Source organism: Monodelphis domestica, chromosome 3, assembly GCF_027887165.1.
Source record: "Monodelphis domestica isolate mMonDom1 chromosome 3, mMonDom1.pri, whole genome shotgun sequence".
Taxonomy (NCBI): domain Eukaryota; kingdom Metazoa; phylum Chordata; class Mammalia; order Didelphimorphia; family Didelphidae; genus Monodelphis; species Monodelphis domestica.
The window spans coordinates 65,774,934-66,041,409 of NC_077229.1; the positions used below are offsets into that span (position 1 = coordinate 65,774,934).

The following is a 266,476-nucleotide window of genomic DNA, read 5'->3' on the forward strand; positions in this document are numbered from 1 at the left end:
AGAACTCAAGAGAATCATCTTGAGTTAGGTAATTAAAAAAGATAATAAAAAAGGGGAAAAAATAAAACAACAACAAAAAATGTTTAAGAGACTCAATAAGTAAAAATGATATGTATCCCTATAAGAAAAAATGTCATTGGTAACTCTCAAAAACTGTTGCTATCACCTGGGCAGCTAGAAGAATGACACTTAGAGGGAACAGTGACAAACTGTATAGGATGAAAGGACAAGACATAAATAGGTATACAGATATATGCATGCATAAATACATACAAATCTGTCTGTGAATATATATATATATATGTATGTATATATATACAACCAGAGCCGAAAAAAAGAAGTTAACACTAAAAGAAATGGGATAAGAAAGAACTGGGGGAAAATTTATATGCCACAAAGAAGCTCATGGCAGGAGGGGGAGAACATCGATACACTGGAAGGGTAAAGAAGTTGGAGATAGGAAATAGTCTACTCTTACGTGCTTTGAAACTGACCCAAAGAGCAAAGAACAATCCAATCCATTGGGGCAGAGAATAGATTTGCACCCTATAGAGGAGTAGAAGGGTAAAAAATGGACTTGTGGGGAGAGAAGCAGTACAAGGGAGGGAGAAGTTGGGGGGTGGGAGATTGCCCCTAACTGGATTTTTGTCAATTATTGGTTGGGTGGGTTTTTTTCCCTCATCCTAAAATTGTTCTAATCTTTAAATTGATTATGTTTTTATAATCCTTTGGGGAAGTCCTTCGTCTGAAGAGGATCAAAAGAGGTTATGTAAAAATAGACTTGAATCCAGGACTTCAATCCCCAGAAGTCCTTCCTCCACTTCCCCAGAATACTTTGTAATCTCACTGAATTCTCACTTGGGCAGAGAGCAAAATCATTATTTAAAGGGTCTCCACCCACAGCAGGGTCTCTTCTCTTCCTGGCTCTGCTGTCAAAGAGACAGGTCTCATGATGTGAGTGAAATTTGGGTGTGCCTCATCGTCCACCTAGCACGTGCTTCTCTTTCTTGTATTTTCTTTAACCCTTATCCTTTAATAAACCTCATATAAATAATACTACTTGCAGAGAGAAACTAATTTCTACCCTGTCTCAGATTCCCAAAATTTTTAATCTTTACATATATCAAACTAAAAAGTTTTTGTACAAACAAAACCAATGTAACTAAAATTAGAAGGGAAACAACAAACTGGGAAACAATCTTTATAACAGAAACCTCTAACAAAGGTCTAATTACTCAAATTTATAAAGAGCTAAACCATTTGTACAAAAAATCAAGCCATTCTCCAATTGAAAAATAGGCAAGGGACATGAATACACAGTTTTCAGATAAAGAAATCAAAACTATTAATAAGCACATGAAGAAGTCTTCTAAATCTCTTATAATCAGAGAGATGCAAATCAAAACAACTCTGAGGTATCACCTCACCCTAGCAAATTGGCCAACATGACAGCAAAGGAAAGTAATGAATGCTGGCGGGGATGTGGCAAAGTAGGGACATTAATTCATTGCTGGTGGAGTTGTGAACTGATCCAACCATTCTGGAGGGAAATTTGGAACTATGGCCAAAGGGTGACAAAAGAATATCTACCCTTTGATCCAGCCATAGCACTGCTGGGTCTCTACCCCAAAGAGATAATGGACAAAAAGACTTGTACAAAAATATTCATAGCTGCGCTCTTTGTGGTGGGCAAAAACTGGAAAATGAGGGGATGCCCATTAATTGGGGAATGGCTGAGCAAATTGTGGTATATGTTGAGGATGGAATACTATTGTGCAAATAGGAATAATAAAGTGGAGGAATTCCATGGAGACTGGAACGACCTCCAGGAAGTGATGCAGAGTGAGAGGAACAGAACCAGGAGAACATTGTACACAGAAACTAATACACTGTGGTATAATCGAACGTAATGGACTTCTGCACTAGTGGCGGTGTAATGTCCCTGAACAATCTCTGCAGGGATCCAGTAGAAAAAAAACACCATTCATAAGCAGAGGATAAACTATGGGAGTAGAAACACCAAGGAAAAGGAACTCTGACTACAGGGGTTGAAGGGATATGACTGAGGAGAGACTCTAAAGGAAACCCTAATGCAAATATTAACAACATAGCAATGGGTTCGAATCAAGACCACATGTAATACCCAGTGGAAATCACATCGGCTACTGGGGGTGGGGGGGAGGAAAAGAAAATGATCTTTGTCTTTAATGAATAATACTCAGAAATTATCAAATAAAATATTACAAATTAAAAAAAAAAAGAAAAACAGGCCATTATCTTTGGCAGTTGGCTACCAGCCTCCAATTCTCATTAGAAATTTACCAATCATAGAAATGATTTTGAAGGGACATGGTTTATTTTTACCAATATCCTTGTTTCATCCCAAATGAAGTCTAAAGAAGACACAGGTGAGAACAGGGAATGCAATAGATGATCAGGCTTAATTAAGGGCTCCTATCCTGGCCTACTTTGGTTGGTCAAACCCAAAAAATATTTCTCCCAGGGGAAAGAGGAAGCCCTATATAATATGCTCGGGAAGAGAGATCAAAAGAGCAATTATTGCCACAAAGGCTTGAAGCCAAATGCCCTTCACAAAGGTATCTTCACTGCAGTCTCTGGAGGTGATTTCACTGGGTTTTCTCCAAAGAGTAGGAAGGAATCACTCTCCAGGAGAGGAAGCAAAGAGGAGGCATCTACTAACCTGTATGGTTAAGGGCATGTTTTTAACCCTTACATTCTTCTTCCTTGGAAACAATACATACTATATATACAAAAGAGGGCTAAGGACTAGGCAATGAGGATTAAATGCCTTGTACAGGGTCACACAGTCAGGAAACATCTGAGGCCAGATTAGAACTACTGAGGTTCTCTGAGTGCTAGAAAGCTGTTTCTAGGTTGCTACAGGACCTCCTCCTGCTCTTTGGTTTAGCATTTGTGTGGTGCACATCACATCAGCTACTCTGTCTGCAGGAAGGAATGAGGGAGGGGTCCAGGGATCTGTCATGATTAACTCATAGTGTGCAAGGTAGCAAATGCATGGTACTCACTTCACAGCCTAAGATTATATGCATTCTGTTATTAATATGTACTCTGCCTCCAGGGAAAGTTACAAAACTGTATCTCAGATTTGGATATCCCAGGACCAATAGGACTATTCTGTTTTCACCAACAAGCAGTGGAACCACACAGACCACTTAGGCAGGCTACCCTCCTGGAGAGTGATCTGAGATAGAGAAGACTGATTTAAGAGTCATAACTTGGAAATCCATGCCCCAAAGTAGCCAAAAATAGGCACCCAGAGAGGAAAAAGCCAGGGGAGAGATTTCACCCAGGAGACAACAGGGTAAAATGGAAGGAGCTCAAGAAATAGAAGGTACTATATACCTCGGTTCAATTCCTAACCGAGATACTTACTCCTGCTGTGACTTTGGGCAAACCTATTCCGTAAAAGGTGGTCTTTGAACTAAATAATCCTGATGTTCCCCTCCAGACTGATATATTTTCTAACCCTCTGATCTTCTGCAATGTATTATCTCCTAAAGGACAATACAGAGGTAATAATGATGTTTCAATAACACACTATGACAACCACTGTGCTAAAGACTACTATTATTTGATTATTTCATCATATTTGTTCAGAAATTAACCCTGGGAGGTATGTGCTATCCCCATATTATAGATGAGCAAACTGAGGCAGGCAGCAATTAAGGGCCACTGATTTGATCAGGGTTATGCAGCTCTAATAAGAGTTTGAGGGTGAATGGAATAGTTTTCCTAACTCCATGCTCACCATTGCCTAGTATAAGTAAATTTGTTTGTGCTCAAACTGATGCCAATAAACAGGTGGTATTCTGGTTGAAGACTCAAGTTATTATCCCGGGGGAAAATATAGAAAAGATATTCAACTTTGATGTAATGGAAAAGAAATGGACATTCAAGGAATAGCAGGTAGATCCAAGAGACCAGTTGGAGAAGTAATCATCTATTCCGATGATCAAAAAACCCTTAGTGATGGATGAGCTACGATGTTCAATTCAAATATTAAGAGTCTTACTACAAAGCCTATACAGAGCACATACTGAAGAAGGCTTCTGAGAAAAACAAACTGTAATCTTTTTCCAGTGAACTCTGGTCCCTGTGGTTAAAACTTTTAACAACATTCTTCTTCTATCTATTTCATTCTAACATTTTGAAAAATAAAGAGACTTCCGACCACAAATTTTTCCTCCTACTATCTTCAGATATTCAACTGTATCAACCATGTAAGTAATATGAGATGAAGGAAAAGCAGTACAAATAATGGTGAAATGGAAAGCCCCTAAAAGAGGAAGGATGACCTGGGAGGGAAGAATTCTGTCAAACAGAGAAAGCAAAAAGGAGGCTTCTACTGACCTGATGTATTGTTGGCAGTCATTGTGGACACTGAGGAGTCATCTGATGGGGCGATGGTACCATCAGGCAAAGAGGTGTCAATTTTTTTTCTTCCAGAAGCCAGTCTTCTGTTTAACTCTGTGGGAAAAGGAAGTCAGTCAGAAAGTCAATCAAATAACACTTATTAACACTTATTGGCTTGAGTACCCTCATGAGGAAGGCAAAGTACAAAAATTGTTTAGAAAGATTCAAAATTCAAAATATACTGCCTGTGTCTTTTCTCTCTCCTTTACTTCCTTATATTGGCTCCACAGGTCCCTCTTTCTCAAAGTCAGTCAGATGACTTAAATACATTGCCCAAAATAATGACAGTCAATTTGAGTCAATAGGAAGGGAGGAGTGGAGAAGGAGAAAAGATAAGATAAAAAAAGTAAGGAGGGAAAGAAGCTATTTTGAGTGCCAAATGACTCCCTTCCAGACAGTCTGAAAGGGAACTGGAGTGAGCATGACAGAATATCCTAAAAACCCTGAAGTCAGGCCCACCAATACAGAGTATGAAAGAAGACAGTCAGGAGTGATTCCCATGGACTAACAAGATCCCCAGCAGGAGTTGAGGCTTCCTTGTGAATCCACTGGAGGTGGTGGGAACAAGACCTGTCGGCAATGTGTTCTTACTCCCTACTGGGCTCCACAGTCCACCTCCTCAAATCCTCTTCCTCTGGATGACTCCCCTTGGCAGACTAGTACATGTCAACTACTGACAAATGTTCACTCTCCTCAAATAGCCTCCTAGACAACCATCGGGCAAACTGTTGCTTCTCCTACATCTTCCAAAGGATAAAAAAAGGCCAACTATTTTCAATCAAGAAAAAAATAGATACTTAGGAGAAAGCTCCAAAGGGAGAAACTGAGGAAGAAAGAACAAAAATGTTCCCAGAAATGGAAATTCAAGTGCAAATCACCAAGACCCAAGAAGAGCACTATAAATATCCATGAGATGGAGAACTCTCAGAAAGAAAAAACCAAAACTGGGTCCCATGTACATTTGTCCAGCAGAGGAAGCAGAGATTGACTCTTCCAAATTTGAAGTACTAGCACTGGTAATGGGCACCATGGACTCACTGGCTGGAGATATGGCATCTTCATGTCAGGTTAGGTCTGCCAGTGGCAGTGTTGAGACCTAGGCTGTTGCTCATACATTTAAAGAAGGGAAGTCAGTCAATCCCTCATCCAGCACACACTTATTGAGAATTACTGCACACCAGGCAGAGCCCATTTAGATAAGGATGAAAGAAGTCCATACAAATAAATCTGAGTATCTTTGATCAGTCTATCCCTTTTCTCAACTGCCCCAAGGCACTTACCACAGCCCAATTTTAGCTCCTATGTAAAGCCTTTCACCAAAAGGAGGAAAGGAAGGGTCATTTGAGGCACAAGGAAGACAAGACTCCACTGAAGAAGAGTTTGAGAAACTAAATTCACTATTAGAATCCAAAATTCCCCAGGGGAAGCTCTATCAGAAAATGGAATGTCTTCATTTTAAATATATATGGCTTCTTCCTACCTTAAAGCAGAAAGTAATCAAACTCCCTGACTCAAACATGACCCTGATCTTCCCAAGAAGAAAAAGAGTTCATGAAGGACCATGGACTGAACCAAAGACTTTACCTGTTTTTTTCTGTTTCCTATAATGGTGCGTACAATTTGCACCCATCGTTCAGGGGAGAAAATGAATAGAGGTAAGGGTTGATGGGGACCTTAGTCCAAGGTAACCCAACTGAGCTGAGTTAATTCCTTTTATAGGGGCCTTCATTGTGATGTCAGATTCAACTGTATATTGATTTCATGTTACCATAGAAATGGGAACTTTGCTGATAGAGACTGAGTCAGATGAAAATTGTAAATGCTGGGCTGTTGCCTTCCCCTGAAGAAGAGATCCTTTTTGTGGAAGGAGTTGAATGGACTAGTTTCAGGATATCTGGTAGTGTTAGGTTCCCACCCTGTGGTTGTGGCTTCACTAGGGGTGCCCATGGGGGGAAAGGATAAAGAGATCCCTTTTGGGCGGATGTCTGAGAAAGGATGAGAATCTAGCATACCTTTAGACTCGACTGATGTGGAATGATGTGGGAGGAAGTTAGTGTCCACAGATTCTCTTGAAGAAGCTTCAGTAGTTCTGGGGATAGGGTGGTCCTTAAAGAAAAGAAATGATTGTTTGGGGTGCCTCTGGACATTGTTTCCCTGTAGCACAATTCATAGTGGGAGTTGGTGGACTTAACAGAGAGCATTGTGAAATATGAGATGGGTAATTTTGAGTACATTAATTTGAAAAGATTTTGTAGAAATAAAATAAATTCTGTCAAGATTGGAAGGAAAGCAGAAAATTGGGTAGACATTTTATACACTCAAATGTCAAACATATAGACATCTTTGCTGTGTGTTTATAAGAAACACAGCCATCCCCAAATTGGTAAATGGCCCAAAGTTATAAATAGACAAGTTTTGGATAGAGAAATCAAAGCCATATATAGTTATATGAAAAAAGTGCTCCAAGTCACTAGTGATTAGAGAAATGCCAACTTCTGAGATATTATTTCATATCCATCAGATTGGCTAAACTGACCAAAGGGCAATTATTGGAAGGGATGTGGAAAAAAAGAACACAAATACACTGTTGGTGGAGCTGTAAACCAGCCAATCCATCCATTGTGAAGTTATTCCCGACAGACACATACAGAGTTATAAAATTGTATAGACTCAGGAATCCCATATCTCTGTCTGTTTTCCAAGAAGATCAGAGGAAATGGAAAAGAATTCATATATTCTAAGAGATTTATAGTAGTTCACTTTGTGGTGTCAAAGAATTGGCAACTGAAGTGATGCCCATTAATTGGGAATTAGCTATACCAATTGTGGTAAATGAGTATGATTGAACACTTCTATACTGTAAGTAGTGATGAACTGGCAAATTTCTAAGGAACTGGGAAAGAACTACACAGGCTAATGAATAGTGAAATGATTAGAACCAAGAGAACACTATACACAATGACAGAATTAATACTAGAGGAATAAATTGTGAATGTTACCTCCAGTGTGTAAACTGAAATGTGAAAACATTACAGAATTACATTGTATGAACATACTGATTTCCCATATAATACTTTCTGTGATACAGATAGCGTGGGAAAGAGTAGGGATACTTGTGTTCAGAATTTATTATTTAGATGTGAAGAAAAGTAAGTTAAACATAGCAGAGATTTGTAACTTCATATATGTACAATCTTGTTCTTTCTGTATAGATATGTTTGTTTCATTGAGTTTTTTAATCTATTGAAATAAAATTTTAAAAAGAAAAGCAATGGGCAAAATATTGCTTCTCCTACATCTTCCAAAGGAAGAGTCCAAATCCACAATCTCAAAGGAATAGAAATTGGAAAACATTTCAAAAAGAGAAATCGAGGAAGATAGAATTAAATATTGCGAGGAATAAAATTTCCTAGGGCCCCAAAATTATCCATGAAATCGAGACCTTCCAAAGAAGGAAAGAGAAACCAAGTATTTGTGAAGATTTGTCCAGTACAAGGGGGACAGAAGAGACTTTTCCTAACTCGAAACACTGACAGTACTGGTAGGCACTAGAGCTGATTGGCTGTTAACTTGGTATCTTCAAGTAAGTTTAAGCCTGTAATGGGGGTGCCTGCTCCCAAATGCTTATTGATCCTTTCAAAAATGGGAATTGCTCATTCCTTCCATCAGTATATATTTTCTGAGTATTTACTGTATGCCAGGCAGGGAGTCCTCTCAGATATGAAGCAGCATAAAAAGACTTATGATCTCCCATAGGTTCATGCATAATCTCTGTGTCTTTGGTTATTTCCTCCCTTGCTTAAAGAACCTCCAGGATTACACTCATTACACAGTCCAATTCTGCATCACACCAAAGTATTTGACCAGATTGTAAAATTGCAATTTCTGCCCAAAGGCGAGGGTCATTTTTAACCCCCAAAACCAAAGGCTACCCTCATGACCAGTGTGGGGAACTAGAGTGCTCAACAGAGGTCAGGGATCTTGAGAGGATGGAAATAGAGGGCCTGAGGGGGAACTATCCAGGAAGGACATGGTTTCCTGTTAAAGACACAGGGATTTTTCAAACCTCAAGACACAAATGAATCAACCTCCCCCACCTCAATTCTGACCCTCCAGAAAGGAGGGGGTGGGGGGTCACAAATACTCATGAATAGGACTGAAATGGAAGCATCAAGGCCCGAAGCAGAGATGAGGGAGGGATGCCTGCTTCTGAGTGTGGACCCTGAGGGGGAAGAGGCAGATGTCCACTGGGTCTCCTTGTCCATTGAGGATGATGTAAATAACTAATTTCCTTTGTTCTCCTATCTCCCTTGTTCTGCTTTCTTTCCTTTGTTCTGCTCTGAGCCAGTGTGGGTCAAAATGTTGTTGGGGCCCCAGAGAATGGGGTCATACCAGGAGAAGAGGTGCTACTCTAGGATGTGGTGTAGTTGAACATAGGAGAAGAGTCTAAGGTGAGGTTGGACAGCAAATGCAGCTTGCCAGAGGTACCTGCCTCTAGGGAGTGAACAAAGAAAAGGCTAGCTGCCTCAGTCAAGGTGGTGACCAGGATGAGAATGCTGTTGTCTGATGTCATTAGGTACCTGAGCATAAATCTAGATAAACTTGTTCATGAGTCAGTATGTGTGTGGAAGAAAACTAGAGTCTCTTGTCAGGGGAGAGCTGAAGGGCAGGCCAGTCCCTGATGGTTGTCCCCTAGCCTTGGGGCCTCTTCCCCAGTAGCTGAGCCAATGCGAACACAACACTCTGAACTGGTGGCGGGCCTAGAGATTGAGACATCTGTCCTGAGATTCATGGGGCATAGAGATGTGGTCTTGTGAGAAGATCCACTTTACTTCTCAGATGTAAGCATGGGGAAAATGAAAGAAGAGCTGACCCCCATGCCTGGGGAAAGAGTAGAATCTGACCTGGCATCTTCTATTCTGAGTGTAGGAATTAAATTTTAATGCTTTGACTAAAACATATGAAAATTATAAATAATTTGGTGGTCACCAATTTAAAGTAGCATTGCTCAAAGTTGAAATGACTTTTAATAGCTTTTATTTACAAAAAGAGGTTGAGTGAAAGTAAAGAAATACAGAAAGGTAGAGAAGACATTTAGCCTATCTATCTGAATATTACTCCAGGGTTTGACTCAGCCAGGATTTGTTGACCTTTGGCTGGGATAAAACCCTCTCCAGAAGGCAGGAAAGGACAACCAGCCATTCACTCACCCAATTTCTCTCCAAGAAGAGGGTCAACCCAAGATTTGAACAAATTCTCCACTATTGTTCTAATCGTGTTTACTGCTGGTTCTAAGAAGACAGGAGACAGGGAGATCTTATTCTTCCTTCAGAGGATGGATGGTCACATTTTTCCAAAAGTAATGTCACTTCTGAGAGAACCAAGACAATCTCAAGGCTCCATTAAGGGAGCTCCTATGCTACAAGGGCAGAACTCAAAAGGGAGAAAAGCTTTGGGGAGGCAGCAGAGGGATTCCTGCTCTTGGAGGAAGGTCAGGCTAGGCAGCATATGGACCTCCTTCTAATTCTTCCCATTCAGTTCCCTTCTCAGAATGAGAGTCCAGATCTATATCCACAAGCAGAGAATGTAGTTAGGTTAGGTCAAGTTAGGTAGTGAGAGGTTCCATTCTTTCCTTTGCTCTAGTGGGAAATGAACTCTATGGGTTTAGAGCTGGAAAGGGTGTTGTGGTTCATCTAGTTAAACTCTCTCATTTGATAGAAGAAGAAACTAAGGATTAGAGTAAATAACATTCCTAAGTTCACTTAGGTAGTAACAGAGTCAAGATATGAGTCCATTTCTTCTGATTCTAAATTCAACATTCCTTACACACCCCTTGTAATTCCAGTTTCTCAACTCTCGTGTCACAGTGTTCAGAAGCAGTTTCATGAATGCTTAAGGTCTTCCTTGAGTCCATCCCATAACAAGAGTCCTGTGCCCATCTTGGTTCGCTTATCACCATGCCCAGCGTCCTATGAGAGGGACCTTGTTGGAGACAACATCTACCTGGTTACTTTTCTCCTATTTCAGCTTTGTGCAAATTTGTAACTAAATACAGTTCTTTAGTTCTACAAATATGGTTCTCTGTCTCATTCCATCTGTTAGACTATGGTCCAGCAAAACTGAACATATATCTAAAAGAAGGGTTTTTAACACAGTTCATTGGGTTTAAGAGGTCTATCGACCCTTATATAGATTTCAGGGAGGCGAGATCATCAACTTGAATGGGAAAAAATAAAAAAAAAATTTTTTATTAATATGTAACCTCTTGGTTTTTGAGAATCCTTTGTAAATGGTATATTTTTTTCCTTCATGCACTTAAAACATTGTTCTGTTTCACCACCCTGCTAGAAGGGTCTATAACACAAAAAAGTGAAGAGTAGAAATAGTCTCTCATATTCAGTATTGTGAATACAAGTATTTGACAAATGATTGTTGAACAAATAAATAGGTTAAATGAAGCTTCCTCCCCTCTTCAGCCACTAGGAAGTATTCTCCATTACTTAAAAGTTGGACTAGATGCCTTCTGAGTTCCCTTTCATTTTTATTATTCTTTGTGAACTGGGACTTGGAGTTAGAGACCCCATAATCTATTTCTGGCATTTGCTAGCTGAGTGATCTTGAAAGTAAGTCCTTCCCCTATTTGAGTCTCAGTTTGTTCTCTGAGAAATGTAATAAGTCCCTTCTGAAGGTTCCTACCAATTCAAAGAACTGTAGATTGCCACTTGGCCAGGAATTTCCAAAAGAGAGTACTTTCACTAAACTACCTAACAGTAGATCCTTGGCAGTCAGCTGATGCAGAGGATAAGACTGCTAGACTGGTAATCAGGGAAACCTGTGTTCAAATCCTATTTCCCTGGGATAAATAGTTAAATTTTCTTACTTTCCTCATCTGTAAAATATAGATAACAGCCCCTGCAGTGAACATTGTTATGGGAATTGAACAAACTAAATTAGAGATTTTTCATGAGTTGACAAGTGGTCAAGAATGGATTCTGGGATACAGAGCTTATGCCTATGGGCATTCTGTCTTTAAAGAAGACAAGAGGTTGAGATGGCTGCCTAGAAGAGGCAGACGTTCAGACCTCTGAATATCCTTCCTAACTGATCACAAACCGAATGTTCCCAGAGGATTGAAAAACAAACCTAACAACAAGACAGAGCCACGGAACCCTCCTGCTGGACTTAATTCAAAAGGTACAGCCCCCCCCCAAAAAAAAACAGAATCTGAGAATACTCAGGTTTAAGGGGAAGACAAAAGGACAGTTCCAGGACCCATCCACTCTCCCACCCAGAGCACTGAGAATCCAGCTTCAGGGGGAACTTCTGGGCAGGCAAAGGTGCTGGTCTGGAGGGTGTACCTTGCGAGCAGTGCTGTACCAAATTTAGAGGGTCCAACACAGACAACAGAGAAGGAGCTAGAGAGGGAGCACAGACCTGGCAGCCTAGCCCAAGCTGTGGAGATCCTCCATGTTTCTCCAGCCTTCCAAGAAATTTTGGACTCAGAGTACACCCAGCCCAACTAAGCTGAACTTAATCCCATCAAAAGTCTCCAGAACTCAGGGAAGCCCAGGATCCACACCCATCCTCATTGACTGCAGGACATTAATCTAATCAAAAGCCTCCAGAGGACAGGGAAGCTCAAATCCCAACAAATGTCCACCAGAGACAACACCGAGAGATCTCCTGTTAAAGCTCCAAGAGTGGAGACAGACAGAAGCCCCCAAAACCAAAAATATTAGAGGAACCAGTGCACAAACAAATGTGAGGGGTAAAGAAGGGATGAATTTTAGCAAACAACAGAAAAGGAAGAAAGAAACTATGATAGACAGCTTCTACTCAGCAAACGGAACAGAGGAGGAGAAATCAGCAAACAATAAACCAGAAATCCCAGCAAATTGGATACTGACTGTGAAGAACTCAAAACACATTTGAGAGCCTGAAAACAATTGGGAAAAGAACTTAAAAATTAAGATGTGAAATTCTGAAACAGAGGCACTTGAACTAAAACAAGAAAATTGTGTCTTGAAAGCCAAAATCAACCAGCTGGAAAATGAGGCAAAGGAGATGAAAGATGAGGTAAAGAGGATGAAAGACAACCTGCAAAGAAAATCAGACCAGAAGGAAAAGGATGACCAAGAAAAAAAAAAAAACAAAAACAGGGATGACATCCAGTCTTTAAGAACCAGAATACAAAATCTTGAATTATGTGACCTCACAAGGCAGCAGGGCACTAAAAAGCAAAACGAAAAGAATTAAAAAATTGAGGAAAACATGAAGCATTTCATTCACAAAACAGATGATTTAGAAAATCATTCGAGAAGAGACAATTTAAGAATCATTGGTCTACCAGAAGACCATGACAAAAGAAAAAGCCTGGACATAATGCAACAGGAAATTATTCAGTAAAACTGCCCCGATATCCTAGAACAAGAGGGGAAAGTGGAGATTGAAAGAATGCACAGATCACCTCCTCTATTTAATCCCCAACTGACAACACCCAGGAATATTATAGCCAAATTCAGAAACTATCAGCCCAAACAAAAAATATTACAAGCTGCCAAGAAGTACCCATTCAGATACCATGGAAACACAGTGAGGATAACACAGGATATGGCTGCATACACACAAGGACCGAAAGGCAAGAAATAGGATAATCTGGAAAGAAAGGGAACTAGGTCTACAACCAAAAATCAAATACCCATCAAAACTGACTATATTCTTATTGGGGAAAGTTCAACACAATAGAAGAATTCCAAGCATTTGTAAAGAAAAGACCAGACCTGAACAGAAAATTTGATGACCAAGCACAGAACTCAAGGGAATCATCTTGAGTTAGGTAATTTAAAAAGGTAATAAAAAAGGGGGGAAAAAACAAAACAACAACAAAAAATTTTAAGAGACTCAATAAGTAAAAATGATATGTATCCCTATAAGAAAAAATGTCATTGGTAACTCTTAAAAACTGTTGCTATCACCTGGGCAGCTAGAAGAATGACACTTAGAGGGAACAGTGACAAAATGTATAGGTTGAAAGGACAAGACATAAATAGGTATACAGATATATGCATGCATAAATACATATACATATGTCTGTGCATATATACATATACAACCAGAGCTGAAAAAAAGAGGTTAATACTAAAAGAAATGGGAAAAGATATAACTGGGGGAAAATTTATATGACACAAAGAAGCTCATGGCAGGAGGGGGAGAACATCGATACACTGGAAGGGTAAAGAAGTTGGAGATAGGAAATAGTCTACTCTTACGTGCTTTGAAACTGACCCAAAGAGCAAAGAACAATCCAATCCATTGGGGCAGAGAATAGATTTGCACCCTATAGTGGAGTAGAAGGGTAAAAAGTGGACTTGTGGGGAGAGAAGCAGTACAAGGGAGGGAGAAGTTTCGGGGGGGGGGGGCGGAATTGCCCCTAACTGGATTTTTGTCAATTAATGTTTTGGGTGGGTTTTTTTTTTCCCTCATCCTCAAATTGGTCTAATCTTTAAATTGATTATGTTTTTATGATCCTTTGGGGAAGTCCTTCGTCTGAAGAGGATCAAAAGAGGGTATGTAAAAATAGACTTGAATCCAGGACTTCAATCCCCAGAAGTCCTTGATCCACTTCCCCAGAATACTTTGTAATCTCACTGAATTCTCACCTGGGCAGAGAGCAAAATCATTATTTAAAGGGTCTCCACCCACAGCAGGGTCTCTTCTCTTCCTGGCTCTGCTGTCAAAGAGACAGGTCTCATGATATGAGTGAAATTTGGGTGGGCCTCATGGCAAACATAGCACGTGCTTCTCTTGCTTGTATTTTCTTTAACCCTTGACCTTTAATAAACCTCATAAAAATAATACTCCTTGCAGAGAGAAACTAATTTCTACCCTGCCTCAGATTCCCGAAATTTTTAATCTTTACATATATCAAATTAAAAAGTTTTTCTACAAACAAAACCAATGTAACTAAAATTAAAAGGGAAGCAACAAATTGGGAAACAATCTTTATAACAGAAACCTCTAACAAAGGTCTAATTACTCAAATTTATAAAGAGCTAAACCATTTGTACAAAAAATCAAGCCATTCTCCAATTGAAAAATAGGCAAGGGACATGAATACGCAGTTTTCAGATAAAGAAATCAAAACTATTAATATGCACGTGAAAAAGTCTTCTAAATTTCTTATAGTCAGAGAGGTGCAAATCAAAACAACTCTGAGGTATCACCTCACCCTAGTAGATTGGCCAACATGACAGCAAAGGAAAGTGATGAATGCTGGAGGGGATGTGGCAAAGTGAGGATACTAATTCATTGCTGGTGGAGTGTGAATTGATCCAAGCATTCTGGAGGGCAATCTGGAACTATACTCAAATGGCAATAAAGGACTGTCCATCCATTGATCCAGCCATAGCATTGCTGGATTTGTACACCAAAGAGATAATAAGGAAAAGACTTGTACAAGAATATTCATAGCTGTGCTCTTTGTGGTGGTCAAAAATTGGAAAATGAGGGGATTCTCTTCAATTGGGGAATGGCTGAACCAATTATTGTAAATATTGTTGATGGAATACTATTGTGCAAAAAGGAATAATAAAGTGGAGGAATTCCATGGAGACTGGAACAACCTCCAGGAAGTGATGCAGAATGAAAGGAGCAGACCAGGAGAACATTGTACACAGAGATTGAGGCACTGTGTTACAATCGAACGTAATAGACTTCTCCATTAATGGCAATGCAATGTCCCTGAACAATCTGCAGGGATCTATGAGAAAAAGACACTATTCTCAAGCAGAGGACAAACTGTGGGAGTAAAAACACAGAGGAAAAGCAATTACTTGACTAGAGGGGTGGAGGGGATATGATTGAAGAGATACTCTAAATGAGCACTCTAATGGAAATACCAACAACAAGGAAATGGATTCAGAGCAAGGACACACGTGATACCCAGTGGAATCACGTTTCGGCTAGGGGAGGGGTGGCGGGGGTTGGGGACAAAAAGACAATTATTTCTGTTTCCAATGAATAATGTATGAAAATCACCAAATAAAATAATGTTTAAAAATTAACAAAATAATAAAGGAGACAAGAATCCCTCCCAAGTTGGTGCTGGGTGAGTGTCTTAACCTAGTTTAACTTCCTAGTGCAATAAGATTTTTGGTGTGCCCTATATAAGGTAGACATCTCCAAACCACCCAGGAGAATGATCATAAAGAAGGCTCCTGCTTCTCCATAGTGCTTACTTGTGGATACCCAGAAGCTTCTAAATGCCACCTGGTCTGGAATGTGGGTGACAGTCACCACACTAGCATCAATGCCTGAAAAGAAGGTTAAAAGATAGACCTGTGTCTCAGTCACATCAGAAGCAGAAAGAGGGCAACAAGTCAGAGGTACACCATACTCACACCTTTGATTCAGAACAGTGACAGGGTATTGCCTTGGGAATCAGTATCAGTGGATTTCTGTCATATTCTCTTTCCTCCTGAACTTCTATCCCTCCACAGAGTCATCTGTTCTCCCTCCTTGCCAGAGCTAGAAATGGTCAACACCCCTGACCACTCTCCAGAAGGATTGCTTCTACCTCATCCCTCTTCCATAGCTCCTCATTTCAGGCTTTGGTGTCAGCTGGGTAGAACATGTCCAAATCGCTTGTCCTTCGTGATTAAACAGAAGGAATTACTTCCAACAATACTGATATAAAAGTGGCTGCCAACTATCTTAGGAGGGGTCCTGGGATCCTCCCAAAGTCCAGGGCCCATACCTAATCAATAGACAAAGCACATCTTCACAGAAGGAAAAAAAATGCATATTAGTTATTATTTATTAAGTACTATGTAGTGGGGTGTATGGGGTGCTCAGGGAGGGGTAGTATCTCTGGCATGGAGGGCTTGTCGTGCCCTCCTAGTGCAGCTCTCCAGCCTCTGACCCTCACCTGACACCCAGCTCTCACTTGTGGCTCCTAGTAGGTGCTAGCATGTTGCAGAGGCCACACCACGGACAATGGCTTCCACAGGCCGGCTAAAACTTGTGAGGGTATCCATCGGGTCATTGACCCCTGTTGAACCAGGGCTTTGTTCACCCAGCATGTGAAGACTGCTTTGGTGGAACAGGCTGAAGAAACTAATAAGAAGGTTCAGCGGCTATGTAGCTGAATGGCGATGCAGCAAAGCACTGTGGAATGTTATGGGCGTGTTGGAGCACAAAGGACAACAGGGCCATCCAATGCAGCTGAGGAAGTCTCCAGGTGTAACGATTTTTCGTGCCAATGGACCCAGGATTCCAAAGCCAAGAGAGTGGGACTGTCTCTGTGCATCGACTTTTCCACTTAAATCTCCTTCACACACAAGTGTCTTTGTGCACACTCATCTATACACCATAGATGTAAACACACAAAGACAATCGTCATTCTCGGTTACCGAGGGACGACTACCATGTAGCAGGCACTATACCAGGCACTGGAGATATAAAGCCAAAAAGACAGTGCCTAACATCAAGGAAGCTACATTTAAGCAGGATAGAACACAAGTGAATAGAAACTATGGGCAAGAAGTAAAAAAGAACAGTCCAAGAAGTGAGAATTTAGGTGTTAGAAATTTTTGTGTAAGAAATGTGTAACTGAAGAGACAATCTTCCAAACTTTTAAAAAATGGCTTTTGCCCTAGAGAAGAGGAAGAAAAATTTCAGGCAGGATGAATACCCATTCAGCTGAGAAAGGGGGAAAGGGAGTTTCTGTTTACCTCCAGTACTGATGGTGGCCATCAACTCTCTGTGGGTGTTGGGGTTCCTACAGGTGATGCAGAAGCAGGAATATTCTTGGTGGGTACCAGAATGAAGGAGAGGGAGGGAAGTTGGGATCATTCTTGTCAGATGGCTAAAGGCAATAATGGAGAACCCACTGTAGTCAAAAGTTCCAACTGGGCAGCTAGCACTTTTGTCACTCAAAGTTCCCTGTCACAAACTATGAGCCAGAGTTCACCTCTGATGCTGAAAGACACTGCTGTGAGAGAGGGGTTAGCCTGGGAGTCTATCAAGAGACTCCTACTGAGCCCTCCTCAATATGCTCTCAGTCACTTTTCAACCCTACAGACCATTTCCTCTGATTCACTTCCTCTGGAGGACCCCCTGGTGGACCTGGAGATGTCATCTGCTCAGAAGTGTGGATGGGCTTATAACAGACCCCCACACAGCCAGTATACAAGTCCTGGTGGGCCTTACCCCATCCAAAAGAAATGAGCTTGTTTTTGATCATCTAGAAACTGAGGGAAAGACTTGCAAAGAGAAATCAATGAAGGCAAAGTGAAAATGTTGCCCACATGGGAAGCCCTGTGGGAAGTGTCCCAGACTCAAGGATCACACTGCAAATACCTAGGAGACAGAGAGCTCCGGAAAGCAGCACACAGAACCCGAGGAGGCATGAAGGTTGGTCCTGCAGAACAAGCAAAGATGACTCTTACTGGCCTGAAGCACGTACATCTCAAGCACTTGCCTCTGTCAGCTCCAGCAGCAGCTTGGCGCCTCCAGCATCAGTGTCCTGCAGGAGCCAGGCGGGAAGGTAGCAGGACCGCCTGCTGCCTCGTTCACTCCAGCCATCTTGGCTGCTGGTGATTCGGGCTCCTGCTCTACAATTCGCTGCCCATAAGAAGGCTTCCAGTGGGCTGAGCCGTTGAATCGGCTCAACAGCGTGCTGGGTATGCGGGTCCCCTGCTGTCCCCTCTGCCTCGTCATTGTTGGCGTTATCATCGCCATTGCTGTCCAGCTCTGGCCAGAGCATGAACAGCCCGGGAGGCTGGGACTCTTCAGCGCCTCAGATGTGCAGGTGGTTCCCCAGCATGGCTGCAGCTGACCGCTGTTCTCTCCAATCCCTTCACTTCCCCTTTTTTTCTTTAATACTTAGAAATTTGCGCTTACTCAGCTCGCAGGGATACAGCAGATGCCTTCAGGATCTTTCAGCGGTGGGTAGACAAATGGCTTCTGCTGAGACTGTCCGAACACTGCGGGACATGGTGACGCTGTCTTACTTGTTGCTTTCCTGGGATACAGCTTCTCCCCAGAGTGTCTGAGTCAAGCTGTCCAGAGTACCACCACGATGCACCTCCTATAGCATCACCTGGCCCCTCCTGAAGGCAAATGTTTCATTAAGAATCTTGTCAAGTGGTGAAGAAAAAGCCAGAAGTCCTCATCCACAGGATGGAAGAGGGTCTCCTGGACAGCCTCTTCATTGGCACAGCTGTGGATAATCATGTCCCAGCAAGGCTGGCACCCTCCATTCTGGGACATGGTAGCCAGTAGTCCTCAAGAAGTAGCTCTACCTGCAGGACTTCCCAGTAAAGGAGCTCCACCTGAAAGAGCAGGGAGGAGTCTCTCAGGTGCTTGTGGAAAACTAATCTCAGGTACTTTCAGCCTCCTGGGAGAACCCCAAATAGGACACAACTTTGCAAAGCTTCCTGTGCCCATTACCTGGCTTAGCAATAGGGAATGGGTACTTTTCTCGACTAAATATGACCATCTTCTTGATGGAACCGTGACAGTCACACCTGAGGTGGTAGACAGAGTCATCCAGCCTGGGCTGAAGCAATAACATCATACTATTGGTCAGGGTGACTATTTCTGAACTTCTGCTTTTCCCCAGGTAGTGACCACATGGCTCTAGTTTTGTTGACAGCTGATAACTCACAGCCCTGGTCTGGCAACTAGAATCTGGAGGACTCCATGGGGGGGGTGGAACAAGTCACCTGAAGTACTCACTTATGCCTGACTGTGTCAAGGTCCCAACCTGCTCTGTTGGCTACACTAAGGGTGGCTTTGGGGGGAAAGAAGGACACCAAATCCAGAGCAATCCTTTCATCCCTCGAAGCAGCCTGCCTCAGAATATGAGTCAGACCTCACTTTGCATGCTGAAATATACTACTGTGGAGAGGGGAGAGATTGAGAATCTATCAATAGGCTTGACTTGACCCATCTTCAGTATGGTCTCAGTCTTTTCTCAGCTCCACAGTTAACACCTCAAATGCACAACCTCTTAAAGATCCTCAGCAAGTTGGCAGATAATGCCTACTTGAATGTGTGAACTCTACTAAAATTGACTCCTAGACAAGCCATGGGGAAGAGTCTGTATTTTCAATCCCAAAGAAATAGAACGTGAGGGAAAGACTTTAAAGAGAGAAAACAAGGAAGACAGAATTTAAATGTTTGCAACAGTGGAAAAAATATATGGGAAGTCCCCCAAACCCAAGAATACCATGTCAAACATGCACCATATGTAGAGTTCCCCAAACCAGGAAATTGAAAAAAAAAGAAAAAGAAAAAAGCACAGCTGAATACTTCTACAGAACAGGAAGTGGAGGGGGAAGACTCTTTTACCTGAAGTGCTGACAGTGGTGTTAGCCACTAGGGATTTGTGGCTGGAGATGCGGTGCCTTCATGTGAAGTGAGGTCTGCAATAGGAGTGCTGGTACTTGGGCTCTCACTAATGCCTGTGAAAAAGGAAAGTCCAGGCAATCTCTTATGGATTGAGGCTTTACTGCACACCAGGCAGAGAGTCTTCTCAGAGACGAACAAGTATGAAAAGACTAAGCATGAACAGACTAAAACAAAGATTAGTTTCGCCTTGAACTTCATACAAATAATCTGTGTCTTTTGTCACTCCATGCCTCATCTACCCAGCCTCCAGAGTTCCCATTTGCCATAACCCAAGTCTACAACACATCTAAAGCATTTGACCAGAATGTGGACATGCAAAGAGTGCTGGAAGGGTCATTTCATCTCCAACGATGACAAGACTGGCAGTAAGGACAATGTGGGATATAAGAGGGACAACCTCAAGGCTCTCCAGTGTACAGAAATAAAGGCCCTGAAGGGTCACTATCTTGGCAGGGAATGCCTTTCGGTTGAAGATATTTGAGTTTTACAAACCTTCATGCTTGACGCCCTCCACTCAAAGATAACCCTCCAGAGAGGAAGAAAGAGTTCTCACTTACTTGTGAGCAGGGCTCAAGTAGAAAACCAGGACCTGAAGGAAAGACTTTACCTGATGGGGAAGGAATGTCTCTTGTAAATGCGAACCCTGAGGGGGAAAGGCAAATGTCTTTTTCTATGATAATTGAAGAAGGCACAAATATCCTCTTTCTTGCATGTTCTTCTCTGACTCAGTGGTAGTAGATAACATTGGTGGAGATGCAGAGAATGGGGCCATTCCAGGGAAAAATGTGTTTGTCCAGGATGTGGAATGGGTGACCACAGGCAAGGGGTCTGAGTTGAGGTTTGACAGCCCATGGAGCTTGATAGGAGTAGCTAGGTAGTCATTGTGAGCCAATAAGAAGTGATAGGTAGGAAGGAGAAGAGAAAAGAATAAAGTTGCCAAAACCCAAGAATACTACCACAAATATTCATGAGATGAAGAACTCTTGGAAAAAGTAAACAGGGAATGAGTGCACATGTAGGTTTGTCCAGGAGAGGAGGCAGAGGGGAGATTCTTACAGACCAGAAGCACTAACACTGGTAGAGGGCAGGAGGGGCTCCCTCCTGGAGATATAGTTCCATCATGCCAGGATAGGTGTACAGTAGTGGTGCTGAGACTCAGGTTCCTGCTGATGCCTCTCAAAAAGGAAAGTCAGTCAATCTCTTATTTAGCATGCATTTATTGAGCATTTATTGCACATCAGGCAGAGAGTCTTTTCACATAAGAAGCAACATGTAAAGATGTAAGGTCTCCCAGAAGTTAATCTTTGGTATCCCCTTCCCTTTTTCAACTGCCTCAAAGGTTTCCACTTGCCACAGTCCAATTTTACTACATACCTAAAGCATCTGACCATGATAAGAAAAGGAAGGGTCATTTCAGTCCCAAGGATGACAAGGCTACTCTCAAGAAGATTGTGGGAAACTAAAGTGACTATGAAAATCAGACTCTCCAGAAGATAGAAACAGAGACCATGATGGGCAATTGCTAGAGAATGGAATGTCTTCATGTTAAATACATATGATTCCTTTTCATCTTAAAGCAGAAATGAATCAGCCTCCCTGACTCAAACATGACTCTGATCTTCCAGAGAAGAAAAAGAGTTCATGAAGGACCATGGACTGAACTAAAAACAGTACCTGATTTTTTTTTCCTTTTTTAGGAAGATAGGTATACTTTGCATCCATGTTGGGGGAACAAAGGAGAAGAAGAGGGCTATGGGAAAATGGGACCTTATTTCAAGATAGCCCAGCTGAGATAGGTTCATTCCTTTTATATGGGCTTTCATTGTATTGGCAGGATCCACTGTGTGTGTTGTCATGGAAATGGAATCTTTCCTATTAGAGATAGAGTCAGATGAAGACAGCAAATGGTAGGCTGATGACTTCCTCTGAAGGAAATAACCCTAGTATGAAAAGACTTACTTGGACTTGTTTCAGGATGTCTAGTAGTGTTAGATTCCCACCCGGTTGTTGTGCCTTCTCTAATGGCTGCCATGTGGGAAAAGGGGAAAAGGTCCCTTTGGGGCTAGTGTCTAAGGAAGGATTAGAGTCTAGCATGCCCTTGGACTCAACTGTTGTGGATCCATGTGGGAGAGAGCTAGTGCCCATAGATACTCTTGAAGAAACTTTGGTTGGAATAGGAGGGAGGGTCATTGCAGAGAAGAAATAGTTGTCTGAATTGTCTCTGGACATTGTTTCCCTGCAGCAGAATTCACAGGCAGGACTGATCAGAGCCTAGGCCATGAGAGGTCCCTCCTAGTGTCTTTAAACTGGGAGGTACCAAATCTGTGTATCCAACCTCAAAAAGACTGGTTGGCCATGTCCTCTCAGCTAGCCAGGGATAGACCCCTGGGAACTGCTATCTTTGTGTACTTGCTGGACAATCCTGTGTCTAAGAGAGATGATTTGAGGTAGAGCTAAGATGGAATAGAAGCAGGGAAAGCTCCAATTGTTCTGAAAATCCTCTCCAACCACTCTAAAATAACATTTCAAAATGAATTTTGGAGTGATTGAACCAACAAGGGCACAGAGTGCAGTAACTTTCCTGCAGAAAATAACTTGGAAGGTAGACAGGGGATCTCTTTCACAGTGGTGAGAGGAGAGTGCAGCTGGCACCAAAGCTGTACCAAAGAGTAAAGGCACAAGGCAATAGCAACCCTTGCCAACTGCCCACCTACTGCTTTAGGTCTAGTCATAGTCAATTTTGGTACCCTGAGTCCCTGCCTAAGCCAATTAACAGTACACCCCTTGCCTAAACCACGAAATTCCAAGCCCTAGCTCAAGCCTGTAATGAGGCCCCATACCCTAATGCAAAGCAATCCATGGAGTTGCTGGCCAGTGCAACTCTAAGAGGAGGCTAGAACTCTTGGCAAAGACTGCAGTGAGGCACCAAACCCCAGTGTAAGGTAGTCCACAAAGAATATGCCTTATATAGATCCAGAGTGTAATGAGGCCCCAAGCCCCAGTGCAAAAGAGTTCACAGTGCAACTAGCTTATGTTAGCCCTTGAAAATTCCTCCTGGGTAGACTGAAAATTGTTTTAATAAATAATATTATAAAAATGACAATTGTATCTAAATTTACTTATTCAGTGACACACAATTCAAACTTCCAAAGATATATTTTCTAGAACTAGAAAAAAAATATTGAAATTCACTTGGAAGAACAAAAGAGTAAGAATTTAAATGAAGGAAATTAATGACAAAATGAAGGAATATGGCCTAGCAGTACCAGATCTCAAACTGACCTATAAAGCTGAATCATCAAAACAATATAGTCCTGGCTAAAAAGTGACAAGATTCAAGCTTTGGGGATAAGAACTCACTGTTGAATAAAAACTGCTGTGTAAACTGTTAAACAGTGTGGCAGAAATGAGGTAGAGACCAATATCTCATACCTTATGCCAAGATAAAGTCAAAATCGGTATATGGTTTAGAAATAGTGATGCTATAATAAAAGAAGGGAGAGTGGAATGGTTTCTTGATGGGTCTATGCAAAAGGAAATAATTTATGACCAAACAAGAAATAGAAAACATTACAAAATAGAAAATGAATAATTTTGATTTCATTAATTTTTGAATCCCATATAACCAAGACTAAAAGGGAAACAATAAAATGGGAGGAGGGTATAAAAATTTCTCTAAAAAAAGTCTTGTTTCTCAAACTTGTAGAGAACTAGGTCAACTTTAAAAGAGTACAAGCCATTCCCCAATTGACAAATGGTCAAAGGATGTAAACTAGCAGTTTTCAGATGAAGGAATTAAAGATATAAATAATTTTATTTTAAAATCTAAATCTTCATTAGACTTATACACATTTAAATAACTATGAGAGACCATTTCACATTTCTACGATGGGCTAATAGACAGTAAAGGAAATTGGATGTTGCAAAATTGAGACAGTAGTGCATTGTTGTTGGAATTCTGAACTGATCCAACAGCTCTGGAGAGCAATTTGGAATTAATCCCAAAGAGCTATAAAGCTGTACATACATTTTGATTCCGTAAATCGCACATAGTTCTCTATTTCAATTAGAATTTTTAAAAGCAGGATGGGTGTGGGGGGTGGGCAGGTAAAAGACTTTATTTGCAAGAATATACCTTTTGTGCAAAAAATTAGAAATTAAGGTGTCCATCAATTGAGGATTAGCTAAACAAATTGTGTTATATATTTGAGAATGATCTAATACTAATGTGCTATTAGGATGATTTGGGAGCTGGAAAGACCTACATGAACTGATGTAGAGTGAAAAAAGCAGAACCAGGGGAACACTGTACACACACACTGTGATAATTAAAATGTTTGGGAGCAAGGGAAATATATATATCAATTATGACCGCTGAAAAATGTTTTCTACTGTGTCTTGGTTTTATATAAATATAAGATGGTCACAAGGGAATATATTCCCAATTTATGAATATTGTTACAAGGGAATCACTTTAAAAGACTGATATATATTAATTTAAGGTCGCCAAGGAATCAGCTATGTAATTCCTAAATGAAAAACTCAAGTCAGCCGTCAGCCTTTTTTTGGAGTTTAATTACAATAGGAGCAAGAAAGGAATTAGAGATATATATAGAGAGAGAAAGGGGAGAGAAGGGAATAGGGCTTAAATACCCCTTCTGTTTAGGCTGGGCCAAAAGGCCCAAGCCCTTAGATAGATGGGGCAAAGAAAAGAGATCAGTCCCTTTCACTCACGTGTCCAAAATGGAGAAACAGTCTCAGAGGCCCCCACCTTCAGCTTCCTTCAGAGCAAGCTTCCTTAGAGCCCAGGAACCACACCGACCAAAAACTCAATCCCCTCCCCCCTGAGTCTCCAGACCCTCCTATCTTTAAGGACACCATCCAAGTTGCCTCCCCTCAGTCCTCACATCTACCAATCACTCTTCATCAATTTCCCTGTCAATGGAGGCTCTCGCTTAACCCAGGACCGCCCAGAGGTTTCTGGCTTTTGCACATGTCTGTTGAAGGTCATATTTTTCAAATGACTAAATCTTTACTCCTTTGTTCCAGCCCTTTCTAAATCCTGTTAACTTGAGTATGGTAGAGATTTGAATAATTAAATTTTGATCTAGGCTGCAGCCCTTACTCAATCTTATTAGGACTGAATAGGGTGGAGTATCTCCATTGTATCAATTCTAAAATCAATCAAGACTCAAAGAAATTCCTTTTCTATGCTTAAGCATAGGTCAAAGTCCTTTCCATTGTTCAGCAAAAGGTTTTCTGTCCTAAAGTAATCTTAAGAAGGGAAGAGAAGGAACCTCCCATGCCAATGGAGTTCCCATTCCAATAGACTATCAGTAAGAAATTTTCCAAGTATGAAATATCCCAATGGTGAAATTTTCAACAATTATAAGTCTAAGGAAATTTGAGGTTTACAATATTCCCAAGCCAACTGGGTTTTATAGAGAAATTTAATTTATAATACACTGATTAATCAATAGAAAAAGAGAGAAAGTAAGAAAGGAATAAGAATGAATAAATCAGTCAGTTGGTTTTATCACTCACCCAAGATCTCTCTAGGTAAGGCTTCTCATGCTAACCTCAGGTTCCACCTACAAGAGAGCCTCCTTTCAAGAAATGTTTCCAGAGAATTCTCCTTCAGAGCCAGCCTTCTCTCCTAGTCCTCCCACAGAGCAACCTCCTCAGTCTTCCTTCAGAGCCACCTCGCTCAGAGAAAAACCTCCCCCTTCTCTCCTCAGACCCCGCTATCTCTAAGGAAACCATGTAAGTCCCCTCCCCTCAGTTCTCACATCTACCAATCACTGTCGATGTCTCCCCTGTGCCAGTGGTGGCTCTAGCTTAACCCAGGACCACCCAGAGGTCTGTTTCCTTTGCACATGTCTGTTGTAGGTCATATTCTCAAATAATTAAATCTTGATCTATGCTGCAGCCCTTCCTAAATCCTGTTAGACTGAGCAGGGTGGAGATTGGAAGTTCCAAGACCTGGTTCTGCCATTCCAAGTATCTCTATTGTATCAATTCTAAAATCAATCATGACTCAAAGAACTTCCTGTTCTATGCTTAAGCATAGGTCAAAGCCCTTTCCATTGTTTAGCAAAAGGTTTCTGTCCTAAAGTAGTCTGAAGTAGGGAGGAAAAGGACCCTCCCATGGCAAGGGTTTTCACATTCCAAAAGAGTTCTTACTAAGAGTAGGAAATTTTTCAAGTATGAAATTTCCCAATGGGGAAATTTCCAACATTCATAAGTAAGAAATTTTAAGGTTTACAATCCCCCCTGATGATCATTGGGAGACTAGTCTCCCCATTGATCAAACAACATAATCAATTTTGTAATTCTGAATTCAATTCTAACTATAGATATAAACAATATTCAATTCATCAAATACCTTATTTAATCAATATGTTCATCAATATTCTGTTTTCCTTAGTATAGTTTTATTAATGAGTTCATCCCATTCACATTCAGCTTTCTAATTACTGTATTTCCCACCATCTTATTCCCTTGAGATCCTGCTCTATTTCCTTTCACTATGATCCTTTCCTTTATGTCATATAATTTCCACATTCTCAATCCCTTCCCTTTTCTCTCAGTGTAATCATCTCTTTCACCCCCTGCTTTTTGTACATATCACATCATACATACATATCATTTCATATCATCACATTTACATATACATGATATCATCATAATCAGTTTGCTTCCTCACCCTCTTTCTAACTAAGTTTATTCCATATTCTCTACCTCAAAGAATAATTTTTGAGAATTACAGATATCCTCTTTCCAGCTAGACATATAAATATTTTTACCTTAATGAGTCCCTTCAATTTTCTCTTTTTGATTTACCATTTTGTGCTTCTCTTCTGTCAAATGTTTAGACATGAAATTTTTTGTTTTAGTCTGACTTATTCCTCAGGAATGCTTGGAAATCTTCTATATTATTGAATTTCCATTTTCTCCCTGAAAGAATATACTCAGTTTTGATGGATAGGTGACTCTGAGTTATAAACCCAGATCTTTTCCCTTCCTGAATATCCTATTCCATAATGCTCAATCCTTCAGTGTAGAAGCTGCTAGATCCTGTGTGATCCTGATTTCAGTTTCATGGTATTTGAATTGTTTCTTTATGGCTGCTTACAGTATTTCCTTTTTGGCTTGATGGCTCTTGAATCTATTACATTCTTGGAAATTGTCATTTGAGAATTTCTTTCTAGAGGTGATCTGTGAATTTTTTGAATTTGAATTTTATTTTTGTGTCTGAGGATATCTCAGGAATTTTCTTTGGTAATTTCTTGTACTGTGACATCCAAGGTGTTTTCTTGATTATGACGTTCAGATGGTTTAATAATTCTCAAATTGTCCCTTCTAGACCTATTTTCTATGTCATTCAGTTTGTTTTTTTACAATAAGATACTTCATGTTTTTCTGTTTTTTTTTAATTCTTTGATTCTGCTTTATTGTTTCTTGATTTCTCATGAAGTCATCCATTTCCAGATGCTGATTTCTAATTTTTAAGGCCTGATTTCCATCAGCAATTTTTGGATCTCCTTTTTTCATTCCTTCTTGCATTGCTTTCATTTCACTTTCCCACTTTTCTTTTGTCTCTATTAATTTGTTTTTGAAGTCTTTTTTGAGCTATTTCAGAATCTGCATGCAGTCCATATTTTTCTTTTGGACTTTGGGAATGTTTAGTTTGTTTTCACTGTCCCTTTCTATGTCTGTGCCTTGCTTTTCATCTCCATAAAAACTCTTGAGAGTTAGGTGCTTTTTTGTTGGTTTGCTTATTTTTCCTACCTAACTATGTGGAGGCTGTTTTCTGGGAGATTTGGGTACCCTCTTAAGCTTCAGTCCTTTCTTGATGAGATATTATCAGCTTATTTTCTGGGTTTTTGCCAGTTTAATTTCTTGGAGGATGATGTGATGGCTTGAGTGCTGAGAGTTCTAAAAGCCCCCTCCCCCTGATGATTCAGTTGACCCTTGATATGCTGATAGGTTAAAGACTTGCCTAAGGCTTGGTTATAAGCTTTTGCAGGCTGATCAAGTTCTAGCCCCAGGCTTAGGCTCAAGTTTTTGGTCTCACTTTGTACTTCATCTAATCAGGCACACCCTTGATTGCTCTGTCTTGGAGCTCTACCTTGAGATTTAGGCAAAAAAGATCTGGGTTTTGCTTAATACTATAAGCCACCTCAAAATGTGAACTATGTCCGAATCCCAATCCCAGACTTGAACTCCTGGGTCACTCTGGACCCACACAGATCAGCCCACTTTAGCCCATATTTCCCTGGGCTGATACTCTGGATGTCTACTCAGGCTTGAAATTTCAATAGGTGTAAGTTTTCTAGGACCACTATTTGCCCCAGGCAGGATCTATGGGTCTGAAAGTTGTATTGAGTTTAGGTTCTGAATCTGGGACAGCATAGTGTGAGTGAGGTGGAGATGTTTAGCTTGCGTCCTACCTTGCCCTTCACTCCTTGCTATAATCTTACTGAATGAGACAGAGAGCCATATTTGTAGTGATAAAGAACTGTATTTAGTTGCACAAATTTGCTCAAAGCAGAGAAAGGAGGGAAGGAACCACCAGTTAGATGCTGTCTCCAACCCAGTCCTTCTCATAGGAAGCTGGGCATGGTGATAAATGACCCAAGATGGGCAAAGGGCTCTCAACATGGGATGGACTTAAGAAAGACCGTAAGAATCCATGAAACTGCTTCCAAACACCTAGACAGGACAGATGATAAACTACTCCACATCCTAGACTCTTATCCTGGGATGACCCCATTCTCTGGGGCCCCAACAACATTTTTTACCCACACTGGCTCAGAGCAGAACAAAGGAGGAAAGGCAGAACAAGGGAGATAGGAGAACAAAGGAAATTAGGTTCTCATCTTCAGTTGGAAAGGAGACACAGAGGATATCTGCCTCTTCCCCCTCCGGGTCCACACTCACAAGCATACATCCCTTCCTCCTCTCTGCTTCAGGTCCTGATGCTTCCATTTCAGCTCCATTAACAAGCACTTGGGAACTCCTCTTTCTTTTCTGGAGGGTCAAATTTGAGTGAGGGAGTTTGATTCATTTGTGTTTTGAGATTTGAAGAATCCCTTTGTCTTTAACAGGAAGCCATTCCCTTCCTTGATAGTTCCCCCTCAGGCCCTCTATGTCCATCTACTCAAGATCCCTGACCTCTGTTGAGCACTCTAGTTCCCCGCACTGGTCATGAGGGTAGCTTTGTGGTCCTTGGCTTTAAAAACCCTCTCTTTTGGGCAGAAATTGCATTTTCTCATTCTGGTCAAATGATTTTGGTGTGATGTAGAATTGGCCTGTGAAATGAGGGTAATCCTGGAGGTGTGCTTTAAAGAAGGGAAGACATAACCAAACACACAGAAATTATGCATGAACCTATGGGGGAACCATAGGTCTTTTCATGCTACTTTGTATCTGAGAGGATTCCCTGCCTGGAATACAGGAAAAATACTCAGGTAAATGTATACTGTTGGATAGATTGACAAATTCCCTTTTTTGCAAGCATCTGGCACTCCCCTCCCCCGTACAAGCTTAACCTCACATGAAGGTACCAAATTACCAGCCAACCAGTCTTAGTGACCACCACTACTGTCAGTGTTTCAAATTAGGAAAAGTTTCCCCTGTCCCCCCTATACTGGAAAAACCTTCCTGCATGCTTGGTTTCTCTTTCCTTTTTTTAAATTTTTTTGGAAGGTCTAGATTTCATGAACAATTCTTGGATCCTAAAGACTTTGTGATTTTTTATTTCTAGCAATATTTTAATCCTATCTTCCTTGATTTATCTATTTTGAAGCCTTTTCCAATTTCTATTACTTTGGGACTCTAAATCTGGACTCTTTTCCATTGGAAGACATAGAAGAAGCAAGATATTGCCAATTGCTTTTCCTTTTTTATTCAAAAGTTTAAAAAACTAAATAAAGCAAAAATGTCTATACACAAAGAACAAGATTGTACATAAATGAAGTTACAAATCTTTGCTATGTTTAATTTACTTTTCTTCACATATAAAGAATAAATTCTGAACACAAGTATTCCAGCCCCTCCCCACCCTATCTGCATCACAGAACATATTATATGGAAGACCAAGTATGTTCATACAATTTAAATCTTTAATGTTTTCACCTTTCAGCTTAAACTCTGGAGGTAACAATCACAATTTATTCTTCTAGTATTAATTCTGTCATCGTGTATAGTGTTCACTTGGATCTACTCATTTTACTGTTCATTAGCTTGTGTAGTTCTTTCCAAGTTCCTTAGAAATTTTCCAGCTCATCATATCGTACAGCATAGTAGTGTTCAATCACAATCATGTACCACAATTGGAACAGCCCATTACCAGTTACCAGGGAATCTCTTCAATTTCCAATTCTTTGCCACCACAGTTTGAGCTACTATAAATATTTTAGAACATATGAGTTCATTTCCCTTTCTTCTGATCTTCTTTGAAAACTGACACAGCTATGGGTTTCCTGAGTCTATACAATTTTACATCTCTGTAGGTATAGTTCTGAATAACTCTTCACAATGGTTGGATTGGTTGTTTTACAGCTCAAGCAACAGTGTATTTGTGTTCTCATTTTTCCACATCCACTCTAATAGCTGCCCTTTGGTAAGTTTAGCCAATCAGATATGGGTATGAATGGATGTCTCAGAAGTTTGCATTTCTCCAATCACTAGTGACTTGGAGCATTTTTTTCCATATAACTATATATGGCTTTGATTTCTCCATCCAAAATTTGTCTGTTTATATCTTTGGGCCATTTATCAATTGGGGGGGGGTATCTGTTTTTCTAATAAACACGACAAAGCTTTCTATACATTTGAGATTTGAGTGTATAAAAATGTCTTTCCAATTTTCTGCTTTATTTTATTTGTACAAAATCTTTTCAAATTAATGTACTCAAAACTATCCATTTTACATTTCACAATGCTCTTTGCTCAGTCCACCAACCCCCACTACAAATTCTGCGAGAAAGAAACAATATCCAGAGACACCCCAAACAATCATTTCTTTTCTTTAAGAACCACCCCATCCCCAGAACTATTGAAGCTTCTTCAAGAGAGTCTATTGGTCACTATCTCCCATATCATTCCACATCAGTTGAGTCTAAGGGTATTCTAGACTCCAATCCTTCCTCAAACATCAACCCAAAAGAAACTTTTCTTTCCTTTTCCCCCATGGGCACCCCTAGTGATGCCACAACAACAGGGTAGGAACCTAACACTACCAGACATCCTGAAACTAATCCAAGGGACTCCTTCCATACAAGGATCTCTTATTCAGGGGAAGGCATAAACCCAGCATTTACTATCTTCATCTGACTCAGTCTAAATTAGCAAAGTTCTCATTTCCATGAGAACACATACAATTGCTTCTGCCATCACAATGAAGGCCCATATTGAAGGAATTCATTCGGCTCAGCTGGGCTACCTTGCACTAAGGTCCCTTTAACTTTTACCTTATCCTTTACCTCTTTTCATCTCTTCCACTGTACCATGGGTTCACGATGTGATAGTTTGCTAAAGAAAGGAAAAGTGACAGATACAGTCTTTGGTTCAGGCTATGGTCCTTCATGAACATTTGTTCTTCTCTGGATGATCAGGGTCATGTTTGAGTTAGGGAGGTTGATTACTTTTTGCTTTGAGGTAGGAAGAAACCATATATATTAAAAATGAAGACATTCCATTCTCTGGTAGATCCTCCCCTAGAGAATCTTGGAGACTAATGGTCATTTTAGTTTCTCACACTCTTCTTCAGTGTAGTCTTGTCAACCTTGGGATTGAAATGACCCTTCCTTTCCTCATTTTGGTCAAAGGCTTTACATAGGAGTTAAAATTGGGCTGTGGCAATTGCCTTGGGGTAGTTCAGAAAAGGGACAGATTGAGCAAAGATACTCAGATTTTCTGTATGGACCTCTTGGAGGCTTTAGGTCTTTTCATGTTGCTCCTTATCTGAATGGGCTCTGCCTGGTATACAGTAATTCTCAATAAGTGTGTGCTGAATGAAGGATTGTCAGATTTCTTTTTTCATATGTATAGGCAAGAGCTTAGGTCTCAGCATTGCCACTGGCAGATGTAACCTGACATGAAGATACCATATCTTCAGCCAGTGAGTTCCTGGTGCCTATTACCAGTGCTAGTGCTTCAGGACTGTAAGAGTCAATCTCTCTACTTCCTGTGCTAGACAAATGTACGTGGAACCCAGTTTGTTTCCTCTTTCTGAGAGTTTTCCATCTCATGGATATTTACAGTGCTATTTTTGGGTTTTGGTGATTTGCACCTGAATTTCCATTTCTGGGAACATTTTTGTTCTTTCTTCCTCAGTATCTCCCTTTGAAGCTCTCTCCTTAATACCCATTTCATCTTGATTGAAAAAAGATGGACTTTTTTTTCCTTTGGAAGATTTATGAAAAGCAACAGTTTATCTGCTGCTTGTCTAGGAGGTTATTTGAGGATAGTGAACATTTGAAAGTAGATGACATTTGCTCGTCTGCCAAGGATCATCCAGAGAAAGAGGATTTGAGGAGGTGATCTGTGGAGCCAAGAAGAGTCTAAGAGCACATTTCAGAGGGGTCTTGCTCTGACCACCTCCAGTGGATTCACCAGGAAGTATCAACTACTAATTTTCCTTTTTTGGATCTTGTTAGTTGTAACAAGGAAATCACTTTAAAAGACTGATATATATTAATTTAAGGTTGCCAAGGAATTCAGCTATGTAATTCCTTAATGAAAACTCAAGTCAGCAGTCAACCTTTTATGGAGTTTTTAATTACAAACAGGAGGAAGAAAAGTATTAGAGAGAGAGAGAGAGAGAGAGAGAGAGAGAGAGAGAGAGAGAAAGAGAGAGAGAGAGAAGGGAAGGGAATAGGGCTTAAATACCACCTCTGTTTAGGCTGGGCCAAAAGGCCCAAGCCCTTAGATAGCTGAGGCAAAGAAAAGAGATCAGTCCCTACCACTCACGTGACCAAAATGGAGAAACAGTCTCAGGGGCCTCCACCTCCAGCTTCCTTCAGAGCAAGCTTCTCAGAGCACAACCTCTCCAACCAACCCCCTAGTCCTCAGACCCTGCTATCTTTAAGGAAACCATCTAAGTCCCCTCCCCTCAGTTCTCACATCTACCAATCACTGTCCATGTCTTCCCTGTGCCAGTGGTGGCTCTAGCTTAACCCAGGACCTCCCAGAGGTCTGTGGCTTTGCACATGTCTGTTGAAGGTCATATGCTCAAATAATTAAATCTTGATCCTTTGCTACAGCCCTTCCTAAATCCTGTTACCCTGAGTAGGGTGGAGATTGGAATAATTAAATTTTGATCTATGCTGCAGCCCTTTCCATTGTTCAGCAAAAGGTTTCTGTCCTAAAGTAATCTTAAAAAGGGAAGAGGAGGAACCTCCCTTGTCCATGGGATTGACATTCCAATAGAGGTCCCACTATCAGTATGAAATTTTCCAATGGTGAAATTTCCCAATGGTGAAATTTCCAACATTTATAGTCTAAGAAATTTTAAGGTTTACAATCCCCCCTGATGATCATTGGGAGACTAGTCTCCCCATTGATCATTTAACATAATCAATTTGTAGTTCTAAATGCACTTCTAACTATAGATATACACAATATTCAATTTTCTAAGAGAAATTAGAATAGTGAGAGAGGAAATAGAAAAGAAAAGAAAGCAAAACCAATGTTTTGCTAGGCGCATTGACAGAAAGCCAAATTAGGGGCAGTCCCTTTTGGCATAAATGTGTACAATTACAATAAATGTTCAATCAAAAGTTCAGTGCAATCAATCACATCCAAAGTTCATTCTTGATCTTCTTGATGAAGTGTAGGTTTTCGGCATCTTTCTGCAACAGTTCATTCTCTGGATATAAAAGTTTCAAGCTTCTTTCCTGAAGATCTCTTCTCAAACAAAATCAAATCGTTGATTTTTTTATAACAGTAAAATCTTAAACAAAATTCTTGGATTTTTATAAAAATACAATCTCAAACAAAAAAAATTCAAAAATAAAAAAAATTCTTAGATTTTAAATTAAAATACAATCCCCCCTGAAGTAAGTATTAAAAATATATGTCAAGTTTAGCTCAGAATGCAATGTTCAGTTATGGGGGTGTATGTGTAAATTATCAAAAGAATAGAAAAATAATCAAAAACATAAGAAAAATTCAAAATAGGCCTTGTATAGGTCCAGTTTAAAGTAATTTCTATCCCACAAGTATGTAGGACAAGATGCAGTAATATTTCACTTAGCCATTTGTAGCCAAGACTATAGGAAGTTGCCATAATATAAGAAGAAAAGAATTAGAATTCTATTTTGATGGGGAAATGTCATTCCCTCGCCTGATTTTTTTTTTCAGGGATATAGGGAGCCAGCATGATAGTCAAGCTTTGTACTTGTTTGAGTACTTCACAAAGAGTGTAGATACAAGGAAGTCCTACAACTTAAACATAAGTTAAGCATTTCAACCTCGAGTCTCACTTTAATATTTCTTGTGTGCTCTATTGGCACTATTCAGGTTTAGTCTGGGCTCCTTGTTTTTATCCCTTTTCCTGGAATCAGACACAAGCATTAATCACAGTCCTATAATATTTTATCAATAAATGGCAGGTTCCCATAGTTTAAAGCTTTTAGGCATATATTGATATTATAGCAAGAGTATATATATATATATATATATATATATATGTATATATATATATATATATTAACTTGTATTACTGCAGGAAAAAAATAATATTAATATTAATTATGTGTACCTTCAGTACAAAAAATGAGAAAAAATTCAAATATTCTGATCAAAAAATAAAAGAAAAGAAATAAGAAAAATAAGAAAAAAATCAGTAATTCAATGTGTTCTTGAAAAAACATCATCCATTTGTCTATGGATTATTATCTCCAATTCATATGATAAGATAGAGTCACAATTCATATGATAGGATAGAGTCAATCTGTCTCAGCAGAAGATGCTTTCTTCACATGTGAGCAGTGAATTCAAGAGTCTCTTTCTCCAATCTTTATAGATGTTGGAGTAGTTAATAATATTTGGAATGGTCCTTCCCATGAAGGTTGAGTTGCTCCAGTTCGCTTGAAATTCTTGATATAAACTTTATCTCCTGGGTTCAGGTCATGCAGAGAAAAGTCTAATGGTCTGGCTTGTACTGCAGCTCCGGATTTATGAAGTTCACGTAGTTTGTGCTGTAACTCCTGTATATAGGAAGAAATAGTAATATCTCCCCCTATTAGCAATGTATAAGCCAGGGAGAGAGGCTTAGCCTGTATAGGTGGATGTCCAAAAAGCATCTCAAATGGTGAAATGTGTAAGTCTCCTCTAGGCCTGCTTCTAAGATAAAATAGGGCCAGAGGGAGAATTTCAGGCCATTTTAAGTGGGTCTCGGTGCATAATTTGCCAATCATAGTCTTAAATTCTTTATTCATCCTCTCCACTTGGCCTGAGCTCTGGGGGTGATATGGAACATGGAATTTTGGAGTTATCCCCAAGCAAGAATATATTTGGTTTAAGACAGAATCGGTAAAATGACTCCCTCTATCGGAGTCAATACATGCTGGCAGGCCAAAACGAGGAAGAATTTCCTTTAAAATATCTTTGCAACAAAATCTGCTGTGGCTCAGGTTGTAGGAAATGCTTCCGGCCATCTGGTTAGTTGATCTACAATTACTAGACCAAATTTATAATGTACAGCCTTTGGCATCATTATGAAATCTATCTGTAGATGTTCAAAAGGTGTGTAAGCCAGAGGACGTCCCCCAAAGGCTTTTCCACGATATGCATGTTGCTTATATGCCTGGCAAATGGAGCAGGCTGAACATACTTTAGAGGCTATAGTAGTTATACCAGGGGCTATCCATACTCTCTTGACAGAGTCCACGATGCCCTGGGTGCCAAAATGACCATTTTTGTGAATAGATTGGCAAATTTGGTTATAGAAACTTCTAGGGAGCAGGGATTTTCCTTCAGATGACACCCATACTCCATTAATCTATTTTGCTTTAAATTTTTGTTTCCATTTTTCCACTTCCTTTTCATTATAGGAAAGTGGTAAATTTAAATTATCAGTAGTTGTTAATGTTAAAATTAATCCAGGTCCTTCTATGGCTGCTAGTTTTGCAGCGGCATCTGCTTGGTCATTTCCTCTAGAGACAGGGTCAGAGCTACCTGTATGGGCAGAGCAATGAACTGCAGCTAGGGCTTTAGGCAGTTTGAGAGCAGAAAGAACTTTGTTAATAATTTCTGCATTAGCTATGGATTTTCCAGCTGAGGTTAAAAATCCTCTCTGGAGCCATAGCATCCCGACTGAGTGACAAATGCCAAAAGCATATCTAGAATCCGTATAAATTATTGCCTTTTTATCCTTGGCAATTATACAAGCTTGTTTTAGAGCTATGAGTTCTGCTCCTTGAGCGCTAATGTTAGAAGGTAGTGAAGCTGACCATTCAGTGGCAAAATCTGAGACTACGGCAGCTCCAGTGTAATGTATGCCATCCCTAATAAAAGAGGAACCATCGGTAAATAAAATCAGATCTGCATTGTCTAAGGGAGTGTGCAAGAGATTATTTCGAGGCTTTTCTGCCATGGAAACTCATGTTTCACAGTTATGTAATGGTTCTCCTGAAGTAGGTAAATCTGGAAGCAAGGTGGCAGGGTTAAGAGTTGAACAGCGTTTCAAGGTAATATTTTCACTATTTAATAAGGTTATTTCATACCTTGTAATTCTATGATCTGAGAATGCCTGTGTTCTATGTTTTATCAATAATGCTTCTATCTCATGTGGGCACATTATTGTTAATGGACATCCCAATACTAAATCAACAGTTTTTGTTACTAGTAAGGCTGTAGCAGCTACTCCTCTAAGGCATGGTGGTGCTCCTGCTGCTACTGGGTCCAATTTAGCAGAATAATAAGCAATTGGGCACTGAGAAGGTCCCAAAGTTTGAGTTAACACACCAGAGGCTACTCCTCTTCGCTCATGCACATATAAAGTAAATGGCTTGTTGTAATCTGGGATGCCTAGAGCAGGGGCAGACATGATAGCCTTTTTTAGATCTGATAGAGCTGACAAGTGTTCAGGCTCTAATTTGAGGGGTTCAGGAACCAAATCCTTTGTTAATGCTATAAGGGGTTTAGTAATTTCTGCATAGCAAGGAATCCATTGTCTGCAAAACCCTGTTGCTCCTAGAATTGCTCTCAGCTGTTTCTTAGTGGTAGGAGCACTCAATTTTTGAATATTCTCAATTCGTTTTGGAGAAATATAACGAGCACCCGCAGTCAAGATGAATCCTAAATATTCTATTTTTGGAGACACCACCGAACTTTATCCTTAGAGATTTTATGTCCTCTTTTGTGCAATTCCAAAAGAAGGTGTTTGCTATCTTCTTGACATGTTTTTGCATCTGTTGAAGCCAAGAGTAGATCATCTACATATTTGATTAATTTGCTATTTTTAAATGTTATATTGTCTGTGCCTTGGCTCAAAATTTGCTCAAATAAGCTCGGACTTCCGACATAACCCTGTGGCAGCCGACAACAGGTATATTGTGAGCCCTTCCAGGTGAAAGCAAAAATATGCCTGGACTTCTCATGTATAGGTATAGAAAAGAAAGCTGAACACATGTCTACTACTGTAAAGTATGTAGCTGTGCTAGGAATAGATGAAATAATAGTATGTATGTTAGAAACTACGGAGTGTCTCTTTATAACGTGATTATTCACTGCCCTTAGATCCTGTACGAATCTATAGAGGTGCTTGCCATCGGGCCCTCTTTTTGGTTTTTTAATTGGCAGGATGGGCGTGTTGTATTCAGATTTGCAAGGGATTATTATTCCCTCTTCTATTAATGAGTTAATAACTGGTATAATACCCTCAATTGCCTCCTTTGAGAGGGGATACTGAGGGATAGAAGGAGGTGGGCTAGATTTAGTTTTTATCTGCACAGGAACAGCCGACTTAAGTAAACCTATGTTGGAAAAAGATTTGGCCCAAAGAGACTCCGGTATATCTTTAGGTATTGCAAAGATGGGGTGCTCTTTTTTCTCCTGACTCTCTGAGAGGATTACAGGGAGTAAATTTAAAGATTCCTCTGGTACTTCTAATGATAATGAACCATCTGGGGAGCAGGTTATTGTGGCTCTGAGTTTGCATATAAGGTCCCTCCCCAGCAAATTTAAAGGGGAGTCAGGCATCAAAAGGAAGGAGTGTTGTACCTCTAGGGGTCCTACAGACACCATTCTAGGAGGAAGTCTTTTAACTCTTTGGGTTATTCCTGATACTCCCATTACATTCTCTGAGCCAACAGAATAACATTGTAAATCAGGTGTTCTCTTTAATACAGACCAGGAAGCTCCGGTGTCTAGTAGACAATCATAATAGGTGTTACCCACCTTTAAGGTAACATAGGGTTCATTACTATGGGGGGGCAGTGGATAGGGACAACGGGTAGTAGGACTTCAGGGTCCAGGAAATCAAAGGTTGTATCCTCTGATTCCTGTGCCCCAGCCCCCCCCCCGAACACCATCATTATGTTTGAGATATTCCTTGGGCACCCCCCTGAAGGGCACCTCTCTGAGGGTCATTAGTACCTCGAGTATTTTTTGGATGAGCACCATTTCTCATATATTGGTGTTGTTCATTATCATTATAATTTTCTTCATTTGGAGCATTGTCATTATTTTCTTAATTCCTATTTCTATAATTCTGGTTTCTGAAGTTCTTATTTCTGTATTCATTATAGTTATTTCCATAGTCATTATTATAATTTCTAGAATTCTGGTTTCTATGACCATTATCATCATTTCTATAGTTATTATTTCTAAAGCTATTATTAAACTGTGTATTTCTTCCAATCATCTTAAGAAAGGTTCTACATTCCATCATTTTGTGGCTCTTCTTCTCACAGAAGTGGCAAGTAATGGATTGATAATTGGATTTCTGGAGAGGGGCAATTGTCGTTGGTTCATTATCATGCCCACATTCTAATTTAGCTATCCTATCTATTAAATATCTCATTTTTTCTTCATTTCCTCCATGTCATCATTATTTTCTTCCTCCTTTTCTTTGTTTCCCTTTAAAACATATATAGCTGTTTTTCGCAATTCTTCAAGGTCCATATCTGACCATCTTGGACATTGTGTTCTAAAATAATTCTTAATTGCTTTGCAAGAGTTATTTACAAAGATCCTTCTAACTTGTCTTAAGCTACTCTCTTTAGTTAGGTCCCAATCTAAGTATCTGTCCCCAAACTCGATTATTCTGTCCATGAATCTGGAGGGTGTTTCGTCCTCCTTTTGCTTAATTTTTTCAAGTTCCATCCACTTATCTGTACTGTCTGCACATTCCTTCATTGCCGTGAGGATGGCCTCTCTACAACGGTATAGTTGTAGATAATCCTCAGGATTGTTATAGTCCCATTCGGGATCCTGAGATGGCCAATGTGCTGCATTAAGCCCCCGGGTTTTGTTGACATGAGCAATTATTTTATTTTTTTCACGTTCACTTAAAAAAGCCAAAGCAAGTTCTCAAAGTCCTTGTAAGATGGATTATACTGAAAAAAAATATGTCTCCCATCTTTTTTGCTACTAGGAAAGGATCTTGTTCATATGTGGGAATATTTCATGTAAATTCATTTATTTCTTGTGCAGTAAAAGGTATCCTATGTCTTAAAGTCACCACATCCACATTGCGTCCTATTTCAGGTACTTCTCTTAGAGGAAACAGGCCTCTAGTTGAATTTTGTACCTGTGGGTCAGTTTGACAAAGACAGGTTTCTCTAGGAGGACAAGATCTCCTTTGCGTTGGAATTTGGTTTTTTGTAGGAGAGGGAACATGAGAAACTGGGACTGCAGGGGAAGGGTTTTGGGGATTAAATTCAGTCAAGATTTGCACTGCACGAGAGAAGCAGTCTGTTAACTGGGCTATAGGGAAGGTGTTTTCCATCTCTATTTCAGGGAAGGAAATTTTCCTCATTCAAAGGTTCAGAAACAGGTCTGTTTCTGGTAGAGTGGGTTTTTGCCAATTGATCCTGTAAGAAACATTTTAGATCTTCTAATTGGGCTTGCATTTTATCCTCAATTTTTTTCTATTTTATCCTCAATATTTTTTTTTTATTTTAGCATCTCTAAATATAGTATTGAGGAGTACAAAAATGACAGTACCTATTAATATAAAAATTTGGAGGTATCTTGCATTCCTCAATGCCCCTAATTCTTCAGCTGCCATATAAATGTCAAAGAATGTAGTACTCATTTATATATATATATATATATATATAGTAATTATTTCTCTATCAGTCTTCATAAAACATGTGGGGAGCAGGGCAAAGCAACAAACTTTCCACAGGATTTTTTTTCTAATCTAGGAAGTTGTTCCTTAAGGGAAAGGATATTTAGAAACAGCTCTTCCAGCCAGGACTTTAGGGTCCTGTTGCTGAGATTTAAAACAGCTTAATTTAAGGAGAAAAAAGGTTTTTTACTCACCCGTTCTTGCAGCTGTAAATTTGAAGTCAAGTTAAAAAAAAAGAAAACAAAACTGACTGATATGCAAGTAATAAAGCAAAAAAAAAAAAAGGAAAGATATTTAACAGACATATTTTGAGGATTTTCTCATCAAATTCATGGTCAGCTATTAACTGTGATAATTAAAATGTTTGGGAGCAAAGGAAATATATATATATATATATATATATATATATATATATATATATATATCAATTATGACTGCTGAAATATGTTTTCTACTGTGTCTTGGTTTTATATAAATATAAGATGGTCATCAGGAAATATATTCCCAATTTATGAATATGCCCAAGCCAACTGGGTTTTATAGAGAAATTTAATTTATAATACACTGATTAATCAATAGAAAAAGAGAGAAAGTAAGAAAGGAATAAGAATGAATAAATCAGTCAGTGGGTTTTATCACTCACCCAAGATCTCTCTAGGTAAGGCTTCTCATGCCAACCTCAGGCTCCACCTTCAAGAGAGCCTCCTTTCAAGAAATGTTTCCAGAGAATTCTCCTCCTTCAGAGCCAGCCTTCTCTCCTGGTCCTCCCACAGAGCAACCTCCTCAGTCCTCCTTCAGAGCCACCTCACTCAGAGAAAAACCTCCCCCTTCTCTCCTCAGACCCTGCTATCTTTAAGGAAACCATCTAAGTTCCCTCCCCTCAGTTCTCACATCTACCAATCACTGTTGATGTCTCCCCTGTGCCAATGGTGGCTCTAGCTTAACCCAGGACCACTCAGAGGTCTGTTTCCTTTGCACATGTCTGTTGTAGGTCATATTCTCAAATAATTAAATCTTGATCTATGCTGCAGCCCTTCCTAAATCCTGTTAGACTGAGCAGGGTGGAGATTGGAAGTTCCAAGACCTGGTTCTGCCATTCCAAGTATCTCTATTGTATCAATTCTAAAATCAATCATGACTCAAAGAACTTCCTGTTCTATGCTTAAGCATAGGTCAAAGCCCTTTCCATTGTTTAGCAAAAGGTTTCTGTCCTAAAGTAGTCTTAAGTAGGGAGGAAAAGGACCATGCCAAGGGTTTTCACATTCCAATAGAGTTCTTACTATCAGTAGGAAATTTTTCAAGATGAAATTTCCCAATGGGGAAATTTTCAACATTCATAAGTCTAAGAAATTTTAAGGTTTACAACACACAGCAATAGCTTGGGATGATCACCAATGAAAAATTTGACTACTCTCAGCAATATAGTGATCCAGGAAAATTCCAAAGGACTTATGACAACTAATGCTATCATCTTCTAGAGAACTTTTTGAGTCAGAATGAAGATTATATTTTTCACTTTAATTGGATTTTTATTTTAGGATTTTGACTTATGAGTATTCTTTTACAACAATAAACAATATGGAAGTAGGTTTTACATGATAAATGCATATATAAAACACATCAAGTTGCTCCATCTCCAGGATAAGGGAGTGAAGAAACGATCATTTGGATCTTATCATTTTGGAACAAGGTTGGGAGAAAGTGTTATTATATGTAATTAGTAAAAATCTATGTAGCACAGAATGATTCTTCAGCCAAACTCACCAATGCTGAATATCAATACAATGCTAAGACATCAATATAGTGGTGATGGAGTTGTGAACTGATCCAACCATTCTGGAGGGCAATTTGCAACTGTACCCAAAGGGATAGAAAACTGTACATACATTTGATCCTGCAATAGTACTACTCGGTTTTCATCCCAAAGAGAACATTTTAAAAAGGGAAAGGACCTATTTGTACAAAAATACTGAAAGCAGCTCTTCTTGTGATGGTAAAAAACTGGAAACTGAGCATTTGCAACAGTTGGGGAATGGCTGAACAAATTATGCTACACTTTGGTGAAGGAATACTATTGTGCTATAAGAAATGATAAACAAGATGATTTCAGAAAAAGCAAGAAAGATCAGCATGAACTGAAGAAGGGCAAAATAATCAGACCAGGGAGTAAGTATATATATTTACTCCCACAGTACAAGTAATATTCTAGGATCATCGATTGTGAAAAACTTGGCTACTCTCAGCAATTCGATGATCTGGGACAACCCTGAAAGATGTATGACAGGCAATGTGAGCTGCATCCAAAGAAAGAATTGTTATAATCAGAGGAGACTATGCTGTTGAAGCCTGTAGGACAGAACTGTGAAAATTGCTGAATGAGACTGTTGAACCAACCTTTTTTCCTGGGAACACTGCTGAAATACATCTCAAAGTTTATGTGAACTGTTGTCTGTTTTTGTAACTGTGTTGTGATGTATGTGCCTCAAGGGAGGTTGTGAAGAAGCAACTATGTGATTGGCGACGTAACGCTATCTCTCCGCCATTCTTCTCTTTTCTTATTTTTTTAGAGTTGAAAATTTTTATTTCATTAATTTAGAATGTTTTTCCATGGTTATAATTCATGTTCTTTAACTCTCCTTCCTCTGGCCCTCCCATAACCAATGAGTAATCCTACTGCGTTTTACATATGTCATGGATCAATTATAATAATATTTGCATTAGAGTAATTGCTTAGAGTCTACATCCCCAATCGTGTCCCCATAGAAGAATATGATCAAGCAGTTGTTTTTCTTCCATGTTTCAACTTACAAAGTTCTTTCTCTGGAGGTGAATAGCATTCTTTCTCATAAATTCCTCAGAATTGTCCTGGATTTTTGCATTACTGCTACTAGAGAAGTCCATTATATCCGATTGTGCCACAGTGTATCACACTCTGTGTGTATGTGTGTGTGTGTATGTGTGTGTGTGTGTGTGTGTGTATAGTTCCCCTAATTATGCTCATTTCACTCTCCATCAATTCCTGGAGGTCATTTCAGTTCACATGGAATTCCTCCACTTCATTATTCCTTAGAGTACAATAGTATTCCATCACATATAGATACAACAATTTATTCAGCCATTCCCCAAACAAAGGACTTCTCCTCATTTTACAATATTTTGCCACCACAAAGAGCATGGCTACAAATATTTTTTTACAAATCTTTTTCCTTATGATCTCTTTGGGGTATAAACCCAGCAGTGGTATGGCTGGATCAAAGGGCAGACAGTCTTTGGATTCACTTTAAGCATTGTTCCAAACTGTCATCTAGAATGGTTGGATCAATTCACAACTCCATTAGCAATGTATTAATATCCAAATTTTGCAACAACCCCTCCAATATTTATTATTTTCCTTTGATGTCAGGTTAACCAATCTGCTAGGTGTGAGGTGATACCTCAGAATTGTTTTGATTTGCATTTCTCTAACTTTAAGATACTTAGAACACTTTTTCACATGCTTATTGATAGTTTTATTTATTTATCTGAAAATTGCCTAAACATATCCCATGTCCATTTATCAATTGGGGAATGGCTTGATTTTGTGCACAATTTTGTACAATTTGTACAATTTTGTACATTTTATCTTATCTCCTTATATATTTAAGTAATTAGATCTTTGTCAGACTTTTTTCTTATAAAGATTTTTAACCAATTTATTGCTTCCCTTGGAATTTTGGTTGCATTGGTTTTGTTTGTACAAAAACTTTTTAATTTAGTGTAATCAAAATTAATTATTTTGTATTTTATAATTTTTTTTCTAACTTTTGATTGGTAGCTTTCCTTTCCCAAAGATCTAACAAGTATACTACTCTGTGTTCACCTAATTTACTTATAGTTTCCTTCTTTATATTCAAGTCATTCACCCATTCTGAATTTATCTTGGTGTAGGGTATTGCTCTAAACCTAATTTCTCCCATGCTTTTTTTCCCATATTTTCCCAACAGTTTTTGTCAAATAGTGGGTTTTTGTCCCAAAATCCTGTGGGTTTATCATACACTATCTTGCTGACATTATTTTCCCCTAGTCTATTCCACTGACCTTCCCTTCTGTCTCTTAACCAGTTCCAAAATGTTTTGATGACCACTGTTTTAATGTTCAGTTTTAGATCTGGTATTACTAGCCCCCCATCCTTCACATTTTTTTTTCCTTTTTTCCTTTCCTATTCTTCACCTTTTATTCTTCCAAATGAACTTTGTTATTTTTTTTTCTAATTCAGTAAAAAAGTTTCCTGGTAGTTTGATAGGTATGCTACTGAATAAGTAAATTAATTTGGTAGAATTGTCATTTTTATTATGTAAGCTCATCCTACCCATTAGCAATTAATATTTTTCCAATTCTTTAGATTTAGTTATTATGGTGTGGAAAGTGATTTGTTCTTGTATTGATACAATACTTGTGTTTGTCTGGGCAGATAGCATCCAAAGTATTTTATATTGTCTAGGGAAATTTTAAATGGCATTTGTCTTTCTAACTTTTGCTGCCAGGATGTGATGGAAATGTTTAGGAATGCTGATGATTTAAGTGTGTTTATTTTGTATCCTGCAACTTTGCTAAAGTTGTTGATTATTTCCACTAGCTTTTTAGTGGATTCTCTAGGATTCTTTAAGTAGAACATCATATCATCAGTAAAGAGTGATAGCTTGGTCTCCTCACTGCCCATTTTAATACCTTCAATTTCTTTTTCTTCTCTAATTGCTACTGCTAGTGTTTCTAGTACAATGTTAAAAGATAGAGTTGATAATGGGCACATCCTTGCTTCACTTTCTTTTACTATTGGTAATGCTTCTAATTGATCTCCCTTGCAGATGATGCTGGCTGATGGTTTTAAATGTATACTGTTTGTTATTTTTAGGAAAGGCTATTCTATTCCTATACCTTCTTATGTTTTTAATAGGAATAAGTGTTATATTTTGTCAAAGGCTTTTTCTGCATCTCTTGAGATAATCATGTGATTTTTGTTGGTTTGCTTGTTGAGATGGTCAATTATATGAATGGTTTTCCTAATATTGAGCCATCCTTGCATTCCTGGTATAAATGCTACCATATCATAATGAACAACACTCATAATCACTGTTGGAGTTTTTTTCTAGTATACTATTTAGGATTTTTACTTCTAGTTCATTATGGAGATTTGTCTGTAGTTTTCTTCCTCTGATTTTGATCTACCTAACTTTGGAATCAGTACCCTATTGGGGTCATAAAAAGAATTTTGTAGAACTTCTTTGCTTACTCTGTCAAATCATTTCTATAGTATTGGGATTAATTGTTCTTTGAATGTATCATAGAATTTACTTGTGAATCCATCTGGTCCTGCTTATTTTTTCTTAGGGAGTTCTTTGATGGCTTCCTCAATTTCTTTTTCTGATATGGGATTATTTAACTATTCTATTTCTTCTTCTGTTAAACTAGGCAATTTATACTTTGTAAATATTCATCCATATCACCGGGATTGCCATATTTATTGCCATATGATTTGGAAAAACACTTTTTAGGGATACCCTTAATTTCCTCTTCATTAGAGGTGACATCTCCCTTTTCATTTTTGTTATTGTTGATTTGGGTTTCTTCTTTCCTTTTTTTTACTAACTTGACCAGTACTTTATCAATTTTATTTGTTTTGTCAAAGTACCAGCTTCTAGTCTTATTTATTAATTCAATAGTTCTTTTACTTTCATTTTTATTAATGTCTCATTTAATTTTTAGGATCTCTAATTTAGTTTGCATCTGGGTATTCTTCATTTGTTCACTTTCTAGTTTTTTAATTTGCCTGCCCAATTCATGGACCTCTGCCCTCCCAAATTTGCACAAACATGCACTCAAGGATATAAATTTCCCCCTCAGCACTGCTTTGGCTGCATCCCATAGATTTTTAAAGTATGTCTCACCATTGTCATTCCCTTTAATGAAAGTATTACTTGTTTCTGTGATAATTCCTTTAACCACTTTTGGAGAATCATATTATTTAATTTCAAGTTAGGTTTTCATTTGCATCTCCATGTACTCTTAATAATTATTATTTTTTGTTGCTTTATGATGTGAAAAGCTGGCATTTATTATTTCTGATCTTTTGCACTTTTTTGCCATATTTTTTTTGCCCTAGTACATGGCCAATCTTTCTGAACGTACCATGTGCTGCTGAAAAGATGGCTTATTCATCTTTGTCCTCATTTATTTTTCTCCACATATCTATTAACTCGAATTTTTCTAAGATTTCATTCACATCTCTTACCACTTTCTCATTTATTTTTGGTTTGATTTATCTAGATCTGATAGAAGAAGTTTCAGGTCTCCCATTAGTATAATTTTACTATCTATTTCCTTTTTGAGCTCCACCAATATCTCCTTTAGAAATGTGGATACTATACTATTTGATGCACACCTGTTGAGCACTGCTATCACCTCATTTTCTAACCTGCCTTTTATCAGGATGTAATTGCCTTCCCTGTGTCTTATAACTAGATCTATGTTTACTTTGGCTTTGTCAGATATCATGAATGTTACTCATTGCTTCTTTTCCTCAGTGGATGCCCAATAGATTTTGCTCCAGTCTTTTACCTTTACTCTGTGTGTGTCTACCTGTCTTATGTGCATTTCTTGTAGAAAACATATGGTAGGATTTTGGTTTCTAATCCACTCTGTTACTTACTTCCATTTAATGGATGAGTTCAAACCAATCCAGTCAGCATTATGATTACTACCAGTGTATTCCCCAAAATTTTTATTTCATATGCTTGTCCTGCCATTTCTTTCATTCACTCTTTCCTTCTATACTAGTGTTATTTTTTATTCAGTCCCCATAACCCTCAACCTTATTTTAGTTCCTTTTCATTACCTCCCTTCTTATTACCTCATTATTCTTTAGGGTATTTTAAAGGTACCACCTCCCCACTCTTCCTCCTTAGTATTGATTCCTTCCCAAATTTCCCTTTCTCTCCCTCCCTTTTTAATTCCCCTTTTATATTTTAGAGTTTATTAAATTCCCCCCTCCCTCTCTTTCCCTCCCTGCTATTCTTCCTACCTCACTCCCCTGCCTAGTTTCCCCCCTCTCAACTTCCCTATAGGGAAAGATAGACTTTGATCCTCCAATAGATCTAGATGCTCTTCCCTCTCAGAATTGATTCCACTGAGAGTAAGGTTTGAGTGTTAACCTATTAGAACTTCTGGGTGTTGTCTTTCAAGGATTTAAAATAGAGGGTGATCTATGGACTCTTCTAGGTCTATTTTGCTCTCTTATTGAAGAACATCAGGGCAGTTTTCTTGGAAATTTTTTGTAGTAAAATGTCAAGTTTTCGGTTTATTTCCATGGTTTAAGGGAGGCCTATAATTCTCAAATTTTCTCTCCTAGGTCTCTATTCCAAGTCAAACACCCTCTTGAGATATTTTGTTTCCTTCTAATCTGTCAATCTTTTGACATTGCTTTATTAATTCTTGCTGTCTTTTGAGAACATTGGTTTCTACTTGCCCAATTCAAGTTTTTAATGACTGGCTTTCAGCTAACATCTTTTGATTTTTCTTATCAGTTTGATCTATCCTGCTTTTCATGGATTCCAGCAGGTCATTTCTGGACTTCAATTTATTTATTTCCTTTGATTTCTGGGCTTCATTTTCCAAGTGGGATATTCTGTCTTTGAAATTCTTATTTTCTCTTTGAATTATTTCCCACTTTTCTTCCAAAACTTTTTCATCTTTCTCATAATCTCAGGTTTGAACTCTTCAAGAACTTGTGACCTATTTTTTTTGGAGGATTTAAGTGTATTTTCTTGTTTGTCTTCTTCCAATATCTCCTCTTTAGTCAGGATTTTTCTACATGAATATTATCAAGAGTTAAGTGTTTTCTTTCTTTCATCCTTTTTTTTAGTGGTTGTGGATTGTAGTTCTTGGGAATTGGTGGCCATTTCTCAGTTCCCTCCTGTTCAGAAGGCTAATTGAGCAAGATGGGCAATCTTTGTATTGAGCTCCAGATAGGTTGTTGCCCTGAGGCTATTTTTCAAGTTTCTGCAGCAGTGTCTGCTATAAGCAGCTCTGTGCAATCTCTTTTTCCAAGCTCCGTGTTCCTCAGCCTCCTGGGGACCTATGTCTCAATGTTCTTAGGAGCACATCTAGCCCCTGAGAACTTAAAAACTGCCCCACAGACATCTGGGTGTGGAGTGTAGACAATACTCTATATTGAGTTGTGAAATGGTTTTTTTACCCAGAGGCTTTCCTTATAATCTCTGCAGTGTCTGCTATGAGTCACCCCTTCTCTGTCCAACCTCCATGCCCTATATCCACTTTTCCTCAGCCTTATGGGGTCCTAAGTCTCATTTCTCTTAGGGGTAAGTCTGTGCTGACTTCAACTTGTCACCCTCTGTGAACCCAGAATTTTCCCAGTGCCGGCTCCAACTCTGGTGCCGTAGGTGGAATGAGGTAGGAGTGATGAATTCATTCCCTGGTGGGAGTAAATTTCCCCCCTTTTAGTGGAGAAATGCCCACATTTTGCCTTCTGTCTGTTCTGTGCCCTATGTTGGAGCTCCTTCACTTTGTATGCCTTTGGTTTTCTCCTTTCAACCTTCTGTATCTTGGTCGCAAGTGAGGAGAAGAAGAGCCATGCTTCTACTCTGGGACCATCTTAACCTGAAAATCCTCTCCCCAATTATTGAACATAAGTTGAAAGACAAGAGAATGAGTTAAGAGATTCAAGAAGAAGGCACTTAGATATGAATTTTGATTTTCTTGAATTCAAAGATAGCTTAACTCGGTGACAAGGGATTTTGCCCTACAGTTGGAAAAAAGATCTGTCAGATGCTTCCTCCTTTCCTCTATGCTGGACACAGAGGGGGAATGGGGAAGGAAATAAAATGATATTGGATCTCCATTAGATTTTTAAGTAGAGTTCATTTCAAGGTCGATGTATGCACTCTTGGAAAAATCACAAGTGATTCCCAAATATTCTCATGGAACTGAGTGAAGAGAATATAAAGGTGATTCATTGTTGAGAATTGTCTGTTCTCACTGAGATTTAAAGAGAGCAATGGTTCAATGATGTAAATTGGGAATTGATTAATGTCAATGAAATAAGTAAGGAGTCAGATGGGCAGATGGAGTTTTCTTTTAAGAAAGAGATGAGAAGCAAACTCCTAGAAACTGCTGGCTGTTTTTTAATGAAGTGTATGAGAATTTAGTACCAGCTTTTTAGAAGATATGATGAAACACTAAGATTTTGTATAATCTGAGCTTTAGTGCTCATAAGTGAAAATGTTATGAGCACTGAAGAAGTTTTAATCTGTAAATATGAAATGAAATATGTATCAGGAGTTTGGAATATTGTTAAATAATATATGGTATATGGATTTTACCCAAATATGTACTTTGGGCAAGAATGGCTAAATCCCACAAAGCCAAGACCAATTTTAGCGTAAGGTGACATTGACACCCAAAATCCCATTTCTGATCATCTCCATAGCTGCCACTAGGTAATATTAACCAAGAAGGAATGGCAAATTAGGGGAATAGGTATGAGTAGAGTCTATCTTACTCAGTTGGCTAAACAAGAGAAGGATGAGAGAAAAGTTTCTAGGGGCAACCAGGGCCTACATAGAGTGAGGACAAGAAGTTAAAGATGACAATATTAGCATTGTACAAAGATGGGGTGGAGGAAAGACAAGAATGGTTCACCTTCAGAGCAGGGCTACTCACCATTGAGGTAGAGACTATTCTTGTCCAAGGTCCAGGGGTCAAGCTTAGAAATTCCTTTTGTCAGCTTGCTCAGCTCCCAGTAAACCCTTTTTCTTCCCCCGAAAGGGGATACTATGTTGTCTCCAGTGGAGGCATACAGCATCCACTCCTTTTGCCAATCCTTCTTTCTTGGAACTAAGAAATGTTGATAGAAACTTCTGAGATAGCTGCAGGGACATCTAGTGGATTTCATACATATGAGGGCAATGAAATTGGCATGCCTCATCCACCATGGGAAAAGGTGACAGTGACCCTGGGGGGACTGATGAACTTCCATATCTACAGTAGGGATAGGAATGCTGAGCAACCAAAGAACTTTATCAAAGAGCACTAGAGAATTTGTTCTAAATCAAGTTTTAGGAGAATCATTGCTACAAGAACCCAAACCAGAGTGGTGGAGATGAAGCAATTTTGGGAATTGGAAAATGGAAGAAGTCTGTGGATAAGTTGCCTTTGTTGTCTGGTCAACTTTTGCTGTTTGACTGGAATCCAAGACTATATACCCTCAACCAAACAGCTATCAGCCCTTGGAATCTCACCCCAAAGATATCACTCTGTATCCAGAATAGAGAGAGCAAATACTGCTTTTTCTGAGTAGAGCTTCAAGCTGATAAAGGAAAGAAAAGGGAAAAATAATTAAAAAGGGAAAAATAATTAGAGTCAATACTTTAAGGTGGAAAAGTACTGAACATTATCTCATTCTTGCTCACAACAACCACATGAAGTCAGTACTGTCTAAGAAAAGTTGAATGACTTGACCAAAGTCACATATCTATTAAGTATCTAAAGTGGGATTTTAACTTGGCTCTTCCTGCCTCAAAGTCAAACACTCTATTTAGACTGAAGCAACTAGGTGATTCCAGTGGATACAGGCTAGGACCTGGCATCAAGAAGGCCTGAGTTCAACTACAACCTCAAAAATTTATTAGCTGTGTGATCCTGGACAAGCCATTTCTCATCTGTCTTCCTCAACTACTTGATCTGTAAAATAGGGATAATAATAATAGCACTTACCTCTTAGGGTTATTGTGAAGATCAAATGAGAATACATGTATAGTGCCTTAGAAATTTTAAAGTGCTATATAAATGCTAGCTCGTATAGCTATTATCCTTTAAAACAACTTTATATTATTTATTGTTAAATTTAAAATTAGTTTTTCTGCTAAAAGTATTATATCTTTATGAGGTTTATTTAAGATTTAAGAAATTAAAAAAAATACAAAATAGGAAAGCATGTGCCTAGTCAGAGAGCCATTTCACAACCACTTACTCTACATCTTGCCTGCTATGTCAAGAGCTGCATGTGCTTAGAAATGGAGGCAGAGAGACCAAGTAGGTGGTACAGTCAATTTAAATACCCATTTTATTCTTGGCCCATGTGAGCACTCAGGTGAGATTTTAGGGAATTCTGAGAACTATCAAGGACTTCTGTGAATTGAAGTCTGGGGTTCAAATCTCCATTTTTAAATACCCCCATTTAATTCTATTGTGAAGAATTTCCCCAAAAAGTTCATGAAAACATAATCAACTTAAAGATTACAATAATTTGAGGTTAAGAGGAAAAAAAGAACAAAACCAATAATTGCTAGGCTCATTGACAAAAAGCCAGCAAGGGGGCAGTTCCCTTTGGCATGAAAGTATACATACAAATAAATGTTCAATCAACCACACCCAAAGTTCATTCTTAATCATCTCATGAAGCTTGTGATCTGGAGGCATCTTCGTGGTGTCTTCTCCAAACAGTTCAGTTTCTGGATTCGGGAAGTTAGCATGTTCCTAACCTAAAATTATTCTCAAAAGGAATTTAAACTTTGCAATTTAAAATAATATTTTTACATTCCCCCTTGAAGAGGGTGATTGAAAAACACAGGGATCATTTAGGGATGCATAGCCGAGTTATTAGGTATATGAATCAATTGGCAAGAGAAATTAAAAAGACATCAGAAAATCCAAATAAAAAATAAAAGTTCTGGATGAAAATATAGACTATCAAAGTCTTATGTGTAAAAATTCCAAGTAAAGGAAAAATAAATCTATAACAGGTCCTTGAATTAGGGACCAATTAAAATCATTTAAGCAATGAAGCATTTACCCAGTTGAAAGTTTGCTACACTATGAAAGACAAAAAAGGAATCAATAGGTATCAATATCCCCAAAATTATCAATAGCCCAGTTAATTACAATAGCAAGCAAACACACTATCATTTTTTACACATGAGTTGCTGTATGGCATTTTTAAAAACGTATGACCTGATGGACATTTGTCACAACTTTTTTTTTTATTTTAAACATTATTTTATTCGGTCATTTCCAAACATTATTCACTGGAAACAAAGATCATTTTCTTTTCCTCCCCGCCCCTGCTCCCACCACCTTTCCCTCTCCCATAGCTGACACATGATTCCACTGGTTATCACATGTGTTCTTGACTCGAACCCATTTCCCTGTTGTTGGTATTTGCTTTAGAGTGTTCATTTAGAGTCTCTCCTCAGTCATATTCCCTCCACCCCTGTAGTCAAGCAGTTGCTTTTCTTTGGTGTTTTTACTCCCACAGTATATCCTCTGCTTGTGGATAGTATTTTTTAGATCCCTGCAGATTGTTCAGGGACATTGCATAGCCTCTAATGGAGAAGTCCATCACCTTCGATTGTACCACAATGTATCAGTCTCTGTGTACAATGTTTTCCAGGTTCTGCTCCTTTCGCTCTGCATCACTTCCTGGAGGTTGTTCCAGACTCCACAGAATTCCTCCACTTTATTATTCCTTTGAGCACAATAGAATTCCATCACCAATTTATACCACAATTTGTTCAGCCATTCCCCAATTGATGGGCATCCCCTCGTTTTCCAATTTTTGGCCACCACAAAGAATGCAGCTATGAATATTCTTGTACAAGTCTTTTTCCTTATTATCTCTTTGGGGTACAAACCCAGCAGTGCTATAGCTAGATCAAAGGGCAGACAGTCTTTTATCACCCTTTGGGCATAATTCCAAATTGACCTCCAGAAAGGCTGGATCAATTCACAACTCCACCAGCAATGAATTAGTGTCCCCACTTTGCCACATCCCCTCCAGTATTCATTACTTTCCATAGCTGTCATGTTAGCCAATCTGCTAGGTGTGAGCTGATACCTCAGAGTTGTTTTGATTTGCATCTCTCTGATTATAAGAGATGTAGAGCACTTTTTCATGTGCTTATTAATAGTTTTGATTTCTTTGGCTGACAACTTCCTGTTCATGTCCCTTGCCCATTTATCAAGTGGAGAATGGTTTAATTTTTTACAATTGATTTAGTTCTTTGTAAATTTGAGTAATTAAACCTTTGTCAGAGGTTTTTATGAAGATTGTTTCCCAATTTGTTGCTACCCTTCTGATTTTGGTTACATTGGTTTTTTTTTTACAAAAACTTTTTTAATTTGATGTATTCCAGATTATTTATTTTGCATTTTGTAACTCTTTCTAAGTCTTGCTTGGTTTTGAAGTCTTTCCCTTCCCAAAGGTCTGACATGTATGCTATTCTGTGTTCGCCTAAATTTCTTATAGTTTCCTTCTTTATGTTCAAGTCATACACCCATTTTGAATTTATCTTGGTGTAGGGTGTGAGGTGTTGATCTAAACCTAATCTTTCCCACACTGTCCTCCAATTTTCCAAGCAGTTTTTATGACATAGTGGATTTTTGTCCCAAAAGCTGGGATCTTTGGGTTTGTCATATACTGTCTTGCTGAGGTCTTTTGACCCCAGTCTATTCCACTGATCCTCCTTTCTATCTCTTAGCCAGTACCAGATTGTTTTGGTGACCGCTGCTATATTATATAGTCTCAGATCTGGGACTGCAAGGCCCCCTACCTTTGTATTTTTTTTCATTATTTCCCTGGATATTCTTGATCTTTTGTTCTTCCAAACAAACATTGTTATGGTTTTTTCTAAATCAGTAAAAACATTTTTTGGAATTCCCATGGGTATGGCACTAAATAAATAGATGAGTTTGGGTAGGATGGTCATTTTTATTATATTGGCTCATCCTACCCATGAGCAGTTAATGTTCTTCCAATTGTTCAATTCTAGTTTTAGTTGTGTGGAAAGTGTTTTGAAGTTGTGTTCATATAGTTCCTGTGTTTGTCTCCGGAGATAGATTCCTAAGTATTTTATTTTGTCTAAGGTAATTTTGAATGGGATTTCTTATTCTAGTTCTTGCTGCTGAGCTGTGTTGAAATTATATAGAAATGCTGATGACTTATGTGGGTTTATTTTGTATCCTGCAACTTTGCTAAAGTTGTTGATTATTTCAATTAGCTTTTTGGTTGAGTCTCTAGGATTCTTTAAGTAGACCATCATGTCATCTGCAAAGAGCGATAATTTGGTCTCCTCCTTGCTTATTTTAATGCCTTCAATTTCTTTTTCTTCTCTAATTGCTATTCCTAGTGTTTCTAATACAATGTTAAATAATAGAGGTGATAATGGGCATCCTTGTTTCACTTCTGATCTTAATGGGAATGGATTTAGTTTATCGCCATTGCAGATGATATTAGTTGATGGTTTTAGATATATACTGTTCATTATTTTTAGGAAAGACCCTTCTATTCCTATGTTTTCTAATGTTTTCAGTAGGAATGGGTGTTGTATTGTATCAAAGGCTTTTTCTACATCTATTAAGACAATCATGTGGTTCTTGTTGGTTTGCTTGTTGATGTGGTCAATTATGTGGATAGTTTTCCTAATATTGAACCAGCCCTGCATCCCTGTATAAATCCTACTTGATCCTGATGGATGACCCTTCTGATCACTTGCTGGACTCTTTTTGCTAGTATCCTTTTTAAGATTTTTGCATCTGTACTTATTATGGAGATTGGTCTATAATTTTCTTTCTCTGTTTTTGGCCTGCCTGGCTTTGGTATTAGTACTATGTTAGTGTCATAAAAGGAGTTTGGTAGAACTCCCTCTTTGCTTATTATGTCAAATAGTTTGTATAGTATTGAAGTTATCTGTTCTTTGAATGTTTGATAGAATTCACTGGTGAATCCGCCAGGCCCTGGGAATTTTTTCTTAGGAAGTTCTTTGATGACCTGTTGGAATTCTTTTTCTGATATGGGATTATTTAAGAAATCTATTCATTCTTCTGTTAGTCTAGGCAATTTATATTTTTGTAAATATTCATCCATATCACCTAGGTTGGTATATTTATTGCCATATAGTTGGGCAAAGTAGTTTTTAATGATTGCCTTAATTTCCTCTTCATTGGAGGTGAGATCCCCCTTTTCATCCTTGATGCTGTTAATTTGCCTTTCTTTCCTTTTTAAAATTAGATTGACCAGTACTTTGTCTATTTTGTCTGTTTCTTCAAAGTACCAGCTTCTAGTCTTGTTTATTAGCTCAATAGTTCTGTCACTTTCGATTTTATTAATTTCTCCCTTAATTTTTAGGATCTTTAGTTTTGTTTTCTTCTGGGGGGTTTTAATTTGTTCTTTCTCAAGTTTTTTGATTTGCATTTCCAATTCCTTGATCTCTGTCCTCCCTATTTTGTTAATATATGCACTCAGGGATATGAATTTTCCTCTAAGTACGGCCTTGGCTGCATCCCATAAGGTTTGAAAGGATGTCTCACCGTTGTCATTTTCCCCAATGAAATTATTAATTGTTTTTAGGATTTCTTCTCTAATAGATTTTGGAGTATCATATTATTTAATTTCCAAATAATTTTTGATTTGGCTCTCCATGTACCCTTACTGATCAATATTTTTATTGCCTTGTGATCTGAAAAGGCTGCATTTATTATTTCTCCTTTTCTGCATTTGAGTGCCATGTTTCTGTGACCTAGTGTATGATCTATTTTTGTGAATGTGCCATGTGGTGCTGAAAAGGAGGTATATTCCTTTTTGTCCCTATTTATTTTTCTCCATATGTCTATTAACTCTAATTTTTCTAAGATTTCATTCACCTCTTTTACCTCTTTCTTGTTTATTTTTTGGTTTGATTTATCTAAATTTGATAGTGGTTGGTTCAGGTCTCCCACTAATATGGTTTTACTGTCTATTTCCTCCTTCAATTCTCCTAGTTTCTCTATTAAAAATTTGGATGCTATACCATTTGGTGCCTACATGTTGATTAGTGATATTTCCTCATTGTCTATACTCCCTTTTAGCAGAATATATTTACATTACCTATCCATTTTGATCAGGTCTGTTCGTGCTTTGGCTTTGTCAGATATCATGATTGCAACTCCTGCCTTCTTTCTATCAGGTGAGGCCCAAAAGGTCTTCCTCCAACCTTTAATTCTAACCTTGTGAGTGTCAACCCGCCTCTTATGTGTTTCTTGAAGACAACAAATTGTAGGGTTTGGGGTTCTGCTATCTGTAGAATCCAATCGGCTATTTGTCTACGTTTTATGGGTGAGTTCATCCCATTAATGTTCAAAGTTATGATTGTCATTTGTGGATTTGCTGGCATCTTGATATCTTCCCTAGTTCTGACCTTTCTTCTTTAGCTATATACTTTTGAACCAGTGATTTACTTTAGGTCAGTCCACTTAGTCCCCTCCCTTTTCATGCTCCCTTCCCCTCCCCCCTCTCCTTCCCTCCCTTTTTATACTCCCTTCCCCCTTCCCCTCCTTAATTTTCCTTTCTTTCTTGCCCTGTTGGATGAGATAGAATTCAGGATCCCACTGCATCTAGATGTTCTTCCCTCTCTGATTTGATTTCACTGAGAGTAAGTTTTAAGTAATTCCACTTCATGCTCTCTTCCTCTCCTTCTCATATGAGAATTCTTCCCCTCCCCTTCCCATGTGTATCTTTATATGGGAAAGATTATTTTATTAAGTCCCCCCCTATTTCCTGAAGTAAATCTTAGTGTTATTGATGGTTCCCCCCTCCCTTTTCCTTTCTCTGCTCCCACTTTCCCCAAATCTTTTTAATGTCGGTTTTGCTGGGTAGTTGATTCTTAGTTGGAGACCCAGCTCTCTTGCCTTTCTAAATATCATGTTCCATGCTTTGTGGTCTCTTAGTGTGTTAGCCGCTAAGTCATGTGTGATCCTTATGGGAGCCCCCCTATATCTGAAGCTCCTCTCCTTGGCTTCTTGTATGATTTTCTCCTTTTCTTGGAAGCTCTTGAATTTGGCAATTGCATTCCTAGGGGTTGTCTTTTGGGGATTTAGTATAGAGGGTGTTCTATGGACCCTTTCTATTTCTATTTTGCCCCCTTGCTCCAGAACATGTGGGCAATTTTCTTTTATAATCTCCTGTAGAATAACATTGAGTTTATTGTTTATCTCTGTTTTTTCTGGGAGATCGATAAATCGGAGGTTGTCTCTGTTTCCTCTGTTTTCCAAGTCTGTGACCTTTTCAGTGAGATATTTTATGTCTTCTTCTAATTCATTAATTTTTTGGCTTTGCTTTATTGATTCTTGCTGTTTTATGATCTCACTTTCTTTGAGTTGCTTAATTCTGGTCATTAGGGACTGGTTTTGCTTTTCAGCTTTGTCTGCCCTTCTATTGGATGCTTCCAGCTCTTTTTCCAATTGAGCAGTCTTATCTATCAGACTGCTGATCTCTTTCTCCCATTTTTCTTTCCAGTTTTCCATCTTTTGGGTAAGTTCCAGTTTGAGATCTTCCAGAGCTTGTTGATAGTTTCTATTTTGGGAGGCATGTTCTGATTTTATTTTTTTTGGATTTCATCCTCATTCTCCTCTTTTCCTTAGGTACTTCCATCATAAAAGTTTTCAATAGTTCCCTTTCTTCCTGGAGGCTTGATTTTGGGCCATGTGAGCCATCCCTTTGGTGGTTTTATTCCCCTTTCCTTCTTGGTCTGGGGTCTGCATGATATGGGATGGTTTTCTGTGAATTTAGGTTGCCTCAGACTAGTTCTTCCCAGCCTCCAAGTTTTCTTAGAGAGCTGGGCCCCTGATCACAGCCAAACTGCCTAGGTGTTTAGCTCCGCCCAGATGCTCAGCGCAACCACCCCCAAGTACAGCTCCCTGGGCACCCTGTACTCAGTGCAGGATTCTGCGGTATTTTTTCCTGGCAGTCCCCAGATCCCAAGGACCCTGGAGTGCCCCCCCCCAGACAGAGACGTTCCCCACTCACTTGCTGTCCCAGTGAGCGCTCCAGTAGCTCACTCTATTTTGGTGGGGGAGGGAGGCTCAGTTCACGTTTCTGTGCAAGCTTTTCCTCCTTCTTCATATAGTGTGTAAATGTTCAATCCCCATGTACCTTCTCCTGTTTGGGATACTGGGGAGTCCTTCTGTTCCTCCAAAGGTGATTTTTATGCTCCTTTGATGTAGTCTATTTTGTTCGGAGCCGGGGAGAGGAAGCGTGTGGTGTCTAGATTGCAGCCATGATTACCCGGAAGTACTTGTCACAACTTTTTATAGACATAGCAAATCTTTCAACCTTGGTAAACATATTTTTTAACAAAGTAAAACTTATTTGGGTGTAGAACATCACCAAGGTATCTAGATATTCTGGTGGAAGTAAAATGAGATGAAGAGTTATAAATGAGAGATGCTCTGTTTTGGGGAGTTTTCCAGGGGTTCTATATGCCCTGTGATTAACTTCCCAACTTCTGTTCACATTCTTATAATGTGGGACTTGGGAGTAATATTTTATTTCACTTCAGCTACTAAAATGGGCCTTACCTCCTATTACGGGCAGGCAAAATGACAAGAGATTGTTAAAAAAAATTCTAAAAATAATGTCTAAAGATCCCTTAAAGTCAATTTGAGCTACTTAGCTCATTAAATTTTCCAAAGGTTATTATAGCAATTTTCTGATGGAGTCCATCTATCCTCTATGTGACAATTTACAAAGTCAAAAATAGAAAAGCTATTTTTATATGGACCTACTCAATAATATTTGTTCAGTATAGTTATAGGGGGAAAGCAACAGAATATGACAGGAGCTAAAACCCAGTACATTAAAATGATTCAGCGTAACAGAATAGTATTGAATGCAGTAATATATGAACTTAAACATAACAAGATTAAATCATAAAGAAAGCAATCAGTAAATTCAATAGAATACAGAGATTTTTACAAAACATTGGAGTCTGAAATGCCTTAAAAATATAACCTCATCTCTTTAAAGTTCCTTGGGATTTTATTTTTTAAATTAATTAACCAATTAGATGCCTATTGTCAGAAGGCAGAACATTGGTAAGGGGTAGTCAATGGGGTTTAAATGACCTGCCCAGGGCCACACCTCCAGGAAGTGTCTGAGGCCAGATTTCAACCAAGGACCTCCCATCTCTAGGCCTGGTTCTCAATTCACTGAGCCACTGAGCTGCATCTCCATAGTGAGGATGGGTTTCTGGAATCTCAAATTTTGCCAAAGAATTGCAGGGAGTTGAAATTCTCTCCTGACTCCCAGGTGAGCTAAGTGAAAGAATCAATACAGTCAAAAGATATCCTTTTAAAACAGTCATGCTTGTGAGTTCCTGTTTGGAAAAGCCTCTTCCTTCTTTTCTTTCTCCCTGCCTGTGATCTCCTGCCCCAAGTCCACGTGGAGGCTAATTTTAGCCTAAAGAAAAAAAATCACCCCCATTTTTACCAGCTAGTGGAAGTGAGTCCTGGGCCTGGGACAAGGAGCAATCTGTTCTGAGGCCAGTGTTACAAGCAGGTCGGGATCAGCTTGGCCACTTGAGCGAGAGAAAGAGACCAGGAGCAAGATCTGGGATCACTGAACATCAGAGGCATGATTTTGACATATCTCACCCTATTCTTTCCAGAACTCCTGCAGCACTCCACACTCCCTCCTGTCAACATGGAATCTAGGAATCTAGGAATCTCAAACTTGTGGCCTAATGGGATCTGATGACCCCCAAGTTTCAGGACTAGCTTATAGGTTGGAGACATGAAAATTTGTCCTTGTTCCCTGTTCCCATGGGAATCTACTCTGAAGAGAAACCCAGGCTCGGACTTTCAGATTGAGTGGAGGACTCTCAGGGGAATGACAATCCTAGTTGAGTGGGACTAAGTATATGCTAAGGACCCTCTTTGTTTTAGGTAGTCTCCCCTATTGTATCAGACCCTTTCCCAAGAAGACCCACTCCTGGGCAGGAACCATCCTTTAATATCCATTGTAAGTAGCCCTTTCTCTTACACACTAGCCTCTAGCTATGATTCCTTTCCCAAGTTTGATTATATCCTGTCAGTGTAGTTGGAACACTCCCATTTTCCTTGAAGCTATAGCAATGTCAATTATCTTTCCCTCCCCTTGAATTCCCCAAATGCTATATAGGTTCCCCAAATATTTTTGTACCCTGGAGTCATCATCTAGCATGTTGGCTTCCCTGGGGTCAGTGACCATAGTGGCCAGAGTTCAATCCTTGGACTCTGTGCAGTCGTGTATGGCTCGCAGCCTGTTGTCGAGGCCTACTAGAGCTGAACCTTAAAAGACAAGTTTCCCCCATTTCAGCTGAGAGAATTTTGCTTATCAGCAATCCACAAACAAATCTCCATACCCCCAAACAAGCCTTTGATATCCCTACAAAGCTGATCACTCAAATATTTTCATATATTTACACATCACGGTGTAGACACAAACACTGAAATAAAAGAACATGACTGTTGAATTAAGTAGTTCCCTATAAATCAGGGCTGTATCATCTCCTGGACCTAGGCCATCTGAAAGACTAAGACAAGGTAATGCAGGAATCCCTTCAGGTTAACTGTCCAGAGAAATTAAAGAATCTTGTATGATTTTCCCACTTATATTACTTCATATATTATCCTTAAGTTAAGGAGCCAATTGTGAGAACAGAACATTCATCTGTTCCCTTTCAACTTCTCTCTCCCTTTCTGTTCCTTCAAAACCTTCTGCTTCAAAAGCAGAACACACCTTCCATTCTTCCTTTACAAACCCACATACTAAAGCTTTATGGACTTTAAATCAAAGTCCCTTGCTTCCAAATTCAAACCCAAAAACCTCCCCACTTTTTCTAACATGCTTTTACCATCATAAGTCAAACAACCAGCCCCCTGGTATCACTTCAATTGCTAATCAGTAAAAAGAAGTCGGATTTAAAAAGATTGCATCATTACTTGATCTCTGTCCTCCCTAATTTGTTAATATATGCACTCAGGGATATGAATTTTCCTCTAAGTACTGCCTTGGCTGCATCCCATAAGGTTTGAAAGGATGTCTCGCCACTGTCATTTTCCTCAACAAAATTATTGTTTTTATGATTTCTTCTCTAACTAACAGATTTTGGAGTATCATATTATTTAATTTCCAAATAATTTTTTATTTGGCTCTCCATGTACCCTTACCGATCAATATTTTTATTGCCTTGTGATCTGAAAAGGCTGCATTTATTATTTCTGCTTTTCTGCATTTGAGTGCCATGTTTCTATGACCTAGTGTATGATCTATTTTTGTGAATGTGCCATGTGGTGCTGAAAAGGAGGTATATTCCTTTTTGTCCCTATTTATTTTTCTCCATATGTCTATTAACTCTAATTTTTCTAAGATTTCATTCACCTCTTTTACCTCTTTCTTGTTTATTTTTTGGTTTGATTTATCTAAATTTGATAGTGGTTGGTTCAGGTCTCCCACTAATATGGTTTTACTGTCTATTTCCTCCTTCAATTCTCCTAGTTTCTCTATTAAAAATTTGGATGCTATACCATTTGGTGCCTACATGTTGATTAGTGATATTTCCTCATTGTCTATACTCCCTTTTAACAGAATATATTTACCTTCCCTATCCCTTTTGGTCAGGTCTATTTTTGCTTTGGCTTTTTCAGATATCATGATTGCAACTCCTGCCTTCTTTCTGTCAGTTGAGGCCCAAAAGGTCTTACTCCAACCTTTAATTCTAACCTTGTGAGTGTCAACCCGCCTCATATGTGTTTCTTGAAGACAACAAATGGTAGGGTTTTGGGTTCTAATCCAATCTGCTATTTGTCTAAGTTTTATTGGTGAGTTCATCCCATTCACGTTCAAAGTTATGATTGTAGTTTGTGGTTTCACTGGCATTTGGATATCTTCCCCTAGTTCTGACCTTTCTTCTATAGCTTTATCCTTTTGAACCAGTGATTTACTTTAGGTCAGTCCACCTAGTCCCCTCCCTTGAGATGCTTCCCTTTCTAGCCCCTCCCTGTTCATGCTCCCTTCCCCTCCCCCCTCTCCTTCCCTCCCTTTTTATACTCCCTTCCCCCTTCCCCTCCTTAATTTTCCTTTCTTTCTTGCTCTGTTGGATAAGATAGAATTTGGGATCCCACTGCATCTAGATGTTCTTCCCTCTCTGATTTGATTTCACAGAGAGTAAGGTTTAAGTAATTCCACTTCACGCTCTCTTCCTCTCCTTCTCATATGAGAATTCTTGCCCTCCCCTTCCCATGTGTATCTTTATATGGGAAAGATTATTCTATTAAGTCCCCCCCCATTTCTTTAAGAAAATCTTAGTGTTATCGACGGTTCCCCCCTCCCTTTTCCTTTCTTTGACCCCACTTTCCCCAAATCTGTATAAGTCTAATGAAGATTAATTTAGATTTTTAAATAAAATTATTTATAGCTTTAATTCCTTCATCTGAAAACTGCTAGTTTACATCCTTTGACCATTTGTCAATTGGGGAATGGCTTGTACTCATAAAGTTGACTTAGTTCTCTACAAGTTTGAGAAACAAGACCATTATTAGAGAAATTTTTATACCCTCCCGCCATTTTTTTGTTTCCCTTCTAGGCTTGGTTATATGGGATTCAAAAATTAATGAAATTAAAATTATTCATTTTCTATTTTGTAATGTTTTCTATCTCTTGTTTGGTGATAAATTATTTCCTTTTGCATAGACCCATCAAGAAATCTTTCCACGCTCCCTTCTTTTATTATAGCATCACTATTTCTAAACCATATACTGATTTTGACTTTATCTTGGCATAAGGTATGAGATATTGGTCTCTACCACATTTCTGCCACACTGTTTTAACAGTTTACACAGTTTACACAGCAGTTTTTATTACTATGTAATCTTTTGATTTTTGAGAATCCTTTGGTAATGGTATATATTTTTTTCTTTTCTGCACTTAAAAACATTATTCTGTTTCACCACCCTGCTAGAAGGGTCTATAATACAAAAAAAGTGAAGAGTAGAAATAGTCTCTCATATCCAGTATTGTGAATACAAATATTTAACAAATGATTGTTGAGCAAATAAATAGGTTAAATGAAGCTTCCTCCCCTATCCAGCAACTAGGAAGTATTCTCCATTACTTAAAAGTTGGATTAGATGCCTTCTGAGTTCCCTTTCATTTTTATTATTCTTTGTGAACTTGGACTTGGAGTTAGAGACCCCATAATCTATTTCTGGCATTTGCTAGCTGAGTGATCTTGAAAGTAAGTCCTTCCCCTATTTGAGTCTCAGTTTGTTCTCTGAGAAATTTAATAGGTCCCTCCTGAAGGTTCCTACCAATTCAAAGAACTGTAGATTTCCACTTAGCCAGGAATTTCCAAAAGAGAGAACTTTCACTAAAGTTCCTAACAGTAGATCCATGGCAGCCAGCTGATGCAGAGGATAAGTCTGCTAGACATGTAGTCAGGGAAACCTGTGTTCAAATCCTGTTTACCTGGGATAAATACTTAAATTTTTCACTTTCCTCATCTGTAAAATATAGATAACAGCCCCTGAATTGAACATCATTAAGGGAATTGAACAAAATAAAGTAGAGATTTTTGATGAGTTGACTAGTGGTCAAGAATGGATTCTGGGTTACAGGGCTTATGCCTATGGGCATTTTGTCTTTAAAGAAGACAAGAGGTCGAGATGGGGGCCTAGAAGGAGCAGAAGTTCAGACCTCTGAACACCCTTCCTAACCGATCACAAACTGAATGCTCCCAGAGGACTGAAAAACAAAACCTAACAACAAGACAGAGCCAAGGAACCCTCCTGCTGGACTTAATTCAACAGGTATGCCTTCTGAAAAACCAGAATCTGAGAATACTCAGGTTTAAGGGGAAGACAAAAGGAAGGTCCCAGGACCCATCCACCCTCCCACCCAGAGTGCTGAGACTCCAGGGGCAGTGGGAACTTCTGGGTGGGCAAAGATGCTGGTCTGGAAGAAGTACCTTGCGAGCAGGGCTGTACCAAGTTTAGAGCATCCAACACAGCGAGAGGAGAAGGAGCTAGAGAGTGAACACAGACCTGGCAGCCTGGGCTGAGCTGTGGAGATCCTCCATGTTTCCCCAGCCTTCCAGGAGGTTTTGGACTCAGAGCACACCCAGCCCAACTAAGCTAAACTTAATCCCATCAAAAGTCTCCAGAACTCAGGGAAGCCCAGGATCCACACCCATCCGCATTCACTGCTGGACTTTAATCCAATCAAAAGCCTCCAGAGGACAGGGAAGCTCAAATCCCAACAAATGTCCATCAGAGACTACACAAAGAGATCTCCTATTAAAGCTCCAAGAGGGAAGACAGACAGAAGGCCCCAAAACCAAAAAAATGAGAGGAACAAGAGCACAGACAAATATGGGGGGGGCAAAGAAGGGATGAATTTTAGCAAAAAACAGAAAAGGAAGAAAGAAACTATGATAGACAGCCTCTACTCACTAAATGGAATAGAGGAGGAGAAATCAGCAAACGATAAATCAGAAATCCCAGTGAATTGGATACCGACTGTGAAGAACTCAAAACACAATTAAGAGAGCCTGAACATAATTGGGAAAAGAACTTAAAAATTAAGATGTGTAATTGGGAAACATAGGCACTTGAACTAAAACAAGAAAATAGTGTCTTGAAAGCCAAAATCAACCAGCTGGAAAATGAGGCGAAGGAGATGAAAGATGAGGAAAATAGGATGAAAGACAACCTTCAAAGAAAATCAGACCAGAAGGAGAAGGATGACCAAAGAAAAAAAAGGGATGACATCCAGTCTTTCAGATCCAGAATTCAAAAACTGGAAATATGTGACCTCACAAGACAGCAGGGCACTATAAAACAAAACAAAAAGAATTAAAAAATTGAGGAAAACATGAAGCATCTCATGCACAAAACAGATGATTTAGAAAATCATTCGAGAAGAGACAATTTAAGAATCATTGGTCAACCAGAAGTCCATGACAAAAGAAAAAGCCTGGACATAATACTACAGGAAATTATTCAGGAAAACAGCCCAGATATCCTAGAACAAGAGGGGAAAGTGGAGATTGAAAGGATGCACAGATCACCTCCTGTATTTAATCCCCAACTGACAACACCCAGGAATATTATAGCCAAATTCAGAAATCAGATCAGAATTCAGATCAAAGAAAAAATATTACAAGCTGCCAAGAAGAACCAATTCAGATACTATGGAAACACAGTAAGGATAACACAGGATTTGACTGTATACACACAGAAGGACCGAAAGGCAAGGAATATGATATTCTGGAAAGAAAGGGAACTAGGTCTACAACCAAGAATCTAATACCCATCAAAACTGACTATATTTTTAGAGGGGAAAGTTCAACACAATAGAAGAATTCCAAACATTTGTAAGGAAAAGGCCAGACCTGAACAGAAAATTTGATGTCCAAGCACAGAACTCAAGAGAATCATCAAAAGGTAATTAAAAAAGAGGGGAAAAATAAAAACAAAACAAAACAACAACAAAAAATTTTAAGAGACTCAATAAGTAAAAATGATATGTATCCCTATAAGAAAAAAAGGTCATTGGTAACTCTTAAAAAGTGTTGCTATCACCTGGACAGCTAGAAGAATTACATTTAGAGGGAACAGTGACAAACTTTATAGCATGACAGGACAAGCCATAAATAGGTATACAATTATATGCATGCATAAATACATATACATATGTCTGTGCATATATACATATACAACCAGAGCTGAAAAAAAGAGGTTAATACTAAAAGAAATGGGAAAAGAAATAATTGGGGGAAAATTTATATGTCACAGAGAAGCTCATGGTGGGAGGAGGAGAACATCGATACACTGGAAGGGTAAAGAGGTTAGAAATAGGAAATACTCAACTCTTACATGCTTTGAAACTGACCCAAAGAGAGAACAACAATCCAATCCATTGGAGCAGAGAATAGATTTTCACCCTATAGTGGAGTAGAAGGGTAAAAAATGGACTTGTGGGGAGAGAAGCAGTACAAGGGAGGGAGAAGATAGAGGGGGCATTGCCCCCTAACTGGATTTTTGTCAATTATTGGTTTGGGTGGGGTTTTTTCCCCTCATCCTCAAATTGTTCTAATCTTTTAATTGATTATATTTTTATTATCCTTTGGGGAAGTCCTTCTTCTGAAGAGGATCAAACTAAGGTATATAAAAATAGGCATGAATCCAGGACTTCAATCCCCAGAAGTCCTTGCTCCACTTTCCCAGAATGCTTTATAATCTCACTGAATTCTCACCTGGGCAGAGAGCAAAATCATTATTTAAAGGGTCTCCACCCACAGCAGGGTCTCTTCTCTTCCTGGCTCCTGCTGTAAAAGAGATATGTCTCATGATGTGAGTGAAATTTGGGTGGGCCTCATGGTCCACCTAGCATGTGCTTCTTTCTGTTCCTTGTATTTTCTTTAACCCTTGTCCTTTAATAAACCTCATAAAAATAATACTCCTTGCAGAGAGAAACTAATTTCTACCCTGCCTCAGATTCCCCATATTTTTAATCTTTACATCTATCAAATTAAAAACGTTTTGTACAAACAAAACCAATATAACTAAAATTAAAAGGGAAGCAACAAATTGGGAAACAATCTTCATAACAGAAACCTCTAACAAAGGTCTAATTACTCAAATTCATAAAGAGCTAAACCATTTGTATAAAAAATCAAGCCATTCTCTAATTGAAATATAGGCAAGGGACATGAAAAGGCAATTTTCAGGTAAAGAAATAAAAAGTATTAATAAGCACATGAAAAAGTCCTCTAAATCTCTTATAATTAGAGAGGTGGAAATCAAAACAACTCTGAGGTATCACCTCACCCTAGCAGATTGGCCAACATAACAGCAAAGGAAAGTAATGAATGCTGGAGGGGATGTGGCAAAATGGGGACACTAATTCATTGCTGGTGGAGTTGTGAATTGATCCAGCCATTCTGGAGGGCCATCTGGAACTATACTCAAACGGCAATAAAAGACTGTCTGCCCTTTGATCCAGCCATAGCACTGCTGGATTTGTACCCCAAAGAGATAATAAGGAAAAAGACTTGTACAAGAATATTCATAGCTGCACTCTTTGTGGTGGTCAAAAATTGGAAAATGAGGGGATTCTCTTCAATTGGGGAATGGCTGAACAAATTATGGTAAATATTGGTGATGGAATACTATTGTGCTGAAAGGAATAATAAAGTGGAGAAATTCCATGGAGACTGGAATAACCTCCAGGAAGTGATGCAGAATGATAGGAGCAGACCAGGAGAACATTGTACACAGAGACTGAGGCACTGTGATACAATCGAACGTAATAGACTTCTCCATTAATGGCAATGCAATGTCCCTGAACAATCTGCAGGGATCTATGAGAAAAAGACACTATTCTCAAGCAGAGGACAAACTGTGGGAGTAAAAACACAGAGGAAAAGCAACTACTTGACTACAGAAGTGGAGGGGATATGATTGAGGAGAGACTCTAATTGCGCAACCTAATGCAAATACCAACACAAGGAAATGAGTTCAGAGCAAGGACATATGTGATACCCAGTGGAATCACGTTTCTGCTAGGAGAGGGGTGGCGGGGGTTGGGGACGAAAAGACAATTATTTCTGTTTCTAATGAATAATGTATGAAAATCACCAAATAAAATAATGTTTAAATTTTTAAAAAATAATAAAGGAGACAAAAATCTCACTCAGATTGGTGCTAGGTGAGTCTCTTAATCTAATTTAACTTCCTAGTGCAATAAGATTTTTGGTGTGCCCTATATAAGGTAGACATCTCCAAACCACCCAGGAGAATGATCATAAAGAAGGCTCCTGCTTCTCCATAGTGCTTACTTGTGGATACCGAGAAGCTTCTAGATGCCACCTGGTCTGGAATGTGGGTGACAGTCACCACACTAGCATCAATGCCTGAAAAGAAGGTTAAAAGATAGACCTGTGTCTCAGTCATATCAGAAGCAGAAAGAGGGCAACAAGTCAGAGGTACGCCATACTCACTCCTTTGATTCAGAACAGTGACAGGGTATTGCCTTGGGAATCAGTATCAGTGGATTTCTGTCATATTCTCTTTCCTCCTGAACCTCTGTCCCTCCACAGAGTCATCTGTTCTCCCTCCTTGCCAGAGCTAGAAATGGTCAACACCCCTGACCAATCTCCAGAAGGATTGCTTCTACCTCATCCCTCTCCCATAGCTCCTGAATGGGTGGGCTTTGGGTGTCAGTTGGGTAGAACATGTCCAAATTGCTTGTCCTTCATGATTACACAGAAGGAATTACTTCCAACCATACTGATATAAAAGAGGCTGCCAACTATCTTAGGAAGGGTCCTGGGATCCTCCCAAAGTCCAGGGCCCATACCTAATCAATAGACAAAGCACATCTTCACAGAGGGAAAAAAATAGGCTATTAGTTAACATTTATTAAATACTATGTAGCAGTACTACGTAGTTGGGTGTATGGGGTGCTCAGGAAGGGGTAGTATCTCTGGTATGGAGGGCTTGTCGTGCCCTCTTAGGGCAGCTTTCCAGCCTCTAACCCTCACCTGACACCCAGCTCTCAATTGTGGCTCCTAGCAGGTGCTAGCATATGGCAGCGGCCACACCCCGGGCAAAGGCTTCCACAGGCCTGCTAAAACTTGAGAGGGTAGCCATCAGGTCTTCGACCCCTGGTGAACTAAGGCTTTGCTCACCCAGCATGTGAAGACTGCTTCGGCAGAACAGACAGAAGAAACCAATAAGAAGGTTCAATGGCTGAGATGGCGACACAGCAAAGCACTGTGGAGTGTTATGGGCATGTTGGAGCACAAAAGGACAACACAGTCATCCAATGCAGCTGAGGAAGTCTCCAGGTATAACGATTTTTCGTTCCACTGGACCCAGGATTCCAACGCCGAGAGAGTGGGACTCTCTCTGTGCAATAACTTTTCCACTTAAATCTCCTTCACACACAAGTGTCTTTGTGCACACTCATCTATACACCATAGATGAAAATGCACAAAGACAATCGTCATTCTCGGTTACCGAGGGACGACTACCATGTAGCAGGCACTATACCAGGCACTGGAGATATAAAGCCAAAAAGACAGTGCCTAACATCAAGGAAGCTACATTTAAGCAGGATAGAACACAAGTGAATAAAAACTATGGGCAAGAAGTAAAAAAGAACAGTCCAAGAAGTGAGAATTTAGGTGTTAGAAATTATGGTGTAAGAAATGTGTAATTGAAGAGACAATCTTCCAAACTTTTAAAAAATGGCTTTTGCCCTAGAGAAGAGGAAGAAAAGTTTCAGGCAGGCCAAATACCCATTCAGCTGAGAAGGGAGACAGGGAGTTTCTGCTTACCTCCAGTACTGATAGTGGCCATCAACTCTCTGTGGGTGTTGGGGTTCCTACAGGTGATGCAGAAGCAGGAATATTCTTGGTGGGTACCAGAATGAAAGAGAGGGAGGGAAGTTGGGATCATTCTTGTCAGATGGCTAAAGGCAATAATGGAGAACCCACTGTAGTCAAAAGTGCCAACTGAGCAGCTAGCACTTTTGTCACTCAAAGTTCCCTGTCACAAACTATGAGCCAGAGTTCACCTCTGATGCTGGAAGACACTGCTGTGAGAGAGGGGTTAGTCTGGGAGTCTATCAAGAGACTCCTACTTAGCCCTCCTCAATATACTCTCAGTCACTTTTCAACCCTACAGACCATTTCCTCTGATTCACTTCCTCTGGAGGACCCCCTGGTGGACCTGGAGATGTCATCTGCTCAGAAGTGTGGATGGGCTTATAACAGACCCCCACACAACCAGTATACAAGTCCTGGTGGGCCTTACCCCATCCAAAAGAAATGAGCTTGTTTTTGATCATCTAGAAACTGAGGGAAAGACTTGCAAAGAGAAATCAATGAAGGCAAAGTGAAAATGTTGCCCACATGGGAAGCCCTGTGGGAAGTGTCCCAGACTCAAGGATCACACTGCAAATACCTAGGAGACAGAGAGCTCCGGAAAGCAGCACACAGAACCCGAGGAGGCATGAAGGTTGGTCCTGCAGAACAAGCTAAGATGACTCTTACTGGCCTGAAGCACGTACATCTCAAGCACTTGCCTCTGTCAGCTCCAGCAGCAGCTTGGCGCCTCCAGCATCAGTGTCCTGCAGGAGCCTGGCGGGAAGGTAGCAGGACCGCCTGCTGCCTCGCTCACTCCAGCCATCTTGGCTGCTGGTGATTTGAGCTCGCGCTCTACAATTTGCTTCCCATAAGAAGGCTTCCAGTGGGCTGAGCCGTTGAATCGGCTCAACAGCATGCTGGGTATCCGGGTCCCCTGCCGTCCCCTCTGCCTCGTCATTGTCGTCGTTATCATCGCCATTGCTGTCCAGCTCTGGCCAGAGCATGAACAGCCCGGGAGGCTGGGACTCTTCAGCGCCTCAGATGTGCAGGTGGTTCCCCAGCATGGCTGCAGCTGACCGCTGTTCTCTCCAATCCCTTCATTTCCCCTTTTTTTCTTTAATACTTTGAAATTTGCGCTAACTCAGCTCGCAGGGATCCAGCAGATGCCTTCAGGATCTTTCAGCGGTGGGTAGACAAATGGCTTCTGCTGAGACTGTCCGAACACTGCGGGACATGGTGACGCTGTCTTACTTGTTGCTTTCCTGGGATACAGCTTCTCCCCAGAGTGTCTGAGTCAAGCTGTCCAGAGTACCACCACGATGCACCTCCTATAGCATCACCTGGCCCCTCCTGAAGGCAAATGTTTCATTAAGAATCTTGTCAAGTGGTGAAGAAAAAGCCAGAAGTCCTCATCCACAGGATGGAAGAGGGTCTCCTGGACAGCCTCTTCATTGGCACAGCTGTGGATAATCATGTCCCAGCAAGGCTGGCACCCTCCATTCTGGGACATGGTAGCCAGTACTCAAGAAGTAGCTCTACCTGCAGGACTTCCCAGTACAGGAGCTCCACCTGAAAGAGCAGGGAGGAGTCTCTCAGGTACTTGTGGAAAACTAATCTCAGGTACTTTCAGCCTCCTGGGGGAACCCCAAAAAGGACACAACTTTCAAAGCTTCCTATGCCCATGTCCTGGCTTAGCAATAGGGAATGGGTACTTTTCTCGACTAAATATGACCATCTTCTTGATGGAACCATGACAGTCACACCTGAGGTCGTAGACAGAGTCATCCAGCCTGGGCTGAAGCAATAACATCATACTATTGGTCAGGGTGACTATTTCTGAACTTCTGGTTTTCCCCAGGTAGTGACCACATGGCTCTAGTTTTGTTGACAGCTGATAACCCACAGTCCTGGTCTGGCAACAGGGATCTGGAGGACACCAGGGGGGTGGAAAAAGTCACCTGAAGTACTCACTTATGCCTGACTATGTCAAGGTCCCAACCTGCTCTGTTGGCTACACTAAGGGTGGCTTTGAAGAGAAAGAAGGACACAAAACCCAACAATAATTCCACAAATATTCATGAGATGAAGAACTCCTAGAAAAAGTAAACAGGGAATGGGTGCACATGTAGGTTTGTCCAGGAGAGGAAGCAGAGGGGAGATTCTTACAGACCAGAAGCACTAACACTAGTAGAGGGCAGGAGGGGCTCCCTCCTGGAGATAGATATAGTTCCATCATGCCAGGATAGGTGTACAGTGGTGGTGCTGAGACTCAGGTTCCTGCTGATGCCTCTCTAAAAGGAAAGTCAGTCAATCTCTAATTCAGTATGCATTTATTGAGCATTTATTGCACATCAGGCAGAGAGTCTTTTCACATAAAAAGCAACATGTAAAGATGTAAGGTCTCCCAGAAGTTAATCTTTGGTATCCCCTTCCCTTTTTTAGCTGCCTTGAAGGTTTCCACTTGCCACAGTCCAATTTTACTACATACCTAAAGCATCTGACCATGATAAGGAAAGGAAGGGTCATTTCAGTCCCAAGGATGACAAGGCTACTCTCAAGAAGATTGTGGGAAACTAAAGTGACTATGAAAATCAGACCCTCCAGAAGATAGAAACAGAGACCATGATGGGCAATTGCTAGAGAATGGAATGTCTTCATGCTAAATACATATGATTCCTTTTCATCTTAAAGCAGAAATGAATCAGCCTCCCTGACTCAAACATGACTCTGATCTTCCAGAGAAGAAAAAGAGTTCATGAAGGACCATGGACTAAACTAAAAACAGTACCTGGTTTTTTTTTTCCTTTTTTAGGAAGATGGGTATACTTTGCATCCATGTTGGGGGAACAAAGGAGAAGAAGAGGGCTATGGGAAAATGGGACCTTATTTCAAGATAGCCCAGCTAAGATAGGTCCATTCCTTTTATATGGGCTTTCATTGTATTGGCAGGATCCACTGTGTGTGTTGTCATGGAAATGGAATCTTTGCTAGTAGAGATGGAGTCAGATGAAGACAGCAAATGGTGAGCTGATGACTTCCTCTGAAGGAAATAACCCTAGTATGAAAAGACTTACTTGGACTTGTTTCAGGATGTCTAGTAGTGTTAGATTCCCACCCGGTTGTTGTGCCTTCTCTAATGGCTGCCATGTGGGAAAAGGGGAAAAGGTCCCTTTGGGGCTAGTGTCTAAGGAAGGATTAGAGTCTAGCATGCCCTTGGACTCAACTGTTGTGGATCCATGTGGGAGAGAGCTAGTGCCCATAGATACTCTTGAAGAAACGTTGGTTGGAGTAGGAGGGAGGGTTGTTCCAGAAAAGACATAGTTGTCTGAGTTGTCTCTGGACATTGTTTCCCTGCAGCAGAATTCACAGGCAGGACTGATCAGAGCCTAGGCCATAAGAGGTCCCTCCTAGTGTCTTTAGACTGGAAGGTACCAAATCTGTGTATCCAACCTCAAAAAGACTGGTTGGCCATGTCCTCTCAGCTAGCCAGGGATAGACCCCTGGGAACTGCTATCTTTGTGTACTTGCTGGACAATCCTGTGTCTAAGAGAGATGATTTGAGGTAGAGCTAAGATGGAATAGAAGCAGGGAAAGCTCCAATTGCTCTGAAAATCCTCTCCAACCACTCTAAAATAACATTTCAAAATGAATTTTGGAGTGATTGAACCAACACAGGCACAGAGTACAGTAACTTTCCTGCAGAAAATAACTTGGAAGGTAGACAGAGGATCTCTTTCACGGTGGTGAGAGGAGAGTGCAGCTGGCAGCAAAGCTGTACCAAAGAGTAAAGGCACAAGGCAATAGCAACCCTTGCCAACTGCCCACCTACTGCTTTAGGTCTAGTCATAGTCAATTTTGGTACCCTGAGTCCCTGCCTAAGCCGATTAACAGTACACCCCTTGCCTAATCCATGAAATTCCAAGCCCTAGCTCAAGCCTGTAATGAAGCCCCATACCCTAATGCAAAGCAATCCATGGAGTTGCTGGCCAGTGCAACTCTAAGAGGAGGCTAGAACTCTTGGAAAAGACTGCAGTGAGGCACCAAACCCCAGTGTAAGGTAGTCCACAAAGAATATGCCTTATATAGATGCAGAGTGCAATGAAGCCCCAAGCCCCAGTGCAAAAGAGTTCACAGTGCAACTAGCTCATGTTAGCCCTTGAAACTTCTTCCTGTTTTAATAAAAATTATAAAAATGATAATTGTATCTAAATTAATGTACGTATTCAGTGACACACAATTCAAACTATCAAAGATATATTTTCTAGAAGTAGAAAAAATATCAAAATTCTCCCGGAAGAACAATAGAGTAAGAATTTAATGAAGGGAATAAATGGCAAAATGAAGGAATATGGCCTAGCAGTACCAAATCTCAAACTGACCTATAAAGCTGAAACATCAAAACAATATAGTCCTGCCTAAAAAGTGACAAGATTCAAGTTTGGGGATAAGAACTCAATGTTGAATAAAAACTGCTGTGTAAACTGTGTAAACTGTTAAAACAGTGTGGCAGAAATGAGGTAGAGACCAATATCTCATACCTTATGCAAGGATGAAGTCAAAATGGGTATATGGTTTAGAAATAAGGAGTGATGCTATAATAAACAAGGGAGGGAGGAATGTTTTCTTGATGAGTCTGTGCAAAAGGAAATAATTTAAGACCAAACAAGAGATAGAAAACATTACAAAATAGAAAATGAATAATTTTGATTTCATTAATTTTTGTGTACATGAATCCCATATAACTAAGACTAGAAGGGAAACAATAAAAAGGTGGGAGGGTATAAAATTTCTCTAATAAAGGTCTTGTTTCTCAAACTTGTAGATAACTAAGTCAACTTTATAAGAGTACAAGCCATTCCCCAATTGACAAATGGTCAAAGGATGTAAACTAGCAGTTTTCAGATGAAGGAATTAAAGCTATAAATAATTTTATTTAAAAATCTAAATTAATCTTCATTAGACTTATACAGATTTGGGGAAAGTGGGGTCAAAGAAAGGAAAAGGGAGGGGGGAACCGTCGATAACACTAACATTTTCTTAAAGAAATGGGGGGGGGACTTAATAGAATAATCTTTCCCATATAAAGATACACATGGGAAGGGGAGGGCAAGAATTCTCATATGAGAAGGAGAGGAAGAGAGCGTGAAGTGGAATTACTTAAACCTTACTCTCAGTGAAATCAGATCAGAGAGGGAAGAACATCTAGATGCAGTGGGATCCTGAATTCTATCTTATCCAACAGGGAAAGAAAGAAAGGAAAATTAAGGAGGGGAAGGGGGAAGGGAGTATAAAAAGGGAGGGAAGGAGAGGGGGGAGGGGAAGGGAGCAAGAAAAGGGAGGGGCTAGAAAGGGAAGCATCTCAAGGTAGGGGACTAGGTGGACTGACCTAAAGTAAATCACTGGTTCAAAAGTATATAGCTAAAGAAGAAAGGTCAGAACTAGGGGAAGATATCAAAATGCCAGTGAATCCACAAATGACAATCATAACTTTGAACGTGAATGGGATGAACTCACTCATAAAATGTAGACAAATAGCAGATTGGATTAGAACCCAAAACCCTACCATTTGTTGTCTTCAAGAAACACATATGAGGCGGGTTGACACTCACAAGGTAAGAATTAAAGGTTGGAGTAAGACCTTTTGGGCCTCAACTGACAGAAGGCAGGAGTTGCAATCATGATATCTGAAAAAGCCAAAGCAAAAATAGACCTGACCAAAAGGGATAGGTAAGGTAAATATATTCTGTTAAAAGGGAGCATAGACAATGAGGAAATATCACTAATCAACATGTAGGCACCAAATGGTATAGCATGCAAATTTTTAATAGAGAAACTAGGAGAATTGAAGGAGGAAATAGACAGTAAAACCATATTAGTGGGAGACTTGAACCAACCACTATCAAATTTAGATAAATCAAACCAAAAAATAAACAAGAAAGAGGTAAAAGAGGTGAATAAAATCTTAGAAAAAATAGAGTTAATAGACATATGGAGAAAAATAAATAGGGACAAAAAGGAATACACCTTTTCGCACCACATGGCACATTCACAAAAATAGATCATACACTAGGTCACAGAAACATGGCACTCAAATGCAGAAAAGGAAAAACAATAAATGCAGGCTTTTCAGATCACAAGGCAATAAAAATATTGATCAGTAAGGGTACATGGAGAGCCAAATCAAAAATTATTTGGAAATTAAATAATATGATAATCCAAAATCTGTTAGAGAAGAAATCATAGAAACAATTAATAATTTCATTGGGGAAAATGACAATGGTGAGACATCCTTTCAAACCTTATGGGATACAGCGAAGACAGTACTTAGAGGAAAATTCATATCACTAACTGCATATATTAACATATTAGGGAGGACAGAGATCAAGGAATTGGAAATGCAAATCAAAAAACTTGAGAATGAACAAATTAAAAACCTCCAGCAGAAAACCAAACTAGAGATTCTAAAAATTAAGGGAGAAATTAATAAAATCAAAAGTGACAAAACTATTGAGCTAATAAACAAGACTAGAAGCTCGTACTTTGAAGAAACAGACAAAATAGACAAAGTACTGGTCAATCTAATTTAAAAAAGGAAAGAAGAAAGGCAAATTAACAGCATCAAGGATGAAAAGGGGGATCTCACCTCCAATGAAGAGGAAATTAAGGCAATCATTAAAAACTACTTTGCCCAACTATATGGCAATAAATATACCAACCTAGGTGATATGGATGAATATTTACAAAAATATAAATTGCCTAGACTAACAGAAGAAGAAATAGATTTCTTAAATAATCCCATATCAGAAAAAGAAATCCAACAGGTCATCAAAGAACTTCCTAAGAAAAAATCCCCAGGGCCTGGCAGATTCACCAGTGAATTCTATCAAACATTCAAAGAACAGATAACTCCAATACTACACAAACTATTTGACATAATAAGCAAAGAGGGAGTTTTACCAAACTCCTTTTATGACACTAACATAGTACTAATACCAAAGCCAGGCAGGCCAAAAACAGAGAAAGAAAATTATAGACCAATCTCCCTAATAAATACAGATGCAAAAATCTTAAAAAGGATATTAGCAAAAAGAGTCCAGCAAGTGATCAGAAGGGTCATCCATCAGGATCAAGTAGGATTTATACAGGGATGCAGGGCTGGTTCAATATTAGGAAAACTATCCACATAATTGACTACATCAACAAGCAAACCAACAAGAACCACATGATTATCTCAATAGATGCAGAAAAAGCCTTTGATAAAATACAACATCTATTCCTATTAAAAACATTAGAAAGTATAGGAATAGAAGGGTCATTTCTAAAAATAATAAACAGTATATATCTAAAACCATCAACAAATATCATCTGCAATGGGGATAAACTAGATTCATTCCCATTAAGATCAGCAGTGAAACAAGGATAGCCATTATCACCTCTCTTATTTGACAATGTATTAGAAACACTAGCAGTAGCAATTAGAGAAGAAAAAGAAATTTAAGGCATCAAAATAGGCAAGGAGGAGACCAAATTATCACTCTTTGCAGATGACATGATGGTCTACTTAAAGAATCCTAGAGATTCAACCAAAAAGCTAATCGAAATAATCAATAACTTTAGCAAAGTTGCAGGATACAAAATAAACCCACATAACTCATCAGCATTTCTATATCATTCCAACATAGCTCAGCAGCAAGAACTAGAATAAGAAATCCCATTCAAAATTACCTTAGACAAAATAAAATACTTAGGAATGTATCTCTGGAGACAAACATAGGAACTATATGAACACAACTTCAAAACACTTTCCACACCGCTAAAACTAGACTTGAACAATTGGAAGAACATTAACTGCTCATGGGTAGGATGATCCAATATAATAAAAATGACCATCCTACCCAAGGAAAGACTTCAAAACCAAGCAAGACATAGAAAGAGTTACAAAATGCAAAATAAATAATCTGGAATACATCAAGTTAAAAAGTTTTTGTATAAACAAAACCAATGTAACCAAAATCAGAAGGGTAACAACAAATTGGGAAACAATCTTCATAAAAACCTCTGACAAAGGTTTAATTACTCAAATTTATAAAGACAAATTTACAAATTTACAAAACCAATTGTACAAAAAATCAAGCCATTCTCCACTTGATAAATGGGCAAGGGACATGAACAGGAAGTTGTCAGCCAAGAAAATCAAAACTATTAATAAACACATGAAAAAGTGCTCTACATCTCTTATAATCGGAAAGATGCAAATCAAAACAACTCTGAGGTATCACCTCACACCTAGCAGATTGGCTAACATGACAGCTATGAAAAGTAATGAATACTGGAGGGGATGTGGCAAAGTGGGGACACTAATTCATTGCTGGTGGTCTTGTGAATTGATCCAGCCATTCTGGAGGGCAATTTGGAACTATACTCAAATTGCAGTAAAAGACTGTCTGCCCTTTGATCCAGCCATAGCACTGCTGGATTTGTACCCCAAAGAGATCATAAGGAAAAAGACTTGTACAAGAATATTCATAGCTGCACTCCTTGTGGTGGCTAAATTGGAAAATGAGGGGATGCCTTTCAATTGGGGAATGGCTGAACAAATTGTGGTATATGTTGGTGATGGAATACTATTGTGCTAAAAGGAATAATAAAATAGAGGAATTCCATGGAGACTGGAACAACCTCCACGAAGTGATGCAGAGCGAAAGGAGCAGAATCAGGAAAACATTGTACACAGAGACTGATACACTTTGGTACAATCGAAGGTGATGGACTTCTCCATTAGGGTCAATGCAATGTCCCTGAACAATCTGCAGGGATCTAAAAAATACTATCCACAAGCAGAGGATAAACTGTGGGAGTAAAAACACCGATGAACAGCAACTGCTTGACTACTGGGGTTGAGGGGATATGACTGAGGAGAGACTCTAAATGAACACTCTAATGCAAATACCAACAACAGGGAAATGGGTTCGAGTCAAGAACACATGTGATAACCAGTGGAATCGTTTGCCGGCTATGGGAGAGTGAATGGTGGTGGGAGCGGGGGAGGGGAGGAAAAGAAAATGATCTTTGTTTCCAGTGAATAATGTTTGGAAATGACCAAATAAAATAATGTTTAAAATTTTAAAAAATCGTGGAAAAAGAGACACACAGAGACAGTCCCTTGGAGTTGGAGTGAAGGCAGACAGTTGAGGAGAGACTGGAAGATAGGCAGTCAGACTTGGAGTGAAGGCACTTGGCTGTGGAACTGGACCTGTGGAGGAGCTTGTGCAGGAGACTTCAGACTACTTTCCTTTTAGAGAGTCACTGTGGTGAATGTCTAAGCTGACATCCTTCCTTGTCCTTCCTGGAGGTATGAACCTCCATGAAAGGCCCATTGTCTTAAGACTCCTTGCCCCTGACTGGTGCCTTAGAATTTCTAACTGGTTCAGAGGAAACTGGAGCTCTAGCTCTCTCTCTCTCCCTCTGTCTCTGTCTCTGTCTATCACTCTCTCTCTCTTTCTTTCTTTGTCTCTCCCCTTTTCTCTCTTCCTCAATATCTTCCCTCTATTGTAAAAATAAACTACCATAAATTACACTTTACTTTACTAATTCATTTTGAGATTTTGGAATTAAATCCCTGGTGACCACCTATTTAATATTATAACATCCCTTTCTGTTCTTTTTCCTTTCCCTCTCACTTCACCAGAGTCTTGCTTTTTATCTCCCCCTTACTTTCCCCTCTCTCCTATTACCATCCCTCTTCCCTTATCAGAGTCCCCCCCCTCCTACTTTTCTATACAGTAACATATGATTCTGTACCCTGATGAGTATGGTAATTATTCCCTCTCTGAGCCAGTTATGATGAGAGGAAAGTTTAAGCATTGCAAATCATCACCCTTATCCTCCCTTCTAATGTACATTGGTTGGAGAGGATTCTCATGGTAGCTTTGAGCTTTCCTGCTTCTACTCTGCCATCTTGGCTCTGGACCCAGAAATTGCAAATTATTTTTAACAACATTGAATAGAGGCAGCTAAATGAATCAGTGGATAGAGAGCCAGGTCTTGAGATGTAAAAGTCTTGGGCTCAGGTCTGGCTTCAGACACATCCTTGCTGTGACTCCCCATAAATCATATAATCCCAAATGATTAGCCTCTTCCTCCCCCCCCCCACTTACAGCTCTTTTTCTTTGGAGGTGATACTTAGATTCAAGTTTAAGACAAAAGATAAGTGACTTTAAAAAATAAAAGCAAAAGCATTGAATAGAATAGGAAACTGAGATGTCTCTGTTTTTGCACCTCATATACAATAACCCAGAAAATCCCAAATGAAAGAAAATACAGGAAAGTAGATAGGGGCCGGGTTTATTTTCTGTGGTTGGTGTAATAAAAGGGTATTGAGAAGTAATGATTCTTTGAGAGAATATTAAGGTCAGAATCATAATGGAAATTTAGCAGGAGGAGGGGAAAGTAGCATGGGGATAGAGGAAAAGGCTGGGGATTCTGTTGTGCTCCTCATCATTGAGTAGACTGGCTCTTTCAAGGGAGGAGGAAAAGCCCAGCTGAGTGAAATGCTCTTTTGGCATCCCAGTAAACCTTCTCTTGGTCTCTGAATGAGCTTCTGAGGTTTCTCTTGTGTGTGTACAGGCAACTCACTCCAGTTTCTGAGCCATTCTTCATATAACATATAACAATCATAAATTTATGAGCAAGCATTTTCACATATGTGCCATTTTTAATACCCTACCCATTCGTTGGCTCTTGTTTGCCACATATATCCTTATACAGATCAAAAATGTAATTAAAATATCAACCAACAATCCCAGAACACATATGAGGTAACTTTATCAATTAAATATTACACTACTCATTTAATCATTCTGGACCTGGAATGTTTGTAGTAAGATTCCACAGCTGCAAACAACCTTTTTTTGGTCAGACAGGGCTGGCAATATTTGCTTGCTTGAGCACCTTAAATCCTCCATTCCTACAATTAAGATATACTCATCTTTAAGTTCTATCACACAGCGGTTGTTAACTCTTTGAAGCCCCTATGTCAGTTCATAATTTTATAAGCACTTCTTTCTCCTTCCTGGGTGCAAGGAAGGGGTTAATAACTTCTTTTTTTTTTACCGATTATTTTTTTCTTTTTTCTTTTTTTTTATTTAAACATTATTTTATTTGGTCGTTTTCATACATTGTTCATTGGAAACAAAGATCGTTTTCTTTTCCTCCCCTCCCCCGCCTTTCCCTCTCCCATAGCAGACACATGATTCCACTGGTTATCACATGTGTTCTTGACTCGAACCCATTTCCCTGTTGTTGGAAATTGCATTATAGTGTTCATTTAGAGTCTCTCCTCAGTCTTATCTCCTCCAACCCTGTAGTCAAGCAGTTGTTTTTCATTGGTGTTTTTACTCCCACAGTTTATCCTCTGCTTGTGGGTAGTATTTTTTTTTAGATCCCTGCAGATTGTTCAGGGAAATTGCATTGATACTACTGGAGAAGTCCATCACCTTCGATTGTACCACAATGTATCAGTCTCTGTGTACAATGTTTTCCTGGTTCTGCTCCTTTCGTTCTACATCACTTCGTGGAGGTTGTTCCAGTCTCCATGGAATTCCTCCACTTTATTATTCCTTTGAGCACAATAGTATTCCATCACCAAGATATACCACAATTTGTTCAGCCATTTCCCAATTGATAGGCATCCCCTCATTTTCCAGTTTTTGGACACCACAAAGAGCACAGCTATGAATATTCTTGTACAAGTCTTTTTGTCCATTATCTCTTTGGGGTACAAGCCCAGCAGTGCTATGGCTGGATCAAAGGGCAAACAATCTTTTATCGCCCTTTGGACATAGTTCCAAATTGCCCTCCAGAATGGTTGGATCAATTCACAACTCCACCAGCAATGAATTAATGTCCCCACTTTGCCACATCCCCTCCAGCATTCATTACTTTGCATAGCTGTCATGTTAGCCAATCTGCTAGGTGTGAGGTGATACCTCAGAGTTGTTTTGATTTGCATCTCTCTGATTATAAGAGATGTAGAGCACTTTTTCATGTGCTTATTAATAGTTTTGATTTCTTTATCTGAAAACTGCCTGTTCATGTCCCTTGCCCATTTGTCAATTGGAGAATAGTTTGATTTTTTGTACAATTGATTTAGTTCTTTATAAATTTGAGTAATTAAACCTTTGTCAGAGGTTTTTATGAAGATTGTTTCCCAATTTGTTGCTACCCTTCTGATTTTAGTTACATTGGTTTTGTTTGTACAAAAACTTTTCAATTTGATGTAATCCAGATTATTTATTTTGCATTTTGTAACTCTTTCTAATTCTTGCTTGGTTTTGAAGTATTTCCCTTCCCAAAGGTCTGACATGTATACTATTCTGTGTTCACCTAATTTTCTTATAGTTTCCTTCTTTATGTTCAAGTCATTCACCCATTTTGAATTTATCTTGGTGTAGGGTGTGAGGTGTTGATCTAAGCCTAATCTTTCCCACACCGTTCCCCAGCAGTTTTTATGAAATAGTGGATTTTTGTCCCAAACCTGGGATCTTTGGGTTTGTCATATACTGTCTTGCTGAGGTTGCTTGCCCCCAGTCTATTCCACTGATACTCCTTTCTGTCTCTTAGCCAGTACCAAATTGTTTTGATGACCGCTGCTTTGTAATATAGTCTGAGATCTGGGACTGCAAGACCCCCTTCCTTTGTATTTTTTTTTCATTATTTCCCTGGATATCCTTGATCTTTTGTTCTTCCAAATGAACTTTGTTATGGTTTTTTGTAAACCAGTAAAAAAAATTTTTGGAAGTTCCATGGGTATGGCACTAAATAGATAGATGAGTTTGGGTAGGATGGTCATTTTTATTATATTGGCTCGTCCTACCCATGAGCAGTTAATATTCTTCCAATTGTTCAAGTCTAGTTTTAGTTGTGTGGAAAGTGTTTTGTAGTTGTGTTCATATAGATCCCGTGTTTGTCTCGGGAGATAGATTCCTAAGTATTTTATTTTGTCTAGGGTAATTTTGAATGGGATTTCTCTTTCTAGTTCCTGCTGCTGAGCTGTGTTGGAATTATATAGAAATGCTGATGACTTATGTGGGTTTATTTTGTATCCTGCAACATTACTAAAGTTATTGATTATTTCGATTAGCTTTTTGGTTGAATCTCTAGGATTCTTTAAGTAGATCATCATGTCATCTGCAAAGAGCGATATTTTGGTCTCCTCCTTGCCTATTTTGATGCCTTCAATTTCTTTTTTTTCTCTAATTGCTACTGCTAGTGTTTCTAATACAATGTCAAATAATAGAGGTGATAATGGGCATCCTTGTTTCACTCCTGATCTTAATGGGAATGGATTTAGTTTATCCCCATTGCAGATGATATTAGCTGATGGTTTTAGATATATACTGTTTATTATTTTTAGGATTGACCCTTCTATTCCTATGCTTTCTAGTGTTTTTAGTAGGAATGGGTGTTGTATTTTATCAAACACTTTTTCTGCATCTATTGAGATAATCATGTGGTTATTGTTGGTTTGCTTGTTGATGTGGTCAATTATGTGGATAGTTTTCCTAATGTTGAACCAGCCCTGCATCCCTGGTATAAATCCTACTTGATAGTGGTGGATGACCCTTCTAATCACTTGCTGGAGTCTTTTTGCTAGTATCCTATTTACGATTTTTGCATCTATATTCATTAGGGAGATTGGTCTATAATTTTCTTTCTCTGTTTTTGGCCTGCCTGGCTTTGGAATCAGTACCATGCTTGTGTCATAAAAGGAGTTTGGTAGAACTCCCTCTTTGCTTATTATGTCAAATAGTTTGTATAGTATTGGGATTAACTGTTCTCTGAATGTTTGATAGAATTCGCTGGTGAATCCATCAGGCCCTGTGGATTTTTTCTTAGGAAGTTCTTTGATGACCTGTTGGATTTCTTTTTCTGATATGGGATTATTTAAGAAATCTATTTCTTCTTCTGTTAGTCTAGGCAATTTATATTTTTGTAAATATTCATCCATATCACCTAGGTTGGTATATTTATTGCCATATAGTTGGGCAAAGTAGTTTTTAATGATTGCCTTAATTTCCTCTTCATTGGAGGTGAGATCCCCCTTTTCATCCTTGATGCTGTTAATTTGCCTTTCTTCTTTCCTTTTTTGAATTAGATTGACCAGTACTTTGTCTATTTTGTCTGTTTTTTCAAAGTACCAACTTCTAGTCTTGTTTATTAGCTCAATATTAGCTCTTGAATTTAGCAACTGCATTCCTAGGAGTTGTCTTTTGGGGATTTAGTATAGAAGGTGTTCTATGAATCCTTTCTATTTCTATTTTGCCCCCTTGCTCCAGAACGTGAGGGCAATTTTCTTTTATAATCTCCTGTAGAATAATATCCAATTTTTTTTACCTCTGGTTTTTCTGGGAGACCGATAATTCGGAGATTTTCTCGTCTCCCCCTGTTTTCCAGGTCTGTGACCTTCTCAGTGAGATATTTTATGTTTTCTTCTAATTCATTAATTTTTTGCGTTTGCTTTATTGATTCTTGCTGTTTTATCATCTCACTTTCTTCGAGGTGCTTAATTCTGGTCATTAGGGACTGGTTTTGCTTTTCAGCCTTGTCTGCCCTTCTATTGGATGCTTTGAGTTCTTTTTCTAATTGAGCATTCTTATCTGTCAGACAGCTGATCTCTTTCTCCCATTTTTCTTTCCAGGTTTCCATCTTTTGGATAAGTTCCAGTTTGAGATCTTCCAGAGCTTGTTGATAGTTTCCATTTTGGGAGGCGTGTTCTGAATTTTTTTGGATTTCTTCCTCATTCTCCTCTTTTACTTGGGTACTTCCACCATAAAAGTTTTCAATAGTCACTTTTTTCCCTTTCTTCCTGGAGGCTTGATTTTGGGCCATGTGAGCCATCCCTTTGGTGGTTTTATTCCCCTTTCCTTTTTGGTCTGGGATCTGGGTTATATATGTGGTTTTTCTGTGAATTTAGGTTGCTTCAGACTAGTTCTTCCCAGCCTCCAAGGTTTGTTAGAGGGCTGGGTCCCTGATTACAGCACACTGCCCAGGTGTTCAGCTCCGCCCAGATAATCAGGGCGTGGTCCGCCCTGGTGTTCAGCACAGCCCACCCAGGTGTTCAGCGCAGCCCGCCCCAAGTACAGCTCTGCTGGATTCTCCAGTGAAAGTGCCCTGAGACGTTTTTTCCTGGCAGTCCCCAGGTCCCAAGGACCCTGGAGTGCCCCCCCCCCCCAGACAGAGACGCTCCCCACTCACTCGCTGTCCTGGTGAGCGCTCAGGTAGCTCACACTGGTTTAGTGGGGGAGGTTGGGTGGGGGAAGGGCGGCTCAATTCACTTTTCTGTGCAAGCTTTTCCTTCTTATTTTAGTGTGGAAAGGTTGAAGCCCCACATACCTTTGCTTCTGTGGGGGTACTGGGGAGTCCTTTTGTTCCTCCAAAGGTGATTTTATGCTCCTTTGATGTAGTCTATTTCGTTCGGTGCTGGGGAGAGGAAGCGTGTGGCGTCTAGATTGCAGCCATGATTACCCGGAAGTTCCGGTTAATAGCTTCTGAGCAATTTTATCGCAAGGCTGCTGGCCTTGACTTAGATTTTATTACTTAGCAACCCTGGCTCTTCCGTCTTTAACCAGTGACTAGCTTACTGCAATTTAAAATTTTGAATTTATCAAACCTCTTTCATAATAATTTACTCTTAGCAAATTTTAGTTTGAACTCCACAACTTCCAAATAACTTTGATTAAGTTCTTTAGCAATCTTTCAATGTGTAACCAAACTGAAGTACAAAGCATTTAGATCCTCCATTTTAGTTGTCTTTTAGCTCAAAATATTGCTACATACTTGATTAAATTCCAATTTATAATTTGTTGTATCATAATATCAACTAGTATCTCTATTCATTACTCTCATTGAAATGGAGCACTTCATAAAATGAATCCAGACACCCCAAAATCCAATTATTAACTTATATAGTTAGGTTATAAGATATGAAGTTATTTCCTCTCACATGTACTTAATCACCTTTCCCTAGTTAGCGACATGTTACCTGGCATTCCAGCCTGACCTCTCTGATATATCTGGAACTAGACTGTATTTAATCCTCATGACAAGCCCTCTCGATTACAGGGCTGGTTGAATTTGTCTTGTTAAAGGCATACAGGATGTATGTCATATACCCTTAACCTATTTAGGTGGAAAACTTAATCCTCTTCATATTATAATGCATACATATTTAGCATTCATTCAGCATTACTAATTTCCAGCATTTGGCATCTGAATACATACATGAATTTCTAGATGACAAATTCCTTCCTATGCATTTTGCACGTTTAAAAACAATTCATATGACATTGATCATTTAAAAATTTCCCCTTTTGTAAGATATCAATTTTAGCACTTATCTCATTAATCCCATGCAGATTAACTATTAAAAAAACAAAAAAAACTCTTGTGTGTAATATAATTTCTTGCTGCCATTTCTGACAACACATACATTAAAATAAATGTGATTTGAAGGATTCCCAAGTTCAAATTCTAGAATAAGTTCTTTTCAACAACATAAGTTTTTCTGAAAGACTTTTACATCTATAAAGTAGTCAGTACAATTTCTGTCCATACAGAATAAACTTTCCTCTCTGCATCAGACTTGCTATCCATCACATTTACACAATTCTCAAATTCACTGAAATCATTATGCATTGCAAGGTTTAACAAAGAAAACATTAATCAGGAGTTTTGTTGTAATACATTACATTTGTACTATATCAAAATCATTAGCTATCCACCGAAGTTGAGAATTAATTTTAAGTGAAAAGTTCTAACTGTGGAGTAAGAATCTCCCTTTTCTGTTCAGAATTTTCTCTCTTCCGCTCCTTTGGGGGCCCATCCAAAGGAAGAAGGAGGGAAAAATCATTGAACAGGTAATTGTACTCTCTCTCCCACCCTGAAGCCTGCTGCAGGAGCAAGCACAGTGTTACTTCATCATAGCCTGCCTGGTTGGAACGCAGGCAGAGGGAGCAGGGGTGCAAAATCTATTCTCCTTTGTGACCCTGCATCCAAAAATCCCCCCTGTTTTTTTTCCCGTTAATCCAGACACAACAAAGACTCAACGAATCCTATAGGACACCCTCTCCCATACATCCACATATCTGCATCCAAATACAGAAAGACACACAAGACAAACAGCAAAAGCCAGAAGACAAACAACAGAGACACGGACACGTAAACTACCCCGATCCTAGGAGGTTATCTTAAGATCTAATTTCTTGGCATGTACTTGTAAGGACCGTAAAACCTTAAGCAAGCTGTTTGACAAACAGGCTGATTTTCTATTGTTGAGACCAAGAAGTTGCAAGGAAAGGGTTAACAACTGTCCAAAGCAGCTAGATTTTAATCAGGAAAAAACCTGACACCAGCAACTGCCTTCCGCTTCCTTTGGCTGCCTGTCAGGCCAGCCGCAGTAAAGAAAGAAACCTGATACCAGCAATTACTCATCAGTGGCCAGGTCCCTTCGGCTGTCTCCAACTGTCTCCGGTTACCTCTCAGGGGCTGGCAGCAAGCGGCTGGCCACCCGATCCCTCCACATGGCAAAAAAACCTCAGTGTGTCTAAAAATCACCTAGAGATTATGGTTCGACCCCCAGTCTCTCTTAGGGGTGCAATATCTTCCCAAAAAGGTGCCTCAACAACAACCCCTTTCCCAAACTAGACAGAAACTTGAACTCTGTTCTGGGGGAACTGGAATTCCGAAAAGTGCCAGGGTACCTGATAGAGACGTGAAATCTCATGCTCAGGGCCCTGACAGCCAGATGGAGATTTGAATTCCATACTCAGGGGCCTCAAACACCCTGAAAGTTCCGATTTAGGGACGTGCCCAGGACCATATTCCTTCCCCACCCCTGAACAGAGATGCTTTCTCCATTTTCTGACTGGCTTTCTCGAGAAAGACACAGAACTGCAGAAATCGGGAGTCCACACTCAGAAACAGGTGAGAGGGTCGGACCAACGTGGCGAGGCTAAGCCTCTTGCCTTAGAAAAAGGCAGGCCCTGGGGCTTGGCATAGGAACCCTTGTACAAACCGCAAGGACGAATGTTCCACTAAGCCTTATGCCCATCAGGGGTCGTCATCTCCCCCATACACATTCGGTCACCATTCACACACACAGCCACAACACACTCAGCTCACCTGAAGATCTGGTCCAAGGCAGTGCCTTAGGCCCTCCTGTCTGGGGGGTTCCAAGGTGGAGGGGTACGGGCAAGCTCCCAAATGTTAAGGTCTAGGATTTCACCCACCACCAAGGAAGACCGAGGACAATGCAATCAGGCAAGGAAAAAGGCCATTTATTATAGAACTAGTATGCACCAGTGGGAACCTCTGCCATCAGAGTTACAAGTTGCTTCTGAGAAGCTGGGCTTTAAATACTTTTCAGCATGTATGCCCCCCCCATTCCAGCACCTTATCTGCGACATACCATCCTTGGAACTTTGACAATTTTATGTTATTGGGGTCTCCTTGGCCTTTATCTGGTACCCACTGCAGCTGGGGTTTTGCATGTTTATGGTTCTTATGTTTTTGGGGTCTTCTTGGCCTTTATCTGGTACCCCTTGCAGCTGGAGTTTGCCATATTTATGGTTTGACTAACTTCCAAGGCTAGCCAGCTTGTTAAGTTCTTCCTGTATTTTCAAGGTTGGTCATTTTGGCCTCCCTCACAAGCAGCCCCCTTCTCTTACATCCTAGCCTCTAGCTATGATTCCTTTCCCAGGCTTGATTGTATCCTATCCATGTAGTTTGAACAGTCCCATTTTCTTGTAGCTATTGTATTGTCAATCACCTTTCCTTGACCCTGGTTTCCCCCCAAATGTCATATGGGTTCCCCCAAGTCTTTTGTTCCTTGGAGTGGTCATCTAGTGTGGTGCCACATCCCCAGAGTCCAGGGTTTATACCCTGTAAAAGTTGTGGCACCTGTAAAGAATTAAATACTGGACTTATCCCTATCCTGATTAAAGACTTGGTTTTTCTGACTATTTGATAGTTCTATGTTATTTCCAAATTAACACTCCATTTCCCCTATTCCGTATCATTGTTTAAGGATTTTACTTCCTCTTTTGCTAATCTGGGTAAGTTCTCTTTTTGTAAATATTCATCCATTACACTTTGTCAGATTTCTTGGCATATAATTGGGCATTATAGCTCCTAATGGGGTGTATGGGGTGCTCAGAGAGGGGTAGTATCTCTGGTATGGAGGGCTTGTTGTGCCCTTCTAGGGCAGCTCTCCAGCCTCTGACCCCCACCTGACACCCAGCTCTCACTTGTGGCTCCTAGTAGCTGCTAACATGCGGCAGTGGCCACACCCCGGGCAACAGCTTCGACAGGCTGACTAAACCTTGTTGGTGTAGCCATCGGGTCATAGACCCCTGGTGAACCAGGGCCTTGCTCACCCAGCATGTGAAGAATGCTTCGGCTGAACAGACGGAAGAAACCAATAAGAAGTTTCAATGGCTGAGAGGGCGACGCAGCAAAGCACTGTGGAGTGCTTAGGGTGTGTTGGAGCACAAAAGACAACATGGCCATCCAATGCAGCTGAGGAAGTCTCTAGGTGTAACAACTTTTCGTGCCACTAGACCCAGGCTTCCAATGCCAAGAGAGTGGGACTGTCTCTGTGCATGGACTTTTCACGCACAAGTGTCTTTGTGCACACTCATCTATCATAGATGAAAACACACAAAGACAATCGTCATCCTCGGTTACCGAGAGACTACTACTACTATAGCTCCTAATGATAGCTTTAATTTCCTCTTCATTGGTTATGATTTTACCCTTTTCAATTTTGATACTGATTATTTGATATTCTTCTTTCCTTTTTTTAAATCAAATTAACCAACACTGTTTTTTTTTCATAAAACCACCTTCTACTTTTATTTATTGGTTCAATATTTCTCTTACTTTTGCTTTTATTCATTTCTCCTTTTTTTTTAGAATTTCCAATTTAGTCTTTAAATAAGGACTTTTAAATTTGTTCTCTTTCAGTGTGTAGGATGAAATAAAATGACCACACACAAATTTTAATTACAAATCTGGAGTCGAAGAGTACATAGTAGAATTTGCAGTCTTTATTCTTTCCCATTGAGGAAGGGGACATCTCCCTAATGGCAATGTCCACTGCATGAGTACAGATAAAAGTATTTTATGGATTCCTAATGCAAAGACCCTCACCCAGCTCTGACCAAGACCTCATGCTCTGGGGGCTGAATTTACAATCTGGGCATGAAAGTCTACTTGCTGGGAGCCATCAGGCCCGGACACCTTGACAGAGTCAGGAGTGGTAGATAAGGAGGCCTCAGAGTAGCCCTTGGCAAGATGTGATTGCCCACTCTTTGCATAACCTCTCATCAATATCCCTTACCTATGGAATTCCCTGGTCTCAGAAGGAATAATGCAAGAGTAAAACACCTGTACCTTAATTCTCTAAAACATCACCAAAAGATCAGACCCTCAAATCCAACGCCAAAAGACTATCATGGGTTAGCTTTTATTTAGGTACATAATTCCAGGCAAAACTGCAGCTACAAACGAAGTCAAGAACTTTCCCACTCACAGAAACTTATTCTCATGAAGCCAACACACAAATCAATCATAAAGGCCCATACAAAACTTACCAATCAGTATATATATATATACACATATATATTTAGTATTGATATTACTTGATTGTTTATAGTACCTTTTAACAAGATGTAATCTCCTTCCTTGTCTCTTTTTATAAGATCTATTTTACTTTAGTTTTTGTCTAAAAAACCATGATTGCTACTTTTTTTTTACTTTAGATATACAATAAATTCTGCTCCAGTCCCTTCCTTTAATCTATATGGGTTATCCTGTCTCTAATGCATTTCTTGTAAACAACATATAGTAGGATTCTGGTTTTTAATCCACTCTAAAATCCATTTCTGTTTTATGGGTAAAATCAAGGCAATTCACATTCACAGTTATGATTACCAACTGTATATTCCCTTCCATCTTGATTTCCCTTGTGAAGATTGGATTTGGCTCTCCCCAAATTGGAACAATGGAGGTACTTAGCTGTTCCTTGATAGTGAAGATTACATTGTAATTCCCTGTTTATTTTTAGATTTTAATCCCCAAAGTGTAAACTAAATTCTTAAATTAGATCTACCCATTTTTCATTTTAACCAAAAAAGGTGTGAACTAACCACGAAAACTGAACACCCATTTCATACATTGAGTGGGAGGTCTGTGACCCACATGTGAAAGAGTGGGCAGTTCTGGTGTGGAGCACTGGCTGTGATTGGTAGACATAAAAATTAGGGGAAGCTACACAACAGAAAAATGTCTTTAAAATAGTGGAAAAAGAGACACACAGAGACAGTCCCTTGAAGTTGGAGTGAAGACAGTCACGTGGAGCTGGAGGGAAGACAGACACTTGAGGAGAGACTGGAAGATAGACAGTCAGACTTGGAGTGAAGACACTTGGCTGTGGAACTGGACCCATGGAGGAGCTTGTGCAGGAGACTTCAGACTACTTTCCTTTTAGACAGTCACAGTGGTGAGTGTCTAGGCTGACATCTTCCTTGTCCTACCTGGAGGTATGAACCTCCATGAAAGGCCTATTGTCTTGAGACACCTTTCCCCTGACTGTTGCCTTAGAATTTCTAACTGGTTCAGAGGAAACTGGAGCCCTAGCTCTCTCTCTTTCCCTCTGTCTCTGTCTCTGTCTATCACTCTCTCTCTTTCTTTCTTTGTCTCTCCCCTTTTCTCTCTTCCTCAATATCTTCCCTCTATTGTAAAAATAAACTACCATAAATTACACTTTACTTTACTAATTCATTTTGAGATTTTGGAATTAAATCCCTAGTGACCACCTATTTAATATTATAACATCCCTTTCTGTTCTTTTTCCTTTCCCTCTCACTTCACCAGAGTCTTGCTTTTTATCTCCCCCTTACTTTCCCCTCTCTCCTATTACCATCCCTCTTCCCTTATCAGAGTCCCCCCCCCTCCTACTTTTCTATACAGTAACATATGATTCTGTACCCTGATGAGTATGGTAATTATTCCCTCTCTGAGCCAGTTATGATGAGAGGAAAGTTTAAGCATTGCAAATCATCACCCTTATCCTCCCTTCTAATGTACATTGGTTGGAGAGGATTCTCATGGTAGCTTTGAGCTTTCCTGCTTCTACTCTGCCATCTTGGCTCTGGACCCAGAAATTGCAAATTATTTTTAACAACATTGAATAGAGGCAGCTAAATGAATCAGTGGATAGAGAGCCAGGTCTTGAGATGTAAAAGTCTTGGGCTCAGGTCTGGCTTCAGACACATCCTTGCTGTGACTCCCCATAAATCATATAATCCCAAATGATTAGCCTCTTCCTCCCCCCCCCTTACAGCTCTTTTTCCTTGGAGGTGATACTTAGATTCAAGTTTAAGACAACAGATAAGGGACTTTAAAAAATAAAAGCAAAAGCATTGAATAGAATAGGAAACTGATGTACAAAAAATCAAGCCATTCTCCAATTGATAAATGGGCAAGGGACATGGATAGGCAGTTCTCAGATAAAGAAATCAAAACTATTAACAAGCACATGAAGAAGTATTCTAAATCTCTTATAATCAGAGAGATGCAAATTAAAACAACTCTGAGGTATCACCTCACACCTAGCAGATTGGCTAACATGACAGCAAAGGAACGTAATGAATGCTAGAGGGGATGTGACAAAGTAGGGACATTAATCCATTGCTGGTGGAGTTGTCAACAGATCCAATCATTCTGGAGGGCAATTTGGAACTATGCCCAAAGGGCGACAAAAGAATATCTACCCTTTCATCCAGCCATAGCACTGCTGGGTCTGTACCCCAAAGAGATAATGGACAAAAACACTTGTACAAAAATATTCATAGCTGCACTCTTTGTGGTGGCCAAAAACGGGAAAACGAGGAGATTCCCATCAATTGGGGAATGGCTGAGCAAATTGTGGTATATGTTGGTGATGAAATACTATTGTGCTAAAAGGAATAATAAAGTGGAGGAGTTCCATGGAGACTGGAACAACCTCCAGGAAGTGATGCAGAGCAAGAGGAGCAGAACCAGGAGAACATTGTACACAGAGACTAATACATTGTGGTATAATCGAAAGTAATGGACTTCTCCATTAGTGGTGGTGTAATGTCCCTGAACAATTTGCATGGATCTAGGAGAAAAAAAAAACATCATAAGCAGAGGATAAATTGTGGGAGTAGAAACACCGAGGAAAAGCAACTGCCTGAATACAGAGGTTGAGGGGACATGACAGAGGACTCTAAATGAACACTCTAATGCAAATATTATCAACATAGCAATGGGTTCAAATCAAGAAAACATGTAATGCCCAGTGGATTTACGCGTCGGCTATGGGGGGTGGGGTGGAGGAAAAGAAAATGATCTATGTCTTTAATGAATAATACTTGGAAATGATCAAATAAAATATTTAAAAAAAAGAATAGGAAACAGATGTCTCTGTTTTTGCACCTAAAATACAATAACCCAGAAAATCCCAAATGAAAGAAAATACAGGAAAGTAGATAGGGGCATGGTTTATTTTCTGTGTTTGGTGTAATAAAAGGGTATTGAGAAATAATGATTCTTTGAGAGAACATTAAGGTCAGAATCAGAATGGAAATTTAGCAGGAGGAGGGGAAAGTAGCATGAGGCTAGAGGAAAGAGCTTGGGATTCTGTTGTGCTCCTCATCATTGAGTAGACTGTCTCTTTCAAGGGAGGAGGAAAAGCCCAGCTTAGTGAAATGCTCTTTTTGCATCCCAGTAAACCTTCTCTTGGTCTCTGAATGAGCTTCTAACATTTCTCTTGTGTGTGTACAGGCAACTCACTCCAGTTTCTGAGCCATTCTTCAAAGGTCTGGAAAAAAAATGTTGATGGTGACACAGAAACATAGCAAGAATAATGACAGGAACCCCAGATACAAAGACATAGAAACTGAATAGCCTTCAGGCTGTGGGAAAGGCCTTTGGTTTGCCTGAAGTATGCCTGAATTGCTTCCATTATGTCTATAAATGAGAGCTTAGTTTAAACCAAGATCCCCACTGGATTGAATATTTATCTTAGAAAATTTGTTCTAAACCATACCCCCAAAACAGGAATGAATTTCCTGAGAATACAAGGGTAAGGGGAGATTCACAACAAAGCAGACTTTTTGGGGTATGAGGAAGGGATTGGGCAGACTCACTGCTGCAGGGTTCTTTTGGTGAAGTTGAACTTGTCAGATCCAGAAAGATGCATATCTTCTGTGTACAGCACCTCGGGAATGGTGGTGAAAGACTGGAAGCTTAAACTAGCAGCTGTGGCCAAAAAGGGAGAGGAATACCAATACTTCAATCCTGGATATCCAGTCAGCACACCCACTAACACCCTGTGTTTGATTGTTCTTTCAGCATTCCATTCCCTCTCCACCTACCCCAGCCCTAGAATGAAAACCTCACATCCTAGACCTGCTGATGCATCCCATAAAGCAGCCTTGCCCAGTCGTCCAATTTCCCCCTTGCTCTATGTCTCTTAAGCTCTAATCCCAGAGTAAAGCATGGCACGATTTCCAGGATATAACCCAGAGATCCAGTGTCTTTGAACCTGTTGTGCTTGAGAAAGCTGTTGGTGCTGGGGATGGAGCTGGAGGGGATGTGACTAAAGGGGACCTGGTTAGCACGGAAGCTATTGGAAAAACAGTTGTAATGAAAGATAGTTAATAGCATCAGCTCTGAATGTTATAAGATGGAAAACTAGCTATGAGACAGGGAGACAAGATATCTCTTGGCTTGGACGGTATTAAAATTGTAAGGAATGTCAGAGGCCATCTTGTCTGTTTGCTATCTGAGGAAAACAAACCCTCCACAATGATCTCAACAAATGAACATTCACCAATGCTTTATGGTCCTCAATGAAGGAGCAGCCACTACTCCTCGAGGCAGCCTATTCCACTTTGGGACAGCACTTACTGTTAGGATGTTTTTTCCTAATCTCAAGCCATAATTTACATATTTACAATTTAGATTTCTTGTTCTGGGACATAATGAGAAGCCTAATCTCTGTTCCATGTGACACTCCTACAAAAGCTTGGAAGCAGTTATCATATCTTCCTTTCGTCTTTTCTATAAGTTAGACAACACTAACTCCTTCACATCATATGACCATGAGGTTCCTCACCAGACTCCTTTGCCTTGGTGTTGAACATGATTTGGAAATCCTAAGTCAAAGGGGGCAGGATCAGTCCTGTGCTCCCCCGCCCCTGACACTACAGGGACCTGGGGGTGAAGGATCCTTGTGGCAAAAACCCATCAGGGCAGGGAATTCCTACCTGAATCAGCTATAGTTTCCTTATTGTTCAAATAGGAACAGAGGGATTTATTCCAAATTCCCACAGAGAACATCCTTCAATGGTAGAAACTAATTTTTCAAAACTTAAATCTCTGGTCTTTATGACTTAGGGCTTCTAGATGATATGCAACCTCAGCTCTGCCCTTTCCTTGTTTGGAAAGTGCCTATTTCTTAGAAAGACATCACCTCTGAAAGGCCTGGGGCCCATTCTTCTTTTAAACAGTATATATTTTGCCCACTTTCCATTTGGGAATAGGCCCCCAGAGGTGCCACATTCATAGCCCACATTGAGGCCCACAAAGTCCTCTGTGTGGCAGAATAAGAATAAAATACAATTGGGAAATATTTAACAAGATAAAGGGATTACAGTAGCTAACATAGGTAATGCTAATCTGTAGTTTTTTAGCCAATATGAAATGCACAGGAATCTGTATCTAGTTTGACACCACTGCCAGAACACAGAATCAACCTCTCTTCCTTACCTTGGGAGCCTCCAGGCTCTGTGGCCCACAGGGGACAACCAGGTGCTACTGCTGGGTCTGGTGCTAAAACCGGAAAAAAAGGAAAATGTTTCAAGGTGGGCAGAAATTTCTTGTACCTAAAAGCAGAGAACTCAGAGCAGTTGTGGATGCTCTGTACAACCTCAGGGCCCTATAGGAGAGGAATTCAATATGCACTAGTTCACCAAATGATTTAATCCATGGGATCCAGTGCCTTTGCTGGATGCCCAAGCTCCTGTGAGGAAGGTTGGCATAAGAAAAGGAGCTGAGGTGCCTGGTCTATGATTGACAGAAATACTTCCAACCTGTGAATCCTCATCCTTATCCTCCTCCTCCTCCTCTGTTCCATAGCGCTGAGGTGAGCTTGTGACTTGCCAGTATCCTTGATCTCTATCATGCTCCCTTAAGTAAAGATCTAGCCATGTCATGCACTTATTCAGTTAGCTCCAGTGGTTCTCTATCACCTCTAGAATCAAATAGAAGACATTCTGGAGCAAGATGGGCTCTCAAAGTCTATCAAGTCCAACATCCTCATGTGATAGAAGAGGAAATGGAGACCTAGAGAGATCCCATGACTTGCCTAAGGCCACAGTGGTCATAAATGTCAGAGGCAGGATTTGATCCCAGATTTGCTGACTCCAGAATCATTTTTGCACCCTTAGCAACTTGGCCCTAAACGACCACCTTTTGCCTTGTGATGCCCTATTCTCCTTCCCACACCCTATGGTCTGGCCAAACAAGACTCTCTCTGTTCCTCACATAGGGTACTATATTTCTCATCTCCATTCTTTTTCATTGACCCCAACTCATGCCTAGAATGCACTGCTCCTTACCTCTTCAATAGAATCACTCTTTCTTCCTTCAAGACCACCTTGCAAGGAATTCCTTTCTGATTATTACCAACTGCTAACACTCTTCCATCAAACTTGAATTGACTTTTGAATTTGGGCTACATAAGTGTGTGTATCATACACACCCATCAATGCTCATATAGATGTCATCCCTCACAATAAAATGTGAATGCTTTTAGAGAAAGGATTGCTTCCTTTCATTTTGACTCTACACCCCCATCACCTGACAGAGTAGCTGATACATAGTTGGAGCTTAACACATGTTTGTTGAGTAATTTACTGACTTTGAAGACAGTTTATCTTGTCATCTCCATCCAATTTATAGTAAAAGAAGAGGAAATATTAGAGCAAAAGGCCATGGCTCTGAGGCAAGAGGGTCTAGAAAGATCTAGAGTCCCCTTTCCTTAACTGGAGTCTTTTCTTCACAGAATCACCAAATTGCACAATTTCAAAGCTGTAAGGCTGCTCAAAACACATGTGGCTGAAGAACATCCTAGAAAAGTGGTCATTTAACATCCATTAAAAGGCTTCCTGCTGTGTCCGAAGTCTTTCTCACTACTTCCCCAAAGCTGCGAAGGCCACTTCTTGGATTCCTTCCTCATCACTTCTGAAGGATGTCATTCAGGATCAGGGGCTTGGATAATAAGGTCTTTGACTAGCTCACACAGTCACATTGGGGCCTAATTCCAGTTGTCAAATAGGGGAATGAACCCAGGATTCAAATGAGTATGAACATACTTATTAACACTGCGTAGGACTGGACTTCATTCTTTATAACCCGGAATCCAAAAAGTGGACAACATGGGAGAGTGAGCCCAACATGGCAAAAGAGAAAAATAAAGTTCGGGGTGAATGACCCAATGAAACAGAATCCCATTTGTTGGACCTGGTCACTTGGGAGACAGATCTGTTCCGTGGAGGAGAGACCTCTATGAAATGCTATGAGAGAATAGGAAGCTTTCAGCATGGGAAAAAGAGAATGAGACAAAGAGACACTAAGTGTATGAAACAATCCACTCTTTTTCTGCTCTGATCTTTAGGAAACTACATGCTCTCCTTATTCTCCTGGCTTAATAGGAAGGTTAGGGTCATAAAAATAGAGCTGAGATAGACCTCAGTGGCTGTTTAATACAATTCCTTCCTTCTCCAGATGAGGAAAACTGGGGCTCAAAGAGAATGAGAGGCTTGAAATTAAGGACAGCAGAGTAAATTGGGTGCTGGATTTGGGAGTTTGGAAGACCTGAGTATGAACTTTGCCTCCTGTACTTGCTAGCTGAAATTAATGTCTCTCGGTCTCAGTTTCCTCATATGGAAAATTCAGAAATCAATAACACCCACCTCCCAGGGTTTTATTGAGGATCAAATGAAATAACATATTAAATAATATATGAATGGTATTATTGTCATTATCACCAGGAAATCCAATCAGTCTTGAAGATGAAGGGTAAAATGAAGTAACTATTCCCTTTCCAATAGAGACACTCACGCATTTTGGTGGGGGCCACGGCCAAATGATTGTAATCTACAGAGAAAGAGAAAGAGATGCACCATGTGAGGAAAGACAAAAATCTGAGGAGAGAAATCTGGGGCCATTAGGATTAGGCAATCAGGTAGTAAAACTATCAGGGCTGGTGCTAGAAGGAAGAAGAAAGGGTCCAGATTAGGAGTCTGTTGCACTTCAAGCAGAACATAAATTTCTACTCCAACAAAGGTCTCCTTGATTGCTTCATTTCCAGATATGGGATGGCTCATTATATCTCAGGGAAAAGATAACTTCTTCCCAGGAAGAAGCATGGAAAAGTCTGGATCATAACATCATTGAAAACTAGGTAAGCAAAAACAAAGAAATATGGGTCTAAGAACAGAGAGGGGATAGGGGAAAGATGGCCGAGCCAAATGAAATTAGGAAATAAAACAAAGAAGTTAATTTGTAGGCGTGGTCTACTTACCAGTGAAGGAACATTTATGGAACTATTACTATATGCAAAGGTGTTGGGCTAGGTCACTAAGTACTCCAATGGAAATTGATGCTTAAAATACTGAACTACGGGGTGGACAACAGGCCGTCCCTTAGGTCAGTCTGTCCCTTCCCTTTTTCAGAGAATGATATGAATCATATTGGGAGAAAGATAAACTATTTCCTCTGCCAGGGCAGGGGAAGATAGAGAAGTCAAGTTGCCGAAGAGAGAGAGAGAGAGAGAGAGAGAGAGAGAGAGAGAGAGAGAGAGAGAGAGAGAGAGAGAGAGAGAGAGAGAGAGAGAGAGGGAGGGAGGGAGGGAGGGGGAGGGAGAGAATACACTTGCTGAGTCAGGGTTGTTCCTCTTATTTCATTAGGTACCCTGCTTCTGTAGTGGGTTTATATTATAGTGGGGAGAGGAAGAGACAGAGAAAATTTTGGGCAGGATGGCTATTTCCTGAAAATGAAGGAGATGTCTCAAGGAGCATATCCTGAATGGGGATACTTACCATAGAGGTAGAGGCTATCCTTCTCTAATGTGTAGGGGCCCAGCCTGGTGATGCTCCAGGTCAGATAGCTCAACTCGCAGTAAATTTTTTCTCTATCTAGGACAGGGCTGGAAGGATCTCTCCGATGGATGCAAGTGAAATGAACTAGGGTTGCTCTTCCCTCCTTCATAGGCCTGGGAAAGGAGAAAAAGGGTCACTGGAAACCTTTTGAAAGAGGGTCTGAGAAGCTTGGTAACAACTTCTGAAATATGGACAGCCACCCCCATGAAGTCTGAAGCAAACACTGAAACGGTAATGATGGTGAAATGGGGCAACAGCCATAGGTCTCACTGGATTACTTTAGAGAATTTGGGGGGAACTGCCAAAATTTCAAGTCTGAATTCACTATATCGATAAGGGGATGTGGATAAATTCATTTAAGGCCTGGAAAGTCTGCCTGTCCACTAAAGGCTGAGGTCATCTTTCTAGAGGCCACCAATGTATACATGCTTGAGGGCAAGGCCAGTGACTCCCAGAGCTCTCACCTCAGTAAGGTCAATTTGCTTGCAAAATCCTGAGAGCCAAGGCTGCTCTTTTCAAACAAGGAACTGAGCTAGAAAGGAGAGAAGGAAATGGGACTTGTAGATCAACTCCCAATACCCAGGCTAAAGAAGGCAGCTGAGTAAAAGGATGGGAGAGGATCATGTCTTACCAGGCGCTGCAGCACTCTCTCAGTGGAGATGAATATGCTGGAGCCCCTTTCCCCCATGTCTGCTGTGTACCTCATGTTGGTGATGGTGAACTTCAGTGTGAAAGGCTCAAAGTTGGGACCTCCAGCTGTAAAAAAGAGGAGAGAGCTCTGTCTGAGATGTTGCCTGTGCATCATTCAACACATTCAGCAACCACCATTAGGTGTTGTCCTTTGGGAGAAAATGAAGTTTTCTGGCCCTCTTAACACATCCATGAGGGAACCACAAATCTCCAAGACTTTGCACACCCTTTCTAGTCTCCCAGCATCATGACCAAACACAGACTACTGTATAGGAAGGACAATTATCTCCCATGCCTGAGCTTCAGATGTGTAATCCAAAAGGATAATATCTGTAAAGTACTTTGAGAACCTTAAAATCCTAGATAGACAATGATGATGATGATGAGCATCACCATCATTAAGGACACCTAGCTGAAACTCCAATTTCTTCTTCAAAGGAAAACTGAGCAGAATCTGTTCACTAATGAATACTTCATGAAATCTCTAGCCATAAATCAGAGGAATATCTCTTGCAATGCAATGCAGAAGAAATAATATTGAATTTGGAGAAAGGAGATCTGGGTTCCAAACCCAGCCGTCCTGCTTCCTACCTATATGACCTTGAGTCTCTGTTCCTTTCTGGACATTAGTGTCCTCAACTGTCAAATGAGACCAGGAATTGGACTAGATGATCTGAAAGTCTCCTACGAGCTCTAAATCTGTGATCTGAACATCTCTTATCTCTGTCTCACAGTTAAGGGCAGGAAGAGTTTCCAAAGAATGAATGAAAACAGAGGCAGACCATACCTGTGGAAATTGGCAGTGGAGGGGGGCAGCTGGGTGGCTCAGTAAATTGAGAGCCCCGTCTAAAGACAAGAGGTCCTAGGTTCAAATCAGGTCTCGGACACTTCCTAGCATTGTGACCTTGGGCTAATCACTTAACCTTCATTGCCTAGCCTTTACTACTTAGTGATAATACATAGTATTGGTTCTAAGACAGAAGCTAAAAGTTAAAAAAAAAAAGGAAAAAGAAATTGACAGTGGAGTTGGAGTCAGAGTTGTTAGTGCCACAGCTCAAGAGAAATCGGATATTTAACAATTGTGGACCAAATACCCATGTGACATGGAAGGTTTGAGTGTATAAGACACAGGTAAAACTGACACCCCATTGGGGCTTGGCCACTGAGTCAACTGGGAAAGACTGAAGTATAGGAGTCAGAAGACATGATGTCTTCCTCTCTCTTTTACACTGCTGGTTCATCCTCTTCTTCCTAGAATGCTATCAGAACAGGGTCAGGACAGACAAGTGGTGTTCTTTGTTTGTTCCCAGAATGAAAATAGTCACCACTTGTGGAGGAGGAAAGATTCATCTGATAGCTGTATCCTGCAGAGAGAGAGAGAGAGAGAGGGAGGGAGGGAGAGAACAGCCTTGAATGCAAGGAACTGAGATTTCAAGAAAGGATTAAAGAGAATAAGAGAGAGCATCTGAAGCCCAATAATTTGGAAAAATATGGGTCACTGACTAAGAGAGATGATTCACAAAGTACCGATATTCCTTATTTTTCCAATTGTGGTTCCAATATATTATAGGATTGGCATAAGAAATTAAGAGGGGATTTGGGGGAGTATTGTGGAAGCTGCAGATAGCACAAGAAGGTAAGCAGATGACACAGAAAAAGTCAAGAAACTCATAAACACATAAAATATATTATATATGGTATAATATCAATATTTTTTCTTTTAATGCTTTCAATATACACAATTTATATTTTAATGTTAAAATACATCAAAAGTTAAAATTTGTGAAAAGTATGAGGAAGGCTGTAGATGAAACACAAAGGCTGAAAATGTAGAGATTATTTTCACTACTTTTCATTTTCATTAATTAATTTTCCATGAATACAGATAAGGCCACGTAAACACCATATAAAAGAAAAAGGGGAAATCAGACATCTTCTCTGGTACAAACGGAGGACCAAAAAATTTTGCACAGATTTTTCAGATCACAGCGTGTTGTGCCTCTAACCACTGCAATGTGAAAGGGATTCCTGGAGTTTCTAGGTCAGGAGGCTATCCACCCACCGAGGGTCCTATTTCTGGGATCTGATAACGGCTCCCCCTCACACTCTAAAAAACTCATAGGAAAACACCTTCTATCAGACCAGGTAAAACCATAGAGGCAAAGCTGCACCCTCAAAGGCACAGAAAGTTTTTTCAATAGGTGAGGGCTTAACAGGAATGGAAGGAAGCAAGCGAGGGAGGTCAAGGAGCTGCCTATGTCCTGGCTAGAGCTGGCTACTCACCATCGAGATAGAGGCTCTTATTGTCCAGGGTATAGGCACCCAGCCTGGTGATACCTTGGGTCTGATTGCTCAGCTCCCAGTAAATCTTCTTCCTGTCCAGGCTAGGGGTGGTGGGAGTTTTCCAGTGGCCACATAGGAATTCGGTTGCTGTCCCATTCTGTATGGGCCTGGGAAAGGACACATTGGAGGTAACTGTGAAGGATCTAGCAAACGTAGGCATGCCAAAGACAGCTGCAGTGAGAAGGCACCATGAATGCTCTGCAAAGTCATCCATTTCTTTGTAGAGTTCTAGCTTATTGTCAAAAAAGTGGGAGGCCAGACCTGCCATTTTATTGATTTCAGGAGCTGGAGCAGAGGAGGGGGCAGATTTGTCTTGACTAATACAGAGCAGCATCTTCTCTGAAACGTATAGCCTCACACTACCATTACTGGGGACTATGAAATGATTTGCCCAGGATCATATAACCAGTAGGTCACCCAGGTGGGAATCAAACCCTGCTCTTCATGTCTCTTTTTTCAAAAGCCCTTTTCTTCTCTCTTAGAATTGCTACTTAGAATTAGAAGTGGTACTTAAATAAAGTGCCACTTCCAAGGCAGAATAGAGACAAGGGCTAAAAACTGGGGTAAAGTGACTTGCCCAGGGTCATACAGCTGGGAAGTTGAGGGCCAGATTTGAACCTCCCATCTCTGGACCTGGCTTTCCAAAGCTACCCATGGTCTCTTGACCCTTGAGTCCTGTTCTCTAACCCACTATACCATGCTGCCTCTGAAAGCTTAACAGTGAATGAGATCTACACTGCAACTATTTACCTTTAAATTATCTTTTCAACACATAATACAACTTTTCAATCACTTCTTCTAAAGAGTCCTACACCAGGATTCTGTGTCAGCTATGTGACCCTGGGCAAGTCACTTAACTCCAATTGCAGAGTCCTTACCAAAATCTTCTGATTTGCAACCAATATTTAGTAGTCATTCCAAGACAGAAAGGAAAGGGGATTTTTGGTTGTTAGTAGCTTTCTCTCCCCTCTGGTAATAAATGAAAATTCCTTAGCCTGACCTTTAAAATCCATGAGGAGCTGGTTTCCCTTGCCAAACTGGTGTTTATATTATACACTTGACATTCTAATCAAATTAGGCAATTAACTGTTCTTGCATCTCAGAATTCATTCCCCTTTCTTCAGGATTTTGCTTACAATGACCATTCCTCATGGGATATTTTTGCTGTTGTTGTTCAGTTGTTTCAGTCATCTCTGACTCTTCATGATGCCATCTGAGGCCTTCTTGTAAAAGATGCTGGAATGGTTTGCCATTTCCTTTTCCAGCTCATTTTATATATTTATATTTATATATGGGGAGATTGAGACACAGGAGTTAAGTGACTTTTCCAAGGTCATATACCTTGAAAGGTCTGAGGACAGATTTGAACTTGTCATCTACCTGAAGCCTGGTCTGGCATTCCATCCACCACTGTACCAACTAGCTGCCTCTTGAAATACTTTGTTTCCTTCAAGTAAGTGAGTTCAAATGCCACCAAGGGAAAACCTTTGCCAGATCTCCCAGTCATCAGTGTTCTCTCCCTCCTCAGACTCCCATGTGTACACATTGTACCTCCTTTATTCCAACAGAACATGAACTCCTAGATGTCAGAGGGTGTTTTCTTTTTCTATTTCCAGTACCTAGCAGTCCACTTAGCACCTGATGTGTAGCTGCTAAATGCTTCTTGAACTAAAGAGAGGTCAGATCGCCCCCTTATGATCAGCTATGTAAGCACTGTAGCCTTCTTGGCTTTGTGGGGAAGAAGTGGCCATGGGGCCAGTGCAGGGGAAAGGACTGCTCCACACATCTTCTGAGTCCCTGACCACCTGGCCCCATCTCACCTCAGCATGGTCAGCCTGCATCCAGAATAGTCAGAGCCAAGGCTACTGTTTTCAAGCAAGGGGCTGAGCTATAAAGGAAAAGAGAGAATGAGTGAGCACCTGGACAGACAGGGGTTTCAGTCCCAGGGAGGAGCAAGGTAGGATAGAGAATGGGAAATCTCACCAGGCGCTGTAGGACTCTTTCAGTGGCGTTGAACTTTTGGGAGCCTGGCCGTCCCATGTCTGCTGTGCAGAGCAAGTTGTTGATTGTGAAGTTCAGGGTAAAAGATTCCAGGCTAAAGCTGCCAGATACTGTAGGGGGAGCAGAGAAACCTTCATGGTTGAGACTTGGGTATAGAGGATCATGGGATTGTCAGTTTAGATCTAGAATGGCACATCTAACCCCTTGATCTTACAGGTGAGGAAACTGAAGTCCAGGGAGGATTCAGGGATGTGCCCAAGGTCCCATAGCTAGTGTCAAAGGAGAAATTTCAAACTAGATCTTACAGATGGTTATTTTTTCTTTTTGACTTTTAGATGGATGCCCAATTCACTGAAACATTCTGACATCCATCAGCTTACCAAGGGACACCCAATGAAGGTTGGCTTATTCTTTACTGGAAGGAAAACACCAAACTGACTCCCAATGATGCATCTATAAGAAGAGCTCTTTCACTTCCCCACTCCCACCTCCACCACAATTTTACTCTACAACTCCCACCTCTTCATCTTAGAGTCAGCTTCCCAAGGGACCAATTCAATTAAGACTACCCAAGAAACAGGTCAGAAATATGTGATGGTACCTGAGGAATTGGTCAGTAGTGAAGGAGCTGAGGAAATTCTTGAAGGGATTGTGGTCTTGATAGGAGCTGAAGGGTAGAGAATCAAGAATGAAAACCTTGGAAAAGCTATTTGAATGTCACAGAAAAATTATGTTTGAATATGGAATATGGGGGAAAGGATTCTTGCTGGGCTTGGTAAATAAGTAGTCCATGGAATGTGAGGATTAAAATTCTGAGGGACCACAGGCCATCCCTTGGGTCCTTCTATCCCTTCCCTTTCAAAAAAAAAACAGAGTAAATAGGATTGGTAGGAGTATCAATTGTTTCTTCTTCCAGGTCACAGGAAGATAGATAGAGACATGAAGTTGATGAATACTTACTAGAGGTGGAAGATTGTAAGTGATGGTTATAACCTAGAGAAAGCAAGAAATGAGAAGACAAACAGACAGTCAGAGACAGAGAGGGTTCTGATTTAATTGATTCACCTGGTTTCTTTGGGTCCCCTGCTTCTCTGCTGTGCTTACCTTACAGTGGGCAGAGGAAAATGGAGCAAGAATTTGGGCAGAATGTCTATTTTCCAAAAAGGGACAAAATCAAGGAGAAGATTCAAGAGTCATGTCCTGAGTGGGCTTACTCACCATTGAGGTAGAGACTGTCCCTGTCGAGTGTATAGGGCCCCAGTCTAGTGATGCCCCCAGTCTGATTGCTGAATTCCCAGTAAACCCTCTCTCTATCCAGGAAGGGACCAGTGGAATCACTCTGATAGAGGCAGATGACACCTATTTCAGTCACTGTCAGATTCTTCAGAGGTCTGGAAAAAGATGCATTGATAGGATCATTAAAATGATGGAGAATGATTCCATAGGAGACCACTGATGGCCCAGTGCATAAAGCTTTGGGATTAGAATCACAAAAACCTGAGTTCAAATTCAGCACACAGCACTTACTAATCAGGCAGATCTAGTGAGTCACTTAACATTTGATTAACTCAGTTTTCCCATCTGCAAAATGGGGATACTATTTGTACCTTTCTTACAGGGTGGTTGAAATTTGTTCAAATTTGATCAAATGAAAAACTCTTGATGAAAGTGTATACCATTGTATGTAAATGTAGATGCTTATTCCCTCCCTCCTTAAGGCAATTCATATTTTTAGTTACTCATTGAGTGGGTGACTGGTGCTCTGTAAACTCAAGCTTGCAAATATGTGTTTCTGCTCATTTTGTACTAGCTGACATGTTCTAATTTTGGTTTTGGCTCACTAACCCTTTTTGTTAACCCTGCCTTATTTCTTTGGAATGAGGTCATCTAGCTGGATCTGCCTATCTACACTCAGAACTTCTGGTTCCCCTTAACCCATTCATTCATCCGTCCCTTGTAGTCATACTTCTGAAATGATCTGACATGGAAACACTGAAAACTGCTGTTTCCAAGACTAAAATCAATGGCATTTTCTTAGTCCTCTTCTCTCTGTCTCTGTCTCTGTCTCTGTCTGTCTGTCTTTCTCTCTGAATCTTAAAACTGCTCAGAGTCTACCTTAGAACATTTGGTTAAGGCTATTCCCTTATTGAAACAAATGGTGGTACTTGATCAGGAATGTATTGGGAATTTTAACATTACTCCACCCATACTTAGGCATACTTTAGGGGAAAATAAAGTTGTAAAATTCCTTACTGAACAATGAAAAGTCCTCAACTCATACTTAGAGTGAAGCTAAAACCTTAAGCTAGGTCTATTTTTAGATCTAATACAAAAGGGTGCTAAGTACCTATTAAAGGTTAAATTAATCACTAAAAGGTCAAGCAACTCAAGAAAGGCATGCTTAACAAAAGAGGTATGAAGTTTTAGTCTACCCAGAGAAGGTGATAATAAAAGAACATATGAATTAAGTATGGTCAATCCTGGGGAAAATGTCTACAGTGATTGGTAGATGTGAAAATTTAGGGGAGGTGACACAAGAGAAAACATTCTTTAAAAGGAAGGAGCTCAAGGTGGAGTCTTTTTAGTTGGAGTTCACGGTAGTTGGAGTTTGGAGTTAGTTGGAGGAGCTGGGTCTCTGGACTGTAGTTTTGCTTGGGACAAATCTTGTGGTGAGTGATTAAAGACTGACTCATCTCTGTTAAGGCTCAGACATAGGCCCTTCGGCCTAGGCCCTTCCTAATATTTCCTCTTACTCTGTCTCTCTCCCTTCCCTTAACTCCATAAAACCCAGCTGACTTGGGTATTTTCAAATTTGGGAATTTTTCCCATGGTGACCACTTATTTTTGATTATAATCAAGACACCAAAATTATCTTTACTGATTTGGCAATTCACAGTCTTGAAACCCAAATTTTTCACGGTCGCATCTCTCTGTCTCTCTCTCTGTCTCTCTCTCAGATGAAACCCAATTTTTTTTCATGTTTTGCCTCCCCTATACTTCTAGAGCTTCGAGCATGCTCTGTTTGGCACATAGTAAGTACTTGGGTGCTTTTTTAAAAAATTTGTTCATTAATTCTTAACTTTGTGCCATCAAGATCCATGTCTTTTTCAAAAACTCTGATTTCCCCCTTCCCCTAGTCATCTCAACACCCTATGGTGACTTCAAAATTTCCAATCACTTTACCTATTTTCTCTGCAGGTAGCTCTTTGTTAGTTCAAACAATGAATCCCACAACAAACATTTGTATGATGTAAATTTTCATTTCATGTTTCTGCTGGGCTGACACCAATTACCCTATTTTATAAATAGCTAGCTATATATGAAATAGGGTAATTGGTACACTAGCATATTCTTGAATGATACAACTGCTTCATAGCATCCATTATTCACTTTTTGGAACCTAGATGTATAAAGTTAATTCCTATAAAGATAAATCCAAACCTAGTGCCTTTCTAGAGCTTTGGTCTCTCATTGACACTTGCTTGCCTTTCCTCATTTCCTCACTCAGTTGTTACCTATGTTCTCACATCAGATTGTTTTTATTTATTTATCATAGAGCTAGAGCTGGAAGGAACTTTCAAGCTAAGCTAATCCAATACATTGACTTTACAGAGGAGGAATCCCAAGCCCAGCAGAGATGAAGTGACTTGCCTATAGTCACGCAGGCATCATATGACAAGAGTTGGAATTTGAACCCAGATCCATTGATCCTAAATGCAGCAATTTACCTAGTATACATGTTGTATTCCTACCATAGAATATAAGCTTCTTGGGAGGGAAAGGGACTCTTTTTCATTTTACATAGTCAGAACCTACTAAAGCACTAAAAGAATGCCTCTTGTAGCACCAACATCCAAGGACTGTTCTGAGAAACCAAATGAGATATTAATTATAAAGAAACTAAGCATAGCCCTTAGCAAATAGCAAACTTGATGTAAATGTCAGATAATATAATTTTTATTATCACTTCCACCTACTGATCTATGACTGAAATGAACACATGAAAATGTCTCCTTTTGGTCTGTTAAAATTAAATTTGATATAAAAATTTAAAACTACAAATAAATAAATGTCTGTTGGCTGAATGAATTGAACAAGAAGATTAAAGAACAAGAATCAGATGTATGGCCTAAAATCTTAGATGAGATTAAAAATCTGCCATGGAATCCCTTTGTGACCTTGATATAGTCCCAGCCTTTCTGGACCCAATTTTCTCATGTTGTGAGACAAGATTTTTTACTCAAGCTCACTCTGACTCTTAAATCCAATGGTCTGAGAATAGGAAATGAGATCAGTGTGACTGAATGGGTCAGCTATGAGTGGAACACTGGATATCCTGACTTGGAAGAAGAAGAAGAGGCAGAAAGAGGTGGCTTTATTTAAGTAAGTCTACATAATTGGAGTCCATTAAGGATGCTGGGCCTCACCTTAGGAAAGTCAGTTTGCACCTGGAATAACTGGAACCAAGGCTGCTGTTCTCAAACAAAGGGCCAAGCTAGATAAGAGAAGAAAAGGGAAGTGAGCTAAGTATTGTCTAGAGGTAAAGGCATGAGGAGCAATGGAAGCTTCTTGAATAGAATGAACACTTTGCAAATCAAAGCAGTGGCAACCCTTACCATGTTCTGAAGAATCTTTTCAGTGGACTTGAATTTGATGGAATCCTTCTGCCCCATGTCTTCTGTGTACAGCAGGTTGGTGATGGTGAAGTTCAGGGTGAAAGCCTCTAGACTGGGTCTCCAGGCTGGAGGGAGGCAGGAGGGTTGAGGGTGGGGGTGGAACACAAAGCACAAAAACTCAAAAGCCTGGGTCATGTATCCATAGTTCAACAGAGGCTAGATAGAATGTATGCCTTCCTCATTTCTGCTTCCTAGAACTTTTGGCTTCCTTCATTTCAAATGCCAGGCCACTTCCCTTACCTTTTAGTGTCCTTACCCAATTGCTTTGTATGTATTTTCTATATATTAGCAAATGGATACTTTGTTCCTTTCCCTCAAGAGAATAGAAAAATTCAAGGGCAGAATCTAGGTGATTTTTGCCTCTAGAGTTCCAGCACCGTGGACAGCTCCTGGCACAAACCTGGAGACAGATTCTGGCTGATTGATTTAATGCATACAAAGAAATGCAGAGGTTTGGGAAATACTTTCCTGGAAATGATCTGTGGAAGTAGGGGCAAACTGAGGCTCTGGGTGTTTGTGTGACACCTATGATCTAGGCCACACAGGAGGGAAATATCAGAACTAACAAAGGAACATTGGTTATCTAATGCTGATCTGACTCTGAGTCTCTCCTATATCTCAAACAATTTCTAGCTGTTTGACCCTGGGGCAAGGCACTTCACCTCTGCCTCCATTTTCTCAATTGTAAAATGAGCATAATAATAGCACCTTCCTACCAGGGGGGAAAGCTCTTATTCTCCACTTCCAACCCCTTATTCCCCCTGTACCAACATTGCTTCTCAAGGTCAAGAAGAATAGATTACTCTAGACTTGGAAACTAGAAAAGTGGTCCCAAGATAGATACCAGATCAAATCAGAAGTTGAATGATAAGCACTTTTTTCATATCAATGACGGTATCTAGCACTTTCATATTTACAAAGTACTTTACAAATTTTATCTCATTTTTAAATCAATCAACAAACATTTATTAAACGCCTACACTAAGCCAGGCATTGCTCTAGGTATTGAAGACAGGGAGACAAAAATAAAACATTCCTTGACCTCAAAGAGCTTACATTCTATCAGAAGACTTTATACATTGAGTCCTCATGGACTTAGAAATTTGCCTTAGAAAAGGAAAGAACATACTTCACATGTTTAAATTTTAAAACCTTCTCTTTAGTTTGTTTGATTTTTCTGAACCCCCTACCTTCTGACTTAGAATCAGTAGAAAATATTGGTCGCAGAAGAGTGGCAAAGGCTAGCCAACTGGGGTTAAGTAATTTGCCCAGTGAAGCCCAGAGTCACACAACTAGAAAGTATCTGCAGTCAAATTTGAACACAGGATCACCTATCTCCAATCTGGCCCTCTATCCATGGAGTCACATAGCTGTCCCCCTTCTCTAGCTTTTAAAGCCCTCCACAAGTACTATCCCACTCCAGAGAGAGGCCTGTTGAATTCTGAGTGCAGACTGAAGCAGATATTTTATGTTTCTTTTTTATGCTTGAATGCTGAATATAATAATATAATGTTGAAATATATTTTGCATGACTTCATATGGATAATGGGTATCACATTTTTTATCTTTTCAATGGGCAAATAGAGAATTTAGAATAGAATATAATTTTTTAAAAGAAACCTCTGCCTACTTTCCGTTCTTCAATTTCTTTTCTTCTCTTAATAAAAAGCTAACATTTCTAGTACTACGTTGAATAGTAATGATGATAATGGGCATCCTTGCTTCAGTCTTAATCTTCTTGGAAAGCCTTCTAACTTATCTCCATCATAGATGATCCTTGCTGATGGCTTTAGGTAAATATTACTTTTAATTTTGGGGAAATGCCCATTAATTCCTATGCTTTCCAGTGTTTTTTAATAGGATCGAGTTTTGCATTTTGTCTCATTATCTATTGAGAAAATCCTGTGACATTTGTTACTTTTGTTATTGATATAGTCAATTATACTGATAGTTTTCCTAATTTTTAAGCAACCTTGCATTCCTGGCATAAATTCTATCTGGCCATAGTGAATGATCCTTGTGTTATATTGGTGTAGTCTCTTTGCTAGTATATATTTGATTTAAAATTTTACCTCAATATTCATATTAAGGAAATTAATTTGTACTTTACATTCTCTATATTTCATCTTCCGGACTTAGGAATGAGCACCATATTTTTGTCATAAAAAGTATTCATTAAGATTCCTTCTTTGCCTAATTAGCCAAATACTTTACACAATATTGGGATTTATTACTCTTTAAATGTTTTAAGAGAATTCCCTTGGCAATTCATCTAACCCTGGGTTTTTTTTCCCTAAAAGAGTTCTTTGATGGTTTGTTCAATTTATTTTTTCCAAGATGGTGTCATTTAAATATTCTATTTCATTCATTTGTTAATCTCAGCAATTTACATTTTTGTAAATATTCATTAATCCAACTAGATTGTAACTTTTCTCATATAATTGGGTAAAACAACTCCTATAATTGCCTTAATTCCCTCTGTATTGGTGGTAGATTCACTCATTTTAGATTTGATACTGATCATTTAATTTAGTACTTTCGCTTTTTAAATAAAATTAGCCAATGCTCTATTTTATTCAGTTTCTCATAAAACCAGTATATCTATACTTGGAAAGCCCTCATTTCTCCCTTTCACTTCAGAGGACCCCTATTCTTCTCTCAAGATGCAGCTCCACCTACTACCCCCTACATTAAACCATTCCTGACTGCCCTCTCAGTATATAAACTCTTTGTCACTAACTACATGGTAGTTATATTTATTCTTTGTTTTTATTCTACCTAGATTTATCTCTGGAATAGCTGTCACTCTTGTTGGAATACAGGGTCCATGTGAGAAGAGATCATTACATTCATTGTTAGACCTAACACCTAGGAGTACATCTTTCCTGACCTCTCCCATTTCCTGCTTTATCTTCTTGGGTCCTTTAGTCTTAATTAAACCTTGCCAGGAGAGGAAGTAAACCATCACTCATTTCCTACCTATAATGCCAGAGGATAATGATGCCTAAGCAAGAGATAGGTTTGGATAGAGTGCAATTATTGAAGGAGGGAAAAAGAAAAATATTTTTAATGAAAACCATTCACCAACATTGCTGAATGAAGGCTATAGAGGAGTGGGCACAAGTCTCCCTGTAATGTTGAGAGATCACTTCTGTGTACCAGGGTTACAAAGACCACAAGGTTTGACTCTAAATACAGATCAAGAAGGTGATAGGGGTTTTCCAAGTCCCATTGGGTATTTTCCCCTTTTTGATCAATTTAGATACGCTTTTAATTAAAAAGAAAAAAACATAGGCAATTAAGTAAAGAAAATCTATACATTGGCCATATCTTACAGAATACCTCATTCTGAACCCCCAACCCACTTTTTCTCCTCTGCCCTACCATACCCCCCCTTCTCCAAAAAGTAAAGAAAATTTTCATTGCAATCTCCCATAAAATAAAGCAATTAAGAAATTAAAAACTTACTGTTTGTGGTGGTCGTTGGTATCTGATGGGTATACCCTGTAGTTGGGAAAGGGAGAAGAAAAATAAGAGAAGGAAAAAAAGAAATTTAGAGGGAAGGAGAGAAGGAGAGATGAATGGGGAGGGAAGCAAAGAAGAACTCAGGGAAACAGATGAAATGAGGTGAAAGGAGAATAGAGCATAATGGAAGAGAATAGGACAGAAGAAAAGTGATTATAAGAGAAGAGGGTAGATAGAGAAAAGAGAAGAGTGAGCAGAATGAGACAAAAGAGGAAGGAAAATAAAAGTGATTGGTGTGGGGAGAGAGAGAAAGTGGGGTGAGGGAGAGACATAAATATTTGATATGGTAGCTCTATCTGGGAAAAAGCTGAAAGAAGGAATGGAGAGATGTTCTGGGACCCATAGGGTTGGTAAAATGAAATATGTTTCATCATTCAAGGCACTTCCTTATTCAATAGGAAGGGATACATGGAGTAAATTTAGTTTAAGGAGACTAAGAAAAACCAAGCCACTTCTAATCTTTAGAAGTAACCACCCCCCGCCACGTCTTTATAGTTTGCCATAACTTTGAGAGCCAGTGCTCCCAGGAGGGGTAGAAAAAAAAACCCATGGAGACAAAGGTGGTCTAAAAGGAAAGGAGAATTTGGGGCAGGCTGGTCAATTTCTAAAAATAGAACCACTCAGAGAAACAAAGGTGCATGTTCCAATTCACTCACCATCCACATAAAGGCTTTCCTTATGTAGAATGTAGGGTCCCAGCCTTGTTTTTCCATGGGTCTGTTCACTCAGCTCCCAGTAAATCTTCTCTCGGTCCAGGACAGGGGTGGAGGAATCTTCCTGATAAGCACATTCGACATCCACTCCTGTTGCTATCCTATTCTTCATAGATCTGGAAATTGAGGATTTAGACAAGAAGTATTAAACATGGCCCTCCCTGATAGTCACTTGAACCAGACTAAAATGTAGTTCATAGTTCCTCTCTAATCTTAAACTGTTGATGATGAAATATATAAATTTGCATAGTTTTCTGAGTCAATATGTGGGGCACAAGGACTTTGATGTACAATTTAGTGACCTCTGTTTCCTTTTGAGTTTGACACCAATAGTTTAGTTAGTGAAATTTAGTTATTCAGAGAATATTTCATGAGAGAAGTGGCCTACTTTGAAAAAAAAGGTTTGGAAAGAATTATAGATTTAGAGTTGAAAAGGACATGGAAGAGATCACAATTAACCTTCCCATTTTAAAGATGAAGAAATTGAGGCTAAAGCAAGTTATGTGACTTGCTGAGAATCATACCACTGGTAATTGTCTGAGAGAGAATTCTTAAATTAATTTTTATTTTAAAATATTTTTCACTGTTTCCATGCTTCATTTTCTTTCCCCTCCCTTCTTCAATCTCCCCTCCCAGAGCCAACAAGCCATTCCACTGGTTTGTACAAATTGTTGTCACTTGATGTACAAATTGTTATCACTTGATACCAATTTCCATGTTTTTCTTTGGCATTTCTACTTCCATAGTTCTTTTTCTCAATGTGGTTAGCATTCTTTCCCACAAGTCCTTCAAGAGTTTCCTGGATTCTTGAATTGCTACTAGTAGCAAAATCTATTACACTGAATTGTTCCACAATGGTTTACTTTCTGTATACAATGTTCTCTTGGCTCTGCTCATTTCACTCCGCATCAGTTCATTGAGTTTGAGAGAGAATTTGCACTCAGGTCTTCCTATTTGCAAGCCTAGCACTCTCATCGGACACAGTGGAATTGGCAGGGATGTGTGAATTCACTCATATCTATGTTTACAAGTGTGTATGGGGTCTGATTATTTTCAGTAATTTCTTTAGAGTAGTGGAAAGATCATTGGATTTAAAGTTAAAGGGCCTGTGTTAAAATTCTGGATTTGACAGTATCTTTGACTCTAGAAAAGTCTCCTTGGGTCTTCACTTTTCATCTGTAAATGAAGAAAGTAATACAGATGAACTTGAAAGTCCCTTCTAGCTTATAATCTACAATTCTCTAATTCTAGAGAAAGGTAATGTTTATAATTTCTAAGCAGTCCTTTACTAAGCACCACTTGGTACTTCCTAAGTTATTCCTTGTATGTGGAACTATAAAGAAAAAGTAAAAACAGTTGCAACATTGTCTTTAGAAAAGTTGTGGGGAAAGGAGCTTTTCTCCACATGAAAAAGGCTAGAAGGAGCCCAGAATTTTTCTAATGCCTTGTTGGTTGGGATATTTTACCCACCTCAGCTTGGGAAAGAAGGAATTACAACAGGGAAGTGGAGGAAGAACCAATCTGGACACCATCTAAGTCAGATGGGAATGTGCTAGTTCCTACTATTTGAACCATCAGCTCCCATGACTCTCACCTTAACAAAGTCAGCCTGCATCCAAAATAGTGAGGGCCAAAGCTGCTTTTTCTAAACAAGTTGTTGATCTAGAAACAAAAGGAAAGGAAGGAACTGCTGAGTGCCTCGCTAAATAAATAGCAGGCCTGGATACCCAGGGCTGAGGAAGAAAGCTTGGGAGAGAGGAGGTAGAGGAGTGGAGGTAGAGTCTCACCAGAGGTTGCAGGACATCCTCAATGGAGTTGAATTTGCTGGAGCCCCTTTGACCCATGTCTGTTGTGTAGAACAGGTTGAGGATGGTGAATTTGAGGTTGAAAACCTTCAAGTAGGAGCTCTCTGATGCTGTACAGGAGAGAAAGAGAGTCCCATGTCTGAGCCTCAGAAATGTTACATGAATGAGATAAAATGCTTTGTTAACCTTTAAATTTGATTCAAATGTTGATTGTTACAATCATTATCATTACTCTGGCACTATAAAGAACTTGTGAATTTGAAGTCAGAAAACCTGGCTTCAAATCCTTACCCTCCCATGTCCTACCTTTGGGCCTTAGTTTCCTCACATGTAAAATGAAGAGGTTTGTCCACCTTCAAGGGTAAGAACTCATTATTTAAAAACATTTTTCAAAGAAATCTGAAAATTAATCTGACAAAAACTAGGGATGAACCAACATCTTGCCTGACTTAGAGAAATGAACTTCAAATTAGTAAGATATAAAGGGTGAAATGCTAAAAAAATGAGAGTTATGAGGAAAATTTTAACTTTCAAATTTATCAACAGGTGGACAGTTTATGATCACTTGAGGGATATAGTATAGATAGCAAGATAAAATGAACTATGTTTTTAAGATGAAATTTAAAAGTCCCCCCTCTCCCAAACAAAATAGCTTAGGTAAAAGAATTACAAGGAATGAGGTAATAGGGTGGACTTTTGCTTCCAATTCTTCTGAAAAGAGTCTCCTTTCCAGTTTCCACTAATTCAAATTTGTAAGAGTAAAAGCTGAGGGTGGAGACCTCCACCAAGGAGGTGGAGAAGGTACAAATCCTCATGTGATGTCTATCAAATTACCCTTCACAAAACTGATATAATACAAGTCATCTCCCAATTGATGAATGGTCAAAGGATATGTAAAGGGAATTATCAGGCAAAGTAATTGAAGCTCTCTTTAGACATGCAACTCTAGACATGCAAAAATACTCTAAATCATTATTATTTAGAGAAATGCAAAGTACAACAAATCTGAAGTACCACCTTACAACCTATGAGATTAGCTCTTATGATAGAAAAGTAAAATTACAAAACATGGAGGGGATATGGAAAAGTTGAGACATTGATGCCTCATTGAGGGAGCTGTGAACTGATTCGACCATTCCAGAGAGTAGCTTGGTCTATGTCCAAAGGCCTATAACAGTACATACTCTTTGAGCCAGTAATGCAATTATTTGGTTACTATCTCAAAGAGATAAAAAATAAAAAGGGGAAGGATTTGCATATACAAAAATATTGAAAACAGCTCTTTTGTGGGGGAAGGAAAAGAATTAGGAAGTGAGGGGATGGGGAAGAAAAAAGATGGTGGCTTAGAAGCAGCAAAAGTCAAATCCTCTATGAAAACCCATCCATAGCAATGAAAAAAAAAGCTCTTTGAGGAGGTCAGAAAACTAAATACAACAACAGGACAGAGTTGGGGTACCCTCCTACTTGATTCAACATAAAAGGTACACAGAGAAGGTTGAATTCTCAGTTTAAGGAATAGAAAAAGGAAATTTCCAGGTCCCTTACCCCACCTACTCTGCTGAGAAGTAGGTGGTTGCTGGGATCTCAGAGCAGGGGCTCCAGCTACCACTGCTACCCAGGTTCAGGGTTGTTACCACAGCTGGCGGAGAGGCAGCACTAGAGGAGAAGGGCAGAGAGGAGGGAAGCCTGGTCATAGCCTTCAGTTTCCACTCCTCCATCTGGGGTCCCTGCTTGACCTCAGAGCTCATTGAGCTCTGTAGATCATCTAAACTGGATCAATCCAATCTATAGATAGTGAAGAAAAACTCCAGGGAGACAGAAAAGTTCAACCTCCAACACCACTCCTCCACCACTCAGTACCTATTATGTTGAGACCAGCAGTAAGAATCCTGCTGCTGGGGATCCCAAGGAGAAGGCTGCAACTATGACAGAGTAACTTGGTACCACTACAGGAAGCTCAGGATTCTGACCAGGCAGCTGGCAGAAAGGAAGTGAGAAGGACAAGGATTACTATCTTCAGCCTCCACAGCTTCCTGACTGAAAGAGATATGTTGGAGGGGAGGGAAAGAAGGATAAGAGAAAAGACACAATCAATGGAGGAAATGAAAATGGAGGGGAATATATAGACAGACAGTAATCATAACCATGAATGTGAATGGGATGAACTCACCAATAAAATGGAAGTAGAAAACACGATGGATTAAAAACCATAATCCTACCTTATGTTCTCTATAAGAAACACACTTGAAGCAGGTAGACATATACAGGTTAAAGGTAAGAGGGTACAGTAGAATTTACTTGGCTACAACTGAGACAAATAAGGCAAGAGTAACAATTATGATTTCAGACAAAGCTAAATCAAAAATAGATTGCATTAAAGAGGAAAGGAAGGTAATTACATTCTGATGAAATGCAGAAGAAATAAAGAAATATCAGTTCTCAACATATATGCACCAAATGGTATAGCATTCAGATTTCTAAAGGAGATAAAGGAGGAAATAGAAGCAAAAACCATACAAGTGGGGGAATTTGACCTTCTCTTTTCAGAACTAGATAAATCAAACCAAAAAATAAATAAGAAGGAAGTAAGGAAAATCAATGAAATGTTTGAAAATTAGAGCTTATAGATATCTGGAGAAAATTAAATAGGGAAAAAGGAATATAGCAACATTTCAATAGCACATAGCACATATACAATCGCTGACCGTGTACACTAAGGCATAAAAACATTGCAAACAAATGTAGAAAAGCAGAAGGAATGCAATTTTCAGACCCTATTTCAATAAAAAATAATAAGGGCTTATTGAAAGGCAGATTTAAAATTAATTGGAAACTAAATAATCTAATTCTTCAAAAGTGGTGGGTCAAAGAACAAATCAAAGAAACAAGTCCAGACTTCATTGAAGAGAATGACAATGGAGTAACAACATATCAAAATCAGTGGAATGCAACCAAAGGAGTGCTCAGAGGAACATTTATATCCCTGAGTGCATATAACAATATATCAGAGAGGGTAGAGCTCAAAAAAAAAAAAAAACAAACTAGAAATAGAATGAATTAAAATCCCCAGATAAAACTAAATTGGAAATTCTAAAAATCAAAAAAGAAATTAATAATATTGAAAGTAAAAGAAGTATTGAACTAATAAAAAGACTAGGAGCTTTTACTTTGAAAAAACACATTAAATAGATAAAGTAATGAAAGTAATGATTAATCTAATAAAAAAGAAAGAAGAAAATCAAATTAATAATATCAAAGGTGAAAAGGGAGACCTCATCTCTAATGAAGAGAAAATTTAGGCAATTACTAAGAACAATTTTTCCCAATATATGACAATAAACATGACAATCTAGGTGAAAAGGGTGAATATCTACAAAAATATAAATTGCCTAGATGAACAAGAGGATATAGAATACTTAAACAATCCCATCTCAGAAAATAAAATTGAACAAGTCAGCAGGGAACTCCCTTAGTAAAAATCTCCACGGCCAGATGGATTCACAAATGAATTCTATCAAACATTGCAAGAAGAAGTAATCCCAATGATATACAAAGTAGTTGACAAAATAAGCAAAGAAGGAGTTTTACCAAAGTCCTTTAATGACACAAATATTGTACTGATTTCCCAAACCAGGAAGACTAAAACTGGAAATAGAAAAGTACAGACCAATCTCCTTAATGAATATAGATTCAAAAATCTTCAATAAAATACTAGCAAAAAAAAGTCAAACAAGTTATCACAAGGATTATTCACTATGATCAGTTAGGATTTATACCAGGACTACAAGGATGTTTTTTTTTTTTAATTTCATAGTATTTTATTTGATCATTTCCATACATTATTCATTAAAGACAAAGATCATTTTCTTTTCCTCCCCCCAACCCCCCATAGCCGACACATGATTCCAATGGGTATCACATGTGTTCTTGATTCGAACCCATTGCCATGTTGTTAATATTTGCATTAGAGTGTTCGTTTACAGTCTCTCCTCTGTCATGTCCCCTCAACCGCTGTAGGCAGGCAGTTGCTTTTCCTCAGTTTTTCTACTCCCACAGTTTGTCCTCTGCTTATGGATAGTGTTTTTTCTCCTAGATCCCTGCAGATTGTTCAGGGACATTACACCGCCACTAATGGAGAAGTCCATTACGTTCGATTATACCACAGTGTGTTTGTCTCTGTGTACAATGTTCTCCTGGTTCTGCTCCTCTCGCTCTGCATCACTTCCTGGAGGTCGTTCCAGTCTCCATGGAATTCCTCCACTTCATTATTCCTTTTGGAACAATAGTATTACATCACCAACATATACCATAATTTGTTCAGCCATTCCCCAATTGATGGGCATCCCCTCGTTTTCCAATTTTTGGCCACCACAAAGAGCGCAGCTATGAATATTTTTGTATAAGTCTTTTTGTCCATTATCTCTTTGGGGGTACAGACAAACATTCATAAAATTGACCATATCAACAACCAAACCAACAGAAATCACACAATTATCTCAATAGATGCAGAAAAAGCCTTTGACAAAATGCAACATCCATTCCTATTAGAAACAACAGAAAGTATAGGAATACAGGCGACTTTCCTCAATATAATAAAAAGTATGTATTTAAAAATATCAGCAAGCATCATCTGCAATGGGGATAAATTAGAAGTCTTCCCAATAAGATCAGGAAGGTAGCAAGTTTGCCCATTGTCACATCCATTATTTAACATTGGAATTGGAGCTCCTGGACAGAACAATCAAGGGTGTGCCTGATTAAATCAAGAACACCTTGAGACCAAAATCCTGAGCCTAAGCCTGGCATTAGAATCTGATCTGCACCTGACCTGATCAAGTTCAGACTGAGATCAAAAGCTCACATCTAAGCCTGAGGAAAGTCTTTAAGCTATCAGCATATCTCAAGGGTCAATGGAATCAGGAGGGGGAGGGGGCCCTCAGAGTTCTCAGCCCTCAGACCATCTGATAAACTAGTAATAACCCAGAACATAAGTCAAAACTAGCACCAAGAAAGGACTGAAGTTTAAGAGGGCACTTCAACTTCCCAGAAAACAGAACCTACCTATAATTAGATAGGGAAAATGAGCAAACAATCAAAAAAGCCCCTAACTCTAGAGACCTTTTACAGAGACAATATAACAAGGTACACACAGAAGGGGACAACAAAAATAAAGGAAACAACTTCTTATTTATCCTTTACAAAACTAGTTTTATATGTTTTTGTTTACATGTTTTCTCCTCCACTGGTTGGTAAGGTCATGGAGTACAGGGATAGGTTTTATTTTTTTGTTTGTTTGTTTTAGTATTTTTTTGATTTTTATAATAGAGGGCATTGTAATATTCAGCATTTTGCACAATGTCTGGCATATAGTAAGTGCTTAATTAATGTTAGTTGATTGATGAAACAAAGGTCAGAGCAGCCCTGGATCGATCTGCTAATTTCATGGGTCTCCCAACTGTATATTTGAAAAATCTGTTTCCCTAAAAAAGAACTACATTTCTTGGGAGCCCACTGGCTTCCTGTCATTTTGGACCTTATAATTTCAGAAAATATACATTGAAATTTTTAATTATATGTAACCAGGAAAATAAAATATCTTTGAATAAAATTATTTTTTAATTAAGAGATATTTTTTTAAAGATAAAAGGCTATTAAGCAGCATGCTCATCTGATGTGGCCTGGCCTCTTAGCAGTGCTGAATGACATACTGATTTTCTCTAATAACACAGGAAGTTTTCTATTGTGAATAGATACCTGAATTCTCCTTGTTCAGACTGGCTTACTACCAGGCTCAATAAGTAAATGAAGAGAGGAAATTCAGTCAGAGCTGAATAAACAGACCTTTGGGAGATTTTATGTTACATGAGTCACTTCCCTTCCCTGAAGTTTTTTGTCCAGAAAATGGCTTGATGGTTTGATTCCATTCCTTCCCTAAGACCATGGAGAGGCATTTGTCCCCTCATCCTCATCACCAGCACACCAGAGCTCCAAATTTGATCTTATCTGCCAGGCCAAATGGCTGCCAGGAGACAAGTATGGACAATGATATCAGAGAGGGCCAGTTTTCTAATTCTGGCCTCTGACCAGTTCCAGGTTCTCTTGGCTATGGGAGTTTTTTGGAACCTCGAGGCCAGAGCATTGTAGGACCAGGTCACAGGAGTCACAGAACTACAATGTAGGAACCAGTGCATAAACTAGGGATGAACAGGCCTCCCTGGAAGGAGAACAGTACCTCAGAAAGGGCCAGACTTGGAGGTAAACCCCTGGATTTGGTACTCAGAGGGTAGGCCAAATGCAAGAAATCATCAAAGGTCCAAGTGAATTATTGTGCCAAGGAGAATACATAGGTCATGGAAACCTACCTTCAATGGAAAGTCCTACAACTATTATTATCCCCTTTTACAGATGAGAAAGTTGAGTCTCACAGAGACAAAGTGACTTACCCACATCTATGTCATTCACCTTACCTAAAGTTCTTTGTTCAAGAGTGGAGGCTTTGGGTCTATCTCCATTCCTTACCCTTGTCTCCCCTGACATCTGGTCCTCTAACCTTGGTGGCTCTAACCATAGAAGTAACTAAGTGGGAGAGTGGTCAGAGTGATGTGCCTGGAGTCAGGAAGACTTGAGTTCAAATCAAACCTTATTAGCTGTGTGATCCTGGGTAAGTCACTTAGCTTTGCTTGCCTCTGTTTCCCCTTCTGCAAAATGGGGCTAAATATAGCACCAAACTCCTAGGGTTATTATGAGGACCAAATGAGACAATATTTCTAAGAAATGCTTTGTTATAGTGCCTGGCATATAGTGGGTGCTATATACATGCTTATTCCCGTCCCCTTCCCTTTTCCATAGGCAAGCAGTTGGTAGGTGTAAGAGGTATTTGAGGACAAATTTTCCTAATAAACTGAACTCTATCAATGTACCCATTAGATCAAAGCAATCAATCAATCAATCAATCACCATTAAATAAATGTTTTTATTATGTGCCCAGCCTTACCCTAAATAATGAGAATGTAAATAAAAATTTAAAAACATATTTACTGCCCTTGGAGAAGTTTCCCAAAAGGAAAGTTCCTCGAAGTGGAAAGAGCCGTAGCCATTTAATGTGAGGTGCTAAGTCTGAACTCTCTATTGGCCATTGAACATACAGCATAATAGAGTGGAAAGAACAATGACTCTAGAATCAGAGGTCCTGGGTTTAAATTCCACATCTGATGCTTTCTAATTTTGTGCATTGGGCATATGCCACTTAACTTCTCTGGGCCTCAGTTTTCCCACATGTAAAATGATGGGGTTCAGTTAGGTGACCATTGAGGGTCACTTCCAGTCATATCCAATTACCCTGAGCTAATTACTTTACTTCTCTAAACCTCAGTATCCACATCTGTAATAAGAGAGGCTATCCATAATACCTGACACTTCAAAGTTTCCTTCCAACTTTGTGCCTATTATTGATTGTATAAAAGACCTTAGCAGTGGGAACCTCACTCCTACCTCTAAAACTCCTCATTTCCAGGCTGTACATAGAAAGCAATCAGAGGTTCAGAAGAGTTCTTGAGGATTGATCTCTAAAATAATTTCATGTTTCCTCTGTTAGACGGGGAAACAAGGCCCTAAAAAGGGTAAACCTCCAACACAGAGACAGAGAGGAGGTACCTACTTACCTGTGGGCATAATAGTAGACACAGGGGTCAGGGGGCTCCTTATTGGTGCTACTGTGCTTCCTGGCTCCATGGCCTTGGGCATGTGTGACTGGCACCACACCAGCATCACCACCCACAGGAAGACAGAAGGGGAGAACCCAGAGCTCAGTCAAGTCATTATTAGAGGACTCCCAAAGGAAAGTACATTGTTGCTACTATCTGCTGAGACCAAAAATACATGGTTTCTCTGACTTTTCTCCACAGGATAAATAACCAACTTTTCCCCTTCAAAGCATGGACTCATTGATGGACAACCTCCATATATGTTTGATTTAGTGGAATCAGAATCCCATCAATAAGAAGTGGAGAATCACTTTAGCACAGGGACTGTGAAACTATCCTTTGCATAGAGATGAGGAAGCCTGGAGAGATGACACTAATTCAACAGATATGGAGCCAAGAAAAAGTCCCTACAGTGGCCCATTGGAAGGCTATAGAGAGGAAGGACCAGGGAGGAAGACCCTTCTCCTTAGAAAGACACAAACTGACCCTCCCTGGACAGACACTCCCCATTTCTTATAAGGCCACACCCCAATTCCATCCCTGGGAAGCTTATTTAAAATATGCTTACTTGGGAAGAGGCTGGAAGAGGAAGGCACTTGATCAGAAACAGAGGCTGTCCCTGCCTTGACACTCCTGCCCTCTGTGGTTGTGTCAGGAGGACTGGGAGATGCTGTTGTGCAAACTTCTAGTGTGCTGGCTGGAGGCAGGGTGATAGCTGGAGTTGGTGTTGCCTGTGGGTTTCTCTCTGACTCTAGAGTCAGGCCGGCTGGCCCTGGGTCCTCTAATGAGGTAGCAGTTTCAAGGGAAGCTGTGCTTGTCCAGGCCTTGGGGGTACTTAAGGCAGGAAAGGAGCCTGGCCCTGGGCTCAGAGATTCATGGATGGGATTGTGAGGTTCTGTTCCCAGGGAGGGTCCATCTCCTGTGGTGACAACCAGATTGGGAGAACTGGCTTCTACTTGTGATGAGGATCTGGCTTTCCAGGGTGCTAATCTTGACACAGTTTCCACATCGACATCCATGCTGCTAGAAGCAGTGACACTTGGTAGTGGAGAGTTAAAGGTCACAGCAGGGCCAGTGCCTACTGCTAGGGCATCACTGGCCTCCAGGGTAGACATGCTGTGACTTTCAAACCCTTGGGCATTTGTCCTTGGTGCCAAAGCAGTGACTTCAGAAGGCATTTTGGAAACAAAAGTAAGTGTGCTGGTGACCATTTCAAGTAATTTCTTAATTGGCAGAGTGGACAGTGCTTGTTCAGAGCTCAATGCATACTCAAGACTAGAGGCATGTGTCCTGGTGCTTTCTAAAGGAGAGAACAAGGTCGGAGAGTCTCTGATGGCCTCTGTTCCTGAAATGCTGCCTATGGAAGACTGGCTCTCCCCCAATCCTGAGATGAGAGTGGAAGATGTTATGGTCCTTGCTCTAGTTGCCTCAGTTGCAGTAAAAGTTAATGGGAATCCTGCATCACTCTCCTGTGGGATTTCAATGATGATTAGTGGACCTTGAATTTCAGACAGCTCAGCCTGGAAAACAGCATCCAGACCTATACCCAATCCAATATGAAAAGGACTCACTGTAGAAGGACTTGTGTCTCTGGGAGTCACAGCCTCAGAACTTTTTGGAATCTCTCCTAGATTTGTAGTAAAAGGAATAGATGATCTTCCTTCAACTCCTGTGTTAATCCTTGGAGGAGCTAAAGTGCTACCTTCTATCACTTTTGCTGTAACAGTATGTTCTCTGATCTTTGTGGTAAACGTGTTCACAGAAAGTGTTGAGCCTTTTTCTAAGATTTCATGTGGCTCACCATGAGCTGTCGTCCCCAGGACAGCTGAGTCAGCAGAGGTGACCAATGAGCCTCCAGGATGAGCGTCTGAGACCACTGGGGATTTAGGAGTTGTCAGTGGGGCATCTGTGTTATTCTCTACCACTGAACTTGGAAACTTATGGCTAAGAGTGACCACAGGGGAAAAGGGAACAATGTCCGTGATTTTTGTGCTGGAAATTAGATGCTTGGAGTGAGTCCTGGGGGAAGCTGATCTCATGTTCTTGGTCATGGGGGTATCCTTAGATGATGTTATAGTAGTTGAAGAAGAGTGTGTGCTTTGCCATGTAGGAGTGCTATCTGTCCCAGTGATAGTGAGAGCCCCAGCTTCAGCTATGGTTGACAAAATAGGAACTGTGCTTTGTCCAGGGAGAGCCACAGGGCTGCTGGTGGTGGTAAGAAGCAATGCTGAGCCCACTTGAGCATCTGGGCTCATGGAAGCCATGGAGGTATTTATTACCCATCATCTTGGCTGGGACAGTCTTAGTTGTATTTTCCATGGCCAGTGGGAAGTTTGAGGTCTTCTCTAAGTCTCTAGTTAAGATTTCATAAGCTAAAGTCACCTGTGGAGTTGAGCCAGTATTGGTACCTGACATGTTTGATACACTTCCCATATTAGCAGCTGAAGACCCAGGAGGTCCAGGCAAAGAAGGGGTCAGCAAAGCACCTGTGCTCTCTTCCATTGTGCCCAGTAGATTTTGGTTAGGAGTGATCTCAGGATGGAGAGAGACCCTGTCTGTGACCTTGCTGCTGAAGATGATACTTATGCTGTCAGTCCCAGGAACATTGGAGCTCTTGTCTTCAGCCTTGTAAGTAACCCCTGAAAATGTTACAGGAGATGAAGTGGAGAATTTGGATGGCAACATGGATATAGGATCAAGGCGATTCATGGTAAGATCTGTAGCTTCAGCTGAATTCGAAGACCATGGAACCACTGTTCTTGTACCAAGGAGAGCCCCAGAGATGCTGCTGATAGAGACAGCAGGTGCTGGTGTAGTCAACACCAAGGATGAGTCTGTCTCTTCTCCAATCCTGGTCCCTGTAGTACCTGAGGTGTGGGGTAGAGAGGTATAGACAGATGCCTTTGGGCTGGAGCCTTCCACTGGGCTTGATATGAGGTTAGCAGTGCCCTCAGAAGGATGAAAATTGCCAGGGATGAGTGTACTGATATCTGATTCTGTAGTGCTGCCTGTGGCCAAACTATTCTGTAAATGTCCACTTTCCCTGCTGCTAAATTCAGTCACTGGTGAACCCTCAGGAGGGGTGGGCTTCTTGGGCTCCAGAGTGAGAGGTTCAGCTGGGCTTATCCAGATTCCAAACATGGCAGTGCTTTTCCTACTCTCTAAAGGGGATGAGGGTACAATTCTGGAGTAACTGATCCCTTCACTTAAATTGGCCAGAGAAGTAGAGGCCATGTCAGGTTGAAAAGTTATTCCAGGACCTGTGAAGTAGTGCTCCCTGTGAGTGATACCAGGAGTGTCTAAATTCTCTGGGAAGGTCCTGGACACTGTTTTATCTTCTGTTGGTCCTTCTATAGACAACAATGGGGTGTTTGCATCTTCTCCAGATAATGTTGGAATGGTGCTGGTAGCAGTGGAAGTTAGGGAAGCTGAGCCTGGCTCTAGTGTGGTATGTCTCATTGATGAATCATGATTTGGTATGGTTTCTGTGGCACCTGTGGCTCTTGGAAGTGAAGATAGAGGCACAATGGAGGTGATTTCAGTTCCTGGGGCTGAGTTAGCAGTATTGAAAGAATCAACTGGAGTGGGCCATGGAGAAAGGGGGGTACTGGAACTCTCTCGAGGAGCTATTTCTGCCATAGGTGTGTCTGCAAGGGGTGTACAAAAAATTATTCCAGATAGGGTGATGTTTAAGGGACCACTGGAGCCATGTGGGTTCTACTGGAGTCATGGAGAGTGAGGGCTTTGCAATTGCCATGGTGACTCTAGAGGATATCTCACTTGGAGCTGAGGGTGAGATGGGAGAGGACACAGTTCTCCTGTGACCTGTTCCAGTGGGTGCAGTGAGAAGTGGGTCTTGAGTGGCTGTGGCTCTTGGAGTTGTCTCCATGACATGTATGTCTGTTTCAGTGTCTGAAATAGAATCTCTCCCAGTAGAGCCAGTCACAGGGATACTGGTGGAATCTGTTGGTTCTCTTCCCTAGTCAGATCCACTCACTTTCTTCAGAGTCCCTGAAGTCTCAGTAGAGAATTCTATGACCAAAGTAGTTAGTTAAAGTGTGCCTAAGGGTTGATGGAAGAAGTTTGGGGTTATTTGGACAGATATCCCCAGAGCCTGTGAGGAGTTTGTCCTTCCTGAGAAGAGCACCTTCTCCCTAACAAGCACTTTCAAAATAAAAAGGTCTGTGACAGATATTATGATCTACTTCTGCTCTAGGGTGCATGGCCACCATGAGAAAGTATTAAATAAGAAGAGACTGAAATCTACATATCATCATCTACATGGATCTCTCCGGTCATCTTGCCCTCAGATGAGATAGGGATCCTGGCTCAGACAAAATGCCTGTTAGATACCTGCTCAGGTTAAATGGAAAATGAAGCAGTAATCATTTGTTACTAATCAGGTACCCCATTCAGGGTTTTAGGTGCTGGGCATAGGAAAGCCTGTCCTTCAGTAGTGGACTTTTAGCATAGTAAATTATATGTATACACACTAACTAACACAAGAAATGGACAAAATCCTCCATGAGCTCTTCATTCAAAGGCTGGTATCATGGTATACATCTGGGCAGACAGTAATGGGACAGAGGAAGTTGCCAGGTCTTACAACCTAATCACAAACTCCCCCATCAGTGAGTATCCTGTACTCAGAATATGAAGATGAGTCCATATCATATCTCCAAGCTGTAAAACAAGGGCCCAGAGCAAGGATGAATACCAGTATAATAGAAAGAAAATTAATAATTTCTTACCAATGGCACCTACTGTGGATTCATAGGTCAGGAGGCCACTAGTCACTGATGTCATATCTCCTGGTGCTCCATAGTCTGGGATAAGGGTGACGGGTCCTACAGCAATCTCACTCTCTAGAGGAATAAATGAGGGCATATATCTCAGCCGCAGGAGTAGGGGGTACAAAGGACAATATGTTGTCCCTTTATATTCTGAAGGAAACTCCAAAATATGTACCTTCTTTATTTCATCCTTCATCTAGCAGAGAATCTCTCTAGTATTCCCATTCTCTCATTTTTTATAAACTCTCCAAATCTAATGACAGTTTTCCTACTTCCCCATCTGGGAAGGGGCCACTCTCAAGTAAAGCCCTACTCTAGAAACATAACTACTGCAATTTTTATGAATATATCCAAATGTCATGTTGTAATTTTTGATCTTTGGAAGAAAAATCTGGTATTCTTTCCTCATTTCCATGACTTTCATAAAGTCCCTGCTAAGAGCTCCTCTGATTCTTACGTGATCCTTCTAAATTTTAGTGCCCTGATTTTCTTAATTATCTCCAACTAATCTTATTTTAGATTGTGTATACATTGTTGTTGGCTTATTGTCTCTCCAATTAGACTGTATGCTTCTTAAGATTAAGGGTGCCTTTCTTCTTATCCCCTGTGCTCTTCAGAGTGTGGGGAATAAGAGCAGACACAATGAATGGTTATAAACTCACTGACTGACTGATATTGCCTAAGGAAATGTTCCCTATCTTGCTATAATTCTACAGGCTCCATATATGTTAGACTCAATACTAATCACCACAGAAGGGTCCTTATAGCTCAGGGACCAGCAGAATGTGCTACTATAGAGAGATGAAGGATCCTGAAAGGCATTCACTCACCCAACAGACCCAACAAGATCTTAAGTGTACCAAAAAAAGAAGCTCTAAGAGGGAAATGGGAGGGAAAGTGATTTCCCCTGAGATATTAAGGTATCCTCCATGGACACATCTGGCCCCCATCCTCCAGGGCTAAAGAGGAAGCCTGCTTCAAACATTCTTCCTTAGGAACAGGATAGAGCTAACAGGTACATGAGCAAAAAGAGAAGTTGTCTCTGCCCTAGCGCTGCTGCCTTCTGTACTGTGGGAGCTGGGCTCAGAGAAACTGATTTCCAACTTTCCTTTGTGCTAGCTGGAGTCAGGATGATAGCGAGAGTTGATGTTTCTCCTGAACTCCTCTGAGACTCTACAGTCAGACTGGCTAACCTGGAGTTCTCCAATGAGGAGGTAGCCCCAGGTGAGCCTGTGCTTGTGGAGGCTGCACAAAAGGTAAAGGGAGGAATGAGGCTTGGCCACATTGAGTTCCTTTTACCAAGGAGTGTTTCACCAATAAGGTGGCTTGTTTCCCCCTGTGATGAGGGCCTGGCAGTCCAGGAAAGTGAGCTTGATTCAGTCTCCATATCCACGCTATAGAGATAATGATGTTTGACAGCAGAAGGATCCTGGTCACCACAGGACTGATCCTCACTATTGGAGCAATGCTGGCTGCCAGGGTAGCTGTGTTCTGATTTTCAGACTCCTGGCCATCTGTCCCTGGTGCTCAAATAGTGACTTCAGAAAACATTTTGGAAACAATGGTACCTGAGCTGGTCTGTACTCCCATTGAGTTCTCAAGTCACTTAAATTATGCCTCCATTTTCTCAATTATAAAATGAGGATAATAATAGCATCTCCCTCCAGAGCCTGGTACATAGTTGATGCTTAATTTATCATTTCTTCTCTACTCCTAACCCATTTGAAACTTAAAATCTACTCATACTGTACCTTAGAAGATTTTATTTAAACTATTACCTTATTGTAACAATGGAGATATTTGGTCTAACATGAATCAGGAATGTATTGGGTACTTTTAAATTTACTCCACCCTACTCAGACAGTGCCTTAGGGGAAGATAATGTAAACTCCTGATTGAACAATGAAATTCCTTAACTCATACATTATAGTGAAGCTAAAACTTAAGCTAAGATTATTTTTAGATCTAATACAAAAAGGTTTTAAGTACCTGTAATGGTTAAATTGGTACCTAAAAAGGTCAAGTACCTTACAAAGGACAATCTAAACAAAGATGTGTGAAGGACTCAGAAAATTTAATCTAACCAGAGAAGGTGAAAAACAAAGAAGGGGAAAACTAAGAATGGGCAATCCTGGGAAAAGATGTCTACTGTGATTCATAGACATGAAAATTTAGGGGAGGTGACAAAAGAGAAAATTTCTTTAAAAGGAAGGGATAAAAAGACAATTGAATTCAGTTAAAATTGAATTCAGTTTGGAGAATAATTTCTTTTTGGAGTGGAAGAACCCAGCCTGGAGATGGTCTTGTGGTGAGTAATAAAACTGACTTGCTCTCCCTTAGGCTCAGCCCTAGGCCTTTTTCTACTACTTGGCTCAGCCTAAGCCAATGCAGTATTCATTCTCTCTCTCTCCCTCCCTCTCTCTCCTGAGAGAGAGAGAGAGAGAGAGAGAGAGAGAGAGAGAGAGAGAGAGAGAGGGAGAGAGAGAGAGAGAGAGAGAGAGAGAGGGGGGAGAGAGAGATCTCTATCTCTCACTTTCTCCCCTTAATTCCTTCTCCCTTTATCAATTAAAAACTCAATAAATCCCAGCTGACTTGGGGGTTTTCACATTTGGGATTTTCCCATGGCGACCACTTATTTTAGATTTTAAGTCAAAACACTAAAAATTATCCTTATAACCTTCTCCCCCTACCCTTACCAGCAATGCTTCTCAAATCTGAAAATTCAGTAACCAGAAAAGGAGACCCAGGATAGATAACACATTAAGTCATAAGTTGAAAGGTAAATATATTTTTCATATAATGATGATAAAATGGAACACTTTCAAATGTGCAAAGTACTTTACAAATTTTTTCTCTTGTAAAAAATCAATCAACAGACACTTATTAAGAAGCTATGCTAAGCTAGGCATGGTTCTTGGTATTGAAAACTTGGAGACAAAAATAAAACATACCCTGCCTTCGAGAAGCTTACAATCTACCAAGAGAGTTTATACAATGAGTCCTCATGGACTTAGAAATTTGTCTTAGGAAAGGACAAGAACACAGACTTCACCTGTTTAAATTATAAAATCGTTTCTTTAGATTATTATATCAAATCCCTTACCTTCAGCCTAAGCCTGGATACTAAATATAAGTTCTTAAGCAGAAGACTGGAAAATGCTAGGCAATTGGGATTAAATGATTTGTCCAGTGTCACACAGCTTGCAAATGTCTGAGCTCAGATTTCAATGTAAGATCATCGATTCTCCAGGTCTGGATCTCTTCCACTGAACCAGGCAGCTGACCCAGTCTCTTTAGCTTTTAAGCTCTCCACTAATGCTAACTCCCTCGAGACAGAGAACTGATGAATTCTGAGTACAGACTAAAGCAGATATTTTAATTTTCTTTATTTTGGTTGTTTTTTCTCCTCACAACATGGTTAATGTTGAAATGTTTTGCATGACTTCATATGGATAATGGCTATTATATCTTTTGACTTCTCAATGGGGGAGGGAGGTAAAGGTTTTTTTTTTTTAAATGTTTGCCTAGGTTAATTCCTTCAATTTATTTCTTACCTTTATTTTTAAAGCTGTAATTTCTAATATGATATTAAACAATAGTGATAAAGGGCGTCCTTCATTCACCCCTAATTTTATTGTAGAAGGCTTCTAAGTTATCCCCATTGCAGTTGACACTTGGCTAATGTTTTAAGATACTACTTGGCATTTTAAGGAATTATCATTCATTCCTACTGTTTCTCTTTTTTATTTAACAAGAATATGTGTTGAATCTTTTCAAGGTTTCTTTTTCATCATCTAATGAGATAATCATATATTTTGTATTGATTTCATTATTGATCTAGTCAATTATGCTGATGGTTTTCCTTATATTAAACCAGGCTTGCATTCCTAGTATTAATCCCACCTGGTCGTGGTGAATGATCTTAGTGATATGTTACTGGAGTCTCTTTGTTAGTATTTTATTTAAGATTTTATATCAATATTCATTAAGGAAATGGATCTATAATTTTCTTTGATTTTCCCTTCCTGCATTGGGTATCAGGCACTAAATTTGTGTCATAAGAAGCATTTGGTAACACTCCTTCTTGGACAATTTTGCCAAAAACTTTATATACCATTGGGACTAATTGCCCTTCAAAGATCTGAGAGAATTCCCTTGTGAACCCATATGGCCTTGAGCAGTTCTCTTGGGGAATTCTTTGACAATTCTTTGGTCAATTTATTTTTTCTGAAATAGGATCACATAAATATACTATTTCTTCCTTTGTTAATCTGGGAAATTTATATTTTTGTAAATATTTAGACATTTCCACTAGATTATCAGTTTTTTTCTTATATAATTGGGTAAATCATCTGCTAATGATGCTTTAATTTCGTCTTCATTGAGGATGGAAGTCATCCTTTATACTTTTGATACTGGTAATCTGATTTTCTTCTTACTTTTTCAATCAAACTAACCAATGCTCGATGATATATAGAACAGATAGATTTTTTTTTTCATGAAACCAACTCTTTGTTCATTAGTTTAGTAGCACTCACACTTTCAATTTTGTCTCTTTTAGTTAGGATTTCCTATTTTGACTTTAGTTAGAGATTTCTGATTAGTTGTTCTTCTATTTTTTTTGGTTCAATGCACAATTTTAGATCTGCCTTTTCTCTATCTTGTTAATGTAAGGCATTCACATTTAACACTCAACCCCGTTCTCCAGGGTCATTGGATGTTATTCTTCCTCCTACAGTATATAATTCTGCTAATATGGCCCTCTCCCTTTCCCTGGTATGGGAAACTTCCTCTCCCATGGCTATGTCTTTGCACTCTTTGCACTAGCTATCTTCTCTACCAGGAATGCCATCCTTCCTCACCTCCAACTCAGAGGACCTAGCCCCCACCCCAACCCCCTCTTTTGTCAACATTCAGCACTAGCACCTCCTTTCATGATTCCCTATACTCTTCCTCCCTAACTACCTTGTTAATTCTAATTTCTTCTTAGTTTTTATTCAACATGTATTCATCTCTGTAGTTATTGACACCATTGATAAAATACCAGGACATTGTGAGGAGAAATCATTTCATTCTTTGTCATATATGACACCTGGGACTGGGTCTCTCCTGCCCTCTCCATTTCCTACTTCATGTCCTTGGATGAGAAATTAGGTGTAAAAACAGAAGAGAAGTTAGGCATTAGGCATTTCCTAACTGTACTGCCAGAGGTAAATGATGACTGAGTAAGAGACATGATTTGAAAGAGTGTAGTTAATGAAGGAGCAGAGAATAAAAACATTATTAATGAAAACCAGTGGCCAACATTCATGAATGAAGGATATGGGTGAGAAGCCCAAGACACTGGAATGCTGGGAGATACCTTCTATATACCAGGCTATAAAGGAGATAGACAGCCTGATTTTTAAATTCCATGGGCTGAATTTTTTTTTCCACTGAAGAATTTAGATATGTTTTAATTGCAAATAAAAACATAGGCCAATGAGGAAATAATGTCTCAACATTAGCCATATTTAATAAGATATCAAATTCTGAAATCCTAAAACTAATTTTTATTCCTGTGCCCTGCACTGCTCCCATCGAAAAGGGTGAAAAATATCTTTCCTGATATTGTCCCCCAAAAAAACCCAGAAAATAAAGAAATTGAAAACTCACTCTTTGTGGATATGATGCCTGGTTGCTTATGGTGATACCCTGTAGTGGGGAATGGTAATAAAAAAAGAACAAAGAAATTCAGAGGGAACAAGTGTTGGAGAGAAGGTAAGGGCAGGAAAGAAAAATGCAAGGAACAGTAGTTGAAAGAAGGGAAGAAGAAAGAAGAACAGGATAGAAAAAAGATAATACGTCAGAAAAGTTATAAAGATAAGAGTGTGGGAAAGATAGAGAATAGAGAAAACAAAAAAGAAAGAGAATATAGAGGGAAAGAACAAAGAAGAAATATAGAAAGTGATAGGTGAGGAGAGACACAGAGTGGGACAGGGGAGAGAGAGAGAGACAGAGACAGAGACAGAGACAGAGACAGAGACAGAGACAGAGAGACACAGAGAGACACAGAGACAGAAACAGAGACAGAGAGAGAACACATAAACCTTTGAGTACGGTATCTCTCTGTGGGAAAAAGGTTAATGGTGGAATGGAGAGGAGATGTTTGGGGGACCATAGGGATGGGGAAATGGTGCTTCAACATTCAAGAGGAAGGGATTTATGGCATACTTCTTGGTTCAAGGAGCATAAGAACAAACCAGCCTCTTCTGATCTTTATAAGTGAGCTCCCTAGGTCTTCCTAGTTTGGCACCACTTTGTGGGCCAGTGCCCAGGAGTGTCATAGTGAAACCAAGTAAAATAGGAGGCTCAAAAGGAGAGAAGAATTTGGGGCAGATGGGTTGTATTCTGGAACAGGCACCACCCAGAGAAAGAGAAGTACATTTCCCAAATCAAGATATTTACCATCCACAAAGAGGCTGTCCCTCTCTATAAGCACATGTTTTAGCCTTCTTCTTTGAATCTGTTCATTTAGCTCCCAGTAAACCTTCTCTTTGTTCAGGACAGAGTTGGAGGAATCTTCCTGAAAAGTACACAGGACACCCACTCCTGTTGCTGTCCCATTCTTCAGAGACCTGGAAATTGATGTTTCAGACAGGAGGTGTCAAAAACATACAAGAGGTGTCAAACATAGCCCTTCCTGAGGGTCATAGGAACCAGATTAAAGTGTCAGTCCTGATTAAAGTGTAATTCCAATCTGATTTTAATGTGTTAGTTTACTAATTTAAAAGGTAATATATAAATATGTATGGTTTTCAGAGTCAAAATGCAGGCCTTAGGGACCCTGATGTATAATTTAATGACCTCCTTTTGAGGTTGACACCATTGGTTTCGTTTCTGAAATTTAGTTATTCAGAGGACACTCTAGAGAGAAGTCAACAACTTTGAACAAATGTTTAAAGAGGATTGTAAATTTAGAGTTGACAAGGACATTAGAAACCCCAAATTCAGCCCCTTTCTTTTATAGAGGAATGAAATCGAGGCTAAGGCAGGTTATGTGATTTGCACAAGGTCACAAAGTGGTATGTGTCTAAGAGAGAATTTGAACTGTGTTCTTCCTGAATCCATGCTTAGCACTTTATTCACCAAACTGGAGTTGGCAGTGCTCTGTATATTTACTTATTTTTATGTTTACAAGTATGTATGGGGTCTGATTATCTTCAGTAGTTTCCTTAGAGTAGTAGAAAGAACTTGGACTTAAAGTCAAAGGGCCTGTGTTCAAATTTGGAATTGGACAATTATCTTTGACATTATAAAAGTTATTGAACTATCCTTGGTTCTTCATTTTTCATCTGTAAATGAAGGGAATGGTCTAGATGACCTCTACTGCCCCTTCCAACTTTTAAAATATAATCCTCCAATTCTAGAGAAAATCAATGCTGATATGTGTTTGAATCAATCAATTTCTACCCACTCACTTGGTGCCTGCCATGTTATTCCTTCTCACATGGAGTTTTAAATTTGGAAGACTTATGTGGAAAGAAGTTTTTCTTCACCACATAAAGGATAGGAGGATGCCTGGAATGTTTCTAATGGCTTGCTGGTTGGGGAATTTTATCCATTACATCGTGGGAAAGAAGGAATTGCTATTGGGAAGGAGAAGCAGCAGCAGCCTGGACAAAATCTAAGTCAAATGGGAAAGCGTGGTCTTTGCTATTTGAGTGGACATCTTGCAGGATTCTCACCTCAGCAAGTTCACACTGCATGCAGAATAGTGAGAGCCAAGGTTGCTCATTCCAAATAAGAACTTCAGCTGAAAACAAAAGGGGAGAAAGGAACTTCTGAGAACCTGACTAGACCAAGCCTGGATAATCAGGGCTAAGGAAGGCAGCATGGGGGAGAGAAGGTAGGGGAAGGGGAATGGAGTCTCACCAGAACTTGCAGGACATTCTCAGCAGCCTTAAATGTGTTGGAGCCCCTTTCACCCATGTCTGGTGTATAAAACATGTTGGTGATGGTAAAGTTGAGGGTGAATGTCTTGGAGTAGGAGCTCCCTGCTGCTGTACAGAAGGAAAGATATCACATTGTCTGAGCCTTACAAATGTTATTCAAATGAGAGGAAATGCTTTGTAAACCTTCAAGTTCTATCTAAATGTCAGTTATGATGACCATTATCATCATCATGACTCCAGGGGGCACTGTTCTAGTCCTTCCTCAGTTGGAAACTCAGCAGAATGAACCCACTAATGAAAACCTGAACACATCTCTAGCCATACACACCATTTCTGGAAGTATTAAAATTGTGCCTTTGTAGTCAGAATACCTGGGTTGAAATCATGGCCATGCCACGTCCTATGTTTTTGCCTTAGTTTTCTCACAAGTAAAATTAGGAGGTTGAATCCAGTTTCAAAGTTAAGAACTGATTACATGACAAAAATTGCTGGGAATAATGCAAATTAGTCTGGCAGAAATTAGGGATGGCCCAATGTCTTGTATGACATGACAAAGTAAACTCCAAATGGGTACATGAGTTAGATACAAAAGGTGATATAAAACAAACGAGAGTGATGAGGAAAATTGTATCTTTCATGGTAATGGACGAGGGGACAGTTTATGATCACATGAGGGAAAGATAGGAGAGCAAGATAAAAATGGACACTGTTGTTAACTTATGACAAAATAGTTTTTCCCCAAAAACAAAACCAATGTAGGCAAAATGAGGAGGGATTCGGGTAATTGGAGGGAAAAATCTTTGCTTCAAATTCTTTTGATGAGAGACTCATTTCCAATATCCAATGAATCAGATTTATGAGAGTAACGGTAAAGGACATAGCCAAAGTTGGTGGAGAAGATAGAGATTCCTCATCTAATCTCTACCAAATTCCTCTCCAAAACCCAACATAATGCCTTCAAAATGAATTCTGGAGAAGTATAACACAGAGAAAAGACAAAGAAGTCATTTTCTAGCAGAAACCCACTTTGAAGATCAGCAGGACAGATGATGTGTACAGGGGTCGAGGTGGAAGTAGACAACAATGCACCAGGGCATGTCCCATTAAGCTAGCAGCCTTCTCCATCATTAAGTGTTCATTTTCTTCCCAGTGTAATCCTAAATACTGAGGATACGGATAAAATTTTTAAAAAAACATTTGCTGCCCTTGGAGAGGTCACAGAAGGCACCCGCTGAAGTGGAAAGAGCCTTAGCCATTTAATGTGAAGCACTAGGGCTGAACTCTCTTTTAGCCCCTGAAGTAGAGCATAACAGATTAGAAAAGACAATGACTCTGGAATCAGAGGTCCTGGGTTCAAATATCACTTCTGATGCTTTCTACATTTGTGGCCTGGGACATCTTATATAACTTCTCTGGGCCTCAGGTTTCCCAAATGCAAAATGAAGGGGTTCAGCTAAGTGGCCTTTTAGGTACCCTTCCAGTCCTATCCAATCATGCTGACACAAACATTTTAAGTTTTCTGGGCCTCAGTTCCCACCTCTGTAAAACAAGAGGCTATACGTAATCCCAGACACTTCTAAGGTTCCTTCCAACTAATTATATGAAAGGTCATAGCATTGGGAAACTCACTCCACATTCTGCAATTCCTATTCTCAAGGCTGGGCATAGAAAGGCATCAGAGGCACAGAGGAGTTCCTACCTGTAGTGCTAGAGGAAGGTGATGGAGTCAGAGATGGTGCTAAAAAAATGGGGGAACAGACAGAAAAACCACAGCAAACTATGAATGAAAACTCTTGACCACACGCATACAGGAATACTACAGGGAAGGGTACAGTCTATGGGATATAGAGGTGATGTGGTTGTCACATGATCTCTTCAGATCAGCCACTGAATCATCTGGTCAGAGGGGGAGGGAAATCCATCCTGACCTCTGGGGGGAGCTGTTCATTTTTGCATCGTCAGCCCCTCAGTCTTGCACTAGGCAGACTTATCATGAAAGCTTGGGTCGTCTAGCCATCTACTACTTTGCAACTCTGGGCCCATTATTGAGTCCACCATTCCACTGGCATAGAACTTCCTCTTCCCACACCATGTCTGCTTAAAGAGTATTCACTGTAGTCCAGTAGAAAGAATTTTAGACAAAAGTCAGAAGACCTACAACTTGAATCCTGGCTTGAACACCTTCTGAGTCTTTTTGGTAGGACCTCCAAATGGGTCTCTCTTAGTACTACCCTACTAATCTTGTAGGACTTATATGTGTTAGCTGTATACTAGGCATGCTAAATGTTAGCTATTATTCATCTGCCCAGGGCAGGTATGAATGAGTTGATAACTCTAGCCCTGGGCATGTTCTCAATCCTATCTACAAAGTACCAGGAGGTGTTTTGTCCACAACTGCCAAATGGGTGTGTAGTCACAATTCCAAACAAAGGCTTATCTTCTCCATCCTGCAAAAGCTCCATCCTTATTATCTGTCTTTCCTGATCAATCTTCCCCATATGGGTAGAAAATATCAGATCTAAGATTTGAACCCAGGTCCTCTGACATGAATGCCTGCTCTTACTACTGCATCACACACCCTTCATGAGTCATTAAGGGAAAAAGGACAAGGTTGACCTCCTCCTTGGACATGTCAGACTCAGAAACCATAACTGTGGTGACTGTTTTACTCTCTATTTTTCACTAAAATATAACCCCATGTTCCAGCAGGGAAGATAATGAAGGAACTATTCTTACCAGTGTGTGCAATAGTGGTCATGGTGGTCTGGGTGGATACTTTATCTGTGGGAATGAGTGGGACAGCTGAGCTGGTGGGCAAATCACTTGTGGACAGAACCACAGCCTCAGCTCCTCTGCTGATGTCCATTGTGGTTGGAGTCTTGGTCAGGGCCAGCCATACCCTTGTAGTAGCCATGGCTGTGGTCTCTGAAGCAGATGTGTCCAGAGAGGTCTTTGGCTTTCGTTCTTCTCTACTGACACGGCAAAGAGTTGTGGCTGATTGTAGGCTGATTGTAGAGCACATTGTAGACTGTGCTGGGGGCACATTGGTGCAGGGAAAGACTGTGGTTGATGTTGTCGTGTCAAGACTAGTGAGGTGTGAAGGGACACCTATGGGGCTCCCTCCTCCTGTCCCAGCCCCAAGTGGGGTACAGATTTCCGCAATGAGCGTAGTTTCAGATGGGCTGGTCGCCACTCCAGACCAGGCAAATGGTGCTACCATGAGCTCTGGCAAGGCAGAGGAAGCAGGCACAGTGATTTTTTCCAAGTCGATAGCACAGGCAGTGGTCGGGGCTGCTGTTGTTGCCAGAACAGAGTGTGTTATTACTGCAGGGCTGGAAATTGTAATGATTATGGTCTGTGATTCTCCAGCTGTGGTCATCATTCTGCCCTCGCTTGCTCTACTGGGCCCTGTGATCAGAAGGGTGGATAAGTGAGTTACAGCATGTTTTGGACTATGGCCCATTTTCCATTAGCCTCGCAATGAAAGGTTTCATCCTTGCCTTCTGTACTTCAGGAATGAGGGCGGAATCAGTCCAATTTACTCTTAATTGATATATCCTTCTAAGGAAGAAGTCTTATTTTGCTTGTGACTTTCCTCCCCAACTAGACCCTCCCTTCTATCATTTTGAAGTCTCTCCATCTCTTTTGTCTATCTCCCCCCATTTCCCTGCTGTGTTGAATGCAAGTGCAAAATTCTGTGCAGGAGGAGCAAAAGAAGTTATATATGTGACTATGTATTTAACTGTCCTTTGTCCATTCATATAAGAATGACTTTCATGTGAGGTCTGCTCCTCCAGCTCCTTCCTCCATATTTGTATATTCTTCTTCAAGAGTACTCCAACTATTAGTTTTTTAAACCCTTACATTCCATCTAGGAGTCAATACTGCTTATTGCCTCCAAAGCAGAAGAGTGGTAAGGGCTAGGCAATGGGGGTTAAGTGACTTGCCCAGGGTCACACAGCTGGGAAGTGACTGAGGCCAGATTGGAAACTAGTACCTCCCTTCTCTAGGCCTGACTCTCTGAGCCACCCAGCTGCCCCCAAGAGTACTCCAATTATGAGAAATTCTAAGTTCTACCTACTTATTCCCTATTTAATCACCAACATATTCCTTTTCCCCCCTCCCTTTTCTCAAGCAACAGGAAAGTGGAAGGGTTTAAACAGTTATAAAGTTGTTAAATTTTCATGGGGGAGAAAAGAATCCTTCAAAACCCTAATTCTTTGAAGGCTCAATGAAGTTTAATGCATATTGTATGCAAAAGGAATACAAAGAAACTGGATTTAGCATTCAAGGCCCAATGTAATTCAATTTAGTTCAATACACATTAATTAAGACATTGTGCTAAACTTCAGAAAGTCTGAATCTAATCTACCTTATCTCATATAACTCTCTTCCATATACTTTCTGATAACTGGATTCCTATTCACACTTCATAACTATCCAGATTTTTCTTGTCTCTGTGTCTTTGCTCACACTATTTTCTATTCATGGAATGACTCATTTCCACCCTCCACTATGAAATGATTATGTTCAACCCATTTTTGAAAATCTCTGTTTTAATGCCATCTCCTCTGTGAAGTCATTCTTGCTGTTTTCTCAACAATTTGGAATTGATTCCAGAGATTAATTTAAATGCAAATTCTATCAGATACTCAAAGAAAAAACAATGCCAATATTACATGAGCAATATCAAAAATAAGTAATCCTATTAAAATTATTGCTATTACATAGTCTTCATACCTACACCAGGGAAAGACAAAGGAATGAAAAGAAAATTTAAGACTACCCTATCCCTAATGAATACAAATGCAACATTATTGAGTGAAACATTACCAAAAGAAAACAACATACATTCAAATGTTTCAAAGAGTTTCCAGGGGGGACTTCCGGGTAATCATGGCTGCAATCTAGACTCCACACGCTTCCTCTCCCCGGCACTGAACGAAATAGACTACATCAAAAGAGCATAAAATCACCTTTGGAGGAACAGAAGGACTCCCCAGTACCCCACAGAGACAAAGGTACGTGGGGCGTGAACATTTCCACACTAAAATAAGAAGGAAAATCTTGCACAGAAAAGTGAACTGAGTCGCCCTTCCCCCACCCCACCTCCCCCACTAAACCAGAGTGAGCTACCTGAGCGCTCACCGGGACAGCGAGTGAGTGGGGAGCATCTCTGTCTGGGGGGTCACTCCAGGGTCCTTGGGATCTGGGGACTGCCAGGAAAAAACGTCTCAGGGAGCTTTCACTGGAGAATCCAGCGGAACTGTTCTTGGGGCGGGCTGCGCATAACAACGTGGACCACGCGCTGATTATCTGGGCGGAGCTGAATACCTGGGCTCGGAGGCAGGGAAGAACTAGTCTGAAGCAACCTAAATTCACAGAAAAACCGCTCATATAACCCAGGCCCCAGACCAAAAAGTAAAGGGGAATAAAACCACCAAAGGGATGGTGCACATGGCCCAAAATCAAGCCTCCTGGAAGAAAGGGAAAAAAGTGACTATTGAAAACTTTTATGGTGGAAGTACCCAAGTAAAAGAGGAGAATGAGGAAGAAATCCAAAAAAATTCAGAACACGCCTCCCAAAATGGAAACTATCAACAAGCTCTGGAAGATCTCAAACTGGAACTTATCCAAAAGATGGAAACCTGGAAAGAAAAATGGGAGAAAGAGATCAGCTGTCTGACAGATAAGAATGCTCAATTGGAAAAAGAACTCGAAGCATCCAATAGAAGGGCAGACAAGGCTGAAAAGCAAAACCAGTCCCTAATGACCAGAATTAAGCACCTCGAAGAAAGTGAGATGATAAAACAGCAAGAATCAATAAAGCAAACCCAAATAATTAATGAATTGGAAGAAAACATAAAATATCTCACTGAGAAGGTCACAGACCTGGAAAACAGAGGAAGACGAGAAAATCTCCGTATTATCGGTCTCCCAGAAAAACCAGAGGTAAACAACAAATTGGATATTATTCTACAGGAGATTATAAAAGAAAATTGCCCCCATGTTCTGGAGCAAGTGGGCAAAATAGAAATAGAAAGGATTCGTAGAACACCTTCTATACTAAATCCCCAAAAGACAACGCCTAGGAATGTAATTGCCAAATTCAAGAGCTTCCAAGTAAAGGAGAAAATCCTACAAGAAGCCAAGAAGAAGAGCTTCAGATATAAAGGGGCTCCCATAAGTATCACACACGACTTAGCGGCTAACACACTAAGAGACCGCAAAGCATGGAACACGATATTTAGAAAGGCAAGAGAGCTGGGTCTCCAACCAAGAATCAACTACCCAGCAAAACTGACTATATACTTCCAGGGGAAAGTATGGGCATTCAACAAAATAGAAGATTTCCAAGCATTTGCTAAGAAAAGACCAGAGCTCTGTGGAAAGTTCGATATCCAAGCACAGAAAGCAAGAGAAACATGAAAAGGTAAATATGAAAGAAAGGGAAAAGGAGATAAATCTTATCTTTCTCTTTAAGTCAAACTCTCTTCTATAAGGACTACATTTACATCTAATTATATATATTAATAAGTGGGGAAAATGTTTTGTGTAACTCTCATAAATTGTATCATCGTAAGAGTAGTTAGAAGAAAAATGCATAGGGAAAGATTGGGGCATTAAGAAGATTTGGGGAAAGTTGGGGCAAAGAAAGGAAAAGGGAGGGTGGAACCACGATAATACTAAGATTAACTTCAAGAAATAGGGGGGGGGAATCAATAGAATAATCTTTCCCATATAAAGATACACATGGGAAGGGGAGGGGAAGAACTCTCATATGAGAAGGAGAGCAAGAGAGCGTAAAGTGGAAATACTTAAACCTTACTCTCAGTGAAATCAAATCTGAGAGGGAAGAACATCTAGATCAAGTGGGATCCTGAATTCTATCTTATCCATTAGGGCAAGAAAGAAAGGAAAATCAAGGAGGGGGAGGGGGGAGGGAGTATAAAAAGGGAGGGAAGGAGAGGGGGGAGGGGAAGGGAGCATAAAAAGGGAGGGGCTAGAAAGGGAAGCATCTCAAGGGAGGGGACTAGGAGGACTGACACTTTCTCACTGGTTCAAAAGAAGAAAGCTAAAGAAGAAAGGTCAGAACTAGGGGAAGATATCAAAATGCCAGCGAATCCACAAATAACAATCATAATTTTGAATGTGAATGGGATGAACTCACCCATAAAACGCAGACAAATAGCAGATTGGATTAGAACCCAAAACCCTACCATATGTTGTCTTCAAGAAACACATATGAGACGGGTTGACACTCACAAAGTTAGAATTAAAGGTTGGAGTAAGACCTTTTGGGCCTCAACCGATAGAAAGAAGGCAGGAGTTGCAATCATGATATCTGACAAAGCCAAAGTACAAATAGACCTGATCAAAAGGGATAGGGAAGGTAAATATATTCTGCTAAAAGGAAGTATAGACAATGAGGAAATATCACTAATCAACATGTATGCACAAAATGGTATAGCATCCAAATTTTTAATAGAGAAACTAGGAGAATTGAAGGAGGAAATAGAAAGTAAAACCATATTAGTGGGAGACTTGAACCAACCACTATCAAATTTAGATAAATCAAACCAAAAAATAAATAAGAAAGAGGTAAAAGAGGTGAATGAAATCTTAGAAAAATTAGAATTAATAGACATATGGAGAAAAATAAATAGGGACAAAAAAGAATACACCTTCTTTTCAGCACCAGATGGCACATTCACAAAAATAGATCATACACTAGGTCATAGAAACATGGCACTCAAATGCAGAAAAGCAGAAATATTAACTGCAGCCTTTTCAGATCACAAGGCAATTAAAATATTGATCGGCAAGGGTACATGGAGACCCAAATCAAAAATTAATTGGAAATTAAATAACATGATACTCCAAAATCGGATAGTTAGAGAAGAAATCATAGAAACAATTAACAATTTCGTTGAAGAAAATGACAACGGCGAAACATCCTTTCAAACCTTATGGGATGCAGCCAAGGCAGTACTTAGAGGAAAATTCATATCCCTGAGTGCATATATTAACAAATTAGGGAGGACAGAGATCAAGGAATTGGAAATGCAAATCAAAAAACTTGAGAAAGAACAAATTAAAACCCCCCAGAAGAAAACAAAAGTAAAGATCCTAAAAATTAAGGGAGAAATTAATAAAATAGAAAGTGACAGAACTATTGAGCTAATAAACAAGACTAGAAGCTGGTACTTTGAAAAAACAGACAAAATAGACAAAGTACTGGTTAATTTAATTAAAAAAAGGAAAGAAGAAAGGCAAATTAATAGCATCAAGGATGAAAAGGGGGATCTCACCTCCAATGAAGAGAAAATTAAGGCAATCATTAAAAACTACTTTGCCCAACTATATGGCAATAAATATACCAACCTAGGTGATATGGATGAATATTTACAAAGATATAAATTACCTAGACTAACAGAAGAAGAAATAGTTTTCTTAAATAATCCCATATCAGAAAAAGAAATCCAACAGGCCATCACAGAACTTCCTAAGAAAAAATCCCCAGGGCCTGATGGATTCACCAGCGAATTCTATCAAACATTCAGAGAACAGTTAATCCCAATACTATACAAACTATTTGACATAATAAGCAAAGAGGGAGTCCTACCAAACTCCTTTTATGACACAAGCATGGTACTGATTCCAAAACCAGGCAGGCCAAAAATAGAGAAAGAAAACTATAGACCAATCTCCCTAATGAATATAGATGCAAAAATCTTAAATAGGATACTAGCAAAAAGACTCCAGCAAGTGATTAGAAGGGTCATCCACCATGATCAAGTAGGATTTATACAATGGATGCAGGGCTGGTTCAACATTAGGGAAACTATCCACATAATTGACCACATCAACAAGCAAACCAACAAGAACCACATGATTATCTCAATAGATGCAGAAAAAGCATTTGATAAAATACAACACCAATTCCTACTAAAAACACTAGAAAGCATAGGAATAGAAGGGTCATTCCTAAAAATAATAAACAGTATATATCTAAAACCATCAACAAATATCATCTGCAATGGGGATAAACTAGATTCATTCCCATTAAGATCAGGAGTGAAACAAGGATAGCCATTATCACCTCTATTATTTGACATTGTATTAGAAACACTAGCAGTAGCAATTAGAGAAGAAAAAGAAATTGAAGGCATCAAAATAGGCAAGGAGGAGACCAAATTATCACTCTTTGCAGATGACATGATGGTCTACTTAAAGAATCCTAGAGACTCAACCAAAAAGCTAATTGAAATAATCAACAACTTTAGCAAAGTTGCAGGATACAAAATAAACCCACATAAGTCATCAGCATTTCTATATAATTCCAACACAGCTCAGCAGCAAGAACTAGAAAGAGAAATCCCATTCAAAATTACCTTAGACAAAATAAAATACTTAGGAATCTATCTCCCGAGACAAACACAGGATCTATATGAACACAACTACAAAACAATTTCCACACAACTAAAACTAGACTTGAACAATTGGAAGAACATTAACTGCTCATGGGTAGGACGAGCCAATATAATAAAAATGACCATCCTACCCAAACTCATCTATCTATTTAGTGCCATACCCATGGAACTTCCAAAAATTTTTTTTGCTGATTTAGAAAAAAACATAACAAAGTTCATTTGGAAGAACAAAAGATCAAGGATATCCAGGGAATTAATGAAAAAATAATACAAAGGAAGGGTGTCTTGCAGTCCCAGATCTCAGACTATATTACAAAGCAGCGGTCGTCAAAACAATTTGGTACTGGCTAAGAGACAGAAAGGAGGATCAGTGGAATAGACTGGGGGCAAGCAACCTCAGCAAGACAGTATATGACAAACCCAAAGATCCAAGCTTTTGGGACAAAAATCCACTATTTCATAAAAACTGTTGGGAAAATTGGAGGACAGTATGGGAAAGATTAGGCTTAGATCAACACCTCACACCCTACACCAAGATAAATTCAAAATGGATGAATGACTTGAACATAAAGAAGGAAACTATAAGAAAATTAGGCGAACACAGAATAGTATACATGTCAGACCTTTGGGAAGGGAAAGACTTCAAAACCAAGCAAGAATTAGAAAGAGTTACAAAATGCAAAATAAATAATCTGGATTACATCAAATTAAAAAGTTTTTGTACAAACAAAACCATTGTAACCAAAATCAGAAGGGTAGCAACAAATTGGGAAACAATCTTCATAAAAACCTCTGACAAAGGTTTAATTACTAAAATTTATAAAGAACTAAGTCAATTGTACAAAAAATGAAGCCATTCTCCAATTGACAAATGGGCAAGGGACATGAACAGGCAATTCTCAGCCAAAGAAATCAAAACTATTAATAAGCACATGAAAAAGTGCTCTACATCTCTTATAATCAGAGAGATGCAAATCAAAACAACTCTGAGGTATCATCTCACACCTAACAGATTGGCTAACATGACAGCTATGGAAAGTAATGAATGCTGGAGGGGATGTGGCAAAGTGGGGACATTAATTCATTGCTGGTGGAGTTGTGAATTGATCCAACCATTCTGGAGGGCAATTTGGAACTATGTCCAAAGGGCGATAAAAGAATATCTACCCTTTGACCCAGCCATAGCACTGCTGGGCTTGTACCCCAAAGAGATAATGGACAAAAAGACTTGTACAAAAATATTCATAGCTGCGCTCTTTGTGGTGGCCAAAAATTGGAAAATGAGGGGATGCCCTTCAATTGGGGAATGGCTGAACAAATTGTGGTATATGTTGGTGATGGAATACTATTGTGCTAAAAGGCATAATAAAGTGGAGGAATTCCATGTGAACTGGAACAACCTCCAGGAAGTGATGCAGAGCGAAAGGAGCAGAACCAGGAAAACATTATACACAGAGACTGATACATTGTGGTACAATCGAAGGTGATGGACTTCTCCATTAGTATCAATGCAATTTCCCTGAACAATCTGCAGGGATCTAATAAAAAAAAATACTACCCACAAGCAGAGGATAAACTGTGGGAGTAAAAACACCACTGAAAAGCAACTGCTTGACTACAGGGATGGAGGAGATGAGACTGAGGAGAGACTCTAAATGAACACTATAATGCAAACTCCAACAACAGGGAAATGGGTTCAAGTCAAGAATACATGTGATAACCAGTGGAATCATGCGTCGGCTATGGGAGAGGGAAAGGCGGGGGGGGGGGGTGGGGAAGGGAGGGGAGGAAAAGAAAATGATCTTTGTTTCCAGTGAATAGTGTATGAAAACGACCAAATAAAATAATATTTAAAAAAAAAAGTTTCTAGGGGGGCAGCTGGGTGGCTCAGTGAATTCAGAGTTAGGCCTAGAAATAGGAGGTCCTACATTCAAATCTGGCCTCAGACACTTCCCAGCTGTGTGACCCTAGGCAAGTCACTTGACCCCCATTGCTTAGCCCTTACCACTCTTCTGCCTTGAAGTCAACATTGACTCCAAGGCAGAAGATGAGGGTTTTAAAAAAATAAAAAATTTAAAAAAGAGTTTCCACTGATACTGGAATATATTAAGTCTAGGAATGGGAGGTTGGTTCAAGAAAACTATAAAACTATAAAAATAATACCACAGATTAACAACAAAAATAAAAATCTTACAACAATATATGCAGTAAACACTTTCACAGAAAATGGCAAATAATTAACAAACATGTAATATCCTAAGGAGGAATAGATGTTTCCTTGATATGGTAAAGAGTATTTAGCTAAGACCAAGAACCAACAATATATATAGAGAGGAGAAACTTTAAAGGTCTGTCCAATGAAATTAGGGGTAAAATAAGGACATCTATTACCACCATTAATGTTAGAAATAATTCCAGAAATGCTTGCAAGACACAGTTCACACCATGTCTGGCATATAGTAGGTACTTGATTAATGTTTGTTGATTTATTTTTTGATTGATGAAACCAAGGTCAGAGTGAAGAACCAGCTCCTATGCCCTTCCCTGACACCCTGGCCCCTAGACTCCCTTCAGGCAAGTCACCAAACCCTGTATTCCCCTTCCCTGACCCCCTAGAGCACCTGTAGTCAAGTTACTGAAGAACCAGTGACTATACCCTGGAATGTGCTAGGAACTGATAAGGACCCCAGCCCCAGGAGTTCCTGTTCACTCCCCCTAGCCCAGGAATTCCTCTGCACTCTCTCTACCACAAAAGTGTATAATAAGCCTGCAAGTCCCAGACTTGGGGCCAGCCATTTTTAGTGTTGAGCCCCAAGCTGCAGTTTCGTTAATAAAACTCCCTTCTGTGTGTTATGTTGTTGGTTATCATTTAATGTAAACCTCAAGATTTCCCAGACTTATGAATGTTAGGGGTTTCCCCCATTGGGGAATCTTCTACTTTAAAAAATTCCCTAGAAGATAGTGAGAATTCTACTTGAATGTGAGGGCTCCTTGCCTTGGGAATATCCCTACTCCACCCTACTTAGGACTGCTTTAGGACAGAGAGCTCCTTGAGAACAATGAAAACTACTTTGATACATGCTTATGGAAGGGACAGGAAGTTCATTGAGTCATGACTGTTTTAGAATTGATACAATGGGATACTAAGTACCTGTAAAGGTGGGGCAACTTGTAAACTACTTAAACCTAAAAGGGTGATAACTTATTCAGAGGTTGTTTCTAATGAAATTTGTCGACACAGCAGCATTTTTTTCCTGACTTACTAAAGAGATTAAAACTACTCAGCTGTGAATTCAAAATGGGCGGTCCTTTAGAAACATCTACAGTGATTGGTAGATGTAAGGACTTAGGGGAGGTGGCATAGGAGATTTTGCCCGTAAAAATAAGAGCTCAGAGAAGAGCTGGATCTGATTCTGAGGGAGCTCATTTTGAGAAGACTCATTCTGAGGATCTCGATTTCTGACTCTCATTCTGAAGGAGAGCTCCTTGAGGAGCTCCTCTGAGGGGCTCTGTCCCTCTGCGGTAGGAGCTCTGGAGGCTCTTGGGAGAGGCCCTTTGAAACAATCTCTAGCTGGAAGACTCTTTGAGGAAGGACGCTGGCCTGGTGTCATTAGAATTCCTTACTTAGACAGATCTTATGGTGAGTTATAAAAAACTGACTCATTTCTCTTTTAAGACTCAGGTCTAGGCCATATTGGCTTGAGGCTCTTCATACTTATTCCTTTCTTACTCTCTCTCTCTTTCTTTGATTACTCATTCTATTGTTAATTAAAATCTCTATAAAACCCAATTGACTTGGGTATTTGAATAATTGGGAATATTTCCCTGGCGACCACCTTATATTTGGTTTTAAACCCAAGACACTGTAGTGAAACATATTTCTGTGGTCAAATTTACTCACCCTCTCTTATATCTATCACAATTTATATCTTCCACTATTTTAATCACTATAGTTTAAGACCTCAACCATTTCAAATCTCACATTAATATTTGGAATCATAACTGGGTACTTCAAGAGGAGCCCTGGATCAATCTGCTAATTTCATGGCTCTCCCAACAGAACATTTGGGGTACAGGAGTCATGACTGGGAATGTACGCTTGAGTTTCCAGGACACTTATAATCAAGAAACAGCAAATGAACACTAAGGTAATTATTAAATCTGCCATTTGTCCAGGCTGGACTAACATGGGATACAGTCCTTCTGACAGACTTTGAAGAACTTGAAAAATTCTAATTTCAATTGACAAATATTTAGTAGCTTTTGGTTCTGTGCTAGACAGTGTACTGGGCCCTCAACATACAAAAAAAATAAAAGAAATGAAAATGAGGTCTTGCCCTCAAGGATCTTACATTCTATGAGAAGACAGAGCACCTAAGAGGAAAAATATACACATGGTTATTCTAACATCTAAGAAGGACCAGGGAAAGCTCGCTGTAAGAGGTGCCACATGAACTGGGTCTTGAAGGAAGCTGAGGATTCTACAAGGCAGAGGAGGAGGGGAAGTGGGAATGTTTTTCAGGAATTTTGGAAATGCCATGCAAAGACACCAACTTAGAAGATAGAATGTCAAATTTAGGGAAAACAAGGAGGATGATGTATCTGTATTCTGGCTTTGTAGAAATATGCAAGAAAAAGCAATTACCCCATGCAATGGTGGAAAAGGGAATACCCAGAGGTGGTTTTTAGATACTCTAGCCCAAGAATTCACTCTCAGCAGCAGCCTGCCTGGCCTTCCTGCTCTGCCAGTCAGTAGACTACTACCCCTCCCTTTCCTCTCTCTATCTATCCAGTGCTCTTATCTAATGGAAATGAAATATTTGAGGAATACAAGTAGAGACCCAGATGGTTCCTACTGTTGGTTTGGAGAATGATGATGGAACAAGAGAGGTGATTGGAGAAAATGTGGTTACTGAAGTAACTGAGAATAAAATCATCATGAATTAAAGTCATCCATCATGAAGGAAATTGAAGGGTAGGGAAAACTGCTAGGTTCTCTGAGGTACTGTAGAAATAAATCTCTTTTGCTTGTTAGCCTGAATTTTGTACTCAGTCCTGAGCCATGAATATAGAAGGAAGAGAGAAAGTTTCTTCCCTGACTAATTTCATTCCCTTGTTCTTTTTCCCTCCTCCCCAAAGTCCAAGGTGAAATGGGTGATTGTTTTCCTTCTATTTAGGGAGAAATAAAAAAATGAATACTTACTGCTTATGGTCCCAGAATGTTTATCATTATAACCTGTGGAGAAAAGAGACAGACAGACAGACAGACAGACAGACAGAGACAGAGAGAGAAATAGGAGAAGCAATTGATGAGGAGTTTGGGGGAGCACTGGGGCATCACTAGGAGTAGACGGTGCCTAGACTCAGCACCAGGTCTCACTTCATGGTCTCTCTATTTTAGTTTAGTCTTATCCTACATTTCAAGTCATTAAAACTGACAGGAAGAGTAGAAACTACAGAAATCAAATTGTCTCTGTAGAGGGGTGATGATCTTTACCCTATTTTGTATCACATACTCCTTGGGAAGTCTGGCAAAGACTATGGATCCTTTCTCAGAATCACATTCCAAATATATAAAACAAAAATGATACAAAGGAAACCCATTCTATATTAAGATTATCTAATTGTTTTTAAATAACTTCATGGACTGGCAGGGATGAGGTGCAATGGATAGAAAGCCATGACTGGAGATGAGAGGTCTTAGGTTCAAACCTGGTTTGATACTTCCCAGTGGTGTGACTTTAGGCAAATCACATAACCCCAGTTGCCTAGCACTTACTGCTCTTCTGCTTTAAAATGAAATCCAAGACAGAAGGTAATTGTTTAAATGAGTCCCTGGAACCCAGGTTGTGAATTTCTACATCACAGAAAGGGTAAATTTGGCCAATTGACCATTTCTTGAGAAGGGAAGGAGTCAGGGAAATAGAAATGCATGTCTAAAATGAGGCTGCTCACCAATGAGGAAGAGGCTGTCGCTGTTCAGGGTGTAGGGGCCGAGCCTGATGATGCCATAGGTCTGGTTGCTCAGCTCCAAGTAAACCTTCACGTGGTACAGGACAGGCCTGCTGGGGTCTTTATAATGGGCACACACAACATCCACTCCAGTGGCTTCCCCATCCTTCACAGGCCTAGGGAAAGACATTGATAGGGAGCCTGAAAACTCCTGGGAAGGATGCTTTTAGACAAGATCGAGTTAGTTACCCCAAGAATGGGTTATCAGTGCTTCCAGTAAACTCTTTTCTTTCCATAACTGTATGTTCTATGTACTAATGCTGTTTCCTTGGGAGAGTCAGTATTGTAATGTTCCAACATTGTTTTGGAACAGAGTAAGAGGAAAAGAGATTCTTCATGTCTGGGAAAAGACCAAGTAGGTCTTGGGGAAGTGCAGAGAATTAGGCAGTGTTTTATAATACTTTAAAGATAATAAAGGAAATGGCACAGTAGATGGTATGCTGGAATCTGGAATACTGAGGTTCTTCTTGTATGGTTTAGTGGGCAGAGTTGGACTTGGAATCAAGAGGTCTGTGTTTAAATCCATCTCACTAGATTCATTAGTGATGGTTCCACAAATATTTAATCTCTAGTCTTTAAAACCGGGATAAAATTAGAATCTGCCTCACAGGGTGGTTGTTTAGGAAGAAATGAGATCATATGTGCATGCTTTGCAGACTTTAAAGCATTTTATATGATCTCCCAAAAGCTTTAATACCTTCAAATCACACTAAGACTTTGGGGATGCCTTGCATGAATGCCTTATTAATTGATTTGGGACTTACCCAGTCACCTAATGAAGTAAGGAATCAAAGTGTCTATTTTTATAGATGAGGAAATAAGCTCAGAGAAGTAAATGGCCTGCCCAATAGAATTAATAGCTACTATTAGGGTGGGATTTCAACCCAAATCTCCCCTGACTCCAAGTCAAGACCTTACTCCACTTTATAAGAATGTTTACCAAAAATACCAGAAGAGGAAATGAATTTGAATTTCTAAAATCAGGGCTTTAATTCTTGTTTCTGTCATATCTTTGGGCCTTCAGTTTTGTTTCCCTTAAGATGAAGAAGTTGAACTTGAGTTTCTGTCCAGCTCTATTGTATCTTTCATTTATAAAAGAATTTGGGGGAGGGGTTGGCCTTGTTGGGCTCTCGCTTCTCTTCCAATAATCATCTCCAGCTTAAGGTCAAGCAGGGGCATCTAATGCTCCTCAAGGATCTGATAGTGTAGTGGATAGAGCACCAAGCCTGGAGTCAAAAAGACCCAGGTTCAAATCTGGTCTTAGACATTTACAACTTTGTGACCCTGGACCAACCCCTTAAGTTCTGTTTGACTCATTTTCTTCAACTGTCAAATGAGCATGTTGATAAAAGGGTATGATCTGTTCCACAGGGTTGTCAGGATCAAATGAGATCATGTTTGTAAAGTGCTTAGCACCATTCCTGATACATGGTAAATGCTCATTCCTTTCCTCTTCCCTTCCAAGATATGTAGTAACATGCATGGATCAATTCCTTGGGAATCCAGCTTAGGAGGTGAAGAAGCAAAAAAGGGCAGAACCAAGCCAGCCCCAGTGGAGATAAGCAGGGACTCTGGACCTTTGGGGTCCAGTCTTTCCAGGGGCTCTCACCTCAGTGAGGTCAGCACTCACCTAGTATAGCTAGAAGCCAGGCTACTGTTCTTGAACAAGCCTCTGAGCTGGAAGACAGAAGAGGGAAAGGGGTGAGTAAATAAATGCATAGAACAGAACAGGATCCCCATCCCTAAGGGCTAAGAAAGGCAACCTCTGGCTAGATAGAGGGAGAGACTCACTAGGTGATGGAGGATTCTCTCTGTAGAGCTGAATTTCTCTGAGTATGGCTGTTCCATATCTTCTGTGTACAGAGTATTGTTTATGGTGAATTTCATAGTAAAAGTTTCCAGTCTTGGTCTCCCACTTGCTATAAGGGAAGGATGAAAAAATCCTCACATCTGATCTCTGGGCACACACCTTAACAAAGTAAACACCACTATCCCTTCCATGTCCTGGACCCAAACTTTAACTACTGTCCTTGACTCTTCCCTTTCTCTCACCCCTCTCTGTCAATTGCTTGCCTTGACTCAGTGATTCTATACTCATATCATCTCTCTCATCTGTCCCCTTCTCCCCACTTTATGTGGCTACCACTCTAATCCAACAACCAATACCTACTGTTGCTTGGACTCTTGTTACAACCTAACTGATCTACCAGCTTCCACACTCACCACCATTTCCCATCCACCTTCCACCCAGCTACTGAGATTAAATTGGTGCTGGACCACATTTTATTGATCATAACTATTTAGCTACCATGCTACCTAAGTACCCCACCTTAATCCTCTTTCCCAGATCAGTGTCTAATACAGTCAGAAGCTAATCATTTGAAATGGAAAACAAAAAAACAAGGACTGCAAAACTGTGAATAAAGAGTTTGGAGAAAACATTCTAGGGCCACATTTTCTAAAAGGCATTTGGAGCCCTTGATGAAAAATGCTATGCACAACAAAAAAGAAATTACTGGAGTCTGGTTGCAGAGCAAATAATGCCAGCTTCATTTCCTTCAAGTGTTTTTTATTCTTTATCTGACAAGTTTCTTCTGTCATAGCATGAGCAATATGGAAATACATATTACATGAAAACAGTTGTAGAACCTCTATGAGACTATTTAGTGCCTCCTGGAGGTGGGGAAAAGGAAAGAGAAAGAAAGTCTGAATGCTAAAATATCAGAAAACAATTGTCAAAAATTGTTTCTATACGGGTGGGTCCAATAAAGCAGAGTAGAACAGAGAAGCTCCAATCCAACATGAGAATCATCTCCAACTGATATCAAAATATCACCACAAAATGAATACAGGAGCCAAAGAACCAATAAGGAGACAGGACCAAAAAACTTCCAAGAAAAGCAAAACCTCAAAGGTAGACAGAGAATATCTGGGACACTGGGGTGAGAGGATACCTCATTTGGCAAGATTATAGCAAGGAGTGAAGAGCAATTCAGAGGCAAGCTACACATCTCCACCTCACATCTGCTGTCCCAGGTTCAGTACCTAAGATCAAGCCAACATTCAGACCCTGATATCCTGCCTGGGGCAAACAGTGGTCCTAGCCAACTCATGCCCTTGAAATTTCAAACCTAATTAGTCTGGAGTCTCATCCCAGGGAAATATGGGCTGAAATGGGCTCAAAATTGTGTTGACCCAGAATGAAGCCAGGAGTACAAGTATAGGCTTCAGTTTAGGGCATAGTTCACAGTTTTGAGGTGGCTGATCTTTTTGCATAAACCTCAGGGAAATGCTCCATGACAGGGCAATCAAGGGTGTGCCTGATTGGATCAAGTACAAAATGAGACCAAACACTTGAGACTAAACCTAGGGCTGGAATTTGATCAGACTGCAAAAGCTTACACCTAAGCCTAAGGCAACCTATCAGCATCTCAAGGGTCAATTGGATCAGCAGGGTGGAGGGGGCTCTCAGAGCTCTCAGCACATGAGCTATCACACCATCCTCCAAGAAATGAAATTGTCCAAAACCCAGAAAATAAACTGAGAATATCATGAAGGAAGGACTGAAGTTTAAGAGGGCACCTCAACTTCCCCAAAAAATAGAGCCTATTTATAGATAGGGAAAATGAGAACATCAGCAAAAAAGCACCCAACTCTAAAGAGTTTTTATAGAGACAAAGAGCAAGGTACAGACACAGAAGGGGACAGTGAAAGTAAAGCAAACATACCTAACATCCAAAGGAAAACAATGGATTGAGCACATTCTGGAAGAGCTCAAAAAAGACTTCCCAAAAACTTTAAAAAGCAAAGGAAATGTGGTAAAGAGAAATGAAAGCAATGCAAGAAAAAATTTAAAAAGGAGACCCAAAAGTTGCTGAAGGAAAATCAGGCCATAAAGTTAGAATTCAGAAACTAGAAATGAATGATTTCATGAGAAATCAAGAAAAAATAAAGCAGAATCAAAGGAATAAAAAAAAAAGAAACAGGAAAATATGAAGCTTCTTATTGAAAAATCAAATGATTTAGAAAATTTATGAGGAGCTAAATCAATTATACAAAAAGTCAAGCCATTCTTCAATTGACAAATGGTCAAGAGATATGAATAGACAGATTTCAGATAAATAAATCAAAACTATCAATAAGTATATTAAAAGTGTTCTAAAACCCTCACAATTAAAGAAATGCACAAAACAACACTGAAGTAACACATTGCACTGAACAGGCTGGCCAATATGACAGTAAAGGAAAATAATAAGTGTTGAAGGGGGTGTGGCAAGATTGGGATGGTAATGCACTGCTGATGGAGTTGTGAATTGATCCAACCATTCTGGAAGGTAATTTGAAACTATGCCCAAAGAGCTTTAAAAAATGCATACCCTGTGATATAGAAATACCACTACTGGGTTGGTACCCTAAAGAGATAAAAATTAAAAATGTTTGTGCGAAAGTATTCATTGATGTGTTTTTTGTGACAAAAATTGGAAAATGTAGGGGGTCATCCTTCAATTGGGGAATGGCTGAACAAACTGTGGTATGTTTTGTGATAGAATACTACTTATGCTGTAAGGAATGATGAACTGGAGGATTTCTATATCAACTGGAAGAACCTCCAGGAACTTATGAAGAGTGAAATGAGCAGAACCAAGAGAACATTATACACAGAAAGTGAAACATTATGGAACAATCCAATGTAATGGATTTTGCTAATACAAGATAATCCCAATGCCCTCTGCATCAAGAGAAAGAAGTGTGGCAATAGAAACACAGAAGAAAAACAAATGACTAATTATTTGTTTATATGGATATGTGATTGTGGTTTGGAGTTTTATTCTATTACTCTATTGCAAAAATGAATAATATGGAAGTATTTATCAATGATAACATCTATATAACCTAGTGGAAGTGCTTATTGGATCTGGGATGGGGAAGGAAGAGGGGAGGAAAGAAAATGAAATATCTAAACATGGGAAACATTGTTTAAATAAAATAAATTTGAAAATTGAAATTTTTTTCTACCTATAAGTAAAAAAGATAATTTTTTAAAAATTAAAGTTTATGGCAAGAACTAGGTATTGACTAGTATCTCACACCCTATATCAAGATATAGTCAAAATGGGTATATAATTTAGATATGAGTGATACCATAACTAAATTAGGGAAATCAAATAGTTTACCTTCAAGCTCTCCAAAGGAAAAGGGTAGAATTTATGACTAAACAATAAACAGAGAGCATAATCGGATATAAAATAATTTTCAATTGAATTTTTAAAAGCTTTTGTACAAACAAAACTAATGGAACCAAGATTAAAGGGGAACTACAAACTGGGGGAAATTTTTTATAACACGTTTCTGTGATAAAGGTCTCATTTCTCAAATTTATAAGAAAACAAGTAATTCCCCAATTTGGCAACTGGTCAAAGGATGTGAAAAAGCAATTTTCAGGTGTAGAAATCAAAGCGATCACCAATCATCTGGGAAAATGTTCTAAATTACTTTAGATTTCAGAAATGCAAGTTAAAACAATCCCAAGGTACCACGTCACACCTATCAAATTGGTCCAGGTGACATTAAAAGACAGTGATAAATTTTGGAGAGTATATGGCAAAATTAGGACACTAATGCATTGTTGTTGGGGTTTCTGAAGTGAGTCAACCATTCTGGAGAGCAATTTGGAAGGAGGCCCTAAGAGCTATAAAATTGGTGCATAGTCCTTAATCCCATAATACCACTACTGGGTCTGTATCTAAACAAGATAATAAAAAGTACAAAAAAATTTGTACAAAAAAAGATATTTATAGTGGCTCTTTGTATGGTGGTAAAGAATTGGAAATTGAGGAAATATCTTTCAATTGTGAAGTGGCTGAATGGGTATATGGTGGTAATGGCATATTATTATGCTATAAGAAATGATATATAGCATAATTTCAGAAAAATAATGGAAGATCTTTATGAACTGATGCAGAGTGAAATCAGCAGAACAAGGAGAATATTGTACACAGTAACAGAAATATTCTAAGGTGATCAACTGTGAAGGACTAAGCTACTCTCAGAAAGACAGCAATCTGGGACAGGTTTGAAGGACTTTGGATAAGGATTATTTTCCACCTCTACAGAAAGCAATATGGGATTCAGTTGCAAATCAAAGCATACTCATTTTCACATTTGTTTATGAACAGTTTTATTTTACGGTTCTGGTTTTATATGAATGTTCTCTTAGTATAATGAACAATACAGACATATGTTTTATATGATAATACATGTATAATCTATTTCAAATTACTTACATCTCCTCCAAGAGGCAGGACAACAGAAGGGAAGGGGAGAGACAATTTTGAAATTATAATTTCAGAAATTGTATATTGAAAATTGTTACTAGATGTAATTGGGAAAATATAATATCTTTGACTTAAATTAGTATTTTATTAAAGTCAAAGTTTTAAAAGACAAAAAGCAACAATCAGAGGCTATTAAGCTACATGACCTGATTTCTTAGCAATGCTGAATGACATACAGCTTCTCTAATAGCATAGGTGATTTTCTATTGGAAATAGATACCTGAACACGCCTTGTTCAGATTGGCTTACTACCAATAAGTTAATTCAAAGAGGAAAAGCAGTCACAGATGAATAAAAGGATGCTCATGGGATGTTATGGTACATGGGACACATTTCCCTTCCTTGAAGTTTCTTGTCCAGAAAATGGCTTGATGGTCTGCCCCCATTCCTCACATAAGATCATCTAGAGGTATTTGTCTCCTCATCCTCATCTCTAACCACACCTACAGCTCCAAACTTGACCTCCTCCACCAAGTTGATGGGCTTCCAGGAGCTATGTGGAGACAATGACATCAGAAAGGTCCAGTTTTCCAGTTCTGACCACTGAATAATTCCAGGATCTCCTGGCTACAGGAGTTCTTGGAAAAACTCAGAGGACATAGCATAGCAGGACCATGTCAAAGGAATCACAGAGCTAATGTGTAGGAACCAATCCATAATCTAGGGACCATGAAGCATCCCTGGATGGAAAACAATGCCTCAGAAAGGATAAGACTGAGAGGTAAATCCCTGGGATTTGGCACTAAAAGAGTGGGCCCAAGTGTGATTCATCATCAAAGGTCCAAGTGAATTATTATGCAAAGGTAAGGAAGAAGGTCATGGAAACTTATGAGAAAGGGAAGTTCCTACAACTATTATCCTCTTTTGCAGATGAGGAAGTCAAGGCTCACAGAGATGTGAGAAGTGACTTGCCCATATCTGCATCATTCACCATACCCAAAGTTCATTGCTCTAGAGCAGAGCCTTTGGGTCTATCTCCATTCCTGTCAATTGACACTAGGACCTCTGTGGCTTGGACCATAGAAGTAACTAAATGACAAAGTGGAGAGAGTGCTGAGTCTGGAGTCAGGAAGACCCCAGTTCAAGTCTAATCTAAGACCTTATTAGCCGTATGATCCTGGGAAGGTCAATCAGTCAGTCATTGCTTGCCACTGTTTTCCTCATCTGAAAAATGGGGCTAACTATAACACCAAACTCTTAGGTTTGTTATATGATTTAAATGAAATATTTCTAAAAAATGCTTAGTCATGATGCCTGTCATATAGTAGGTGCTACATTATGCTTAATCCCTTCCCCTTCTCTTTTCCATAGGAAAACAAAACACTTGGTAGGTCTAAGAGATAAGTTTTGAAGACAATTTTTTCTAATAAACTAGATTTCACCAATGTACCCATTAGATCAAAGCAATCAATCAATTACCATTGATTAAGTGATTATTGTGTTTTCAGCCCTGTCCTAAATACTGAGGATATAAATATAAAAATTTAAAAACAGATTCTCTACCCTTGGAGAGTTCATAGAAGGAACCTTCCCTGAAGTGGAAAGAGCCTTAGCCATTCAGTGGGAGGTGCTAGGCCTGAACTCTCTTCTTGACCTTGAAGTACTACATAATAGAGTGGAAAGAACAATGACTCTGGAAGAAGACATCCTAGATTCAAATCTCACCTCTGATTCTTTCTACTTTTGTGTCCTGGAGCATGCCACTTAACCTATCTGGGCCTAAGTTTTCCCATATATAAAAGGATGGGTACAGCTAGATGGCCATTGAGCATCCCTTCCAGTCATATCCAATTACCCTGAGCTAATTACTTTATTTCTCTAGGCCTCAGTCTCCATATCTGTAAAATGAGAGGCTATACACAATACCTGATACTTCTTAAGGTTCTTTCCAACTTCATGCCTAAGATTTATTATTTAAAGACCTTAGCAGTGGGAACCTCACTCCTACCTCTAAAACTCCTCTTCTCCAGGCTGTACATAGAAAAGAATCAGAGGTTCAGAAGAGTTCTTGAGGATTGATCTCTAAAATAATTTCATGTTTCCTCTGTAAGACTGGGAAACAAGGCCCTAAAAAGGGTAAACTTCCAACACAGAGACAGAGAGGAGGTACCTTACCTGTGGGAATAATAGTAGACACAGGAGTCAGGGGACTCCTTATCAGTGCTACTGTGAGTCTTGGTGCTCCATGACCTTGGGCTGGTGTGACTGGCCCCACCACAGCATCACCAGCTACAGGAAGAGAGGAGGGGAGAACACAGAGCTCAGTCAAATCCTTATTAGTGGACTCCCAAAGGAAAGTACATTGTTGCTACTAACTGCTGAGACCAAAAATACATGGCTTCTCTGACTTTCTGTCATAGAATGAATAAAAAAAATTTCCCCTTCAAAGCACGGACTCACTGATGGACAACCTCCATATATGTTTGATTTAGTGGAATCAGAATCCATCAATAAGAAGAGGAGAACCACTTTAGCACAAGGATTGTGAATCTGCCCTTGCAGCGAGATAAAGGAGCCTGGAGAGATGACACTAATTCAACAGATATAGAGCCAAGAAAAAGTCCCTACAGTGGCCCATTGGAAGGCTAAAAAGAGGAAGGACCTAGGAGGAAGACCCTTCTCCTTAGAAAGGCACAAACTGACTCTCCCTGGACAGACACTCCCCATTTCCTCCTAGCCACACCCCAATTCCCTCCCTGGGAAGTTTATTTAGTTGTGCAAACTTCCAGTGTGCTGGCTGGAGGCAGGGTGATAGCTGGAGTTGGTGTTGCCTGTGGGTTTCTCTCAGTCTCTGGAGTCAGGCAGGTTGGCCCTGGGTCCTCCAATGAAGTAGCAGTGTCAAGGGAAGCTGTGCTTGTCCAGGTCATGGGGGGTCTTAAAGCAGGAAAGGAGCCTGGCCCTGGGCTCAGAGATTCATGGATGCAATTGTGAGGTTCTCTTCCCAAGGAGGGTCCATCTCCTGTGGTCGAAACCAAATTTGGAAAACTGGCTTCTACTTGTGATGAGGAGCTGACTGACCATGGAGCTAATCTTGACACAGTTTCCACATCTACATCCATACTGTTAAAAGCTGTGCCCCTTGACATTGGAGAATGAAAGGTCACAGCAGGGCCAGTGCCTACTGCTAGGGCATCATTCGCCTCCAGGATAGACATGCTTTGACTGCCAAACACTTGAAGACTCATCCTTGCTGCTGAAGCAGTGACTTCAGAAGTCATTTTGGAAACAAAAGTAAGTGAGCTGGTGCCCATTTCAAATAATGTCTCTGTTGGCAGAGTGGACTGTGCTTGTCCATTGATCAATGGAATCTCAGGACTAGTGGCATGTGTTCCAGTGCCTTCCAAATGAGAGAACAAGGTGGGAGAGTCTCTGATGGCCTCTGTTCCTGAAATGGTGCCTATGGAAGACTGGCTCTCACCCAATCCTGAGCTCAGAGTGGAAGCTGTTATGGTCATTGCTCTAGTCACCTCAATTGCAGTAGAAGAAAATGGGAATCCTGCATCACTCTTCTGGGAGACTTCAGTGATGATTAGTGGACTTTGTACTTCAGACAGCTCAGGCTGGTTAACAGCATCCAGACCTAAACCCAATCCAGTAATGAAAAGAAGTCTCTGTGATCACTGTTGGCCACGGAGAGGAAGGGCTTGTTCCTCTGGGAGTCATAGCCTCAGAAGCATTTGGAATATCTTCTCGATTTGTAGGAAAGGGAATGGATGAGCTTTTTTCAGCTCCTTTATTGATCCTTGAAGTAGCTACCGTGCCACCTTCTACCTCACACCTAGCAGATTGGCTAAGCAAAGGAAAGTAATGAATGCAGGAGGGGGTGTTGCAAAATTGGGACATTAATGCATTGCTGGTGGAGTTGTGAATTGATCCAAACATTCCAGAGGGCAATTTGGAACTATGCCCAAAGGGTGCTAAAAGACTGTCTATCCTTTGATCTAGCCATAACACTGCTGGGGTTGTACCCCAAAGAGATAATAAGGAAAAAGACATGTACAAAAATATTTATAGCTGCGCTTTATGTGGTAGCCAACAATTAGAAAATGAGGGGAAGCCCTTCAATTGGGGAACGGCTGAACAAATTGTGGTATATGTTGGTGATGGAATACTATTGTGCTCAAAGGAATAATAATAACGTGGAAGAATTCCATGGGAACTGGAACAACCTCCAGGAATTGATGCAGAGCGAAGGGAGCAGAACCAGGAGAACTCTATCTCTTTTTTCTGTCTCTCCCTCTTTCCCTGCTGAGTTGAATGCAAAGGCACAATTCTGTGTTGGGGTTTCAGGAGATGGGAATAAGTATTCAACCCTCCTTTGTCTATTCAGAGGAGAGTGAAGTTCAAGTGATGCCTGTTCCCCCAACTCCTTCCATATTTGTATATTCTTCTTCTAGAATACTCCAGTGATGAGAAATGGGTTCTACCTACTTATTACTTATTTAATAACCAATATTTTTCCTTCCCTTTTCTCACCCAACAGGAAATTGAAAGGGGTTAAATGGTTATAAAGTTGTTAAATTCTTATGGTGCCAAAAAGAATCCTCACACTTTTTTTTCTACGTGTGGAATGAGCCATTCATGTACTCCACTATGAAATGATTAAATTTATCCAATTTTGTTAAAATTGGAGTTTTAATGTCATCTTTCTGTGAAGCCATTCCTGCTATTCTCTCAATAATTTTCTTTAATTTCTAGTGATAAAATTGCAAGTAAATTCTATCAAACTTTCAAAGAAAAAATAAATCCCAATATTACATAAACTATTATCAGAAATATGCAATTCTATTGAAACTATTATTATTACAAAGTCTTGATACCTACAAAAGGGAAAGACAAAGGAAAGGAAAGAAAATTCAAGACTATGCATACTATCCCTTCTGATACAAAAAAATGCTAAATAAAGAATTAGCAAAATAATTACAGTCACATGTTTAAAAGATGTTCCACTCAGGGGCAGCTGGGTAGCTCAGTGAACTGAAGGTCAAGCATAAAGATGGGAGGTAAATAGCATTTAGCTAAGATGAAGAGTCAGCAATATATATAGCAGAGAAATTTTAAGGGTCTGTCCAATGAAATTCTGAGGAGTAAAATTAGGAAATCTATTAACACCATTAATGTTACAAATAATTCTAGAAATGGAAGCTACAGTAATACTTTGAAGAAATATGTATTTGGGGGGGGGTGATCAGTATTTGCAGATGATATGATGGCCTGCTTAAAGAACCCTACAGAATCAACTAAAATTAATTTAAACAATTAAAATATTCAACTAAGTCTTGAGATATTTTAAAAAACAGAATAATCCACAATTGTTTGTGTTTTACCAACAAATATCAAGCAGGAAGTTATAGAAAAACAAAACCCATTCAAAATAACTATAGAATTATAAAATAGTATGAATCCATACATTACAAAGTAGAATTATGTGAATAAGCTGGAGGCAAGATGATAGATTAGCAACAGCTACCCAGCTGAAGCCTCCTAATGTTTCCATCCTAAGAATATAAAATAACACCTCAGATCAAATTTGGCAGTGGCAGAGCCAGCAAAAGGTCAAAGTGAAGCATCTTTCTTTCCTTAGAAAATTTAAGAATTTAGCAGAAGAAAAATGTGACTCAGTGGGAGTGGGACAGATCTGTCTGTAACACAAAGACAGTGTCAGCTATTGCTAAAGGGGTCAGACATTCTTTGTTTTTATTCTACCTAGATTTATCTCTGGAGTTGTTGTCACCCTTGTTAGAATACAGGGTCCCTGTGAGAAAGGATTATTACATTCTTTGTCATACCAGACACCTACACATGCATTTCTCCCATCCTCTCCCATTTTCTGCTTTATATTTATTTATATTTACATTTATATTTATACTTATGTCCTATCTTCAGCCCCAGAGGATAATAATGATTGAACAAGAGACAGGGTTCAAGAGTGTAATTATTGAAGTAGGGAAGAGTGAAAACATTTTTATTGAAAACATTGGCCATTTCTGGGGGCAGAGTCAAGATGGTGGCTTAGAAGCAGCAAAAGGTCAGACCTCTGAAAACCCTTCCTTTACAGATCACAAATTGATTGCTCCTAAGGGACCGAAAATCAAACCTAAAAACAAGACAGAGCCAAGAAATCCTCAAGCTGGATTCAATACAAAAAGTATGCCCCCCAAAAGCCAGAATTCAAGAACACTTGGGTTTAAGGGGAAGGCAGAAGGAAGGTCCCAGGACACCTCCCCACAACCTAGAGCACTAAGCCTCCAGCAGCAGCAGGAACCTCTGGGCGGGCAAAGGCACTTGTCTGGAGAGTGGACTTTGCGGGCAGGGCTATGCCAGGTTCAGAGCATGGAACACAGGCAGTGGAGAAGGAGCTGGAGAGGGATTTCAGAGCTGGCAGCCTGGTCACAGAGGTGGAGACCCTCCATATTGCTCCAAACTTCCAGGAAGTTTTGGCCTCAGAGCACATCCAGGCCAACCCAGCTAAACTTAATCCCATCAAAATTCTTCAGTCGTCAGAGAAGCCCAAGCTCCAACACCCTTCCCCCACAGACTGCATGGAGAGATCATCTATCAAAGTTCCAAGAGGGGAGACTGACAGAAAACCCCAAAACCAAAAAATCAGAGGATCAAGAGCACAGACAAATACTGGGAGTAAAGAAGGGGTAAATATGAGCAAACAGAAAAGGAAGAAATAAATTACAATAGACAGCTTCTATATAGGCAACAAACAAAGAGCAAATGGGAACAGAGGAGGAGCGATCAGAAAATGATAAATCAGAAATCCAAGTGAATTAGATATAGGCTTTGGAAAAACTCAAAATGAAATTCAAAACACAATTAAGAGAGGCTGAAGACAATTAGGAAAAGAACTTAAAAACTAAGATAAGTCATCTGGAAACAGAAAATAGTGTCCTGAAAGCCAAAATCAACCAGCTTGAAAATGAGGCAAAAGAGATGAAATATGAGGCAAAGAAGATGAGAGATGAGGCAAAGAAGATGAGAGATGAGGCACAGAGGATGGAAGATGACCTCCAAAGAAAATCAGACCAGAAGGAGAAGGATGATTAAAAAGCCAGGGATGAATTTCAGTCTTTAAGAACAAATACAACAACTAGAATTAAGTGACCTCACAAGGCAGCAGGACACTATAAAACCAAACCAAAAGTATGAAAAAATTGAGGAAAATGTGAAGCATCTCATTCACAAAACAGAAGATTGAGAAAATCCTTCAGGGAGAGAAAATTTATGAATCATTATCCTTCAGGGAGAGAAAATTTATGAATCATTGGTCTACCAGAAGACCATGACAAAAGAAAAAGACTGAACGTAATACTACAGGAAATTATTGAAGAACAAGAGGGAAAAGTAGAGATTGAAAGAATACACAGATCACCTCCTCTACTTAATCCCCAACTGACAACACCCAAGAATGTTATAGCCAAATTCAAGAACTATCAGACCAAAGAAAAGATATTACAAGTTGCCAAGAAGAAGTCATTCAGATACCATGGAACCACAGTGAGGATAACACAGGATATGGCTGCATCTACACTGAAGGACTGAAAGGCATGGAATATGATATTCTGGACAGCAAGAGAACTAGGTCTACAACCAAGAATCAACTACCCAGCAAAATTGACTATATTCTTACAGGGGAAAGTATGGTTATACAACAAAGTAGAAGAATTCCAAGAATTTGTAAAGAAAAGATCAGACCTCATCAGAAAATTTGGTGTCCAAGCACAGAACTCAAGAGAATCATCAAAATGTAATTAAAAAAGAGGGAAAAAGAACAACAACAACAAACCTTTTTTTAAGAGACTCAATAAGTTAAAATGATATATCCCTATAAGAAAAGAGGTCATTGGTAAATCTTAAAAAACTGTTGTTATCTCCCTGGAAGCTAGAAGAACGACACTTAGAGGGAACAGTGACAAACTGTATAGGATGAAACAGCAAGACATAAATAGGTATATAGATACATGTATGCATAAATACATACACATGTGTGTATATATATACAAATACAGCTAAAAAGAGGTTAATATTAAAAAATGGGAAAAGAAACAAAAGGGAATAATAAACTTACATGTCACAAAGAAGCTCATGGTGGGAGGAGGGAAAACATCAATACACTGGAAGGGTAAAAAGGTTGGAGATAGGAAATACTCTAATCTTACGTGCATTGAAATTGACCTAAAGAGGGATTGTTATCCAATGCATTGGGCCAGAGAATAGATTCGTGCCCTATAGGGGAGTAGAAGGGCAACAAACAGACTGGTGGTGAGGGAAGCAGTATAAGGGAGAGAGATGGTGAGGGGTATTTTTAAAAAGACAGTAAAAAATAAGGGGGGTAATAAAGAGGGAGAGGGTAGAAAAGGAAATAAAATGAGGGTGGGAACTAATGGGACTGATTAAAAAAATCATTGGTGTAGAAGGAAATAGTGAAAGAAGAAAAGGCAGGACTAGGAGTAGAAATCAAAATGCTGTGAAATACACAGCTGGTACTCATAACTCTGAATGAGAATGGAATGAACTCACCCATAAAATGCTGAAAGGAATAGCATGTCCATGGGGACTGGATAAACCTCCAGGAATTGATGCAAAGTGAGAGGAGTAGAACCAGGAAAACATTATACATAGAGACACCGTGTACAATGTACACTGTGGTACAATCAAATGTAATGGACTTCTCCATTAGTGGCAATGCAATGACCCTGAACAACTCAGAGGAACCTTTGAGGAAAACCAGTATCCACATTCAGAGGAAACACTGTGGGTGTAAAAACACCAAAGAACAACAATTGCTTGAATACATGGGTCAAAGGGATATGGTTGGGGATATAGAATCTAAATGAACATCCTAGTGCAAACAAAAACATGGAAATAGGTTCTGCAAACACCTGCAAATCCTAGTGCAAACAACAACATGGAAATAGGTTCTGATCAAGGACACAAGTAATACTGAATGAAATTGCAAGTTGCCTGCAGGAAAAGGGTGAGTGGAGGGGAGGAAGGGAAATAAAGTGAGTATTGTAACAAAAAAAATTTTTTTAATTGAATTTAAAAAAAAAGAAAAACATTGGCCAACATTACTGAATGAAGATCATGGAGGATGGGCACAAGTATCCCTGAAATGCTTGGAGATGCCTTCTGTGTACCAAGGTTATAAAGACCACAAGGTTTGACTCTAAATATTGAATAAGAAGGGGATAGAGGTAACCTGCTTTCCAAGTCCTGTTGGGTTAATTTTTTAATTTTTTGAACAATTTAGATATGTTTAGAGTAGCAAAATAACCCACATGCCTAGATGAGTAAAGAAGGTCTCTTTATGTTGGCCATTTCTAAAAGTATACCTCATTCTGAACTCCCAAACCCATTTTTCCCCTCTGTCCTATTCCCCTCCTTCCAAAAAAAGCTCAAAATATACTTTTCATTGTAATCTCCCAGAAAATAGAGAAATTAAGAAATGGAAAACTCACTGTTTGTGGAGGGAGTTGGCATCTGGGGGTTATACCCTATAGTTGGGGAGGAGAGAAGAAAAAGAGAAGGAAGAAAGAAATTCAGAGGGAAGGAGAGGAGAGATTAAGGGGAGGGAAGAGAAAAAGAAGGGAAGGAAGAAGTCAGTGAAACAGATATGAAAGGAGGGGAGAGGAGAGGAGAAGAGAACAGAATGGAAGAGAATTGGACAGAAGAGAAGTGAAGACAAGGGGAGAGGGGAAATAGAGAAAAGAGAAGAATAAAAAAGAGAGAAAATATGAAGGAGAAATGAAATGAGAAGGAAAAGTAATGGTTGAGGGAAGAGGAGAGAGATGAGCAGGGAGGGAGGAAGAGAGAGAGAATACACATAAATCTTTCAGTAGGGTATCTGGGCAAAAATTGAAGGAAGCATTGGAGAGATGTTCTGGGGCCCACAGGGTTGGTAAAATGGCACTTTATCATTCAAGGAACTTCCTCAATCAAGAGGGAGATTGATGGCATACATCTTTGTTTAAGGAGCCTAAGAAAAATCCAGCCACTTATGATCTTTAGAAGTAAACCCCCATATCTCTATATTTTGTCGCCAATTTGAAGGCCAGCCTACCAGGAGGGATAGAAAAAAATCATGAAGATGAAGGTGGTCTAAAAGGTAAGAATATTTTGGGGCAGGTGGGTTGTTTTCTGGAAATGGAACCACCTAGAGAAATAAAGATATATGTCCCAATTTAGGCTACTCACCATCCACATAGAGGCTTTCCTCATCTAGAATATAACCTCCGAGCCTTGTTATTCCATTAGTCTGTTGACTCAGCTCTTGGTAAATCTTCTTCTTGTCCAAGACAGGGATGGAGAAAAATTCCTGATAAGAACATATAACCTCCACTCCTGTTGCTTTCCCATTATTCATAGACCTAGAAGTTGATGATTTAGACAAGAGATATCAAACATGGCCCTTCCTGAAAAATCACCTGAACAAGACTAAAGTGTAGTAGTTCCTCTCTAATTTTAAAGTGTTGATGATGAAATATATAAATATGGATAGTTTTATGAGTCAATATGCAGGAGCCAGGGATGTTGATGTACAATTTAGTGGCCCCTGTTTCCTTTTGAGTTTGACACCAGTGGTTTAATTAATGAAATTTAGTTATTCAGAAAACACATTTGAAAGAAGTGACCCACTTTGAACAATGGTTTGGAGAGAATTGTAGTTTGAGAGTTGAAAAGGGCACTGGAAGACATCAAAACCAACCTTCTCATTTTAAAGATGAAGAAATTGAGACTAAGACAAGTTATGTGACTTGCTGAGGGTCACACAGCTGCTAAGAGTCTCAGAGAGAATTTGAACTAAGGTCTTCCTGATCGAAAGCTCAGCACTCTGATCTGCTGCAATGAAATTGGCAGTGCTGTGTAAATTCAGTCACATCTATATTTACAAGTGTGTATGGGATCATATTACTTTCAGTAATTTCTTTAGAGTAGTAGAAAGACCACTGGATTTAAAATCAAAGGGACTGTGTGTTCAAATTCTGGATCTGACAGTATCTATGATCTTGGAAAAGTCACTGGAATCTCCTTGGGTCTTCGTTATTTCATCTGTAAATGAAGAGAGTGGTCCTTATGGCCTTACTATCTCTTTAAGCTTCCATTCTATAATCCTATGATTATAGAGACAGTGAATGTTGATATGATCTAATCAATTATTTTCTAAGCACTCTGTTTGTGCCTCCTTTGTTATTTCTTTCACGTGGAGTTATAAAGTTAAAGCGATTAAATTTACAACCTTGTCTTTGGAAGACTTATGGGAAAAGAAGTTTTTCTCCACCAGGGAAAGGGTAGAAGGTGCCCACAATATTTCTAATGGCTTGTTGGTTGGGGGAGGGGTTAATCCTTTACAGCTTGGAAAAGAAGGAATTGTTATTGGGAAGAAGAAGCAGCCTGTGTGTGATCTTTGTCAAATGGGAATGTTATGGTCCCTGCTATTTGAGCTTTCAAGATTCTCACCTCAGCAAGGTCACACTGCATCCAGAATACTGAGAGCCAAGGCTGCTTCTTTCAAACAATACCTTGAACTGGAAACAAAAAGAGAGAAGGGAACTTCTGAGTACTTGGCTAGAGGAAGTCTGTATACCCAGGGATGAGGAAGGCAGCATGGAAGCAAGGAGGAAGAGGGGGAGGGGAGGGCGGGTCTCACCAGGTGCTGCAGGACAAATTCAGCAACACGGAATGTGCTGGAACCCCTTTGACCCATCTTGGTTTTGTAAAACATGTTGGTGATGGTGAAGTTGATGGTGAAGGTCTTCGAGTTGAAGCTCCCTGCTGCTGTACAGAAGGGAAAGATACCCAATTGTCTGAGCCTTACAAATGTTATTCAAATGAGAAAAAATGTTTTGTAAACCTTAAAGATCTATCTAAATGCTAGTTATTGTGGTGAAAATTATCATGATCATGACCATTATTCCAGGTGTCACTGTTCTAGTCCTTCCTCAGAGGAAAACTGAGGATACCTCTACTGTCCTTTTTTCTGGCAGTATTAAAAATTGTGGACTTGGGAGTCAGAAGACTTGTATTCAAATCATGGCCCTGCCATATCCTATGTTTTTGCCTTAGTTTCTTCACATGTAAAATGAGGAGGTTAATCCAGTTTCAAGAGCAAGAACTCATTACTTGACAAAAATTGCTTGTAATACTGAAAATTAGTCCGGGAGAAACTAGGGATAGACTGATATCTTGCTTGACATAACAAAGTAAACTCCAAATTGGGTATATGAGTTAGCTACCTAAAAGGTGATATAAAGAAATGAGAGTTATCAGGAAAATTGATTCTTTCATTTTAATGGACCTCTAGAGGGACAGTTCATGTTCACATGAGGGATAGATAGGACAGCAAGTTTAAATGGACCACGTGTTGCCAACTTAAATTTAGTTTTTCCTCCAAAACAAAACCAATGTAGGTAAAATGAGAAGGGAAATGAGTAACTGGAGAGAAAAAATCTTTGCTTCATATTCTTCTGATAAGGGTCTCATTTCCTATTTCCAATAATTGAAATTTATAAGAATAGAAGCCAAGGGCAGAGCCAAGATGGTGGAGAAGATACACATCCCTCATCTGATCTCTATCAAATTGCACCCAAAAACCTGATACAATGTCCTAAAATGAATTCTGGAAGAGTATGTCACACAAAAAAGACAAACAAATGATTTTCCAGCACAAAACGACTTTAAAGACCGGCAGGACAGATGATGTGTACAGAGGTGGAGGTGGAAGTAGAGCACAGTGCACCAGGGCAGACCCCATCAAGCCAAAAGGATTCACCCACAACTGAAGCAACAGGAAAGGCTTCTGGAGCATTCATCCCCAGTCAATAAGGGGGTGAGAGATCAGACAGTTGCTCAGAAGGAGATTACAGGAATCCCTTTGCTTACAATGCAGGCGATTTTCTTGTTGCATTGCTCATATTCAGAAACAGATCCCAGTCTGTGGGGGAGATCTCAAGGTGGAGGAGTGCTAGCAGACAGGAGTGCTTGTAGCTACAGGGGAGCAGCAGACTCTCCCTGGTCACATTTCAAAGTGGAGGAAAATGACTGGGGTTACTCAGAAGCCAGAATTTAGATCAGAAGGCTATTAAAAACACCTTTGTTTGCAAGATACCACATCTGAAGAACTGAAAGAAGATAGATCCCCAGAGAGTATACTCTGAAGGCAGCTGTACAAAGAACCTGAAACTGAGAACAGTGCTCCATTCACCACAGGTACAGATTCCAAGTTTAACAGTCTCTTTATTTTTTTAAATTTTATTTAATTAGTTAATTTAGAATATTTTTCCCTGGTTACATGAATCACGTTCTTTCCCTCACATCCCTCACACCCTCCCTCCTGTAGTCAGCGTGAAATTCCACTGGGTTTTACAGGTGTCCTTGATCAAAACCTATTTCCATATTATTGATGTTTACACTAGGGTGATAATTTAGAGTCTACATCACCAATCATATCCCCATTGACCCATATGGTCAAGCAATTGTTTTTCTTCTGTGCTTCTGCTCCCACAGTTTTTCCTCTGAATATAGATAATGGTTTTTTTTCATAAATCCTACCGAATTGTTTTCAATCATTGCATTGCTGGTAATAGAGAAGTCCATAATATTTGATCGTACCACAGTGTATCAGTCTCTGTGTACAATGTTCTCCTGGTTCTGTTCTCCTCACTCTTACATCAATCCTGGAGGTCATACCAGTTCACAGGGAATTCCTCCAGTTCACTATTCCTTTGAGCACAATAGCATTCCATCTCCAACATATACCACAATTTGTTCAACTATTCCCAAATGGAGGGCATCCCTTCATTTTCCAATTTTTTTTGCCACCACAAAGAGCTCAGCTATGAATATTCTTGTTCAAGTCTTTTTCCTTATCTCTTTGGGGTATAAACCCAGCAGTGCTATAGCTGGATCAAAGGGCTAACTACCTCTTTTGAAATGAAAAGGAAAGGGGTGGAAATGAGCAAATAACAGAAAAAAAGAAACACAATAGAGAAAGCTACTTTGGTAACAGAAAAAACAAAGCCAATGCTGGTGAACCCAAAATTCGCAATAAAAACAGGGATTGCTCTCAATCCCAAAAAATGAATTAATGGAGGAAGCTCAATAAGAGGTTTAGAAATCAAATAAGAGAAGCTCCAAGAAAATTTGGGAGAAGTAATGAGAGTGATACAGGAAATCATGAAAAATAAAGTCAACACATCCTAGAGAATCAACCAAAAAGCTAAGCAAGTTGCAGGATACAAAATAAACCCGCATAAGTCATCAGCATTTCTATACCTCTTCAACACAGCTCAGCAGCAAAAACTAGAAAGAGAAATCCCATTCAAAATCACCTTAGACAAAATAAAATACCTAGAAATCTATCTCCCGAGACAAATACAGGAACTATATGAACACAACTACAAAACACTCTCCACACAAATAAAACTAGACTTGAGCAATTGGAAAAGCATTAACTGCTCATGGGTAGGACGAGCCAATATAGTAAAAATGACCATCTTACTCAAACTTTCTATCTATTTGGTGCCATACCCATAGAACTTCCAAAAAATGTCTTTACTGATTTAGAAAAAAACATAACAAAGTTCATTTGGAATAACTGAGGATCAACGATATCTAGGGAAATAATGAAAAAAAAATACAAAGGAAGGGGGCCTTGCAGTCCCAGATCTCAAACTATATTACAAAGCAGCAGTCATCAAAACAATTTGGTACTGGCTAAGAGACAGGAGGATCAGTGGAATAGACTTGGGGCAAGTGACCTCAGCAAGACAATATATGATAAACCCAAAAATCCCGGCTTTGGGGTCAAAAATCCACAATTCGATAAAAACTGCTGGGAAAATTGGAAGACAGTATGGGAAAGATTAGATTTGGATCAACACCTCACACCCTACACCATGATGAATGCAAAATGGGTGAATGACTTGAACTTAAAAAGGAAACTATAAGTAAATTAGGCAAACACAGAATAGTATACATGTCAGACCTTTGGGAAGTAAAAGACTTTAAAACCACGCAAGACATAGAAAGAGCCACAAAATGTAAAATAAATAATTTTGACTACATCAAACCAAAAAGCTTTTGTACAAACAAAACCAATATAACTAAAATCAGAAGGAAAGCAACAAATTGGGAAGCAATATTCATAAAAACCTCTAACAAAGGTTTAATTACTCAAATTTACAAAGAGCTAAATCAATTGTACAAAAAATCAAGCCATTCTCCAATTGATAAATGGGTAAGGGACATGAGCAGGCAGTTGTCAGCCAAAGAAATCAAAACTATTAATAAGCACATGAAAAAGTGCTCTACATCTCTTATAATCAGAGAGATGCAAATCAAAACAACTCTGAGGTATCACCTCACACCTAGCAGATTGGCTAACATGACAGCTATGGACAGTAATGAATGCTGGAGGGGAAGCGGCAAAGTAGGGACACTAATTCATTGCTGGTGGAGTTGTGAGTTGATCCAACCATTCTGGAGGGCAATGTGGAACTATGTCCAAAGGGAGATTGAAGACTGTCTGCCCTCTGATCTAGCCATAGCACTACTGGGTTTGTATCCCAAAGAGATAATGAGGAAAAAGACTTGTACAAGAATATTCATAGCTGCACTCTTTGTGGTGGCCAAAAATTGGGAAATGAGGGGATGCCCTTCAATTGGGGAATGGCTGAACAAATTGTGGTATATGTTGGTGATGGAATACTATTGTGCAAAAAGGAATAATGAAGTGGAGGAATTCCATGGAGACTGGAACAACCTCCAGGAAGTGATGCAGAGCGAAAGGAGCATACCAGGAGAACATTGTACACAGAGACTAATACACTGTGGTACAATCGAAGGTAATGGACTTCTCCATTAGAGTCAATGCAATGTCCCAGAACAACTTGCAGGAATCTAGAAAACACTATCCACAAGCAGAGAATAAATTGTGGGAGTAAAAACACCGATGAAAAGCAACTGCTTGACTACAGGGGCTGAGTGGAAATGACTGAGGAGAGACTCTAAATGAACACCCTAGTGCAAATACCAACAACATGGAAATGGGTTCGAATCAAGAACACATGTGAAACCCAGTGGTATCACGCTTCGGCTATGGGGTGTGGGGGAGGAAAAGAAAATGATCTTATCTCTAATGAATAATGCTTGGAAATGATCAAATAAAAATTATTTTTAAAAAAGTCAACACATTGGCAAAGGAGGCAAAAAAAATATTGAAGAAATTAATACCTTTAAATCACAATAGGGACTTCCAGGTAAGCATGGCTGCAGAGTAGATGCAGCTTGCTTCATCTCCTCAGACCCAATGACAAACATAACTGCAAAAAACCCTCCCCAAAAAAAAAAACAACCATCCTCATAAGAATGGAAAGACCCCACAACAAGGCGAAGCTCTGAAGGTAGGAGGGATTCTGTCACCTCCACAATATAAGGGAACAAAAAGCTCACACACTCTCCCCACACCCACCAAACAGCTGGAGACAGAGTTAAAGTCAGCAGTGTCCAGAATCAACAAGAGAGGGAGGGGCACCCCAGGAATGAATGGGCAGCCCCAGGTGTGGGGACCTGAAAAAGATAAGGTCCTTCTCCTGAGAGTACTAACACCTGAAACCCCGGCAGGCAGGCAAGGGGAATACAGATCTCAGGCACCCAGAACTAGCGTGCTGTAGTCACCGAGTCCACGAAGGGATCCCCTGAGGTGAGCAAGGGGCACCTACAGGTCTTGGGAATTAGCTAAAACCACCAAAGCCTTTCACCTGAGAGCACTAACTCCCAAAACACTGGAAGGCTGGAAAGGGGAGTCCTTGGGCTTGAGGCCTCAAATAGCAGGATAGAACAAACTGAAAAGGAAAACCAGGCTTTAAAGATCAGAATCAGGCAACTGGAAGACAATGATCTTGCAAAAGAGCAAGAATTAATAAATCAAAACCAAAAGACTAAAAAATTAGAAGAGAACATAAAATATCTCACTGACAAGGTGACAGACCTGGAATATAGAGGAAAGAGAGACAATCTGAGAATAATTGGCCTACCAGAAAAGCCATAAATAAATAGTAATCTTGACATCATAATACAAGATATCATCAAAGAAAACTGGCCAGAGATTCTAGAATAAGGGGGCAATACAGGCATTGAAAGAGTTCATAGAACACCCTCTACACTAAATCCCCAAAAGACAACTCCTAGAAAGTTAGCCAAATTCCAAAGCTTTCAATCAAAAGAAAAAATCTTACAAGAAGCCAGAAAAAGACAACTTAGATAAAAAGGAATGCCAATCAGGGACACACAAGACCTTGCAATTTCCACTCAGAATGACCGTAAAGCATGGAACATGATTTCAGAAAGGAAAGAAAGCTGGGTCTTCAACCAAAAATCAGCTATCCATAAAAACTGACTATATACTTCCAGGGGAAAGTATGGGCATTCAACCAAATGGAAGATTTCCAAGTTTTTGTAAAGAAAAGACCAGAGCTCTGTGGAAAGTTCGACATTCAAACACAAAGAGCAAGGAAAACTTGAGAAGGTAAATATGAAGGAAAGGGAAAAGGAGAAAAATGTTATCTTTTTCTTTTATTCAAACTCTCTTCTATAAGAACTACATTTATATCAAATTATATATATTAATATGTGGGGGAAATATAATGTGTAACTCAAAAATTGTATGCATCATTAGAGTAGTTAGAAGAATTACACATAGGAAATGATTGGGGCATTAAGACAATATGGAGAAAAGGGGGTGAAAGAAATAAAAAGGGAGGGTGTGAATCATTGATGGTACTAAGATATACTTCAAGAAATAGAAAAAAACTAAATAGAATAATCTTTCTCACACAAAGATACACATGGAAAGGGGAGGGGAAGGGATTTCCTATAGGGAGGAGAGGAAGAAAGTGCTAACTGGTATTACTTAAACCTTACTCTCAGTGAAATCATCTCTGAGAGCTTAGAATATTTAGATCCATTGGCATCTTGAACTTTATCTTATCCAACAAGGAAAGATAGAAGGGGAAATTAAGAAGGGGTGGGGGAATGAGAATAAAAAGGTAGGGAAGGAGAGGTGGGAGGGGAAGGGAAGAAAAAGGGAGGGTCTAGAAAGGGAAGCATATCAAGGGAAGGGACTAGGGGGACTAATCTAAAGTAAATCACTGGTATAAAAGGTTATAGCTAAACAACAAAGGTCAGAATTAAGGGAGGATATCAAAATGCCAGGGAATCCACAAGTGACAATCATAATTTTGAATGTGAATGGGATGAACTCACCCATAAAACATAGACAAATAGCAGAATGGATTAGAATCCAAAACCCTATCATATGTTGACTTTAGGAAACACATATGAAGCAGGTTGATACTTGCAAGGTTAGAATTGAAGGATGGAATAAGACCTTCTGGGCCTCAACTGATAGAAAGAAGACAGGAGTTGCAATCATGATATCTGATAAAGCCAAAGCAAAAATAGATCTGATCAAAAGGCATAGGGAAAGTAAATATATTCTGTTAAAAGGGAGTCTAGACAATGAGGAATTATCACTAATCAACATGTATGCACCAAATAGCAAAGCACCCAAATTTTTAATGGAAAAACTAGAAGAATTGAAGGAGGAAATAGACAGTAAAACCATATTAGTGGGAGACTTGAAACAACCACTATCAAATGTAGTAAATCAAACCAAAAAATAAATAAGAAAGAGGTAAAAGATGTGAATAAAATATTAGAAAAATTAGAGTTAATAGACATATGGAGAAAAATAAATAGGGACAAAAAGGAATACACCTTCCGCTCAGCACCACATGGCACATTCACAAAGATAGATCATACACTAGGTCACAGAAACATGGCATACAAATGCAGAAAAGCAGAAATAATAAATGCAACCTTTTCAGATCATAAGGCAATAAAAATAATGATCAGTTAGGGTACATGGAGACCCAAATCAAAAATTAATTGGAAATTAAATAATATGATACTCCAAAATTGGTTTAGAGAAGAAATCATAGAAACAATAATTTCACTGAGGAAAATGACAATGGTGAGACATCCTTTCAAACCTTATGGGATGCAGCCAAAGCAGTACTCAGAGGAAAATTCATATCCTTGAGTGCATATATTAACAAATTAGGGAGAGCAGAGATCAATCAATTGGAAATGCAAATAAAAAAAACTTGAAAGCAAACTAATTAAAACCCCCCAGAAGAAAACCAAACTAGAGATGCTAAAAATTAAGGGAGAAATTAATAAAATCAAAAGTGATAGAACTATTAAACTAATAAACAAGACTAGAAGCTGGTACTATGAAAAAAATAGACAAATTTGACAAAGTGTTGGTCAATCTAATTTAAAAAAGGATAGAAGAAAGGCAAATTAACAGCATCAAAGATGAAAATGGGGACCTCACCTTCAATGAAGAGGAAATTAAGGCAATCATTAAAAACTACTTTGCCCAACTATATGGCAATAAATAAACCAACCTAGGTGGTATGGATGAATATTTACAAAAATATAAATTGCCTAGACTAACAGAAGAAGAAATAGAATTCTTAAATAATCCCGTATCAGAAAAAGATATATGTTCTACTGGTTCTGCTCCTCTCACTCTGCATCACTTCCTGGAGGTTGTTCCAGTCTCCATGGAATTCCTCCACTTTATTATTCCTTTTTGCACAATAGTATCCCATCACCAACATATATCACAATTTCCTCAGCCATTCCCCAATTGAAGGGAGTCCCCTCATTTCCCAATTTTTTCTACCACAAAAAGAGCAGCTATAAATATTTTTGTACATGTCTTTTCCCTTATCATCTCTTTGGGGTACAAACCCAGGAGTGCTTTGACTGGATCAAAGGGCAGAAAGTCTTTTAGCACCCTTTGGGCATAGTTCTAAATTGCCCTCCAGAATGGTTGGATCAATTCACAACTCCATCAGCAATGAATTAATGTCCTGACTTTGCCACATCCCCTCCAGCATTCATTACTTTCCATAGCTGTCATGTTAGCCAATCTGCTAGGTGTGAGATGATACCTCAGAGTTGTTTTGATTTGCATTTCTCTGATTATAAGAGATTTAGAACACTTTTTTCATTTGCTTATTAATAGTTTTGATTTCTTTAACTGAAAATTGCCTATTCATGTCCCTTGCCTGTTTATCGATTGGAAAATGGCTTGATTTTCTGTACAATTGGTTTAGCTCTTTATAAATTTGGGTAATTCAACCTTTGTCAGAGGTTTTTGTAATGAAGATTGTTTCCCAATTTATTGCTTCCCTTCATGTGCCAATCAAGCACAAGGTCAAAGAGACCAACCAATCCTGGTGGGATTGATGTAATTTTGAGCCTAGACAAAGAAGACTTGAATGTGTTTGGGGTTTGAGGTTGTGGCTGTTTAACATGTGCTAAAGGCTGGTCTTCCTTGTTCCCCATTCTACCAAGTATCTCAACCTTGGCTCCTATAATCTGGTCCCTTTTCTGTCTTTCATAGTGTGGTAACTTTCTGTAGTCCTGGCTACTGACTGGGTAAATGTATCATTGCTTAGATCATTTTAATTGCGCCCTTATTCAAGGATCTGTTATAGATTTATTTTTCTTTTTACTTGGAATTTTACACATATAAGATACTTTGATAGTCTATATTTTCATACAGTATTTTCTTTTATTTGGATTTTTCTGATATCTTTTTTAATTTCTCTTGCCAATTGATTCATATACCTCATACCTCAGCCATGCATCCCTAAGTGATCATGTATTTTTCAATAACCCTCTTAACGGGGGAATGTAAAAAATATGATTATTTAATTTACAAAGTTTAAATTCCTCTTGAGAAAAAGTTTAGGTAAAGGAAGATGCTACCTCTCTGAATCCAGAAACTGAACTATTGGAGAACACACGATGAAGAAGCCTCCAACTTCCGGTTAAGATGGCGGCTTAGAGAAAGCTAAAGTTCAGATCTCTGGAAAACCCTTCCCGACCAATCTCAAACTATAAGCTCCTAAGGCGCCGAAATTCAAAACGATTAACAGCATAGACCCTGGGAACCCTCCTGGACCTGGACCTGGATCAAAATGTATGGCCCCCCTCAAAAGCCAGAACCCGAGATCACTTGGACCTAAGGGGTAGGAGCACAGAGTCCAAGGCTCCCGGAAGCCGCAGCCCTGCCGGGTTCAGAGAGCAGGGTCCTTGGAACAACAACCCTCAGGGCCTTCTATCCGAGTCCCAGTAAAAGTCACTGCCCTCGGAGCCCCCCCCGGCAGAGAGCAGGGTCGAAACAACAGCAACCCTCAGGGCGGGCAAGACAGCCTCACTGGCTGGATCCTGCTATCCAAGTCTCAGTGAAAGTCCCTGCCCTCGGACCTCCCCCGGCAGAGAGCAGGGTCGAAACAACAGCAACACTCAGGGCCTTCCATCCGAGTCCCAGGGAAAGTCACTGCCCTTGGAGCTCCCCACCGCAGAGAGCAGGCTTGTCTGAAACAACAGCAACCCTCAGGGCGGGCAAGACAGCCTCACGGGCTGGATCCTGCTATCCAAGTCTCAGCGAAAGTCCCTGCCCTCGGAGCTCTGGGAAGCCGAAGCCCATTCCCCCGCAGGCCGATGAAACAGCCTCATGGCCAGCTATTCTGAAGGCAACTTCCGGAAAGCAACCCGACCCAGAGAGCCGGGGTGAGTGTGGCCTCCTCGTCCGACCCTTCCACTCCAGTTCCAGTGAGGCATACTCAATTTAACCCAGGGAAACCTCATAGAACTGACAATCTGCCCAGGACTAAAGCCTCTGAACACCAGACAGAGATAAGAAAAGCTAATCCTCCACATTCAGAGATGGCAAACTCCACAGAAGCACAGAAGCCCCAAAATACCAAGAAAAATAAGAAGAAAGGGGTGACTTTGGACACATTCTATGGAGCCAAAATACAAAATACAGAGGAGATAGAAGATATACAAGAAAATGCTCCAAAAAATTCCAAAGGAAATGGAAACTCTCCACAAACCCATGAAGAATTTGAATCAGAAATGACCAAAAAGATGGAAGCCTTCTGGGAGGAAAAGTGGGAAATAATGCAAAAGAAATTCACGCATCTACAAAACCAGTTTGACCAAACTGTAAAAGAAAACCAGGCTTTAAAGCAACAACTAATAAAGCAAAGCCAAAACACCAAGAAATTAGAAGAGAACATAAAATATCTCACCGACAAGGTGATAGATCTGGAAAATAGAGGGAGAAGAGAAAATTTAAGAATAATTGGACTCCCAGAAAAGCCAGAAATAAACACCAAACTGGACATGGTGATACAAGATATAATCAAAGAAAATTGCCCAGAGATTCTAGAACAAGGGGGCAATACAGCCACTGACAGAGCTCACAAAACACCTTCTACACTAAACCCCCAAAAGACAACTCCCAGGAATGTAATTGCCAAATTCCAAAGCTATCAAACAAAAGAAAAAAATCCTACAGGAAGCCAGAAAAAGACAATTTAGATATAAAGGAATGCCAATCAGGGTCACACAAGACCTTGCAAGTTCTACTCTGAATGATCGTAAGGCATGGAACATGATCTTCAGAAAGGCAAGAGAGCTGGGTCTCCAACCAAGAATCAGCTACCCAGCAAAACTGACTATATACTTCCAAGGGAAAGTATGGGCATTCAACAAAATTGAAGATTTCCAACTTTTTTGCAAAGAAAAGACCAGAGCTCTGTGGAAAGTTTGATACCGAAAATCAAAGAGCAAGGAATACCTGAAAAGGTAAATATTAAGGAAAGGGGAAAAATGTTATCTTCTTCTTTTACTCAAACTCTCTTCTATAAGGACTACATTTATATCAATCTATGTAGACCAACATGTGGGGAAAAGGTAATGTATAAATAGGGGGTAAAGAAAGACCAAATAGAATAATCGTTCTCACACAAAGATTCACATGGGAAGGGGAGGGGAAGAAAACTCCTATAAGAAGGAGAGGAAGAGGGGGGGGTTACTTAAACCTCAATCTCAGGGAAATCAACTCTGAGAGGGAAAAGCATCCAGATCCATTGGGATCTTGAATTCTATCTTACCCAACAAGGGTAGGGAGAAGGGAAAACCAAGGAGGGGAGGGGGAGAGGGAGAACAAAAAGGGAGGGAAAGAAAGGGGGAGGGGGGAAAAGGGAGGGACTAAAAAGGGAAACATCAAGGGAGGGGACAAGGGGGACTGATTCAAAGTAAATCACTGGACTGAAAGGTAGAGCCGAAGAAGAAAAGGTTAGAATTAGGGAAGGCTATCAAAATGCCAGGGAGTCCACAAATGACAATCATAATTTTGAATGTGAATGGGATGAACTCACCCATAAAACGTAGACGAATAGCAGAATGGATTAGAATCCAAAACCATACCATATGTTGTCTTCAAGAAACACACATGAGGCGGGTTGACACCCACAAGGTCAGAATTAAAGGATGGAGTAAGACCTTCTCGGCCTCAACTGATAGAAAGAAGGCAGGAGTGGTAATCATGATATCTGATAAAGCCAATGCAAAAATAGACCTGATCAAAAGGGATAGGGAAGGTAATTATATTTTGTTAAAAGGGACTCTAGACAATGAAGAAATATCATTAATCAACATGTATGCACCAAATAATATAGCACCCAAATTTCTAATGGAGAAACTAGGAGAATTGAAGGAAGAAATAGACAATAAAACCATACTAGTGGGAGACTTAAACCAACCATTATCAAATTTAGATAAATCAAATCAAAAAATAAATAAGAAAGAGGTAAAAGAAGTGAATGAAATCTTAGAAAAATTAGAATTAGTAGACATATGGAGAAAAATAAATAGGGATAAAAAGGAATACACCTTCTTCTCAGCACCACATGGCACATTCACAAAAATTGACCATACATTAGGTCACAGAAACATAGCACACAAATGCAGAAAAGCAGAAATAATGAATGCAGCCTTCTCAGATCACAAGGCAATAAAAATAATGATTAGTAATGGTACATGGAAAACCAAATCTAAAACCAATTGGAAATTAAACAATATGATATTCCAAAACCGTTTAGTTAAAGAAGAAATCATAGAAACAATTAATAATTTCATCGAGGAAAATGACAATGGCGAAACATCCTTTCAAACCTTTTGGGATACAGCCAAAGGGGTAATCAGAGGTAAATTCATATCCCTGAATGCTTATATTAACAAACAAGGGAGAGCAGAGATCAATCAATTGGAAATGCAAATGAAAAAACTTGAAAGCAATCAAATTAAAACCCCCCAGCAGAAAACCAAACTAGAAATCCTAAAAATTAAGGGAGAAATTAATAAAATCGAAAGTGATAGAACTGTTGATTTAATAAATAAGACAAGAAGCTGGTACTTTGAAAAAACAAACAAAATAGACAAAGTACTGGTCAATCTAATTAAAAAAAAAGAAGGAAGAAAAGCAAATTCAGAGCATTAAAGATGAAAAGGGGGACAGCACCTCCGATGAAGATGAAATTAAGGCAATTATTAGAAATTACTTTGCCCAATTATATGGCAATAAATACACCAATTTAGGAGAAATGGATGAATATATACAAAAATACAAACTGCCTTGACTAACAGAAGAGGAAATAGAATTCTTAAATAATCCCATATCAGAAATTGAAATCCTACAAGCCATCAAGGAACTTCCTAAGAAAAAATCCCCAGGGCCTGATGGATTCACCTGTGAATTCTATCAAACATTCAGAGAACAGTTAATCCCAATACTATACAAACTATTTGACATAATAAGCAAAGAGGGAGTTCTACCAAACTCCTTTTACGACACAAACATGGTACAGATTCCAAAACCAGGCAGGTCAAAAACAGAGAAAGAAAACTATAGGCCAATCTCCCTAATGAATATAGATGCAAAAATCTTAAATAGGATACTAGCAAAAAGAGTCCAGCAAGTGATCAGAAGGATCATTCACCATGATCAAGTAGGATTCATACCAGGGATGCAGGGCTGGTTCAACATTAGGAAAACCATCCACATAATTGACCACATCAACAAGCAAACTAGCAAGAACCACATGATTATCTCAATAGATGCGGAAAAAGCCTTTGATAAAATACAACACCCATTCCTATTAAAAACACTAGAAAGCATAGGAATAGAAGAGTCATTCCTAAAAATAACAAACAGTATATATCTAAAACCAACAGCTAATATCATCTGCAATGGGGATAAACTAGATGCATTCCCAATAAGATCAGGAGTGAAACAAGGATGCCCATTATCACCTCTACTATTTGACATTGTACTAGAAACACTAGCAGTAGCAATTAGAGAAGATAAAGGAATTGAAGGCATCAAAATAGGCAAAGAGGAGACCAAGTTATCACTCTTTGCGGATGACATGATGGTCTACTTAAAGAATCCTAGAGATTCAACCAAAAAGCTAATTGAAATAATCAACAACTTTAGCAAAGTTGCAGGATACAAAATAAACCCACACAAATCATCAGCTTTTCTATATATCTCCAACACAGCTCAGCAGCAAGAACTAGAAAGAGAAATCCCATTCAAAATCACCTTAGACAAAATAAAATACCTAGGAATCTACCTCCCAAGACAAACACAGGAACTATATGAACACAACTACAAAACAATTTCCACACAACTAAAACTAGACTTGAGCAAATGGAAAAACATTAACTGCTCATGGATAGGACGAGCCAATATAATAAAAATGACCATCCTACCCAAACTTATTTATCTATTTAGTGCCATACCCATTGAACTACCAAAATACTTCTTCACTGATTTAGAAAAAACCATAACAAAGTTCATTTGGAAGAACAAAAGATCAAGGATATCCAGGGAAATAATGAAAAAAAACACATATGATGGGGGCCTTGCAGTCCCTGACCTAAAACTATATTACAAAGCAGCAGTCATCAAAACAATTTGGTACTGGCTAAGAAACAGGAAGATCAGTGGAATAGACTGGGGGAAAGCGACCTCAGCAAGACAGTATACGATAAACCCAAAGATCCCAGCTTTTGGGACAAAAATCCACTATTCGATAAAAACTGTTGGGAAAATTGGAAGACAGTGTGGGAGAGACTAGGAATAGATCAACACCTCACACACTACACCAAGATAAATTCAAAATGGGTGAGTGACTTAAACATAAAGAAGGAAACCATAAGTAAACTGGGTAAACACAGAATAGTATACATGTCAGACCTTTGGGAGGGGAAAGGCTTTAAAACCAAGCAAGACATAGAAAGAATCACAAAATGTAAAATATATAATTTTGACTACATCAAACTAAAAAGCTTTTGTACAAACAAAACCAATGTAACTAAAATCAGAAGGGAAACAACAAATTGGGGAAAAATCTTCATAGAAACCTCTGACAAAGGTTTAATTAATCATATTTATAATGAGCTAAATCAATTGTACAAAAAATCAAGCCATTCTCCAATTCACAAATGGGCAAGGGAAATGGATAGGCAGTTCTCAGATAAAGAAATCAAAACTATTAACAAGCACATGAAGAAGTGTTCAAAATCTCTTATAATCAGAGAGATGCAAATCAAAACAACTCTGAGGTATCATCTCACACCTAGCTGATTGGCTAACATGATAGCAAAGGAAAGTAATGAATGCTGGAGGGGGTATGGCAAAGTAGGGACATTAATTCATTGCTGGTGGAGTTGTGAACTGATCCAACCATTCTGGAGGGCAATTTGGAACTATGCCCAAAGGGCGACAAAAGAATATCTACCCTTTGACCCAGCCATAGCACTGCTGGGTCTGTACCCCAAAGAGATAATGGACACAAAGACTTGTTCAAAAATATTCATAGCTGCGCTCTTTGTGGTGGCCCAAAACTGGAAAACGAGGAGATGCCCATCAATTGGGGAATGGCTGAACAAACTGTGGTATATGTTGGTGATGGAATACTATTGTGCTAAAAGGAATAATAAAGTGGAGGAGTTCCATGGAGACTGGAACAACCTCCAGGAAGTGATACAGAGCGAGAGGAGCAGAACCAGGAGAACATTGTACACAGAGACTAATACACTGTGGTATAATCGAACGTAATGGATTTCTCCATAAATGGTGGTGTAATGTCCCTTGCAGGGATCCAGGAGAAAAAAACACCATTCATAAGCAAAGGATATAAACTATGGGAGTGGAAACACCGAGGAAAAGCAACTGCCTGAATACAGAGGTTGAAGGGACATGACAGAGGAGACACTCTAAATGAACACTCTAATGCAAATACTATCAACAAAGCAATGGGTTCAAATCAAGAAAACATCTAATGCCCAGTGGACTTACGCGTCGGCTATGGTGGTGGGGGGGAGGAAAAGAAAATGATCTATGTCTTTAACGAATAATGCTTGGAAATGATCAAATAAAATATATTTAAAAAAAAAAAGAAGCCTCCAGATCACAAGCTGCACAAAAATGAACTTTGGGTGTAGTTGATTGAACATTTATTTGTATGTATACTTTCATGCCAGAAAGGGGACTGCCCCCTAACTGGCTCTTTTTCAATGTGTCCAGCAGTTATTGGTTTTGTTCCTCTCCTCATTCTCAAATTATTGTAATCTTTAAGTTGATTATGTTTTCATGATCCTTTTTGGGGAAACCTTTCCCAATTAGAATCAAATGGTGAAATGTAAAAATGGACTTGAATACAGAACTTCAATCCAAAGAATTGGTCCTTGGTCCACTTCCCCAGGATGCTTTGTAATGTCACTGAATTCTCACCTGGGCAGAGATGGAGAAGGAGTATTTAACCTGATTGGAAAGGCTTTTGTGGCCCTTTCCTGTTTCTGCTTGCAAGCAGACACAGCTCTTTTCATAATGTAGGTGAGGGTGTCTAGGCCGGGCCTAGACACGTACTTTCTTATCCTGTATTTTCTTTAATCCTTAATCTTCAATAAAACTCTAAAAATATAATACTCCTTGCAGAGAGAAACTAATTTCTACCTGCCTCAGCTTCCCCAAATTTTAATCTTTACACTTCTAATTTTGGATGCATTAGTTTTGTTTGTAGAAAAGCTTTTTAATTTGATGTAATCAAAATGATTGATTTTACATTTTGTGATTTTTTTCTAGCTTTTGCTTGGTTTTAACATCTTTCCTTTCCCAAAGATCTGACAAGTATACTATTCTGTGTTTGCCTAATTTGCTTATAGTTTCCTTCTTTATATTCAGTTCATTCATCCATTCTGAGTTTATTTTGGTGTAGGGTGTCACACTACCAGAAATTACCAAAGAAAACTCGTGAGATATCCTCAGACACAAAAATAAAATTGAAATTGAAAAAATTCACAGATCACTTCTAGAAAGAAATGCTCAAATGACAATTTCCAAGAATGTAATAAATTCAAGAGCCACCAAGCTAAAAAGAAAATACTGTAAGCAGCCATAAAAAAAATTCAAATACCATGAAACTGAAATCGGGATTACACAGGATCTAGCAGCTTCTACACTGAAGGATAGAGTGTTATGGAATAGGATATTCAGGAAGGCAAAAGATCTGTGTTTATAACCCAGAGTCACCTATACAGCAAAACCGAGTATATTCTTTCAGGGGGAGAATGGAAATTCAATAATATACCAGATTTCCAAGCATTCCTGAGGAATAAGTCAGACCAAAATAAAAAAATTTATGCCCAAACATGAGGCAGAAGAGAAGCCCAAAATGGTAAATAAAAAAGAGAAAACTGAATGGACTCATTAAGGTCAAAATGTTTATATGTCTAAATGGAAAGAGGATATCTGTAATTGTCAAAAAGTATTCTTTGTAGTAGAGAATATGGAAGAAACTAAGTTAGAAAGAGGGTGAGGGATTGTCCAGGGGCCCGTTGGGCATCGCGGCCTGGGCCAAGAGCAGGCCTACTGCAGTGCTCTGGAGGGAAGCCATGCCAGGGGTTGGGGACCCTTCAAGGCGGCCTCCACCTCTGCCTGGGCCACGGCCCGGCCAGCCTTGCCGCCTCCGCAGTCACCACCGCTCCCACCGCCCGGCTTGTTCTTCCTGCGCTTGGCTCAGCTCTTGGCGTCAGCTGGACTCATCCTCTGCGAGGCCGGGCTATAAGGAGCTGTGGCTGCTGAGGAGGCAAAGTCTACAGGCTGGCAGAGACAGTGTTCAGGTTCTGCCTCCATTGGGATTGCTCCCTCAAGAGGACTGAGTGGGCCTGAGCCAGTGGTCTGGGCAGCTTTGCCGCTATACCTAGGGCTTTTGGACTACCCAGACCCAGCTATTGGTCAGTTATTATGTCGGCCATCAGTGTCCATAGTGGTCAGGATGTCCCGTTCCTTCTCCTCGGAGAGGCTTACCCTCAGGGATGTCCACACAGATCAGCATGAAGCAGGGGAGCTTGCAGAGGAGTGCTCCTCTTCTCAGGGTTCTTGGGAGGAAGGTCTAGCCCAGGTGGAAGAGATGCAGTGACCAAAGCAGAGCAATTTTTCAGCCTACTAGCTCCCTACTGCTCTGTCTCTCGTACTAGATAGATGGCAAGGATGGATTTATATCATAACAGAAATAAAAAAGATGGAACAACTCTCCTGTAAGAATTCCACTGAGCAATCAAGACAGACAGTACACAGGGAGGATTCTGTTGTGTTTGATTGGTTTTAAGAGGAAAGAAAAAGCAGAATGAAGGATTGCCATAGAGAAGAAATGGGGAAGAACCTGCTGTTTCTCATAGCTAGGATACAGGAGAAGAAGAGATACAAAAAGCATAAAAAAGTGGGGAAAGCCTCTGGTCTGACCCAGAAAAAGAAGTGTCAAGCACACACACACATCCAGAGCTTTGTATAGAAGTAAATTAAACTCAAGCAGGAAACAGGTGGGGACAAGAAAAAAGAGAGAAGGATTAAAGAAGGAGCTAAAGCTGAAGGGGAGCAGGGGCCCTATTCTAGGGCAAAAAGAATTCTAATGCTTGTGGCTACAGGAGAATAGAGCTATTCCTAGGTAAAAACCATAGCATATACCAAGTGAGCGATGACTGATGAAAGACCACCCACCTGGGAAGCTCCCAAAACTTATGGACCACAAGACTGCTTCTGAAAATAGTAGCACAAAAAACCCTGAAGTTTGGGATGCTGCCTCCCCCACCTACAGGTGAGAAGAACCCAACTTTACCATAAAATTTAAAGTCGAAAAATAGGCTGCAAAAATGAATTAACAACAAAAGAACTTGGTCATAAAAAGCTACTCCGATAACAGGGAAGATCAAGCTATAAACTGAAGAATTCAGCAATGTGAAAATAGATACAAGCAAAGTCTCAAAGAAAAATGTAAACTAGTCAAACCCCACCCCCAAAAAAAAGAGAAAGATAAATGTAGAAGCTTCCGGTTAAGATGGCGGCTTAGAGAAAGCTAAAGCTCAGATCTCCTGAAAACCCTTCCCGACCAATCTCAAACGATAAGATCCTAAGGCGCCGAAATTCAAAACGATCAACAGCACAGACCCTGGGAACCCTCCTCCTGGACCTGGACCTGGATCAAAAGGTACGGCTCCCCATAAAAGCCAGAACCCGAGATCCCTTGGACCTCAGGGGTAGGAGCGCAGAGTCCAAGCCTCCCGGAAGCCGCAGCCCTGCCTGGCTCAGAGAGCAGAACCCTCAGGGCCTTCTACAGTCCCGGTCAAAGTTACTGCCTGGGGCTTCAGCTGCAGAGAGCTGGTCAAAACAACAGCAACCCTCAGGGCGGGCAAGACAGCCTCACGGGCTGGATCCTGCTATCCAAGTCTCAGTGAAAGTCCTCACCCTCGGAGCTTGGGGAAGCTGCAGCCCATCCTCCCCGCAGGCCGACGAAACAGCTTCAGGGCCAGCGATTCTGAAGGCAACTTCCGGAAAGCGAGCCGGGGGAGAGTGTGGCCTCCTGGTCCGACCCTTCCATTCCAGTTCCAGTAAGGCATATTCAGTTTAACCCAGGGAAAGCTCATAGAACCATCTGCCCAGGACTAAAGCCTCTGAACACCAGACAGAGACAAGAAAAACTAATCCTCCACATTCAGAAATGGCAAACTCCACAGAACCACAGAAGCCCCAAAATACCAAGAAAAATAAGAAGAAAGGGGCGACTTTGGACACATTCTATGGAGCCAAAATACAAAATACAGAGCAGACAGAAGATAATAAAAAAGAAAATGCTCCAAAACCTTCCAAAGGAAATGGAAACTCTCCACAAACCTATGAAGAATTTGAATCAGAAATGACCAAAAAGATGGAAGCCTTCTGGGAGGAAAAGTTGGAAATAATGCAAAAGAAATTCACGCATCTACAAAACCAGTTTGACCAAACTGTAAAAGAAAACCAGGCTTTAAAGGCCAGAATCAGGCAGCTGGAAGACAACGAACGTGTAAAAGAGCAAGAATCAATAAAGCAAAGCCAAAAGACCAAGAAATTAGAAGAGAACATAAAATATCTCACCGACAAGGTGATAGATCTGGAAAATAGGGGGAGAAGGGATAATTTAAGAATAATTGGACTCCCAGAAAAGCCAGAAATAAACACCAAACTGGACATGGTGATACAAGATATAATCAAAGAAAATTGCCCAGAGATTCTAGAAGAAGGGGGCAATACAGCCACTGACAGAGCTCACAGAACACCTTCTACACTAAACCCCCAAAAGACAACTCCCAGGAATGTAATTGCCAAATTCCAAAGCTATCAAACAAAAGAAAAAATCCTACAGGAAGCCAGAAAAAGACAATTTAGATATAAAGGAATGCCAATCAGGGTCACCCAAGACCTTGCAAGTTCTACTCTGAATGATCGTAAGGCATGGAACATGATCTTCGGAAAGGCAAGAGAGCTGGGTCTCCAACCAAGAATCAGCTACCCAGCAAAACTGACTATATACTTCCAAGGGAAAGTATGGGCATTCAACAAAATAGAAGACTTCCAACTTTTTGCAAAGAAAAGACCAGAGCTCTGTGGAAAGTTTGATACCGAAAATCAAAGAGCAAGGAATACCTGAAAAGGTAAATATTAAGGAAAGGGGAAAATGTTATCTTCTTCTTTTACTCAAACTCTCTTCTATAAGGACTACATTTATATCAACCTATGTATACTAACATGTGGGGAAAATGTAATGTATAAATAGGGGGTAAAGAAAGACCAAACAGAATAATCATTCTCACACAAAGATTCACATGGGAAGGGGAGGGGAAGAAAACTCCTATAAGAAGGAAAGGAAGAGAGGGGGGGGGTTACTTAAACCTCAATCTCAGGGAAATCAGCTCTGAGTGGGAAAAACATCCAGATCCATTGGGATCTTGAATTCTATCTTACCCAACAAGGGTAAGGAGAAGGGAAAACCAAGGGGGGGAGGGGGAGAGGGAGAACAAAAAGGGAGGGAAAGAGAGGGGGGAGGGGGAGGGAACAAAAAGGTAGGGACTAAAAAGGGAAACATCAAGGGAGGGGACAAGGGGGACTGTTTCAAAGTAAATCACTGGACTAAAAGGTAGAGCCGAAGAAGAAAAGGTTAGAATTAGGGAAGGCAATCAAAATGCCAGGGAGTCCACAAATGACAATCATAACTTTGAACGTGAATGGGATGAACTCACCCATAAAACGTAGACGAATAGCAGAATGGATTAGAATCCAAAACCCTACCATATGTTGTCTTCAAGAAACACACATGAGGCGGGTTGACATCCACAAGGTCAGAATTAAAGGATGGAGTAAGACCTTCTGGGCTTCAACTGATAGAAAGAAGGCAGGAGTGGTAATCATGATATCTGATGAAGCCAATACAAAAATAGACCTGATCAAAAGGGATAGGGAAGGTAATTATATTTTGTTAAAAGGGACTATAGACAATGAGGAAATATCATTAATCAATATGTATGCACCAAATAATATAGCACCCAAATTTCTAATGGAGAAACTAGGCGAATTGAAGGAAGAAATAGACAATAAAACCATACTAGTGGGAGACTTAAACCAACCATTATCAAATTTAGATAAATCAAATCAAAAAATAAATAAGAAAGAGGTAAAAGAAGTGAATGAAATCTTAGAAAAATTAGAATTAATAGACATATGGAGAAAAATAAATAGGGATAAAAAGGAATACACCTTCTTCTCAGCACCACATGGCACATTCACAAAAATTGACCATACATTAGGTCACAGAAACATAGCACACAAATGCAGAAAAGCAGAAATAATGAATGCAGCCTTCTCAGATCACAAGGCAATAAAAATAATGATTAGTAATGCTACATGGAAAACCAAATCTAAAACCAATTGGAAATTAAACAATATGATACTCCAAAACCGTTTAGTTAAAGAAGAAATCATAGAAACAATTAATAATTTCATCGAGGAAAATGACAATGGCGAAACATCCTTTCAAACCTTTTGGGATGCAGCCAAAGCGGTAATCAGAGGTAAATTCATATCCCTGAATGCCTATATTAACAAACAAGGGAGAGCAGAGATCAATCAATTGGAAATGCAATTGAAAAAACTGGAAAGCGATCAAATTAAAAAACCCCAGCAGAAAACCAAATTAGAAATCCTAAAAATTAAGGGAGAAATTAATAAAATCGAAAGTGATAGAACTATTGATTTAATAAATGAGACAAGAAGCTGGTACTTTGAAAAAACAAACAAAATAGACAAGGTACTGGTCAATCTAGTTAAAAAAAGAAAGGAAGAAAAGCAAATTCACAGCATTAAAGATGAAAAGGGGGACAGCACCTCCAATGAGGAGGAAATTAAGGCAATCATTAGAAATTACTTTGCCCAATTATATGGCAATAAATACACCAATTTAGGAGAAATGGATGAATATATACAAACATACAAACTGCCTAGACTAACAGAAGAGGAAATAGAATTCCTAAATAATCCCATATCAGAAATTGAAATCCTACAAGCCATCAAGGAACTTCCTAAGAAAAAATCCCCAGGGCCTGATGGATTCACCTGTGAATTCTATCAAACATTCAGAGAACAGTTAATCCCAATACTATACAAACTATTTGACATAATAAGCAAAGAGGGAGTTCTACCAAACTCCTTTTACGACACAAACATGGTACAGATTCCAAAACCAGGCAGGTCAAAAACAGAGAAAGAAAACTATAGGCCAATCTCCCTAATGAATATAGATGCAAAAATCTTAAATAGGATACTAGCAAAAAGAGTCCAGCAAGTGATCAGAAGGATCATTCACCATGATCAAGTAGGATTCATACCAGGGATGCAGGGCTGGTTAAACATTAGGAAAACCATCCACATAATTGACCACATCAACAAGCAAACTAGCAAGAATCACATGATTATTTCAATAGATGCAGAAAAAGCCTTTGATAAAATACAACACCCATTCCTATTAAAAACACTAGAAAGCATAGGAATAGAAGGGTCATTCCTAAAAATATTAAACAGTATATATCTAAAACCAACAGCTAATATCATCTGCAATGGGGATAAACTAGATGCATTCCCAATAAGATCAGGAGTGAAACAAGGATGCCCATTATCACCTCTACTATTTGACATTGTACTAGAAACACTAGCAGTAGCAATTAGAGAAGATAAAGGAATTGAAGGCATCAAAATAGGCAAGGAGGAGACCAAGTTATCACTCCTTGCGGATGACATGATGGTCTACTTAAAGAATCCTAGATATTCAACCAAAAAGCTAATTGAAATAATCAACAACTTTAGCAAAGTTGCAGGATACAAAATAAACCCACATAAGTCATCAGCTTTTCTATATATCTCCAACACAGCTCAGCAGCAAGAACTAGAAAGAGAAATCCCATTCAAAATCACCTTAGACAAAATAAAATACCTAGGAATCTACCTCCCAAGACAAACACAGGAACTATATGAACACAACTACAAAACACTCGCCACACAACTAAAACTAGACTTGAACAAATGGAAAAACATTAACTGCTCATGGATAGGACGAGCCAATATAATAAAAATGACCATCCTACCCAAACTTATTTATCTATTAAGTGCCATACCCATTGAACTACCAAAATACTTCTTCACTGATTTAGAAAAAACCATAACAAAGTTCATTTGGAAGAACAAAAGATCAAGGATATCCAGGGAAATAATAAAAAAAAACACATATGATGGGGGCCTTGCAGTCCCTGACCTTAAACTATATTACAAAGCAGCAGTCATCAAAACAATTTGGTACTGGCTAAGAAACAGAAAGGAAGATCAGTGGAATAGACTGGGGGAAAGCGACCTCAGCAAGACAGTATACGATAAACCCAAAGATCCCAGGTTTTGGGACAAAAATCCACTATTCGATAAAAACTGCTGGGAAAATTGGAAGACAGTGTGGGAGAGACTAGGAATAGATCAACACCTCACACCCTACACCAAGATAAATTCAAAATGGGTGAGTGACTTAAACATAAAGAAGGAAACCATAAGTAAACTGGGTAAACACAGAATAGTATACATGTCAGACCTTTGGGAGGGGAAAGGCTTTAAAACCAAGCAAGATATAGAAAGAATCACAAAATGTAAAATAAATAATTTTGACTACATCAAACTAAAAAGCTTTTGTACAAACAAAACCAATATAACTAAAATCAGAAGGGAAACAACAAATTGGGAAAAAATCTTCATAGAAACCTCTGACAAAGGTTTAATTACTCATATTTATAATGAGCTAAATCAATTGTACAAAAAATCAAGCCATTCTCCAATTGATAAATGGGCAAGGGAAATGGATAGGCAGTTCTCAGATAAAGAAATCAAAACTATTAACAAGCACATGAAGAAGTGTTCTACATCTCTTATAATCAGAGAGATGCAAATCAAAACAACTCTGAGGTATCACCTCACACCTAGCAGATTGGCTAACATAACAGCAAAGGAAAGTAATGAATGCTGGAGGGGATGTGGCAAAATAGGGACATTAATTCATTGCTGGTGGAGCTGTGAACTGATCCAACCATTCTGGAGGGCAATTTGGAACTATGCCCAAAGGGTGCTAAAAGAATATCTACCCTTTGACCCAGCCATAGCACTGCTGGGTCTGTACCCCAAAGAGATAATGGACACAAAGACTTGTACAAAAATATTCATAGCTGCGCTCTTTGTGGTGGCCCAAAACTGGAAAATGAGGGGATGCCCATCAATTGGGGAATGGCTGAACAAACTGTGGTATATGTTGGTGATGGTGTACTATTGTGCTAAAAGGAATAATAAAGTGGAGAAGTTCCATGGAGACTGGAACAACCTCCAGGAAGTGATGCAGAACCAGGAGAACATTGTACACAGAGACTAATACACTGTGGTATAATCGAACGTAATGGACTTCTCCATTAGTGGCGGTGTAATGTCCCTGAACAACGTGCAGGGATCCAGGAGAAAAAAACACCATTCATAAGCAAAGGATAAACTATGGGAGTGGAAACACCGAGAAAAACCAACTGCCTGAATACAGAGGTTGAGGGGACATGACAGAGGATAGACTCTAAATGAACACTCTAATGCAAATACTATCAACAAAGCAATGGGTTAAAATCAAGAAAACATCTAATGCCCAGTGGACTTACGCGTCGGCTATGGGGGGTGGGGGGGAGGAAAAGAAAATGATCTATGTCTTTAACGAATAATGCTTGGAAATGATCAAATAAAATATATTTAAAAAAAAAGATAAATGTAGAAGAAAATTTTGGGCAAAAAAAAAGAGTGACACAGGTAAAGTAAGAAAAGAAAATTAACAATTTGGTAAGAGAGGCACAAAAAATATTGAAGAGAAGAATATATTAAAAACCAGAATCTGTCAAATAGTAAAAAAAAAAGTCATCAGAATTTATTGAAGAAAAAACTACTTAAAACACAGTATTGACAAACTGGAATAGGATATGCAAAACCTCACTGAAGAAAATAATTTCTTAAAAATTAGAATTGAGCAAATGGAAGCTGATGATTCTATGAGATATCAATAAAAAATAAAACAAAATTGAATGGGGAAAAATAAAATTTGGAATATGTCAGTGGAAAAAGAACTGATCCTGAAAAAAGATCTGAGGAGACATAATCCTGGAATTTTGGGATGAACTGAAATGAAAGCCATGACATAAAAAGAGCCTAAATATCATATTTCAAATTTTTTTTCAAAGACAACTACCCTGAGATCTTAGAATCAAAAGGGTAAAATAAAAATTGAAAAAATCTACCCATCATGTCTTAAAGTAGATCCTGAAATGAAAATTCCTGAGGATATTAAACCAAATTCCAGAATTCCCAGGGATCAAGGAAAAAATTGGTAAGCAGCCAGAAAGAAACTAATTCGATATTCTGGAGCCATAGCCAAGATCACACAAGATTTAGCAGCTGCCATATAACAAAAGAAGAGAGCTTGAAATGACATTCTGGAAGGCAAAGGAGCTAGGATTACAATCAAGAGTGACTTATACAGAAAAATTGAGTACCACCTTTTTGGGGGAAAAAGGAGGCTTAAAAGTCTATTTAATGAAATAGAGACGTTTCAAGGCATGAAAAGGTAAGCATGACAGAAATCATAAGGGACTGAATATGGTTAAACTGTTTATATTCCTATATGGAAAGATGACACATGTTACTCCTAAGAATTTTATCTTTCTTAGGACATTTAGAAGGATTCTACATAGACGAGCCACAAGTATGATTATTTTTGTTGGAATGATATAAAAAAAAGTGAGAGAAAGAAAGATGCACCGACTTTCTATAAGAATACTATCCACCTCCCTGGGGGCAGCTGGGGAACTCAGTGGATTGAGAGCCAAGCCTAGAGATGGGAGGTCCTAGGTTCAAATCTGGCCTCAAAACACTTGCCAGCTATGTAACCCTGGGCAAGTCACTTGACCCCCATTGCCTACCCCCCTTACCACTCTTCTGCCTTGGAGCCAATACACAGTATTGACCTTCCTAAAAATATAAAAGTTGAAGCAAGAATGTCCATTATCATCACTATTATTCAGTATTGTGTTAAAAATATTATATCAGTGATTTTTTAAATTAAATGAATAAGAATAGGCAACGAGGAAACAAAACTATCACACCATGCAGACAAAATGATGGTATACTTTGAGAGCCCTAAAGATTCCAATACACTGTATTGACTCCAAGATGGAAGGTAAGGGTTTAAAAAAAAAAGAATACTAGCCACTTTGAGAGAATCCACTGGAGTGTGAATGCAGATCAATTGTACTCTTCATCACTGTATTTTATTTGTGTTTTAATTTTATATAGTATCTTCTCACAAGAGTGACTAATGTGGAGATCAGATTGCTTTACCATCTCAGGAATGGGGCAGCTAGGGAGGGAGGGAGACAATTTGGATCTTGTAATTTTGGAGAACTTATGTTCTTATTCTAGAGACCTTATGCTATGGAGAACTTATGCTAGAAAACTTCTAAAAATATAAAAGGTGAAGCAAGAATGTACATTATCATCACTATTATTCAATATTGTGTTAGAAATATTATATCAGTAAGATTTTTTAAAATTAAAATAATAAGAATAGGCAACAAGGAAAGAAAACTATCATACCATGCAGACAATATGATGGTATACTTTGAGAGCCCTAAAGATTCCATTAAAAAACTAGTTAAAATAAAAGCTTTATCAAAGTTGCAAGATATTAAAAACCCTAAGTTATCAGCATTTCTATATTTTATTGACAAAATCCTACAGGTAGAGATAGAGCACTTCCATTTAAAATAACTGCATACAAAATTGGGATATTAATGCACTGCTGGTGGAGTTGTGAATTGATCCAACCATTCTGGAGGGCAATCTGGAACTATGCCCAAAGGGTGCTAAAAGACTGTCTGCCCTTTGATCCAGCCATAGTACTGCTGGGTTTGTACCCCAAAGAGATAATGGAGAAAAAGACTCGTACAAAAATATTCATAGCTGTGCTCTTTGTGGTGGCCCAAAACTGGAAAACGAGGGGATGCCCTTCAATTGGGGAATGGCTGAACAAATTGTGGTATATGTTGGTGATGGAATACTATTGTGCTAAAAGGAATAATAAACTGGAGGGATTCCATGTGAACTGGAACAACTTCCAGGAATTGAAGCAGAGTGAGAGGAGCAAAACCAGGAGAACATTGTACACAGAGACTGATCCACTGTGTGAATGTAATGGACTTCTCCATTAGTGGCAAGGCAGTGATCCTGAACAACTTAGAGGGATCTATGAGAAAGAACACTATCCACATCCAGAGGGAAAACTGTGGGAGTAGAAACACAGAAGAAAAACAACTCCTTGATACATGGGTCAAGGGGATATGACTGGGGATGTAGACTCTGAGTGAACATTCTAGTGCAAACATCAACAACATGGAAATAGGTTTTGATCAAGGACACATGTAATAACCAGTGTAATTGCACGTCGGCTAAGGGAAGGGCGGGGGAAGGAGATTGAGGGAAAGAATATGATTCTTGTAACCAAGGAATAATTTCTAAATTGACTAAATAAAAAGAGAAAGAAAACAAAAAGCGGATGAGGAAGCAAACTGATTATGATGATATCATGATATGTAAATGTGATATGAAATGATATGTATGTATGATAGGAAATGTACAAAAAATTAGGGGGTGAAAGAGATGATTACACTGAGAGGAAAGGGAAGGGATTGAGAATGTGAGAACTATATAACATAAAGCAGAGGATCAGAGTGAAAGGGAATAGAGCAGCATCTAAAGGGAATAATAAGATGGTGGGAAATACAGTAATTAGGATGCTGAATGTGAATGGGATGAACTAATTAATAAAAATATACTAAGGAAAACAGAATATTGATGAACATGTTGATTAAATGAGATATTTGATAAAGAGATCTCTGAGGGGACAAGCAGTTTGTGAGACCAGAATTTACAAGAAAGAACACAAGAAAAGTTCTGTCAGTTGGTGATGTCCTCTCACTGGGTCTCTGACTGGGTCACTGACTCACTGGGTTGCAGTTACTGAGCTTGCTTTCTTTGACTGCTGTTGGAGACAGGCCTCTCTGACTTTACCCTCGGCTGGTGAAAGGGAAGAGACTTCTTTTTTTTTTTTTTTGGCTTTTTTAGGAGAAATCTTTTATTGGCACAAGGGTCCTGGATTCCATTTAGTCACTAAAATCAACACTGAGATTAAATTGCATGATAGGGTAAAGCAGTGATTTCCCAAGAACAACAAAATCTTGTTTCTCCTGTGGACAGAACCATAATCCTGCTCCTTCTCGACTGTCCCCCAAGAACATCAGAAGAGGGATTACTGCTTTTCTTTTAAAACCACAGGCACAGGTTTCTATTGAGTAAAAGGGATCCTGGCTACTCTTTTGTATGATCAATCAAGGTACATTAAACAAAAATAGAGAAATCTATTTTTTTTTATCACCACAGAAAAGACCCAAGGGCATGTGCAATACTGCAAAGCTTTAATAGCTTCAGGCTAACTGGCACTAAAAGTGGAGTGGCACTAAGGAGAAGTAAGCATAGTATAGGATTTTTACCAGTGAGAACTGGGACAAAATAGGATTCTAACATTTTGTGGCCCATCCCACAACTCTACCTCCCTCTACCCCTAACAAGTGGGAGCCAAGTCAATTTCTGAGAATTTCTTTGCCTCCTTCCTAAGTCAAAATATTAAAAAAAACAAAACAAAAAACCCATCCCTATTCCTGTGGGAGAAAACACTCCTCCCCCCACTCCTTCAATCATTGTTGGTTCCTGGACTTCAGGTTCCTAAAAGATGAATGTTGAGGGGAATTGTAGGAGTCAAGATAACAGGAATTGGGAGGCACCCCTGGAAAAAAGGCCTTTTTAAAAGAAAGCATCCTGGGTCTCAAGTGTATTACACAGCCTGTTTACCAGCAGTGCTATGTGCTATTCACAGAGTTACTTAAACTGAAATGGCATGCATTATTAGTTGGAGTCAGATCAAGAAATATTCATCTATGTTATTATCAATGGAGCTGGCTGACCCCACAAGAATTCAGCGCAACCAAATTTTCAAAGCCCAATGATTTATCTAAATCCTCTCCTTAAACGTCCTTTTTAAACAAAAGATAAATAAAAAAGCATCTCTCCAAACTTAAGTCTTTTAAAAGTATTCATTTGCCCACATTCACCTTCTTCCCATTCCCAAGATTTTTTTTCTTTTTTGAAAGATTAAAAGTCACAAAGGGCTATTGATAGTTAGACAAATAGCAGCAGGTTACATCTTCTTTCAATATTGATCCGTTCTGGGAATTCCAGCCACAATTTCAGATTCTATCCCACAGTGATTCTTTCCATGGAGGAATTTAAAGAAGCCATTATCACCCCAGTCAATATTCCAGGAGTTGGCAGCCAGCCAGTAACGGATTCCATTTTCCACACCCCAGCCAGGATTTGAATGGCGTGACCTCCAAGCATCTCTCCAGCAACGTGCTGGTATACTCCAGACTTGTAGTGTAGGAAGTCTTCATACACACTAAAAGCTCCCTCCACAGGGCCATTCTTGTAGATCTCAGCCATGATCTCCTGCTCACTTGAAGGTACCCTATAGGAGGTTGATCTGTAGTTTTTGTCATCCTTGTACTGAGTAGAATAGCCCTCTTCACACTTCTTACTGCACGTGGGGGTGTCGCCCTCTTCTCCAGTACAGGCAGAATGGGAGCCATTCACATGGTGCTCACATGGAGGGATGGAATAAGGTCAGCAGCCCACATGGGAATCATAGAGACCACCAGATACAAGGCCTTTCTTAGTCCAGAAGTTCCAAGCTCCAGCAGGAAAACCGCCATTACAGCCATCCCCACATTCAGATCCACAGCAGCTAAGGAGATCCTCAGCAGACACTTCTACATTAGCATTTCCATTACTGTGTACACAGATCCTGTCAGAAATAGCTTCCACAGCTCCAAATGCCCAGCAAGATCCACAGGAACCCTGGTCTCTTATTTCCTTGATAGTAGGGCAGTTTGGCCATTGTTCCCAGGCATCAAAGTTTTCTGGTAGCTTCATATTATCAGCCATTATCATTCTCTAAGGTAGTAGCTTGGCTCCACCCATGAAGGTACCACAGAGTTTCTTTATGTAGCTCATGTCTGCATTAAGGAAGTTGTGCGCAGCCTGCCATGCAGTGTTGAGCTTGTTGATGTGGTTGACCATTTCATCTGATAGAGGAGGAAAGGATAATCTGCTCTTGGCACTGGTCAGTACGACCAGGCAACACAGGGTGGCCAAGAACCGCCACATTTTGAGGAACGGACTCCTAATTTACCCATCCTTCCAATGCCGCTCAGAAGCTCTCAGAAAACAACTAGACCACACCACCGCACCTCACCGAAAGAGACTTCTGAAACCCATTTGAAGAGGGTTTCTACTTTCCTCATAAAAAGGAGTCCTATCTAAGAAGAAGCTTGTAGATCTGCTTTGCTGGATAACAGTTTTGGAGAAGGAGAAAGATTGAAGCTGTTTGTCTGGTACCTGCAGTTTCAGTGAACTGAACCTTAGGTGGCACCAAAAGGCAAAAGTCAGCCAGCCAGCAACTGTGTTAAATGAAGCAGTTTGCAGGGCAGCCTCATTAAGCAACACGTGGCTGAATTGTTTTAACATTGGATTTATTCCTGGACTCTTCTTAAGCCTACCATCCCTCTATATATCCAAGGGATGTTGGCATATGGATTTTTGATGACAGTTTTGACTCTTATGGTCCTTTAGGTTATATCCTATCTACCCTTTGGAATATTAATGCTAGTATCCATGGTTATGATGCTGAAAGTTCTCTTATCCATCTGTAACTATTGAAAAGTCATGAATGAGACAAAATTAGAAAACAGTGGGCTTAAACCGAGGGTTAATTATCTGGAGACCAAGACGAAAAGAATTAAAATGTAATATAACTAGTTGGCTAAGACACAGGGGCAATGGAATTAGACAGAAATTGAGGTAACCAAATGGGACAAGAAACTCAAGCATTAGAAAACAATCCTGCCCTTATGTTTCCACTCAGGGAGGTGCCAATGATAACCGCAGAGATTGGGATCCTCAATATAAGAGTTCACAAGAGATTTACCCAAGCATATTTAGAGTCTTTTAAATCATCATATCATCAATAACCCTAACCCAAGCTATGATGAAAAACCAATGGCCATGGTAAAACAATTTAAGAAGAAAGTAAAGATCCAACCTATCTGGACTTTGACATGTTAATGGATGAATTGTTATCAAAAAGGGAAAAACAGAAAATCATTGGGGATATACATAGGAATCCTAGTTTAGCTGACTGGTTTTCCCAGGACCCCAATTGGGAAGATAATTCTTTTGTGGGTTACAAAAATTTAATTACTGCTAGAGAGGCCATTATCCAGACGATGAAGGATAATTCAAAGAGACCAGAGTTGTGGTCAAGGTTTGAAAGATTGAGACAAGACATATGAAAGACCCCATCTACTTTCCTGAACAGGGTGATAGATTCTGCTGAGAAATGAATTGGATAAAGATGTAAACCATATAAGCAACTGTCCAAATTGGGATGAGATGGGACTGGATAAACTTAGGTGTGTAGCTTCTGACATTTTTCAGGATAACAAAGATAGACAAGCTGAGATAAAGAATAATATCCTAGATAATTTAGCAAAAGAAATCAAAGATCTGATACTTAAATTAAAAACTAATGAAGTGCAAGATTGAGCAGTGGCTGCACTTAAGAGTATTACAGAGCACCTAGAATAGCATATTATAAATTCTAAAGAATGTAGACAAACCCCTCACTGCTATTTTGTAATAAACCTGGTCACTTAATGAAACTCAGTCATTTTAGGGGATAGGTTTTTAGACAATTCAAGAAATTATAATGTGAGAAAGCAAGGCAACAGATTTGATGGGTTCAATGGTTATGGAGACTTTGATTTTTAAAATGGGTTTAACACTGGGTATTATAGTGGGTATCAGTATGCAAAACCTAATTACTCTGTGTATGAACATAAGGGTAGCTTCAGGTGTTTTGACACAGTGTTTGGGACAACATCACTGACCTGTAGTTTATTATTCTGGCCAAGTAGATCCCATAGCTGCAGGTGCTCAGCCATGAGTTGGGCTGTGGAAGAGACTGCAATGCTAATTACCAAAGATACAGACCTGGTGCTAGGATGCCTACTCAGAATTTTTTGTCCACATGAACTCAAAGCACTTATGTTAAAACACAGCACACAAAATCACATCAGTATCCCAATCCATGCAGAAAAGTCTTTGACAAAATACAATACCTATTACTACTTAAAAAGCCAGTAGGACATAAAGGAAGAGAAGGGGCTTTCCTCAAAATAATAAACAGTATTTGTTTCTAACCACCAACAGGTATCATCTGAAATTGGGATAAGTTATAAGCCTTCCCAATAAATTTAGGAGTGAAGCAAGGATGCCCATCATTACTACCATTATTTAATACCATACTAGAAAGTGCTAACTGCATCAATTAGAGGAGAAAAAAAGAAATCAAAAGTTGTAGGCTGTGATAAAACTAAACTATCACTCTTCGCAAATGATATGATGGTATACTTAGAGAACCCAAGAAAATCAATTAAAAACCTGGTGGAAATGATAATTTTAGCAAAGTTTCAGGAAACAAAATAAAGCACATGAATCATCATCATTTCTTTTTATATCCAAAAAAATTTATCAGCAAGAATTAGAAAGAGAAATTCTATTAAAAATCACTCTAGATAATGTAAAATATTTGGGAATCTATATGCCAAGACAAACTCAAGAATTAAACAAAAACAACTAAAAAACACTTTATATAGAATTAAAACTAGATCTAAACAATTGCAAAAATATTAATTGTTCAAGGGTAGGATAAGATAATATAATAAAACGACTATTCCATCAAAACTAATTTACTTATTCAGTGCCATAGCTATCAATCTATCAAAAAATATATAATATTAGAAAAAATGATAACGAAGTTCATTTGTAAAAACAAAAGATCAACAATATTAAGGGAATGAATGAAAAAAATGTGAAGGATGGAGTCCTAGCACTATCAGATCTTAAACTGTATTATAAAGTGGTGATCATCAAGTATAGTACTTGTGAACCTTAAAAATTCTCAGACCCTACTTCATAAGGTTTGGTTAAGACCATTCCTCATTTTAAATAATGAAGGAACTTAGATCAGGAATGTGAAACCTCTACTCCACTCCTACTTAAGCCTGCTTTAGGGGAAGAAACTCCTTGCTGAAAAATGAAAAAAAACTTATTAAGTAAAGCAAAAGTTCTTAATCTGTGCCTATTTTTAGATCTAATACAAAAGGGTGCTAAGTACCTATAAAGGTCAGGCAACTTGTGAATTTACAAGGAGCAAAGAGGTGAGAAACTTACTCGGAGGTTTTACAGGTGTGAACTTAATCAAAAGTTCAAACCTTCTTAGGTGTGAATTAAGAATTGTCTATCCTTTGGAAAATGTCTACTGTGATTGGTAGATGTGAGAACTTAGGGGAGTTGACATAAGAGAAAATTCTCTTTAAAAGTAGACGAAAAGATGACTCTTGGGTGAGTCTCAGAGTCTCAGAGATTCTCTCTCTGGAGATGGCAGCTGGCCAAAACTGAACTGGTGTCTCTCGGAACACTAGAATCTTTGGATGGACAAATCTTGTGGTGAGTGGATAAAAGACTGACTGATCTCTCTCTTAGGGCTTGGGCCTGGGCTGACCTATCTTTTCCCATTATTTCCTTTTTCTCTCTCTCCCCCTTTCTTTAATTCCTCATTTGTATGAATTAAAATCTCTATAGAACCCAGCTGACTTGGGTATATTTAATAATTGGGAATTTTTCCCTGGCGACCACCTTATATTTGATTTAAAAACAAGACACTCTTGAAACCATAATTTCTGTGGTCACAATTTAAGCCAAACACTTTTTTATCTGCCACAATTTAAGTCTTCCACTATTTTAATTATTACATACTGCTTAAGAGATAGAAGGGGGATCAATGGCATAGTCTTGGGGTAAATGGCCTCAGTAAGATAGTTTTTGATGAACCCAATGATCCCAGCTTTTGAGACAATAATACACTATTTGTTAAAAGTGCTGGGGAAATTGGAAAACAGTATGAGACAGATTAGTGTGAGATGAATATCTCATACCCTATACCAGGATAATTTCCATAAAGAAGGAAATTATAAGTAAATTAGGTGAACACAGAATAGTATATCTGTTAGATCTGTGGGAAATTGAATTTAAGACCAAGCAAAAGATAGAGAACATGGCAAAATATAGAATGAATAATCTTGATTACTTTAAATTTAAAAGATTTTGTACAAATAAAATCAATCCAACCAAAATTGGAAGGGAAGCTATAAATTTGGGGGAAATTTTACAACAAAATTCTCTGACAAAGGCCTAATTTCTTAACGTTATGAGGAGCTAAGTCAATTGTAAAAAAAGAAAAAAAAACAAGTCATTCCCCAATTGACAAATGGTCAAGTGACACAGATAGATTTAAGATAAAAAAAAGTCAAAACTATCAATAAATACATGGAAAAGTGTTTAAAATCCCACATAATTAGAGAAATGCAAATCAAAAATGAGGTACTACATCATACCTAACAGATTGGCAAATATAACAGTAAAGGAAAATAATAAATGTTGGAGGGGATGGGACAAAATTGGGAAATTAATGCACTACTGGTAGAGTTGTGAATTGATCAAATCATTCTAGAAGGCAATTTGGAACTATGCCCAAAGAGCTTCAAAAAAATGCATACCCTGTGATCCAGCAATACCACTACTAGAATCGTACCCTAAAGAGATAATAATGAAAAATATTTGTGCAAAAGTATTCATAGTTGTGCTCTTTGTGGTGGCAAATAATTGTAAAATGGGGGGGTAACGTGACCTTCAATTGGGGAATCACTGAACAAATTGTGGTTTATGATGGTGATAGAATACTACACTGGACTGTAAGGAATGATGAACCAAAGGAATTCTATATCAAAGAAGAACTCCAGGAACTGTAGAAGAACTCCAGGAACTGATGCAGAGTGAAGTGAACAGAACCAAAAGAACATTATACACAGAAAATGAAACATTGTGAAACAATCCAATATAATGGACTTTGCTATTACAAGACAATCCCAATTCCCCTCTACATCGAGAGAAAGAACTATGGGAGTAGAAACCCAGAAGAAAAACAAATGACAATCATTTGTTTATATAGATATACAATTGGAGGTTTGTATTTTAAAAGAGTATTCTATTCCAAAAATGAATAATATGGAAGTGGTATCAGTGATAACATCTATATAACCCAGTGGAAGTGCTTATTAGATTTGGGATGGGGGAAGGAAGAGGGGAAGGAAAGAAAATGAAATACGTAAACAGAGAAATATTTTTAAAATAAAATTAATATGAAAAATTGAAAAAAATTTTCTACTTATAACTAAAAATGATTTTTATAAATTAAAGTTTATGGCAGGAACTAGGTATTGACCAATATCTTACACCCTATAGCAAGATAAGATCAAAATGAGTATGTGATTTATATATAATGAGTGATACCATAACTAAATTTGGGGAACATAGAATAGTTTATCTTCCAGATCTATGAAGAAGGGAAGAATTTAAGACTGTAAGAGTAATGTGCAAAGAGGATGAGAAATGGAATGTTGAAGAGGACATGATTGATGGGTAAAGACTGTTGGAAGCAGAGTAACATGGCTGTAGAACAGGGATGGGGAAGAATGCCAGTGAAAAAAGGTAGGTTTTGAGACTTGATCTTGAGGTGAGAAGAGGTTTTCTTGCCTTGCTGGTGATCAGCCAACAGCCAGCTAAAAGATAGCCAGGAGTATCAGCTTTGGGACTTCTCAAGAAGAAATTTATACCTGCCTGACAGCAGAAGAGAGATTCAGATCCCATTGGACCTGTAGAGGCCTCAGACTCAACAGTACCCCACAGTCTAATAGCACCTGCCTTATCTTGCCTTCATCCCAAGATGAAGTTTATCTTAAGGAGACACTGGGAAGGGGAGGTGAATTTCTGGTTTGCCCAAGGTATCCAGAAAGAAGGAACACTTAGGCTTTAGATATAGGGACACCACTAATCTCCACCTGAACTGCCCACTTCCAGATATCTTGTATTTATTAAACCAATTTAAGCCACAGTCAAATTGGAAGAAAGGGATTTATTCAAGGATCTTTGAGGAAGCTAATTCACAGAGGTTAGTGAACAGCCATTGCAAAAAAAAAATTCTGATCAGGACTACCCACTGAGTCATGAACTGAGGAGAGGCTTACAATTCTAAAAGACTGTGTTTATTAATTCTGGGGTAACCCTCTTATCACTCAATATGGGAAACCTTCCCCTAACTTACTTATACCATGTGAGATTTAAAATAAGTTGTAGCCTTAAACTGTGGCATTTAAAATGTGGAGAGACAAGGAAAAACATTATGACTGCTCAAAATATGTTTTCCTACAGTGTCCTGTTTTAAATCAACTATAAGGTGGTCACCAGGGAATATATTCCCAATTATTCAAATACCCGAGTCAACTGGGTTTACAGAGATTTTAATTAATAATACAATGAGTAATCAAAGAAAGATAGAAAAAGGAAATAAGTATGAAGGGCCTTAAGCCAACATGGCCTAGACCTGAGTCTTAAGAGAGAAAGATCAGTCAGTCAGTCCTTTAACACTCACCACAAGGTCTGTCTAAGCAAGGATTCTAGTGACACCAGGCCAGCTCCATCTCAGCTGACTTCACCAGAGAGAATTCCAAAGGGCCTCTCTCCAGAGCCTCCAGAGGGACAGAGTCCCCTCAGAGGAGCTCCAGCCAGATCTCCTTAGAGATGGTCCTCCAAGAGCTTCCCTTTTCCAGAGCCTCTCTCAAGAAATTCTTCCCAAGTGATACTCATCAGAGATCCTCCAAAAGGATTTCTCCAAAATGATATATCCTCAAGAGATTCTGCTTTTTCTTATATAGGGGTTTTTCTCCCATGTCACCTCCCCTAAGTCCCTACATCTACCAATCACTGTAGATGCTTTCCAAAGGACTGCCCATCTAAATTCCTGCTAAGTTGACCAATCTCCTCAGTAAGTCTGAATCAGAACAAAATGCTGCTCTGTCGACTAATCTCCTCAGTAAGTCTGAACCAGAGAAAACACAGCTGAGTCAACTAATCTCATCAAGAGAAAACTTGCCCAACCCTTTTAGGTACCTAGCATCCCATTGTATCAATTCTAAAAACAGGCCTGGCTCAAAGAACTCCTTGCATTATTATAAGCATGGGTCCAAGTACTTTCATTGTTTAGCAAGGAGTTTTCTCTCCTAAAGCAGTCTTAAGTATGGGTAGAATAGGGGTCCTCCCATAGCAAGGAGTTTTCTCCCCTAAAGCAGCCTTAAGTACGGTTGGAGTAGAAGTCCTCCCATTTCTGATCCTGGCGAGTTCTCACGTCAAAATGGGGAATGTTTCTCAGTAGGGAATTTGTTCCAATTAAGAATTCCCTGATGGGGAAATTTTTAACATTCACAAGTCTGAGAGATTTCAAGATTTACAACCAGCACATCACCCAGGATCACCATTTCCAAGAGATATTCCTCAGCTATCATAGACCAGGAGAAGAGAGTGAGAGAGTACAACAAGAGCCATACCACCTTGACTACTACCTTTCCTCACTCATCTCTCTTTAACAGCTCTCTTCAGATCAATAATTACTAGGCAAACAATAACCATGACAAGTGTAACAATCCACACCTGTGTATACACAAGGGAAATAATTAATCTGTAAGGATTGTCTTAGGAAAGAGCATGCTCAGACCTGCCCATGGCAGAAAGGCATTGACCTTTGATCCCAGAATTCCTAAGGTTCAGGCACAAACTCAGGATTCTTTGTGCTCACCTGACTGAGACAATCCATGCCTCTGCCTTGTGGTAATTTACAACTGAACCAATGGCAATCCACTGTGTCTTCATTAATATGTATTAAGTCCCTTTGCATCACAATGGTAATAAATACAAGCAGCTGACAGAGAAACAGCCCTTATTATCTTCTTCACCTGTCCCTCTCCTTCCTGGAGCTTAGCCTCTGGCTAAGAACAGCTTTCTCATGGAATTTCCTCTATCTCTGTGAAACACCTTTCCTTCTTAATCTCCTATCCTCTAGCCAGAGTGGTCCCTACTTAGAGCATGGGCTCTAAGGGATCAGTGGCTTTTCTCTCAGCTGATCTCAATACTCATTCCTAACTCCCGTGTTGTTGATTTAAGGTTATCTAACTGCCTCATGTCCTTTGAAGTTAGGTAGCTGGAGCTTGATCTGTGCAGCTTGCTCATTGGTAATATTGCATTGGTGTCTGCCTCCATTCTGATCCATCCCCTGGGCTTCAGCCCTTCCCCCAAGGGTCAATCTTCTATCTTTCCTTTCTTGTAAGGGCTGCTGGACAGCACCTTACAAGAAGAAACAAGAAACAGAAACTATTATAAGATATAACATGAATAATTTTGAATGGAATTTAAAGGGGAGATGCTTTGATCTGCATTTGATCAACTGTGAAAGTTGTAGCTACTCTCAGAAAGAGAGCAATCTGGGACAGCTCTGAAGGACTTTTGACCAAGAATGTTTTACACCTCTAGAGAAAGAAATGTGGGAGTCAGTTGCAGATCAAAGCATATTCCCTTTCACATTATTTTATGTACAGTTTATGTGGCTCTGGTTTTATATGAGTGTTCTCTTATAAAAATGACCAATAAGGAATTATGTTTTACATGATAATACGTGTATAATCCATTTCAAATTACTTACCATCTCTCCAAGAGGGGGACAGAAGGGAAGGGGGGAGAAAATTTGGACCTAATAATTTCAGAAAACATATATTGAAAATGGTTACTAGGTTTAATTAGGAAAATATCATATCTTTAAATTAAATTATTTTAAAGTTAATTTTTAAAAGATGAAAAGCATCATAGACTATTAAGCAACATGCTAATCAGATATGGCTTGATTTCTCATCAGCAATGCTGAATGACATACAGCTTCTCTAATAACATAGGTGATTTTCTAGTGGAAATAGGTGTCTGAACAAGGATTATTAAACAAGAGCAATATAAATTAAGAGGGGAATATCAGTCACAATTTAATAAAAGGATCCTTTAGGGATTTTATGGTACATGGGACACACTTCCCCTTCCTTGAAGTTTCTTATCCAGGAAATGGCTTGATGGTCTCCCTCCAATCCTCACCTAAGATTATCTAAAGCAGTGGTTCTCAACCTTTCTAATGCCATGACTCCGTAATACAATTCCTCATGTTGCAGTCATCCAAAAATTATTTTGGTGGCTACTTCAAAACTATAATTTTGCTACAGTTATGATTCAGAATGCAAATACCTGATATGCATTATGCATTCTCATTGCTACATATTGAGAGGTTGAGAACTGCTGATCTAGAGACACTTGTCTCCTCATCTTCATCTCCATCATATCTAGAACTCCAAACATGACCTTGTCCACCAGGCTGATGGGCTGCCAGGAGCCATGTGGAGACAATAACATCAGAGAGGTCCAGTTTTTCAGTTCTGACCTCTGACCAGTTCTAGGATCTCCTGGCTACAGAAGCTCGTGGAAACACTCAGAGGCCATACTAGAGTAGGACCAGTTCACAGGAATCACAGAGCTAATGTGTAGGAATCAATCCATAAACTCGTGACCAAGAAGCATCCCTGGTTGAAGAACAATGTCTCAGAAAGGACAAAAGTTAGAGGTAAATGACTGGATTCAGCATTTAATGGGTGGGCCAAGTGCAATCAATCACCAAAGGTCCAAGTGAATTATTAAGCTAAGATTAGGGAGATGGTCATGAAATCATGCCTCAAAGGGAAGGTCCTAGAACCATTCTTTTCCTCTTGGCAAGTCAAGGCTGATAGAAATAAAGTGTTCTGCCCATATCTGCATCATCCACCTTCCCCAAGTTCACTGCTAAAGAGCAGAGCCTTTGGATCTGTCTCCATTCCTGACTCTTGACACCGGAAACTCTGTGGCTCGGACCATAAAAGTAATTAGGTGGCATAGTGGAGATAGTGCTTAGCCTGGAGTCAGGAAGACCTGAGTTCAAATTTGACCTAAGAACTCATTAGCTGTATGACCCTGGGAAAATCAAGCAGTCATTGCTTGCCTCTGTTTTTCTCATCTGAAAAATGGGGCTAACTATAAAACCCAACACTTAGGGTTGTTATGTGAATCAAATGAGATACTATTTCTATAAAAATAGTCACAGTGCCTGGCACATAGTAGGCATTACATAATTGCTCATTCCATTCCCCTTCACTTCTCCATAGGCAAGTTCAGTTGGTAGGTGTATAAGATACATTTTGAAGACAAATTTTTTTAATAAACTGAATCTCACAAATCTACTCATAAATTAGATCAAAGCAATCAATTAGTTGCCATCGACTAAGTGTTTATTATGTGTTCAGCCCTATCCTAAATACTGGAGATGTAAATAAAAATTTAAAAACACATCTCTACCCTTGGAGAGTTCATAGAAGGAACCTTCCCCAAAGTGGAAGCCATTCAATGTGAGGTGTCAGGGCTGACTTTTCCTGTTGACCTTGAATTACAGCATAATAGAGTCCTGGGTTCAAATCTCACCTCTGATGCTTTCTACTTTTGTGTCATGAGGCATGTCACTTACCTTCTCTGCACCTCACTTTTCCCATATGTAAAATGATGGGGTCCAGCTAGATGGCTATTGAGGGTCCCTTCCAGGCATATCCAGTCACCCTGAGATAATTACTTTACTTCTCCAGGCCTCAGTATCCACATCAGTAAAATGAGAGGCTATCCATAATACCTGATACTTCAAAGTTTCCTTCCAACTTTATGCCTATGGTTGATTATATAAAAGACCTTAGCAGTGGGAACCTCACTCCTACCTCTAAAACTCCTCTTCTCCAGGCTGTACAAAGAAAGCAATCAGAGGTTCAGAAGAGTTCTTGAGGATTGATCTCTAAAATAATTTCATGTTTCCTCTGTAAGACTGGGAAACAAGGCCCTAAAAAGGATAAACCTACAACACAAAGACAGAGAGGAGGTACCTACTTACCTGTGGGAATAACAGTAGACACAGGGGTCAGGGGGCTCCTCATCAGTGCTCCTGTGCTTCCTGGTCCTTCATGGCCTTGGGCATGTGTGACTGGCACCACACCAGCATCACCTCCTACAGGAAGACAGAAGGGGAGACCAGAGCTCAGTCAAGTCATTATTAGAGGACTCCCAAAGGAAAGTACATTGTTGCTACTATCTGCTGAGACCAAAAATACATGGCTTCTCTGACTTTTCTCCACAGGATGAATAACCAAGTTTCCCCCTTCAAAGCACGGACTCACTGATGGACAACCTCCATATATGTTTGATTTAGTGGAATCAGAATCCATCAATAAGAAGAGGAGAATCACTTTAGCACAGGGATTGTGAAACTATCCTTGCATGGAGTTGAGGAAGCCTGGAGAGATGACACTAATTCAACAGATATGGAGCCAAGAAAAAGTCCCTACAGTGGCCCATTGGAAGGCTATAGACAGGAAGGACCTGGGAGGAAGACCCTTCTCCTTAGAAAGGCACAAACTGACCCTCCCTGGACAGACACTCCCCATTTCCTCCAAGGCCACACCCCAATTCCCTCCCTGGGAAGCTTATTTAAAATATGCTTATTTGGGAAGAGGCAGGAAGTGGAAGGCACTTGATCAGAAACAGAGGCTGTGCCTGCCTTGACACTCCTGCCCTCTGTGGTTGTGTCAGAAGGACTGGGAGATGCTGTTGTGCAAACTTCCTGTGTGCTGGCTGGAGGCAGGGTGATAGCTGGAGTTGGTGTTGCCTGTGGGTTTCTCTCAGTCTCTGGAGTCAGGCTGGCTGGCCCTGGGTCCTCCAATGAAGTAGCAGTGTCAAGGGAAGCTGTGCTTGTGCAGGCTGTGGGAGAACTTAAGGCAGGAAAGGAGCCTGGCCCTGGGCTCAGAGATTCATGGATAGGAGTGTGAGGTTCTGTTCCCAGGGAGGGTCCATCTCCTGTGGTGACATTATGGGGGGGGGGAAGTTTGGAGCCATTTGGACAGAGTTCCCCAGAGCCTGTGAGGATTTTGAACGTCCCGAGTCCCCAACCCCTCACGTTAGCACCTTGTCCTTGACAAGCACTTGCAAAACAAAAAGACTGACAGAAATTAGGATCTACTTTTGCTCTAGGGTGGGTGTCCACCATGAGAAAGTATTAAATAAGAAGAGACTGATATGTAGATGGATCTGTCCTGTCATCTTGCCCTCAGATGAGATAGGGATCCAGGTTCAGACAAACTGCCTGATGGATACCTGCTCAGGTTAAATGGAAAATGAAGCAGTAATCATTTGTTAAGAATCAGCTACTCCATTCAGGGTTTTAGGTGCTGGGCATAGAAAAGCCTGTCCTCCAGTAGCTGACTTTTATCATAGTAAATTATATGTATACACACAAACTAACACAAGAAATGGACAAAATCCTCCATGAGCTCTTCATCCAAAGGCTGACATCTGGGCAGACAATAATGGGACAGAGGAAGTTGCCAGGTCTTACCACCTAATCACAAACTTTCCTGTTCTCGGACTATGAAGATGAGTCCATATCATATTTGAAAGCTGGAAAACAAGGGCCCAGAGCAAGGATGAATACCAGTATAATAGAAAGAAAAGAAATATTTTCTTACCCATGGCACCTGCAGTAGATTCACTGGTCACTGATGTCATGTCTCTTGCTGATCCGTGGTCTCGGATATGGGTGAAGGGCCCTACACCAATCTCACTCGCTAGAAGAATAAATGAGAACATAAATCTCAGACACAGGACTGGGGGTAGAAAGGACAAGATTATATTTTATATATATATTATATTTATATATATTTTATATTTTATATATTATATCCCTTATATTTTGAAGGAAACTCCAAAATATCTGCTCTCTTTTCTTCATCGTTCATCGAACAGAGAATCTCTCTAGTATTCCCATTCTCTCATTTTTTTTAAAAACTCTTCTAATCTAATGACAGATTTCCTACTTCCCCATCTGGAAAAAACCTTCCTTTTATCCACCTGTCCCTGAGAGCTATAATCTCCTGTCTCTCTTCCCTTTAGTGACTGAAATCCTTGAGGAAGCTCTCTATAAAAGGTGCTTCCACTTTCCTTCTTTCTACTCTCGTTTTAACTACAGTCTGGTTTTCAACATCATCGCTCAAGTGAAATTGCTCTCTCCAATGTTGTTAACAATCTCTTAATTGCAAAAATCTCTTAATGGCCCTTTCTTCATCCTCATTCTTCTGAAGCTTTCTGCAGTCTTTGATATCATCAACCCATTCTCTTTCATTTTTATAACACAACTCTCTTGGTTCTCCTTTAACTTGTATGACTACTCTCTTTGGTCTCATTTGCTGGATTCTTATCTAGGTCATAAATGCTTAATGTAGGTGACCTACAAGACTTTGAGCTGGGCCCCTCTCTTCTTCTATGAGATTTCACTCAATATTCTACTAAACTCAGAAGATTTAACCATCATCTATATATTGATGATTCTCAAATCTGGTCATCCATCCCTTAATCTCTGTCATGACCTCCAGTCTTATGACTCCTATTGAACAAACTGCCTTTTGGAAATTTTGAACTGGGTTTCTTGTAGACATCTGAGTCTCAACATGTCCAAATCTTAACTCATTGCCTTCCCCTCAAAACCTTCAACTCTTTCTAAGTTCCCTTTGTCTGTCTAGGGTATCACGGTCCTCCCAAGCCATACAAGCTCACAAGCCAAGTAATCATTATTTTTAAAAAGTCTTACTTTCTTCTTTAGTAGAAACTCTAAGTCAGAAAGGCAAAGGCTAGGCAACCAGGTCATTCATGACTGTTCAACCTCTCACCCACCATATCCAATGTGTTGACAAGATCTAGAGGTTATGCTTTCATCACATCTCTCCCATATTCTCTGTCTCTCATATAACCCTGTAAGTACACTGGTATAGGCCTCCCTTACCTCATGCCTTAACTATTGTAGTAGTTTTCTATTTGGTCTCCCTATCCTAAGTGCCATCCAACTCCAGTCCATCTTCCATTCAACTGCGAAAGTGCTTTTCCTAAAACCTAGGTCTGACCATGTCATCGTCCTACTCAGTAAACTTCAAAAACTCCCTATTGCTTTAAAGATAAAATAAAAACCCCATTTAGCAATCAATGTGCTTCTTAACCTGCCCCTTTTTTACTATTCTCCTTAGATTTTATTCCTCCTCCTCCTATAACATTCACCTTTCCTTGCACTGACTTTGCTATCTCAATTCAACTTTGGCCATACCAAATTGAAAATATGGCCACTAGGTTGCACCCAGTTACTTGGGAGTGGGGTTTGGGGGAGGATAGAGAATGTCTTTTCAATACATTAGCTCACTATACAGAGGGGCCACTCTCAAGTAATGCTCTGCTCTGTAAACACAACTGCTGCAATTTTTATGAATATATATATATATATATAAATATATATATATATATATATATGTATATATATATATATATATATCCAAATGTCATGTTGTAATATTTGATCTTTGGAAGAAAAATCTGGAATACTTTCCTCATTTCCCTGAGTTTCTTCAAGTCCCTGCTAAGAGCTCCTCTGCTTCTTAGGTGATCCTTCTAAATTCTAGTGCCCTACTTCTCTTGATTATTTCCAATTGATCTTGTTTTTAGATTGTGTGCACATTGTTGTTGTTGGCATATTGTCTCTCCAATTAGACTGTAAGCTTCTTAAGACTAAGGGTGCCTTTCTTCCTATCCCCTGTGCTTTGCAGAGTGTGGGGAAACAGAGGAGAAACAATGAATGGTTATCAACTCACTGACACTGACATTGCCTAAGGAAATTTTCCCTGTGTAGCTATTATTCTACAGGCTCCATATATGTTAGACTCAATACTAATCACCACAGAAGGGTCCTTGTAGCTCAAGGACCAGCAGAGTGTGCAACTATAGAGAGATGAGGGATCCTGAAATGCATTCACTCACCCAACAGATGTCACACAAGATCTCAAGTGTACAAAAAAAAAAAAAGAAGAAGAAGAAGAAGCTCTAAGAGGGAAATGGAAGGGAAAGTGATTTCCCCTGAGATGTTAAGCTCTCCTCCCTGGACACATCTGACCCCCATCCTGCAGGGCTAAAGAGGAAGCCTGCTTCAAACATTCTTCCTTAGGAACAGGATAGAGCTAACAGGCACATGAGCAAAAAGAGAAGTTGTCTCTGCCCTAGGGCTGCTGCCTTCTGTACTGTGGGAGCTGGCTCAGAGAAGCTGATGTCCAGCTTTCCTTTGTGCTAGCTGGGGTCAGGATGATAGCGAGAGTTGATGTTTCTCCTGAACTCCTCTCAGACTCTACAGTCAGGCTGGCTAACCTGGGGTTCTCCAATGAGGAGGTAACCCCAGGTGATCCTGTGCTTGTGGAGGCTGCACAATAGGTAAAGGCAGAATGAGGCTTGGCCACATCGAGTTCCTTTCACCAAGGACTCGTTCACCAATCGGGTGGCTTGTTTCCCCCTTTGATGAGTGCCTGGCAGTCCAGGAAGGTGAACTTGATTCAGTCTCCATATCCATGCTATAGAAGCAGTGATGTTTGACAGCAGAAGATCCTGGTCACCACAGCACTGATCTTCACTACTGAAGCAATGCTGGCCTCCAGGGTAGCTGTGTTCTGATTTTCAGAATCCTGGCCAGCTGTCCCTGGTGCTCAAACAGTGACTTCAGAAAACATTTTGGAAACAAAGGTACCTAAGCTAGTCTGTACTTCCATTGAGTTCTCAAGTCACTTAAATTCTGCCTCATTTTCTCAATTATAAAATGAGGATAATAATAGCACCTCCCTCCAGAACTTGGTACTTAGTTGATGCTTAATTTATCCTTTCTTCTCTACTCCTAACTCCTCTTACTCCCCACTCCCCCTGTACCACCATTGCTTCTCAGATCTCAAAACTCAGTAACCAATAAAGGGGGCCCAGGATAGACACCACATCAAGGCATAAGATGAAAGGTAAGCATGAATATAATGATGATAATACAATGTAACACTTTCAGATTTGCAAAGTACTTTTTTATCTTTTTACTTATTTTATTTTATTTTATATATATAACATATATAAATATATATATTTATAAAAAATTTTATTTTATTTATTTTTTATCAAAGTACAAATTTTATCTTATTTGTATAAAGTCAATCAACAAACACTTATTAAGCACCTATGCTAAGCCAGGCATGGGTCTTAGTATTGAAAACTTGGAGTCAAAAATAAAACATCCCCTGCCCTGGAGAAGCTTACAGTCTACCAGGATCGTTTGTTTAAACAATGAGTCCTCATGGACTTAGAAATTTGTCCTAGGAAAGGAAAAGAACACAGACTTTACCTGTTTACATTTTAAAATCCTCTCTTTAGATTTTTACATCAACTCCCTTGCCTTCTCCTTATTCGAGCCGATTCAGGCAATTGGGATTAAATGATTTTCCCAGTGTCACACAGCTTGCAAATATCTGAGGTCAGATTTCACTCTAAGATCATCGATTCTCCAGGTCTGGATCTCTTCCACTGAACCAGCCAGCTGCCCCAGTCTCTTTAGCTTTTAAGCTCTCCACTAATGCTATCCCCCCCTCCAGACAGAGAACTGATGAATTCTGAGTGCAGACTAAAGTAGATATTTTAATTTCTTTATTTTAGTTGGGTTTTTCCCCACAACATAGTTAATGTTGAAATGTTTTGCATGACTTCACATGGATAATGAATATCATATCTCCCACCTTCTCAATGGGGGAGGGAGGTAAAAGTTGTTTTATTTTAAACCTTTGCCTAGTTTAATTCCTTCAATTTCTTTTTCTCCCCTCATTCCCAAACCTATAATTCCTAAAATGATATTAAACAATAGTGATGATAGAGAACATCCTTGCTTCACCCCTAATTTTATTGGGAAAGCTTCTAAGTTATCCCCATTACAGATGACCTTTGCTGATGGTTTTAGGTACTATTTGTCACTTATTTTTTATTTGTTTATTACATTGGAGGGGACAGGTATAAAATTTATGTATCATATATAATATGTGATACATATTATGAATTTATATGTTTTATAAATTAACAAAATTATTTTTAGAAGAGCTATTCCCCAGTTGAGAAATAATAAAAGAAAATGAATAGGCTATTATATGTATACACCCAAACAAACAAAAGGCAAAATCCCCCATGAGATCTTCATCCAAAGGCTGCTATCACAGCCTATGTTAGGGCAGAAAGTAATAGGCCAGAGGAAATTGTCAAATCTTACAACCTAATGACAAACTTCCCCCATCAGTGATTGTCCTGTTCTCAGACTATGAAGATGACTCCATATCTCAAAATTGAAAACAAGTACCCAAAGCAAGGATAAATACCAGTATAATGGAAAGAAAATACATTTTCTTACCTATAGCATATACAGTGGATTCCCGGATCAGGAGGCCACTAGTCAGTGATGTCATGATTTTTCCTGGTTCTCCATGGTCGGGGATATGGGTGACAGCTCCTACACCAGCCTCACTTCCTAGAAGAATAAATCACAACATATATCTCAGCCACAGGAGTGGGCGTAGAAAGAAAAATATGTTATCCCTATATATTCTGAAGGAAATGCCAAAATATGTGCTCTCTTTCCTTCATCCTTCACCCAGCAGAGAATCTCTCTAGTATTCCCATTGTTTCATTTTGTTTTCAAACTCTCCTCATCTACTGGCAGCTTTCCTTCAACCCCAAATGAAAAACAGCCTTCATTTTATCCACCTGTCCCTGATAGCTATAATTTCCCATCTCTCTTCCCGTTTGTGACTGAAATTTTTGAAAATGCTACCTATAAAAGGTGCTTCTACTTCCCTTCATCTTAGTCTGGTTTTCAACTTCATCATTCAAATGAAATTGCAAAAATCTCTTAATGGCCTTCTTCTTAATCGTCATTCTTCTTAAGCTCTCTGCACTCCTTGATACCTAATTATCTAATTTTGATAACAAAACTCTCCTGGTTGTCCTAGGACTTCTCTAATTATCCTGTTTTAGTCTCATTTGCTGGATTCTTACTTAATTAAGTCCTTAGTGTAGGTGCCCTATAAAGTTTTGAACTGGGCCCTTCTTCTCTTCTTCTATGGGGTTTCACTCAGTGCTCATAAACTCACATAAATTTATCTATCATCTCTTTTCTGATAAGTCTCAAATCAGGTCATCCATCCTTAATCTTTGTGGTGACCTCCAGATTTACAACTCCTATGGGGCAAATGCCTGTTGGAAATTTTGAATGGGGCATCTTGAAGAAATCTTAAACTCAACATGTCCAAAACTCCCTCAAAACTTTCTGACTCTTTCTAAACTTCCCAGTGGCTATCCAGGGTATCACTCTCCTCCCAAATCACCCAGGCTCACAAGCCTGGTCATCATTCTTTTCAAATAAAACCCTTACTTTCTGCTTTATTAGCAAATCTAAGACAGAAGGGCAAGAAGTAGACAGCTAGGTCATTCCTGACTGCTCACCCTCCAACCCACCATATCCAATCTGTTGACAAGATCAATAGATTTTGCTTTAATCACATTTCTCCTAAATTCCCTGTCTCTTATACTTCCTTCATCACCTTATGCCTCAACTACTGCAGGAGTTTTCTGGTCCCTGTCCCAAGTCCCATCCCATTCCACTTGCTCCTCCATTCAATGGCCAAAGTGATTTTCCTAAAACCCATATCTAATCATGTCATTGTCCTATTCAAGAAACTCTAATAAGTCCCAATTGCTTCAAGGATAAAATACAAAATCCCATTTGCATTTCTGTAAATATTCATCCATTTCCACTAGATAGTCCACTAGAATACTCTTATTTTCATATACTTGTGTAAAATAGCTACTATTGAATACTTTAATTTCCTCTTCATGTATGGTGAAGTCATGTTTCATAAACTTTTCATACTGGTAGTTTGATTTTCTTCTTTACCTTTTGAATCAAATTAACCAAAGTTCTATGCTATATGGAGCAGGTGTTTTGTTTGTTTGTTTCATAAAACCAAATCCTAGTTTATTAGTTCAGTAGCTCTCTTATTTTCAATTTCATCAATTTCTCCTTTGATTTTTAGGATTTCCAATTTGAACTTTATTAAGAGATTTCTGATTTCTTCTTTTTATACTTGTTTTAGTTGCATGAACAAAGATCTGATTTTCTCTATCTTATTAATATAAGGCATTTACATTTTATATCACAGCCTCAACCCATCTCTCTCTTCAAGGTAATTGGATGTTGTTCCTCCTCTTACATTGTATAATTTTAATATGTCCTCCATTTGTTGGCTATGGGAGACTTCATCTCCCATAGCTATGACATTGCACCAGCTATCTTCTATACCTGTAATGCTCTCCCCTTCCTCCCCTCCAACTCAGAGACACCCCCCCCCTTTAAAGGTCAAGATTCAGCTCCAGCACCACCTTCTACATGAAACCTTTCATGATTTCCCACATTCTTCCTCCCTACCTGCCTTGTTAATTGTATTTGTTCTCAGTTTATAATCAACATAGATTCATCTCTGTAGTTGTTAGCCTTGTTAGAATACATGGACCTTGGAAGAAGGTATTATTTCATTCTTTGTCATACCTGACACCTGAGAATGTGTCTCTCCTGCCCTCTCCAATTCCTGTTTCATGTCTTTATGGGTTTTAGATTTAATTGAACCTTTCCAGGGAAGAAAAACCAGAAGATAAGTTAAGAATAGTTTATTCCTACCTGTAATGCCAGAGGATCATGACAACTGAGCAAGACACTAAGGTTTGAGAGAGTGTAATAATTGAAGAAGCAGAGGACAAAAACATTATTAATGAAAACTATTGGGCAACTTTGGTGAATGAAGAATATAAGGAAGAGCCACAAGACTCTCTGGAATGTTGGGAGATCCCCTCATTGTATCAGATTAGAAAAACCACAAGGTCTGACTCTTAATTTTGAACAAGAAAGAGATAGGGACAGCCTGCTTTCCCAGGCCCCTGGGATAATTTTCCCTTTTGAACTATTTATATATATTTTGAGTAGCAAAAAGAAAATAGACAAATGAGTAAATGGAGTCTAAACTTTAGCCATATCTAATAGTGTATCTAATTCTGAATCCCTACAACACTTTTAATCCTCTGCCTTATAAATAGATAAAAAATCTTTCATTGTAGTGTCCCATTAAAGAGAGAGAGATATAAATATAGATATAAATAGACAATAAAGAAATCTAAAACTTACTCTTTGTGGATCTGATTCCTGGCAGCTTATGTTGATACCCTGTAGTTTGAGAATGGAAAAGAAAAGAAGAAAGAAAAATTCAGAGGGAACAAGTGTTGGAGATAAGGTGAGGGCAGGGAAGGACAAGGCAAGGAACAGCAGATGAAAGGAGGGAAGACAAGAAGAGAATAGCAGAGGAAAAAAAGAGATTAGGACAGAAGAGACATAAACACAAGATTTTGGGAAAGATACAGAAAAGAAAGGCCAAAAAAGAAAGAGAAAAGAAAGGGAGAAAAGATAGAAGAAATATATAAAGTTGACAGAGAGAGAGAGAGAGAGAGAGAGAGAGAGAGAGAGAGAGAGAGAGAGAGAGAGAGAGAGAGAGAGAGAGAGGGAGAGAGAGAGAAGGAGAGAGAGGGAAGGAAAGATAGAGGTGGGAGAGGGAGGAAGAGAGTTTGAGTAGGGTATCTCTTTGTGGGCAAAGGGTTAAAGGAGTAATGGAGAGGAGTTGGTTTGGGGCCCATAGGGGGGAAATGGTGATTCAGCATTCAAGAAGGGATTCATGGCATACTTCATTGTTGAAGGAGTCTAAAAACAATCAAGTCTCTTCTGATCTTGAGAAGTGAGCTCCCCATGTCTTCATAGTTTGTCACCACTTTGAGGGCCAGGGCTCCCAGGAGTGAGAGAGAAACCATGAAAACAAAGGAGACCCAAAAGGAAAGAAGAATTTGGGGCAGGTGAGTTGTTTTCTGGAAAGGGAACCACCCAGAGAAAGAGAGGCATATATCCCAAAAGTCAAGCTATTTACCATTCACAATGAGGCTATCATTGTCTATAACCAGGTGTTTTAGCTTTCTTGTACAGAGCTGTTCAGTCAGCTCCCAGTAAACCACCTTTTTGTCCAGGACATGGTTGGAGGAGTCCTTCTTGAAACTGCAGACTATATCCACTCCGGTTGCTATCCTGTTCCTCAGAGACCTGGAAATTAATGGTTCAGACAAGTGGTTTCAAACAGTACTTCCTAGGAGTCACATGAGCTATATTAAGGGTAGTTCCAAACTGATTTTAATGTGCTAGCTTATTAATTTAAAAAGTTATATATGTATGTATGTATGCATGTATGTATATGTTTTTCTGAGCCAAAATGCAGGCAATAGGGACCGTGATGATGTATAATTTAGTGGCTTCAGAAATTTCCTTTTGAGTTGGACACCACTGGTTTAGTTTCTGAAATTTAGTTATTCAGAGAACACTCTTGAGAGAAGTGGCTGACTTGGAATAAAGGTTTAGAGATGATTGTAGATTTAAAGTTGAAAAGGACATGGGAAGCCATCAAATATAGCCCTCTCAGTTTATAGAGGAAAGAAATGGAGGCTAAGGCAGATTATGTGACTTGCATAGCATCACACATCTGGTAAGTGAGAGAAAATTTGAACTTGTTCTTTCTGATTCCACACTTAGCACTTTATCCACAACAAGGAAATTGGCAGCGCTCTGTAACATCACTCATTTGTATGTTTACAAGTGTCTGTGGGGTCCGATTATTTTCAGTATTTCTTTAGAGTAGTGGAAAGAACAATGAATTTAAAATCAAAGATCAAGTGTTCAAATTCTGACTATTTTTGACCTGGGGAAAGTTATTGGGATCTCCTTGGGTCTTCATTTTTTCATCTGTAAATGAAGAGAATGGTCCAGATAACCTCTACTGTCCCTTCCAGCTTGGTGCCTATATGATTCTAGAGAAAGGTAATGTTGATATGTATTAATCAATCATTTTCTAAGCACTCATTTGGTGCCTCCTATGTTATTCCTTTCATGTGGCGTTATAAAGTGAAAACAGTTGCAAACTTATCTATGGAAAGAGTAATGGGGAAAGGATATTTTTCTACCTGAGAAAGAGTATAAGGAGTGTAAAATATTTTAAAGGCTTCTTGGTTGGAAGATTTTATCCATTACAGCTTGGGAAAGAAGGAATTTCTATTAAGAAGCAGAAGAAGAAACCAGCCTGGGCATCATCTGAGTGAAATGGAAATTGCTGGTCCCTAATATCTGAGCTGATGATGTCTTGAAGGATTCTCACCTCAGTGAAAGGTCACTGCATCCAGAATACTGAGAGCCAATCCTGCTGCTTCCAAACAATACCTTGAGCTGGAAACAAAAGAAGAGAAGGGAACTTCTGTGTGCCTGGCTAGGGCAAGCCTAAATACACAGGGCTAAGGAAGGTAGCATGGGACAGAGGACAGAGGAGGTAGAAGGGAATGGCAGTAGAATCTCACCAAGATTTGCAGGATATGCTCAGCAGCCTTGAATGTTCTGGAGTCCTTTTGATTCATCTTTGTTGTGTAAAACATGTTGGTAATAGTGAAGCTGAGTGTGAAGTTCTTGTAGTAAGAGCTCCATGATACTGTACAAAAGGAAAGGTATCCCATTGGCTGAGCCTTGCAAATGTTATTCAAATGAGAGAAAATGCTTTGTAAATCTTCAAGTTCTATCTAAAAGCTAGTTATTGTGAAGATCATTACAATGATCATCATCATTATTCCAGGTGACACTGTTCAAGTCCTTCCTCAGAGGAAAACTCAGCAAAATGAACCCACTAATGAAATTTTGAGGATCCTTCCAGCCATACACAATTTTTCTAGCAGTGTTAAAATTGTGGACTTGGAGTTAGAAGACTGAGGGAAGCTGACAAATCCTCACTGTCTGACAAAGTCACAGTTTGGGAGATGGGGGCTGGCAAGGCAGCTCCCTGAAAATGAGGCCCCCACTGATCCCTCTCAGTGACTTCACTCTCTCTCCAACTTCCCTCACTACAATGGTCTTGTTAAGATTACTGTCTCCTCCCTAATACAGGAGAAATAATATGAGAGCAAATACCTATAGGATTAACACACATATATCCCATACATAATCCCCCAGATTATTACCCTAAAAGTTTACATTCACAGAATTAAAACCTAAAGATCATTACCCCCCTTCCTTTTCCTCTCCACAGAGTTACATTCACTTCTATTACAAGCCAGGCAATCCAAGAACATCAATAGCCTTCAAGACACACTCCACTGCAGATAGAAACCAAGCAACATTGCCAGGTGCTTTAAAGTAACACAAAAAATTGAACATGTAAATTGAAGGAAACCCCAAATGTGGTCTGTCTCAAATTAACCTTCTAATCATGTACCTAGCTACAAAATGTTTTGTTATCCATCTCCTAAGTAATTGTGATTGATTGTGGAAGCTGAACAAAAGTAACAATGATTATCCTTAGGTCAGGGAGAACTAACATCTAGGATCACCCTGTTCTGATGTCATTCATCTATAGCAACAATGTTTCATTGAGTATTTACTTAAGCTTGGCATTTGCTGTTAAGTTCCATGGAAAAATATGTATAAAATGGATTGTGTGCCAAAGAAGTATGTAATCACTAACCTATATAATAAACAAGCCTCCATGCTATAGCAGAATGCTATGTGACTCCTGGGCATGTGCGACTGAGCACATAGCGTGTCTCATCTCTATTACTCAACTGATTCATTACACAAAGAAGGAGTAACACCTCACCCTCTGAAAGACCGCTGGACGTATCTCAAAATAAGACCTAGATTCAAATTGTGGCCCTGCCATGTGCTATGTTTTTGCCTTAGTTTCCTCACAAGTAAAATGAGGAGGTTAATCCATTTTCAAGGTTAAGAACTGATTACTTAAAAAAATTGCTGAAAATACTGAAAATTAGTTTTGCAGAAACTAGGGATGAACCAATATTCTTGCATCACATAACAAAATACCTTCCAAATGGGTACATGACTTAGATACAAAAGGTGATATAAAACAAATGAGAGTAATGGGGAAAATTTCAACTTACATATTAATGGACAGGGAGAGTTCATGATCACATGAGGGATAAATAGGACAGAAAGATAAAATGGACAATGTTGCTTACATGAAATTAAGTTGCTTTCCCCTCAAAACAAAACCAATGTAGTAAAATTAGAAGGGAATCAGGTATTTGAGGAGAAAAAGTCTTTGCACTTGGCTTTTATTTTTATAAATTTGGATTAGAAATGAGACCCTGATCAGAAGAATTTGAAGCAAATCCAAGTTGATTGAAGATATAGAGATCTCTCGTCTGATCTCTATCAAATTACCCTTTAAAATCCTGATAAAATGCCTTACAATGAATTCTGGAGCAGTATTATAACACACACAAAAAAGATGACTGATTTTCTAGCACAAAACAACTTAGAAAAGCTAGCAGGACAGATGGAATGGACTGTGGTAGAGGTGGAAGTGGAACACATTTTGCACCAGGGCAGGCCCACCAAGCCAGCAGGCCTTGGCCACAACTGAAGTAACAGGAAAGACTTCTGGAGCATTAAGTCCCAGATAATAAATGGGGGGGGGATCAGAAAATTGCTTAGAAGATTACATGCATCCCTTTACTCACTCTTAAGGCAATTCTTGTTACATTGCTCATATTCAGATCCCAGTCTGTGGGAGAGATTCTCTGGGTGGAGAAGGGCTAGCAGAGACCAGTGCTTGTAGCCACAGGAGAGCAGTAGACTCTCCCTGGTCACAGTTCCAAGGGAGGAAAGAGTGCTTAGGGTACTCACAAAGCAGAATATAGACCAGAAGGGTACTAAACAAACCATTGCTTTCATGATACTGTAAACCTCAAATTTCCTTAGACTTATAAATGTTGGAAATTTCACCATTGGGATATTTCATACTTGGAAAATTTCTTACTGATAGTCTATTGGAATGGGAACCCCATTGGCATGGGAGGTTCCTCCTCTTCCCTTCTTAAGATTACTTTAGGAAAGAAACCCTTTGCTGAACAATGGAAAGGACTTTGACCTATGCTTAAGCATAGAACAGGAATTTCTTTGAGTCTTGATTGATTTTAGAATTGATACAATGGAGATACTTGGAATAAATCTCCACCCTATTCAGTCCTAATAGGATTGAGTAAGGGCTACAGCCTAGATCAAAATTTAATTATTCCAATCTCTACCATACTCAAGTTAACAGGATTTAGAAAGGGCTGTAGCAAAGGAGTAAATATTTAATCATTTGAAAATATGACCTTCAACAGACATGTGCAAAAGCCAGAAACCTCTGGGCGGTCCTGGGTTAAGCTAGAGCCTCCATTAGCACAGGGAAATTGATGAAGAGTGATTGGTAGATGGGAGAACTGAGGGGAGGAACTCGGATGGTTTCCTTAAAGATAGGGGGGCTGAAGACTCCAGGGAGGTTGAGGTTTGGTCGGTGTGGTTCCTGGGCTCTGAGAAGGCTTGCTCTGAAGGAAGCTGAAGGTGGGGGCCTCTGAGACTGTTTCTCCATTTTGGACACGTGAGTAATAGGGACTGATCTCTTTTCTTTGCCCCAGCTATCTAAGGGCTTGGGCCTTTTGGCCCAGCCTAAACAGAAGGGGTATTTAAGCCCTATTCCCTTCTCTCCCTTTTTCTCTCTCTCTATCTCTAATTCCTTTCTTACTCCTATTGTAATTAAACTCCAAAAAAGGCTGATGGCTGACTTGAGTTTTTTATTTAGGAATTACATAGCTGATTCCTTGGCGACCTTAAATTAATATATATCAGTCTTTTAAAGTGATTCCCTTGTCACAATACCAAATGTGAAGGGCTGAAAGCAGATTGATCCCCAGAGTTAACTCTGAGGGCAGCTGTACAAAGAACCTAAAACTTGGAGCAGTACTCAACTCTACCACAGGTACAGATTCAATTTTAACTGTCATTTTAAAAATGGAAAGGAAAGAGCTGGAAATGAACAAAAAGATGAAAAAGAAATTCAACACAGAGAGCTATTTTGGTGACAAAGAAAACCAAAACAGAAAAGTAGAAGACTACAAAAATCAATGCCACTGCATGCAAACTTTCCAATAAAAATAAGGATTTCCAATAAAAATAAGGATCAAGCCAAAAAACAAATTAATGGAAGAAGCTCAAAAAGAGCTTTAATGATCCATTAGGAGAGGTAGAAGAAAATTCAGGAGAAGTGATGACAGTGATACAGGAAATTCATGTAAAAAGTCAACACCTTATAAAAGGAGGCACAAACAATATTGAAGAAATGAACATCTTTCAAGTCAGAATATATGAAGTGGTAAAAGACATTTTATAAAAATTCAATGAAGAGATGAACTCTTTCAAAAAGTAGAATTGGCCATATGGAACAAGATACACAAAAATACACTGAAGAAGAATTTCTTGAAAGGCAAAATTAGCACTAGGGGAAAAAAGAGGTATGAAAATTTGCTGAGGAAAACAACTTTAGATAGTAAAATGGGCCAAAGGGAATATGAACTACAAAACCTCACTCAAGAAAATTATCTTTTGTTGTCCATCAATGGGAAAATTGCTGAACAAATTGTGGCATCTGATGGTGATGGTATTGTGTTGAAACAAATTGTTGAACTGAAGGAATTCCATGTGAATCAGAAAGACACCTTCAGAAATTGATGCAGAGAGAAATGAGCAGAAGCAGGAGAACATGGTACACAGAGACTGATTCATTGTGCCATAATCAAATGTAATGGACTTCTCTACTAGTAGCAATGCAATGTTCTAGGACAATCTATAGGAACTTATATGAGAATGCTACCTACATCCAGAGAAAGAGGAGTGATTACAGAAATGCTTAAGAAAAACTTATGATTGATCAAATGGTCTGATTGACAAAATGATTGAGGATTTTGACTTTTGCACTTTATTTTTTTTCGTTGAAATGAAAAAAAATTCATTTAATTAATTAATTTAGAAGATTTTCCCATGGTTACATGGTTCATGTTCTTTCCCTCCCCTCCTCCTCCCCCATAGCCAACACACAATACCATTGGGTTTTACTTGTGTCATTGATTTATCAAGGAAAGATAAGGACTGCAAAATGATTCTAAGTCACACGTATCAAGGAAAGATATATTGATGAAGACCTGTTTCCAAATTTTAATTGCACTATGGTGATTGTTTGGAGTCTACATCCCCAGTCATATCCCCAATGACCCATGTGATCAAGCAGATGTTTTTCTTCTGTGTTTCTATTCCCACAGTTCCTCCTCTGAATGTGTATAGCTATCTTTCCCAAAAGTTCCTCAGAATTGTCTTGGATCATTGCATTATTGCAAATAGAGAAGTCCATTGCATTCAATTGTACCACAGTGTATCAGTCTCTCTGTATAATGTTCTCCTGGTTCTGCTCCTTTCACTCTGCATTAGTTCCTGGAGGTTGTTCAGGTCACATGGAATCCTTCCAGTTCATAATTCTTTATAGCACAATAGTATTCCATCAACAACAGATACCACAATTTCTTAAACCATTCCCCATTTGAAGGGCACACCTTTCATTTTCCAGTTTTTTGCCACCACAATGAGCACAGCTATAATTATTTTTGTACAAGTTTTTTCCCTTTGATATCTTTGGGGTAGTATAAACGCAAGGGTGATATGGCTGGATCAAAGGGAAGACAGTCTTTTAAAACCCTTTGGGCATAGTTCCAAATTGCCATCCAAAATGGTTGGATCAATTCACAACTCTACCAGTAATGTATTAATGTCCCAATTTTACCACATCCCCTCCAACATTTGTTATTTTCCTTTGCTAATGTTAGCTAATCTGCTAGGTGTGAGGTGATACCTGAGACTTGTTTTGATTTGCATTTCTCTTATTATGAGAGATTTAGAACATTTGTTCATGTGCTTATTGACAGTTTTGATTTCTTTATCTGAAAATTGTCTATTCATGTCCCTTCCCTTGCCCATTTATCAATTGCAGAATGGCTTGATTTTTTGTACAATTGATTTAGCTCTTTATATATTTGAGTAATTAGACTTTTGTCAGTGGTTTCTTATAAAAAATTTTCCCACTTTTTGCTTCCCATCTAATTTTGGTTGCATTGGTTTGTTTGAACAAACCCTTTTTAATTTAATGTAATCAAAGTTATTTATTTTACATTTTGTGATTTTTGATTGGTCTTAAATTATTTCCTTTCCCAAAGACTGGAAAGTATACTATTCTGTGTTCAACTAATTTATTTATAGTTTCCTTCTTTATATTCAAGTCATTCACCCATTCTGTGTTTATCTTGGTGTGGGGTGTGAGACACTGATCTAAACCTAATCTCTCCCATACTGTTTTCCCATTTTCCCAGCAGGTTTTGTCAAATAGTGCATTTTTGTTCCAAAAGCTGGGACCTTTGAGTTCATCATAGACTGTCTTCCTGAGGTCACTTACCCCAAGCCTATTCCACTGATCCTCTCCTTCTGTCTGTTAGCCAGTACCATATTGTTTTCATGACCATTGCTTTATAGTATAAGTTTAAGATCTGGTACTGCTAGGCAACCTTCCTTCACATTTTTTTTCATTATTTCCCTTGATATTCTTGATCTTTTGTTCTTCCAAATGAACTTTGTCATAGTTTTTTCCTAATTCAGTAAAAAGGTTTCTTGGTAGTGTGATAGGTATGGCACTAAATAAGTAAATTAATTTGGGTAGAATGATAATTTTTATTGTTTGCTAAACCTACCCATAAGCAATTAATATTTTTCCAATTTTTTAGATCTAGTTTTAGTTTGGTGGAAAGTATTTTGTAGTTGTGTTTGTATAATTCCTCTCTTTATCTTTGCAAATAGATTCCTAAGTATTTTATATTGTCTAGGGTGATTTTAAATGGAATTTCTCTTTCTATCATCTGCTGCCTGGGTGTGTTGGAAATATGTAGAAATGCTGATGATTTATGTGGGTTCCTTTTGTATCCTGCAACTTTTCTAAAATTCTTGATTTTTCCATCAGCTTTTTAGTGGATTCTCTAGGATGCTTTAAGTAGACAATCATATCATCTGCAAAGAGTGATAGCTTGTTCTCCCCACTTCCTATTTTAATAAATTTCTTTTTCTTCTTTAATTTCTATAGCTAGTGTTTCTAGTACAATGTTAAATAATAGAGGTTATAAAGGGCACATCCTTGTTTCACTATTTTTATTATTGGGAATGATTCTAATTTGTCCTCATTGCAAATGATGCTTACTAATGGTTTTGGATATATATATATATGTGTGTGTGTGTGTATGTGTGTGTGTGTGTGTGTGTGTGTGTGTGCACACACACACACACATATATATATATATATATACTGTTTATTATTTTTAGGAAAAGTCCTTCTATTCCTATACGTTCTAGTGTTTTTAATAGGAAAAACTGTTGTATTTTGTCAAAAGCTTTTTCTGCATCTATTGAGATAATCATGTTACTTTTGTTGCTTTGCTTGTTGATATGGTCAATTATATGAATAGTTTTCCTAATACTGAAACATCCTTGCATTCCTGGTATAAATCCCACCTGATCATAATGAATAACCCTAATGCCTTGCTAGATTCTTTTTCCCAATATTCTATTTAAGATTTTTGCATCTATATTCATTAGGGCGACTGGTCTGTAGATTTCTTTCTCTGGTTTTAATCTACCTGACTTTGGAAATCAGTCCCATATTTTTGTCATGAAAGGAATTTGGTAGAACTCCTTTTACTTGCTTATTATGTTAAATATTTTCAATAGTACTGGGATTGGTTGTTCTCTGAATGTTTGATAGGATTCATCTGTGAATCCATCAGGTCCTGTGGATTTTTTCTCAGGGAGTTCTTTGATTGCTTGCTTATTCAATTTCTTTTTCTGATATGGGATTATTTAAGCATTCTATGCTTTCTTCTGTTAATCAAGGCAATTTATATTTTTGTAAATATTCATCCATATCACCTAGATTTCCATATCTATATTGCCATACATTTGAGCAAAATAGATTTTAGTGATTGCCTTAATTGCCTCTTCATTAGAGGTGTTATCTCCCTGCTCTATCTCTGCACCCAAGGTTCACAAACTTCAGTCTTCTAGAGTCCTAAATGTCTAGCTGCTCTCTGGGGTTAGAAGTCCCTGGTGGTCATAATTAGCTACCAAGGAGCTAGAGTTGTCTCTGATTATGGCTTGCTGGCTGTGACTCTGGCATTTCAATACTAAGTTCTACTGTGGTGTCCCTTCTTTCATCTGAACTTGTTTTTTTGAGGTATTCTATATTGGTTGGTGGTTTGGAGAGTAAAAGTCCTGTTTAGACACAGCCGCCATCTTTACCCAGAAGTCCTGTTTTTGACTTTAAAAAATCACTTTATTAGTAATTGGGAAATAGGTTTTGAACAACAATAAATGTATAATGCAGTGAAATTGCTCTTCAGCTCTGGGAGGTGGGAAGTAGAAGGAGAGGGGAAGAACATGAATCATGCAACAGTGAAAAAGTAGTCTTAATTAATTAATTAAAAATAAAAATGGAAAAAATCAGACATTAAAAATGAGAATTACGAAAGTGGAAGATAATGTCTCCATGAGATATCAAGAAATAATCAAAGAAAATCAAAAAATGAAAAAAAAGCATATTTGAAATGTTTCCTTCATTTGAAAAACTCTTATATGGGAAATAAATCTAGAAGAGATAATCTAAGGATTATGGAGTTATGTTAATTTCATGTTAAAAAAAGAGGTTAGGCATTATCTTTAAAGAAATTATCAAGGAAAACTGCTCCAATATTGCAGAATCAGAGGGCAAAAGAGAAATCAAAACAATTCATCAATTACCTCCTGAAAGCAAGTCCAAAAGGACCCTAGGATAGTATAGCCACATTCCAGAAATCCCAGGTCAAAGAGAAAATACCATGAAACAAGAAGAAACAATTCAAATACCATAGAACCATGATCAGGATAATCAATATTTTTCCAGCTTCTACATTAAAGGATCATAATGGATGGAATGTGAAATTCCAAAGGGCAAAGAGCTAGGACTTCAATCAAGGATCACTTAACCAGTAAAAATTAGCATAATGCTTCAGAGGGGGGAAATCGATAGTCCATGAAATAGAGGTCTTTCAAAAATTCTTGATGAAAAGATCAGAAACTAAATGGGAAATGACTCTCAAACACAACATTCAAGAGAAGCCTAAAAGGCTAAACAGGAAAAAGAAATCAAAAGACTTTCAATAAGATTAAACTGCATACAACCATGCATGAGAAGATGATTCTTATAAAATATCTGGTCATTATTAGGGAACTTAGAAGGAACATACATAGACAGATGGCAAGGGTATGGGTTGAATATGATGGGATGTTACAAAATAAAATAGTATAAAATAGAAATATGAGACAAGGGTAATGCATTGGGAGGAAGAAGAAGAGTAAAATAAAAAGGGCTCAATTATTTCACATAAAAGAGACAAGAAAGAGCTTTTTGCAGTGGAAGGGAAGAGAGCAGAGATTGGGAGGGAGGTCTCATTTCATTGGCTCAATGAGAGAAGAATACCCACAATCACTTGTGTATTAAAAATCTATTTACCCTGAATTAAAGAAGGACGTGAAGGGAGTAAGAGAAGGGGTTAAGAGACCTGATAGAAAAAGAGGGCAAATTGGGGAAAGTGGAGGGCAGAACCTAAACAGGAGTAAATAAGATGGAGAGTGTTATATTCACTAATCATAATGAAGCAAAAAAAAAAAAAAGTTTACACAGCTCTCTAATAAGAGACTCATTTCTCAAATACAAGAATACAAATCTTTCCCAAAATGATAAATGGTCAAAGGAGATGAAGAGGGAATTCTTAAAGTAATTAATTTCTTAATTAAATTCTTAAAGTAATTAATGTTCTCTTTAGATATGCAAAATATGCTCTAAACCACTATAATATAGAGTATTGCATATTAAAACAACTCTAAGTTGTCACTCTACAGCTCATCAGAGATTGGCTATTATGAAAGAAAAGGAAAATGACAAAACTTGGAAGGGATATGGAAAAATTGAGACACTAATGCCCTGTAGTGGAACTTATGAACTTATTCATCCATTCTGAATGCTAGAGGGGATGTGGCAAAGTTGGGACACTAATGCATTGCTGGTGGAGTTATGAATTGATCCAACCATTCTGGAGGGCAATTTGGAACTATGACCAAGGGGCACTAAAAGACTGTCTGCCCTTTGATCACTGCTGGAGTGTGTACCCCAAAGAGATAAAAGGGAAAAATACTTGTACAAGAATATTCATAGCTGGGCTTTTTATTGTGGCAAAAAAAATTGGAAAATGAGGAAATACCCTTCATTTGAGGGAATGACTGAACCAATTGTGGTATCTGTTGCTGATGGAATACTATTTTGTTCAAAGGAATAATGAACTGGAGGAGTTCCATGGGAACTGGAATGACCTCCAGGAATTGATGTAGAGTGAAAAGAGCAGAACCAGGAGAACATTGTACACAGAGACCCATACACTGTGCTACAATCGAATGTAATGGACTTCTCCATTAGTGGCAAAGTAGTGATCCTGAACAACTTGGAGGGATCTACGAGAAAGAACACTATCCACATTCAGAGTAAAATCTGTGGGAATAGAAATACAGAAGAAAAACAACTACTTGATTACATGGGTCGAAGGGATATGATTGGGCATGAAGATTCTAAATGAACATCCTAATGCAAACACCAACAACATGGAAATAGATTTTTATCAAGGACACATGTAATACTCAGTGGAATTGCATGTCGACTATGGGAAGGTTGGGTTGAGGGAAAGCAGGGAAAGAATATGATTCTTGTAACCAAGGAATAATGTTCTAAATTGACTAAATAAATAATTTACAAAAAAAAAAAGATATTGGCTATTATGGAAGAAAAGGAAAATGTAAAACTTGGAGGGCAAATGGAAAAGTTGAGACACTAATGCCCTTTTGTGGAATTTGTGAAGTTATTTATCCATTCTGGAGAGCAATTTGGACTTATGCCCAAAGGCATAGGCCTAACAGTACATACTCTTTGAGCCAGTAATACCATTATTAGGTTTGTTTACCAAAGAGATTAAAAGGGGGGGAAGCAAGGGGTTATATGTGCAAAAATATTTAAAGCAGCTCTTTAGGGGGATGTGGGGGGGTATATAATTGGCAAGTGAAAGGATATCCATCAATTGGGGAATGACAAAGTTGTAATATATGATTATTATGGAATACTATTGTGATATAAGAAATGAAAAGGAGGAACTCAGAAAAACCTGGAAAGATTTACAGGAATTAAAGCATAGTGTAATAAACAGAACCAGGAGGACATTGAACACAGGGACAGGAATGCAGTACAATGAACAGACCTATGAATAACAGTTTTTTCTCAGGAATATAATGATCCAAAACTATGCCTCAGGACTCGTGATTTTTTTAAATGCCATCTGCTTCCAGGGAAAAAGAATTGATGAATTCTAAGTCCAGAAGAAAGCAAGATTGTTTTCACCTTCTAATTTTTTTATTTCAGTTTCATTTCATAAAAGGTCTAATATGGGAAACTTTTATATGTTTACATATGTTAGATCTACATAATATTTGCTTACCATTTCAAAATGGGTGAGTGGGTGGGGGAATTTGTGACTCAATGATCCTTAAAAATTTTGGAAACTGTTGTTACATATAATAGAAAAATTTAATGTTGAAAAAATCAAAGTGATTCTCCAATAATAGTCAAAGTTTATGAATAGGGAGGTCTCAATGAAGAAACTCAAGTAAACAATATCTATGTGAACAAATTACCCAAATCACTGATAATTATAGAAATAAAAATTAAAACAATTTTGGTGATTCACATAAGCCCATACAATTGGAAAAGCTGGAAAAAAGGAAATGGACCAATATGGGTAATGGAGAAAATGGGCTACTGATACACTGTTGGTAGAGCAGATCTGCACATTGGACTCAAATTTTAAGAAAGTAAACTAGAACTATGCCATGAAACTATGCATATAGCCTTTGGCTGAAAAATATCATTACTAGGTTTACATCCCAAAGAGTACAAAAAAAAAAAGAACCAGATATCCTAAGGAAAAAATACCAAACCTTTTTAATGTGGCAAAGAATGGAAATGAGGGGATACTAAAGAATGGAAGTTGAGGAGATACTCTCATCAGTAAGGGAATGACTGGACAAGTTCTCATGTTCATGAGTGTGATGAAATATTATTTTGCTATAATAAATTATTGAAGAGTAGCAGAGACCTCCACTTCTAGAGTTATGAGGTCTTGGGTTCAAATCTGGCATGAAATTCTTCCTGGCTGTGTGACTCTTGATAAGTCACTTGACCCCAGTTGCCTAGCTTGTAACATTCTTTCTGCCTTGGAATGGATACTTAGTACCAGTTTTCAGACAGAAAAGCATGGCTTTCTTGAAAATAAATTTTGAGATATTTTCAGAAAAACCTGGGGAGACTTGTGAGCAGCACCAGAAGAACAATGTATACAATAACAACATCGTAAAAATAAATAACTTTAAAAGATTTAAGAATTCTGATCACTACCATGACTAATCAGAATACCAGAGAATCTATGATGAAGCATACGTTTGAACAGATTGGTGTTGGATTCAGGGGGAAGAATAGGATATATATTTTGGAAACAGCTAATGAAATAAATTTTTATAGATTATAGGTATTTCTTATAGTAATAATTTAAGGGGAGGTAGAAAAGACAGCTTTTTACATTGGAAATTTATTATTTAATTTTATCATGAGGAGTAGATTGAACTAGATAGCCTGGAAGTTCACTTCAAGATCTAAGTCTGTGATGTTATGAGTCTAGGACCAGTAGCTAGCTTTCAACTTCATAATTAAATGCAGCAAAATTTACCAGCATTCATCAAAAATGCAAATGGATGCTACCTGCAGTGAGAGGAACTGAGGACGAAGTCAGAGGGAATGCTAAAGTGATGGTTTTTCTCTGAGGCACTGAGGAAGAAAGATCGTGAATGAAAACTATGGACCAGGTAAGCATGGTATGATTATAGGGAGGGGCTATAAAATACAAGGGAAACTATCTCTGTTTCACATGGTCACAGGGTGACATGTGGGGATTGAAATATGAGAAAGGATCCAGGATTTTCTGGTGTCTTTCTCTCTCTTTGACCCTCCTATCCCAGCTTCTCTTTCCTAAGATGCTATTGGAACAAGATCAGGATGTACAAATTGTATCCTCTGTTTAGTGCCAGGATAAGAATACTCACTGTTTCTGAAGCAAGGGAAGCTCATTTGGTGTTTATAGCCTGTAGGGAGAGAAAACAGCCATGAGTGGAGAGACTATGGTTAGGAGAGAATAGAAGAAAATAAATCTACCTATGATCCAATAGTTAGGTAGTGCAGTGGACAGAGAACTTAACTTAGTCAGAAAGACCTGAGTTCAAAATTAGCCTCAGACATTTTAGTTCTGGTACTCTGGGCAAGTCACTTGACCCTGACTGCCTCAGGTTCTTCATCATAAAAACGGGGGTTATAAGAGCACCTACCTCTCCAAAGGTTGTTGCGAGGATGGAATGAGATGTTTGTCAAGCACTTGGCAGAGAGACTGATTCAAAGTAAGCATTATATAGATCTTAGTTATTATAATTAGAGCTGCAAGAGACCTCCTAGATGATTAAATCCAAGTCTAAGAGCTTAGAAAGCTAGGTGTCAGGTTCTAAGAGAGATCACTTCATGGGACACATATCTGAGGTCCAACCTCTGTTTCCTTGGCCTGTTTTCCTGAGCCTCGTGTCTCCTTATCAAACAAATCCACAAATATTCAGTGCTTTAATCTATAGATGCAAAGAGGAAAATGACACTATCCTTGGCCTCAAAGACTGCTTTCCATTGAGGGTGACAGTGTGCACAATACACTAATATGTTTGTGCTGCATAAAAACGAGGGTACGAGATTGCACAGTTAATGGCTGGCCTCTGTGCCTATGTTACCCATAGAATATTGGCTGTCCCATAGTCCTGGCATCAGAGTAGAAGCAGACCTTGAACTAGTTCCCCTGCACTCAAGTACAGGATGAGAAAAGAATAGGGATTCTATGTCCCTCCCCTGTCAGTTTTGGTGACTAATGGAATTTGAGTTATAGATAGTTCCACCCTGGTTCACAGCAGCTGGATTTGAACCTGATTCAGAATAGGCAGGCGTCACTGTGTTTAGCATAGTCCACCTGGACAAAGGGCCTGTATCTCCAGAGTCGTGGCCTTAAACTCTTTGGGATATCCCCTGGAATTGTACTAGGAGGCAGGACTGAATTCACTTCAGGTGTTGAGCTGAGCAATGAAATTGCTGAGGATAGGTACTGTTTGTCACCTTGACAGTAAAAGTTCTGGCTGTGGCCTCTGTGGGTAAGGGGATTAAGAGAGATTTTCTCTGATTCTGTATGTTGACCACCATCAGTTGTGGTTGTCAAGGGATGCTATTTAACAGAGGTGACTAATAGGGATTTTTCTGCAGAATAGTGGTTAAGGACACCTTGGGGTCTTCAGAAAAAGAATTGGTCAAGGGGTGACTTGTGCTGCTTTCTGACTCAGTGCTTGGAGCTCGAGTGACAGGGCTCATAGGAGAAAGGATTATGTCTGACTTTGCTGCTAAGAGACAGAGTTGTCTGTTACTAGTGGCAGTTTCAGCAGATCTCATGTTCTTTTGCCATGGGCATAACTGGAAGAGGCTACAGGAGTTGGAGGGAAAAGAGTGTCATGTGCCAAGTAGGGCTGAAGTTGTGAGAGACTTGTGACTTCTGAGCCTTAGGGCCAGAGAGCACCCATTCTTCCTTCAGAAAAAGATGGGGAGCTGCTCCTGGTGGAGAGAGCTGGTATTTCACTGGTTAATGTCAAGTTTGAGACAGACTCTGCTATGATCCTATTTCTTGTATAGTAACTGAGATTTAGACTAAAGCGGGGTAAACATCCAGCTCTGGGTTGGACCCTTTCACGGGACTTGCCATGAAGATGGCCAGTCAAGCTCCTCTGAGGGAGACTGTCCAGATGTGAGTGTGCTGAGCTGTGAAACAGTTAAACTACCAGCTCTATGGCCTCCCATCCTGGGGTACTGGGGGAGAAGGAGGAAACATCAGTGAGCTGTCCATTGTCCCTGGTTCTGAATTCAGTCACTGGTGCAACAGAGGGAGTACCCCTCTTAGGAAGTGTGGACTCAGGGGGTTCCATTGAAAAAGGTCCAATTGGGCTTATCTGAGCTCCAATCATGGCAGTGTTCATCATACTCCTAACAAAGGGTGAAGGGACAGTCCTGGACTAGTTGGTTCCTTTGCTTAGGCTAGGCAAAAAGTGGAGCCCCTTTCTGACTGTGGGGCTGTGGACTATATGCATTCTGAGTGATTCCAGGAGCATCTGTGTTCTCTGAAAAAAAATGCTGAACACTGTTTCTACCATCACTTGGTCCTTCTCTAGACAGAAAAGAGCTTGTTTCTCCACCAGCAGATGTTGAGATAAGCCTGACTCTGTTACTGTCTGGGCATCCTGCTTCTCTGGAGTGGTTTACCTTGCAAGGGCCATCCTCAGACTCAGTTTCCTTTACTTTGAAATAAGGCATTAGCACTAGATAAATCCGAGGGGCCCCTTCAAGTTCTAGATATCAGATCCCATCAGGGTAACCAGAATGAAGAAACATCTCAACACCATATCCACTAAGTATCTGTTGAAGGAACTGAATTCAGAGAAGTAATGGCTCAGAGGAAACATGATGGTTGTTTTCTAAGTATTTGAATGATTTTCCTTTGGAAGTGTTTTCTTGGAAACCCTTTTTTGGTTTGTTTCCCAGGGGAAGAACAAAAGCAATAGATGCAAAAGAACAAAGAGAAATTAAGGTTGAGTATCAGGAAATCACTTTCTACCACTGAGCACTGCCCCCAAATGAGAGGCTGCCCCAGAAAGTAGTGGGTTCTCCCATATGTAAAATCTTACTGAAAAAGTTAGAAATGCTGCACTGGGAATGCTTGTTGGCTAGTCTGGAGGGGGGATTCTGCAGTTATGGGTGGGACTCACTCCAGTCTCTTCCAAGTACCTGCTTTTCATTCCATAATCCTTGGGGACTTGAAAGCTATGGCCAAACCAATTCTCAAGAAGCCCATTCCTCTGAGATTCTAAAGATGAACCAGTGAATTACTGCCACAGAGCAGAAAATGAAACCTCAAGAATGGTAAACCCCCGGCAGAGGAGGGATAGAGGAGTCCTCTAATGCAACATGGACAGTAGACTCAGGAGCTAGAAGTCCATTTGTCTAGGCTGGGACAGACTCTACCCAAAACTCCTGATGGTGGCTTGCTAGGTCCCATAGAAAAACAGGCCATTATCTTTGGCAGTTGGCTACCAGCCTCCAATTCTCATTAGAAATTTACCAATCATAGAAAAGATTCTGAAGGGATATGGTTTATTTTTACCAATATCCTTGTTTCATCCCAAATGAAGTCTAAAGAAGACAGAGGTGAGAACAGGGAATGCAATAGATGATCAGGCTTAATTAAGAGCTCCTATCCTGGCCTACTTTGGTTGGTCAAACCCAAAATATTTCTCCCAGGGGAAAGAGGAAGCCCTATATAATTTGCTCGGGAAGAGAGATCAAAAGAACAATTATTGCCACAAAGGCTTGAAGCCAAATGCCCTTCACAAAGGTATCTTCACTGCAGTCTCTGGAGGTGATTTCACTGGGTTTTCTCCAAAGAGTAGGAAGGAATCACTCTCCAGGAGAGGAAGCAAAGAGGAGGCATCTACTAACCTGTATGGTTAAGGGCATGTTTTTAACCCTTACATTCTTCTGCCTTGGAAACAATACATACTATATATACAAAAGAGGGGTAAGGACTAGGCAATGAGGATTAAATGCCTTGTACAGGGTCACACAGTCAGGAAACATCTGAGGCCAGATTAGATTTGAGGTTCTCTGAGTGCTAGAAAGCTGTTTCTAGGTTGCTACAGGACCTCCTGCTGCTCTTTGGTTTAGCATTTGTGTGGTGCACATCACATCAGCTACTCTGTCTGCAGGAAGGAATGAGGGAGGGGTCCATGGATCTGTCATGATTAACTCATAGTGTGCAAGGTAGCAAATGCATGGTACTCACTTCACAGCCTAAGATTGTATGCATTCTGTTATTAATATGTACTCTGACTCCAGGGAAAGTTACAAAAATGTATCTCAGATTTGGATATCCCAGGACCAATAGGACTATTCAGTTTTCACCAACAAGCAGTGGAACCACACTGACCACTTAGGCAGGCTACCCTCCTGGAGAGTGATCTGAGGGAGACAAGACTGATTTAAGAGACATAACTTGGAAATCCAAGCCCCAAAGTAGCCCAAAATAGGCACCCAGAGAGGTAAAAGCCAGGGGAGAGATTTCACCCAGGAGACAGCAGAGTAAAATCGAAGGAGCTCAAGAAATAGAAGGTAGTATATTATACCTGGGCTAAATTCCTAACCGAGAAACTTACTCCTGCTGTGACTTTGGGCAAAACTGATCTGTAAAAGGGGGCCTTTGAACTAAATAATCTTGATGTTCCCCACAAGACTGATATATTTTCTAACCCTCTGATCTTCTGCAATGTATTATCTCCTAAAGGACAATACAGAGCTAATAATGATGTTTCAATAACACAATATGACAACCACTGTGCTAAAGACTACTATTATTTGATTATTTCATCATATTTGTTCAGAAATTAACCCTGGGAGGTATGTGCTATCCCCATATCATAGATGAGGAAACTGAGGCAGGCAGCAATTAAGGACCACTGATTTGATCAGGGTCATGCAGCTGTAATAAGAGTTTGAGGCTGAATGGAATAGTTTTCCTAACTCCAAGCTCACCATTGCCTAGTATAAGTAAATTTGTTTGTGCTCAAACTGATGCCAATAAACAGGTGGTATTCTGGTTGAAGACTCAAGTTATTATCCCAGGGGAAAATATAGAAAAGATATTCAACTTTGATGTAATGGAAAAGAAATGGACATTCAAGGAATAGCAGGTAGATCCAACAGACCAGTTGGAGAAGTAATCATCTATTCCGATGATCAAAAAACCCTTAGTGATGGATGAGCTACGATGTTCAATTCAAATATTAGCAGTCTTACTACAAAGCCTATACAGAGCATATACTGAAGAAGGCTTCTGAGAAAAACAAACTGTAATCTTTTTCCAGTGTACTCTGGTCCCTGTGGTTAAAACATTTAACAACATTCTTCTTCTATCTATTTCATTCTAACATTTTGAAAAATAAAGAGACTTCAGACCACATATTTTTCCTCCTACTATCTTCAGATATTCAACTGTATCAACCATGTAAGTAATATGAGATGAAGGAAAAGCAGTACAAATAATGGTGAAATGGAAAGCCCTTAAAAGAAGAAGGATGACCTGGGAGGAAAGAATTTCTGTCAAACAGAGAAAGCAAAAAGGAGGCTTTTACTCACCTGAAGGATTGTTGGCAGTTATTGTGGACACCGAGGAGTCATCTGATGGGGCAAGGGTACCATCAGGCAAAGAGGTGTCAAATTTTTTTCTTCCAGAAGCCTGTCTTCTGTTTAAATCTGTGGGAATAGGAAGTCAGTCATAAAGTCAATCAAATAACACTTATTAACATTTATTGACTTGAGTACCCTCATGAGGAAGGCAAAGTACAAAAATTGTTTAGAAAGATTCAAAATTCAAAATATACTGCCTGTCTCTTCTCTCTCTCCTTTACTTCCTTATATTGGATCCACAGGTCCCTTTTTTCTCAAAGTCAGTCCGATGACTTAAATACATTGCCCAAAATAATGACAGTCAATTTGAGTCAATAGGAAGGGAGGAGTGGAGAAGGAGAAAAGATAAGATAAAAAAAGTAAGGAGGGAAAGAAGCTATTTTGAGTGCCAAATGACTCCCTTCCAGACAGTCTGAAAGGGAACTGGAGTGAGCATGACAGAATATCCTAAAAACCCTGAAGTCAGGCCCACCAATACAGATTATGAAAGAAGACAGTCAGGAGTGATTCCCATGGACTAACAAGATCCCCAGCAGGAGTTGAGGCTTCCTTGTGAATCCACTGGAGGTGGTGGGAACAAGACCTGTCTGCAATATGTTCTTACTCCCTCCTGGGCTCCACAGTCCACCTCCTCAAATCCTCTTCCTCTGGATGACTCCCCTTGGCAGACTAGTACATGTCAACTACTGACAAATGTTCACTCTCCTCAAATAGCCTCCTAGACAACCAGCGGGCAAACTGTTGCTTCTCCTACATCTTCCAAAGGATAAAAAAGGCCATCTATTTTCAATCAAGAAAAAATAGATACTTAGGAGAAAGCTCCAAAGAGAGAAACTGAGGAAGAAAGAACAAAAATGTTCCCAGAAATGGAAATTCAAGTGCAAATCACCAAGACCCAAGAAGAGCACTGTAAATATCCATGAGATGGAGAACTCTCAGAAAGAAGAAACCAAAACTGGGTCCCATGTACATTTGTCCAGCAGAGGAAGCAGAGATTGACTCTTACAAACCTGAAGTACTAGCACTGGTAATGGGCACCATGGACTCACTGGCTGGAGATATGGCATCTTCATGTCAGGTTAGGTCTGCCAGTGGCAGTGTTGAGACCTAGGCTGTTGCTCATACATTTAAAGAAGGGAAGTCAGTCAATCCCTCATCCAGCACACACTTATTGGGAATTACTGCATACCAGGCAGAGCCCATTTAGATAAGGATGAAAGAAGTCCATACAAAAAAATCTGAGTATCTTTGATCAGTCTATCCCTTTTCTCAACTGCCCCAAGGCACTTACCACAGCCCAATTTTAACTCCTATGTAAAGCCTTTCACCAAAATGAGGAAAAGAAGGGTCATTTGAGGCCCAAGGAAGACAAGACTCCACTGAAGAAGAGTGTGAGAAACTAAATTGACTATTAGAATCCAAAATTCCCCAGGGGAAGCTCTATCAGAAAATGGAATGTCTTCATGTTAAATATATATGGTTTCTTCCTACCTTAAAGCAGAAAGTAATCAACCTCCCCGACTCAAACATGACCCTGATCTTCCCAAGAAGAAAAAGGGTTCATGAAGGACCATGGACTGAACCAAAGACTTTACCTGTTTTTCTCTGTTTCCTATAATGGTGCGTACAATTTGCACCCATCGTTCAGGGGAGAAAATGAATAGAGGTAAGGGTTGATGGGGACCTTAGTCCAAGGTAACCCAACTGAGCTGAGTTAATTCCTTTTATAGGGGCCTTTATTGTGATGTCAGTTTCAACTGTATATTGATTCCATGTTACCATGGAAATGGGAACTTTGTTGATAGAGACTGAGTCAGATGAAAATAGTAAATGTTGGGCTGATGCCTTCCCCTGAAGAATAGATCCTTTTGTGGAAGGAGTTGAATGGACTAGTTTCAGGATATCTGGTAGTGTTAGGTTCCCACCCTGTGGTTGTGGCTTCACTAGGGGTGCCCATGGGGGGAAAGGAAAAAGAGATCCCTTTTGGGTGGATGTCTGAGGAAGGATCAGAGTCTAGAATACCTTTAGACTCGACTGATGTGGAATGATGTGGGAGAAAGTTAGTGTCCACAGACTCTCTTGAAGAAGCTTCAGTACTTCTGGGGATAGGGTGGTCCTTAAAGAAAAGAAATGATTGTTTGGGGAGCCTCTGGACATTATTTCCCTGTAGCACAATTCATAGTGGGAGTTGGTGGATTGAGCAGAGAGCATTGTGAAATATGAGATGGGTAATTTCGAGTACATTAATTTGAAAAGATTTTGTAGAAATAAAATAAATTCTGTCAAGATTAGAAGGAAAGCAGAAAATTGGGTAGACATTTTTATACACTCAAATGTCAAACATAAAGAGATCTTTGCTGTGTGTTTATAAGAAACACAACCATCCCCAAATTGGTAAATGGCCCAAAGTTATAAAGACAAGTTTTGGATGGAGAAATCAAAGCCATATATAGTTATATGAAAAAAGTGCTCCAAGTCACTAGTGATTAGAGAAATGCCAACTTCTGAGATATTATTTCATATCCATCAGATTGGCTAAACTGACCAAAGGGCAATTATTGGAGGGGATGTGGAAAAAAAGAACACAAATACACTGTTGGTGGAGCTGTAAATCAGCCAATTCATCCATTGTGAAGTTATTCCTGACCAACACATACAGAGTTATAAAATTGTATAGACTCAGGAATCCCATAATTGTGTCTGTTTTCCAAGAAGATCAGAGGAAAGGGAAAAGAATTCATATATTCTAAGAGATTTATAGTGGTTCACTTTGTGGTGTCAAAGAATTGGCAACTGAAGCGATGCCCATTAATTGGGAATTGGCTATACCAATTGTGGTAAATGAGTATGATTGAACACTTCTATGCTGCAAGTAGTGATGAACTGGCAAATTTCTAAGGAACTGGGAAAGAACTACACCGGCTAATGAACACTGAAATGATTAGAACCAAGAAAACACTATACACAATGACAGAATTAATACTAGAGGAATAAATTGTGAATGTTACCTCCAGTGTGTAAACTGAAATGTGAAAACATTAAAGAATTTCTTTGTATGAACATACTGATTTCCCATATAATACTTTCTGTGATACAGATAGGGTAGGGAAGAGCAGGGATACTTGTGTTCAGAATTTATTAGTTTGATGTGGAGAAAAGTAAGTTAAACATAGCAGAGATTTGTAACTTCATTTACGTGCAATCTTGTTCTTTGTGTATAGATATGTTTGTTTCATTGAGTTTTTTAAACTACTGAAATAAAATTTAAAAAAGAAAAGCAATGGGCAAAATATTGCTTCTCCTACATCTTCCAAAGGAAGAGTCCAAATTCACAATCTCAAAGGAATAGAAATTGGAAAAGACATGTGATACCCAATGTGATACCCACAACGCGTGTGGGCTATGGGAGAGGTGGTGGGAGGGTGGGGAAGAAAAGAAAATGATCTTTGTTTCCAATGAATAGTGTTTGGAAATGACCGAATAAAAATTAAAAAAGAAAAAAAGAAATTAAAAAAAAAGAAATTGGAAAAGGTTTCAAATAGAGAAATCGAGGAAGATAGAATTAAATATTGCGAGAAATAAAATTTCCTAGGGCCCAAGAATTATCCATGAATTCGAGACCTTCCAAAGGAGGAAAGAGAAACCAAGCATTCGTGAAGATTTGTCCAGTACAAGGGGGACAGAAGAGACTTTTCCTAACTCAAAACCCTGACAGTAGTGGTAGGCACTAGGGCTGATTGGCTGTTAACTTGGTATCTTCAAGTAAGTTTAAGCCTGTAATGGGGGTGCCAGCACCCAAATGCTAATTGATGCTCACAAAAAGGGAATTGCTCATTCCTTCCATCAGTATATATTTTCTGAGTATTTACTGTATGCCAGGCAGGGAGTCCTCTCAGATATGAAGCAGCATAAAAAGACCTATGATCTCCCCAGGTTCATGCATAATCTCTGTGTCTTTGGTTATTTCATCCCTTCCTTAAAGAACCTCCAGAATTACACTCATTACACAGCCCAATTCTACATCACACCAAAGTATTTGACCAGAATGTAAAATTGCAATTTCTGCCCAAAGGCGAGGGTCATTTTAACCCCAAAGACCACAAGGCTACCCTCATGACCAGTGTGGGGAACTAGAGTGCTCAACAGAGGTCAGGGATCTTGAGTGGATGGAAATAGAGGGCCTGAGGGGGAACTATCCAGGAAGGACATGGTTTCCTGTTAAAGACACAGGGATTTTTCAAACCTCAAGACACAAATGAATCAACCTCCCACACCTCAAATCTGACCCTCCAGAAAGGAGGGGGGAGGTCACAAATACTCATGAATAAGACTGAAATGAAAGCATCAAGGCCCGAAGCAGAGAAGAGGGAGGGACACCTGCTTCTGAATGTGGACCCTGAGGGGGAAGAGGCAGATGTCCACTGGGTCTCCTTGTCCATTGAGGATGATGTAAATAACTAATTTCCTTTGTTCTCCTATCTCCCTTGTTCTGCTTTCTTTCCTTTGTTCTGCTCTGAGCCAGTGTGGGTAAAAAATGTTGTTGGGGCCCCAGAGAATGGGGTCATCCCAGGAGAAGAGGTGCTACTCTAGGATGTGGTGTAGTTAAACATAGTAGAAGAGTCTAAGGTGAGGTTGGACAGCAAATGCAGCTTGCCAGAGGTACCTGCCTCTAGGGAATGAACAAAGAAAAGGCTAGCTGCCTCAGTCAAGGTGGTGACCAGGATGAGAATGCTGTTGTCTGATGTCATTAGATACCTGAGCATAAATATAGATAAACTTGTTCATGAGTCAGTATGTGTGCGGAAGAAAACTAGAGTCTCTTGTCAGGGGAGAGCTGAAGGGCAGGCCAGTCCCTGATGGTTGTCCCCTAGCCTTGGGGCCTCTTCCCCAGTAGCTGAGCCAATGAAGTTTGGCAGACTGGTGGGCAGAGGGGCAGTTGACCTGGAATCAATTTCCCATTTGCTCTTCCCTGGGAAGGTGAACACAACACTGACCTGGTGGCGGGCCTAGATATTGAGACATCTGTCCTGAGATTCATGGGGCATAGAGATGTGGTCTTGTGAGAAGATCCACTTTGCTTCTCAGATGTAAACATGGGGAAAATGAAAGAAGAGCTGACCCCCATGCCTGGGGAAAGAGTAGAATCTGACCTGGAATCTCCTATTCTGAGTGTAGGAATTAAATTTTAATGCTTTGACTAAAACATATGAAAATTATAAATAATTTGGTGGTCACCAATTTAAAGTAGTATTGCTCAAAGTTGAAATGACTTTTAATAGCATTTATTTACAAAAGAGGTTGAGTGAAAGTAAAGAAATACAGAAAGGTAGAGAAGACATTTAGCCTATCTATCTGAATATTACTCCAGGGTTTGACTCAGCCAGGACTTGTTGATCTTTGGTTGGGATAAAACCCTCTCCAGAAGGCAGGAAAGGACAACCAGCCATTCACTCACCCAAATTCCCTCCAAGAAGAGGGTCAATACTAAGAACTGAACAAAATCTCCACTATTGTCCTAATCGTGTTTACTGCTGGTTCTAAGAAGACAGGAGACAGGGAGATCTTATTCTTCCTTCAGAGGATAGATGGTCACATTTTTCCAAAAGTAATGTCACTTCTGAGAGAGCCAAGACAATCCCAAGGCTCCATTAAGGGAGCTCTTATGCTACAAGGGCAGAACTCAAAAGGGAGAAAAGCTTTGGGGAGGCAGCAGAGGGATTCCTGCTCTTGGAGGAAGGTCAGGCTAGGCAGCATATGGACCTGCTTCTAATTCTTCCCATTCAGTTCCCATCTCAGAATGAGAGCCCAGATCTATATCCACAAGCAGAGAAGGTACTTAGGTTAGGTCAAGTTAGGTAGTGAGAGGTTCCATTCTTTCCTTTGCTCTAGTGGGAAATGAACTCTTTGGGTTTAGAGCTGGAAGGGATGTTGTGGTTCATCTAGTTAAACTCTCTCATTTGATAGAATAAGAAACTAAGTATCTGAGTAAATAACATTCCCAAGTTCACTTAGGTAGTAACAGAGTCAAGATATGAGTCCATTTCCTCTGATTCTAAATCCAACATTCCTTACACACCCCTTGTAATTCCAGTTTCGCAACTCTCCTGTCACAGTGTTCAGAAGCAGTTTCATGAGGTCTTCCTTGAGTCCACCCCATAACAAGAGTCCTGTGCCCATCTTGGTTCGCTTATCACCATGCCCAGCTTCCTATGAGAGGTACTTTGTTGGAGATAATATCTAACTGGTTACTTTTCTCCTATTTCTGCTTTGTGCAAATTTGTAACTAAATACAGTTCTTTAGTTCTACAAATATGGCTCTCTGTCTCATTCCATCTGTTAGACTATAGTCCAGCAGAACTGAAATTATATCTAAAATAAGGGTTTTTAACACAGTCCATTGGATTTAAGGGGTCTATCGACCCTTATATAGATTTCAGGGAGGCGAGATCATCAACTTGAATGGGAAAAAATAAAAAACATTTTTTTATTACTATGTAACCTCTTGGTTTTTGAGAATCCTTTTGGTAATGGTATATTTTTTTCTTTTATGCACTTAAAAACATTATTCTGTTTCACCAGACTGCTAAAAGGGTCTATAACACAAAAAAGGTGAAGAGTAGAAATAGCCTCTCATATCCAGTATTGTGAATACAAGTATTTAACAAATGATTGTTGAGCAAATAAGTAGGTTAAATGAAGCTTCCTCCCCTCTCCAGCAACTAGGAAGTATTCTCCATTACTTAAAAGTTGGACTAGATGCCTTCTGAGTTCCCTTTCATTTTTATTATTCTTTGTGAACTGGGACTTGGAGTTAGAGACCCCATAATCTATTTCTGGCATTTGCTAGCTGAGTGATCTTGAAAGTAAGTCCTTCCCCTACTTGAATCTCAATTTGTTCTCTGAGAAATTTAATAGGTCCCTTCTGAAGGTCCCTACCAATTCAAATAACTATAGACTTCCACTTGGCCAGGAATTTCCAAAAGAGAGAACTTTCACTAAAGTTCCTAACAGTAGATCCTTTGCAGTCAGCTGATGCAGAGGATAAGACTACTGGACTGGTAGTCAGGGAAACCTGTGTTCAAATCCTCTTTCCCTGGGATAAATACTTAAATTTTCTCACTTTCCTCATCTGTAAAATATAGATAACAGCCCCTGCAGTGAACATGGTTATGGGAATTGAACAAACTAAATTAGAGATTTTTGATGAGTTGGAAAGTGGTCAAGAATGGATTCTGGGATACAGGGCTTATGCCTATGGGCATTCTGTCTTTAAAGAAGACAAGAGGTCAAGATGGCGGCCTAGAAGGAGCAGAAGTTCAGACCTCTGAATACCCTTCCTAACCGATCACAAACTGAATGCTCCCAGAGGACTGAAAAACAAACCTAACAACAATACAGAGCCACGGAACCCTCCTACTGGACTTAATTCAAAGGGTATGCCCCCAAAAAAACCAGAATCTGAGAATACTCAGGTTTAAGGGGAAGACAAAAGGACCATTCCAGGACCCATCCACTCTCCCACCCAAAGCGCTGAGACTCCAGCATCAGCGGGAACTTCTGGGTGGGCAAAGGTATTGGTCTGGAGGGCTTACCTTGCGAGCAGGGATGTACCAAGTTCAGAGCATCCAATACAGAAAAAGGAGAAGGAGCTAGGGAGGGAGCACAGACCTGGCAGCCTGGCCCGAGCTGTGGAGATCCTCCATATTTGCTCCAGCCTTCCAGGAAATTTTGGACTCAGAGCACACCCAGCCCAACTAAGCTGAACTTAATCCCATCAAAAGTCTCCAGAACTCAGGGAAGCCCAGGATCCACACCCATCCTCACTGACTGCTGTACTTTAATCTAATCAAAAGCCTCCAGAGGACAGGGAAGCTCAAATCCCAACAAATTTCCACCAGAGACTACACCGAGAGATCTCCAGTTAAAGCTCCAAGAGAGGAGACAGACAGAAGCCCCCAAAACCAAAAATATTAAAGGAACAAGTGCACAAACAAATAGGGGGGGGCAAAGAAGGGATGAATTTTAGCAAAAAACAGAAAAGGAAGAAAGAAACTATGATAGACAGCTTCTACTCAGCAAACGGAACAGAGGAGGAGAAATCAGCAAACCATAAATCAGAAATCCCAGCAAATTGGATACAGGCTATGAAGAACTCAAAACACAATTAAGAGAGCCTGAATACAATTGGGAAAAGAACTTAAAAATTAAGATGTGTAATTGGGAAACAGAGGCACTTGAACTAAAACAAGAAAATAGTGTCTTGAAAGCCAAAATCAACAAGCTGGAAAATGAGGCAAAGGAGATGAAAGATGAGGTAAAGAGGATGAGAGACAACCTTCAAAGAAAATCAGACCAGAAGGAAAAGGATGACAAAAAAACAGGGATGGCATCCAGTCTTTAAGAACCAGAATACAAAAACTGGAATTATGTGACCTCACAAGGCAGCAGGGCACTATAAAACAAAACGAAAAGAATTAAAAAATTGAGGAAAACATGAAGCATCTCATTCACAAAACAGATGATTTAGAAAATCATTTGAGAAGAGCCAATTTAAGAATCATTGGTCTACCAGAAGACCATGACAAAAGAAAAAGCCTGGACATAATACTACAGGAAATTATTCAGGAAAACAGCCCCGATATCCTAGAACAAGAGGGGAAAGTGGAGATTGAAAGGATGCACAGATCACCTCCTGTATTTAATCCCCAACTGACAACACCCAGGAATATTATAGCCAAATTCAAAAACTATCAGACCAAAGAAAAAATATTACAAGCTGCCAAGAAGAATCCATTCAGATACCATGGAAACACAGTGAGGATAACACAGGATATGGCTGCATACACACAGAAGGACCGAAAGGCAAGAAATAGGATATTCTGGAAAGAAAGGGAACTAGGTCTACAACCAAGAATCAAATACCCATCAAAACTGACTATATTCTTATGGGGGAAAGTTCAACACAATAGAAGAATTCCAAGCATTTGTAAAGAAAAGACCAGACCTGAACAGAAAATTTGATGTCCTAGCACAGAACTCAAGAGAATCATCTTGAGTTAGGTAATTTAAAAAGGTAATAAAAAAGGGGAAAAAAAACAAAACAACAACAAAAAATTTTAAGAGACTCAATGTGTAAAAATGACATGTATCCCTATAAGAAAAAATGTCATTGGTAACTCTTAAAAACTGTTGCTATCACCTGGGCAGCTAGAAGAATGACACTTAGAGGGAACAGTGACAAACTGTATAGGATGAAAGGACAAGACATAAATAGGTATAGAGATATATGCATGCATAAATACATATACATGTGTCTGTGAATATATATATATATATGTATATATATATATACTACCAGAGCTGAAAAAAAGAGGTTAATACTAACAGAAATGGGAAAAGAAATAATTGGAGGAAAATTTATATGTCACAAAGAAGCTCATGGCGGGAGGGGGAGAACATCTATACACTGGAAGGGTAAAGAGGTTGGAGATAGGAAATACTCAACTCTTACGTGCTTTGAAACTGACCCAAAGAGCAAAGAACAATCCAATCCATTGGGGCAGAGAATAGATTTGCACCCTATAGAGGAGTAGAAGGGTAAAAAATGGACTTATGGGGAGGGAAGCAATACAAACGAGAGAGAAGTTTGGGGGGGGGATTGCCCCCTAACTGGATTTTTGTCAATTATTGGTTTGGGTGTTTTTTCCCCTTCATCCTCAAATTGTTCTAATCTTTAAATTGACTATGTTTTTATGATCCTTTGGGGAAGTCCTTCTTCCAAAGAGGATCAAAAGAGGGTATGTAAAAATAGACTTGAATCCAGGACTTCAATCCCCAGAAGTCCTTGATCCACTTCCCCAGAATGCTTTGTAATCTCACTGAATTCTCACCTGGGCAGAGAGCAAAATCATTATTTAAAGGGTCTCTTCTCTTCCTGGCACCCACTGTCAAAGAGACACGTCTCATGACGTGAGTGAAATTTGGATGGGCCTCATGGCAAACCTAGCATGTGCTTCTCTTGCTTGTATTTTCTTTAACCCTTGACCTTTAATAAACCTCATAAAAATAATACTCCTTGCAGAGAGAAACTAATTTCTACCCTGCCTCAGATTCCCCAAATTTTTAATCTTTACATATATCAAATTAAAAAGGTTTTCTACAAACAAAACCAATGTAACTAAAATTAGAAGGGAAGCAACAAATTGGGATACAATCTTCATAACAGAAACCTCTAACAAAGGTCTAATTACTCAAATTTATAAAGAGCTAAACCATTTGTACAAAAAATCAAGCCATTCCCCAATTGAAAAATAGGCAAGGGACATGAATAGGCAGTTTTCAGATAAAGAAATCAAAACTATTAATAAGCACATGAAAAAGTCTTCTAAATCCCTTATAATCAGAGAGATGCAAATCAAAACAACTCTGAGGTATGACCTCACCCTAGCAGATTGGCCAACATGACAGCAAAGGAAAGTAATGAATGCTGGAGGGGATATGGCAAAGTGGAGACACTAATTCATTGCTGGTGGAGTTGTGAATTGATCCAACCATTCTGGAGGGCAATCTGGAACTATACTCAAATGGCAATAAAAGACTGTCTGCCCTTTGATCCAGCCATAACACTGCTGGATTTGTACCCCAAAGAGATAATAAGGAAAAAGACTTGTACAAGAATATTCATAACTGCGCTCTTTGTGGTGGTCAAAAATTGGAAAATGAGGGGATTCCCTTCAATTGGGGAATGGCTGAACAAATTATGGTAAATATTGGTGATGGAATACTATTGTGCTGAATGGAATAATAAAGTGGAGGAATTCCATGGAGACTAGAACAACCTCCAGGAAGTGATGCAGAATGAAAGGAGCAGACCAGGAGAACATTGTACACAGAGACTGAGGCACTGTGATACAATCGAACGTAATGGACTTCTCCATTAATGGCAATGCAATGTCCCTGAACAATCTGCAGGGATCTATGAGAAAAAAAACACTATTCTCAAGCAGAGGACAAACTGTGGGAGTAAAAACAAAGAGGAAAAGCAACTACTTGACTACAGGAGTGGAGGGAATATGATTGAGGAGAGACTCTAAATGAACACCCTAATGCAAATACCAACAACATGGAAATGGGTTCAGAGCAAGGACACATGATACCCAGTGGAATCGCGTTTCGGCTAGGGGAGAGGTGGTGGGGTTGGGGGACGAAAAGACAATTATTTCTGTTTCCTATGAATAATGTATGAAAATCACCAAATAAAATAATGTTTAAAAGTTAACAAAATAAAAATAATCTCTCCCAGGTTCGTGCTGGGTGAGTCTCTTAAACTAATTTAACTTCCTAGTGCAATAAGATTTTCGATGTGCCCTATATAAGCTAGACATCTCCAAACCACCTAGGAGAATGATCATAAAGAAGGCTCCTGCTTCTCCATAGTGCTTACTTGTAGATACCCAGAAGCTTCTAATGCCACCTGGTCTAGATTGTGGGTGATAGTCACCACACTAGCATCAATGCCTAAAAAGAAGGTTAAAAGATAGACCTGTGTCTCAGTCATATCAGAAGCAGAAAGAGGGCAACAAGTCAGAGGTACACCATACTCAATCTTTTGATTCAGAACAGTGACAGGGTATTGCCTTGGGAATCAGTATCAGTGGATTTCTGTCATATTTCTTTCCTCCTGAACCTCTATCCCTCCACAGAGTCATCTGTTCTCCCTCCTTGCCAGAGCTAGAAATGGTCAACAACCCTGACCACTCTCCAGAAGAATTGCTTCTACCTCATCCCTCTCCCATATCTCCTCATGGGTGGGCTTTGGGTGTCAGTTGGGTAGAACATGTCCAAATTGCTTGTCCTTCATGATTAAACAGAAGGAATTACTTCCAAAGATACTGATATAAAAGAGGCTGCCAACTATCTTAGGAGGGGTCCTGGGATGCTCCCAAAGTCCAGTGCCCATACCTAATCAATAGACAAAGCACATCTTCACAGAGGGAAAAAAAAATAGGCTATTGGTTAACATTTATTAAGTACTATGTAGCAGTACTATGTAGTGGGGTGTATGGGGTGCACAGGGAGGGGTAATATCTCTGGTATGGAGGGCTTGTTGTGTCCTCCTAGGGCAGCTCTCCAGCCTCTGACCCTCACCTGACAGCCAGTTCTCACTTGTGGCTCCTAGTAGGTGCTAGCATGTGGCAGAGGCCACACCCCGGACAATGGCTTCCACAGGCCAGCTAAAACTTGTGAGGGTAGCCATCGGGTCGTTGACCCCTGGTGAACTAAGGCTTTGCTCACCCAGCAAGTAAAGACTGCTTCAGCTGAACAGATGGAAGAAACCAATAAGAAGGTTCAACAGCTGAGATGGCGACGCAGCAAAGCGCTGTAGAGTGTTTAGGGCTTGTTGGAGCACAAAGGACAACACAGCCATCCAATGCAGCTGAGGAAGTCTTCAGGTGTAATGATTTTTCATGCCAATGGACCCAGGCTTCCAATGCCGAGAGAGTGGGACTGTCTCTGTGCATCGACTTTTCCACTTAAATCTCCTTCACACACAAGTGTCTTTGTGCACACTCATCTATACACCATAGATGAAAACGCACAAAGACAATCGTCATCCTCGGTTACCGAGGGACAACTACCATGTAGCAGGCACTATACCAGGCACTGGAGATATAAAGCCAAAAAGACAGTGCCTAACATCAAGGAGGCTACATTTAAGCAGGATAGAACACAAGTGAATAGAAACTATGGGCAAGAAGTAAAAAAGAACAGTCCAAGAAGTGAGAATTTAGGTGTTAGAAATTATGGTGTAAGAAATGTGTAACTGAAAAGACAATCTTCCAGAATTTTGAAAAATGGCTTTTGCCCTAGAAAAGAGGAAGAAAAGTTTCAGGCAGGCCGAATACCCATTCAGCTGAGAAAGGGGGAAAGGGAGTTTCTGCTTACCTCCAGTACTGATGGTGGCCATCAACTCTCTGTGGGTGTTGGGGTTCCTACAGGTGATGCAGAAGCAGGAATATTCTTGGTGGGTACTAGAATGAAGGAGAGGGAGGGGTGTTGGGATCATTCTTGTCAGATGGCTAAAGGCAATGATGAAGAACCCACTGTAGTCAAAGGTTCCAACTGGGCAGCTAGCACTTTTGTCACTCAAAGTTCCCTGTCACAAACTATGAGCCAGAGTTCACCTCTGATGCTGAAAGACAGTGCTGTGAGAGAGGGGTTAGCCTGGGAGTCTATCAAGAGACTCCTACTGAGCCCTCCTCAATATGCTCTCAGTCACTTTTCAACCCTACAGACCATTTCCTCCCATTCGCTTCCTCTGGAGGACCCCCTGGTGGACCTGGAGATGTCATCTGCTCAGAAGTGTGGATGGGCTTATAACAGACCCCCACACAACCAGTATACAAGTCCTGGTGGGCCTTACCCCATCCAAAAGAAATGAGCTTGTTTTTGATCATCTAGAAACTGAGGGAAAGACTTGCAAAGAGAAATCAATGAAGGCAAAGTGAAAATGTTGCCCACATGGGACGCCCTGTGGCAAGTGTCCCAGACGCAAGGATCACACTGCAAATACCTAGGAGAAGGAGAGCTCCGGAAAGCAGCACACAGAACCTGAGGAGGCATGAAGGTTGGTCCTGCAGAACAAGCTAAGATGACTCTTCCTGGCCTGAAGCACGTACATCTCAAGCACTGGCCTCTGTCAGCTCCAGCAGCAGCTTGGCGCCTCCAGCATCAGTGTCCTGCAGGAGCCTGGCGGGAAGGTAGCACGAGCGCCTGCTGCCCCGCTCACTCCAGCCATCTTGGCTGCTGGTGATTCGGGCTCGCGCTCTACAATTCGCTGCCGGTAAGAAAGCTTCCAGTGGGCTGAGCCGTTGAATCGGTTCAAAAGCATGCTGGGTATCCGGTCCCCTGCCGTCCCCTCTGCCTCGTCATTGTCGTCGTTATCATCGCCATTGCTGTCCAGCTCTGGCCGGAGCATGAACAGCCCGGAAGGCTGGGACTCTTCAGCGCCTCAGATGTACAGGTGGTTCCCCAGCATGGCTGCAGCTGACCGCTGTTCTCTCCAATCCCTTCACTTCCCCTTTTTTTCTTTAATACTTAGAAATTTGCGTTCACTCAGCTCGCAGGGATACAGCAGATGCCTTCAGGATCTTTCAGCGGTGGGTAGACAAATGGCTTCTGCTGAGACTGTCCGAACTCTGCGGGACATGGTGACACTGTCTTACTTGTTGCTTTCCTGGGATACAGCTTCTCCCCAGAGTATCTGAGTCAAGCTGTCCAGAGTACCACCACGATGCACCTCCTCTAGCATCACCTGGCCCCTCCTTTAGGCAAATGTTTCATTAAGAATCTTGTCAAGTGGTGAAGAAAAAGCCAGAAGTCCTCATCCACAGGATGGAAGAGGGTTTCCTGGACAGCCTCTTCATTGGCACAGCTGTGGATAATCATGTCCCAGCAAGGCTGGCACCCTCCATTCTGGGACATGGTAGCCAGTAGTGCTCAAGAGGTAACTCTACCTGCAGGACTTCCCAGTACAGGAGCTCCACCTGAAAGAGCAGGGAGGAGTCTCTCAGGTACTTGTCCAAAACTAATCTCAGGTACTTTCAGCCTCCTGGGGGAACCCCAAATAGGACACAACTTTGCAAAGCTTCCTGTGCCCATGTCCTGGCTTAGCAATAGGGAATGGGTACTTTTCTGGACTAAATATGACCATCTTCTTGATGGAACCGTGACAGTCACACCTGAGGTGGTAGACAGAGTCATCCAGCCTGGGCTGAAGCAATAACATCATACTATTGGTCAGGGTGACTATTTCTGAACTTCTGCTTTTCCCCAGGTAGTGACCACATGGCTCTAGTTTTGTTGACAGCTGATAACTCACAGCCCTGGTCTGGCAACTAGAATCTGGAGGACTCCATGGGGGGGTGGAACAAGTCACCTGAAGTACTCACTTATGCCTGACTCTGTCAAGGTCCCAACCTGCTCTGTTGGCTACACTAAGGGTGGCTTTGGGGGGAAAGAAGGACACAAAACCCAAGAATAATACCACAAATATTCATGAGATGAAGAACTCCTAGAAAAAGTAAACAGGGAATGGGTGCACATGTAGGTTTGTCCAGGAGAGGAAGCAGAGGGGAGATTCTTACAGACCAGAAGCACTAACACTGGTAGAGGGCAGGAGGGGCTCCCTCCTGGAGATATAGTTCCATCATGCCAGGATAGGTGTACAGTGGTGGTGCTGAGACTCAGGTTCCTGCTGATGCCTCTCAAAAAGGAAAGTCAGTCGATCTCTTATTTAGCATACATTTATTGAGCATTTATTGCACATCAGGCAGAAAGTCTTTTCACATAAAAAGCAACATGTAAAGGTGTAAGGTCTCCCAGAAGTTAATCTTTGGTATCCCCTTCCCTTTTTCAACTGCCTCAAAGGTTTCCACTTGCCACAGTCCAATTTTACTACATACCTAAAGCATCTGACCATGATAAGGAAACGAAGGGTCATTTCAGTCCCAAGGATGACAAGGCTACTCTCAAGAAGATTGTGGGAAACTAAAGTGACTATGAAAATCAGTCTCCCCAGAAGACAGAAACAGAGACCATGATGGGCAATTGCTAGAGAATGGAATGTCTTCATGTTAAATACATATAATTCCTTCCCATCTTAAAGCAGAAATGAATCAACCTCCCTGACTCAAACATGACTCTGTTCTTCCAGAGAAGAAAAAGAGTTCATGAAGGACCATGGACTGAACTAAAAACAGTACCTGGTTTTTTTTTCCCTTTTTTAGGAAGATGGGTATACTTTGCATCCATGTTGGGGGAACAAAGGAGAAGAAGAGGGCTATGGGAAAATGGGACCTTATTTCAAGATAGCCCAGCTGAGATAGGTTCATTCCTTTTATATGGGCTTTCATTGTATTGGCAGGATCCACTGTGTGTGTTGTCATGGAAATGGAATCTTTGCTAGTAGAGATGGAGTCAGATGAAGACAGCAAATGGTGAGCTGATGACTTCCTCTGAAGGAAATAACCCTAGTATGAAAAGACTTACTTGGACTTGTTTCAGAATGTCTAGTAGTGTTAGATTCCCACCTGGTTGTTGTGCCTTCTCTAATGGCTGCCATGTGGGAAAAGGGAAAAAGGTCCCTTTGGGGCTAGTGTCTAAGGAAGGATTAGAGTCTAGCATGCCCTTGGACTCAACTGTTGTGGATCCATGTGGGAGAGAGCTAGTGCCCATAGATACTCTTGAAGAAACGTTGGTTGGAGTAGGAGGGAGGGTTGTTCCAGAAAAGAAATAGTTGTCCAAGTTGTCTCTGGACATTGTTTCCCTGCAGCAGAATTCACAGGTAGGACTGATCAGAGCCTAGGCCATAAGAGGTCCCTCCTAGTGTCTTTAAACTGGGAGGTACCAAATCTGAGTATCCAACCTCAAAAAGACTGGTTGGCCATGTCCTCTGAGTTATCCAGGGATAGAACCCTGGGAACTGCTATCTTTGTGTACTTGCTGGACAATCCTGTGCCTAAAAGAGATGATTTAAGGTAGAGCTAAGATGGAATACAAGCAGAGAAAGCTCCAATTGCTCTGAAAATCCTCTCCAACCACTCTAAAATAACATTTCAAAATGAATTTTGGAGTAATTGAACCAACACGGGCACAGAGTGCAGTAACTTTCCTGCAGAAAATAACTTGGAAGGTAGACAGGGGATCTCTTTCACGGTGGTGAGAGGAGAATGCAGCTGGCAGCAAAGCTGTACCAAAGAGTAAAGGCACAAGGCAATAGCAACCCTTGCCAACTGCCCACCTACTGCTTTAGGTCTAGTCATAGTCAATTTTGGTACCCTGAGTCCCTGCCTAAGCCGATTAACAGTACACCCCTTGCCTAAACCACGAAATCCCAAGCCCTAGCTCAAGCCTGTAATGAGGCCCCATACCCTAATGCAAAGCAATCCATGGAGTTGCTGGCCAGTGCAACTCTAAGAGGAGGCTAGAACTCTTGGCAAAGACTGCAGTGAGGCACCAAACCCCAGTGTAAGGTAGACCACAAAGGACATGCCTTATATAGACCCAGAGTGTAATGAGGCCCCAAGCCCCAGTGCAAAAGAGTTCACAGTGCAACTAGCTCATGTTAGCCCTTGAAACTTCTTCCTGTTTTAATAAATATCATAAAAATGACAATTGTATCTAAATTAATGTACTTATTCAGTGACACACAATTCAAACTATCAAAGATATATTTTCTAGAAGTAGAAAAAATATCAAAATTCTCCCGGAAGAACAATAGAGTAAGAATTTAATGAAGGGAATAAATGGCAAAATGAAGGAATATGGCCTAGCAGTACCAAATCTCAAACTGACCTATAAAGCTGAATCATCAAAACAATATAGTCCTGGCTAAAAAGTGACAAGATTCAAGCTTTGGGGATAAGAACTCAATGTTGAATAAAAACTGCTGTGTAAACTGTGTAAACTGTTAAAACAGTGTGGCACAAATGAGGTAGAGACCAATACCTCATACCTTATGCCAAGATAAAGTCAAAATCGGTATATGGTTTAGAACTAAAGAGTGATGCTATAATGAACAAGGGAGGGTGGAATGGTTTCTTGATGGGTCTGTGCAAAAGGAAATAATTTATGACCAAACAAGAGATAGAAAACATTACAAAATAGAAAATGAATAATTTTGATTTCATTAATTTTTGTGTACATGAATCCCATATAACCAAGACTAGAAGGGAAACAATAAAAAGGCGGGAGGGTATAAAATTTCTCTAATAAAGATCTTTTTCTCAAACTTGTAGATAACTAAGTCAACTTTATAAGACTACAAGCCATTCCCCAATTGACAAATGGTCAAAGGATGTAAACTAGCAGTTTTCAGATGAAGGAATTAAAGCTATAAATAATTTTATTTAAAAATCTAAATTAATCTTCATTAGACTTATACAGATTTGGGGAAAGTGGGGTCAAAGAAAGGAAAAGGGAGGGGGGAACCATCGATAACACTAAGATTTACTTAAAGAAATGGGGGGGGACTTAATAGAATAATCTTTCCCATATAAAGATACACATGGGAAGGGGAGGGCAAGAATTCTCATATGAGAAGGAGAGGAAGAGAGCGTGAAGTGGAATTACTTAAACCTTACTCTCAATGAAATCAAATCAGAGAGGGAAGAACATCTAGATGCAGTGGGATCCTGAATTCTATCTTATCCAACAGGGCAAGAAAGAAAGGAAAATTAAGGAGGGGAAGGGGGAAGGGAGTATAAAAAGGGAGGGAAGGAGAGGGGGGAGGAGAAGGGAGCATGAAAAGGGAGGGGCTAGAAAGGGAAGCATCTCAAGATAAGGGATTAGGTGGACTGACCTAAAGTAAATCACTGGTTCAAAAGTATATAGCTAAAGAAGAAAGGTCAGAACTAGGGGAAGATATCCAAAGGCCAGTGAATCCACAAACGACAATCATAACTTTGAACGTGAATGGGATGAACTCACTCATAAAATGTAGACAAATAGCAGATTGGATTAGAACCCAAAACCCTACCATTTGTTGTCTTCAAGAAACATATATGAGGCGGGTTGACACTCACAAGGTAAGAATTAAAGGTTGGAGTAAGACCTTTTGGGCCTCAACTGACAGAAAGAAGGCAGGAGTTGCAATCATGATATCTGAAAAAGCCAAAGCAAAAATAGACCTGATCAAAAGGGATAGGTAAGGTAAATATATTCTGTTAAAAGGGAGCATAGACAATGAGGAAATATCACTAATCAACATGTAGGCACCAAATGGTATAGCATCTAAATTTTTAATAGAAAAACTAGGAGAATTGAAGGAGGAAATAGACAGTAAAACCATATTAGTGGGAGACTTAAACCAACCACTATCAAATTTAGATAAATCAAAACAAAAAATAAACAAGAAAGAGGTAAAAGATGTGAATTAAATCTTAGAAAAAATAGAGTTAATAGACATATGGAGAAAAATGAATAGGGACAAAAAGGAATACACCTTTTCAGCACCACATGGCACATTCACAAAAATAGATCATACACTAGGTCACAGAAACATGGCACTCAAATGCAGAAAAGGAAAAACAATAAATGCAGGCTTTTCAGATCACAAGGCAATAAAAATATTGATCAGTAAGGGTACATGGAGAGCCAAATCAAAAATTATTTGGAAATTAAATAATATGATACTCCAAAATCTGTTAGTTAGAGAAGAAATCATAGAAACAATTAATAATTTCATTGGGGAAAATAACAACGGTGAGACATCCTTTCAAACCTTATGGGATACAGCCAAGACAGTACTTAGAGGAAAATTCATATCACTAACTGCATATAATAACAAATTATGGAGGACAGAGATCAAGGAATTGGAAATGCAAATCAAAAAACTTGAGAATGAACAAATTAAAAACCTCCAGCAGAAAACCAAACTAGAGATCATAAAAATTAAGGGAGAAATTAATAAAATAGAAAGTGGCAAAACTATTGAGCTAATAAACAAGACTAGAAGCTTGTACTTTGAAAAAACAGACAAAATAGACAAAGTACTGGTCAATCTAATTTTAAAAAGGAAAGAAAGGCAAATTAACAGCATCAAGGATGAAAAGGGGGATCTCACCTCCAATGAAGAGGAAATTAAGGCAATCATTAAAAACTACTTTGCCCAACTATATGGCAATAAATATACCAACCTAGGTGATATGGATGAATATTTACAAAAATATAAATTGCCTAGACCAACAGAAGAAGAAATACATTTCTTAAATAATCCCATATCAGAAAAAGAAATCCAACAGGTCATCAAAGAACTTCCTAAGAAAAAATCCCCAGGGCCTGGCGGATTCACCAGTGAATTCTATCAAACATTCAAAGAACAGATAACTCCAATACTATAGAAACTATTTGATATAATAAGCAAAGAGGGAGTTCTACCAAACTCTTTTCATGACACTAACATAGTACTAATTCCAAAGCCAGGCAGGCCAAAAACAGAGAAATAAAATTATAGACCAATCTCCCTTTGCAAAAATCTTAAAAAGGATACTAGCAAAAAGTGTCCAGCAAGTGATCAGAAGGGTCATCCACCATGATCAAGTAGGATTTATACCAGGGATGCAGGGCTGGTTCAATATTAGGAAAACTATCCACATAATTGACCACATCAACAAGCAAACCAACAAGAACCACATGATTATCTCAATAGATGCAGAAAAAGCCTTTGATAAAATACAACATCTATTCCTACGAAAAACATTAGAAAGCATAGGAATAGAAGGGTCATTTCTAAAAATAATAAACAGTATATATCTAAAACCATCAACAAATATCATCTGCAATGGGGATAAACTAGATTCATTCCCATTAAGATCAGGAGTGAAACAAGGATAGCCATTATCACCTCTATTATTTGACATTGTATTAGAAACACTAGCAGTAGCAATTAGAGAAGAAAAAGAAATTGAAGGCATCAAAATAGGCAAGGAGGAGACCAAATTATCACTCTTTGCAGATGACATGATGTTCTAGTTAAAGAATCCTAGAGATTCAATCAAAAAGCTAATCGAAATAATCAACAACTTTAGCAAAGTTGCAGGATACAAAATAAACCCACATAAGTCATCAGCATTTCTATATAATTCCAACATAGCTCAGCAGCAAGAACTAAAAAGAGAAATCTCATTCAAAATTACATTAGACAAAATAAAATACTTAGGAATGTATCTCCCAAGACAAACACAGGAAGTTTATGAACACAACTACAAAACACTTTCCACACAACTAAAACTAGACTTGAACAATTGGAAGAACATTAACTGCTCATGGGTAGGATGAGCCAATATAATAAAAATGACCATCCTACCCAAACTCATCTATCTATTTAATGCCATACCCATAGAACTTAGAAAAAAAAAATTTTAATGGTTTAGAAAAAGCCATAATAAAGTTCATTTGGAAGAACAAAAGATCAAGGATATCCAGGGAAATCATGAAAAAAATACAAAGGAAGGGGGCCTTGCAGTCCCAAATCTCACACTATATTATAAAGCAGGGGTCACCAAAACAATCTGGTACTGGCTAAGAGACAGAAAGGAGGATCAGTGGAATAGACCGGGGGCAAGCGACCTCAGCAAGACAGTATATGACAAACCCAAAGATCCCAGCTTTTGGGACAAAAATCCATTATGTCATAAAAACTGCTGGGGAAATTAGAGGACAGTGTGGGAAAGATTAGGTTTGGATCAACACCTCACACCCTACACCAAGATAAATTCAAAATGGGTGTATGACTTGAACATAAAGAAGGAAACTATAAGAAAATTAGGCGAAAACAGAATAGCATACATGTCAGACCTTTGGGAAGGGAAAGACTTCAAAACCAAGCAAGACTTAGAAAGAGTTACAAAATGCAAAATAAATAATCTGGAATACATCAAGTTAAAAAGTTTTTGTACAAACAAAACCAAAGTAACCAAAATCAGAAGGGTAACAACAAATTGGGAAACAGTCTTCATAAAATCCTCTGACAAAGGTTTAATTACTCAAATTTACAAAGACCTAAACCAATTGTACAAAAACTCAAGCCATTCTCCACTTGATAAATGGGCAAGGGACATGAACAGGAAGTTGTCAGCCAAGAAAATCAAAACTATTAATAAGCACATGAAAAAGTGCTCTACATCTCTTATAATCGGAGAGATGCAAATCAAAACAACTCTGAGGTATCACCTCACACCTAGCAGATTGCCTACCATGACAGCTATGAAAAGTAATGAATACTGGAGGGGATGTGGCAAAGTGGGGACACTAATTCATTGCTGGTGGAGTTGTGAATTGATCTAGCCATTCTGGAGGGCAATTTGGAACTATACTCAAATTGCAGTAAAAGACTGTCTGCCCTTTGATCCAGCCATAGCACCCCAAAGAGATAATAAGGAAAAAGACTTGTACAAGAATATTCATAGCTGCACTCTTTGTGGTGGCTAAATTGGAAAATGAGGGGATGCCCATCAATTGGGGAATGGCTGAACAAATTGTGGTATATGTTGGTGATGGAATACTATTGTGCTAAAAGGAATAATAAAGTAGAGGAATTCCATGGAGACTGGAACAATCTCCAGGACGTGATGCAGAGCAAAAGGAGCAGAATCAGGAAAACATTGTACACAGAGACTGATACACTTTGGTACAATCGAAGGTGATGGACTTCTCCATTAGGGTCAATGCAATGTCCCTGAACAATCTGCAGGGATCTAAAAAATACTACCCACAAGCAGAGGATAAACTGTGGGAGTAAAAACACCGATGAACAGCAACTGCTTGACTACTGGGGTTGAGGGGATATGACTGAGGAGAGACTCTAAATGAACACTCTAATGCAAATACCAACAACAGGGAAATGGGTTCGAGTCAAGAACACATATGATAACCAGTGGAATCGTTTGCCGGCTATGGGAGAGTGAATGGTGGTGGGAGCGGGGGCAGGGAGGAAAAGAAAACGATCTTTGTTTCCAGTGAATAATGTTTGGAAATGACCAAATAAAATAATGTTTAAAATTTTTAAAAATCGTGGAAAAAGAGACACACAGAAACAGTCCCTTGGAGTTGGAGTGAAGGCAGACACTTGAGGAGAGACTGGAAGATAGGCAGTCAGACTTGGAGTTAAGGCACTTGGCTGTGGAACTGGACCCGTGGAGGAGCTTGTGCAGGAGGCTTCAGACTACTTTCCTTTTAGACAGTCACTGTGGTGAATGTCTAGGCTGACATCCTTCCTTGTCCTTCCTGGAGGTATGAACCTCCATGAAAGGCCCATTGTCTTAAGACTCCTTGCCCCTGACTGGTGCCTTAGAATTTCTAACTGGTTCAGAGGAAACTGGAGCTCTAGCTCTCTCTCTCTCTCCTTTGGTCTCTGTCTCTGTCTCTCACTCTCTTCTCTCTCTCTCTCTCTCTCTCTCTCTCTCTCTCTCTCTCTCTCTCTCTCTCTCTCTCTCTCCCTCTGTCTCTCTGTCTCTCACTCTCTTTCTCTCTCCCCTTTTCTCTCCTCCTTAATATCTTACTTCTATTGTAAAACTATACTACCATAAATTACATTTTACTTTACTAATTCATTTTGGGATTTTGAAATTAAATCCCTGGTGACCACCAATTTAATATTCAGTTTAAATATAACACCCCTTTCTGTTCTTTTTCCTTTCCCTCTCACTTCACCGGAGTCTTGCTTTTTATCTCCCCCTTACTTTCCCCTCTCTCCTATTATCATCCCTCTTCCCTTATCAGAGTCCCCCCCCCCCATACTTTTCTATACAGTAACATATGATTCTGTACCCTGACGAGTATGGTAGTTATTCACTCTCTGAGCCAGTTATGATGAGAGGAAAGTTTAAGCATTGCAAATCATCACCCTTATCCTCCCTTCTAATGTACATTGGTTGGAAAGGATTCTCATGGTAGCTTTGAGCTTTCTTGCTTCTACTCTGCCATCTTGGCTCTGGACCCAGAAATTGCAAATTATTTTTAACAACATTGAATAGAGGCAGCTAAATGAATCAATGGATAGAGAGCCAGGTCTTGAGATGGAAAAGTCTTGGGCTCAGGTCTGTCCTCAGAAACATCCTTGCTGTGACTCCCCATAAATCATATAATCCCAAATGATTAGCCTCTTCCTTCCCCCTTACAGCTCTTTTTCCTTGGAGGTGATACTTAGATTCAAGTTTAAGACAAAAGATAAGGGACTTTAAAAAATAAAGCAAAAGCATTGAATAGAATAGGAAACTGAGATGTCTCTGTTTTTGCACCTAAAATACAATAACCCAGAAAATCCCAAATGAAAGAAAATACAGGAAAGTAGATAGGGGCCGGGTTTATTTTCTGTGTTTGGTGTAATAAAAGGGTATTGAGAAGTAATGATTCTTTGAGAGAATATTAAGGTCAGAATCAGAATGGAAATTTAGCAGGAGGAGGGGAAAGTAGCATGGGGATAGAGGAAAAGGCTGGGGATTCTGTTGTGCTCCTCATCATTGAGTAGACTGGCTCTTTCAAGGGAGGAGGAAAAGCCCAGCTTAGTGAAATGCTCTTTTGGCATCCCAGTAAACCTTCTCTTGGTCTCTGAATGAGCTTCTGAGGTTTCTCTTGTGTGTGTACAGGCAACTCACTCCAGTTTGTGAGCCATTCTTCATATAACATATAACAATCATAAATTTATGAGCAAGCATTTTCACATATGTGCCATTTTTAATACCCTACCCATTCATTGGCTCTTGTTTGCCACATATATCCTTATACAGATCAAAAATGTAATTAAAATATCAACCAACAATCCCAGAACTCATATGAGGTAACTTTATCAATTAAATATTACACTACTCATTTAATCATTCTGGACCTGGAATGTTTGTAGTAAGATTCCACAGCTGCAAACAACCTTTTTTTGGTCAGACAGGGCTGGCAATATTTGCTTGCTTGAGCACCTTAAATCCTCCGTTCCTACAATTAAGATATACTCATCTTTAAGTTCTATCACACAGCGGTTGTTAACTCTTTGAAGCCCCTATGTCAGTTCATAATTTTATAAGCACTTCTTTCTCCTTCCTGGGTGCAAGGAAGGGGTTAATAGCTTCTGAGCAATTTTATCGCAAGGCTGCTGGCCTTGACTTAGATTTTATTACTTAGCAACCCTGGCCCATCCGTCTTTAACCAGTGACTAGCTTACTGCAATTTAAAATTTTGAATTTATCAAACCTCTTTCATAATAATTTACTCTTAGCAAATTTTAGTTTGAACTCCACAACTTCCAAATAACTTTGATTAAGTTCTTTAGCAATCTTTCAATGTGTAACCAAACTGAAGTACAAAGCATTTAGATCCTCCATTTTAGTTGTCTTTTAGCTCAAAATATTGCTACATACTTGATTAAATTCCAATTTATAATTTGTTGTATCATAATATCAACTAGTATCTCTATTCATTACTCTCATTGAAATGGAGCACTTCATAAAATGAATCCAGACACCCCAAAATCCAATTATTAACTTATATAGTTAGGTTATAAGAAATGAAGTTATTTCCTCTCACATGTACTTAATCACTTTTCCCTAGTTAGCGACGTTACCTGGCATTCCAGCCTGACCTCTCTGATATATCTGGAACTAGACTGTATTTAATCCTCATGACAAGCCCTCTCGATTACAGGGCTGGTTGAATTTGTCTTGTTAAAGGCATACAGGATGTATGTCATATACCCTTAACCTATTTAGGTGGAAAACTTAATCCTCTTCATATTATAATGCATACATATTTAGCATTCATTCAGCATTACTAATTTCCAGCATTTGGCATCTGAATACATACATGAATTTCTAGATGACAAATTCCTTCCTATGCATTTTGCACGTTTAAAAACAATTCATATGACATTGATCATTTAAAAATTTCCCCTTTTGTAAGATATCAATTTTTAGCACTTATCTCATTAATCCCATGCAGATTAACTATTAAAAAAACAAAAAAACTCTTGTGTGTAATATAATTTCTTGATGCTATTTCTGACAACACATACATTAAAATAAATGTGATTTGAAGGATTCCCAAGTTCAAATTCTAGAATAAGTTCTTTTCAACAACATAAGTTTTTCTGAAAGACTTTTACATCTATAAAGTATTCAGTACAATTTCTGTCCATACAGAATAAACTTTCCTCTCTGCATCAGACTTGCTATCCATCACATTTACACAATTCTCAAATTCACTGAAATCATTATGCATTGCAAGGTTTAACAAAGAAAACATTAATCAGGAGTTTTGTTGTAATACATTACATTTGTACTATATCAAAATCATTAGCTATCCACCGAAGTTGAGAATTAATTTTAAGTGAAAAGTTCTAACTGTGGAGTAAGAATCTCCCTTTTCTGTTCAGAATTTTCTCTCTTCCGCTCCTTTGGGGGCCCATCCAAAGGAAGAAGGAGGGAAAAATCATTGAACAGGTAATTGTACTCTCTCTCCCACCCTGAAGCCTGCTGCAGGAGCAAGCACAGTGTTACTTCATCATAGCCTGCCTGGTTGGAACGCAGGCAGAGGGAGAAGGGGTGCAAAATCTATTCTCCTTTGTGACCCTGCATCCAAAAATCCCCCCTGTTTTTTTTTCCCGTTAATCCAGACACAACAAAGACTCAACGAATCCTATAGGACACCCTCTCCCATACATCCACATATCTGCATCCAAATACAGAAAGACACACAAGACAAACAGCAAAAGCCAGAAGACAAACAACAGAGACACGGACACGTAAACTACCCCGATCCTAGGAACTTATCTTAAGATCTAATTTCTTGGCATGTACTTGTAAGGACCGTAAAACCTTAAGCAAGCTGTTTGACAAACAGGCTGATTTTCTATTGTTGAGACCAAGAAGTTGCAAGGAAAGGGTTAACAACTGTCCAAAGCAGCTAGATTTTAATCAGGAAAAAACCTGACACCAGCAACTGCCTTCGGCTTCCTTTGGCTGCCTGTCAGGCCAGCCACAGTAAAGAAAGAAACCTGATACCAGCAATTACTCATCAGTGGCCAGGTCCCTTCGGCTGTCTCCAACTGTCTCCGGTTACCTGTCAGGGGCCGGCAGCAAGTGGCTGGCCACCCAATCCCTCCACATGGCAAAAAAACCTCAGTGTGTCTAAAAATCACCTAGAGATCATGGGGCATCCCCCAGTCTCTCTTAGGGGTGCAATATCTTCCCAAAAAGGTGCCTCAACAACAACCCCTTTCCCAAACTAGACAGAAACTTGAACTCTGTTCTGGGGGAACTGGAATTCCGAAAAGTGCCAGGGTACCTGACAGAGACGTGAAATCTCATGCTCAGGGCCCTGACAGCCAGATGGAGATTTGAACTCCATACTCAGGGGCCTCAAACACCCTGAAAGTTCCGATTTAGGGACGTGCCCAGGACCGTATTCCCTGAACACAGATGCTTTCTCCATTTTCTGACTGGCTTTCTCGAGAAAGACACAGAACTACAGAAATCGGGAGTCCACACTCAGAAACAGGTGAGAGGGTCGGACCAACGTGGCGAGGCTAAGCCTCTTGCCTTAGAAAAAGGCAGGCCCTGGGGCTTGGCATAGGAACCCTTGTACAAACCGCAAGGACGATGGTTCCACTAAGCCTTATGCCCATCAGGGGTCCTCATCTCCCCCATACACATTCGGTCACCATTCACACACACAGCCACAACACACTCAGCTCACCTGAAGATCTGGTCCAAGGCAGTGCCTTAGGCCCTCCTGTCTGGGGGGTTCCAAGGTGGAGGGGTACGGG

At 39.5% G+C, this 266,476-nt stretch overlaps 3 protein-coding genes and 1 pseudogene across 5 annotated transcripts; all 4 read right to left on the reverse strand.

Moving 5' to 3' along the window:
• Positions 1-92,960: 92,960 nt before the first annotated feature.
• Positions 92,961-98,282, reverse strand: LOC130457926 (mucin-16-like). Of its 2 annotated transcripts, XM_056820678.1 has the most exons (4): positions 97,603-98,282; positions 95,248-95,310; positions 93,624-93,735; positions 92,961-93,295 (listed from the first exon to the last, which is right to left on the reverse strand). In XM_056820678.1, the coding sequence occupies exons 1-4, from the start codon at positions 97,604-97,606 to the stop codon at positions 93,175-93,177; spliced, it is 300 nt and encodes a 99-aa protein (XP_056676656.1). In that variant the 5' UTR covers positions 97,607-98,282; the 3' UTR covers positions 92,961-93,174. The 2 variants fall into 2 exon arrangements, with proteins under 2 accessions (XP_056676656.1, XP_056676655.1); XM_056820677.1 differs by lacking the exon at positions 92,961-93,295 and having other exon boundaries at positions 93,302-93,735.
• A 97-nt stretch (positions 98,283-98,379) lies between these two features.
• On the reverse strand, positions 98,380-103,742 carry LOC130457921 (mucin-16-like). Of its 2 annotated transcripts, XM_056820669.1 has the most exons (7): positions 103,659-103,742; positions 103,496-103,563; positions 101,616-101,782; positions 100,658-100,696; positions 99,274-99,398; positions 99,107-99,174; positions 98,380-98,755 (listed from the first exon to the last, which is right to left on the reverse strand). In XM_056820669.1, the coding sequence occupies exons 1-7, from the start codon at positions 103,713-103,715 to the stop codon at positions 98,551-98,553; spliced, it is 729 nt and encodes a 242-aa protein (XP_056676647.1). In that variant the 5' UTR covers positions 103,716-103,742; the 3' UTR covers positions 98,380-98,550. The 2 variants fall into 2 exon arrangements, with proteins under 2 accessions (XP_056676647.1, XP_056676648.1); XM_056820670.1 differs by lacking the exon at positions 100,658-100,696.
• A 778-nt stretch (positions 103,743-104,520) lies between these two features.
• LOC103099832 (mucin-16-like) lies at positions 104,521-240,884 on the reverse strand. Its single transcript, XM_056820961.1, has 35 exons — positions 240,762-240,884; positions 239,116-239,232; positions 233,904-233,942; positions 221,117-221,244; positions 220,921-220,988; positions 219,649-219,818; positions 218,862-218,900; positions 218,232-218,309; positions 216,039-216,155; positions 211,146-211,374; positions 210,308-210,732; positions 209,649-209,762; positions 168,266-168,393; positions 168,076-168,143; positions 166,813-166,985; positions 166,077-166,112; positions 158,722-158,835; positions 152,063-152,190; positions 151,902-151,948; positions 150,215-150,387; positions 149,463-149,495; positions 137,562-138,233; positions 134,806-134,933; positions 134,619-134,686; positions 133,339-133,508; positions 132,547-132,585; positions 126,850-126,963; positions 114,378-114,505; positions 114,185-114,252; positions 112,534-112,706; positions 111,821-111,856; positions 108,293-108,417; positions 108,104-108,171; positions 104,895-105,067; positions 104,521-104,669 (listed from the first exon to the last, which is right to left on the reverse strand). The coding sequence occupies exons 1-35, from the start codon at positions 240,805-240,807 to the stop codon at positions 104,521-104,523; spliced, it is 4,581 nt and encodes a 1,526-aa protein (XP_056676939.1). The 5' UTR covers positions 240,808-240,884.
• On the reverse strand, positions 197,661-198,907 carry LOC130457904 (cathepsin B-like; annotated as a pseudogene).
• Positions 240,885-266,476: the final 25,592 nt, after the last annotated feature.

Bases quoted from the DNA above. Each gene is read 5' to 3' on its own strand.
- LOC130457926 (XM_056820677.1), bottom strand. From the start codon at position 97,868: ATGAGCCATCCCATATCTGGAAATGAAGCAATCAAGGAGACCTTTGTT. The intron at 95,311-97,602 runs GTGAGTGTCTCT...TTCCGGTTTTAG, and splicing joins CGTGGCCCCCACCAAAATGC to CACCAGACCCAGCAGTAGCA.
- LOC103099832 (XM_056820961.1), bottom strand. From the start codon at position 240,807: ATGGGTGCAAATTGTACGCACCATTATAGGAAACAGAGAAAAACAG. The intron at 210,733-211,145 runs GTAAGACCTGGC...TTGTTTTGCAAG, and splicing joins GGAAAGTTTGTGATTAGGTG to TGCTTGTCAAGGACAAGGTG. The intron at 158,836-166,076 runs GTGAGTTTTCCA...CTCTTCCTGTAG, and splicing joins GCCAACTCCCTCCACAAACA to CTGGTGATGCTGTGGTGGGG.
- LOC130457921 (XM_056820669.1), bottom strand. From the start codon at position 103,715: ATGGGACGGCCAGGCTCCCAAAAGTTCAACGCCACTGAAAGAGTCCTA. The intron at 100,697-101,615 runs GTGAGTAGCCAG...CTCTCTCTGCAG, and splicing joins TAAGAGCCTCTATCTCGATG to GATACAGCTATCAGATGAAT. The intron at 99,399-100,657 runs GTGACTATTTTC...TCTTTTTTACAG, and splicing joins TCTTTCCTCCTCCACAAGTG to CTGGAGGTCCCAACTTTGAG.